The following is a 288358-nucleotide window of genomic DNA, read 5'->3' on the forward strand; positions in this document are numbered from 1 at the left end:
GCCATTTCACATTGTTTCCTATGGGAAATCGAATCGGATCGCATCGCATCGCATCGCATCGTTCAATATCGTGTATGTGTACGATGCGATGCGATCCGATTTCATTACGGTGCCGTACGTAGAAAACCTGGGCGCCCAGATAGGAAACAAGTACCAATAATAATAATTATGGGTACTCTTTACCTAGCACGGCGCCCATCGCGGCCATCGCGGGCATTGAATGCACTAAAAAATCGTGTGCGACGCGACCTACGCGATGCCCGCGATTTCCCATAGGGAACAATGTTAAATGTCTCAATTTACCTAATTTTTCTGTTCAATGCCTCAATTGACCCGATTTTTCCATAGGAAACAATGTTAAATGGCCCACAGAGGCCAAATAGGCACCCTAAAGTGTGAAATGGCCCCCACAATTGTTAACGCCACCCCACGATCAACGTGAACCCGAAGCGTGGCGAGCGCAGCGAGCCCGCGCGGGGCGGCGGTACGCATCCTACTACCGAGCAGCGAGCCACCGAGCCCGAAGCGTGGCGAGCGCAGCGTGCCCCGCAAGGGGACGCGGATACCTGTGAAGCCCGCGAAGGGACGCGTTTACCTGTGAAGGTATCCGCGTGCGCTCGCCACGCTTCGGGCTCGGTGGCTCGCTGCGCTCGCCACACTATTCTATTCTCAACTCCACGCCGACGTGGATAGTGGGGTTATGAAAAGGTCGTAGGACGCGTACCGCCGCCCCTCGCGGGCTCGCTGCGCTCGCCACGCTTCGGGTTGACGTTGATCGTGGGGTGGCGTTAACAATTGTGGGGGCCATTTCACACTTCAGGGTGGCTATTTGGCCTCTGTGGGCCATTTAACATTGTTTCCTATGGAAAAATCGGGTCAATTGAGGCATTGAACAGTAAAATCGGGTCCATTGAGAAATTTAACATTGATCCCTATGGGAAATCGCGGGCATCGCGTCGGTCGCGTCGCACCCGATTTTTAGTGCATTCAATGCCCGCAATGCCCGCGATTTTTTTACCTGCGATGCCCACGATCAAAATCGTGGGCGCCGTGCTAGGTAAAGAGTACCTAATTATGCTTAATTAACCCAAATAAAGCATTCACCCATGTCCTCATTATTAATATAACCTACCAAAAGTATATTATATATATATATCAACCAATATACTCAAACATGCAAATTTCATCCATTCTTCTTCTTACCCCATACTCAGCAGTGGAATGGTTTATTTTAATCTTCTTGATTTCTTACTAGCCAAATAAATGTAATTTGGTTAAAACCCCATTTATTTGCTGTACTGGCTGCTGAATATAGTTGTTGGGCTTATCTGTCCCCTTTCCGCTAATGTGTTTGTTATATTGATCACTGTCTGTGTGTTGTAGGGAAGTCCATTAATCATCAATATTCAGCAATCATTAATGGTTTGCTGTCAATGGCTTTACCATCAATGACAGAGGTTCGATGTTTCTCAGCCATCAAGGAAAGTAGAACATTGTTTTGGGATTTATTTTTACTGCAGTTGTAGGACAGTCGTAACTTAAATTTCAGCCATCCAGGCCTGCTCTACCACCATTTTGGCCCTCTACTTGTGTCTGACAGGCTGTAAGGCCTGGTGCCCACTTAGCTCTAGCCAGTCTCTCTTAATAGTAATTGGGGCTCCTCATGCCTTGCACCACCTCCATAGGCATTTGGTACAGTCTGGTGTCAGAGATCTAGATGATCGCTGGTCTTGGCTAAGGGGTGAACCTCTCCCAAGGTACCTTGTGAAATGCATCATCTGCCCTGTGTGGGCTCAACTACTCTCCTGTGTGCAGCGCCCAGTGCTGTGTGGACTTATACACATTTTCCAGCACTATCACGGCTTTGTGACGGCTTCGTGGAATACGTGATAGGGTTGTGGTGGGGAACCCTGTGGATTAGGAGGACTAATCTGCTATCACTGTTGTGTGGATAAGTGATAGTTTTGCAGTGTGGAGCTGCTTTTGTTTAAATCCTGTTTGGAAATGATTTGGAACTGTAACATGGATCTTGTTTTTTGCGCTATATTTACCTCTTGTACCTGTGTTTTACATCTATGTGCAGTTACAAATAAAACATTATTTTTGTTTCATCTCCTGGGTGTCTGGGTGATTAAAAGAACCCTTATCCTCACATATGTGTCATTGGGGCAGATGTATTAACCAGCATTCATTTTTTCAATGTATTAACGTCACACCTAACGTGCACTAGGGACAGCCCGCCGAGTAAAGCTCAGCGGGGCTGTTCTCTGCAATCCCCCCCCCATTATTTAGCGGCCAGAGCAATGTATTAACAGCCACCTAGGCCTTAAACCAGCCAATTCGCCAGCACAGGGCTAGCGTTGTCCTCTCCCCACTGCAGGGACAATGCTAACCCTGCTGCTGGCTTCGGGCTGTGCTGGAGATCCCACGGTAATAGCACGATCTCGCGCATGCCCATTACAACTGGCTGGGGAGATTGTATGATCGCACATGTGCAGGGACACCTTGGGCGCCGATGAGGCGAGCCATTAACACTGGGCATAACTCTCTCCTTAGCAACGCTGGGGGGGGGTTAATACATTCGGCCGCCCACTTTTCCACAATATGAAGGAAAAGCGGGACTCGTTATTTTAAAAACGTTAGGGACAGATTAATACATCTGCCCCAGTGAGAGGATCTGAGTTACAAATGTAGATCTCCTTGCTGACCAGTCTAACATTTCCCATCTTATTTGGCTTAGTGAAAATTAATCTGTAATGTCCATAATTTAACTTTGGGTTTCATTCAGAGATTATAATGTATGCAATGGAATATTATTTTGCCACTGCGTATGCGTAGAAGTGACACTATGCAATAAACATGCGTAGGTGGTCACAGTGAGGATTTATTAAGAAAGTGATTGACTGTTAGGGATAAAGGAGGACTGGCAACTCAAACGCAGGTGTTTTCAACTGTATCAGGCATGGTTCACAGCTTGTGACTATGATCCCATACATAGTATGCAGCATAGCTCTTATTTTCGATGGCAATTCTGTACCACCATAAGGTAATTCAGAAGGTTGATTATCAAGGAGGAAAGGGGATCCTGCAGGGGGGGGGGGGGGGGGGGGGCTGCCTAGGGGGTGATTTATGCAAAGAAGGGACTGCTACAGAGGGGGCTGCATCATTTTAATAAAATAAAACAAATGTATAGCACATTTTTTATTTTTTATTACTGCTGCCAGTGTATCAGGATAAGTCCAGGGTGCCCGCATGTGTGCTGTATAAGTCCAGGGGGGGCCAACATGTGTGCTGTATCTGTCCAAGGGTGCCCACATGTGTTCCATATCAGTCCACGGGAGCCCGCATGTGTCCCATTATCTGTGTCTTAGTATATAAGCATTAGAATTCAGACACCACCAGTGGGCATCTTAATACAGATTCCTGCAGCTGCGATATCTGCATTTTTTTTGCAGAGATGCTGTGTACTGAAGCTTAGCTGTGAAGGCATTTACGTCTACAGTATCTCTGAATCACCCCCTTTATTCACTAATTGGCAGTACTGAATATTATTCAGCTGGATAATACAGACCTGTTTTACTACAGAAGTTTTAATGAATTGTTCTAGACTCTGCAAAATGTTTTTTACTCTTTCATTCAAACACAATCTATCAGAGGAAATTCTCTAAAGGTTTACAATGAGCGTACAAGTTTCTATCCTAATTTATGGACATTCCAGCTGTGTACAATACATATCGACTGAGAAAGAAGCTTGACAAATATAGATTTACTATATCTTACTGCACACATTGTAGAAAAAGACTACACAACTAAAATATAATTTATATATGTAAAGTGTTTAGTGGATCATATGTTGCAAAGTTATTTAATTTTTTTTTTAAATTTTATATTTTACAATATGTATATGATACAGTGTGATGCACACTTGTGCTTGGTCACTTAATTGTTCAATTAATTATTGTAAAATGACTTTGTATTGCAAATTGTCTGTTTGGCTTATTTTGCAGATGCTTTTCTTTAAGGTTATTGTTTAATAATGCCAAACAAGCATTTTACAATTTATCATAATAATTTGTCCACTGGGGCCTTGTTTAATTGGATTCTATTGATGATGTTTTCTTTTATAGAAAAGCAAGCAATATTGCACTGACATTACGTAAATACAAATAGGCAGATTTTTTTTTAAATAATACACGTACAGAACATATATGTTATAGCCATTGCTAATTTATATAAATATGTTCTTACTGTATATAAAATGTGCATGTTCTCACTTTATTTAAGTAAAGGCACACTAAACCTCACAAAATATTAAAGTGATCACAATACTGTAAATTATTCAACATCTTCCAAACCATGCTTACATCATATTTGGCTAAACTGTCAGTTTTCTCTCCAGAACATGGCCAGAGGGGTGAAGCAGGGAGAGGGCAATGGAGACAGGGCCCTGCTGTTTCAATTGTAACCACCCCATCACAGAAAGACTGCTGTGATTGGACAATATTTTCATTGGGGTGGGGATAATATCGCACAATTAGAATAGAAATGTACCATTAGGCCCCATCCCCTCTACAAAAACAGCATGTTTATTATTAATATACAAAATGTTGAGTATTTATCACAACATTCTGCTGGCTTCTTCTGAGGCTGCAGGAGGCTATCCTAAAAAGTCTCCCATAGGAACCAAGAGAGAAGGCAAGTACTGTATGTCTACATTTGGATAATTCAATGGTAACCAACTCTGTCCTAAAGGTACCCTTACATACAAAAAATATTCATGCTTGTGCATAAATATATCCTCATCTGATCTCTCCGCTCGGCACAATATCTGCGTCTCATCCACACTCAATACTCGCTCCAACTTGCACTTTCAGGAGTTTTGTCAGGCAGCACCAACCTTATGGAATGCCCTTCCACGCACACTAAGACTCTCCTCTAGCTTCCAAACTTTCAAGCGTTCCCTGAAAACTCACCTCTTCAGGCTAGCTTATCATATTCAGGAACACCCACATAACCTCTAGTAGCATTCATATCTAATTGTATCTCATCAGGACTGTCTTGTAATCTGATTGGACTACCATGCTATGGAATTCTATCCTTGAAACGGAATATTCTGCGCTATATAAGAAACTGTAAATAAATAATAAATAGATGGGAGAATCAATCTGAAATTAAATAATCTATGCTTCAGCATGGATATGTTTAAAACTTGATCTGTTATTCAAGCCAATACCAATATACTTCTCAGCAAACCAGGTCCTGTGCAACTCTGATTGAATCAAGTGTCTTTTCTGCTTGAATGTGTATATCAATTTCAAAGTGATGTGATAAAATCCCTACATTAGTGAAAGCAAAGTAAACGGCGCTTTATGGACTATAACTCAAGTACAGGTTGAGTATCCCGTATCCAAAATGCTCGGGACCAGGAGAATTTTGGATAACGGATTATTCCGTATTTTGGAATATTTTAATATTTCAATGATGTATTTTGAAGTATCTTGCATTTATGCTGTATAAACACATAAAATAAACACAAATATATTTTATTTGTTCAAAAAACAAGGTTTCAAAACATGAAACAAAATTTGTGTACTATCTCAGATATTGAATTTGAATGCCAAGCAATCATTTTCTTGTACATATATAGTGCCAGTTACATATCATGTCCTCAGTAGGGCTGTTACAGATGTCCCCAGTGAGTTTTTAGCTAAACAAATTTTTTTTCCCACTTTTAGAAAGTATGGTTTTCAGAATAATTCGGATAACGGATATTCGGATACGGGATACTCAACCTGTATAAAGTTTGAACAATAATTTGTTTATTATTCTTTACTTTTTACAATACCACCGGCCGGCAAAAGAAATATATATCACAAACTATGTAAACAGAATTTCTTAAAACACATTCATTTAAAAATTCGAAACCTTTATACTACAACCTGCAAGGTTAGAATATATTGGCTAATCAGCCCGTTGTAGTCACCCAGCTGGGTTTTCAGAGGCTTGTTATCCCTAGGTGAGGTTATGAGTAATATACTCAGTACTCTGGTACAATGTCCTGATTGTTGGGAAAAAAAGCTCTCAGATTCACCCAATCAAGCGGTTATTTCGATTAGTAAGCAAGTTAGTCAGTCACACCTTTTAGTTTGGTTAATCTCAACCAGGCAAATTGTAATCAGACTGCAAAAAGCTCACTCATTCAGCCAAAATTGCATGGATCATAATTTGCTCAATACTTAGGCTCCATTGGATGCAGGCAGAAGGATGCGAATTTGTAATCCACTTGGGGTGAGATATGGCTGGCCTGGAGCGGGTCCCCGGCTGCTAGTCTTTCCGATTGCGCAGCCCTCTCAAGGACTCCCTGCTCCGGCGTTGGTCTCCCCGGCTCTAGTGGTAGGAAATGACGGTGATGGTGATGATGCGTTTCCCCACCTTCTCTATGTCAGCGGCTTCATCAGAAAAAAAATAAAAAAATAAAAAAGTAAAGAATAATAAACAAATTATTGTTTAAACTTGATACTTGGGTTATAGTCCATAAAGCGCTGTTTACTTTGCTTTGACTAATTGTTTATTCTAAGGGTTGAGTATCCCTTATAAGCGGCAGCTGGGACTATAATTAGTGCCCTGCGCTTGGCTATAAAACATTTGATTCCCTATATTAGTGCATTGGTTTGAGAATAAATCACGTGTGGTGCAAATATGTAGTGACCATGGCTTTTTTCCATAGTACTTCCTCTGCATCTTTGTACAGTATATATGTTATTTAGAACTAATTGCTACATGGATCAAGTCACAGATTGGTGTGTCTGTTATGGATGAGTATCTGTGGTACAAATAAAACACTAATTGAAATAAAACGTTTCTACACCACACTTGGCATGGTTCACTTATTCCAAATGTCTTGCTCTGTATGGTGGATATTGACAAGTCGTATGAGGACACATCTGTACTTCCTAATTGTTCAAATATTACTTCCAAGTCTGTCTGTTGTTACCTAGTTTGTTTTTATCAATGCCAGCAATTGCAAAGCGCAACAGAATCTGCTGCACTATATAAGAAACTGTAAATAAATAAATAAATAAATAAATAGCAGTGGGACAGTCCCTAAAACTTATATTTTTTTTATATACAGTAATGCACCAGATTCAGAGAAGCATGTAATGTCTGCTTTTAATTGTACAGTAAATAAAGTATATATATATATATATATTTTTAAATGCTGCTCATAAAGTACAAGTAAGTCAGTTCATCTAGAGAACGAGGGGTTTTTACCTGCGCACTGAATCTATCTTTTTGATAATCTTTAACTAGCAGCTGCACCTAAACGGGTGACTAATCCCGTTTGAGAAATGGGCAAGATATAAGAATAGTTTTGTGGTGCTGCGCTCCGTTAATGAAAATTCTACAGGCTGTTTTAAAATAAATTGTTGTTCTTTATTTGTAAGTAATAGTAATGGGTGTACGGCAATAAACCTTTTCAATACAAACGCCTGACGCTAAGGACAGGAATATTATATTCCTTCAAGGTTTTTACAATTGCTTGTGGTAAATAAACATGCGGCACATGCACTATGTACCTGGACCATGTGCGTTAGTTTACAAGGCAAGTATATGGTACATGACAAAAAAATGTAAATAAAGAACAAAACATAATGATACTGAACAAAGAAAAAATGAAAAAAACTGAAAAAAATGAGAATGCAGAAAAAATCAACACAAGCGTGTCGTCAGTTATCTGTCCAATAAATTGGACGGTGTGTACACAGTTGTCGCAATATTTTGCGATAATTGCAGTAAATTTAGGGTTCCTTGGTAAGAAAAAAATGTGTTTAAACTTAGTCTGTGCTTTAGAACAATGTCAAGCGGCGTCCCGCTATTTGTACTCCTCCTGTCAGTTAGTTACCGGTTATTGCTGGTACCTGTAGGTTGGTGTTCGTGTTCGGTCACGGTTTTTCTCGTCGGGAGGTGGCTTGGGATCACAGGGTCCTGGACTTGGGTGCTGCGCCCGTCTACTACGTGGCACCGGTAGGTCCGTGCGTTACACGGCTGACCGGGCTGTAGTGAGGCAGACGCTACTCCCTGTCTGGAGATGGAGCGGCTCACCGTTTCTGGATGGAGATCCTTCACGGTGACCGCTTGGTCTCCTGTACAAGACTCTGTATGACCAGCCTGGCTCCCCCTCCTCCAGATACTCACCACTGCCGGTACACTTGGTTTCCTTCAGTCTCGCTCAAGTCTCCGCTGCGTGGCGGTGTGTGCACCCACCGGCCGCTTCGACGTGGGATCCTTCCAGATGTTGCTAGCTTGGTTACTAGCAGGTAGCAGATTTGGTAGTAGTGGGTACACACTACTAGTGTGTACCCACTACTACCAAATCTGCTACCTGCTAGTAACCAAGCTAGCAACATCTGGAAGGATCCCACGTCGAAGCGGCCGGTGGGTGCACACACCGCCACGCAGTAGTGTGTACACACTACTACCAAATCTGCTACCTGCTAGTAACCAAGCTAGCAACATCTGGAAGGATCCCACGTCGAAGCGGCCGGTGGGTGCACACACCGCCACGCAGCGGAGACTTGAGCGAGACTGAAGGAAACCAAGTGTACCGGCAGTGGTGAGTATCTGGAGGAGGGGGAGCCAGGCTGGTCATACAGAGTCTTGTACAGGAGACCAAGCGGTCACCGTGAAGGATCTCCATCCAGAAACGATGAGCCGCTCCATCTCCAGACAGGGAGTAACGTCTGCCTCACTACAGCCCGGTCAGCCGTGTAACGCACGGACCTACCGGTGCCACGTAGTAGACGGGCGCAGCACCCAAGTCCAGGACCCTGTGATCCCAAGCCACCTCCCAACGAGAAAAACCGTGACCGAACACGAACACCAACCTACAGGTACCAGCAATAACCGGTAACTAACTGACAGGAGGAGTATAAATAGCGGGACGCCGCTTGACATTGTTCCAAAGCACAGACTAAGTTTAAACACATTTTTTTCTTACCAAGGAACCCTAAATTTACTGCAATTATCGCAAAATATTGCGACAACTGTGTACACACCGTCCAATTTATTGGACAGATAACTGACGACACGCTTGTGTTGATTTTTTCTGCATTCTCATTTTTTTCAGTTTTTTTCATTTTTTCTTTGTTCAGTATCATTATGTTTTGTTCTTTATTTACATTTTTTTGTCATGTACCATATACTTGCCTTGTAAACTAACGCACATGGTCCAGGTACATAGTGCATGTGTCGCATGTTTATTTACCACAAGCAATTGTAAAAACCTTGAAGGAATATAATATTCCTGTCCTTAGCGTCAGGCGTTTGTATTGAAAAGGTTTATTGCCGTACACCCATTACTATTACTTACAAATAAAGAACAACAATTTATTTTAAAACAGCCTGTAGAATTTTCATTAACGGAGCGCAGCACCACAAAACTATTCTTATATCAAGTCAGTTCATCTGTAGCATACTATCTGTGATGTTTTTCTTCTTAAATCTGAAGAGAAGTAACAGAGGAGGGAAGTGGAATGTAATGTAGGCAAGGTACAGTAAATGGTGTGTAGTGGTATTGTGGACATTCAGAATGTAGACAAACCATTTGGGAATCCTGTAATACTGGTAGATTGACAAGTTCTACTTAAATCATTCCCATACAACTGTCAAAATGATGGTTGACCATCTTATTCACACTTGTACTGTCAGCATCCATGAAATGCTTTAAGTAGTCATTTACAATTAGTCTTATGCTGAATCCTGGACATAGCATGGCGCCCAGTGTAGACAGTACTGCTGAACCCTTGGGGAACCATCCAGCACATGTATTACATAGATGATAATATGTATGTTTATATGTGTAGTCTCTCCCCTGCACTGGAGTCAAGGGACTGTAGCCATCGCTACCACTTGATATATGTATCTACAGTACAGTAAAGGTCAGTAGTATTGCTTACCCTCTATATAGAGTCTATGTTCGATGAACACCATTTATACCATATATTTAATTAATGAAATCAATCAAAATAAATGTGTGCATGTAGGGTGTAAGACCTACTTATCAATCACAATGGCAAGAAACATAAAAAAAATATTTGTTTTTGTGCCCTTTTTTAAAATAACCTGAAGAATCAGATTTCCCTTACTAACATCACTGATGGTCTCCTCACAACATATAAAATCCATTGCTCTATTTTTATACTCCTTGACATCCCAGCAGCAAATAATGTACATTTTACATGGGACATTGAATATTGGCTGCACTGTCCGATTTGTTTACCCTAGTATCCATCACCTCAAATATAACTGAATATATTGATCAATTGCTTTATGCAATTGTAAAGCATCAAAAAAGATACATAAAAGGAAACCAAAAAAAGATTTAACTATAATGTATAAAAGCTAATGACATTTGATATTACTTTATTTTCATTATTTCAAAGACCACCATTCAGTATACAAAATTGTACAACAAATTCTGGATTTGAGTAATGCTGTGTACACACTAATACAATCTGCATGAGATCCAGATGAGATTTTGACTATATAGTCAAAATCTCATCTGGATCTCATGCAGATTGGATGGGTTTTAACCCTTGCGATCCAGATGCGATCTCGATGCGCGCTCCCGTATCGCAGCCAGAAAGTCTTGGCTGCATAGACTATATAGTGCAGATCTGCACTATATAGTCTAAATTGTATGCAGATAGTATACATTGTATATATTGTATGCAGATAGTCTAAATTGTTATCTCACCTGGATCTCATGCAGATTGTACAAGTGTGTACACAGCATTAGAAATACAGGATTAATAAAGAAAATGCATAATGGATGACATAATGTATATACTTCAACATAACTACAGTACTTTTTTCAAATAAATACTACTACAAACAGGTCTACAACACCACAATTGTAATGAATTGCACATAAGGGTACAAAAACCTCTTTGCAGCTGTCTGGGAAAATGGCTATACATATGGAGCAACATTTATTACATATTGTACATCCTCCAGTATGCTACTTACAGTATATTGATGATGTTATCTGTTTTTGGACATTGGAGGATTCATCAAGTACATCAACAATAATCCCTATAATGTATAATTTACAACTAACTTTGTTTAGAATTATTGTAACTGAAAGTCTATATTAAGGACGAAATGTTTGTGCCAATCATCATTGAAAATAGCTGGAGAATATCCCTTAAGAACCCAGATAAATTGTTATGATAAGAAGAATTACAGGCCCTTGACATGAAAGAATATTTGAGAGAAAATATTGCAAAGGATTATGATGAAGTAAAGAATATTGAGATAAATAACTTATTGGAGACACCAAAGAGCCACCTAAAGAAATCAGGAAAAAGTTATTTTCAAAAAACAATTCAAGGTACTTGTTTTCTAGCACGGCGCCCACTAAGCAATTTACTTATTGGGCTATTCTGCGTAGTGAAATGGCATCGCATGACCCATTTTAGGGCCATGCTATGTGCGATGTGATGCGATCTCTCAGCCCAGGGCAATTGCATCGCATCTGCCGCAAAATCGCATGCAATCGCATACGATTTTTAATCGCATGCGATTGCATGTAATTTTATAGGGTTTTGATAGCATGATATTAGGTATACAATCATATGATTGCATGTCCCAAAAAATAGGTTTAATGCACCCCCCCCCCCCCCACTATCCACGCCAACCCGAAGCGTGGCGAGCAGCGGCGCTACGCGTCCTCCGACTTTTTCATTACCCCACTATCCACGTCGACATGGAGTTGAAATTATATAGTGTGGCGAGCGCAGCGAGCCACCGAGCCTGAAGCGTGGCGAGCGGATGCAGAATACATGTAAGCAATTTGTCAGTTACAGCATAGCAGGTTTTACACAGTAAGCATGCACTCCAGAGAACACCTTATGTAATCCCCACATTCCTTACCTATCACCCAGCCTCTTTTATGCATTGGGTGCCATGACCCCCTGCTCTGGACAAACATATAAGAGAAAGTAACAGCTGCTGTTAATCAGTAGATAATGATTCACAATACATCTTAAAAAACCTGCCTTGGATCTCACTACCCTTGTGCCGCTGCTGTTATAGACACTGGACTGGATCTTCCACATTATCTTCATGTGGAAGTATGCTGTCCCTGCTACACTGGATTTATAATCCAATTTCACATTCATTGTTGTAAATACAGTATAATCATATGCAGGGGCTGGCTGGCAAATTTTAGCCTGGGGGGCAAGTCCAGAGCACTGGCCCATAAGTAGCGCATAAGTAGCCCATAAGTAGCGCATTGGTCTGGACACCACAGGCTGATCTTTTGCATAAATAAAGAACAGGACACCACAGGCTGTTCTCCTGCATAAATAAAGAACAGGACACCACAGGCTGCTCTCCTGCATAAAGAACACAGCACCACAGGCTGCACCCTTGCGTAAAAGAGTGGACACCACAGGCTGCTCCCCCTGTATAATAATCATGCCGTGACATTACAGGCCGCTCTCCCTGTATAAGAAAAGTAATGCTATGACACCACAGGCTGCTCCCTCTGTATAATAATAATGCCATGATGCCACAGGCTGCTTCCCCTGTATAATAATTTGTGTCATGGCATTACTATTATTATATTATACAGGGGGAGCAGCCTGTGGTGTCATGGCATTATCATTATACAGAGGGAGCAGCCTGTGGTGTCATGGCATTACTTTTATATTATACAGGGGGAGCAGCCTGTGGTGTCATGGCATTATTATTATTATTATTATTATTATTATTATTATTATTATTATTATTATACAGAGGGAGCAGCCTGTGGTGTCATGGCATAAAGCCATGACACCACAGGCTGCTCCCCTGAACAATAATAATTATTGATTCATATGTAACATTTATTCAACAAAACATCTGTTCACATAGTAACAAATGCACTTGTATTTTGCATATGGTTTTCAAATGTACCAGCCCACTCAGATATTTGAACTGTCTGTGCCATCTTGTGCTGAGTGATATTATATAATTAACACATGATATATTCACTGTTATTGATACTACCAGTGACAGTTTAGCATGTCAAAACCTACTGTGTGTAACAACTGTAACAGAAGATAGGGTACTTGTGTATTATCTGGGCGCCCGATTTTTTCATTGCATGCCTCTACTTAAGGCATGCAATGCGATGCAATGCAATGCAATGCAATGTGATTTTTCATTGTAAAGACTCGATTTTTAATTGTATAGTCAGCCATGGGTGATTTCATACCCCCACTATCCAACTACGCATTTAAAATCTGGTCTTTACAATGAAAAATCACATTGCATTGCATTGCATGCCTTAAGTAGTGTGATGCGATGCAATGCAATACAATGAAAAAATCGGGCGCCCAGATATTACACAAGTACCGAAGATAGTGCTGTTGGGAAAAAAAAAATATTATAATGTAGATTGAAACTCATCAGTGGAACTGCACTTATCTGATGTGAAATAAATGAAGAAACACAATATACATGTAAGACTCTGGTTATTTTGTTGGGTTTACCTCAACACAGGATGCCTCAGGTTCATTAGTTCCGGGGTCAGGAGAAGTCTTCCAATTCAAGGGACAGGACAACAATGCAGGGATCGAAAAGGGGCATGGCTACACGGACTGAGGGTGTGTGGCTACATGAACCAGAAGGGGCGTGGCTACAAGGGAGCAAGACTGAGAACTGAAGACACAAGGAAACAGGAGAGGATGAGCTGCCACCATTGTAAAGTGTGAGTGTATTAATGTTGGCAACTGGTGTGGGCACGTGTATAGGCAGCGCTACTAATGTCGGCAACTGGTGTGGGCACGTCTATAGGCAGCACTACTAATGTCGGCAACTGGTGTGGGCATGTGTATAATCAGTGCTACTACTGTCAGAAACTGGTGTGAGCACGGGTGTAGGCAGCCCTACTAATATTGGCAACTGGTGTGGGCACATGTATAGGCAGCGCTACTTATTTCGGCAACTGGTGTGGATATATAGTTACACAGTGCTACTAATGTTGGCAACTGGTGTGGGCATGTGTATAGGCCACTCTATTAATGGCGGCAACTGGTGTGGGCATATGGTTTAGCAGTGCTACTACTGTCGGCAACTGGTGTGGGCACTACGTATAAGCAGAGCAACTACTTTTGCCAACTGGTGTGGGCATATGTATAAGCAGAGGTACTACTTTCAGGCAACTGGTGTGGGCACGTGTATAGACAGCGCTACTACTGTCAGCAACTGGTGTGGGCATATGGTTACACAGTGCTACTAATGTCGGCAACTGGTGTGGGCACTATGTATAAGCAGAGCAACTAAGTTTCACAACTGGTGTGGGTGTTATGAATAAGCAACGCTACAAATGTGGGCATATGCAGGAGTGCTCGAGGCATTATGTGTAGCATAATGCGTGTCAATGTCATATGGGCATTATAGTGCATGGCATATTGTGTAAGGGGAATTATGGTGTGTGGCATAATGTGTAATGGGCATTATGGTGTTCTGCATATGTGTAAGGGGAATTGCGATGTGTGGCATAATGAATAATGTGCATTACTGTGTGTGGTATAATGCGTAATGGGCTTTGAGGTGTGAAGCATAATGTGTTATGGAGATTATTGGTACTATTGGTGATATTTGTACTTTTATATGACAACGCCAATTGCCCATGAAGCCACGCTTCTCCAATTTTGCGCACTCTCCTGGTTTTTTAACACATGGCACCAATATGGCACTGGTGCTGTGTTAGGTGAATAAGATTGTGCTACTGTAATTTGGAGTGGGAGTACTATTGCGTGGCCATGACCCTCCCTTTGTAAAGTTTGGGTGGGTGCAAATTTATATTTTGCAGGAGGGCACCGAACCCCCTAGCACTGGCCATGAGGAGTACTGTAGTCTAGAATCCCTTGCTTTATACACTGATTGTTGGAGAGTGGATTTACTGGCATAAACATAGGTCTACAGAACCTCTCCATACATCTAAGCCTTGCACTACAATACACTTCACAAACTTCCTCAATCCTCACTGCTGCTGTTCGGCTGTGCCAGGTAGGTATTTAACAGGAACAACCATACTCTACTACAGCGCTATCACCTTGACACTACGTAACAGCACCATTGTGAATGGTATTGCGGTACCGCGATAACTAGTATCAATTAACGTATGACACACTGAACATGGGTTGCTTCAATGCTAAGTACAATTATTGTTCCTTTGGCAGGGACCTGACCTGTGCACAGGGTTTATGGGATAAGCAAAACTTCGGGCCCCTTTTCCTAAGGAGTGCAATATGTTCATGATTTGTAATCCCAGGAAGGGTAAGTTCAATGTTCAAGGCTCCCGGCTCCCACTATTCAATAACCATGGAATGTCTGGTTCTGACGCTGAAGTAAGGAGTCACTGTAACTGTCTGAGACGGTTATCTGATCCTTATAAAAGGGGAGGGCTTGGTATGGGTCACTGTCTCCCTGGTGTTGTAAACAACGTGGTGTCCTTTCTATGGAAGGGCTGGTTGGAGGGGAAATAAAGTAGATCTGTATCTTGATATAGTGTTCACTACTGTCCAAGGACTGTGGCAGATAGACTTACACTTCATAGATTTCTCTGGCACGGTCAGTTGCACATTGCTCCCTGCTTGTCACACCAGGCTCAGGGTCACATTGTTGCTTCCTACTACCAGGGATCATAGAGGTCATGCTCCGTTCACTGTTGCCACACTCCAGCTGGGATTGATGAGCTAGGTACAGACTTCTCTGCTGGACAATATACGTGGCTGTAGTACAGGACAGCCACACTCCTCGATCTCTTCACACGCATGCTGCTCCTTACCTCCTCACCTCTCTCTGCTCTTTCCTTATCTGCACTATGGATGATTAGAAATTATTGATTGTTCATGGCCAATGTTGAATAGTTTTGCCATCAATGGGGCGAGCCAGATGGGTTCCCACCATTGATGTCAAGCTTAAACGAATAATTTTGTTTTTGCTTTATCACTAAGGAGCCGGAACACTGAACTTAGCTCCGCCCCCGACACCTGTGAAGCCCTGCCCTGTATTTTAATTGGCCCAGAGGTCAATCAATCAAAGAAAATGGATGACTATCGCTATGTAAATCATTGATGGTCATCCATTGAAAAGAGCTACACTATTGATGTTCAGTTGCACTTTTGCCATCAATGGCAACCATCGATGGCAAAGGCAATGATGGCCATCCCTAATCTGCACAGCTCTGTGACCTCTTCAGCCCTGCAGCATTCAACGTCAATTTCAAGCTCTTTTTCCTCTCTCCCCTTTGGTCCATCAGGCTGTCAATTACTCTGGGGGAAAAGTCGGTACTTATGTAATATCTGGACTCCCGTTTTTCTTATGAGACCAACATTAATTGACAAACAGTAATATCATTGTAACCTGATATAATGGAATAACTTGTTGTGAAGAAATAGCCTGGGATTAACCAATGTAAAATAATTGTATGTTACTTAGTACTAGATGAGGTACTTGGCAGTGCTTGGGGTTTTCAATTAGCATTACTTGAACTTTATCATTCTTTTGTTTTAAGCTTAACTGCTCACCATGCCCATGGTGTGATTGGCATGTACCTCTCTGTGGTGACGCTCCTGGATCTGACCACAGTTTTTTTTTTCTTAAACCCCATGTCCTCTACCACCTTTACGTTATGCAACTCTGCCATATCTTGCATCCCTGACACACTTTGTAGTGGCTGGACCCATTTTTTGGGCCCCTATGACCCCGGCGGGCGTTGGCTGCTGTGAACCTAATCTGGACCAATCAATGTCCTCTACCCCCTATATATTATGCATCTTTGCCATATGGTGCTTACCTGACCGACTTTGTGTAGTAGCCAGACCCATTTTGGGACCCCTGGTACCACCACAGGGGTGCTAGGGGTGTCTTACCCCACAGTATTATTTTACAGATTGTTGTAAATTGCTCCAGGCATTCCAGCATTATGCTGGAACATACATAGGCCACACAACTTTTTTGGCCCCTGGGACACCCATGTGGGTGCTAGTGGTGTCTTACCCCAACAGTATTTTTTTCAGAATGTAGGTCATATGTGTACTAAGTTTAATGTAAATTGCTCCAGGCATTCCATAGTTATGTTGGAACATACATACAGCAAAAATCGTGTGTTTGGAATTAATTAAAATGAACAGTAATTAATTTAAATTTCACTTTTTTTAGTTGTCTCAGGAGTGTTTTAATACGCCCGTATGTAAAATTTCAGGATCTTCGCTTGTAAACTGTGAATTTGTATAAAAAGACAGAAGGGCAGAAGGAAAGGACACATTTTATATATTAGATAACCAGACAACATTTTATTATAAACATTTTCCATCACTAATAAAGGGAGAATGCCATACTGCATCTAATAGTGAAATAGAGCCTGGAGAGAGGTAAACTGGAAAGATATAAAGTACAGTACCAACCAATCAGCTTATGTCATGCTGGAGGCTGTGTTTGAAAAAAATTATGGTAGGAGCTTCCTGATTGGCACTTCTAAATGTTTTTACACACATGCCACATTCTATCTAACTATAAATGATAAACAATTCCACATATAGGCTGTAATGGGTTGCATCTATATTAGCTGAAGTAGGATGCCAATGTGATTCAATACCACCCACTCCAATGTACATTTACCATAATAACATTGACCCACATTGAACATTACAGGTCATTATGAGTAATAAAAAAATGTTTGCCAATTTTCACACCTATTATGACAAATTCACTTGGCACTCAAAGGGTAATAATTACAGATAAGAAAAACTTGGCACATCTTGTCTGCCCATGGTCACACACAAATACACACACACACACACACACACACACACACACACACACACACTAGAGTATTATTTTTTTGTTTGTGTTGCTGGCAGTCAATTACCTACCAGTATACTTTTTGGAGTGTGGGAGGAAGTGGAATATCAGGTGGCAACCCACAAGTACTGTACAGGGAATATATACAAGCTCCACATAGTAAAGGCCATAGTGGGAATCAAACTCACAACCTCTGTGTGGTGAGTCAGTAATGTTATCTATTGCAACATCAAAACTACTGCATTACTTTAATACTTCAACATACTATACTTCTATAACATTTTTTATTCATCACAGGCATTTTATTGCATTTATAATATCATAATCACATACTATTGATTCAACATTACTACAGGTTGAGTATCCCTTATCCGAAATGCTCGGGACCACAAACATTTAGGATAAGGGATTTTTCCAGATTTTGGAATTTTTCTTTTTTAATACATACTTACCTGTCCCCTGGTGGTGCCCCAATGATCCCTCGGCATCCACTTTGGCCCCAGGAGTGCATTGCGTGAGTTCCCAGGTGCGCCGGTGAAATCACCGGCGCGCCTGGGAACTCACGCAATGCACGCCTGGGACCGCTGGAGACGACGGAGAGGATGCTGATGGCCTCCTGTGGATGCCGGGGGACTTGGTAAGTATAAAAAAGGATTAGGGGGGTAAAAAAAATATATAGTGTATATGGGACTATGCTACACTTTGAATTAAAATGTAAAATAAAAATAATGTAATATGAGGTAAATCTAAACCATTAACCATTTTGTATCATTAAGTTACCATTGCACCTTCAGAAGAAAAATCTTCCTAAGAAAATATCTTTTTGGATGTGCTTTGTTGGGTTAAAGATGCATCCCTTGATCATCCCTTGATCCCTAAGTGTGTATTATTCCTCACTAATATTCAGTAGGATCATTGTAGGCCATATCAGCTGCGTATATTGTTGTAGGACAATGGGGGTCATTCTGATCCGTTCATTCCCCGGTGTATTTGCACCCAGGACCAATGTTTGTGGTCTGTGCATGCACAAATTTGCATATGCTTATGTGCAGGGCTGCTGTGTGAACTCACAGGGTGTTAGCCACCCGCCCCATTCTCGGCACTAGATGTTACAAATATAGGTCAGTCAAGACTGACTTATATTTGCGAACAGGGGAAAAAATCATTCATTGGTCGGCGACCATAAAATTATTTCTCCCCGTACGCTCCCCTATGAATGGATGTTTATGCAAAACATCCAGTTGCGATGCAGTGGGGAAATTCACCTGGTGGTGGGGGGGGGGGTAGCTAATTTACGCTGCTTAGCGAGTCAACTGGAATAAGGCACAATATCTCATCATGTAGAACAGAGATAAGGAACCTTTGGCCCTCCAGCTGTTGTTTAACTACACATCCCAACATGCCCTGCAACAGGTTTAGGATTGCCAAATAGCAAAACTGTAGCAAGGCATGCTGGAATGTGTGGTTTAACAACAGCTCAACAGCTGAAGGGACAACGGTTCCCCAGCCCTGATGTATGAGTATGTAAATACAAATTTATTGAAGGTATACATATACACTTATTCCTTCCTTCTAGTGCTACACATTTGTGAATTTTGATATCTGTTGCTAAGTACAGTAGATTAAGCTTAACCTTGTATAATAAATTAAAAATACGACATAAGCCACTGTATAGAGTTCGGTCAACTACTTTGCTATGTGGTAATTGTAATCTTTCAACTGAAAATGGATGTTGTTGACAGTGAAAAATCTATTACAGATAAAAGACACAAAACTCAAGCTGTAGAGCTAATCAAAATGGAAGCTATTATTCTATCAAGCTTCAAATACAAGCCTTTAAAGTGACTGAAAATATACTAGAGAGTGACTTTTACTCCTAATTATATTCTAATGATTTTGGTGCTGATGCAAATTGTGTAAGCATTCCTCTAGAATACTGAATATCTGCCTGTCTTAGATGCTACATATTCTTACAGTATTTTATTACATTAATGACAGATTGTTACAGTACATTAAGAATAATCAAGTTAATTGCGGTACCATCTTATATCAACATACAATTTAAAGTAAAACTAACTCAGGAGACAAAGGAGGGACTGAGTGAAAGGAGATCTAGAAAACATTTTGTTCAAATGTTGAGATATTAGATATAGGTGACATTTTCCAGAATGATTCATGAAACATTTGCCTTTTATCCCATTTTGACATTTTGGAAATTTTGTGAATTGGTTCTAAGTGTTTCACATGCAATTATATCCAACCACATGCAGAGCACAATGATTTGAGGCTGTTACTATAGCTTAGATGTCTTTATAGACTATAATTTTCTATGAAATATATAATGTGGACTTTGCAAAAGTACAACTAAAGGTTAAAGCACAGAACTTCATACAACTTTAAAAAGTGCCTGTTTCATAAACTTGTGATCCACATGTAATGTGTCACCTCTATACCTTTCCCAGGGTTGTAACAAATATTGCAACCAATCAGAAACTAAGGCAACTACAAAGCAGAGTAGCAAATGTCAGCTAGTAATTGCTACAGTGTTGTGCCTATATGACCCATACACATTCAACCAATCTTCCCATCCTAACACACTCTCTTTCTGCTTCCCTATTCTCTCCATCTTTTTGCATCTGACACACTCGCCCCTCCTCCCTCTTTATCTCTTCCATCTCTCTTTCTCTGGCACATGCTCTCTTGCTCTACTCTATTTCCCAGTCTTTGTGTCTCCCACCCTGACACCCTTTTTCTCTCTTCTGGTTGCACTCCCTCCTAATTTTTCTCCCACTTACCCCCTACCCCTCTCTCTTACAGATACCCACTTACTCTTATTCTTTCTCAATCTATGTCTCACCTTCTTACTCTTTTTGGCACTCCCTCCGTCTTGCTCCCATTTTACCCCCCTTTTTATCACCCTCTTTCATCTGGGCAATCCCCTTCCCTCTCTCTTTAATCTCCCTGACACCCTCTCTCTTTTCCTCTCTCTCTTGCTCACCTCTCTCTCTATGGGCCAGATGCACTAAGCTTCAAAAGTGATAAAATGGAGAGTGATAAACAACCAGCCAATCAGCTCCTGCCTGACATTCTTCAAACACAGTCTGTGACATGGCAGGTAGGAGCTGATTGGTTGGTTGTTTATCACTCTCGATTTTATCACTTTTGAAGCTTAGTGCATCTGGCCCTATATCTCTAAATCTCTTCCTAAAACTCTCTTTCTCTCCTGATTGCTCTTCTTTCCTCTCTCATTATCTCCCTGACACCCTATCTCTCCCTCTCTCTCTCATTATAGACTTCTAATTCTCTTTCTTATTCTCTCCTTAACGCACTCTCTTCCTGACAACCATTCTCTCTCCCACTTACTCTCCCCCCTCTCTGTATCTCTTATCTTACTCTTGTTGACATGCTTTATGTCCGAGACACATTCTGGCTCTCTCCTACTAGCTTTCCCTTCCCTTTTTCCCTTTCCTGCTTCCTCTTATTGTCTCTCCATCTTTGTCCCCTCCTCTTTCTCATTGACACCCCTTTTCTCTAATTTATCTCTCTCTGTCTCTCTCCCTCTTGCTCCTATCCTCTCTTTTTCACTGTCACCTCTCTTTTTTTCATTCCCTGTTTTTCCACTACACCATCTGTCTCTCATTCTGAAATTTCCTCTTTGTCTCACACACTCTCTCCTTATCCTCTCTACATCTCTCTGACACACTTTCTCTCACTCAAACCCTCTTTCTCTTGCTCGTTCCTCTCAATTGCTCCTTGATACCCCCCTCTCTCTCTCTCTCTTTCTCAATTTCCTTTCTCTCTCTCTCTCTCTCTCTCTCTCTCTCTCTCTCTCTCTCTCTCTCTCTCTCTCTATCTTCCTGCCTTGCTACCATAAGGGGCATATTTACAAAAGCTTCACCTAAGGAGTGCTGGCAGACAGCAAGATACAATACAGTTGCCCACTTTTTTTGTGAGCCGGAGGACTTTCCTTTAAGTCTGAAGCCTCCGGTAAGTTTGGGGAAATTGCCAAGTATGCTTTAAAGGTGGTTTAGAAGACTTTCTTCACAACTCAAGGACTAGTGAGCTATGCTGCATTTGTTGTGATGGATGACATGGTCAGCAGATGTAATAGCTTTCTTACACATGCTGGACAAAGTCAGAAATTGTTCCAGCCTTCACAATTGTTGTGGTTGCTGGGACTCACTATAAGTAAGTTATTTAGGGAGAAGAAAACTGCAGAAAGAGAAGACAACAGAGTACACATAATGACAAAGAGATAAACCAAAGAACCTATGTGAAAAGTTAATTGCAGATGCTGTAGTTCAAAAGTTCTGGTTTTATTCCAAGCAGAACATTACAGTGTGTGGGTGCAAATTGGGGACTCACTGAAAAGGAGATATGTAGATACAGTAATCATCTTTACTGAGTGTATTAAAAATGTCATTATGATGGAAGACTAGTAAGAGTGCCTAACAAATCTAACAAGTGAATTCGATTTGGGTGTGTGTGTTCAAACTGAACTCTAAATTGCAGTGCAAAATAAAGCGGACAGTATTTACCCTGCACAGAAACAAAGTATCTCACCCATATCTAACTCTCTCTACACATGGCACATTTGCCCATTTTGAGAACAAATATGTCCTGCGATCAGGTCTGAATAGGCCCAATGTCAGACAAACTGGTTGGTCGCGAGTCATATCTCACAGATCTCACAAGGGATTGGAATGTGCTTTAGCATTGAAACCTTGTACAGTATATAAAAGTTGTTTGATTGAATGGATTGGATTTGATTGGATGGATGCCACATAGTTGACCAATAATTCTACAGTATAGGGCATGAGTAGCAGCGTAGTATGTATAAATGTGCAAGGCTAATATTTTGTGTAAGAGGAATTTACTACAATGCTATCAAATAATAATGATAAAACTAGCACTAAATTAAAACAATTCTCTAAAAAAAAGTGTGGGCCATCTGTATAGCAGTTTCTTAGCATTTATAATTTAGGTTTTAACTGTGTTAGTCAAAATCTATCAGTGTCAGCAAATAATATGTGTCTCTTTCTCTTTACTTAAGATTCTAAATATATTACATTTGATAAGCCACAATGTGAAGGCGCTGCCTGAGCTGTTATACAGCATTTTTTTTGCTACAATGTATTAAAGATCCTGGTTTAAAGCATTAATTATATCATATATTTTGCAGGAAGTATGCACTTCCATGAACGCTGACAGCCTGCTTTAAGCTGGGTATGTATTAGCCAATGTGTATTCACATTTTCTGATGCCATCAGCAACAAAGCAATGGCAGGGACCATGCTGCATTCCACAGCATGGTACTCACTAGCAATGTCCTCTATATTCCTGCACATAAAGAGGAAGTTATTGATGATACATGGGAGCATGCTTAATCAGCGACATAGTGCGCACACACTGGATGGATTTTCATATTTTGTAATTTTAACCACTTTGAATCAGCAAAACAAATTTAAAAATATTGTCTAGTGTTTAGTATTAAAGATGGATACTACTGCATCTGCTCTATGGCAGCTGCCACATTGTTGGGTGATAGAATATTCCAGAATGTAGAGGCACTGAGACGCCCAGTTTCTCGACCCCAGTATGATGAAGCATGACAAGACACAGTGGCTTCATCTGAATACTGTACTATATCTTTGAAAGCACAGTTGCTCTGCATCTGTGAAAGGAACATCGGAAACATTTCCATAACATACCCATGAGGCAGTTTTTGTATTGTCATCAGGCCACTTCAAAGATACCACCCAAGAACGCCCATCGGTTTACCTCTATGGTTCTAATATCATCCCCAGCAAGCAATAGCACTATAGGGGTTTCCATGATATTTCACACATGCACAATAGCAAACAATTGTTCATTTATACATACATCAGCATTGATCAAGTCTAAAATGCTGAAGTCAAAATGAGGCACTTTTTAGCATAGTTTTAAAAAAATGGCTGAAGGACACACATAGCTCACAGAGGAAGCTGTCCTTGTGGTCTCTCCTATGTTGGTAAGACCACAAGGCAGTTCAAGGAACAAATGAACATCTATTCGCCAATCCCTTAGTGCCAAAAAGGTGGAAACAGAACAGCCAGTAGCCCGGCATTTCCGAGAGTGTGGTCATAGTTTATCCACCCTCCGATATAAAATCATTGAACAGATTCCCAAAAAACTGCATGGAGGGGATAGAGCCCAAACCCTTCTTCAACATGAAGCAAGGTGGATTTTTAAGCTGAGGACAGTTTGTCCTGAGGGTCTTAATGAAAATCTGCCCTTATCGTGTTTTCTGTAAGAGTGGATTTGTTTGCATCAAGATGCACATACATTTTGATCATATTGTTGTAAAAATGATATGTCTGTCTCTAGCTTGATGTGGATGCGGACCCCATGATTTTCTAATATTTCTTTATCATATGAGTTTTGGGTATTACAAGATAGTGTTCTTTAAACACATTCATTTAATATCTCAGGTAACGTGCATAGTATATATGGATACACTCAGCATTGTGAAAGGTTCATTGAGTGTCATTCCTAATTATTTCTTTATTTGTTTGGTACTATTAACCATGCAAATTTGCATGATTATACCACAGTGGCATTTTCGTCTTTGATGTTTTCTTTTGTTTTCATTGCCAGTATTAGTGATATTTACATAATCTTCCATGATCACGCTGTTTTTATGTATAAATCTTCTTAATGTACACTGTTTGTTTTGCATAGGCTTGTTGCCCAGCAACCCATCTCCAGACTCCGGAAGTGCTGTGTCCGTCTGGGCACAGTACAGGAAGTCTCATCAAACTGCGCCTGGAACGCACATCGCCGCTGTGTGAAGCTGATGAACCCGGAAGAAGGAGGCAGGCGGCTGACACATGGGGCCTTATTCTGGTTGGTGCGTACTTTCCCGTATACTTTCGGATGGCGTTTTTTAGCCGTCTGCGCATGCGTGGGGAACGCTATGCGCATGTGCCACGCATGGTCTACGTACTTGTACTCAATAATACCGCACAGCAATGTGCACCGCAAACACTCGGGAAATATGGGCGTATTGTGGGCGTCATTCGGAATGACACAGGGGCGTACTTTCAAAGTGGGCTAAACTGGGCGGAAACATGGGCGGACACGGGGGAGTGCACTTATTTTGATACGCGTGCATTCGGACGGCACACCGAATGCACGCGAACAAAAAGGCTAGAAATATGCGGTGTCCATAAGCAAGTATTGCTTTGCGGACACCACTCGGTCATGCGCTAGGCAAACGGAACGCCTAATCACTGAAACCAATGTCAGGTGAACACAATACAATCCACTCCTTTACTCATTACTCATTAATTACACGCTTCTCACTGCTTCAATTGGAACCATTGCAGCTTAAATGGAACATTACTAAACACACACATATATGCAGCACTTTTCACACACTTTTACACTGCAAATAATGAACACAACTTAATAGTAATAATACAAATACACATGTCACTTCTACATGTATCAATTAAACCACACATTTGGGGGAAAAAACAAAAACATTTATTAAATGAACTTAATACATGTATTATAGACATACATAGCCACAGCAGAATCATTAGGAACACATTAGGTGGCTTCACAACAAAAGTATAGCACCAACACTTCAAGTACAGCACACAGTAATGCTAGCCGAAACAGGGCAACAGGGGAACCAAACATGACATTCAAAGCAAGGGCAAATGTGGGTACCCTCGGCACGGAATTGGACACAGGAAGCTGACACACACAGCTCAATGAAAGATTTGGGAAGACATAAGGGTGGAGATTAATGTGGACACAACTTCATTTGCGGGCACGTTTGCCCCTGCCAGGCTCCTTGCCACGTGCAGCAGCTCTTCGCCCACGGCCACGGCCACGGTCAGATGGTGGGTCAGGTGGAGCACATGCTGGGGAGGGGGTGGATGGTCTTCCCCCTCTGGCAGCAGGGAGTGCTGATGGTGGGAATGCACCAGAAACGGGTGACATTAGGACCCTATTGCTGGCAACTAGCTCCACCATAAGATCATTATGGCGGAGGAGGAGTTCATTTTGCCACAGGGCTTGATCAGCCAGCACCTGCAGGCTAGCAGCAATAGCTTGCTGGCTGGCACTCATAGCCTGCAGGCTCTCAGCGATACTCTGCTGGCTGCTGGTCAAACCCTGCAACACCTCCTCAGCCCTACGCACCCGCTCTGATGCCGACTCTCCCTGCTGCTGAATGTTGACAAGCACATGCCCCCACGTGGCCAATTCAGCCGCGGACATTGGCGGCTGCTACTGCACGGGCCTGCTACTGGGGCCAGGTGGCACAGACTCCTCAACCTCCTCAAGAGATTGTTGACCAAGCGGTGGGGATGCTGGTGAAAGAGAAAATTCCAATTACAACACATTCCATGCAAAATTCAATATATCTACTTATGACATGGCAAATAATTACCTTCAAGCAAAGAAGCCATGACTTCCGCTGGGGCCTCGCTGTCCATGGTGCTCACCCCCCGGACCTCCTCAACTGCAATGCAGCACTCTGCCATCTCTTCCAGGGGGGTGAGCTGCAGCTTTGATGGCATGGGGCCAGCCCCAGAGGTGTGGCTGTGTTCCCACCGCTGGGTCAATTTCTTCTTGAGGTTCGTTTTGAAGTCGTGCCACCTGCAATCAAAGTTTACATATTAATAAATGTCACTCCTCCTGTTTGCTGTAGCACCCATTGCAATCTGCAACATAATACAACATGTGCCTCATGACACCAAGATTACATTATATGAAATGTTAACAGCAACCCTTAGAAGATACACTCACCCTACAATAACTATCAAATCAATGACATGGCAAACATGTCTGTGCCTCCAAGCAACTTGACCGCCCATTGACCAACTCCATCTAATATCTAATGTAAACATTACTGCTCTTGCACTGCTCAAATGTAACACACATGAACTTGCCTCTTCTTAACGTGCTCCGTCTCACGAACTTGTGGAGCCACCGCATTAATCTCCGCCGTTATGTCCTCCCAGATCTTCCATCTCCTTGTGTGTGTCAACTTGTCCTGTGGACACTCGATCCAATCCCGTGCCCGGGGCACCAGGATGGCAAGCTCCTGTGCTTCGAATGCCATGTTTCTGGTTGTTGGTTCTTCTGTTGCCCTATTTCGGCCACGGCCACGACCACTGGCACCGCCACTGCCACTGGCACCGCCACGGCCACGCCCACGGCCACCTGACGCTGTACTTAAAGTGCTGGCCAGGCTACTCTGTTGGGTAGCCACCTCCTGTGTTCCCAATGATTCTGCTGAGGCTGAAGATGGGCCAGCTACCGATTGGGCTGATGATGATGGCCCATCTGGCTGCTCTTCCCCCAATGGCTGGTCTGGGTTGAGGGGGACATAGGTGGTGTTGGACTCCATGCGGGCTAAGAGGTTCTGCAACACCTGTTCTTCCTCTGAATCAGAGCCAGCCATGTTAGAAACAACTGTGTGCCTTTGTAGCACAACTTTAAATACTTTTAGTGTAATTGGCGTAAATCAGCTACAAGCTGCGTTCCGTGCGGCAGCGTCACGCACGGCAGCGTACGCCGTGGTGTGTGTGCGGCACATAGGCCACGCCCATAGTAGCTCTAATTCGCTTGTACAAAACCTGGCGTAACATCAAACTATAATGTAGGTGACCTGTTTAAAGATTTGTTGTCATGGACACCTGTAACGTTATGCAATCCTAAATGCTATCTGTCAATGTTCAGTAGTACTGTGTTAGTGTGGAGATTGACCATAAAAAGGAATTTCCACAATCCATTTTCAAATCCGGACTAGAAGTCATGCAATACTAATCACTGATGTCATGCACAACACATGTGCTAGGCCTATAAATAGTGCATAGCAGATAGGTGCATTTGTCTCCAGAACTGTATTGGGCCAGGTTCTAAGGTAAGCATTCTGCTGCTCCAGATTGTTGGTACAGCAAAGTCTTGTTAGCATTACAGAAACATGTTAGCTGGCCACCATTTAACTGACAGATGTTAAACGTGTGTGGCACCATATAATGGTGAACTACATGTCCCAGCATTATTTGAATTGTTTTTATTTAGTTATTGAGCAGATGAGCACACCTGTAATACTTACTTTGTGTTTAGTTGTTACATGTTTTAAATAAATTTTTCTTTAACAAGGTGTGTGGGGAGGTCATATTATTGTAACTTCTTTCTAGATTACTATGGATCTGTGGGACTACACTGGGCGCCCCTGTATTGTACGTATAGTTGCATCAAATGTGTCAAATTTTGCAGTATCACCAATCTTGGCATAGGTGTATCCTTATTTTTTTTACCTTTTGTTGTAGCTTGCTGAAGCAGTAATGCAGTACATGGGTGAGAGGCTAAGGTCACTTGCGGCTCACCCCACTCGTCGCCCAAGGAGGCCAGGACGTGCTAGAATCTTCCGCACATGGGTGACACTCTTTGGGATGCCCGATGATGAGGTACTTACTAGGTACAGGTTACCCCCACATGTTATTCTAGATATACTCTCTTTAATTGAGAGTGATCTAGAACCTCTTCATGGGCTCACGACAGCAATTCCGCCGCACACTCAGCTGCTGGCGGTGTTGCATTTCTGCGCATCGGGATCCTTCCAACAAGTAGTGGCAGTGCTTGCTGGAATATCTCAGCCGGCTTTCAGCCGAATCCTGAGGCGTGTGACGTCAGCCATGTTTAGGCGCAAGGGGCACTTCATGGCCATGTCTTTTGCCCAAGAGACCCTTCATGGAAGCCAGCAGGCATTCCTTCAAATTGCTGGCTTCCCTAATGTGATAGGGGCTGTGGATGACACCCATGTACCATTTGTGCCTCCATCAAGAAGTGAGAAGATCTATAGGAACCGAAAATTGTTCCACTCACTGAACGTGATGGTGGTATGTGGCCCATCCATGGAAATTCTCGCCTTCAACTCGAAGTTTCCCGGAAGTGCCCATGACTCTCATGTTATCCGACAAACCGGGATTTGGCAAAGACTCCAAGAGCTTGAAGGCCGTGATGCGTGGGTTCTGGGTGACTCCTGTTACCCATGTACGCCCTGGCTCCTTACGCCGTACAGCTCCCCAGAACCAGGCCCACAGGAGGCATTCAATAGGGCGCATGTTGCCACCAGGCAAGTGGTGGAGCGCTCAATTGGCCTGTTGAAGGGTCGATTTAGAGTGCTCCATCGCACTGGTGGTGACCTACAGTATGCGCCTGAAATGGTGTCGAAGATTGTGGGCCTGTGTGTTTGTTTTCACAACATAGCTGTGCGGCGTGAGATACCCTTTGATGAGTGGGAGCTTCCATCTGAGCCGCAAGACCCGCCTATGCGCCCATCCCGCTCCCCGTAAAGCAGACGAGGATACCAGCTGCGGGACTCTGTGGCCCTGAGATACTTCAGGTACATTTCTGAATGTTGTCCAGACCAAACATGTTTCGGATAATAATGCACATCAAGGTTGACAATGATTTAACCTTTGTGTCCTCCTAATTAAACATTAGGCAGCATCGCCTCTTAATGGCAATAGCAATAGCACTACGTATTGTGTTTGAGGTGTATTGGTTTAAGGGCAATATTGCACTTATTGACCATAGATTTGAAAACATATTTTATGTATTCATTTTTGTATCTGAGCTTATCATCCGTGTCTGGTGAGTACATTGAATTACTTACTTTTTTCACCATGTATGTGTGGGATGTGGGTGTGATTATTTTATTTGGTGATGTTATTTTTATGATCACTTATATATTTATGTTTATTTGGGGTGTTTCGTTCAAAATATATAAGCAGTAGGAGGTAGTCAGTCAGGCAGGCAGGCAGCCAGGCAGGTGTCCAATATAATGGTTTAATCAGGAGAAGTGCTAGTATGTGTGTGTGTTTTTTCTCATAAATGTACGCATACACATAAATGCATACAGTAAGTAATGCGAAGTACAGCTAAGCGATGCCAAGCTATAGCACACGTTGCTTGGCGGTGCGATGTTATCGCCGATGGTTGGGCGCATACACAATGTCCATGTAAATATGGATAATAAAGTTAATACCAAATAGTGAGCTTACCAACCAATCACACGACAGGAAGTATTTTCATGTGCCATTGCTAAAATGGCTGCCTACCAGCGAGCACAACCCTTCTCCACTGCGGAGCTGCTCTCGCTGGTGGCAGTCATGGAGAGGAGGCTGGGGCAAGCAGGACCATTCATTTCGAACCGGGACAAGCGGCGGGCATCCGTAGCGGCCCGGCGCCGCATATTCGCCCACACCAATGTGCGAAGGACCATCGCCCAATTGGAGAGGCGATGGTCCGACCTGCGGAGGCGGGAGCCGGAGCGGCTGCAGGCTCTGAGGCGGCGTCTCCAACGCTGTAAGTATTTTCGCAAAACACACAGTTTTGACAGTGGGCCAGATTCTCTAAGCTTCAAAAGTCATAAAATGGAGAGTAATATACAGGCAGCCAATCTACTTCTACCTGTCATTTTTCAAACACAGTCTGTGACATGGCAGGTATGAGCTGATTGGCTGCCTGTTTTACACTCTCCATTTTATCACTTTTGAAGCTTAGTGCATCTGGCCCAGTGAATTATATATTTTTCACATTATTGAATAATAAGATTACATGAGGTCAGTTGGGTGTTTATGACATAGAAATGCCATATACGATATGTGTGATATATAACACATATATAATGTGGTTATGATATGTACTTGTTATAGTGATTTCAATGCCAAATGACACTGACCCATTTTGTTTGGTTAACCCACAGCACGGGAGAGAGCCAGACAGGCCAGAGAGGAGGAGGGCCAGGAGGCCGGCGAGGAGGCCCAGGAGGACTCAGATGAGGGGCAGGAGGTGGCCGAGGAGGGCCAGGAGGCCGCCGATGAGGGGCAGGAGGCCGCCGAGGAGGCCCAGGAGGCCTCAGATGAGGGGCAGGAGGTGGCCGAGGAGGGCCAGGAGGCCGCCGATGAGGGGCAGGAGCCAACATCTGACGCCCTGGAGGTCCAGGAGGTCACCCTGGAGGTGGAAGTGGAGGGTCAGGTTGAGGTGGAGGAGGCGGGACAGGTGGAGATGGAGGAGGAGGTTGAGGGCCACCATGAGGTAGAATACCTCGCCTCCACCACCCCTACACACACCCCTCCACCTAGCCAATCACCAACCTCCACTTTCGACCTCCCCCCCCCCCCCCCCCCGGGTACCAAGACGCCCTACCCCTTCAGGAGCTGCCACCACCTCCAAGGCTGGAGGAAGAAGAGCCGGTGGAGGTGCCTGGCAGGGGTAAGTAGACGCAATGACTCATGACTAACTTAGGGACAGTTACTTATGTGGCAAAGATTATGAAATTTTGCTATAATAGAGTAAAGAGTAGTCCAAAGAAATGGAAAACAACTGACACACTTTGGCCTTATAGGGCCATGCTGCAACCATGCAATGTGCAGGCTCATGTAGGTGATGAGTGTTTCTTTAAGCAGGGTCTTTGTATAGAAGACAAACAAAACATCAATGGAATATGGGCAGCCGAGATTTCTAACGGAGTCTCAAGTGTCCAGTTCTCCTGGGCCCCCCTGTAGCCAGTGGTTCTGTGTTGTTGGCATGTTTTTTTGAAAGGACTTATGTAGGATGTATTGAACTTCGAAATGGTATGGTGTATGGAAGCAGAATAGTGCTGCACTTTGACCTGTCTGGCAATGTGACAAGGAATCATGAAGTAATAGGGTAGAGTGACTAGGGTAGCCTTTTAATGTGTTATCTATCTATCTATCGATCTATCGATCTATCTATCATGCAGTTTAGCTATTAAGCAGTAACATGCAGGTATATATGTATGGCTAAATGTGGCATGTTGTAGTGGGTGTAGGTTTCGAGTAGATTGGGGAGTGTTTGGCCAGGAGAAGTGTGATCGTCAAGTGTTGTGGTGATTTTGATATATACATTGTCAAATGTATATGTCACACAAGTGTGGGTGTGTGTATGTGTGTGTGTATGTGTGTGTGTGTGTGTGTGTGTGTGTGTGTGTGTGTGTGTGTGTGTGTGTGTGTGTGTGTGTGTGTGTGTGTGTGTGTGGTGGCAGCATCATGATCATATATTTTCTGCCATTAGATACAGGATTGGCTAAGTATTTGTTTGTATGTATGATTTCTCATGCTGTAGGTACTTAGGATTGACTGTACAAGGTGTACCTGAGTAGCATAATTAATGTTGTACCCCCTTTCTCATGCCCACAGATTACCTGGAGGCAGCCCAGGGTGTGCGAGGGGCCCTAATGAGGTTGCGGGAGGAACTCATGCGGATGGCTGGGCATGTGCAGGACCTCTGCGACCTCCTCCTGGATTGATTTTTTTTTGGTTTAATTATTTATTTTTTATTCTGTAAATAAAAGTTCACGTTTCATTACGAAGTTGTCTGTGTGTTATTTTAGTATTTTACAGTAAAAGTATACATATAATGGAAAATATACAAATATTGATGTTTAGTTATGTACGCTGCAAAAGGGTAGATAGCATTTTTTATTGCATTGGGAATGTTAGGGTTAATGTAAAGTGGTTGTAAGTGTTTAATGATCAATTAGATAAATAATAGATGACCAGGATAAACTATCCCTTTTCAAAGTGGTTTGATAATTGCCTAAGTGTGTCATGTGATCCATTTGGTAATTCAGATAAGAGTAGTGGAGTTTTGTGCGTAAGTACACCGCATCGGTGCGTACTGTCCGGTTCGCGTCCGTTCTGACGTGGGAAGTCTGTGCATACGCGGTCAGACCGTGCAGAATCTGAGAGTTTCCCCCGCACACGCATGGTTTGTATGTCGTCCGTGAACACGCCCTGTTTTTAAAGAGTGTGTCCGTACGAATGCGGAGGACCGGTGGGCGTTTCGACGGACGATGTCCGCAAGCCACCGCACAGCGTGGCGTGCGGACCGCTCAATACGAATTCGGGAAAGTACGCACCGATCTGAATAAGGGCCATGGAGAGGGGATATAAGGTATGTTTGTATTACATTTTGTTGATCTTGACAAAGGTTAATTAAACCGAAAAGTTGATCGTTTGCATTACTGCCTCTGGGCTGTGATTTATTTATATTGAAGACCGGCGAGTGCCGCTCCCCCCCCCCACGCTTGCGAGTACAAGATATATTGTGGCTGCAAGGCCTCTTGGAGGTGGCACCGGGGCAACTACTTTTGGTTCATTGGATTATATATATATATTGTCGACATGAGGAGGCACTCCAGAAATAATGACACACTGACACCGGTGTAAAGCAGTAACGTTTCGAGGTTTTTAATACCTCTTCATCAGACAATGGGCATAAGCATATACACACAATTTATACTCACGGCACCATCAGCAAGAAAGGTCTCCGGCGAGGGAGCAGCACCCAATAGCTTCCGCTTCCGTCAATCATCTGGGTCGTCCCACGTCCCTCAGCAGAGAGCGCGGTTATGTCACGGCAGTCGGGCGGCTCCGTTGCCATGGATCCCTATACACAGAAACAAGGAAAAACTTTATTATACAAAAAAACAAACAACACACTGTGAATATTGATAAAAGCAGTAAGGAAAAAATTATATAAAAGCAGACATCCAAATACCACTAGATTAAGACGGGCTAATGTGTTAGAGGTGAACATAAATATCACAACATCAATGTCATATATTGGGTATGTTAAACCAAACATTAGCATAACTAAATGAATTAATGGCATAAAACGTCAATCAACAAAAGCCTATGGGCAACAATACCGGGAGCAGTATGGAGTTTACAGAAAGCAGCGTAAGCCCAGATCTTCGTTTAGGCCACGAGGGGCCAATGTACCCAGCCGGTGTATCCACATGGTTTTGCAACGGAGAAGCTTAAGGGATCTATCTCCTCTTCTAATGGAAGGGGGTACATGGTCAATCAAAATATACCTAAGCGATGCCACACTGTGTCCGGCCTGTAGGAAGTGCCGAGCCACTGGCTGGTCACTGGACTTAGTCTCTAGGGCATTTTTGATAGAGTGGCGATGGTTAGCCATTCTTTCCCTCAGAGTGCGGTCCGTCTTACCCACATAGCTGTAGCCACATGGACAAGTTAAATATATATGACAAACTTAGTTGTACAAGTCAAATTGTACTTGATAAAATATTTATTTCCAGACAATGGATGGCAAAAAGAGTTTGAAGCTATCATGGATCTGCATGTAATGCAGCCAAGGCATCTGAAGCAACCATTGTGTCGGGACAAAAAAACGTCTCAAGTAAGCTGACTGCTTGACATTCCTGTGATGTCGGTGCGGACCACCCAATCAAACCCATTTTTACTCCGTTGGTAACAGGGCATTAGACGGCTAGTTGTAAGGCCAATATTAGGATCAGATTTAATAATCGGCCACCACTTCTTGGCAATGGTATTAATTTGCCCACTTTGGTCATTGTAATGATTGACCCAAGGAAGGTAGTTAGACTGGGGTTTTTTAACTTGGGTTTTAAGCAAATCACTACGATGTCTGCTCATAGCCTTGGCTTTGGCAGCCAATACAGAATTCTTGTCATAGCCTCTGGAAAGGAATTTGTTGACCATAACCTGCATCTGCCGCTCTGCATCCACCTTATTGCTGCACACCCGCCTTACCCTAAGAAATTGAGAGTAAGGCAACCCATATTTCAGGGGTTTGGGATGGAAACTATTGGCATGTAAGATTGTATTCCAATCCGTCTCCTTGGTAAAGAGATCGGTCGAAATACACTCAGCACTCAAAGTCACCTTAACATCCAGAAAGTGGACAGTTTCAGGGTGTATACTGTATGTAAACTTTATGGGGGAGCTGGACATGTTATGAGTTACCAAGAGTTTTTCACGCTCTGCAACTGACCCCAACCACATCATGAACAAATCATCGATAAACCTGGCGTACGCTATGATGTTTTCCCGCACGCCAGGAACATCTAGGAAGATCTCTCGTTCAGCCTGCAACATATAGGCATTAGCGTACGATGGGGCCACATTGGACCCCATCGCACAGCCCGATAGCTGCAGGTAGAACTCACCATCATGAATAAAGTAGTTGTGGGTTAGTATCAGGTCAAGGAGTTGCAGAACCAAATCAACTGGGGGGTCCAAATAGGACGGATTGCTCCTGAGTAATTTACACAAAGCATACAGGCCATCAACATTCAGTATTACGGTATAAAGACTTGTAATGTCTAAGCTAACCAATAGGCTACCAGCAAGGGGCATGCCCACTGCAGCCAACACATTAAGGAAAGCAGTGGTGTCCTGTATATGTCCGGGACTGGACACTATGCATGGCTGGATCAAAGCGTCCAAGTAGACTGCCAGGGCCTGGAACAGAGATCCCCTGGCGGAGATAATCGGCTGCCCTGGTGGCCGTGTCATGTTCTTATGAACCTTCGGCAAGGTATATAATATAGCCACTACAGGTTCACTAGGGATCAATGCATCTGCCAATTTTTGATCAATTGTCCCGGAACTTACTGCAGCCGAGAGAATTGACTGCAGTTTTTTCTTAAACAGAATAGTAGGATCACCTGACAGTTTACAGTAAACCGTGGAGTCGGCAAGTTGACGTGTAATCTCCTCTTTGTAATGTGATAAGTCCTGTATGACAATAGCCCCGCCTTTGTCGGCGGGGCGGATGACTATGTCGTTATATTTGGACAAATCTTGGAGAGCACGGAACTCATCATTACCTCGATTGCTGAATTGATGCCGCTGCTGATCAGGAAAAACACTGGTGTCCAGCATGTTACAAAAAGACTTCATAGATGGATTATAGGAGACTGGATCAAAGGTCGACCGTGGTATCACTTTGTGGAGTTGTTAAGGAATGGTGTCAACTGTCTGAGGTTGAGGATTATTGTAAAAGTATTCTTTAAGCTTGAGTTGTCTCTGTAGCTTATATTTTTCGGTCTCCCACTTGAGACTCTGCAAACCACCAGATGGGACATAGGGTAAACCACGGTTTAAGACCTTGGTCTCAGCGTCGTTAAGGGCATGGGAGGACAAGTTGATTATCGTGGTCGTCTGTTGCGGTTCAGGGGTGGTCGCCCCACTTTGCCGCGACCTCTCCCTTTTCCTCTGACCACCACGGCGGGTGTGCCTCCTACAACGTGCTCTGGTTGTGGGTTGGTTGTAGACCCTAAAGGGAATTCACCTTGGGAGTTAGAGGGTCCAGGTGCTGGATCGGAGTCACTTGAGGTGATAGCCTCATAGGAAGAGCCTGCATCATGTGTGGGTCTCCATCTTCTTCGATTGGGCCCCTTGCCACGACTATACGTGGTCTCGGCTCAACCACCTTGCACCCAAACGTATACACGATTTTGCTCATAATCACCAATAACCTTCTGTAGCTTCTGCTTTTTGAAGGCGATCAAGTCCCTTTTATATAGTGAGATGTTCTTGGATAATTTATTCAACCAACCATTGTCCGCGTCATTTTCAAAAGAGGCTTTATGCTGGACCTCGAAATCAGTGATTTTGCTGCGGATCACACCCAATTCTCTACCAGCCTCCTCCACCACCAATAACATAAGGTCCATACTGCATTTGTTCAAGATGGCGATCCATCTAAGGCAAAATGCAGCATTATGGCGCCCAATCGTAGGGATATTTTTAACCCTAAATCCCCTGGGTATACGTTTATCCCTGAAGTAATCACTTAAAGTGATGCCATGGTAAAGAAAGTCTATTTCTTTTTGTTTTAGACGTTGCCAGTCCTTGAATAAGTATTCGAGTGGATGGGCTTCTGCCTCATCCACTAAATGCTCCTGAAACAGCATATTAGTCGCCTGATCTGCAGTAAATGTCAGGGTAGACCCCTGTGTCTGCAATGCCACATTCACCACTCCTAATGGATCCTCAATGGACACATCCTGGGATACCATAATCGTAGGTAAACGGGAAAGAACAGCTGATGATGAAGATGAGGTAAATATTCCAAGACGCTGGTGCTCCGCTCCAGAATTCCAGCACCTGTTTCAGCCGAGAATCCAAATACACAATCTCCAATAGTTTCCATCCCAAACCCCTGAAATATGGGTTGCCTTACTCTCAATTTCTTAGGGTAAGGCGGGTGTGCAGCAATAAGGTGGATGCAGAGCGGCAGATGCAGGTTATGGTCAACAAATTCCTTTCCAGAGGCTATGACAAGAATTCTGTATTGGCTGCCAAAGCCAAGGCTATGAGCAGACATCGTAGTGATTTGCTTAAAACCCAAGTTAAAAAACCCCAATCTAACTACCTTCCTTGGGTCAATCATTACAATGACCAAAGTGGGCAAATTAATACCATTGCCAAGAAGTGGTGGCCGATTATTAAATCTGATCCTAATATTGGCCTTACAACTAGCCGCCTAATGCCCTGTTACCAACGGGGTAAAAATGGGTTTGATTGGGTGGTCCGCACCGACATCACAGGAATGTCAAGCAGTCAGCTTACTAGAGATGTTTTTTTGTCCAGACGCAATGGTTGCTTCAGATGCCTTGGCTGCATTACATGCAGATCCATAATAGCTTCAAACTCTTTTTGCCATCCATTGTCTGGAAAGAAATATTTTATCAAGTACAATTTGACTTGTACAACTAAGTTTGTCATATATCTTTTAACTTGTCCATGTGGCTACAGCTATGTGGGTAAGATGGACCGCACTCTGAGGGAAGGAATGGCTAACCATTGCCACTCTATTAAAAATGCCCTAGAGACTAAGTCCAGTGACCAGCCAGTGGCTCGGCACTTCCTACAGGCCGGACACAGTGTGGCATCGCTTAGGTATATTTTGATTGACCATGTACCCCCTTCCATTAGAAGAGGAGATAGATCCCTTAAGCTTCTCCGTTGCAAAACCATGTGGATACACCGGCTGGGTACATTGGCCCCTCGTGGCCTAAACGAAGATCTGGGCTTACGCTGCTTTCTGTAAACTCCATACTGCTCCCGCTATTTTTGCCCCTAGGCTTTTGTTGATTGACGTTTTATGCCATTAATTCATTTAGTTATGCTAATGTTTGGTTTAACATACCCAATATATGACATTGATGTTGTGATATTTATGTTCACCTCTAACACATTAGCCCATCTTAATCTAGTGGTATTTGGATGTCTGCTTTTATATAATTTTTCCTTACTGCTTTTATCAATATTCACAGTGTGTTGTTTGTTTTTTTGTATAATAAAGTTTTTCCTTGTTTCTGTGTATAGGGATCCATGGCAACGGAGCCGCCCGACTGCCGTGACGTAACCGCGCTCTCTGCTGAGGGACGTGGGACGACGCAGATGATTGACGGAAGCGGAAGCTATCGGGTGCTGCTCCCGGGCCGGAGACCTTTCTTGCTGATGGTGCCGTGAGTATAAATTGTGTGTATATGCTTATGCCCATTGTCTGATGAAGAGGTATTAAAAACCTCAAAACGTTACTGCTTTACACCTGTGTCAGTGTGTCATTATTTCTGGAGTGCCTCCTCATGTCGACTATGTGGTGAGATCGCAGAACACCGTGATCCCTGGTGGGCACCCTCTAAAAGTATTATTGTGCTGTGCCGGTTGTGCTCTCCCAGGAGATTATATATATATATCATTCCCACTTTGGATGCAGAGCGAGGAGGTCATAGAATTTATTATCCTGAGATAATAAAGGATATCTACAAATCCATCGAAGTTCAGAAAAGGTCCACTATCGGATCTTACCACTATCGGATCTTATTATCGGATCTTACCATTTAGACCTAAATTGTGATTTTACATATTATTCGATCAGCAGAAATATTCCATACCAGGACCAGCTGCATGAATTTGTCTTTTTCCAATTGTGATCACCCCTGATGAAGTCTTTTAGACGAAACGCGTCGGGTTTCTGATCTTTAATAAAAGAAATATTTCCAGACATGGACTGGGTCTAATCATTGTGGATGAAAACTTAAGAAAACGAAATTTTAAAGAAATTTTATATAAATGTTATTATAATTGTGTTTTGGGAGGTACAGATTTCATATCCAGTAGCGCACCCCAATCCCCCCTTTTCCCATTCATTACTATACTGTTCCTCACTAACAGGAGGAACTTTGGTGGTGCTGCACACACAAATTAGCGCAAAAACAGAGTCAACCCCTTTCTTATATATATATATATATACAAACTTTCCAAGCACAGCACTCCACTTCAATGCAAATATTCTTTTAAGACGCAACGTTTCAAAGCCTCCGCTTTGTCCTCAGGCAATACGCCTGAGGACAAAGCGGAGGCTTTGAAACGTTGCGTATTAAAATAATATTTGCATTGAAGTGGAGTTCTGTGCTTGGAAAGTTTGTATCTATTATTTGGCAGGGGGCACCCACGCAAGGATTGCAACAAGTGGCTGTGCTGGACACTATGCAGATTATATATATATATATATATATATATATATATATATATACATATATATTTATATATATACAGTGCTATTTTTCAACAGGAAAGAGCAGGAACTCAGTTCCTGAACCTCTAATTAAATATGACATCATCAGGAACTGAAAATCTACTTTTCATAAGATAAGTTTTATTTTAAAGTCACATGTGCGTGCCTTTGTTTCTAAATACAATATATACATCTATCTCTCCCTCCATCAAGTAATATATCCGGCACTCTGTTATAGATTTAGCTTGCCCGGTGCCTTCAACAGCAAATTCATCAATTTACGTTTCGGTTTTATGGAAAAAATTCCTGATGACATTTTTTCTCCATAAAACCGAAACGTAGATTGATGAATAAAGTTTGACTTCTTCTTTATACAAGTCCTGGAGTGCCACTTCTTTTCTTGAAGGATATATATATATATATATATATATATATATATATATATATATATATATATATATATATATAAAGCACAATTGTGGTATGGCGCCTTTAGAAATAATAAATAAAGACCATATATATGGTGGTCACAAATCAGTGAAGTAGACCAGAGGAATTCATCCAATTTCTTTGTTTATTAACTTCAATTCTTTCATCGGCAAAACCGTGAGAAGTATCCCAACGCGTTTCGTCTAGAACGACTTCATCAGGGGTAACATCATAAAATTCTAAAATACAATTATTCACATTTTAATAACAAATTTACACTCATTTATACATGAATTACATACATGGTTTCACTGATAGACCCAATTACTACAGAAGAAAAGAACAAAAGAAGACAGGTGGTGGTGCAAGAAAACAATGACTTGAACCCTGTGATTGAGCTGGAAGGTAATACATATACCTCTTCATTCCTATGACAGGAGAGAAAGTGCTTATAATTCCTCCAAACAGTGGTTATAACTCCTCCAGTGAACAACGGGGGAGAAGTGGCTGTTATTCCAAACCTAGAAATTAACATTTTTCTCAGTGACTCAAATACTAAAGATCTAAGTGTCTTTTAATTTATAAAGTGAAAAATCTATACATACCAGTTATTTTTTAGAGTAGAATATAAGCTGATGATAAGCTTATTTATATATAAGTGTGTGAACACCTACAACATATATAGAAAATGTTTAATATCACTCGTCATCTACATTATAAGTGCTAATTTTCAAAATACTGTATTGTACATACCAATAAAATTCTGGCAAAAATACTTTTCTTCCCTGTGTGGTAAACCTATAACAAGGCAATAATTTCAGTTTTTTTTTTTGTTTTTTTTTTCTCTCCTCTATACAAGGATCTATCAGTAACAATTGACCTCACATTTCATTTCCCCATTTACAACCATACATATAGGTACCAGTCAAGTATATAATTACCTTTTTCTCAAGGATCTCTCTCCTACAGGGAAGAACTGCAGACTGAATGTGGTGGGTATATATAGGGGAATATATCCCTATGTCATATCCTCCTACTTCCTATTGGTTCAATTTTAATTTGTCTAATTAGTGTCTCTCAGTCTTATTTTTAAAAGTCCAATTACCGTGGTATATGCCAAATAGAGTTCTAATAATATATAATATTCCTAATATTATATATATATATATATATATATATATATATATATATATATATATATATATATATATATATGGAGTAATTCAAAACGGCACTCAAGTATATAGAGAATGATGTGGTGCAGGGTCCAAAGGGGATAATGTTACACAGCACTTACCTAGCCTGGGGACCAGGGTAGGAAACAGACCAGCACTCACTCATATATATATATATATTTGACAGGTGAACCCCGGCACTCCAGATCTGTATCTTACTTGTCCAGTGCCTTCCTCAAGCAGTCCCACTACTGGGTAGAGACGGCAGCACTCAGGACTTGTGTAGAAGAATTAATACGGAGACATTCTTAGTTCAACATTTCAATGCCTGCAGCATTTTTATCAAGGACAGCAAGTTCTTGCTGTTCTTGATAAAACGACGTTCTCGCTGTTCTTGATAAAAATGCTGCAGGAGTTGAAACATTGAAATAAGAATGTCTCCGTGTTATTTCCCGAGTGCTGCCGTCTCTACCCAGTGTGTATATATATATATATATATATATTTATATATATATATATATATATATATATTCGTCCTTGTGGTGTCGGCGGCACTCAGAAAGAAACACAACACACCCCACTGTGATGCCAACGTTTCGAGGCGCGGCGGCCTCTTTATCAAGGTGCTAAAGAGGCCGCCGCGCCTCGAAACGTTGGCATCACAGTGGGGTGTGTTGTGTTTCTTTCTGAGTGCCGCCGACACCACAAGGACGAATAGATATTGACAGCCACAAACTGTCAGTGGAGGGCACCGGACTATTACAGCATTCTTACGCCATATTTGACTGCTTGGAGTGCCGCCCCCCTGGGACTTGTTATATATATATATATACATATACAGTATATAGGGCCTTATTCTGATCGGTGCGGCCGGATCCGAATATGCTGCCAGCACCGTGCATCCTAAACCCCACCTTCCATACGGATCGCCAACTCTGTCCGTACGCGGTAAGAAGCTGTCCGAACGGACCGCACGTGTATTTCTCATGAATACACCTCCTCCATCTCAGGGAACCTCCCCCATCATTCGATGGTTGCAGACCATCGAATGCAGGACCGAGTGGCCAGGCAGCTTCCGCAACCTCAGACCACACGGGCATTTCTCCGTGCAAAAGCAGGGATCTGGGCAGGCATCTGACATCTGGCAATGTCATATGTCCACCCCCTACACGTGCGTCACGGCCGCATTACCATACGTACGCCCAGCGTTTGCATAAGAACGCCCATGAAACGCGGGGTGTAAACATATGGTAATGAGCTTGTGGGTGAGTCAGATCGCACAGGACGGAAATCTCAGTATTTGGACAGTTATGTATTAAGGAGAGGCCCCCCGTTAGCACTATATGGAGAGTTTGTGTATGACGCTAGGGGGTGTGCTACCACTGGGACAAAAATGAGATAATTGGAGGGGAAGAAAGGACAGTTTGTCACGGTAGTGGTGCACCGTAGTAAATAAGAACAACTTTAAAAAGTAACTTTTAATAGTAGATCACATAAAATAGAAAATGCTGCGAAATATGACAAACTACATAAAACAAATAACAAGGACAAGTGAACAATTAGTGCTAATTAAAAACTTGGGCTCGTGCGGCGTCCCTTAGCGCTTAATTCCTGTTATTGCGAGTTAGAACATCTCCCTCCTGTGTGTCGGCTAAAGTGCCTGTTGACACCAGGGGGATGTGATGTGTTGACGTAAATCAATCCTGTCTGTAAGTTTTATTCTGTTGTATCACAATGTTGCCGTATGCACATGTTGGTGTTTTTGTAACAATTTTTATTTAGATTTTAACAGAGGTGTAGTGTGAGTAGCAAATCTCGTCCACCAGTCATATGCTGGAATGAGGACTAGAGATAGGCTAGAGGGTGTACAGCGGGCAAAAATGCCTAATATATGCTGCTTGCTCTAATACACAAGATAACAATCAAGTTTATAGTATCAAGATCAAGTGATTATTCTTTGATAGGAAACCCAATTAAGACCAAGCGCCAAAGTTAATAGAGATATGCCGTATGGAACTCTAAAATATAGATTCCGCAGTGAAATTGCGGTTGGTTCTCTATCCGGCAATTCAGGGTGTGATGAAAAAATAGCAATTTTCAAGTGTGCCGCTATGCCCTCCTGATGATTGTAATCAGACTTTAATGGGAGGTATAATTCTCCTGAGGGTGGCTGGCTATGTTAAATTGCTAACATGCGGGGGGATGGTAGGACCTGTATAGGCAGCAGGTATAGATCGCCTGGTGTGTACCACACTTTGATCCAATAAAGAGGTCAGCTGCTACATGTACATAAAATGACTACCATCATGAGATAGATGCTCAATATAGGCGATGGTCAGATATGGGAAATTAGCGATTAGAGCCGTATGGAACTGCACACCCCGCACTTAGCATCGGGGTTGTGTGTAGTTCTCTAGCCGGCTACTTGAGTGTACTTGTGTCACGCTAAGACACCTAGTATGTGCACATAGATATATATCAGTTAAACGCCAGCAAGTGGTTAGTATGAGCGTGCCGCTGTGCCCTCTTGTGTGCTGACACCGACCATACGGGTAAACCCTGTTCGGTTCTCACGAGGCGGCTGGCTACGCTCTAATACAGGTACTGCGGCGTCACTGTGAACAAACAGAGATAAATTTTTAAGCTAGACATTAGAGTCCTTAAAAGGACTAGTAAGAGAGACAGGAATGAGGAGGCTAAGGGAGCGTCCGCACGGCTATGGTGGCCGGCGTACGCTTCGCAGGTCTTCTTCAGGGCAACCTGCATTGAAGTAACTGGTCGGTTTAAATAGGAGGTATTCCATACTTGTGCCAATGAGCGCTCTTGTTCCATCAAGTAACCCGCCCTTCTTATTAGCATATTGCATGGGTAGGAGATTGCTGCGTGTGGATGCCTTGATCACATACTAAAGTGATAATGAGCACTTCTGCTGCTGGTCCATGTATAATTGCTGTGGATAATATATAGTTAAAAATAAGGACAGACGGTATGTATCCCTTGATGTTCCTTACCGATACGTGCACTGTCGGCACTGACATGGTAGCATTTCTGATGATGCGGGCTGCTTAAGGTTGATATCGTGAGTGTTGATACCTATGAGCGCTTATTAAGTAATAGACAGCGAGAGCCTTTCTTATTAGCATATTGCATGAGTAAAAAGTTGCTGCGTGTGGATGCCTTAACCGCATGTTGAGGTGATGATAGGCACATTTGTTACTGGTACCTGTGTAATTACTATGGGTAATATGCGATTACAGTTAAAAGCAGAAGGTGTGTACCCCTCGATGTTTCTTTCCGATGGGTGTACTGTCGGTACTGACATAGTAATGATTATAATGATGCAAGCTGCTTGAGGTTAATAACGTGAGTGTCAAAGCCCATGAGTTCTTGTCAAACAATAGACAGCGAGATGGTTCCTGCTGGGAGATATGGGAACCTTCGAAGGTGTATGTTTACCACCCACTGTAAAACGACACATTTGGATGTCATCTCCTTTTGTCCCACCGTAGTAACCTGGTAAGTGTTACAATTGCCGGTAACCGGGATTTCATCGCTAAGTGCATCCTTAGGGCTATGGGTAGGCATTATTCGTGTCGTCATTCTAGAATAGACATACTTGATGTCAATTGGGAAGGTGAATGTGAGATATCTCATAGTGACCCCATGACGTGGGTTATTAACTCGGGAGCTGGATGGTGAATGTGAGGTGTCACATAGTGACCCTATGATGTGGGATCTCATCTAGAGAGCTGGGTGATCAATAGGATCATACCCGCAGGGCCGCTGCTTATATATAAATATCATTATATCGATGTCGGGTATAGCAGCTCCCTACTGGGAAACATTTTGGATTGGTTACCATTTTCTCAGTGATGATGTCAATAGGTCCCCATGAAGTTTGATCAGTACCACAATATTTTGTTTTATAGGTAATCGACCCGACGGAGAGGCAAAGAGGTGCCTGACCGATCGGCATCTATTCCAGAACCCAAGAGGTCCTGCATTGGCTGGTAAGTATCATGTAGCTACATAAGTTTCCAGGTTTAGTGAGGTAGTCTGAAGTTTAGTTATAATTAGGTCGATTCTTGTTTCTGGTAAACATAGTGGTCATAAGTACATTTTTACCTAATAAACATCGTGACCCTAAATAAATTTTTAATAATACCTAGTCTTAGGTATTCAAACCATGTAGGTAACCAGTGAAGATAGTGCAAAACGTGAAATAAATTATCAATGATAATATAGTAAGGAAGTGTCCGAACTAATAATAATATGGGCTGTAGGGGTGAAAACTGGGAACATAGTATGCTAAGTGTGAGTCCCATGATAAAATGGGAGGTATCAAATCAAATCTCACCAAGGGGAAGGGTCTCCAAGAGAACCTGAAAGGGATGTGCTGATTGGTGCAGAGTGATACAACAAGGCAATCAAAATAGTGATAAAATAATAGTGATAAATAAAGTGGGATAGGAGAGGGATAAGGGAGGAAAGGTAACGGGGGTGGTAATATTAGGATGGCCATAAGGTCGTGGTCCGTGTGCTAATTGGAAGGTGACCATAGTAAGTGAATCTGTTTAAAATATCTAAACAGAGTGGGTGGCCTGGAAACGAATAAGTAGTTAGAGAGGGTCGCCGGGTTGAATCCAACCCATGAGTGTGGTGGGTAAAACACTGGGGTAAAGCTTATATACTGAGGAGCCCCTAGGTGGTCCCTTAATATAGGTCTAATGGGTTGACAACTAGTTTAGAAGGAAAATAACCACAGAATATGAATTTCCTGCAGGCTGAGAGGGAGAGTTTGTTTAGATAGGTCACCATGCTAGAGATGAATGACACTAGTCATGACAACTGACTGCTATCAATGTAGCTAAAGGGTGCCAGTGGAGGGTTGTATCGAGTGGGTCTGGATAGTTTCTATCACTACAAGTAACATGCATAGCTGTTTTCCTCATTTAGACCGTTCGGGACCATAGTGTCCATGAGGAAAATGAGCCTGGTTTCGTGTCTCAGTAGTGCCTTGTCTCTGTCACCCTTTCTGGTACCCAGGTCAATTTCCATCATGCCATAGGCTTGCAATTCCGTAGGATTGCTGTGGTGATATTTTAGGAAGTGCCTTGCGATAGGTGTAAGGGTTTTCATGTTGTTCCTGTCTCTTTCAGCATTCCTGATACTAGACATGTGTTCTAACAGTCTCTGCTTGAGGGGTCTGATAGTCTTCCCTATATAATTCTTGTTGCAGGGGCATTTCAGAATGTACACAACTCCAGATGTTGTACAAGTAATGTGATTTTGTATTTCCCTTGTTTTGTTGAATTTATCCGTGTATGCCGTGGTGGTGATCATCAGGGGGCATGCTTTGCATCTACCGCATTTGTAAGAGCCTTTTTTCGCTTTGCTAGTGGTGGTGGGTTGGTCTAGATGGCTATGGACTAGAATGTCCCTCAGGTTGTTAGAGCGCCTCCAGCTCATTTGGACTCTAGGTCCTAGGGCGTCATTGAGATCTTTGTCAGTCCTGAGGACATTAGTGTGTTTGTTGATGATACTTTGGATAGTCTCCCATTCTGGACAAAAGGTTCCGATAAATCGTACCGTTTCTTGTGGTTTCTCTATATTCCTTACTTTCGGTAAGAGGAGTTGGTCTCTGCTAATTTTCTCTGCCTCTTTGGCTGCCTTTCTAATTCCTCTCTTGCTGTAGCCTCTGCATTCCAAACGTTGTGACAGTTCTTCCGCTCGTTCCTTATAAGTGTTGTTCTGAGAGCAATTCCTTCTTGTCCGCAGGAACTCTCCTTTGGGGAGTCCCTTAAGGACAGGTGGAAAGTGCGAGCTTGTATGATGCAGTATGGAATTGGTCGCAGTCTTTTTACGGAATAGATCGGAGGATATGTGCCCGTCGGGCTCAATGGAGAGTTTTAGGTCCAAGAATGTTACTGAGTCTTGGCTCACATCAAAGGTTAGCTTAAGGTTCAGCTGGTTCTGGTTGAGTATGTTGATAAATCTGATAAACAATTCCTTATCACCCTCCCAGATGATCAGCAAGTCATCTATATATCTCAACCAAAGTTGGACATGTTTGGTAAAAGGCTCATTGTCTTCACAGAAAACCACCTCCCGCTCCCACCACCCCAGGTACAGGTTCGCGTAGGTTGGTGCACAGGCACTACCCATAGCGGTCCCCTGTACCTGGAGGTAGATGTTTTCATTGCAAGTGAAAAAATTTCTAGTAAGTATGAATTCCAACAATAGGATTAGGAATTCATTGAATTCCTTATTCTGTTCCATACTCAGGAAATATTTTGTAGCATTGATGCCATGTTCATGGATGATGCTAGTGTATAGCCCCTCCACATCACATGTCACCAACCAACAGTTGTCATTGAGGATCACATCCTGGATTTTATTAAGGACATCCATAGTGTCGCGAGTATACGATGGTAGGGTGAGGACATAGTTGCGTAGCCAATAGTCAACAAATTTGCTGGCCTTCTCAGTGAGTCCATCCATCCCTGAGACGATGGGCCTCCCGGGGGGATTCTTATCGTTCTTGTGTACCTTCGGTAATAAGTACAATGTGGGTACTTTGGGGTGGTCCACTGTTAAGAAATCCAATTGTGATTTGGTGATCGTGCCCTCACTTGCTGCATCTTTCAAAATGGTTTTATACTGATTGGAATATTTTTCCAAGGGGTTAAAGGTCAGTTTTTTATAACATGATTTGTCTCTAAGTTGTCGGTCAAGTTCCTGGACATATTTGTTCCGACTCCACAGTACAACATTGCCCCCTTTATCGGAGGGCTTGATGATAGTGTCATCCCACTCCGATATCTCTTTTAATGCCTGCTTTTCCTCTTTGGATAAATTGCCAGGAATGTTGGTTATTTTATGTCTCTCAAGAGAAACCAGGTCTTTGCTTACTAGATTTATGTAAGTCTTGACCTGCGGGCATATTTTGAAATCAGGGTAAAACTGCGATTTCTTTTTCAGGGGTGGTTCCAGGGTTGGGCCGGTGGGTTCTCCGGGATTAGTGGGAGTTGTATCTGACAGTTCTTCAAGAATGGAGATGGCATTCAAGTCCTCTTTTGTAAAGAAATCAGTAATCTTTGGTTGACTGTTACAGGTGATACCTTGTTCATAAGATACAGGTTGGCTGATTAAGTTCTCCTGATCACTTTTGCTGAACAGTTTCTTCAAAAGGAGCTTCCTCCCAAAGAGATTAATGTCCCGTTCATAATCAAAACGGTTAAAGGTCTTAGTAGGGCTAAATGATAACCCTTTGCTTAGGACATTAAGTTGGTCAGGGGTGAGGGTATGTTCTGTGAGATTAATGATACGGAGGCGGTCCACAGGTTCTAATTCCTGTAACTTCTGTTCTCTCTGTATTCCTCTCGCCATTCCCTGTTTGCCCTTTTCCTTCTTGCCCCTCCTGACCTTCCTAGGTATCCTCCTATACTGTCCCTTGTCTCCCTGGGGGTAGCCCCTAAAAAATCCTGAGTGGTTTTACGCACATTGTGTTTTTCGTGTGAAGACTCGCTCTCAGAAGAGTCAATGTCTGACGTTGTGTAATTGGGATTACGATTATCCTGTGTTCGTCTGTTCCCATGGCTCCATTTATAGACTGAGTTTGTCGTAAAGTCCTGCAGATCTCTTTGCAGTTTGGACTTTTTGCGACTAATAGTCTCTCTTTCTACCCCGTCAATTTCAGTCTTGAACCGTTGATACATTCTCTGAAATTTTTCTAACCCTTCAAATTCTTTAAGTTTTGTGCTGAGTTTTGATATTTCAGTTGCATACTGTTCTAATTTGATTTCCTCATGCTTGGTTAAGATGTTAATAAGTTTGAGAGAACAGTTGGTAAGTGTTTGTTCCCATTCAGATCTCAAGTTTTCTGATGCCAGTTCGAATGAGGGGAACACCCGTGGGCGGAGACCCCTAGGTGTTATTCTCTGTTTGGTATAACTATCGAATGTGGCCTTGTTCCAAAAGGCTTTCGATTGTTTGATAAGAGTAAATTTAAGCGAATGGAGGTCGTTCACCCAATCCTCACTAGTCTGTATTTGAGTAATGTCCCTTGTGAGTAGGCTGTCCATACAGTTTTTAAGTTTTGTTTGTCTCTCTGTCAGGTCCTGACTGAGGCTAAAGTTAGAGGCGACTGGTACAGAGGTCTCTATGTTCGACATGATGTTGGAATTTTTTATAAAAAGATACCGACAGTTATTTCAATGCAGTTTAAGAAAATAATCTTAAAAAGGAGTTTCAATAATCTGGATATTGTCCGTGCAGATCTGACCGAGAGTGTGACACAGGGTCACTGTAGAATTGTAGAGATTGTGGGTGAGTCAGATCGCACAGGACGGAAATCTCAGTATTTGGACAGTTATGTATTAAGGAGAGGCCCCCCGTTAGCTCTATATGGAGAGTTTGTGTATGACGCTAGGGGGTGTGCTACCACTGGGACAAAAATGAGATAATTGGAGGGGAAGAAAGGACAGTTTGTCACGGTAGTGGTGCACCGTAGTAAATAAGAACAACTTTAAAAAGTAACTTTTAATAGTAGATCACATAAAATAGAAAATGCTGCGAAATATGACAAACTACATAAAACAAATAACAAGGACAAGTGAACAATTAGTGCTAATTAAAAACTTGGGCTCGTGCGGCGTCCCTTAGCGCTTAATTCCTGTTATTGCGAGTTAGAACATCTCCCTCCTGTGTGTCGGCTAAAGTGCCTGTTGACACCAGGGGGATGTGATGTGTTGACGTAAATCAATCCTGTCTGTAAGTTTTATTCTGTTGTATCACAATGTTGCCGTATGCACATGTTGGTGTTTTTGTAACAATTTTTATTTAGATTTTAACAGAGGTGTAGTGTGTGTAGCAAATCTCGTCCACCAGTCATATGCTGGAATGAGGACTAGAGATAGGCTAGAGGGTGTACAGCGGGCAAAAATGCCTAATATATGCTGCTTGCTCTAATACACAAGATAACAATCAAGTTTATAGTATCAAGATCAAGTGATTATTCTTTGATAGGAAACCCAATTAAGACCAAGCGCCAAAGTTAATAGAGATATGCCGTATGGAACTCTAAAATATAGATTCCGCAGTGAAATTGCGGTTGGTTCTCTATCCGGCAATTCAGGGTGTGATGAAAAAATAGCAATTTTCAAGTGTGCCGCTATGCCCTCCTGATGATTGTAATCAGACTTTAATGGGAGGTATAATTCTCCTGAGGGTGGCTGGCTATGTTAAATTGCTAACATGCGGGGGGATGGTAGGACCTGTATAGGCAGCAGGTATAGATCGCCTGGTGTGTACCACACTTTGATCCAATAAAGAGGTCAGCTGCTACATGTACATAAAATGACTACCATCATGAGATAGATGCTCAATATAGGCGATGGTCAGATATGGGAAATTAGCGATTAGAGCCGTATGGAACTGCACACCCCGCACTTAGCATCGGGGTTGTGTGTAGTTCTCTAGCCGGCTACTTGAGTGTACTTGTGTCACGCTAAGACACCTAGTATGTGCACATAGATATATATCAGTTAAACGCCAGCAAGTGGTTAGTATGAGCGTGCCGCTGTGCCCTCTTGTGTGCTGACACCGACCATACGGGTAAACCCTGTGGTTAGGTTCGGTTCTCACGGGGCGGCTGGCTACGCTCTAATACAGGTACTGCGGCGTCACTGTGAACAAACAGAGATAAATTTTTAAGCTAGACATTAGAGTCCTTAAAAGGACTAGTAAGAGAGACAGGAATGAGGAGGCTAAGGGAGCGTCCGCACGGCTATGGTGGCCGGCGTACGCTTCGCAGGTCTTCTTCAGGGCAACCTGCATTGAAGTAACTGGTCGGTTTAAATAGGAGGTATTCCATACTTGTGCCAATGAGCGCTCTTGTTCCATCAAGTAACCCGCCCTTCTTATTAGCATATTGCATGGGTAGAAGATTGCTGCGTGTGGATGCCTTGATCACATACTAAAGTGATAATGAGCACTTCTGCTGCTGGTCCATGTATAATTGCTGTGGATAATATATAGTTAAAAATAAGGACAGACGGTATGTATCCCTTGATGTTCCTTACCGATACGTGCACTGTCGGCACTGACATGGTAGCATTTCTGATGATGCGGGCTGCTTAAGGTTGATATCGTGAGTGTTGATACCTATGAGCGCTTATTAAGTAATAGACAGCGAGAGCCTTTCTTATTAGCATATTGCATGAGTAAAAAGTTGCTGCGTGTGGATGCCTTAACCGCATGTTGAGGTGATGATAGGCACATTTGTTACTGGTACCTGTGTAATTACTATGGGTAATATGCGATTACAGTTAAAAGCAGAAGGTGTGTACCCCTCGATGTTTCTTTCCGATGGGTGTACTGTCGGTACTGACATAGTAATGATTATAATGATGCAAGCTGCTTGAGGTTAATAACGTGAGTGTCAAAGCCCATGAGTTCTTGTCAAACAATAGACAGCGAGATGGTTCCTGCTGGGAGATATGGGAACCTTCGAAGGTGTATGTTTACCACCCACTGTAAAACGACACATTTGGATGTCATCTCCTTTTGTCCCACCGTAGTAACCTGGTAAGTGTTACAATTGCCGGTAACCGGAATTTCATCGCTAAGTGCATCCTTAGGGCTATGGGTAGGCATTATTCGTGTCGTCATTCTAGAATAGACATACTTGATGTCAATTGGGAAGGTGAATGTGAGATATCTCATAGTGACCCCATGACGTGGGTTATTAACTCGGGAGCTGGATGGTGAATGTGAGGTGTCACATAGTGACCCTATGATGTGGGATCTCATCTAGAGAGCTGGGTGATCAATAGGATCATACCCGCAGGGCCGCTGCTTATATATAAATATCATTATATCGATGTCGGGTATAGCAGCTCCCTACTGGGAAACATTTTGGATTGGTTACCATTTTCTCAGTGATGATGTCAATATGTCCCCATGAAGTTTGATCAGTACCACAATATTTTGTTTTATAGGTAATCGACCCGACGGAGAGGCAAAGAGGTGCCTGACCGATCGGCATCTATTCCAGAACCCAAGAGGCCCTTCACACCCCTCTCCACCCCCTGTTTGTAGTGTACTCATTTCATGCGGAATGTGGCCGTGCGTCCCGCTCGCACATGCGCAGAGACGCCTCTGCACATGCTCAGACCCAAAACATCGGCGGCCCGAACGCACGCGGATATTACCGCACTGATCAGAATAAGGGCCATATTGTTTTGTTTTGATAGACATTCCATAAAGCATACAGCATACAAATCATTTTAGTTTTTAAAAATAATCACAGATTGGCTGTTTCCATTTACTGTTTACTGTCTTGAAAATGTATTGACTGGCTTCACTGGCTTTTGAATAATGAGAACCTAAAATGCTGTCACTGTTTTTTTTTTCCTTTCAAATAAACAGATGTTCTCATCTGACTGTTTAATATATAATGTGCTGCCAAAAAGCGGGATCCTCTAATCTCTTTTGTTATAAATTAAATTTAACATGATTGTCCACTTTAGTTGATAGTCTATATAGATTATAAAAGTTGTTCGTTGCACATTGTTTTCCTTTCAACAGATCAGATGTTTTGTTTCAAAGCATTCCATTTCTGGAGCAGTGATTTGTTGGTGACCATAGCAACTGCTGGAATACTTGTTCTTAATATTTTGTCACTATAACCTGTCTCTTAGAATTTTACAGAACTCATCTAGGCAGACCATGTTAGCTTAACCTGTGTTATGCAAGCATATACGACACAGTTTGAGTTAAATGGACATTGTGGTGTTTTCTGTTTGTATTTCGTTTATATTTGTTTCAAGGTCTAGGGAATTCAGTTTCTTTTAGGCAGCAATTTTTGATAAAGTAGGCACCATGAATAATATAATATTATATATATATATATATATATATATATATATATATATATATATATATATTACATGCGGCACTCGTAGTATAGTAAAAATCAACAATCCTAGATATGAATTAACGTTTCATTCTTTAGTATAATTTTGTCAGGATATATACAAACAATGACAAACTCACCTTACAGTATGTCCCCACCACTCATGCACAAATTCCCGCCGGCGTCAGGTCCCAAAAGAGCCGCTCCCCGATGATGTCACTAGGTCTGTGGCAGACGACGCACGTCCCAGTCACACTGCATCAGGAAGCATCATCAATGGGGTTCCGTTGCCATAACAATGAAACAATCATATGTGTGCTGCATGAAAAAAGACATTGTATTACTGAACAGATCCATAACCCGTATATTTGCTGATCAAACACACTCACCCAAGATCTCAATGGGTATACATATAGTTATCCTGTGAAGTATCATAACCTCACGTCAATAATGAAAGATTTCACCCTACTCTAAATGGTATCACTATCTATACATGAACTATACTATAATACAACAACCCATATAATAAATGTTAAACCCAAAATATATAGCCCCCTTTATACTAGTTGTAATTCCACCATCCACAAAAGCGGGGAATGGTGAATGGTTAACTGTAAGTCTGCTGAGAGTGTGATGTGTACATCCAAGAAGTTGACTGTTTCGTTACTGCAAGTGTACGTGAACTTGATATTGTCATCTGACAGGTTGATCTGGTCCATCAGGCAGGCATATTATCGTTACATTGACTACATTTTCCTACTGTGGGATGTGTCGCCCGTCATTGGAAGGCGTTCAACCACAGCCTCCCCAGCATGAGGTACAAAATAATTGACTGTATCCCTGAAAATTTTCATGGAGGCGACAGGGGCCGTGCCCTCCTAAGATTGGAGGCCAAATGGATATACAAACTCGACACGGTACAACCGCATGGACTCAACGAGATGCTCCCCTGTGCCTGCTTCCTGTAAACTTACTGCCCTTTGCCCCCCTCTACAGGATTGTCCCGTTTGTTTCTCTTGCAGGGTCCCTCACTTGGTCCCAGATCCATTCTGCGGCTACCTGACCACTTTATTGAATGCTTAAAGTTTTACTTACGTTCAGTTCTGCCTTTATGTGTTGCCATTTCACTCTTTATCCCCCCCTGAGGCTGTCACACTTTCCGGAGCTATCCCGTGTCCTGTCTTTCATCTTTCTCTCTCTATCTCTCCACACCTTTTTGCTTACACCTACACACCTTCTCTTGTTGGACACTGCATGCACCACCTCTATCCACACTTACTGTATCACTTTTTTGCAATCAAGCAATCCCCCCCCCCCCTGCGGGTTGCTTGATTCCAGCTACCATACTCATCTACCACTCCCGCTTCACAGGACCCATAAATTCAGCACCGAGGTCATTGTCTACACTTCACATTTCCGGGGGCTGCACATCCCTCCCACCACCGTTCATTTATTTGTGTTTGACGTGTAGCTTTGTTTAGTTTTCACGACCGATGCACCTCTCCCCTTGCCTGTACTTTCCTTTCAGATCTTCTCAACATGGGTCTCCCTTCCAGCCTCTCCCGAGTATTTAGGTGTCGGGTATCAACCCTATATATGAGCTAGTCTTACATACTAGCTTACTCTTAATATTGTGACATGCTATGACTCTGTTATATGTACCCGCCGCGGATATCGCTTGGTGCACATCCTTATACTTTGTTGCAGTTGGAGGCCACTTATGTTCATTCACCGGCCGCCGTCATTCCCTGCTCTGTTTATCTTACTTTGCTACATTCTGTATACTTGGTTGCAGTCGGTGGCTACTGATATGCATACACTGGCCGCCGGTATTTTTTGTTCTCCTCATGTTACATTGCTGCATTCATATTGTACCGTATTTGTCTGCCGTGTATGTTTATGTTATGTTGCTACTATATTCACCACTGTTTTTTGCTTTTCACAGCCTCAGTGGCTGACATCGGCAGCAGGACACTCGGCTAACTCTCCCCTTATGGCTCAGTTTCTCCGGTCCCCGTTTACGCCTGATCTAGCCATTGGAACATTCTCCACTTCTATGGGAGTGCTCCCCACGGTGTCCCTGGTTTCCTAGGTTACCCGCACACTTGTTGGTCTGGACACGCCTCCCGGTGACCCCGAGTTCCCCGACACTGCAGTCGGACTGACGTCATCCTCTGTTCGCCGGGTGTCGTGCTGGTGATGATAGCACGAGGTGCCCCTTCCCCCTCACTGCCTCTAAATGTAAGTCTGTTTTACTTTATCTTTATGTCTTGATAAAGGGCTGATGCCCGAAACGTTGACACACTCCAGTGTTGTTGTGTATATACATGGTTTAACTGCCGCAGTGCAGTAATACTCAAACCTCCAGAGTGCCATCTGCTTACTCCTTGGATATATATATAAATATATATATATATATATATATATATATATATATATATATATATATATATATATTTATATATATTTAAAGAGAGGAAGAAGCACATGATGAGAGAGGACCTTGCTTGTGAGAGCTTACATTCTAATGCCTGTTAGCAACAGCATTTATATTATTAATATCAGTATTGCTCCGTTTCTCTGAATGCCTTTCTTCCATTTCATCTTGGATGCCATCTCTCCACCTCAAACTCAACATCTCCAAAACAGAATTAATTATATTCCCACCAGCCAAGAGTAGTTACCAAACTGATATCTCTATCACTGTTCACACATCAATGGTATATCCTACCGCACAAGCTCGCTGCCTAGGGGTCATGCTTGCCCCAGAACTGTTTTTCCTTACAATAAATCTGTCTGCAAATCATGTTACATGCATCTTTAAAACATATCCATAATTTGACCATATCTGCAAATCTCTAACCCATGCACTTATTACCTCACGCATTGATTATTGCAAAAGTCTCCTTACCAGTCTTTCTAAGAAAGACTCTCACCACTACAATCCATTTTAAATGCAGCTGCAAGGCAGATCTTCCTGCCTATTATCCATGTATATTGTTAGCTTGTGAGGGCACTCATACCTCTTTGTCGACCTGTTACTACCCAGTTTGTTTTATCCTCCTAAATGCATTTAAAATAATGAAAGACACAATATCACTTCAAAAATAAGACACAATGGGGCAGATGTATTAAGCCTTAACAAGAGATACATGCAAGAGTGATAGGGGGCCAGATTCTCTAAGCTTCAAAAGTGATAACATGGAGAGTGATAAACCAACAGCCAATCAGCTTCTACCTGCCATGTCACAGACTGTGTTTGAAAAATGTCAGGCAGGAGCTGATTGGCTGGCTGTTTATCACTCTCCATTTTATCACTTTTGAAGCTTAGAGAATCTGGCCAACTGAGAGATAAACGTCCAGCCAATCACCTGCCAACTGCCATGTTGCAGGCTGTGTTTGAAAAAAGTCACCAAGGAGCTGATTGGCTGGACATTTATCTCTTCTTATCACACTTGAATGTATCTCTTGGTAATGCTTAATACATCTGCCCCTATGTTCCTAATGGTGTTTTGATTACACAGTGGCCCTTGAACACAAAGCTCCTTATAACATTAGTTCAAATGACACAGTGCCCATTCCTTTACTGGTGTTAGGTAAACTGTGAAGTCCCAAAAAAAGTCAGTAACCCTCTCCATTAGATTTCCTGCATAAAATATCATCCAAACACACAGTAGCGACTTTTATAAAAAATCAAAAACATGCAAGATCCAATTTTGAAAAGATACCATTTTGCCTCATTTTCAGATATGAGCCTTATGTAATGTTGGGACTTGGGTCCCCTTGGAAAGATAAAGTTTGGGTGGGCTTGGGTTCAAGACAACTATATGATCAAATATTATTATGAATGGATTCAGTAATATATGATTTATTCACATATTGTATTAAATGAGGCAACCATATCTCATTTTGGAGTCTGAGATGTGGTTCACGGTAGTGAATAATTACAAACAGGGTTTTTTTCCTAAAGTACCAACACATTAATGATATATTTTAGCACTTTCTCTGTTTTCCAGAATTGTGCAATACTCTAAAAAGAAGATCTGGTCTACCAGTCATATGCACTGGGGATTTTAATAATGTCTTAGACACCCATTTGGATAGGTGGAGTGGAACTCAGATAGGAGTGAAAAGGGGGAACAAAGGGTTCGATAAATTTATAAAAGATCTAGGATGGATAGATGCCTGGAGAGAGAGGAATGTGAATGCAAAACAATTCTCATGCTTCTCAGCGTCCTATCAGTCCTTTTCAAGAATTGATCTGATGCTGATTTCAAGCAAATTAATGCAAAGAGTTGTTAAGATAGAGTATAAAGCAAGAGGGATATCAGACCACTCCCCAGTAGTATTAGAACTCTCCGAGTTAGAAAGCAGGGGTAGCCAGTTCTGGAGATTTGACGCCAGGTGACTGGATAGAATAAGAGATGGGGATAAATTGGGCGAGTGCTGGGCCGACATGAGGGGAATTCTAAAGAAAGGGATAGGGGATACGAAGAAACAGAGTAAAAGTAAAATAACAGAGCTAGAAAAAGATTGTGAAAAAGCAGAAAAAGCTTATCTGGAGGAAAATTTAGAGAATAAAAAAAGGGAATGGTTGGAGGCACAAAAGAGATGGTTAGATGTGATGGATAAGGAGAATGCCAGATTGCTCCAGCACAACTCATACACCAGATACGCCAGTTCAGATAGATCAGGAAGCTTCCTGGCGTATATCGCACAATCAGATAGCCCGGCTAATACTATCACAAAGATATCGGATACATCAGGGGAAATAGTGCAGACTAACTACGAGATCGAAAATGTTTTCAGAGAATATTTTTGTGATATATATCAGTCAAGGCTCCAGAGCAGCCAGGTAGAAATAAGGGAATTCTTAAACAATGTAGAACTACCATGCCTACCAGCAGTATGTAGGGAAGAACTGGAAGCACCATTAAACTTACTTGAAATAAAAGATGCTATTAACCTAATTCCAAATGGGAAATCTCCCGGCCTGGATGGCTTACTGGGGGAAATATATAAAACATATGTAGAGGTAATAGCCCCTATGCTACTGGACACCCTTAACTCTAGTTTCGAAGAGAACGCCCTTCCCAGGTCTATGTTAGAGACCAAGATAGTGGTATTGTTGAAAGCAGAAAAAAATCCTGTTACTGGACTCTTACGGGCCTATCTCATTGATAGCGGCCGAAGCCAAATTAATAGCAAAGATACTAGCTATAAGACTTAATAAGCATCTAGGTAAAATCATACACAAAGATCAGACCGGCTTTATGCCAGGGAAAGATACATCAATAAATTTAAAAAAAACTGTATATACATCTGCAGATCCCCAGAGAAGATGACCCATACCCGGTGGTGGTGTCACTGGACGCGGTTAAAGCGTTTGACGCCGTGGAGTGGCACTTCCTCTGGGAAGTCATGAGGAAGGCAGGGATAGGGCCCAGATTTATTAGATGGGTACAACTGCTATATGCAGACCCGGAGGCCAGAATGGCAATAAATGGCCGTATATCCCAGCAATTTCCTGTTAACAGAGGGACAAGGCAAGGGTGTCCACTATCACCCAGCCTGTTCGCCTTAGCCATAGAGCCCCTTGCGTGTATACTATGAAGCCACCTAGGAATTGAGGGATTCAAGAGGGGGAGATATATGGACATAGTCGCATTATATGCGGACGATTTGTTGATTTTTCTGACAGACGGAGCTAAATTTGTACCGATAATATTAAGAGCAATCGAGGAATTTGGGGACAAATCCGGCTTTCGGGTCAACTGGAGTAAATCCAGCATACTCCCAATAGGGTCAGGATTTAGTGCAAGAGCTCAGATAGTATCTCCCCTGAGTATAGTGGACACATTCAAATATTTGGGAATCTGGGTTTCGCCTGATCCCAATGATTTCATAAAACTTAATTTAGATCCATTGGTAGTGCATCTAGGGCGTAAGATAAAACAATGGAGTAAGCTCCCTCTAACAACAACTGGTAGAGTGAACTTATTAAAAATGGTAATACTCCCAAAGTTCCTTTACAGCCTTCAGCAATCCCCCTGTTACATACATAAAAACTTCTTTAGAAAGGTTAATAGTATGATTTCTTCATTTATCTGGAACAACTCCCGTCCTAAAATCCGTTTACAGACTCTAATGAGGAATAGGGGTGACGGTGGGATGTCTCTACCCGATTTTAGATTATATTATATCTCCAGCCAAATAAGATCTATGACAGACTGGTTAGAGGAGCGTGGGTCAGGAGAAGGGATAAAGGAGCTGGTAAAACACAGTGAAATAGGTAACACACCAATACAAAGATTAGTGACAGGATATGTAGTTAAAAATGACCCCCCAATGACGAGTCAGGCCATTAAAATCTGGGGAGAAGTTAATAAACTATATAATTTTGAAAGTATGGATATTGACTACCCCCTAATAAATGAGAAGGGTCTGACAGAACTTAAACATCTTGAGGTATCTAGAGTGTGGGGGGTATATGGAATTACAACAGTAAGTCAGTTATATGCAAACAGAGAAATCAAATCCTTCTGTCAATTACAGGAGGAATTCCCAATACCACCCTCCCACATTTTCAGATATCTCCAACTGAAAAACGCGTTAAATTCACAATTTAAAGGTACAACCCCAGAATTCGAAATATCACCAGTAAAGAAAATTCTAACAGGGGGAGGGAAAACTAATAAGATCTCGAAAATATATAATCTCTTGCTTCAAAATAAAAATGATGATGGGCTAGCCATTCTAAAGGGGAAATGGGAAGAGGATTTAGGGGAGATAGATCCGGAAGAATGGTCCTCTGCCCTGGCTTTAATACCTAAAATAACGAATTCCATTAAAGTACAACAAATACAATTGTATACATTACATAGGTCGTACATGTCCACAGGGAGGATGGTGAAATTTAAAGCGAAAACCTCGGATATATGTCCCAAATGCAATATAGTGCCGGGAACATTCTTTCATTTGATATGGGAATGTGGGGTAGTGCAGGAATTTTGGACCAAGGTCAAAAAAACCTTGGTAGAGATTGGTATAGAGGAACATATTCTTACGACAAGTTGCTGTCTATTGAACATAATAGAGGAAAGAGGAATTGATAGAGATGGGAAAGCTCTTATTGCCAACCTGTGCTCTCTGGCTAAAGTGACAATAGCGAGGACATGGATGGCAAAAATAGGACCGGAACTGGAAGGTTGGAAATCACTAGTAAACTACACAGTGGTGCACGAAAAACATGTTTACAAAAATAGGAATGCACTGGGGAAATTTAAAAAGATCTGGAGCAGATGGGTGGAAAAGTACACATAAATAGGAATGTTTATATATATCATTGTGATCCATAAACCAAAGAATTCATCTGTATTAGAAGAACCTTTCATAAGATGTTATGAGGTTTCTGTATATATATATATATATATATATATATATATATATATATATATACACATACACACACATTAAAAAAAAAGTTATAATAAAAAAAAAAATTTTTTTTTATAAAACACAGGAAAACACACCCACAGTTATGAAACATGACATTAAGAATTTAACACTTAAAATAACAAATGCACAAGAGATATCACAAAGAAAATATGTATGAGTACACGAGTAGATAGGGGATAAAGCAAAATTTATAATAAAATTAAAGAAGTGATTTCTGGCCATTAGGCTCCGAAGTAAGAACCTCTGAGGAGAAAACATCATTAAATAAGAATCGCCACCTAGTGACAATACGACATGTAATGAATTATAAGACCAATATGAGCAGATCAGGTAATCAGGTAGTGGAGTAGGCAACGACGAAGAAAATAGGATTAAGGGACTAGGACTGTTTATGTTTTATGTGATATGTTAATGTTAGTATAAAAGAGGTAGATAATGTGAATAACAGGCCAGACTATTGTTGGCAATCTACATAGAATACAACACAAATGTAATGTATTTATATATGTTTTATGTGATGTGTTGTTAAATATGTTTGTTTTTTTTTTTTTGCATTGAAAATAATAAAAATAATAAAAAAAATAAAAAAATGAAGTTCTGAAGTATACCGAGAGAGATGAAATTGTTAATATTAACATACAATTTGACATCTTCCTCCGTTAGTTACATTATGGAAGTTTATTGGAACTGTCTATGAGTTCTTTACATAAGCATAGGTCTACTATACAGATTAGTAAATCAATTCATTGTTTTATTTAGGTCATTTGTAATATGATAGTTAAAGTGAGACAATCCACATTCTTTAAATAAAAAATACAGTCTGGCCTCCGTCCTGATCTTACTAATTATTTATTGCCAAAGTAGCCAGTCTTTACCCGTAAACTGTGGGTATCTCAGGGTAAATATAAAAATCAGTTCTGAAAGCTACTGTTAAAAGCCTTGATGATAGTTATAAGTTAACATTATTTTAATAATTCTGAAAGACTTCTATATGTCTAATTTAGATGCAAATAATTGTTTCTGAAGATTATATTTTCAGGAGGAACCAATTTATGTCAAGTAAATGACTTTCAAATTGATTTTTTTAATGCAATACGACTCAAGCTGGTTGCTGTTGGTGGTATCACTGAATCAAAGCACATGTGCATAAATCCAGTTTCAACAAGTTCAATACCAATCACTGAAGTAATAAGATCATGAACCAGCCAATAAGGTAGCTCACAGCCTCAGTCTAAAAACATTGTACTTTATTAAATGCAGTATAATTGTTGAGTAATCATGTTCAAATATAATCTCAATCCAACTAAGCAGTCAGCTCAGCTTGTACCCATAAATCGTCTCTATATAGTAGGGATGGAGATCACATTTCCATTTGTACCGTATTTCTAATATTATAATTTTTCCACCTAAGACTTTAGATATTTGCAAATCTAAGAACAGTGGAAAATCTATTGTTAAAATTCATGTGGGGTTTCCCTTCAATGACTACTCTTAAAGGAAACAAGTCAAGGACTAAGGTGAAATGTCTTGTCATACAGTGTAGTGCACAGTTTAAGTAGACAGATAAGCAGATAAAACAATCCAGATAAGCACTTATGAGTTAGCTGTATGCATTAAGAGCTCATATGAAGTTCTGGATAATGCTGCAGGAGTTAATAAATAGGATCATCATTTTGGATCTGAAGATGCAAACCAGCCAGCTGTTTGCAGAATGTTTTAATTGATTGGTAACAGCAAGTTAAAGCCTGCGAAACTGGTATAAATTGTATGCAGAAAAATGCAAAATGGCAGATAAACAGTAGGCAGTACAGTACATTAAAAAGCATCCTAAATAGCTGGCAAGTGAAGTAAATTTACATACTCTGGGAAGATTGAAAAAGTAAACACTGGAGGTGCAAAGTAATGTCACAGATAACTTACTAGTAAGTTACTAGTAGAAGGCACAAAGAAAGCAGTCACTGAGGCACACTTGTTTTGATGACAGGGACTGGGATGCTATATCACAGAATAGCCAGGATGGGGTATGCCAGAGAGATTTAATGAAGAATAAAACACCATGTGGGAAACAGAAACCGAATTGGTTGTGTCTTTTACCCTCTCTCCAAAGAGCAATTTCCATATGGTTCAACAAATATCTAAGTATATTGGGGTGGGTTGAAGTGTATTGCGCTGCTGTCTTAGAATAATTTTTGGTTGTAACACACTGATTGGCTGGATAAAAATGAATTGACAGACTCCCAGTTAACCCTACTCTGCAAAGGACTTAACTTTGCCCCACAGAAGGATCCGAATATTTTCGATCTTTTTACTGATCAAAATAAGTTCACAAGGGATTTATGCAGGAAACGCTATTTTGCATCAAAAGACCTAAAAAGAGCCAACCTTATTGATACTAACCCCATAGTATTGGACGTTTCAGATAAAGTAGGTCTAGAGACATTACAGTCCTTACTAGAGGAAAACAGCCCACATGAAATTGAATTATTCAATATAAATCTAGTTGACAACTCCACAGTACACCCTTTATTTAAGAAAAAATCCACTTTTTAGAGCATAAGAGCCCAGCCATTACCATTTTTTACAATAAAACATTGGATGATTTAAAAAAAAACTATGTACTAAGACCACAAAGAAAGGCAATACTGGAGATAATCTAACCAAATCAGAACGTGCTGAACTCATCTCCTAAAAAAAGATCTTGCAATCGTGGTCAAACAGGCAGACAAGGGGGGTGGGGTGGTTTTGATGGAAAGAGAAGCATATTTAAATGAAGCTTATAAACAACTTGAAGATGCTAATTATTATCTAAAATTACCTTCCAACCCCACCCCCTCTTTTCAAAATCAACTTAAAGACCTGTTGGACCATGCAGTAGTGGAGGGTGCGATATCCAGGGAAGAATCACAGTTTTTATTTCCCTATCACCCCGTAATTCCCACTTTTTATTTTTTACCCAAGATTCACAAACACCTCACTTCACCTCCAGGGAGACCTATAATTTCGGGTGTTGGATCACTCACTTCTAATTTGTCACATTTTGTAGATTCACACCTCCAAAAATTTGTTTTATCACTCCCGTCACACATTAAGGACACAACGCACATTTTAAATAAAACCTTAGATTTGTCCTGGAACGAGGGGTGGGGCTTCCTAACCCTCGATGTCCAGGCACTTTACACTAATATACCACACGATAAATGTGTAGGTGCAGTCAGCCACTATCTGGACTCTGATTCAACTATTTCATTATCAAAGAAAAAATTCATTTTGGACTCAATCACCCACATTCTCACTCACAATTATTTTATTTTTGATGATCACTATTTTTTACAGCGCCTTGGGACGGCCATGGGGACCAGATTTGCACCGAGTTTCGCGAACCTCTATATGGGCCGCCTAGAAGAACAACTGATATGGGGCGGTCCGTATAGAGAGAATCTGGTCCTCTATGGCCGTCTTATTGACGATTTATTTATTATTTGGCGAGGGGGGCACGATTTGGCACTGGATTTCGGTAAATTTCTTAATCTTAACACCTGTAATCTTAAATTCACCCACACGTTTAGTTATACTTCTGTTAATTTCCTGGATATCGCATTCTCCACTCTGAATAACACCCTTATCTCTGCAAACTATATAAAACCGGTTGGTACAAATAACTACCTTCATTATAAAAGCGGGAATTACAAACCTTGGATAAACAATATCCCCAAAAACCAGCTATTAAGAATTCGCCGGAACTGCTCATTAGATTCCGAGTACAAAACCCAAGCTGAAATTATGTTAAACAACTTTAAGAGAAGAGGTTATCCAGAAGGGATCCTCGAGGAAGCATTAAAACATGTAGAAACAATAAAAAGAGAAGACCTTTTGGAAACAAGTAAACATACAACAATAACAAAAAAAGATTATACCACAAACAACACAATTACGTTTGTATCAAAGTTTAATAACAAATCTCAACAAATAAAGAAAATTATACGGGAGAATTTTAAATTATTGTCCCATGATAAAATTCTACAAGAAATCCAAATTGACCCCAGAATTACTTTCAGAAGAAACAGAAATCTGAAAGATTACATATCTCCAAGCTTATTACCTTCAATGAACCAAACTACAATACACACCTGGATCCCCCCTAAACCTATTGGTAGTCATAAATGTAACAAAAATATCTGTATAACTTGTAAATACATGTCTAATAAAAAGAAATCAATAATATCCACTGTTAATGAACAAGTATTTCCCATTAAACAATTCCTTAATTGTGAAACTAATTACTGTGTGTACATACTGGAGTGTCCATGCAAACTCCAGTATGTGGGACGCACAACAAGGAGCTTAAAAAGCAGATTCAGGGAACACAGGAACAACATAATGAAAAAAACTCAAAATCACAGTGTCCCACGACACTTTTCAGTGAAACATGGGGGTGACCCCAGTGGAATATCAGTCACAGGAATAGAGCAAATAGTTAATACAAAAAGAGGGGGCGATCGATTCAGGAAACTCTGTCTAGCTGAATCAGCCTGGATCTTCAAACTTGATACCCTGAGTCTTCAGGGATTAAATGAAGCCCTCGACTTCACCTGTTTAGATTAAATAAATAAAACTAAAATTCCCCAAAAATTTTTTCCATAATAAAAGTATCAACACTAAAACAAAACATAAATGTTGTTTTTTAGAACTCACACGGGGCGGAGCGACAGGTATCTACCCGGCATGCGCATTAATTGACACATCCCGAGTTTGCAGATCCCACTTGCCCTGCCTCCTGAGAGATTCTTCCTTTAGGAAAATTCTTTATATATGATAAGAACCATTGGACCACCTAATACTTTGGGTATAGGATATAGAAGCAGAAAAATAATATATAATAGGAATATCGACACAGAAGTAGAACTGCGAAGATGTCAACACGGTGTTGATTTATGTTAAGTATCATCAAAGTAAACTAAAACCAGAATAACAACCAGCATTAATCCCATAAACTCCCTTTCTCGATAGTGCAATAATATTAATATTAAGAATGTCTTCTTACAAATAAATAAATATATAAAAAAATGAGAAAATAATAATATAGTCTAGTAATACATATGTAGATATGTATGAGACAACATTGTCTAAACACTCCTTTTATTCCACTAATAAATGAAAATTATTGTGTATATATATATATTACATTTTTTTTCAGAATTCTCTCTCCCCATGTATAGCCTTATAACAAATTCATCTTGTTCTCTCTCCCGATGTATTATAGTATAAAAGAATATTAGATAAAAAGACATTTAAGTATATATATCCTTCTATTCATCTTCTTTCTCTTTGCCTCATTTAAGCATAATATTTGTATATACCGACAGTCTCTTTCACCTAATTGGTCCGACTGTTTGTCTATACTAGCACACAAACTATCCAACAAATAATTATGCTGTCAATACCTAGGTAATATCATATTTTGCAGATATTCGTCAAACATTTTTTGCTAAAACCTATGAAGGGATACAGACAAAATAATATGTATCGGTACCAACTCTATGTGGTAAATTAAATAAATGCCGAGTCTGTGTACACTATAATTGGATCCATTAATTGATATATAGTCTACTCTGTTTTCGCGCAATTTATAATTTATGTTTTGTATATATTCTTGTAACATAATAATCCATTGGACAGACTGTGTAGAGGGTTAGCATAAGCTATCGATTAAATTGTACATGTATAGCTTAAAATTAATGAAGTGAAACATTTTGAAAGTTAATTGATTAATCAATCAGCAGGGGAGCCGAGAGAGGGGGGGAGCAGGTACTAATTACCCGGGCCCAGGCTTGCTGAAGGGGCCCCACAGGGGCCCTGGTTCGACCCCTCCCTTTCCCCTCCGACCCTCCCGGGTATCACCAGTAGCACACACTTCTACAGCATGTGCTGTTCTGACAGCAGGCTCAGCATGAGTGTCTCACTGACAGCGTGAGAGGTCATGCTGAGCCTCCTGTCAGCACAGTAAATGCTGTAGGTGTGTGCTGCATCTGAAATTACAGTTTTTAGAGTTTTCTTTTACCCACCTCTAAACATTTTGGGGGTGTGGCCTAAGTGTGGGAGGTGCCCACACCACACAGACTTAGGCCACCCCCCCAAAATTTTACCGGGGCCCGGCATTCCTCTCGGCTGCCCTGTCAATCAGCAATTGAAAGCAGAAGCTTCCCTATAAATAAAGCCTGCCAGGGAACACTGGTATCCGTCTTGAAAAAGTTCCCACCAGATTTAGGGGACGAAACGCGTTGACGTCATCACTTACCTGAACTGGTGATCCACGTTAGCAGACCTCAACTTGATTTCCCAGGAGAAGGACACCCGCTCCACGCTGCCGGTAATTAAGCCGCAACACGCCGATTGTGACTTCACCACAAGCGCAGATCTATCTGCCGGCTCACCGCTGACTCTTTATTTCCACTTAAACTGAAGTGCAGCATAATCCCCCCGCTGCCGGCCATCAGCTATCCCCAACAGCAGCACTTCCACGCCAAACGGTGAATTATTAACCCATTCACTCCTTCACTGCTGCGGTCAATGTGGTGAATCCATATAGCGCACACAGGCTACACCGGCCTAGTGCCGAGAGGAGTGATTGGTATACAAGCAAAGGGGCCATTAATCTTTTTACATCTGGACCCGATTGCAGGAAGAAATCTCTCCCCCCCTTCTCTCATATTCTCCACCAAAATCAGCACGAAGCAGGTGCTACAAGAAAGGGTGAGTAAAACATCTATCACGGTGTCTGCGTCTCAACAACTTACAAATTCATATAATTGATACATTCTATACAACAAGTATATGATTTGGTTAAATCCTTCTCCTGTTACCAGTGCAAATTGACTGCATCATTTAAACAAGTTGCCATTTAAGGTCTGCAACTAACGTTACAAAATTACCAATATTTGGGATCCCAATTCATGCGATATTTTATTACTGCTGTTTTGTGTATATATATATATATATATATATATATCTGCATGTAAACCTGCGGCACTCGTCACTCGAACAAACGACAGGAAACAAGGATCTGATACCATCAACGTTTCAATCAAAAAGATTTTCCTCAGGATGTGGAAAATCTTTTTGATTGAAACGTTGATGGTATCAGATCCTTGTTTCCTGTCGTTTGTTCGAGTGACGAGTGCCGCAGGTTTACATGCGTATATTTCCCTGTGGAGGGGTTCAGCGGGCACCGCATCAAGCTATTGTATTTGGGAGAGTGCCGAGCATACACAAGACATTATATATATATCTGTGTTTTTATTTTCATATTTATTTTATTTTTCATATTTAGGCAATAAATGTATGTATGTATATTGCTAATTTTCTATATTTCTATATAAAATTCAAAAATACAACAGTGTGTCCAGCATTTATTTTTATCCAGCCAATCAGTGTGTTACAACCAAAAATTATTCTAAGACAGCAGCGCAATACACTTCAACCCACCCCAATTTTCTTTTTTTTGTGTGAGTCGAGGCAGACTCACAGAAGTGCATGCTGCAGCTGTTTAAAATCTAAACATTATACAATAGAATTTGTCTAAATATTTTTCACAAGCACTGCTAAGCGCCAGGAAGTGTGTCTCAGGGTGCTCCCACCTTTCTGGGTCATCTTGTCACACACCTACCCCCCCCCCCAAATAACTAAGTATGTCTATGGGAAAACAGCACATCAGTATATCCTTATGCTGCCATGGAAGCCCAACCAAGGAGGCCCAACCAAGGAGGCCATGGAAATCACTGGGTGACATAGGCACCGGGGATGTGTAGCTAACCTCACCGAATGTCAGCTGCCCACCCAGTTCCTCCTGAATATGCAGGCATATATAATTGACCTGAGAGTCACTTTATATATGCATGTACACACCACATCTTTCGATAGTTGATGACCATCAAAAGATGAGGGGTTTTCCCCGAACTGCTAATGGATATTTATGTAAAACATCCATTCGTAAGCCATGCGAACGTGTACGGCATGCGAATGGGGGGTGGCCGGCATACCATCTGTAGGGTGGGTTCTGGTGGACTTGCTAGGGTGTGAATTCGCATTCGAGTGAGTCAACCAGAATAACCCTATAGTGTCTCCACTTTCTCCTGCATGTCTCAGATCTTCACCATGGTGATAGAACACAATTTGGGTTAGCCACACCCCCTGGTGAATATAGAACACAGTTTGAGTTAAACACGCCGATGGGTGATGGTAAGGATGCCAGCGCTGCTGTTCCACATGACGTCACTGTGCCTCTGTTAGCAGCACAATCTGGGTAAACAATGCTATATAAGGTATGTGCATATTTTGTGTAATTGCTGTCTTGATAAAAGGGCATTAACCCTGAAATGTTGACAAAAGACTTGTGTTGAGAGTACATTATTCATTCTGAGTGCCGTCCATACTTGTGGCTGATCTGTGTTATGTACCTGAAGCTGCTGCTGCTCTGGTACTTTGCTTTTAGTGCAACAAGTGCTATGAATATTTAACATTTCTGACATTGTAGTCAGAGAGGAGTCTACTTCCCCAATTTCTGCACTATCTGCAGCACAGGTAAAGTTGGTGACAACTCTTGAGGTGTAACCGGATGAGGGGTATATTTGTATATTGAATGCTAATGAGAGTTTTAATGATGTGGATGTTTTTGTCAGCCACAGTGGTAGCAGTTCTTGAACATGATTGAAAAAAAGAATATTGTGATGCCTGGGCATTGGACCAAAAAAACACCTGTTTTGTGCGAATATATTTTTCAAAGAAATCCTAACAACATTTTATAAGCCATCTGTACCATTTGTGAAACCAAAGTAAGTAGATGAACTATATGTACATTTACAGCTGTAAAACTGGTAAAATATTACAAAGCAGTTCAGCATCTGCTTCTGTAGCTCCCATTTCTCAGATAGATCCTAGCACATGCAATCTCCATTTCCAACTGCTGCATCATTTATCTCCTCATTAATCAGTACCCACTGAGTACCCAGAACCCCCCCCCCAGGAATATGAGGACCCTAGTCTGAAAGCTGAGGGTCCCCTCTTTCCATAGGTACAATAATTTTAAAAATTGGCCATGGGGAACCGGAGATATCTGACTTTAAAGCAGTGGTCCCCATCCAAGCCTGTTAATTGCTCTTCCCAGTCAGATATTTCAGTTTCTGTCTGACTTAGAGTTTTTCTGAGGGAATATTCCAAAATCTGGGACTCTCCCCCTTTGAGAAACACTAGAAGCTGGTCTCTACTGTGCCCAGAACCAGAGATATCAGCCTTCCAGCAGCTGGTTACTACCCCAGCTCCACACACCTGGTATGTAGTTTTATATACTCGTTGGCAGATTGCTCTGCCTCCTGAACTCTGATCCCCTAGGCCCCAATACCATTTGGTAGGTGGGATTCTCTAGTTTGTAATTCCATTAAAAGCTAAGAAATCTATTTCCGGGAACTGGAGATATCTGCAGTCAAGTAAGCTGTCCTCCCACCAGAAAATTATGAATAATAAGCCCACTCCACTATACACCCCTCCTCTGCGTATTAAACATCCTCTACCACCCTGGAAGTTATGTATTGGGACCCCTTCATTCAGCCCAATACCCCCTTCTCCCACCCCATCTCCCACCATCTGTACAGTAGAGGGGTAATTAGTGGAAATTACTGAGCCCTACATGCTGAGCGGTTGATATAATACCCCCTACCATCCGTGGGACATCAAAGCTTCCGCTCATAGCACATCCCACCCCTACTGCTGGAGGATAGGTAGGGGCCCCAATACATTGCTATGCCCAGGGGTCTACTCTGCTGTTATGTATGTATATATATATATATATATATTATTATTATTAGTTATATACATTTGGTCTATCTATAATACTTTAACTGACCCGGCATATACTGGGTCACCTAAGTGTCCATCTCTGAAAACCCCCTTCAGAAATCCTGCGTTTGCCCCTGTTAATGATCAGCAGCAGTCCTCCTGCATCCTATTTGCATAGGTTAACTGATTTCTCCCTTTTCTATGATTCCCCAGAAGCATCAGTGCTAGGGTTGCTTTTGCTACTGGTCTCCATACCAGAAGTCGAACAAGAAGATTAGTAATCAAACAACTATTAACTATAAAACAATCCTATGCAATAGGAAGCAATTATTACATATTTGTTAGTGTACAATAAGCAGAATTGGAGTTTAAAATTCTGCAATTCAACTACTGTGTTCATTTTCTTGGCATTTCTCTCAACACTTGACTATTTTGCATTCTTTGCCTTTTTCCTTCTCAGGTGCTACAAAATGAAGACTCACAAGCCCAAGTTCAAATTTTAATTTCTTAATCAAACAATCACAAATATCCTTTACCCACCTTTCACTATATACTCTACATTGATTTTCCTGTACTGCCCTAAGTCCACATTATCTACTGTATTTGTTATATATTTTTTACATTGCCATGTGTTTGGGCCACTGACCTTTAGCTTAGTTTAGCCATACAGCCTTTGGTTAATATTGGTGAACAATATTGAAAGTTCTGAGGTGGTCATGTTATTAAGGTTTATAATACTGTAGTAGTAAAAAAAAAATTGAGGATGGTTTTCCAAAAATAAAAGAGAAAAAATTTAGGATGGTTTTTGTGAAACTTAATCCAAAGTAAAGGGGTTTGCTTACATCTCTAAAATAACTAGCAGCTCACATGTTTACACCAGGAGGAGGGGGGGGGGGGTAACTGTTTTCATTGAATACCTACTTCTTGTTCACATATGCCAAACTATATTGCTCGAACCTCACATTATGCCACATTGTAGTATATCCACTTCACATTATAGCAAACAATGGGCCTTATACTAGTTCACGCTTTCTGACAAAATCCTTCTTAGATGGACAAAACCATGTGCACTGCAGGTGGGGCAGATGTTACTTGTGCAGAGATAATTAGATTTGGGTGTGCAGTGCACATGGTTTTGTCCATCTAAGAAGGATTTTGTCAGAAAAAGTGAACTAGAATAAGGTCCAATGCCACCAGTTCACATTATGCATCCCCACTGAAAATTACCATCTTTGTGTAACTATAAATGTTGTGAAATGAATAAATTGCTTCAGTGTGTTGCTTCCCCCTCCAGCACTTCCCCTTCACTCTTACTACAAGCAACATCTCCAAGGAACCTTGGTAAATGCACAGCTATGAAGAATCAGGCCAAAAGTTCCACTACTGTATGTACAATTGAAAGAATCATTAAGTAGACCAATTTGCATATAGAGACATACATGGGCATATTGCATCTGTGATTCAGTCCCATCCACTGAATCCATGATGTATTTTCATTAATGACCAGTAAAGTTATTATTACCTTGGAGCGTGTCACTTATTAGCAAGCAGATGCTACAGAAATCTTTATTTAAGGTTTTTAGTTGGTTTATCACAGAGAGTATCTGTTTTGCTTTTCCATTGTTCTCATGGGGATCCAAACTTTTGTTGTAACATCTAAACATCTAAAATATATGCTGAGAATAATTTGTGCTGGTTGGATAACTGTGAAAATCAACGAGCCCCAAAAGAGATTATTTATAACTTTAATAAAATCACTGGTAGAAATGAGGTTTGTTGTGAAAGACACATCAATCAGTTTTAATTGCTTAGTAATAACAGAACAATTGTATTTTCTAAGAATATATAAATTATTTGGAAATGATATAATATTATCTGCAATCTAAAGTGTAACTTGCAGCTGTTTATGTAGCATATTTTATTTTAAAAAAAATTGTCTTTACAGATAACACAAAAACATAATTCCATTTCTGAAATGGCCTAAAGTTATAAGTACAATGAAGTGAACTAGGGAAATAAGGCTTGATTCATGTTTGTATGCAAAGCAGAAAAGCAAGCAACTTGGAAAACCCGTGTTGCAATGTACAGTAGGTGGGGTAGATGTAACATGTACAGGAAGATATCGACTGAAGTGTAAAAATAAAGCTAGATGTAGGCTACAGTACATGCAATAGTAACCACAGAAAAAATAGAAATGTATTAGATACACTTTATGGAAACATTTGTTCTAAACACAAAGTAATTTTTTTTTTTGCTTTACTTAAAGCCCCCCCCATGCACTATGCAACTTCTTCAAGGGGAGATGCCCTCAGGCGGCAGGATTGCATGCGAAACATAGCATGTGGTCCTTCTACAATGTAGAATCTACATGTTGCCAATTGCATGCGTTCCCGTTCCCTGCCACCAGGTGGAAGTTTGAATCAGATGTCGTGCAGCACGTCCGACCTTTGGCTCTGGTCCAATTCGCATCAGTTCAGATGTCATACACATGCGAATTGGGCAATTTTACCTGATTTCTCCGCCCGAACCACCAGAATCGGGGGAAATCAGGCCCAAATGAAATAGTGTAAATTTAGTGCTATTCATAATTCAGCCAGGTTTTATTTATTTTTTTTATTCCAGTATTTTACTAAGCTCCCATATTTGGCTGCCAGCATGAACTGGGCATGGATCTGTTTCATATGTGCAGTGCTTCTTTGTGTAAAAGTGAATGAAACAGTTAATAAAAAAAAATACTAAAATAACTAAGCATAACAAGCCTCAGGATATTTGAACTGGTCCTGGTTCCAAAAATACAGGGGAATATGAAATGTGTCTGCAGACTTGCTCTGAATTCGTATTAGGAGTCCAGACTACACGGGCAATAACCATGAGACAAATCCACAAAGGGATTGTTTATCACTACAGTTTGAATTAACTAGAATAACAAGAGCATTATGCTTGACATATTATTGTGACACTATTGAAATAATCACAGAAAGCTACATTTGGATGTTAAATCGATTAGTTGAATACACTATTTTTAATAAAATAGGCAATAATGTTTGGAAAGAGGATGAAAGAGATATGTGGAAGGTCACAAATTTGATTGTCTCTTGCTACTGTGGGGTAGATTTATGAAGCAGTGATAAGGGAGGAGAAGTGATACAGCTCCTATTTAAACCCAGCCTGTAACTTAACAGTCTTAAGCTGATTGGCTACTGATAAAGTACCAGGCACTGTATCGCTTCTCATTCCTTATCACTGCTTCATACATCTACCCCTGTGTGCCAGGAAAGTAGAATAAAACTTTCTAATGGGAGAGAACCCAATGGGTAGCTTTGTCCTCTTTAACTAACCCTGTCAGCAACATTGTTTGAAATAAGATAACATTTTCAATAATGTTCTTAGACATATACTGCTACAATGTTGCTTATGTTTTGTACAAGTCCCAAGGCAAGGATCTCTGTCATCTGAGAATTCATAGCCTCTTGGAAGAGTGGTCAGCTTGCATGAGCCCTTGGGTCACTCAGCCAGTTAATAGATTCATAAGTGATCTGATATTACATCCTCGGTTGCAGCACTGGATGACAAATGCATGCTGGAGGGATCTACTTATAGCAGACAACTCCTGCTGTAATACTATATCTGTGCCATACTTGACTACATTAAGCACCGCCCCCATTCCTGTTAATACCATGATTGGTGGCTTTCTTAGGAGGGTGCTGTATCGCTTATGCGATTTTCATTATTTTAGCCCCTCCCCACAGTTACAAATGCTGGTGTTTGACCGGCAGAGGGAGGGGGTGTGGGGATTATTAAGGAGCCTTGCAAAATGTCGGAGGCCTACCCAAGCTTCCCTCCAGCTGGGAGTGGGACCACAACTTTGGGATTGTTCCGGCCACTCCAGTTGGGTAGGTAAATATAATCTGTGCATCACTGCTGATTCCAAGTAAGCCGTAGCCATGCATAATCCAATCACATCTGAATCAGGTCCAGTATTTTCTTAATGTTGCCCCAGATATTCAATTGGATTGAAATCTGAGCTTTGTCTCAAACACGTGAGAACAATAACTTCTTTTTGGTTAAAGTCATTACAGAGTAGTTTTTGTGGTATGCTTTTTGTCACTGTCATGCTGGAAGATAAACATTCTTCAACAAAAGTCCAAGTGCTTGTGTTGATTGCACGAGGATTTCCTACAGTGTTTGCTTCATCCATTTTCCATCTTTTTTGAGATTTCTAGTTGCTTTTGCAGAAAAGGAGCTATTTTATATGATTCTGTCACCAACGGTAGGGAACATGTTCTAACTATGATGCAGTGCAGTTTTGTGTTTCCCCTAAGCATAGCCTATAGCATTGTAGCTGAAGAGTTCAATTTTAGTCTCATTAGACCATAGAATATTCTCCGACATGTAGATTTCACACATGTCTTTAGGCAAACTGTTTTGGAGGACAGACTGTTCTAGTCAGAATCACAGGTTTTTTATAATATCTACAATTTTGGACTTAAATGTGATGCAGTTAAAATGAAATGCTTCAGAAAAGTCTTAGAACCCTTCTCTGGATATGTATTTCCCCCTTTGATTGTGTATTGTAAAGCTGTTTTGTTTTTGTTTTCTCAGATATCTCATTAATCCGGATATTACATTTGTTTAAAATGATTTTTTTACTATGAAATGTGAAAATATAATAAATGATTATTATTATTATCATTATTATTATTATTAGTATTATTATTCTTTTATACAGTATATAACATTATTAATCATCATTATGGTGTCAAAATATTAATACTTTCTAAATATTCGAAGACATTATTCAGCCATACCCGCTGAATAACCAATTCATGTACAGTATATTATTTTATTGTAAGTTGGAGCAGAAAATAGCTTAACATACACTAAGGGGGAGATTTAGTAGCTGTCAGTGTTGGGTATATAAAAGTCTTTGTAAGTCCATTGGATAGTTAAAACGTTTAGTTATCAATGGATAATATTTATCTATGCATCTCTTATATACAACAGTGGCATATAGAGAGATTAGCCTCTGTTTGTTTTAGTTAAGGATGTGCGGGTTCGGTTTTACACACATTTATTTGGTTCTCAACGTGTTTTATCTTATTGACTATTGTCTGTCACATGTTTTGGATAGCCAATAAGATCCATCTTTGAGAACCGAGTAAATCCAGATAAAACTGAAGCTGCACATCTCTAGTTTTTATGTATATTAAAGGAAAAGTTCAAAATATAGTCAAACAATAGTGCAATTAAAAATGTATTATTAAAAACTCTACAGCCTCTTTTCTATAACCACTTAATTTCAAGGAGCATCTTAATCCCTAATGGGTGCTTACAATGTTAAAAGCACCCCCACGCCCCCCCAAGTATAAACGTGAACCCGAAGTGTGGCGAGCGCAGCGAGCCCGCGAGGGGCGGCGGTACGCGTCCTACAACCTTTTCATACCCCCACTATCCACGTCGGCGTGGAGTTGATATTATAAAGTGTGGCGAGTGCAGCGAGCCACCGAGCCCGAAGCGTGGCGAGCGCACGCGCTAAACTTCACAGGTATACGAGTCCCCTCGCGGGGCTCGCTGCGTTCACCACGCTTCAGGCACGGTGGCTCGCTGCGCTCGCCACACTTTATAAGATCAACTCCACGCCGACGTGGATAGTGGGGGTATGAAAAGGTCGTAGGACGCGTACGGCCGCCCCTCGGGGGCTCGCTGCGCTCGCCACGCTTCGGGTTCACATTTAAACTTGGGGGGTGGCGTGGGGGTGCATTTAACATTGTAAGCACCCATTAGGTGCAACAATATATGTTGGTGTAGTCAGGTTAATGGCCTTGAATGTGAGTAGAAACATTTTATATTGAATAGGGTAAAATACAGGCAACCAACTGACAGATCAGAGCAGCAGACTTGAACATCTAGCTAGGAAGTTCAGCCTTGCAGCTGCATTCAAAATTAATTGTAGTGGTGAGAGTCTTTATATAGGAAGTCAGGTAAGGAGGCTATTGCAATAGTCAATGCGTGATATAATGAGTGCATGGATTACAGTTTTTTCAGTGTCTTTTGTAAGATATGGATGAATTTTGGATACGTTTTTGGATGCATGTAACATGATTTAGAGACAAATTGAATGTGATGAATAAAGTACAGTTTAGAGTCAAGGATGACCCCTAGGCAGCAAGCTTGTGGAGTAGGATTGACTGTGTGTACTCAACAGTGATAGAGATATCAACTTGGTAACTAACTGGCTGGTGGGAATATAATTCTGTTTTGGAAATATTTTGTTTGAGTTGCGAGATGACATCCAAGATGAAATGGCAGAAAGGTATTCAGAGTCACAAAACTATACTGATGGTGTCAATTCAGGGGAGTATAGATAGATTTCAGTATTATCAGCGTACATGTACATATGATACTGAAAACCGAAAGAGTTGATTAGTTTGCCAAGAGAGGGGGTATATATTGATAAAAGCAAAGGACCCAAATCTGAGCTTTGTTGTACTCCAACTAACATAGGTAGTGAAGAGCAGGGCAGCCGAGAAGGGTGGGAGCGCATACTAATTACACGGGCCCAGGCTTGCTGGAGGGGCCTGGCAGGGGCCCTAGTCTGACCCCTACCTTCCCTCTCTGTCCCTCCCTGACTGCAACAGCAGCACACACTTCTACAGCATGCGCTGTGCTGACAGTTTAGAGTTTTTAGAGTTTTCTTTCACCCCCTCTAAAATATTTGGGGGTGTGGACTAAGTGTGGGAGGTAGTCAAACCTCCCTCACTTAGGCCACGCCCATTTTTTAAACTAGGGCCCGGCATTCCTCTCGGCTGCCCTGGTGAAGAGGAGAAAGATTTAGAGAAGTGAACACTGAAAAAGTGATTAGGTAGGATGAGAACCAAGAAAGGGCTGTATTCTGAAGACCTGTAGGGTTTGTATGAGAAGAGAGTGGTCAACCGTGTTGAAGGCAGCTGATAGAACTAGAAGAATAGCAAATGAGAAATGGCCTTTAGATTTGTCAGTGGCAAGATCATTTACTACTTTAGTCAGTTCTGTCTCTCTGGAATGTTGAGAGCGAAAGTCTGACTGAAGTGGTTCCGTTAAGTTGAAGTCATTAATAAAGTGTGTGAGGCGAGTGTAGACAAGTCTCTGAAGTAGCTTGGAGAGGCAAGGGAGCAGAGACATCGGATGGTAGTTAGATAGACAACTTGGATAATAATTGTGTTTTTCCAGAATGGGAGTAATATGTGCATGCTTGAATAGATACCAGTAGAGAGAGAGAGAGGTTACAGGTTCTTGCTAAGTTTCCGATAAGCAAAGGAAATAGAGCTTTCCTGACCCTTAAGGGTATAGGATCAAGAGGAGAGGTAATGGAGTAGGAGGTTGAGAAGAGTGTTGATACAGTACTTCATCCTCACTTGTGGGATCAGGTAAGGAAGTGAGCAGGTCGCTGGCCTTTAGATTTGTCAGTGGCAAGATCATTTACTACTTTAGTCAGTTCTGTCTCTCTGGAATGTTGAGAGCGAAAGTCTGACTGAAGTGGTTCCGTTAAGTTGAAGTCATTAATAAAGTATGTGAGGCAAGTGTAGCTTGGAGAGGCAAGGGAGCTGAGACATCGGATGGTAGTTAGATAGACAACTTGGATAATAATTGTTTTTTTTCCAGAATTGGAGTAATATGTGCATGCTTGAATAGATACCAGTAGAGAGAGAGAGAGGTTACAGGTTCTAGCTAAGTTTCCGATAAGCACAGGAAATAGAGCTTTCCTGACCCTTAAGGGTATAGGATCAAGAGGAGAGGTAATGGAGTAGGAGGTTGAGAAGAGTGTTGATACAGTACTTCATCCTCACTTGTGGGATCAGGTAAGGAAGTGAGCAGGTCGCTGGCCTTTAGATTTGTCAGTGGCAAGATCATTTACTACTTTAGTCAGTTCTACAGTATCTCTCTGGAATGTTGAGAGCGAAAGCCTGACTGAAGTGGGCCTGTTAAGTTGAAGTAGAGCGTGCCATTTCTTCTTGGATTTTATCAATTTTGTCCTTTAAGACGAAAGCAAGTTCTTGTGCATTGATAGTAGCTGGTGGGAATGGTGCAGGATGGTAAAGAAGCGATTTAAATGTATTAAAAAGTCTGAGATTTATGTCACTGATCTACTGTACTTATTAATTTAGAGTGCCACGGTTGGTATCTAAGACTGCATGGATTTGTAAGTAGCTAGAGCAACTTCATCAAGGGCTGTTTGTAGAGACTGGTTGCGTAACTATAGCACCGCAGCCCCTGCGGTCGCGGGGGGGGGGGGGGTGCTGTGCATGTGGGGGCGCCGGGGGGCTGCGGTGCTATAGTAATGCCCCCGCCACCCATCCCCAGCAGGCTTACCTGTCTGCGCGTCCCGGCTCCCCTCCTGGCTTCAACCAATTCTATGGAGACGGACCACGATAAAATGGCCGCCCCATAAAGCAGACAGTTCTCTGAAACTGTCTGCGGTATGGGGGCGGCCATTTTATCGTGTTCCGTCTGCATAGAATTATTAATTGAAGCCAGGAGGGGAGCCGGGACGCGCAGACAGGTAAGCCTGCGGCGATGGGTCGGTGGGCACCGGCGGCCGGGGTGGGGAGGCCGGCAGGGAGGGGGGGAGGCCCCCCCCCCCAGTAACGGCGGGGGGGGGCGCCCCAAACCAAGCTATGCCACTGCAGGCAAGTGTAGAATTTGGTGAGAGCAGATGTAGAAAGTTGTTGAAATTTAATAGCGTTTTTAGTATTTCTGCAGGTTAGAGGAGGCTACTTTACACTATTTATGAGAGGCTTAGAGCAAGATTAACTTAGGACAATTTATCACCATGCACATCGGCACCCTATCTCTGCATATTTACCATATTGGCCCAATCCACAATGCAATTATTATTACATTACAAGTATGTATTAATTATTACTTGCAGGAACAAAGCTTGCAAGAAAACTATTCCACTGCAGTGTCACTCCGCAGCATTTTTAGGGTACTTTTTTGTAAAATATACCTATTTATGTGCTGAACATACACCACCACCACTGACATCACCGCTACCGCCGGTACCCTTCTCCCATCAGGATGCCCCCCTGCACCACAGACTCCCTCCCAACTGTGATTGGGCTCCTCCTCTATGGCAGTGTAGTAGACTTTGGCATTTTGCCAGAGTCCACTGTGCATGCACAGGGCTCTGGGAACATGATGCCCATGCCATGTTCCTGAGGACATCTCTACTGTGCATGCATGAAACACCGGAAAGTGTCCACGGCTGCCATATTCCCAGTGATTTTTTGATGCTATGCTGATGGTGCCAGACTGCCAGATAGGTATGATTAAATTAATGCAGGGTGTGCTGTGTGTGGGCCCCCTCAATCCCTGGGGGCCCATGTGCACTATAAATCTTGCACCCATTATAGATACACCAGTGTCACTAACATAAGACCCACAGGTGGAGCTAATTGTTTAACATTCGGCTTGGAGACCTTAAAAACATGCACTGTTAGGTGTTGTTGGAGACAGAGGGCCAAATGTAATAGGGTGAGAGTTTCAGAAAGTGAGAGATTTTGGGAGAGTTTTCCCATTTTTTTAAAGCAGCAATCAATTACATGGCAAAATCAACCTGGTTTTGCAGTGTAATTGATTGCTGCTTTAAAAAAATGGGAAAACTCTCCCAAAATCTCTCACTTTTTGAAACTCTCACACTATTACATTTGGCCCAAAGTTTGGGAACCACTGTTCCAGAGGAAATCTAATATGAATACAGCAAGAGGATGAACAGTAATGCATTAACTTATTGACATTTTTTTGTTCCTAATTAATTTTGAAAAACGGTTATTCATTTTGTTGGGAACATTATCAAGGACTTTGTGTTGATCTATAGAAATAAATTTCAATTAATGTCATGATGGTTTTCTCAAACCAAAGTTACAATCCAAAACTTTAAATCCACAAATACCATAAAGAATTTCAAAGTAATTTGAAAGTTTTTATAATTCAAATAATTTGCTGAATTGTTTTCTGAAAACAGCAAAATAAAGCCAAACAGAATTCATTTTTCTGAATACAAAATTAACTAAAACAAATTATATATTATTCTAAATGTGTTATACCATACAATAACTCTACTCAAATGTACAATTGGAAAATGGAAAATGTCACTGCTCTGGAGTGCGGTGCAGATAGTAGCAATGCTGTAGTAGCCACATAGAAAATAAGATGGCTGCCATTTTCCCAGTGTTATGTGTGTGTGCGCAGTATAGTAAAATGATAAAGAACATGCTACCATGCCATTTTCTTGGAGGTCTGTGCTACCACAATAAAGTTCGAGCCCTCTAGTGCTCGGAATTTATAGCAAAAGGAGGAGGCTGCACACAGGCTTTCTTCTCTCTTAAAACACCCCTGCCTTCTAAGATTGACCTTTATTCAGTAATTAAGCAAATAGGGGGAAATTTACTAACGGAAATTTGTAAAAAAAATAGGTGTATTTGTATCCAAAAATACACTTATTTTTGACATTTACTATCCTGAAAATACGGCAATTCGTATTCGTATTGATAGCACATCAATACGACTACGAATTGCCATATTTTCGGGATAGTAAATGTCAAAAATAAGTGTATTTCTGGATACAAATACACCTATTTTTTTTTTACAAATTTCCTTTAGTAAATTTCCCCCATAATGTCAAATCTATATACCAGCCTTATTAAAATGTTCTTTTATTCCACAAGTTGAAAAGACTTTCACAAACAACAACTTTGAGACTAGGGAAGGTATTCAATGTTTCCTGTTATTTCCGTTTTTCAGAAATAACAGGATTTGAGTATTCAATCCAAGCTGTTTTCTGCAGGGTAATGACCAGGAATCACGTCTTCAGATCGGGTTCTTTGAAAATTCATATTTGATTTTTGCAGAAACGTGCGCTTAATTTTTAATTAAGGGGCCTTTTCCATGGAAAAGGACATGGGTTGGACCGTTTCTGAAAATCAGAAAAAACATGTAAAATATTGAATAGATGAAATGCAAATTGAATCTCTTCTTTGCTAAAACAGCTGCTATTCACTGTTTTGCCACAGTTCGCAACAATGAATTTGCCCCATCATTTATAAATATGTCTAGTGTCTGTGAGTCTCCGAAACACTGCCATCTGCTGGCAGAGAGGGAATCTACATTTCTATCTTACACATGCACAAACACAGAAGTTAGCAGACTAGCTTTCGAAGCTTTTGCTTTGAGCGGGCTTACTAGTACAATACATATTGACCAATTTCACTATAGATCAGGACATTTCCTGACACTGTGGGGCTATTTCAGAGGATTTAAATTACTCCATTCAATAACTTTATATGCTGTAAAATCTTCAAAGTATTTATGTTTTATGCTGAAAACCTCACAAAAAAATATTTCTTAAAGCCAGTTTTTGCAAATATGCATTAATCATACATACACATATGAATTCAAAGAAGTTACTTGCAGCAAAATATACATTTGAAATATATTTTATATGGTGACATAAAAGCAAAGACAGAAAATGCCACAAGGAGAGTGAAGACTGTTATTCTACAAACCTTATATTATTATGCAAGATGATGTTACCATGGCAACAAAAATATTTTAGCTGCTTTCTTCTTAAAGCATTGTATTAATATGAAATGCCCCCCAAAAAGGTCAAAGGACACTGATTATGACCGTCTCTGTACAAATAATGGAGGCTATGGTGTTAGCATATGTTCTCACATCACTATGTACAAATCTGCAATTGCAGATGTATTTGTGTATTGTACATCTTTGAATCAGGTCCAAATAGTACGAGGGAGGGTGGAAACTAACAATGTAGAGTAGCATAATATTTTCAATAATTTGAAACATGCCCACTGCAGTAATTGAGTGTTTATAAAATAGAGAATTTTTATATAAAATTCTGTATTTAGATATTATAAAAAAAAGTCAAACAATGTTTCAATTAGATGTAAAGCCGCATACACATGAGGCAATGGGTGCCTCTTGCTAAGTGATGCTGCTCAGCAGGCTAGAATATTGGCAATCTAACTAGATTGTGTCTGCATGTAGGGCGATGAGCCCTTAATTAGCTCTGAAATTGCCCCGTGTGTATGTCATATTATTATAATGTTGGAATTAAAATTAATTGTTTTCAAAACATATGTTAAAAACCCAGATATTTGTAAGTTCAACCAGTCATAAGTCGATAAGTCATTAGTGGCAATACTGATGTTTATGGCTTAGAGAAGGTGAAAGACTATGGTGGAGATATACTTACCCTTGAAAGGTGATAAAATGGAGAGTGATAAACCACCAGCCAATCAGCTCATATCTGTCATTTTTCAAACACATGTAACATGTCAGTTAGGAGCTGATTGGGTGGTGGTTTATCACTCTCCATTTTATCGCATTTCAAGCTTAGTACATCTGAACCTATGCAACAGTCAATAAATTGAGGAAGGTAGAATAGTGAAGAACAAAGTTAATGGAGTATTTTTTTACAACTTGTACTAGAATATGCCTAGTATACGTTTGTATTTTGATATACGACTTGATAGTAAATTTAAAAATTACATTGGAATGTAAAATTCAAGGCGTATTCTTTCAATGGCATATTAGTTCATATTTTTATAAAAATACAAATACAACAGGTTGGTACGGTTGTAAAATACAAAATATTAACATTATTTCATATTAGTTAATTACAAAAATATGAATATGTGCCTGAAGACGAATATGACTGAATATGAATAATACCATATTTTGCTTAGTAAATTTCCCTCACAGTGTTTGAGGACACATCTTTAAACCAGAATTTCTGATCTTCTAGATTAGTTGACTTAGGGGATGCACTAACATCTGTCGCCCCACTTTACCGCACATTGCTGTCCACCGCATTGATATTAATAGCATAAGCACTAAGATATGCAATTATTATCACATAGGTCAGTTCTTGCGTTAAGAGCTGCCCTTTCTGAAGCAGACGGTAATGCGTCTGGCTGCTTGATGCAGGGACTCCGCTGGCTCCTCCTCCCTGGAAGAGCAATACATCACTAGGGATTTGGAGGTCAATGGTATGGGCAGCACAGAAGGAGGCTGCCTGGACATCAGGTGAGGGCGAGTGGTGCGGGCAATGTGTTACAGCGGGGATCATGGGGGGAGGCGGTGGTTGGAAAAAAGAAGCCCATAAGCTACTATGGGGTTTCACCAGCTTTTGCTAGCAATACTCTTGCAGCAGTACGCCGATGTGCACATTTTAGTGCATGCGAAAATGTGGTAAAAACACATAATTACCGCATTTTCATTTTAGAACTTCTCAGCCCTAGTCCTGATTGTCATTAGTATAACTATTAGTTGATTTTGGCAATGGAAAATATGTTTTAAAAGTATGAGTAGTTATCAAGGATGCCATTATCATCAGGTAGCAGAGCATCAGAACAATTATATTGAGCATAGACGAGACTTTCACTAGATCTATTTTTATGCCTACAGAAAGTTGATGTGTTCAATGAAACTTACTCACTGAAATAAAACAATCCTAAATCTTGGCAAATCATTTCTCATGTATTCAATTAGACTGAAATAAAATTAGAATTTGATCTAGATTTAATTAGTTGAGGATTGATGTCATGGAAATCGCTAGAAGGAATTCACAAACAGGGACAATGCATAAGTCAGACAAACTATTTTTCATAGTAGCCAAAAAAGAATGGTCCTTCACTGTTAGTTGGTTGGTCCATGTTCCTATTTTATTCATTCTTTGGGAAACAATGCTTATTGTAGCTAGAAATGCAGGTGATTCTGGGTAAGACTTTCATATACCCTTCCGGCTGTTTTCAAATATACAAGTGTAATTTAGGGCTTCTGGGAATTACAATTTGCTTCAAAAAGACAAAAATATAATTTTCTGTAATCAGGGGAGTGAGTTAAGCCCTGTACACATGGGGTGGAGCACACGTGCGATGCACCAGTGATGTGTGAATAGCGATCTGTGCTGACCAATGTTCTCTGCTGAGAACTCTGGCGATCTGACTAGATTTTGGCTGCATGCAATCAAAATCTAGTCAAGCGATGGTGATGTGGCGGAACAGCATTGTCGTCGCTATGGGCTGTACACATAGGGTAATATCTGCTTAATTTCTAAGCAATCTAGAAATATTGCTTAGAAATAGGGAATCGCCCCATGTGTATGGGTCTTTTATTTCCTAAGGGAACTGAATTAGCTGTCCAACTATTTTTAAGGGGTAAATCTTTTAGTTGCAAAGCATCATACGACAACTCAAATCAAATGTTACAGTTCTGGCTGCTTTTTGAAGATTAACGCTTGGCTGGGTTAGCTATCAGACATACACCATATTTGGCTAATAATCTTAGATTTAAGAGGATGAATCATAAAGGGCAGAGGGCATATTAATGGTGTACATGAGAGAGATTGTGAGTTTCAAACTTGGGCCCTTATTCTGGTCGGTGCGGATATATCCGCGTGCGTTCGGCCCGACGATGTTTTGTGTCTGCGCATGTGCAGAGGCGTCTCTGCGCATGTGCGAGCGGGGCGTACGGCCAAATCCCGCATGATATGTGAACACTCCGAACAGGGGGTGGAGAGGGGCGTGAAGGGCTATTTGGGCTCATTACCATATGCATATGCCCTGCGTTTCATGGGCGTTCCCATGCAAACGCTGGGCGTACGTATGGTAATGCGGCCGTGACGCACGTGTAGGGGGCGGACATATGACATCGCCGGATGTCAGCTGCCTGCCCAGATCCCTGCTTTTGCATGGAAAAATGTCCGTGTGGTCTGAGGTTGCGGGAGCTGGTGGACCACTTGGTCCTGCATTCGATGGTCTGCGACCATCGAATGATGGGGGAGGTTCCCTGAGATGGAGGAGGCGTATTCCGTGAAAAATACACGTGCGGTCCATTCGGCCAGCTTCTTACCGCGTACGGGTGGAGTTGGCGATCCGTATGGAAGGCGGGGTTTCGCAACCACGGTCCTGGCCGCATAATTGGATCCGGCCGCACCGATCAGAATAAGGGCCTTGATATTGTGGAACAGGCCATTGCAATGCTTGACAGACATTTTGGTTGCATATAGATGAGCTTTCTTTGCTCCGATTGCAATTACGTAAGCCATATTAATGCTGCGAGTTTCAAATTTTGTCAGGATTGTTGTGCCTGCAGTTACAGTATTCATGGTCCACTGCATAGTTGGTATTGTAGTATATCCACATAATATTATTATTGTGCAGTAGGTGTATATACATCTATTGCCACTTGGGTGGTGTGATATGTGCCACAAAACAGATCATCACAAGTAAATAATCATTACTACAATATTTGCAGCTCTCTACTCTTTGAGACTCAGCATCTCCTGGGTGCCCCTATCACCACTCCATAGCCAACTCCCCCCAACCCTTCTGTCCCTAAACACAACCAGCCACATCCTCCTTTATTTAAATCACATCTGGGAATAATAATAACAGGAACCATAGGGAGAGTGTGGGGGAATGTGGGCTCTGTGTGGGATTGTGGGTTCTGAGGCACTAAAAACACACACACAGTTGTGATTAGAGGAAGAAAGTGTGGGCCAGTGGGCTCTGCGATTAACTAAAAACTAAAAAAAAAAATGCAACAGCACTAGTGGCTAGATGGAGAGGGTGTGAGAATAGGCTGGGTGGATTGGGAACCAAAAGTGGTCCTGGAAAATTTCTAGAAGTGGCCTCACATGAGCAGCACCAAATCAAATGAAGGCTGAGCCAACAACAAAAATAGGTGGGATCAATATATCACTACACCTGGGTGGAAGCCATTGTTTTTAATGAGCTTGGCAGTGTGGTGACCCTCAGACTGTTAAGGTACAGTACTGTGATAAACCACAAACCTCCACATTCCACATAATACCTCATTCCGCCCCAGAGGCACTGAAATGTCAGATGGGCCTAACTAAAAAAAATGAAGGTGGAGCGGCCGCTTAAAAGCAATTGATGTGGGATGCAGGGTGTGGGATCATCATTACACACACAGGGAGAGAGAGGACAGCCTGCCGATGCAGCTGTCTCTCTCCAGCTCATACAGGTCACTGAGCAGTGTGTGCTGAGCTAGCGATAGAGGCTGTGCTGTGGCGGCAGCCTGTCATCTCTCTCCCCACTGCCTAGCTCTCCGCAACGGGGAAGGGCAGCAGGTCCCAGGACCCTCCAGCAAACCCGGGCCTGGGTAAAAAGTACCCACCCCCCATCAATGTCACTCACTCTGCCAACTGAGACTGAACACCCCAAAACCACCATCATGCAGACAAACATGTCATTACCATAACCCCCTGAAAATCACAAATATCTCCACTCCTCCCCTAGTGGAGTCCAGAAACACCCCAGAAATTACTATATCCTAGATATCCCCCACTCCTGTCCCGTTAACAGACGCCATAATGGATATAGATGGAGGCCCGCCTTAGATTAATATTTTCAGCATCGAATACTCTGCTTTGTGAACTGGCAAGTGTTGCGTGTGTGTGGGACAAGAGAGGGACATGGTCACTACTCTGGGCAGGGCCAGATCATAAAAATATATGACTGACTAATAAGTGGCCTCATGGGTGCGTTGGCCTACTAGGAATCTTCCCTTTAAGGTCTGCGACCAATCCGCCTCTGAGACTAGGGGATCTGTGAGGCAATAAATACTATTGGATTTTACTCTATAGCACTGTGTAATTTAAAGCTACTCCAGAAATCAGAGCCGGTGCTAGGGTGTCCGGCGCCCTCCTGCAAACCATAAATTTTGCGCCCTTTCACATTGCCATTGCAACAAGTTGCAGCCCGATTGTGGGAGTGTATGCAACATGCGATCCTATGGAGGATCTCGGGTGCATGTACATGTATGCATACACCATCTCAGTGCTGTGTCCGCAAAATGTTGCACGCTAAGAGAATCGCATATGTTATGGGCTAGATCGCATCTCATGGCATGCAAGAGGGGAGGAGATAGAGGGGGTGGAGTGTTGAGGACTGGCAGCGGCACTGGCACAGCACACTGAGAAGAGGGAAGGAAGGGGAGGCGGCGCTGCTGCCTGTTCATCATTTGATTGACAGCTGACAGGCGCAGGGAGCAATGGGTAGAGGGCAGATCCGGACATGACATGTCATCCAGGCATTCACAGACAGAGCTACATGCCTCAGCACAAGTGTCCGTGAGGAAGAGGGGGCAGGTCACAGGAGGAGGACAGTGTGTGTGTGGTGCAGGGAGGTGCTCAGCCTCTCCATACTGCCGCCCGCTGTCAGACAGGCGCTGCGGGCGGTGTGCAGGTGTGCAGGAGGCAGTGACAGTGAGGGCTGAGGCAGCTTTAGCAGAGCAGGGAGGGAGATAGCGCCTTTTCAGCATGGCGCCTACCTGCTTTGCAGGAGCTGCTGAGTGGGTAGCGCCGGCCCTGCCAGAAATAAAGTAGAGTACTGTGTAATCCATTTTAACCAGACTATGTAGGCGTTCTCCCTGCTCTGCGACTCTGCCACTGTGTGCAGCTGCCGGCTGTTGCTGTCAGTGTATGACAGACAGCAGCACTGGCAGCAGAGAAGAGAGAGAACTTACATTGGATTCTTGTATGATGTAGAAAGCAGCAGGGGAAGTCCCTGCACCTCCCTAACTGCGATGCCAAGGCCCTCCTCCTCTACTCAGCATCAGGGCTCAGGAGTCAGGACAGAATGTGATGAGCTGTGATTGGAGGAGCATATCACATGCTTCTTTGATCCCTGAAACACTGAGTAATGGATCTCACAGCATGCCATGGCTTCCTCTGTGAGTATACACTCTGCCTTCTCTGTAGCTCCTGCCTCTCCCTGCAGATTCTCCCTCTTTCTCTCTCTGCCCATCATCTGTCCCAACCCTTCTATGTTCAGTATCTGCCTTCCTCTCCCTGTCCATCATCTGTCCCCCTCTCCCTGCCCTGTATCTGCCCCCTCTCCCTGTCCAGCACCTGTCCTGTCCCCCATCCTGTTCACCGTCTCTCCCCCTCTTTTTGCCAACTATCTGCCCCTTCTCACTGCCCATCATCTGTTCCACCCCTTCCCGGCCCAGTATCTGCCTTCTTCTTGCTGCCCAGCACCTGTCCTGTCCCCCCTCCATCTGTCCCCTCTCCCTGCCCACCATCTGTTCTTCTCTCCCTTTTCAGTATCTGCCCCCTCTCCCTGCCCAGCACCTGCCCTGTCCCCCTCCTTCCCACCATCTGTCCCCTCTCCCTGTCCAGTATCTGCCCCTCTCCCTGCCAATCATCTGTCCCTCCTTGCACAGTATCTGCCTTCCTGTCCCTGCCCACCATCCGTCTCCCCTCCCTCTGCCTACCATCCATCGCCCGCTCCCTGCCCACAATCCCCCCTCTCTCTTCCCAGCATCTCTCCCCTTTCTCTCTGCCCATCATTTCTCACCCTCTCTCAGCCTTTCATCTCCTCCCTTTTACTTGTCAACAATCTGTCCACCTCTCCCTGCCCACCATCTGTCCCTCCTCTACACACCCTTTATTTATGTGTGGTGTCCCTTTATTAAATATGTGAACGAGGGTGCAAATATAGAGTTTGCAGGAGGGTGCGGGACACCCTAGCACCGGCCCTGTTACAGAGGCAATTATTCAACATTTTTAACAGAAGAGTTAGATGGATAGACAGTGTAATCTGATTTTTGTTGTTTATTATAAACACATTAATAAAAATATTATTTATGATAATAATCATAAATACATTTAAGAGTGATTGTTTGCTAAATTCCAGCCATGAAAGCACATTCTAACAGTACAGACTTGACATTAACAAGTCTTTCCCTTGACAGCCTTGACTGACTGTTTGTTCATACACTATACACTTGCCTAGTGATATATTGTCTGTGCTAGTTTTGAATCGTTTCCAAACTAACTATTTTGTCATTGCAATTGAAGCTTGTCTCTTAGATGATGTCAGACATAAATTATACTTCTTTAAAAGAATGAACATGATAAAGATCTGGCAGGTATGGCACTTTCATTTATTGCAATGCAATGTTTGCTACTGCTACTCATGGTATATTTTTTATTAAGGGTAATACATATATATATATATATATATATATATATATATATATATATATATATATATATATATATAATTTTTACATTTTTATTATTATTTTGGGGCCACCAGTAATGCAGTTATTGCATTTGGTTAAACTTTTTTAATATTTCTATGTGTATAATTTTAAAAGTTCAATGTATAGCAGTATGCTTTATGTTTTCCTCTATACAGTTCTCTCTACACTTGACACACATGCTTTGTGAATATTGATTGTGGAATATCATTCATCTTCAGAGGCCTTTTCACCAACAAAGGATTTCTTAAAATGCTCAGTTTGCTGTCACTAATGCAATAACATAAAGCTTCAGAATGTTTTGACATTAATCCTTAGTTGTTATTTCAGTTGGAAAAAAAACATTTATAATACACAATTTTATTTAACTACTATTACACAGATTATTACACTATCTTGAACCCCATAACCATTGTAAAATGTATTTGACAAAGGGCAAAGTTTTATTAAAAGCATTCTTAACTGTCACATTTGCTATAAGGGCTTATATTTTTAAATGTATCAACTAAATTAACATTTATTTCAGAGAAAAAGGCATTTACAGTATTTTACCACAACTACATAAACTCATGGATTTCCACAAACAGTACATCAAATTTGTTGTCATTCTGAACCTGCATCAGAAGTGAATATAGGTGATGTTGGACACAATTGGCTAGGGTTTTCGGTCTGTAATTGCACCAGAGTGTAAAAGAGCCCCAATGGTCCATTTCCAGATGTTTACCTCTCAAATGCATAGGTAAAATTGCACACAGAGAGATATCATTTTGGTGTTTTTTTTGGGACAGGGAGGTAACAGGGGGTGGCTAGCTATATGGAAGTGTTTAATGAATGTTATATGGGCATTACATCAACTGCAATCAGGGAAATAAAAAATGGAAAAAAGGGCATAATAAGAGCCATAATGGGTAAATAAAATTGACAACATTATATTATAGGAATGTGAGGACCAGGCAAAAAATATTTATTTAGAACATGGGTCTTCAAACTGTGGCCCTCCAGATGTTGTGAAACTACAAATCCCAGCATGCCTTGCCACAGTTTTAACGCTCCCTTACAGGAAAACTGTGGCAAGGCATGCTGGGATTTGTAGTTTCACAACAACTGGAGGGCCACAGTTTGAAGACCCATGATTTAGAATATGCAGGTTGGAAATAAGTAAAGCACAAATATTCTATAAGAATAGGCACAGGACATGAAGTGTTATATAAGAACAACCTTAGAAGTCAAAACTTATATAGAGCAGAGCTATGAAAAAAAGGGCCAAAGCAAAATGCCAGTTCCAAGTCTAGAAGACAGCTCTATTTAGTAAGGGCATGAGAAGAAGAGGACTACCTGCAAGTTTACAGTCACCAGTGAAGGAAATCAAACCATAACAAGGAAGTGTCCTGGAAGGAATCATATGTGTCTATCCCTTACAAAAATGATTAGTATTTTAACGGATTTCTCTATACCCACTACATACCTTAAGAGCCCTTAAGTCCTGTGCTGTGCAGCTGTGTGGGATAGTGGCGACCCTCTTTAATCCAAGCCTGGAACAAGGGAGGGTACCGAAGCTGTGGAAAACCACTTGTGTGGTACCTGTGCCAAATTCATCACAACCTAAGGACTTCAGAAATTATAGGCTGGTTGTGTTGACATGAGAAAAACCAAGTGGCCCACTGGGCTAATAGTTACCACACGATGTCTCGGATGGTCTATTCCCAAATATGATTATGGGGTGTCCTCAATTGGTTGCGGTGGTGGGGCCACAATGGGCAATGACCCGATGTTGACGGGGGCTAAGATGATATATAGCCAGGTATTTCCCACTTCGCTAGAGGTCCCAATTTAGCGGTTGATAAATTGCAGGTGTCCTCAAGGTTGGTAAACTTGAATGGCGAGTGATGTAAGTGGCCAACCTCAATTCCTGCGCTCGCTGTATAAGAGATGTCTGGTTGGGATATTGACCGAGGATGGGTATATGTGGTAACAGGCTGAGAAAGCGTGGGTGACAAGCTGATAATAAGGATCCAGATGGGCTGGGTATGCAGGGGGTATTCACTGGGTACAGTTGGTCCGGTCCAGCGGTACCTCCTAACGCGTTTCGCTGCTTGGAAGGTGCAGCTTTTTCAAAGGTGGAGTGGGTACTGTTAGTCATGGGGTTTTTATACCCATGGACAAATGAATGAATCATAACACCTGTGGTGTGATTTACAAAACAACATAATATGTATAAAAGAAATACGTATCAACAGAAGGCAAACAATCATAATATACATTAAGTTGTTAGTAAAGATCAAGGATTTCAAAAACGAGTATTGCAAAGTATAGATCCAAGTGGTAATAGGAATGACAGGGAAAGTGTGTAAGAACGATATTTAGCCAATCAGTTTGAGAGATGTCAGAATTAGCATATTATTGTGAGGTGTTGTCATGGTGACCGGCAGCTAGTCCAATCGATAGTCTTAGCTGTCCGGTCACATGACACTGTGCAACGTGTTGCCAGGACCCGGAAGTATCGGGATCCTGCGTGCGGTTCATGCCTCGTTTCAGGCTCCGTTAGTAAGAGGCTTCAATCACGTGACTGCGTGTCAGGTCTCTTTCTATTGTTGTACAGGGATTGGCCGTGTTTTAAATGTGTCAGACACTGCTTTGCTTTGGAGCCCGGGCAGATAAGCGACATAAGCATTGGAAAATCACTGGGATTAATGGACATAGTCAGCGTACAGATTATTAATAAAAACGGAATTAGAAAAGCAAAAAGAGTATATTATACTCATATATAGACATGAGGGCAATATAGTTTTATTTATATGTATGAGTGCACACACGCAGATAAAACAGGCAAATTGCATGTAATCAAGTAGGGGAACAACTAGGATCGGTTGTCATGGTAATCATTAGAATCGCAAGAGGATTGTATTGTGTAGATGTCCATACATGGTAAATATATATGTAAGACCATATAGTTATATTGAAGTACATTGAGATAAAATAAAATACATAAAAAAGTACAATTGGAAAATAAAAATAAAAATAAATGGAAAAATGGAAAAAAAAAATAAAAAAAAAATAAAAAAAATAAAGATATGAATAAAAATGAAAAATAAGGAATCAAAAAAATCCCAATAGATACAGTGTTCCATATTTGTTTTAAAATAATAATGGTTCGATGTTAGTAATCCTAAAAAGGGTTAATAAGTAACCCTATGTGGATCGCATAAATCTCAGATCCATATAGAGTATCCATAAAAGATAGAGCCTAATAATAACTAAATGTCTAAGGTCGATAATATATATCTATTTCTAGAGAGGAGATGGAATGACATGAAACACATAAGATCTGTATCTAATATCTCGTGGCATATGGTTTAAGTCATGAGGAAATCGGAGGGATGTTTAGAGCCAATGGAGGTTCAATTAAATAACACTATTGAGCTCCACGGCTTCATTTAAGCCATTTGGAAAAAGGGAGTCCATCCGATACATCCAATGGACCTCTTTCCTACATAAGGATTTGAAGCGGTCACCGCCCCTTGTTGTTATTGGAACGAATTCAACTCCTGTTAGGGTTAAGGAATCAGGATCTCCATTATGTACATCAACAAAGTGTCGTGAGACACTGTGTGTGGACATCTTGTTTAGAATGTTCCGCCTGTGTTCCAGGAACCTCTGTTTAAGGGGGCGGGTCGTCCGACCCACATAACAGAGATCACAGGCACAGCGCAGAACATAGATGACATAACAAGTATTGCAATTTATGAAGTTTTTAATATGATAGGTGAGATCCTCACCATTCATATAAATGCTAGTACATTTTTTGGGTACAAATTAACATGTGAGGCAGCGATTTGCCCCACATTTGAAAAAGAAGTAAGTACAAACAACTTCTTACATTTTTCCAGCTCGCACTATCCGGCATGGAAATGCAATATACCCAAAGGTCAATTGCTACGACTAAAGAGGAACTGCTCTGACCATTCTGTTTTTTTAAAACAAGCAAATGAACTAACTGGTGCATTCAGGGATCGAGACTACCCTGACTTTATTTTACAAAAAGCCCTCTCCGAGACCGGTACAATAGAGAGATCAAGTCTCCTAAAAAAGAAAACAAAGACCAACAATACCGAAATAAAACAAAATAATAACGAGTTAGCTTTTATCTCCAAATTTAATGACCACTACTTAAAAATTAAAAATATTATTTCAAAAAATTATAATATACTTAAAAATGATCCCTTAGGGGCGTGGCTTGACGGCCGGACTGGACGGACGCATCTCGGCCGAGCTCCGGGGCTAAAACCCCTAAAAGCTGGGGGAGAGCCCACTCACCGGAGCAGCGGCATCCAGTCCCATAGGAGGAGGCACCGGAGAGACGGCGGGAGCCCCCTGCCGAGTCCGAGAGGCCCGGGCGCGGAGATCCGTGCTGCGGCCTACCCGGAGGCTGAGACCGCGGCCTCGATTTTGGAGCCCCGGGACCCGCGACTAACAGCGGTATCGCGGGTGGACGGGGGAGACGACGCACACACTACAGCGCAGCCTGGGGAGTGCTGGAGCACACAGAGACACAGGTACCAGGCGGCTACTGGCTAGGCCAGCTGAGGGGGACTGAGACAGACGCCATTACTCTGTGCCCCCAGCCATTCCTGCCCTCTCCCCTAACTTCACCAGTGGACAAATCTCCTACCTTGCCTCACTGCACTGAAGATCACTGGGCAGTTGCTGGCTACACCCCCACAACCCAAATCAATTTAATATAATACACAAAACTGCATTATAGTGTTGGACTCTGCTCCCCACACTGCAGGGACACCCCCTGTTCATTGGCCACACTACATAGGTGGCTGATTTACCTACACAGGCACACTGCTGCTGACCAAGGGAGCTGTGCACCTTACTGGTGTGCCTCTGCAGTATAATACACAAAACTGCTTTACTGTGCTGGACATTGCCCCTTACACTACTGGGATACCTGCTGTTTATTGGTCGCATTACATTGGTGGCTGGTCTAATTGCACAAGCTCACCACTGCTGGTCAGGGGAGCTGTGCACCCCGCTGGTGTGCCTTTGTAAAATCTGCTACTGACGCCTGAGTGACATCTGACGGACCAATTTCCAGATCCCTGTATGCTGCACCCAGTCATTATGGATAAATTTATGGCTCGCCCACAGAGGGCCCAAAAGAGCAGTCAACAGGGCAAGGGCCGTGGGAAAGCTACTACTTCTCAATCCTCACCCAACTCTCCTATGTCGGGACAGGAGGGAGACCTGGATACTCCCTCCTCTCCGACCGCCAATGCTGTGTCGACACAAGAGATCACGGCCATACTGGCGACATTATTGGATCAAAAACTGGCGCCCATAAAAGATTCAATTGAATCGACCCTCACACAGTTGACGCAGCACACGCAAAGGCTGTCCGAAGCGGAACAGAGAATCTCTGATTTGGAGGACGAACTAGAAGCGTCCAAAGCCACAATTGCGGCGCAAGAGAAGTTGGTGACCACCATACACGATAAGCTTGAAGATCTGGAGAACCGGAATCGACGGAACAATATCCGCATCATTGGCCTGCCGGAATCCGTTAAAAACTCAGAGCTTATGCCCCTGGTCGCGGACTGGCTACCTCGGGAGCTGGGCTGTGTGTCACCGGGGGGTTCCCTGGTGGTAGAGCGAGTACATCGGGTGGGACCGGATAGGCAGACTTCACGCGACCGACCAAGACCGGTTATTCTGAGAATTCTTAACTATGCGGACAAGGTCCGCCTCTTGGAGGCTTACAGAAAATGCAAGGACTTACAATACCAAGGAAACAAATTGCTGTTGTTTCAAGACTTTTCTTTCTTGGTGGCGGCACAACGAAGAGAATTCGCACCGGCGTGTAAGAAATTATTTGAAATGGGCCGTAAATTCGCCTTACTATATCCGGCCAAACTACGAGTTTTCCACGAGGGACGCCCCTACTTCCTAGACACTCCACAAGCCGCAAGTAACTTCATTGACTCCCTCAAAGATGGCTTGACCTCACACATGTCTGACGCAGATTGACATTTCCTGCTATACAATGCTTCTGCCAACATATCCTTTACATGGTTTTTCATTCCAGCTCGTTTCATGTGTAGCTTATTATATGTGTAAACTTCTCATCTACTCTTATAATGTCCTGCTACTTACAATACTCTTCATAATAATGTCATGTGCAGCTTCCAACACCGGTGCGCCTATTGCATCCAGGATACCCCCTATCCCCCTCCTGCCAGAGAATGCTACGTTAAGCCATGACTCGAAAACATTCCCCACAGTTGATTATTCTCATTACATTGTTCAGATGTTTTCCCCTGCGGATGTCCACCCGCGGTATACAATATTCTATTGTGTCATGTTGCAGCAATGCCAGCTGCACCCTTGGTTCTTGAAACTACTTAAAAATGTTTGGTTTACATTTCAAGTTATTGCATATGAAAAATTTTACGCTCTTACAGGTACAGTGGTTCACTATGATTTACATCGTATGTTCTACGACCCGCTCGCTGGGACGGGGAGGAGAACTCTAGAAATTGGTTACCTAAAGTTTGATTGGCCCAGGGCGGGCATCGGGTAGCTATGTCCACTACATTTACCAGCTCCACTAGGGTGCAATCTTCTTTAAAATTTGTTTCATGGAACGTGGAAGGGTTAAACTCCCCCATTAAACGCCGTAAGATACTGACTCATCTCAAATGGCTAAAACCAGACATATCATTTCTCCAGGAGACTCACTGGGATATAGGCGATAATAATGTTTTGAGAGATACCTGGGTGGGTGAATTTAAGGCGGCCTCCTTTACCTCAAAACGCAGGGGCGTATTAATACTTTTTCGCAAACACCTTCCTTATACTATTCAGGACGTATGGTCGGATCAAGAGGGCCACTTCATATTTCTAAAACTCCTATTGTTCGGCTCAGTTTACACATTAGCCGCTATTTATGCACCAGTAAGCCACCATAAAATGTTTTTTACTAACATATACACTAAACTTTTGGCATGGGCAGAAGGGGAAATAATAATGGGTGGAGATTTCAATTGTGTTCAATCCAATGGGCTTGATAGGTCTACAGACATGGGGAGGGGCACCGGGGGAAGAGATGTAACCCCTATAAGTTTACTAACTAATGGCCTGGGCTTATGCGATCCCTGGAGGTGCCGCTACCCAGTATCCAGAGAGTATACCTTTTACTCACACCCCCACCACTCCTCATCCAGGATAGATTACTGGTTACTGTCAAACTCTCTATACCATAAGGTCTTAGACTCAGGGATCAACCTTATCACTATATCAGACCATGCCCCGGTGTGGTTTACGTTAGCCCTAAATGACCCAATCCTCACATCCTATAATTGGAAATTCCCCTCCTATCTGGCTAATTCCACAGACTTCCAGGCCCACCTGAGACAGACAGTTCTTACATACATGAAAGATAATGCAGAACATGAGCAGGATATCAATCTGTTCTGGATGGCGGCCAAGCCGGTGATCAGAGGACAGATCATGGAGTATGTGGCCAGGAAATGCAAAAAACTAGCAAATGCCATAGCGGAGTGCAGTTCTAGGGTAGCTAAGACCTATGATACCTTACTCTTACAAGACTCCGAGGAGGCAATGAATTCATACCGTGCTGCCAAACAAACCTATGATGCCTTGTGCACAGAGAGGGCCCAATTTACACATAATATCCAACGCAATAAGTATTTTCGTGGCAGTAATAAGGCTGGGAAACTGCTAGCTAATCTGGTCCGCTCCCAATCCGCCCCCTCCCAAATTTTACAAATTGAAACACCCCAGGGCCCACTAGCTGAGAACCCTCGGGAGATCCTCCAGACATTCCAAAAATACTATGAACAACTCTATTCAGCCCAACCTGACACCCCTGAGGCGAGCTCTGATTTTCTTAGACTAGCAGACCTACCCGAGCTTACTTCGGAGGAAAGAGAAGCGCTGACTTCCCCTGTCACTGACTTAGAATTATCCCCCATCATCAAGTCTTTGGCAAATGGCAAGTCCCCGGGCCCCGATGGCTTTAGCGCCGAATTTTATCGCATGGCACATGAACAGGTCTTACCTCACCTCACCTCCCTTTTCAACGCTATGCTTGCGGGAGGCCCTGCCCCACATGGCTTCACCGAAGCTAGAATTGTGGTTTTTCCCAAACCTGGGAAGGACCCTATGAAGATGCAGTCATACAGACCTATTTCTTTGCTAAACCAGGATTTAAAACTTTTTACCAAATTACTAGCTCAGAGGCTTCAAACCATTCTACCCAGGATTCTGCATCCTGCTCAAAATGGCTTCGTGAGGGGACGTACCTCTGTACACAATATACGAATGTTAGTTGCTGCCCTACATAAATTTCAACAGCTCTCCAATAAGGAAGCTATTATAGTTAGCTGTGATGCCGAAAAGGCGTTTGACAGAGTTTCCTGGGCGCATATTCTTAGGGTACTTACTTACTTACTTACTCCAGGCCCAGCGGTTTGGAGACGGGTTTATGAAAATATTTAGTATGTTATACTCCTGTCCTACAGCGCACCTGACGGTTAATGGTTTAAACTCCACGGTCTTTTCATTGCATAGAGGGACCCGACAAGGCTGCCCACTTTCGCCACTTCTTTTCAACTTGGCCCTAGACCCACTGATTAGGACATTCTTAAAAGATAATACCTGGAGAGGCATATCCCTAGGTGAATCTGAAATAAAGGTGTCGGCTTTTGCAGACGATCTACTATTATATATTAGTAACCCCAAGGTGGCCATACCTGGCTTACAGCGAACCCTGTCAGATTTTCATGAGATATCTGGATTTTTGATTAATTTTGATAAGACAGAAGCATTGGCAATATTCCCTGAGGCCATGCAGGGATGGCCCTTCCCGTTCCCATTCCGTTGGGCACGAGATTATTTGATCTATCTAGGCTTACGGTTCCCTAGACAGTTATCTGATCTATATTCAATTAACTATACGTATTTTATCTCCCGAATGAAGGCAGATTTTGATAAATGGCAACATCTCCCGCTATCTTACATGGGGAGATGCCAATTATTTAGAATGATATCCTTTCCACGCCTCCTCTACCCGGTCCAGATGCTGCCATACCTTGTGAGTAAACAAGATGTTCTGTCAATTAACAGGGCTCTCACCAAATTTATATGGGCTGGAAAGCGCCCCCGAATTGCATTATTTAAACTGCAACAACCCCTAACGCTAGGAGGCATTAACCTCCCGAACATACAAGATTATGCTCTGGCCTCAAATGTGCGGTATGCTCTGGACTGGGTGGGAGGGACAAACCACTATGTTAACTTAACTTTAGACCAGGCATTCCTCCCGAACTCCTCCCTGGCGGCACTTTTACACTTGCCATTGTCAGCGATAGAACAAGATGTGAAAATTAACCCCCTACTTTTTACTCCCTATCTAGCCTGGCGTTCTACACGCCGGCGCTCCAAACTGCCTACCACTAGCTCCCTGTTTATGCCACTAACCCATAACCGTGCCTTCCAGGTTGGTAACCCAGATGTAATTTTTGGGAGATGGCACCTCCAGGGGCTACGACTTGTACACCACAGTACTCACACTATCTAGTTTACAGGAAAGATTCCCAAATATAACCTTCCCAATCTTTGCATACTTCCAGGCCAGAAGTTATATTTCAAAATTAATAACTACTCTTCCAAAAGCTGAGTTCACCAACACATTAAACAATTTAATAATCACGTCCAAAGGCAGGTCACTATCCACTTCTATACTATATGACCTGACACGGAAGAAAATAGATCTAACAATGAACTCCACAGGACTATCCAAATGGCATGACACGTCCCCGGGAATTAGCACAATGGATGTAATCAGACTCACAGTCCGACTTAACAAGCAATTGGTCTCTGCATCATATGCCGAAATGCAATACAAAATCCTGCACAGAGCCTACTACACCCCAAAGTTGAGATATCTCACAGGGATGTCGGATAACTCTAATTGTTTCAAATGTGCTTCGGCCGATGCAGAGATCACCCACTGTCTTTGGTCCTGTACGATTGTACAGCTCTTTTGGGACGCAGTGCAGTCGTATATCGCCAACACTTTACATATATCGTTTAAAATTACTATGCCCTGGGCCCTATGGAACTACTACCCTTCTTCCCTCACCCCCAAACCTACTTCGGGAGCCCGCCTTCTCTTAGCAAGGATTGCTGCGGCAGCAAAAAAAACCATACTGTCAAAATGGATACACGCAGACCACATACCACTATCCCTCTTTATGCCTAGACTGATCTACATGTACCAGATGGACTGGGTAGAATGTGTGCTCGATGTGGAATCCCGGGCTTCTAAATTTTTTGATATCTGGCTACCCTATATACTAACACTGACCCCCACAGAACGAGATAATATTAGAAAAGCCGTACAACTGTCCACTTGGTACAACATGACGGTCTTGGAGAAAGGGACCCCACCCTTTTAATTCACCACGGGAAAACCTGGAATGCTACTCCATACTTCCTAATAAAAACTAAGTGCACCCTAGTACTGCAACCCTTACTTGCCCTTCTATCGATGTAAATATTTATATGTCTAAGTATACATGTACCCTATACTACCTGTACCTGTAATGCGAACTTTATTGACTTGTTATGTGATGTTAACTGCTTATATTTCAATAAAAATTATATATAAAAAAAAAAAAAATGATCCCTTATTGGAAGACACACTACCCCAAAAACCCAAATTTATTTTCAAAAAGAATCGATCCCTGAAAAGTCTCCTTGCTCCAAGCCTGTTACCTCCCTCCACTAACCCCAAGAAAGAGAACCCCAATGGACTTACTTGGCTGAAACCCAAACCCAACGGCTTTTTCAAATGTGGGGCAAATCGCTGCCTCACATGTCAATTTGTACCCAAAAAATGTACTAGCATTTATATGAATGGTGAGGATCTCACCTATCATATTAAAAACTTCATAAATTGCAATACTTGTTATGTCATCTATGTTCTGCGCTGTGCCTGTGATCTCTGTTATGTGGGTCGGACGACCTGCCCCCTTAAACAGAGGTTCCTGGAACACAGGCGGAACATTCTAAACAAGATGTCCACACACAGTGTCTCACGACACTTTGTTGATGTACATAATGGAGATCCTGGTTCCTTAACCCTAACAGGAGTTGAATTCGTTCCAATAACAACAAGGGGCAGTGACCGCTTCAAATCCTTATGTAGGAAAGAGGTCCATTGGATGTATCGGATGGACTCCCTTTTTCCAAATGGCTTAAATGAAGCCGTGGAGCTCAATAGTGTTATTTAATTGAACCTCCATTGGCTCTAAACATCCCTCCGATTTCCTCATGACTTAAACCATATGCCACGAGATATTAGATACAGATCTTATGTGTTTCATGTCATTCCATCTCCTCTCTAGAAATAGATATATATTATCGACCTTAGACATTTAGTTATTATTAGGCTCTATCTTTTATGGATACTCTATATGGATCTGAGATTTATGCGATCCACATAGGGTTACTTATTAACCCTTTTTAGGATTATTAACATCGAACCATTATTATTTTAAAACAAATATGGAACACTGTATCTATTGGGATTTTTTTGATTCCTTATTTTTCATTTTTATTCATATCTTTATTTATTTTTTAATTTTTTTTATTTTTTTATTTTTTTTTCCATTTTTCCATTTATTTTTATTTTTATTTTCCAATTGTACTTTTTTATGTATTTTATTTTATTTTATCTCAATGTACTTCAATATAACTATATGGTCTTACATATATATTTACCATGTATGGACATCTACACAATACAATCCTCTTGTGATTCTAATGATTACCATGACAACCGATCCTAGTTGTTCCCCTACTTGATTACATGCAATTTGCCTGTTTTATCTGCGTGTGTGCACTCATACATATAAATAAAACTATATTGCCCTCATGTCTATATATGAGTATAATATACTCTTTTTGCTTTTCTAATTCCGTTTTTATTAATAATCTGTACGCTGACTATGTCCATTAATCCCAGTGATTTTCCAATGCTTATGTCGCTTATCTGCCTGGGCTCCAAAGCAAAGCAAAATGTCTGACACATTTAAAACACGGCCAATCCCTGTACAACAATAGAAAGAGACCTGACACGCAGTCACGTGATTGAAGCCTCTTACTAACGGAGCCTGAAACGAGGCTTGAACCGCAGGCAGGATCCCGATACTTCCGGGTCCTGGCAACACGTTGCTCAGTGTCATGTGACCGGACAGCTAAGACTATCGATTGGACTAGCTGCCGGTCACCATGACAACACCTCACAATAATACGCTAATTCTGACATCTCTCAAACTGATTGGCTAAATATCGTTCTTACACACTTTCCCTGTCATTCCTATTACCACTTGGATTTATACTTTGCAATACTCGTTTTTGAAATCCTTGATCTGTACTAACAACTTAATGTATATTATGATCGTTTGCCTTCTGTTGATACGTATTTCTTTATACATATTATGTTGTTTTGTAAATCACACCACAGGTGTTATGATTCATTCATTTGTCCATGGGTATAAAAACCCCATGGCTAACAGTACCCACTCCACCTTTGAAAAAGCTGCACCTTCCAAGCAGCGAAACACGTTAGGAGTACCTCTGGACCGGACCAACTGTACCCAGTGAATACCCCCTGCATACCCAGCCCATCTGGATCCTTATTATCAGCTTGTCACCCACGCTTTCTCAGCCTGTTACCACATATACCCATCATCGGTCAATATCCCAACCAGACATCTCTTATACAGCGAGCGCAGGAATTGAGGTTGGCCACTTACATCACTCGCCATTCAAGTTTACCAACCTTGAGGACACCTGCAATTTATCAACCGCTAAATTGGGACCTCTAGCGAAGTGGGAAATACCTGGCTATATACCATCTTAGCCCCCGTCATCATCGGGTCATTGCCCATTGTGGCCCCACCACCGCAACCAATTGAGGACACCCCATAATCATATTTGGGAATAGACCATCTGAGACATCGTGTGGTAACTATTAGCCCAGTGGGCCACTTGATTTTTCTCAATTATTGTTATACCTCCTCATCCAATGGAACTGGTCATACTTTTTGATTCTTCAATTCAGTCTCCGGTCCAGTTATAACAACATATTTGTTTTTATCCATCTGATTTAATTTAATTTATTTATTATTTTTTATTTTTTTCCATTATCTAATATTTTTCAAATTGTGCAATTGTACCTATTGATTTTAATTGTTATTAAACATTGTATACCCTTTTCATCAAACCAGCGCCACTTCATTTTATTTTTTGCTTGGTCTATTGGGGCTGACAACCCCTTTCTAAGTGGCAGCTCTTAACGAGGCACCCTTGATAGCGCCTGTCTGTGTACCCGAGGGGACACACCATTCTTTCTTGGTTGTGTTGACATCTCAGTTGATGAAGTCCCTGGAGAGGTTGGTCCTTGGCTATCTTTGACCCCTGGTGACAACTTCAATGGACCCATTGTAGTTTTCTCATCAGCCTGGAATTGGTTTGGATGACGCTGTCATGTATTTGATGCAGAGATCCCTACCTCATCTGGAGTGGGTTGAAGTTGACTTCTCCAGTGCATTTAACACCATTCAGCCCATGCTTTTAGGGGAAAAGCTGGTTGAGTCTGGGGTGTCGATCATCATCTAATAACCTGGATCCTGGATTACCTTACTAACCATCCACAGTATGTGAGGATCAGGTACTGCCAGTCCGATACTATTATCTGTAGTACAGGGGTGCCATTTTTCTTTACCCTCTATACTGCAGATTTCACATATAATACATCAACCTGTCATCTGCAGAAGTTCTCTGATGACTCTGCTATTGTGGACCTTATCGTAGATGAATATGATGGGGAGTACAGAGAACTTGTGCAGAACTTTGCTATTTGGTGTCAAGGGAACCATCTTCAGCTTAATATGAGAAAGACTAGGGAGTTAGTAGTTGATTTCAGGAAATGTCAGCATACTCCCCCTAACTTCGTTGAGGATTAAGGGAATGGATATTAAGATCATAAGAACTTACAAGTATATGGTTTTTCAGCTAAACAATAAACTGGACTGGCCCAATAATTCTGCTGCTCTGTATAGGATGGGGCAGAGCAGACTTTATCTGCTGAGGAGACTGAGGTCCTTTGGAGTGCAGGGAGCGCTCCTGAAGGCCTTCTTCGACTGTGTGGTGGCATCGGCCATATTCTACAGAATGGTCTGCTTGGGCAGCAGTGTTTCAATTGCGGACAATAAGAGACTAAACAGACTAGTAATGAAAGCCAGTTCTGTTTTAGGAATGCTGTTGGATTCTATAGAGATAGAGGGAGAGAGGAGAATGATTAGCAAGATAACATCCTTATTGGATAATACATCACACCCACTCCAGAATATTTTGACAGAACTGTGTAGCAGCAGGTCTTTTCTTACTGCTGCGATTAGAATGTACAACTGTCATGGTCTGTAGTAGACCTACATATTCTTAGATTATAGATTTATATTGTTTGGACTTCTTATAATGTGTTTTCTTATGCTGTTTTACTCTTATCTGTATAGTGAACCTTGCTGTAACAATTAACATTTCTCCATTGCGAGAAAAATAAAGGAATTCTTCTATTCTATTCTATCCCTTACCCCTCTATACCCACCACAACATCGCTGACCCCTCTATACCCACCACTACATCCCTGACTCCTCTACCCATCATTGCATCCTTGACCCCCTCTATAACCTTAACTACATCTCTAAAACCTCAACACCCTACATTACATCCCTCTATATCCTACCCTAAACTGCTGACCACTCTACCCTCTATACTCCATATATAGGGAAACACATTAGAACAAGTAGGAAAAAAAACACACACACATTAGCACTGATATAAAAATAATAAAGCACATATGCCATCACAAAATGGACCCATAGTCCCCAAAAGCATAATTATAAAACACATATGCATTGTTAGAAAAATATTACGGCACATAGTCCACCACAATAAAAATAACAATACAGTATAACACATTGGCTTTACATGAAAAAAATAGCAGACACATGATGCTGAGGGGAAAATCAAACCTTATTGTACAATATCAAAGATCACATGAGTCTAAGCCTCAGGCTGTGGTGCCCTCTATGTGGCCACTTATCTATTGGCTTCTGTGTTGTCATCCCCTCAGTGTGAGCCATGTCCCCCTAACCCCAGTGTGAACCCTGACTGCCTTCCCCCACCGTGATCCCTGCCCTCCAACCCTGTGTGTGATCCATGTCATCCTTCCTGGCACGTGAGCTTTGTTCCCCATCCCCAGTGTGAATCCTGTTCCTTTCCTCCAGTGTGGATAATGTGTGCCTTACCTCACTGTAAGCCCTGTTCCCCTTCCTCCAGTGTGAGTCCTTTCCCCCTTCTCCTAGTGTGAGCCCTGTGCCCCTTCTCCCTGTTTGATCCATGTGCCCATTCTCCCAATGTAATTCCCTGTGCCCATTCTCACAGTGAGAATCGTGTCCCCCCTTCTTCCAGTGTAAGCTCCTCCGCCGTCTCTGACCATCACCCTCGCCTCCCCAAACACCCCCCTAACCCTGCCCATCTCCCTGAAGCGGAGACGGGCAGGGACATGCAGCGTCCCCGCCGAGAGACTGGGACGCGCGTGCGTGTGAGATGCACACGCATCCCAGTTCAGTGAAGCCCCTGCTGCCAGCGATCGCCAGCGGGGAGGGTCTGGCGAGCCCCGAACAAGGACGGCAGGGGCTCCATCTGTATATGGACATAGAGTTCTATCTGATCGGCTAATTTACTATAATTCATACTATGAATTTAGCTCTGAATTCAGCTGTCACGTGTGATATGTGCTGGCTTCTCTGTGAAAAAAGTAGAATAATAAATTAAATAAATAAATAAAATGATGGGAATAAGCAGCCCTTAGCTTTTTGAGCCGGTGCTTATTGCAGAAATATAGGGGGCAAAATTAATGGCTCTTGGCCCGGTCCTGGTTCCCAAAATATGGAGGTCAAAAATAGTAGGGGTTTCTCATATTTTGTAAACCAGTAAGTTACTCAAACAGTCATCAGGGTAATGCACATTTGGGGGACACTTACTATATAATGTTCAGCAGGCAAAGCATTACCTCTGGGGGAGAGGGGAACCCCCAATAAAACCAAAAAGGTTAATTAGGTCAGACCACACACTTGACCTTATTAACATTGGTGGTTAAAGAAACCACAAAGTCCCCATGCCTATTTACAAGGGGGAATCCTTCTCTGTTCTAAAGAGAATGAGAGCTCCTCTTGACTGACAGGTCAGAGGAGCTCAACCAATCAGGGGGGCACTGCTGATGTGGTGCTCCCTGATTGGCTTCTGGGTCCTGCCAGTAACTTGATTCATGAGGAAACCCAGCATTAAAGAGAAGGAAGCCCATGTGTATACTGACTGGGTTTTTGCAGGGGTTTATTTAACCCTGTGAATGGGTACAGGAAAAAAAGAGGACACAATCTACACTGGAGGACCTGGGAGTTTATTTATTTTATACCTACTTGATCAAAATAGGTAAGTATGGATGGATGAACTGTGTAATAAAGGTATACTTTATTTATGTGGGTGTTCTTTTGATATTAGTTCTATAATCGGACTACAAGTGGGCCCATTAATGCCCCACATGCTGGTACTTGTGGTTCTACATATGCCTGCATGTGGGGGGAGGCTTGCTGGGTTTTGTAGTTCTGCTACAAAACCCAAAACATCTGTTTATTCTTTTTTAACCATTTCATTTTACACCATTAGCCCAGTGTGGACCACCCATGGCCCTGGGGACAGCCTTGGGCTTCAGCCTAGGTCGGGGGGTGCCCTGGAGGGGGGACACCTTTATTGGGGGTCAATATTCCCCCAGGCTCCTGGCCCAGACTGACCAGCCAAGTCTTTTACTCCAGCTCAAAAAACACGAGGCTGGTAATGATTGTGGTGGGATCCTCATGCAGTTTGTTTCATTTGTTTATTTTTTTCTACTTCTTACATATAGAAGCATCGCACCAATATGATTGTGTGATGCTTCAGCCTCTCTATATTTGGCTGCTGGGAAACTCAGCAGACAATTACAAATCACTTCACCATCGGTAAATATGAATCCTGAAAATATGGTAGCTTAGTAAATTAGTTGTATTTGCAGATACAATTTTTGGATCAATCATGACTTATCTCAGTCGTACATCTTCGTACTGCGGATCTACTGTGATCGGCATTCTTAGTACATTTCCCCCAATGTTTTGGTTAGGCATTCATGTATTTGTGATTTCATATGGATTGAGTTGCTATATAACTTTCCCACACATCAAATAACTTTTCTGCAAGTTAGTTTATTTTAAGAATGCCGAGTAATACAAACAATTAATATCGACCTCCTATACTGAGATGAACTAGAAAATTTTACACCAATCCTATTATACTCCCAAATTAATATTCATAGTTGGAGTTGCATTAAACTCCAACTGCTACAAATGCGGATCCCCTAATGCAGATATAGTCCACTGCTTATGGTCCTGCCCGAAGATACAAGACATATGGCTCGAACTACAAACGTACATCAATACTGACTTACAAATCTCATTTAAAATAGATAAGATTTGGGCATTTTGGGGTATTTATCCAAAAGAATCGGTTGTCAATCTCACTAAAGGGAATGGCATATTACTTAACAAACTAGCCACTGCCACAAAGTAAACAATCCTTTCTCAATGGATATCTCCAGACCCAGATCCTATCTCACTACTACACCATAGAATTTCATATTTGATTTCAATGGACTGGACCAATACCACAATACAGATAGACAAATTAACAGAAAAAAAACTTAACGTTTGGCTCCCATATGTCCGAACATTATCAAGATTAATGAAAGAAGCCCTCCGGAAATGTTTCCAATCCACAAAATGGTATAACCTAGAAGTGCTAAATGCCAATTCTCCATTTTAACCTTTATCAAATATGATGTCTTCTCATAAATATTTACCTGATATAACTGTCAAAAATAAATTGGGTGGTTAGATCAGGAAGCTTGATACAACTCAATAGGCACTATCATACAACTGTATACAGTGAATTGAATTGTCTACTTTGTCTCACGCTCGGTTCACATGTTATATTTTCAGAGATTGTCCAATTGTGTGTATAATTTTGAATTGTTTTGCTATAACCTGTCAATAAAAACTTTTGGAAAAAAAAAGAATGACGAGTAAGCCAAACCAAGAGAATGATTAAGAGCACAGGACTCTAAGTACTTTCCTGGCCTCAAGAGTAGGGAAGAAAAGCTAGCTTGGCAAAATTAGGTGGACTGACATATATGTCAGAACGGAAAGGCGCAATATACTGTGAAAAGAAATGCACCTTTAACATTATAAACCATTTGAGGTGGTGCATATATATATAATGTGCAACAGATTTTATATAGTGAACCTTAAATAGGTCCCCGAGTATCGTATAATAAAAAAAAAAGATATAACAATATAGTGATATTTGATAAATCTTTTGATAAAAGAAAGGGAAACATGTGCTGTGCAATATATATTTAAATATCATGGGTTGCACTTCACCAAATAAATAAATATACAGTGTACTGTATTTACACAAGGAAAATAAATCCTAATAAGTGATATCATTTATCTCAGAGTGATTTTTTATTTTCTAATAGTAACTTTCTCTTACTGATGCTTAAAGAATATCAGTAATGATAAATTATATTGGAGTCAGATAACTATATTTACTAAAATGCATATAAAATTGGAGATGTTGCCCATATTAAAGATTCTACTAATCATCTTTTAGAAGATAATAATAGCTAAAATCTGGTTGGTTGCAACATTTCTGCTTCTATTAAAGCACACTTTAGTAAATATACCCACAGTGTACAATTCATTAGAAATACCTTACGTACTATTTACTGCTTTGGATTTGGTCTCCATATTTAAAATGGTTCCAAGTGGCAAATTTTCACAGAATCCTTCTAGCCATCTCAAACTATCTGCATTTGAGGGAATTTACTAACATTCCGGATTATTGCATCACAGCCATGTGAATGGGGGGAATTCCATTCGAATCACTCACAATTGATTTGACTTCCCCCCTCACCCCACCGACTGTGTAGCAATAGACTTGCTCGGCACTGCGATCAACCTGTGGGATTTGGTGTCAGAGCTGATGTCAGAGGCCTTCCTTGTAAATTGAAAGAATCCACCTGCATTTTCCCTGGCAATCCCATTAAATGGCTGGGTGCCACCCCAAATGCTGGGCAGTTGTCAAAAATGTACCAAACACATGTGGTCTGTCAATAATCAGCAGGGCTGCAAATTCACAGGGTCTGAATCATTTTGCTGTGAAAATTGAAATTAAAATGTCTGTACCTAAAGTGGCATGCATTATCACTGCAGACTGCACACAAACAAATAACACAGCTAAACAAAAAACCTTTCTATAGTCAAAGATATGTTAATGAATTGAGGGTGCTGATTCCAAATATGCCATTGGTTTTCCCAGATTGGCTCTATTTTTGAGATATTGCATATCCCAGAAAATTGCATTTTTCCAATAAGCCAGTGGTTCCCAAACTGTGTGCCTTGGCACCCTGGTGTGCCTTAGAGCACTTGTAGGGGTACCCTGGGTTGGTGGTCCAGAACAATTCTAATTATTTATGGTCAATGTAATAGGTGAAACCAGAGATGGTGGCTTCCAATAATAAAATATGCGCACAAACACAAGTGAATTATGTGCCTCATTACAACTGAAAATAAGGATGATATATAAACACAATTTACTTAAATGAATCTTTTTTTAACTATTACATAATTAGCAACTTTTGAATTTGGGTTGCCACGAAAAAAATCTGATACGCTAGGGTGCCATAATTCTAAAACATTTGGGAACCACTGCGATAAGTGCTTTAGACCTGCTTGTCTTTGTAGTTGTGGTTTGATCTTCATTGTGTACTTACTGCATAAGATACTTTTAGTTACTTGGTTCTTCATTACCGAGAATCATTAAAGAGCATTTTTTTCATTTTGTAATAAAAATAAATATTTGTCTTGCCAGTACCAATAATGGCCCATACACATTGGTCAATTTGGAACTGAAAGTTGTAGCTGACTTTGGTAATTTAAACTACTTTCAGTTTAAAATCCCCCAGTTTGTATGCCCCATGATGAGTGGTGAGTGCTGATGCGTGCACCCGCATCATCGCAGTCCGCCGCGGGCCTCCGTGCTGTTTTACCAGCCTAGTGAACCACTTTCCATAATCTTGTACTATGGAAATTTGTTCACCCCCTTTGAAAATAGATGGGACGGGTGAAAATCACATAGGATACTTTTAGTTATGTGTGTATGCACTGAGTGTTTTTCCACTCAGCGATTTTCAAATCATCGCTCCTCATACACGCTAGGCAAAAAATACCTGTGTGTACAAATGGGGCCGCTCTTATTGTGGCTGCTGGCGCACCATCTGCAATTAAAAGGAGATCCGGTGGACAGGGACGTGCCGAGAATGGAGCTCATGCACTGGTAGATTGATACCGTTTTTGGACTTGCAGACTCGCTTCTCTTTGCCAGGGACAGAGTTTCAGAGTTCCTGCATTATATGCAGATACAAAATTGGGTGCGGAGAGCGAACAGCACCCCAGGGGCCCCCTCACCCAACTGAATAAATTGGGAACAAGGGGATGCATCTCATATTGGTATAATTTTGTGCCCCTGGTACCCAGATCCTCTGCCCAACAAAAGTGGGAGGGGATATGGGCCTGCAACTTTCCGACAAACAATAGGAAACAATTTCCACCACCTCTTTTAATAAATGCTTGAATCATGCAGAAATGCAAGTCAAACTATTAAACAGGCTTTACCCGACTCCAGATAAACTACACTTATTCTGGCCCTCATGCCCACAGTTTTGCTGGAGGGAATGCGGGGAGGTGGGACATATCTATCATGTATTTTGGTTTTGCCCAAAGGCACAGCAATACTGGAGAAAAGTCTTTGATCTTATTGGTAAGGTACTAGGAACTGTAATGACTCCTTCCCCACAATTGGCTCTGTTGCATATATACCCGACAGTAGTGTTAGCAAGTCAGCGATACGTACTGGGACACATTCTTATTGCAGCACGAGCAGCCCTAGCGAGACCTCCACACAAAATCATAATAGATCTAACCTTGCAATTTGGCTTAAACGAATAAATGAATTCTTATGAATAACATAGAATATAGTCTGATATAGGAGGTAGGATGTGCAACTGTGTACTATGGAAAGTATGAAACCCATGGTTACATAAGATTTGTAACGTATGTGATGTTAATTATTAAAGGATGTGTATTTCGTATTTTGATTACCCCCCTGGAATATATCCTTCCCTACACCGTTATAATTTCTTCCTTTTTTACTTTTTTTTTCTATTTTTAATTTAATTCAACTTCCTTTCTTTTTTTCCTTGTATTCTGTAAGGATTTGTTTGTATATTTGGAGAAAAAAAAAGACATGCGTGCACCGAATTCTGGTGGATGGTGCAGGGTGGCTGACAACTGTATGAGGCTAAAGAGTTCCACTTACACAAGTAATAGGAAAGAGGTTGTTGCGTTTTTAGAGAGCCACAACTTACTTTAACACTAGTTAAACACAATTATATAATTATTAGTCCACAGATTTTTTTTCTTTAGTCTACTTTTTAGCTTCTTTACTGTCCATCATGCTTATAATGGATTGCATTGGTCTGTTCTAGCTACACTGTTATACAGTCATTGTAAATCAAAGTTTTAGAAATGCAACATAAAATAACAGAACCATTAAAATAACCATCACTAGAAATGTTAAACTTGATAAATATATTTTTTCATCCTTGGATATTTAATGAATTAAGCGTGGTTTTACACAAATAATAAATTATGCTAAAATGAAAAATACAACCAAAACAAAATATAATAGAGGGTTTTTATTAGCACTAAGGATTGTTACCATTATTTTACATTGAAAAAAAGCATAAAGTCATATAATTTAAGAATTAAAAAAAAAATCAAATGGACCAGTAGAATACATGGGCCTGGAGTTACAGTACAGCTGTGTTCTGTAAAATATATGTGTTAGTGTTAATCTAACACAGATAGTCCTTGGGAAACCTTCACTGAGCTTGATTTTTTAATGTCATTAATTCATTTACAACCATAAAAATCAGATTTAAGGTCTAATTAGTGACTCACAATGATTGAACTTGACCACCCTTGTCAGGTATAAGTGAAATTAAATGCATTAGTCAACAAGAATAATGTCATTGGACATCATTTTTTATCATTGTAAGTTTTGTTGGAGTTCTTTAAGTATGTTAAGTCAATATCTTCATCCTTTGAATATCATGAAAAAAAATGTTCTTTGTCCTGACATTTACCGAGGACATAAAATGCTGACATTTCAGCAGTTATCTTGTGTTCTTTCAAGCACAACACTTATGACATATAAGTCATATTTGCAGAGATAAAAGTTTCCCAACTGAATTTAAAATCGTATAATTTGGAAACTATTGTCATTTTGAAAGATGTGTATCTGAATATTTCCTTCAGCTATATAATTAAAGAATACCGGTGATACTGAAAATAATTAAATGAAAACATTGTATACAATTTTAGCTTGATTTAAATTATGGTACGGACTGGGCATAACTGGAGTGTTTGTATACAGATCGAGATGGAGCCGATGCAACTGAGGTGCGCGTGCATGTGAGATGCTTGCACACCCCATTTGTCTAAATGGATGCGCGAGCATGTGAGACGCTCGTGCGGCCCTGTCCCAGCGATTGATGCGCCAAGATGACCTGTTGGCGCTAAAAATTAGCAAAAGAGGGTCTGATTCAGACAAAGTCAAAGTTCCATGGAACTAAGCAATTATCATCAGAATGCGCATGCGTTCGCATTGCGCATGCGTCAAGGTGCTGCTGCATTCCTAGACACAATAAGGATGTCCCCACAACATGAATGACAGGAAGTGACTGTATGGGGGTGTTAACATGGTGTTAGTGGGAAGCTGGAAAATGTGAGCTGTTGGTAGCTCTCGAGGACTGGAGTTGGCTACCCCTACTCTAATATATCTGTCGGTCTTATACAATTGTGATATATACATTCATACAATGTGGAGACCATTTAGAATTAAAATTCCACCATGACACTAAAATTGGGACCCCCATGCTGATGTGATCCTGAGTAAAGCGCTAGGTAAAGCTCTGCAAGAATTAATCATCATTGTAAGGCTTCTTGGCACATCCTAGCCCCCCCCCCCCCCCCCAACCAACCAATACTTATTGTCTCCAGCTCCTCAAGTTAAATGGTAGAGGTTGCGTCTTAGAAGTGCCACAGCTGCCACCTACATTAAGTAGGTCTTCCATAATAGGCATGTTTGATTTTGCAATAGGCAGACTCAGTGTCCGCCCCCCCCCTCCCTCCTGTAACCTAGGAAGCTGCATTCATCTGCTTAATTGTAGAGCTGGCCCTGTACACTCCTAAGTATGGAATCCCGAATTAGCAGATGTGCACACTTGTATCTGGAATAAGCCATGTTGCGATGCAAAGTCTACATATAAAAATTGGGTGCAAATTAAATTTTCTGCCTGCAGGGTAAATTTTTGTTGCTTTCAAATGTATTGTTGCCCACAAATACTGGACAGCTTTATTTTTATGTTGTAAATATTATGTGACTTTGCGCACCCCCCCCCCCACTCTACATTTTAAATATTTGCATCTTTTTAAATATGCATCATTTGCAGTGCAACATGGTTTAGCAAGGTTTCTTGCCATGTTTTACTTTGCTCCTAAATCAAGATCAGCCCTTTAATAATAATATCTCCAATTTTTACAAAGCAAATCAATTCAATTTGGAATAAGGCAGCTGTCCACCGGAGGGATGAGTCTGCAGTGGGGAGAAAAGGGATTCATTTTCTGTAATTGACAAAATGATCTGTTAATCATCCTGGTTCAACCTGCCAACTGCTGGTATTTACAAAATGCAGTAATTTACACAATCTTGTTTCTGATTACAGATTTGTAGGCCTCCCATATGGTAATGAAATGATCATCTGTATTCTAGCACCATGGGCAGGTTGGCCAATAAATATGTACTACCAAGCATGGATGCGGTAGGGACAAGACTGTTTACACTATAGAAGCAGGACAGATAGATTGTAGTTACTTCAGCAATCTTAAAGTGGGAGGAAATAGAAGGAATTGAAGCAGCAAGTGGGTTATAGTGAGAATCTTTGATTAATGCACATTAATCTTGTATCCAGCAAAGGAACTAAATATATTAATAATAGATTCACCAGGACAGACTGGGAGGAGATTGAGACAAAGAGAAGCATGTCACCTGCAAACACAGAAAGTATAACATCCCACTGACCAATCCTAGTACCTGGGACGGTAACAGAAATCTGAATGGTATACTAATATTTCTGTCCACCCTCCCTTGGATCTTAAGGCCCATACACACACAACGATGTGTCAGTAACGACCCATCGTTAACTACCATCATTCATTTTCACCCTTCAAGTGAAAATGAACGACCTCATCATTGCAGGTGATCACTGGTGCACGACGGATGACAAAGGACCACAAAGGATGAAGGACCTTTTTCTATTGAAAAAACAAACATTGTTAACGACCATAGTCAAATTGACCTGCATGCATGGACGATGGCTATGGTCTTTAACGACCCACGGGTACGCGCATCATTGGTAGTCGTCCATCATTCACAGCATAAACACTAGACAATGTTACAAGATTCACCTCCTAAATGACCCCGAACGAAGTCATTCTGGGTTGTTCAGGAGGTGATATATAATGGGGTCATTCATCATCATTAAGAAGACATCATAGTGTGTGTACGGACCTTTAGACTCAAACATCCATCCGCTGCACAGTGGGCCATAAACATCTACTATATATATATATATATATATATATATATATATATATACACAATCCAAATTCCCCTTGTAGGAGGAAGCAAGGAGCACTCGCCAATGTGGTAAAGAATTTTTATATATTTATTCAAAAAAGACAAAAATAGCACAGAAAAATATGTCCAAAGAATTACCTCCTCCGACGTTTCGATCCAGCTTAGGACCTTTTTCAAGGAGAGTTTGTAGCAAAGTCACGATCACAAAAAAAGTCAAATAGGGCCACCAGTATAGAGGTTAATCAGCTGCTGCTGTCAGACACCTACTGACAAGCCGCCCCGTCCCGGATATATATACCCATTCTAAGCGCCAAAGTCAAATTGAGAGAGCCTCCCTGTAAGCATACTTGTGTGTTGGCTGGCACTCCCAGAAGCAGGTCCAAATAGATGCTGACCCGGTGCCTTCCAGCGCGGACCCGTGGGTCCCAATGCAGGGTTTTGGGAAATCAGGCGGCACTCTCGGTTTTAATGAAATAGTGAAGCAAATTTATTGTCCGACATGTTTCGGGCACTGTATGCCCGTCCTCAGGGATCAATAGTGATACACAAATGAACGCAATATATACACACAACCAAGTGAAAAAACCTCCCCCTGTGCTCCACAATCACCGCCCCTCTCACCTGCACTTTCCATTGCTTACCCTCACTTCCGCCCCCTCACCGCGTGTGCCGCTCCGTCCGGTGCCATTGGGGAGGCCGTCGCCATGATCAGCTCTCAGCCACTCCCCATGACTCCCCATGACGTCAGCGGACGCCTCCTTACGCTGTGGTCCGGCTTGCAAGCCAGGCCTCGCTCTGGATTCTGCAGAGGGACAGTTGCCATGGCACCTGGGGATACAAAAAATCAAACTGTAAAAATCAATATGTAAAATGCATGTTACAATGTAAAACTGTGAAATAAGAGGCTGCTACAGCCATAAAAGAGGCGATTAATTCACCAATCAATTGCTAAAAGTGACAAGAATATTTTTGACCAAAACAATTAGAAAAACAATTAAAAAAGACAATTAAAAACTTGCAGTCCGGGATTTATGCACTGGTGTATTCACAGGGTGGGTATCATAGCTAGTTATAGGCGCATCTGAAAGATGCATATGTACATCATCTTGATCTATATAATAGTGCCATTAGCCCATACCTGTCTGTCACAGCAGTGCATAATATTCGGGGAGCAATGTAGCAACATAATTCATATTTTAGATGGAATACATGATTAAATCTGATATTACAAAAAATGATACATTCCATGTTGCTCATTCAAGCCCCGAGGGGAGAGCGTGTCCAAAAGGTGAATCCACCTCGACTCCAGCTGTAGAAGCATTCTTTTTCTGTTGCCCCCCCTGGGTGGTTCTGGCACTTGGTCTATGATCTTTGACCTAATACTTGCTAAAAAGGCTGCTTTAAGTTTATTGGCTGTGTCACATGCAGCTCAATGCTGGCAGGTCAAACAGTAAGCCACCCTCACACAGGCCGGAAGATAAAGATCAAGCATTCGGTCACATGTTCCAGCAGGTACATCATATACATTCTGTCTTGTCCATGTGGGCTTTACTACGTGGGCAAGACAGAGTTTCAGTTTAAAGAAAGAATGGCGAATCATCGCCTAGCCATTAGACAGGCCCTAGCAACGGGCCGGAGTGAACAGCCAGTTGCGAGGCACTGTGCCGAGAAAAAGCACAGTGTAGCAAGTATTAGGTCAAAGATCATAGACCAAGTGCCAGAACCACCCAGGGGGGGAAACAGAAAAAGAATGCTTCTACAGCTGGAGTCGAGGTGGATTCACCTTTTGGACACGACCTACAGTCTAAAGTAATGAAAATAAACATTAACATCTTCAAAGGATGTTAATGTATTGTTAGGCAATATTACATTTCCATAATAAAGGAAGTGACAAAGCTAGAGATGTTTAAAAATATGACGTAATAAAACATACTCAAATCAAAATACAAAAGCATAGACCAGTGTCACACAAGTATATAGAAAATCCTAGAATATGTATGCACGACAAATACCTAAAAGTAAAATGTATAAGAAATGAATATTGACTATTTGTCAAATTAATGGTGTCAGATAACAGTCATCAAATTACAGAAACGATGTAAAGGATAATTGTTCGTTGAGTCCATTAGGTTGTACTGTTTGAAGTTTATAGATCCATTTTGCTTCAAGCTGTAGCAACCTACGGCCCCTGTCACCCCCTCTGGAATTGGCTGGAATGCAGTCTATCATTTTGTATCTCACTGAAGGTAAGGAGTGATTATGGGATTTAAAATGACGGGCAATTTTTTCCATTTGTCCACAGTTCTCGGGAAACCTCCAACAGCATTCACCTCCTGAAGGGACTCCCTTATTATTTCTTCCTGTGCATGGAGCTTTTTCCAGATAAGGAGCCTGGTTAGTTAGTTAGTTGGGCGCCTACTATAGTTAGTACGCTCATACCCCCACTATCCATGTCGGCATGGAGTTGACTTTATATAATGTGGCGAGTGCAGCGAGGGGACACGGAAAACTAAGCAAATAGCTTAGTGGGCGCCCAACTAACATATAAGTACCGGAGCCTGATAGTCACAGGCTCAGTGGCAGACAGGAAACAGCTCTTCTTATAATTTGATTGGATTTTGTGTCTACTGTTATTTTTTCCTGTTACAGTTTGTCTCTGTCTCCTCACCCTTGTCCATGACTAGTTGGGATGCTGCATCCATCTGCTCCTCCTGACTCTCTGTGAAACCAAGCACAAAAACATCTCCTGGTCAAGCTTAAAAGCCCTTGAGATCAGCTGCAGGTTTTATTTATGTCTAGGTTTCTGGACAGACTATTAAATCAAAATAACTGATGTACTAATTAGCCACAAAGTTTTTTTTTTTTTGGTCCACCCGGGAGAATGATATAATTTTGAGAATTTAAAAAGGGATATCAAATACATTGACAGCAGTTTTCAACTCACTGTCGAAAACCGATGCATAGCAAATTCTATAAATTAAACCAATAATGACAAATTGGACTAGTAAATTTAGTCTTTGGACTTTGTTTAATGTAATGATTTTGATTCATTTTTGATCAATATTTCACAACTCCTTTATTCGGGAAGCCCTACAGTGCATGTTTTCCAGGTATATTTACTGATTCACAAGTGAAATAATTAGTACCACCTGCTGATTTTACAAATGTGTTACTCAATAATGAGTACCCTTGTGTTGGAAAAAAACTTCTTTATACGGTATTTCACATGTTGTGGCACCTTGAATAACCTACTGTAATTCGAATGTTTCACATACTTGATATTCCATATTTGAGCGCCTAATTTTTTTACTCAAATTTCAATATTCATTTCTTATACAGTTTACTTTTAGGTATTTGTCGTGCATACATAGTCTAAGAATTTCTATATACTTGTGTGACACTGGTCTATGATTTTGTATTTTGATTTGAGTATGTTTTATTACTTCATATTTTTAAACATCTCTAGCTTTGTCACTTCCTTTATTATGGAAATGTAATATTGCCTAACAATACATTAACATCCTTTGAAGCTGTTAATGTTTATTTTCATTACTTTAGACTGTAGGTAATGCTCCAAAAATGTGTCCATATCATGTAACTTGTCTATATTCTTGTATGTCGTTGCCTAACAACTGGCATACGTGCTCTGTAATATTATGTCACAAGCACATTCAATTAGATATTTACACATATAGCAGTGTGCAGCCAGGTGAGTACTATATGTGCCAAAATAGGTGTGTGTGTGTGTGTGTGTGTGTGTGTGTGTGTGTGCTTTCTGGTGTGAATATCAGGGAAAATGGACCAGGAACAGATTTCCACTTAACATAATTTAGGTAGCACAGCTTTATTGTAGTATGCACATCGGCAGTGCCGTTACTAGACATGTTGGTGCCCTGTGCCAAAAAAGGACAATGCAGTCTGAAGGTGCATGTCAAATATACAGTAATGTGGCTCATGGAGAAAGTACCAATCCACATTACACCATACAGTATTGTCCGTTATTCACATTATACCACATAGTGCCGCTTGTACACATTTCACTGGAGCTGCACACAGTGTCACGCTGCACTGCAGCAACAAATGCAGGGTAACACCACATTGCACAGTGCACCTCTGTGGGAGTTACAGTGTGCATCATATGCAGTGCATGATACAGGGTTGTTTATATACTATGCAAGATACAGTGCAGGATACAGTATTGGTCAGATGGGATACGGTGGATGGGTCGACCATAAGATGGTCAACAGTCATTAGGTCGACTCAATTGGGTCGACATACTGAAATCCGACACACACTGTAACCAACACTGTATCTGAACGGGTGTGGATGGGTTAGTCGACCATAAGATGGTCAACTGTTGAGTCGACATTATGGAAGGTCGACAGGGGTCCAGGCAGGGGCGTAGCTAAAGGTTCATGGGCCCTGGTGCGAAAGGTCAGCTTGGGGCCCCCCTACATACAACAAAATTAAAATCTCAGTCTCGGTCCAAGAAAATAAAAGCTGACAAGCCTGACAGGACTGGAGTCAGTGCTGTTGTGGAACTACACGTCCCACTGTGTGAGACTGTGCTAGGTAGAGGGGTGGGGTTGGGGGGAGACCATCGGAGATAGTATCGGGGAGAGTTAGGGCTATAGAGAGGGTGTGGGGTGGGGGTTTGGGAGCACAGGTAAAGAGAGGAGATGGAGTATGTTAGAGAGATGGAGAGAGAGGGGGAGCATGGGGAAAGAAGTGGGGAGAAGAGAGGATAAAGTCTATGGGCAGAGAGAGATAAAGAGAGAGAGAGATAAAGAGGTGAGACAGAGGGTTGAGAGAAGGAGCAGTGGCAGGGGGAAAGAGAGCAGGGGAGAGAGAGCAGGAGAGCAACCCCAGCCCCCCCCCCCCCCCCCTATAGATGGTGCGGTGTGCTTCTGTGAACCTCCCCAAATCCCCCCCTTCCCTCCCCCTCCAAGAGGAAAGGTTGCACTGTATACCTCGGCAGCACCGGGTTCCACTCACCAGTGCCAGGCTACCACTGGGTCTCTGGACCGCATGGCCGGGTCCCCGCACCTCAGGTCTCCAGAGCGCTGCTGGTTTTTCACATTGCTGCGCTGGGTTTTCACTGCACGCACACTGTCGCGCCGGGTCTCCTGTCATCAGCCCCGGAAGCAGGACAGGTCAGACAGCACACTTGTATTTCGCGCTGTCTGGCTTGTCACTAAAGAGTGACGTTGAGCCACAAGAGAGAGGCAGGACCGCCTCCCCAGCGCTACGCTGCATCTGTTACGCTGATGGCCCCTTCATATTCAATTTCTATGTGGATAGGACGGTAACTGGGGGCACGGGACAACAGCACTATTTTAAAGAATTGACAGGGTGCAGGGGATTGCTACAGTAGCTTGGTCTCGGGAGCCAGGAGGAAGACAGTTACACGGGACAGTGGCGGGGGTTGGGCCCCCTGGCTCAGGGGCCCGGTCGCATCTGCGACCGCTGCGACCCCTGTAGCTACGCCACTGGGTCCAGGTCGAAATGGGCCAAGGTCAACTGGCCCACTGTGTGGGGGTCCTGAGGACCGGAGTTGAGAACCACTGTTCTAGAAGATAATAAATAGTATAGTCCATAGCAAGACCCCATGTGAAATACACATCTAAGTAAATTTCCCCCATAGAGTCTTAGCTGCAAAACATTTTGACAACTTGAAAAATCTAATTTGTATTTGTGTTGCACAAGACAGCAGTGCAGATTCATCATTTTTTCCTGAGAAATTGACCAGTACCTAGTTTGTACAGACATGAAGAAATTGTTGTGTTCATCTCTTTGTATAGTAACTGCTTATCTTCTTCAGTAAGTAACTTTATAATACATATCAATTCTACAGAAGCAGCATGTAGTCAATGTAAAAAAAGCTAAGGAGAGCCCTTATCTCAAAGCTTACAAGGTGAAATTTTGACATCAAGTCTGACTTTTTATTTTGAATTATGCATACATATTTATTATTATAATCATCCTTTATGTATATTTATTAATTAGGACAGCTAACAATGGCAGTATGTGCGGGTCCTATCCGTTTACACTCTATTCAACATGGCATTTGTTACAGTACAATAGGATTATTTCGCAGTTACTGGTGCATTTTAGGCTGACAGTACTAAAACAAACATCCAAGTGCCGCCCCCCAACATGTGCCTCATGGGAAATTCGCCACTGACTACTACTACTATTACTACTACTAATAATAATAATAATAGTAATAAATTATATCACTCAGTGTCATCAACGGGATGCCTCGTCACAAATGCAGTCACTGACAATTTAGTCAGATCGGACTGCATGTTCAGATGATCTGGCTTATAATTAGCAATGCATATGAGGACGCATTGTTAACAATATAGTGGGTAAACAATTAATGATATGCATATATATAGTGCGCATAATAATCATTAAAATCAAATAGTATGTGCCCAGCTTTAGACTGATCATACACTTAAAAGATTTAGGGTGACATTCTATGGGATGAGATTTGTGTTTTTTGGCGAATATTAGTAAAAAAAATGGCGACATCGCATTTTTCCTTGAAATCGCATATTTAATAGGATGCGCTAAGGGACGGATATCGCATATTATGTGCGATAACTCATGCGGACCAAAAGTGTGTGAAAAAAATCGCATTTTTATCGCATCCAGATGTTTTCGTACAGAAAAGTATACAAATCGCTTATTTAATGAGATGCGTTTTCGCAAATCGCACTTTTAAGGTGTCTAATAATCGCACTTTTTTCAGACCAGGTTCTGTTGGGCGATTTGGCCCAGAACTCACTTTGGTCAAGTGCACAAATGGTTAATTTCAGCACAGGTGCACTCAATTTTACTCAGAAACACCCCTACATATACCCCAACATCATTAAGGACAACTGTGAGGGTTTGAGACATGGAGATTTTGCAGAGTGGTTTGGAGTTGCTGATTTGTGATGTGGCCCATTTGGAGGAGCTGCGCAAGAGGGAGGAAGCTGCACACCAGATCCAGGTAGCCCCCCGACTACTGCGTACCCCACGTATGTATCGTGCTCGGCTGTACCTGGACTCCCTCTCGGATCAACAGGTTGTGGGGATGTTTAGGCTGAACCGCAATAACCTGTTGGATTTATATGAGCAGGTGAGAGATGATTTGGACCCTTTTGGGGGAGGCAACTATGCAGTGTCTGGGCTGCAGAAATTAATGTGTACCCTCTACTATTTGGCCACTGGCTCCACTCTGTGACCTCATGGTCCTTGGGGGTATCACAGCCCACTTTCTCTAAGCATTTTACTCATGTGTTACTTGCTTTAAAGAAGTTGTGGCAGACATACATCAGATTCCCACGTTCTGAGTTGATGTCGCAGGACCACAAGGTTGCTTTCTATAGACTCTCAGCATTCCCTCACGTGCTGGGAGCTATAGACTGCACACACATTGGAATTAGGGCACCGCACGTGCGGGGCCACGTCTATGTCAATAGGCGTGGGCGGCACTCCCTGAACGTGCAGGTTGTATGTGATGCTCATCTGAAAATCCTAAGTGTTGTCGCAGGCTTTCCTGGGAACTGCCATGACGCCTATATTCTGAGGCACTCAGCGCTCTGCAACCGATTCAACCAACAACAAATGCCAGAGGGCTGGCTACTTGGTAAGTACATTTTTACATATTACCCTCTCTGTCTTATTTGTACTTGCTCAAATGTGTGTGCTTCCATTTTCACAAGCATATTGCTCTTGTCCCAGTGTCTCCTGTTTGCACAATGCACATACCTTACCATATAAGGCAATAACTTCCTATCTGTGTTTTAGGTGACTCAGGATATGGGTGTGTTTCCTGGCTCATGACACCTTTGCGCTCCCCAGAGGGCCCTGCACAGCACCGGTATAATGAAGCCTATATTGCAACCCGCAATGTGGTGGAGCGTACATTTGGCGTATTGAAAAGTAGATTCCGGTGTTTGGACCGGTCATCGGGTACGCTGCTTTACCACCCAGCAAAAGTAGTGATGATCGTCCAGGCTTGCTGCATGTTACACAACATAGCCCTGTCCCAACCTGCCTATGTGGAGGAGGAACATGCAGCAGTCGTGCAGGAAGCCCAACCTACCACACTTCGGGTAGTGAGGGGTACGCAGAGGGGGAATCTGGTGCGTACTGTACACAAATCATCAGGTGTTACTTTTCTGGTAAGCACATGTGCCCTGTATTCCAACATGTACCTTTGCTGTAAGTGTATTCATAAACAAATTATTTAGCAATACCATCTGTTTCCACCCACATTTAGCCTAATACACAGAGCCCAACTGATGCAGCTGGTGGTGCTGACCTATCCCTTGCTGTAATCAACCTTGTAATTACATTTGTAACATGTATGAATTAAGTTTGCTCTAAAACATGGCTCACCTGGTGTTGTGGAACTACACGTGCCAGCATGCCCTGACACACAATAACCATTACAGACCAAACAATGAGTGCCAAAGCTTGCTGGAATATGTAGTTCCACAACCTTTGACGGGCTAGAAGTTACCCAACACTACTTTTCAGCAATCCCATTGTCATATACCATTACAATATGTCATATTTCACACAACAATTGCTTTAAAAATAATACACAGACAAAATGGTATGCGTTTAGACATTTTTACTGCAGTATAGTATGTCATAAACAACCTGCATTTTTGTCACTCAAACATTCAAACTGTCGGGGGATGTAACAAGATGTATTGCATATTAGATGCAAATTAAAAATGTATAAAAAATATGACCTATTTTCTCCCTCCATCAGGCCACCCTAAACCACTTCTTGAAGCTGCACCCAGGCCACCCCGGGTCCTAATACTCAGATGGGGTGGGGAAGTGGGGGAGCCACTTACTGGGGTGCTAGATACACTACTCAGTGTAGATGCTGCTGCACCTATGACATTGCCTTCCATCTGCTGAAGTTGTGCCTGCATACCTATTAAGGCATTGGTCTGCACTGTGCATGATTGGCTAAATGCAGCTATACTTTGCGCAAGGCTGCCAATATGGCTATTCTGTTCCCTTACAGCAGAAGTAAGATCTGCAAAACGGGTGTCAATGCTATTAGCAATGCGCACATGAGTACCTACACCAACCCGTACACTCCTTGAAATTTTTCTTAATTGAAGAAAAGTGTGACGCATGTACCCCTGGATGTTCCCTATTTGCAGGCTTTGGGAGGCCATAAATTCAATTTGTTTCTCTTTGAAATTTACCAAGGAGTTAGCTATTTGTGCAGCAGAAGTTGCTGTATGGGGTGTGTTTGTGGGTGGGGGTGGGTTGGGAGTCACCCCACTTGGGGGATGATCACTCTGTGATGACGTCTGTATTTCCTCCTCAGCCGCAAAGGTCTCCACGCGTTCGAGAATGATGTCCATTTCGTCCAACATCATCATAGAGGATTCTGTTGGTTGTGTTCCTAGTTGTACAGTACCTGTGGATACAGATGAAGAGGTAAGTACTGATGCAGATATAGGCCAGTCTCTCTTCAGTACTGTTTTTGAAAGGGCTTGAGATGCTGAACGCACATACCTAGGGGTATTATGTACTTACACATGTACCCCGATACTGCATGTAACATTGACATTAATAATAAGTGAGATGGCTAGGTCAGATTACATTCATTTCCGTTGCAATGTAGCAGCAGGAGATGAATGTATTGTGAGATATTGTTGATGTGACATGGGTGTGTGTACTGTATGTGTAATGGCCTGTTTTTTGTTCATTTACCTGCTTCCACAGATTCTGCACCAACGGGCCTTCTTTTCTTTGATGCGTGAGCACTTCGGGACGGACAATCTGTGAAAGGAAAGATGGGCAGCCATTATGTACCTTGCAATGGATAAGCATTTATGCCAAAAATACATTGAAATGACATTACTGGACAATACTTCCTTTGGTTAAGGACTACATTATTTAGTCCCCACATTATTTGACATATGTTTTTCACCTGAATTTTTAGTTAGATTATTATTAAACTATTGGACACATTACAACTGGTGGATAATCTGTGGTATGTAGGCATGGCAGCTAAACCACCAGTACACCAATGTTTTTTGGGCCACATACATGTTAAGCTGCTAGAAATAATGTTAAAGTGTTGATCAATATCAGCAGTTGTGGAACTACAAGGCCCAGCATTATGACCAATTTGAAAGTAGGAGCAGGCAATTTTTTGTGCTTGACCTTGCTGGGCTATGTAGTTCCACAGCAGCACTTTACTTAACATAACAATACAAGTGAACATTACAGTTTGAAAACATTGCCATGTATGTTTAAGATTGCATGTGGTCACACTTACCAGCCCTGGATGGCGTTGGCGGCCTATCGGTATCCGCGACGTGCATGCCAGGCAGGACCTCAGGGGGTATGATTCTTTTGAGCTTGACCTCATAGGACGTGTAGCAGACAGTGGTGGGGCTTCCTCCGCCAGTCTTGGTGGCCTCCTCCAACTCCATGGCCATTTTACTTTTGAGCTGTCTCTTGATGTCGTTGAACCTCTTCTTGACATTTCTGACCAGGCGCTTGTGCTGACTTACAGCGTTCACCGCCTGGGTGATGTCCTTCCGCATAGCCCTTTTCCGCTGTGCAGTGCTCTTGTGGTGACTTTTCCCCAGCAACCGGTCAAACACGGGTATGATAGCCCGGACAAGCGCAGCATTTTCCTCGTAGGAGAATCTGACCTTTCGGCCACTTTTTGTGCGGCCAGCTTCTACCTCCTCCTCCTCATTTTCTACTCCAGCCATGTACCCCTCCTCCTCCATGCCAGTGTCTTCCTCCTCCTCACCTCCATCTTCCTCCACCTCTGACATGTGGCCCTCCTGCAGCTGCTCTGGGGTATGGAATAGGTCCTGGGTATAGGATGGGGATGCCAGCGGATCCTCCACCTCCTCCTGCTGGGGCTGGTCTGCCAGGGCCTTGTCTGGGGCTGGCCTTGCTGTGGCCATGCTGCCTGCCACACTGCTGCCACTCCCTGTAATGGAGGACGACCTCAGCAGTCCTCTGCTGCCTCTCCCACTTGGCTGGCTGCTGTCACTGCTCCCTCTGCCACTTCTCCCTCTGCCACTGCTCCCTCTGCCCCCTCTGCCACTGCTCCCTCTGCCACTCCTCACTCTGCAACTCCTCACTCTGCCACCAACACCTCTTCCTCTGCTCACACTGCCACTGCTCCTCTCCATGCTCCTTACTTCCTATCAAAGAGTGAAATGGCGCCAGTGCCCCTTTATACAGGGTGTGTGATGCATAATGGAGGGGACAGAGGTGGGCCAATAGGTTAGGGGGTTCTTAGTCATGTGGAGACAGTTTTGTAAATCGCACTCCGGTTGGTCCAAAACTCGCACATGACCGGCGGAAGAAATCGCACTTTTTTGTGTCATAAATTCGCACCACTTCGCCGCAAATCGCACTGCATCGCACTTTTCAGCCTCCAAATCGCATCCCATTAAATATGCGAATTATTACCAAAAAATGCGAATTAAAAAAGTGCGAATAGCGGCGATGTGGTGCGAAATAAAAAAATGCGCATTTATCTCATCCCATAGAATGTCACTCTTATTGTTCAAATTGGTTGGAATGAAAAACTGGTAATATATCGGTGCAAATGGCAATTAATAATTAGCTCCCAAACACTGAAAACCAGACATTAATGGTCAATCAGACAAATTAGTTACATCAAATTGAATTAACTAATTTGTCTGAATGATTGTGTGAGTTTAACAGCATTGTGGAGCAAAAGGTCAGTTGTCATTAGCTCCCATAGGTTATCAGAATTGGACAATCAATATTTAGGTGTATAGTAAGCATTACTTGCTCTTTATTTTTATTTTTTTTCAATTTAGAATCAATTCCATAGCCCAGAGCCAGATTAATGAGGCCCTAGACAAGAAACCGGTTTGGGGCCCCCTCCCTCAAACAAAACATAGCATTATATTTTCATTTGTGATTCATGCCCTGGCAGTGGGGCAGATGTATTAAGCCTTAACAAGAGATAAATGCAAGGGTGATAAGAGAGATAAATGTCCAGCCAATCACCTGCTAACTGCCATGTTACAGGCTGTGTTTGAAAAAAGTTAGTAAGGAGCTGATTGGCTGAAGCTGATTGGCTTTTTCACCCTTGCATTTATCTCTTGTTAAGGCTTAATACATCTGCCACATTATCTGTTATATTTCCACCTTATAGTAATGCCCCTTCCACATTATACCATACACCAGAATTCCCCTTACACATTATACCACGCAATGAAAAGCCCATTACATATTATGTCACACATTGTAATTCCCATTGCATATTATACCAAACAATGTAATGCCTATTACATATTATTCAAAACACCATAATGCCTAATAAAAATGATAACACACCGTAATGCCTATTACATATTATCACACACACTGTGCTTGATGCCAGGGGCTACCTGCTTGATGCCAGGGAGATACAGGCTCCTTGCCATGAGGGAGTTAAATGCTTGTTGCCCAGGGGGAAGTTTTCATTCTCATTGCCCAGTTAAACTTACATGCTTGTTTTCATGGGAGCTTACTTTCTCATTGCTAGGGGGTTACATGATCATTGCCCAGGGGGATTACATGCTTGTTGAAATGTGGTATTAAATACTTGTTGCCATGGGGGTGTTACATGCTCCTTGCCATGGGGGAGTTAAATGCTTGTTGCCCAGGGGAGAGTTTTCATGCTCATTGCCCAGGTAAAATTACATGCTTGTTTTCATGGAATTTTACATGCTCATTGCTAGAGGGTTACATGATCATTGCCCAGGGGGATTACATGCTTGTTGCAATGTGGTATTACATGGTATTTGCCATGGGGGAGTTAAATGGTTTTTGCCCAGGGGGAGTTTTCATGCTCATTGCCCAGGTAAAATTACATGCTTGTTTTCATGGGAGTTTACATGCTCATTGCTAGGGGTTACATGGTCATTGCCCAGGGGAATTACATGTTTGTTGCAATGTGGTATTACATACTTGTTGCCATGGGGATGTTTACATGCTGATTGCCCAGGTTTGCAGCCTTGCAGGGACACAGCGCAGTACTCCCAGAATCTGCTTTAGTTCATGGGCCCCTTGGGACCTGACGGGCCCAAGGCGAGCACCTAGATTGACTAGCAATAAATCCAGCTCTGACATAGCCACTAGAGTTATAGTGTTAATTAGTATTACGGCATAAACAATCTCGTTGTTTTAATGGGGGGAATGAATCTTGAAATGAACACCCTAATTACATATATGTAGCATGATGTGCTTTGTAGTTCTGCAAAGAAAGAAATGCAATACTGATGCACACTCCACAATATTAAGCTCTACTGTCTCAAATTGACTCCCTGAGGTTATTGGCTTTTTGGTGGCATTTTGGGGTGCTGCTACCCAGATTCAAACTAAATGCTAGTTGGTGGGCTAATATTTCTTGGTCAATAAATATACCAAGAAATGTTAGCCCACCAACTAGCATTTAGTTTGAATCTGGGTAGCAGCACCCCAAAATGCCACCAAAAAGCCAATAACATCAGGGCAGCACACTAATGAAAAACTAAAGAGTTAGAGGGTTAATAATAAAGATGCAAAATCTAGTTGTTAAAAAGTGTTATACGGCATACACACCGGGCGACTTCAATGATGCACACACACACTGATGATCTAACTAGATTTATACTGCAGACAAAAGTACAATTGGTGATGTCTATTACAGTTCTGCGCCAGGCCGCCACAGAAATTGCAAAGAAGGGTATCCAAATAACCTTCAACAATTAAAACATCCGAACAACAAAAAGTTTTACAACTCCAGATGGCGCCAGTGAGCTAATAATAATGATCTTATAATAACAGGTGATAAGGGGGGAAATGCAAAAAATACTTCCTTTATGCACGGTGGTCAAGTTCCATATGTGGAGTATCTCTGTCAGTTTGTGAACTCCGGTATATGCAAAAAAGAAAGGCTCAGGATAGTGAAGCCAGTTTTAATATACATATACATACATAAACGTAACATACAAAAATACACAATAATAGATCCAGTGAAAAACAAAATCCAGCAATCAAGTGCCCAGTACAATTACCGGATAGAGTATCAGAACTGGGTGTTAATCAGTTCATAAGCTCGGTATAATAGTCACCAGTCTGGTCCCGGGTAGCAGTCCTGGGTGTAGAATACCGGAGGTAAATTCCTGGTGTCCCCTTGAGCTGGACCAACAAAGGCTGCCACTTCACTTATCCAACGCGTTTCGACCTTGTGTAGAAAAGGTCTTTTTCAAGGCTTGTGCTGTGGCATGGGCAGCTTCCGTTTATATAGTTTATCCTTAATTAGAAGGGATCAGCGGTGAACGAGCGTCCACCTGTCTTCCCCGCTGTCACCGCTGATCGCTTCCGGGTTCCGGGTTTGCGTCGCGTCACTTCCGGTATGTGGAACGCTGTTTGCGTTCCAACTAGCCGGAGATTCTACTTCCTGGCTCTCCGTGACGGAGCGTACCAGGGAAAGCGCAATGCATAAAGCTTGTCCTTAGTGTAGTCCCTGATCCAGCATTATTTTCTGTGATGGGACAAAATAATATGCGATAATCAGGACATTAAATGCAATATTTCGTGACACCTTTACTCAGTCCACAAAGTGCATATAGATTATTTGTGCAAGAGAGTGCAGATGAATAAATACATAATAAAATTTGATATATGCATCTAAAAACATCCAATATTTTAAAATTATGGATATATTTAAAAAAGTTACATTAGCATAAAACATCAATTAATTAAAAAAGGAGTGTGGTCTAAAAAAATAGAAAAGCACTAAAATTCATTCTATAAAAAACATTTTATCTCAAAGTCAGCGTTAAGTCCACCTGGTTTGAGAGTTCCGAAGTCATAAATACAGCGCATCTCTGCTTTGGCAAGAGCAGTACTCAAATTGCGCTGTCTGTTGTCCGTCTTGACGCTTTTAATCGCCAAGAATCTTTTTATACCACTAATGGATTTATTGTGGACCTCATTAAAATGCTGAGATAAAGCATGGGTGGCGAGCCCTTTTTTGATATTACTTAGATGCTCGCCTATTCTGACCTTAAATGGTCTTGAAGTACGTCCGATATATACTAAATTACATGTGCATTCTATCATATAGACCACACTCTTTGTGTTACAAGTTAAAAAATCTCTAAGTTCAAAGGATGTACCATTGATGGTAATTTTATCAGTTTTTTTACTACCATCACCTTTCACTTCTCTACATCCCGGGCAAATCCCACACCTATGGAACCCTTTTGTAAGGATATTGCCCTCTTTCTTTTGAGGGGGGAGGGCACTTCTAACCAGTTTATTCTTCAGGTTGGGAGCCCTTTTATAAATGACACCATAACAATTGGTTAGATTCAATTCCGGGTGGTCAACTCAAAAGGATTAAAAGAAACTGCAGTGAGAATGAAATTTATAAAGTGCAGGCTGACCAATTAGAAAAGAAATTCAAAAAATGTGGTTATAAGGAAAAATCAATCCAACAAGCCAGAACCTTGGTAGACAATACTGACCGTAAAGCCCTATTGGAAAACAGAGTTATCAATGTAGAGCAGGGGTGGGGAACCTTTTTTGTGCCAAGGGCCAATTGTATGGTGGAAAAATCCTTCGGGGGCCGTATGTAAAAATTTATCTTACAAATTGTCCTGCTGCAGCCATCCCATGCTTTGGCGGCTGCCGCTGAATAGGACTGACAGTCTTCGGCTGCCATTAATTGCGAGGAATCTCGCAAGAACTACCGACCTCTCGCAAGAAGTCCCCTGTACTTGACTCCCGGCAAAGCTGCTGGGTGGGTACGAGGGCCACTCAGACCGGCTACGGGGGCCGCATACGGCCCCCGGGCCTGAGGTTCCCCACCACTGGATGATACATCCAGAAAGAATAACAAAGCAGAGTGGGCCTTCATCACTAACTACTCTGCACAATATAAATACATTGAAAACTCCTTCAAGCGTCATTGGGAAATTCTATTTCGTGACCCCATAATAGGGGAAATTATTCCCAAAAAAACGCAGTTCATTTATAAAAGGGCTCCCAACCTGAAGAATAAACTGGTTAGAAGTGCCCTCCCCCCTCAAAAGAAAGAGGGCAATATCCTTACAAAAGGGTTCCATAGGTGTGGGATTTGCCCGGGATGTAGAGAAGTGAAAGGTGATGGTAGTAAAAAAACTGATAAAATTACCATCAATGGTACATCCTTTGAACTTAGAGATTTTTTAACTTGTAACACAAAGAGTGTGGTCTATATGATAGAATGCACATGTAATTTAGTATATATCGGACGTACTTCAAGACCATTTAAGGTCAGAATAGGTGAGCATCTACATAATATCAAAAAAGGGCTCGCCACCCATGCTTTATCTCAGCATTTTAATGAGGTCCACAATAAATCCATTAGTGGTATAAAAAGATTCTTGGCGATTAAAAGCGTCAAGACGGACAACAGACAGCGCAATTTGAGTACTGCTCTTGCCAAAGCAGAGATGCGCTGTATTTATGACTTCGGAACTCTCAAACCAGGTGGACTTAACGCTGACTTTGAGATAAAATGTTTTTTATAGAATGAATTTTAGTGCTTTTCTATTTTATTAGACCACACTCCTTTTTTAATTAATTGATGTTTTATGCTAATGTAACTTTTTTAAATATATCCATAATTTTAAAATATTGGATGCTTTTAGATGCATATATCAAATTTTATTATGTATTTATTCATCTGCACTCTCTTGCACAAATAATCTATATGCACTTTGTGGACTGAGTAAAGGTGTCACGAAATATTGCATTTAATGTCCTGATTATCGCACATTATTTTGTCCCATCACAGAAAATAATGCTGGATCAGGGACTACACTAAGGACAAGCTTTGTGCATTGCGCTTTCCCTGGTACGCTCCGTCACGGAGAGCCAGGAAGTAGAATCTCCGGCTAGTTGGAACGCAAACAGCGTTCCGCATACCGGAAGTGACGCGACGCAAACCCGGAACCCGGAAGCGATCAGCGGTGACAGCGGGGAAGACAGGTGGACGCTCGTTCACCGCTGATCCCATCTAATTAAGGATAAACTATATAAACGGAAGCTGCCCATGCCACAGCACAAGCCTTGAAAAAGACCTTTTCTACATAAGGTCGAAACGCGTTGGATAAGTGAAGTGGCAGCCTTTGTTGGTCCAGCTCAAGGGGACACCAGGAATTTACCTCCGGTATTCTACACCCAGGACTGCTACCCGGGACCAGACTGGTGACTATTATACCGAGCTTATGAACTGATTAACACCCAGTTCTGATACTCTATCCGGTAATTGTACTGGGCACTTGATTGCTGGATTTTGTTTTTCACTGGATCTATTATTGTGTATTTTTGTATGTTACGTTTATGTATGTATATGTATATTAAAACTGGCTTCACTATCCTGAGCCTTTCTTTTTTGCATATACCGGAGTTCACAAACTGACAGAGATACTCCACATATGGAACTTGACCACCGTGCATAAAGGAAGTATTTTTTGCATTTCCCCCCTTATCACCTGTTATTATAAGATCATTATTATTAGCTCACTGGCGCCATCTGGAGTTGTAAAACTTTTTGTTGTTTAGATTTATACTGCATACATGCAGTATAAATCAAGTCTGGTAATGGCGATGTGCGGGACCACGCATCACTGTCGTTCGGGGATATGCACATGGATCGATCCGTGCTCAATTTCTAAGTGATCTAGTCAGATTGCTTAGAAATAGTCCTGGAATCGCCCCATGTGTATGCCCCATAACAAGTAAAAACCTGATTGTTTTGCCTTCAAGCTAAATTGAGTTGTCACTTTGGGTGAAATTTACTAAGATGTGAAATACACTTCACATTTCATGTTGCTATGGGCAACCAATCAGAAGCTACTTCTTATTTATTTACCACGCTCTAGAACAGGGGTGTCCAAACTTTTTGCGACGAGGGCCAGATTTGGTGAAGTGTAAATGTGTGGGGGCCCACCATTCAGCCTGACATTCTTTGAATCATTACTCACATCAGAATGGTCCCCCAGCCTGCCCCTTCACTGTATTTCCCCCAGCCTGCCCCCATACACTGTATGTCCCCCAGCCTGCCCCTCCTTCACTGTATGTCCCCCATTCACTGTATGTTCCCCACTCTGCACCCATTCACTCTGTCACCCAGCCTGCCCCCCCTTCTCTTAATGTCCATCAGTGTCTCCATTCATTGTATGTCCTCAAGCTTGACCCTCCTTCACTGTATGACTCCCATTCACTGTATGACCCCCATTCACTATGTACCCCACTCTGCCCGCATTCACTTTATGTCCCCCACTCTGCCCCCTCCCTTCTCTGTATGTTTCCCAGCCCCTTGTGTGAGCCAGAGGCAGGAGAGGCAAAGCAGGCACTGCAAGGGCAGGAGATGCTTGGGTTCCCGCTGCTGCCCCCCTCTGCTCTGCATGTTAAGGGAGCAATGTTCCCCCTTGCTGCCCCCCTCCCCAAACACTGCTGTCACTGTGATTGTGGAGTAGGGTGATATATGATTGCAGCAGCAGGGGTAGGACGCCAAACACATATGACTGTGGCGGCCGGCACCTCCTCACTGCAGCAGACAGCAAGGTAAAGGCGCACTCGCTGGGGCCCCACCTTTAGTGTCCTGTGCTGTGCTTCCCACATGTGATGCTCTGAACGCTTCCAGCTGGAGGCTGCGGGCCACTTGAAATGATAGGATGGGGCGCAATTGCCCCCCCGGGCCTGACTTTGGAAATGCCTGCTCTAGAAGATAGTAGACAGGATGTGATTGGTTGCCCATAGCAACATGACCTGTGAAGTGTATTTCACATCTTAGTAAATTTCACCCTTTAAATCTAGGGACTATTTTGCCAAAATCAACCGGGACAAACAAATCTAAAGCTGTGTACACATGCTTAGATTTTCCCTGTTTTCCATTCGATTTTGCTTATAGAAGCAAAATCGAATCCACATCAAATGGTTTTTAGGACACTTTCGATCTGCATTCGATTCGATGCGCGCTCCCGTTTTCTCAAAATCGAATAGAAAAATCTACTGTGCAGCCAAGGAAATCTCAAATTCAATCCAGTAAATCGAATGAGTACATTGTGCCTACATTGTGAAATCGAAATCGAATTGAATGCAAAAGTACAGATCTAATGCCAAATCGAATGGGATGATCTAATGCCAGATCTTATAGCAAATCAAATCTAAAGCAAATCTAAGCGTGTGTACAGGGCTTAAGTCTATTACTTTTTGCCTTAGAGTCTGGAAAATGTTCAATACTCCCATATAGTTAGCTAATAAATTTATTATTTCTAAATTACTTATTCTATTTGCAACATTTTTATTGTACCATATTTTTTTTTTTATGTTTAGTATGATGCCAACCTGTAGTTAAAAATGGTTGATGATCTAGGCATAAGATGAATTAATTTTCTTTTTTGGAACATCCCTACCAGTTAGAATTTCATAATCTGTTCCTGAGTTATTGATGTAACCTTTGATATTAGGACTATTTATCAATAGGTAACTTGTTCCCAGTGTTAAGTAGGACTTTTTATAGCTGCAATAAAACATCACTTATTACCACAATAAACAGATAATGTTGGGGATGCTTTATGATATTCAGCGGCCTCACTGATACTTTCCTGTTGCAGTTAGAGATCGTTCTGCAGGTCTGAGCACATACTGTATAAGTTGTTTTGTTGGTTTGCACATTATCAGTGGAATTGAATTCCTAGACTGGAGCTTTTATTTTCACAAATGTGGAAAATAAAATAATAAATTTTGACATAGACAAAAATGATTTTAAAATGTTATCAGTGTGCTAAGATCCCAATAATAGGTATAGTGGAAATGTTGTAAAATATTCCTCCTCATAACTGGCATTGGGAATCCTTAAAGGTGGCAAGGCACCTGTAAGATATGGCCCTTTTTTCAAATGATTTTGACCCATCAGGCTGATAAATCATTTAAAAAGTTACATTTTGTATGGGTTTTATCACCAAATCATTGGATTGGATTGAGAGATTGCCATGGCTGCCACAAGGATTTGTCAGATCCAGCAGCAGACAGTGGCCTTGCATATGATACATTGTATGCAAAAGGGGGCCATGTACAGAAAGAGAAACTTGTGCAAGCATTGATGGTGCATGCAATGGTGCACCAATGTTGGATTGTTTAGAATCACTGGCAGTGTGGCTGTATACTTGGGCACTGAAGGTGAGGTCTCAGTGAGAGCACATTCGGGTACATGCTAATACGCAAGGGAAAGGTTATATTATCACACCCACAACTTGGGCAATTAGTTTTATTATTTATTAACAGTTTCTTCTATATGCTTTACAGAGTATAATTGAACATTCAAATCAGTCCCTGCTCCAATGGAGCTTACAATGGAGCTTACAATCTACATTGCCTCAGTGCCGACTTTCCCATTGGGCACAATGGGCAGTTGCCCAGGGGCCCTAGGTCTGTAGGGGCCCACCCCAATGGGAAAGACGGCTGATGAGCCTGACACCTGCTCCAGGCAGCACTATTAGTAGTAGCGGTGATAGTAGTGGGCGCAAGGCTCTTGAACCGGAGTGGGGCAGCTACATGCTGGGGATCCCGGGGCTCCGTCCCATCTCCCGATCCCTGTTACCCCATAGCACAGAACCTGGTCCAGAACCTGGTTTGGCATCTCTCTGGGTCTCCAGCGGAGGTCAGTGTACCCCGGGGTCCCGCAGAGCATCCCACAGATGCTGTGTCTCACGGTGTGCAGCCCCTGCTCCAGACGTCCCAGATGTACTGTGTGTGCGAGCAGCGGGTCACAGTCCTCATCCTCCCGCAGCAGAACGCCCTCTACCAGTCTGATGCCAGAGAGCAGCAGCACCGGACAACGGAAGCGCTGCTGAATTTGAAAATACACGCTGGACGCTGATTGGCTGAGAGAATTCAGCCAATCAGCGTCCGGCCAGACTTTTCAAATTCAGCAGCGCTTCCTGCTCGGCACGGCAAAAAGCGCTATAAGCTGAAGATCCCCGCTTCCCGCTGTCGCTACCGCTAATTATACCCCGCTGCCGCATGGAGGTGAGTGGGGGCAGGGGGCTCCAGGGCAAACTATTTCACGGGGGGGGGGCAGTGAATTAGTTTGACAGCCCTGCATTGCCTACCACATGTACATGCACACATAGACATTCTAGGGTTAAGTTTTTTGTTGGAAGCCAATAGACCTACCCGTATATTTTGGATTGTGAGAGGAAAATGGAGAACCCAGAGTAAACCCACGCAAACACAGGGAGAATGTTCAAACTCCGCACAGTTCGGCCATGGTGGATTGTGAACCCATGACCTCAGTGCAGTGAGGCAGTAATGATAACCCTTAAGTCTAGATGCAATAGACTTTACAGCAGATGCAGCAGCAGCAGGGCCACCATCCGGGGGGGGGGCAGCAGGGGACTTCAGTACCTGGCCTAGACAGAGATGGGGGCCCAACTCTGCAGCCTCAAACAAGGATTTTTTTTTATTCCTGTAGGCCCTGAGCTCCCGTTATAATCCTCTGTGCCCAGTGTAGTAGTAATTATCCTTGCATTATGTGTTATATCACCCTTCATAGTGGTCACTAAGACCCCATTATATTCCTCTGTACCTTGTGTAGTAATCACCATCATCACAGTCTACAGTAGTTATTTCTTGTTTGCTGTCCCCCCCATAATAGTACCTCCCCTACGTCACATGTCCTCAGTCACATGTCCTCATATGCTAGAAATTGAATTCGGGACGGGGTATGAATCAGGCCAAATGTTACTTGCATTGACAAAATACGAGTTAATGGGCCTAATTCAACATGGTTAGTTAGTTGCAGAAAAAGCAAATTGTTGCCATCTGGAAAAAAATAGTGATTCATTCGCAGATACATTTGCAAAAAAATTAAACATTGAACAGTTTTTCCATCTGAATATATTAAGTATACAGCTTCCAGGATGGAAGTTTTCATTGCTGACATCAATGACCCACCCAAAAAACACCTGGGCACCCCTGTGCATTTACAAACACATCGAAAAAATGCCTTGTTTCTGCCCCTAAATATTGACTTCTTGTCAATTCACTTCTGTGACTGCTATGCTAACAGATATTTATTTGCAAATTGTGGTGACACATGCAGAACTTGCAAATTATCTAACTAGAAATCCATGCTAAACTAGGCTCAATGTTTTGGAGAGTAAAATACCCATCTAAGGATACTAATGCTCGGTAAACACTGAGTGACATTTAAAGGGATACGATTTTAGTTTTTTGGCATGCCACAGCCGGGGGACACTTTTTACATAAGTTCCCCCAGCCATACCATGAGCACCGTGGCTGGTCAGCCTTGGATGGGGTACCTGGGGGAGTGGGACCCCCCCAATAACGGGGTCTCCCCCCCCAGGCTTCACCCATCCAGGTGTAGGGGACGGGGGGTGCTGGCAGGCAGGAGGGAGGGGCGAAGGTATGGTGCTGTGCCACTGGGGGTCCAGACTGTAGGTCAGTTGCGGGCCCCAAAATTTCTAGTGGCGGCCCTGCCGGCATCCGTGGGTTTGGACGCCGCCTGATAGGGTTAAATCATTCATACATAACATTGCTTTATACAGGTGAACTACAAGTGCCAGCAGGCCTCCCCCGCATGCTGGGACTTGGTGAACCACAAGTCCCAGCATGCAGGGCATTAATGGGCCCACTGGGACTTGTAGTCCACCTGTAAAAATAATGTTAAAATACAACACACACACAGAGAAAAGTACAAGTTTAATACACACACACCTCAACATTGCATATTGTGCAATGTGTATGCCTGATATGCATGTGCCCAAGGTTGCTACCAATGTTGTCATCAATTAAAATTGTTAATATTCCTAGCATACTAATGCATGCTAATAAAGGACAGAACAGCAATTGTTCCATCCTTCATTAATATTACATAATGTGCACACAGGTTCCGATATTTTAGCTCATTGGGTCAACATATCATCTGGGTACACATCACTTCAGTGTTGATCCAGCTTAAGTAGGTTCAACGTGATGCTAAGTAGGTTCACTCTGATGCCAGATGGGTACTTGATTGATGAGGCTAAGGGGGTTATTCTAGTTCACTCTTTCTGACAAAATCCTTCTTAGATGGAAAAAAACATGTGCACTGCAGGTGGGGTAGATGTAACTTGTGCAGAGAGAATTAGGTTTGGGTGGGGTTTTACTTCAAAGTGAGATCTATATTGCATTGTAAAAATAAAGCAGCCAGTATTTACCTTGCACAGAAACAAAATAACTCACCAAATCTAATTCTCTCTGCACATTTTATACCTGCCGCCCTGCAGTGCACATGGTTTTGTCCATCTAAGAAGGATTTTGTCAGAACTAGAATAACCCCCTAAGTATCCCTCTTATATTAGTGGGTTGCTTGGCCTTTATTTTGCTGGCCACACATCAGACCAACTTTCCTCCAACCATCCAACTAGTTGCTTGGATGGAATAAAAATCTGGTACTGGATGGGAGCAAATGTAATATTGACTTTAGAAACTGTCGCTCAGACACGGTACTGTTGTTTGATTTAAACAATTTGACTGAATGTTTTTGTCCATTTTCCTGGGTTGTGAGCACATTTCTCATTGTCCTTTGCTCCCATCCAGTACCAGATCTATATTCCATCCAAGCAACTAGTTGGATGGTTGGAGGAAAGTTGGTCTGATGTGTGGCCAGCATATGTCTATAGCTGGGTATACACTATACCAGGGGTAGCAAACTTCAGTCCTCAAGAGCTACCAACAGTTAATGTTTTCCGGGTGTCCTCACAGCATCGCAAGTGAAGTAATTAGCTCCACCTGTGGATCTTTTAAAGCGTCAGTGAGTAAATACTACACCTGTACAGCTGCTAGGTGGGCTGGAAAACATGAACTGTTGATAGCTCTCGAGGACTGGAGTTAGCTACCCCTGCACTATACGATATGCTCCTTGAGCTATATTATCAGTGATGTACCATGAACTTCCTGGAAAACAATCTAGTGCATACACACTGAACAATATCAGTTACAATATTTTTCAGTGATATCACCCAACTAACGCTCAGTACATGCAATCAGTGACAGCAGGTTACCACCCACAACACTGGTTTCCCATCAGTCAAGAAAAAGTGATTGCTAGTTTTTGATATGCAGTCAATAATTGACCGTCTTGTGAAAACAGTGATCAGTGAATAACCCCCATAGTGAATACACACTAGATGATTTGCACAATATATATCATTATCATGCTCACCGTTAAGAATATGTAGCATAGTGCGTACTCACCTTATGATCTGTTGCTGAGCATGCTATTTCAATATTTAATGTGGAAGGAATAAAGGATTGTAAGTACAATTTATTAAGTACAGATCTGTAACTGTAATGAAGGGAAGACATGGGAGAAATTAATGCTGACAGTGAGTATGATACTTGTAAGATAGACTAGTGGGCAACCATCTGCGTTCTTCTCAGAAACAATGGGATCAATTTGAGTTGCAATGATATAAAAATCAAAACAAAATTGGCATATTTTTAGTTTTGTTACAATACAGTACAATGAATTTGTTATATCTAGACTATCAGAATACTGCTACAAATCCTCCATTTCTAAACCTGCCAAGCTGGAAATTGCAGTCCCAATTTTTAGCACAAGAAGAATACTAATTTATGGATGCATTATCCTCTGGTTTCTCAAACTGCTGAAAAATCTGTCAGAAAAATGTAAAAAAAAAAGAGAGATGTTGTGACAGGCAAAATAGCTCAAACCACCAGCATTTGAGTACATTGAATGTGAGACTGTGTTAGAAAACAACAAGAGGCAAACGAAGTATGCTTTAAAAGCAGTCCTCATATTCCTTCATTAAAGGGACATTATAGGATCTTTCCTCTTTTTGACTTTTTTATATGTTCTACTTTTTTACATTAAAAGTATGCACCAAATATAACAATATCAGTGACAAAGTGCTGCTTTTCATATTTCATTTTACTTTGAATGCAAAAGCAAAGTGGTTTGAACATTGTGTTTAACTAAAACCTATTGTTACCATTCCATGATCTCTAGCAGTGAGGATCCGCCATCCCTATTAAAAATAACCTGGCCCCAAATGACAGTATTTATCCTAGTTTATACTATCTCCATATTCATTATAAAGAGCAACTTCACTTCCTCACTCTGGAACGTGCCCTATGCGCATTAGACAATGGGCGGGCTACTATGATGAATGTTGTCCACATGCTGGAGTTTTAAACATTATTTTTATTTTATATAAACTCAGAACAGCTGACACATTATATCACATCAGTGGCAAATGCAGAGAGGGGTTGCCAAATATAATCCAAAGTCTCTGCAGCACATTGGAGTAAGTACGGGAGTCTGGGAGGAGTGGCAATAGCCCTGAAAATTAATCTTTTTATACACTGGATACTGTATGGAATACAGTATTAATATTTAACAGTACATATGGTCTATAGTATACAGGGGTGGGGTCCTGGGGTGCACACCAATTGAGAGGTGCGACCCTGCGGAGACCTTTCAGTAGAACTGCATACAAAGTCAAAGGTGCAGGTGCACAAATTAAACTCCCAATTTAAAATTTTGCAATAAAATTTTGCATTTTTAGCGAGGTTCTTCGCTTAGTTATGGCCATAAGTAACGGCTTGCCCACCGCGTCCAGGTGACCTCATTAGTCGGGCAAGTCCTAACATTGTTAGGGACTTGCCCGACTAATGAGGTCACCTGGACGCGGTGGGCAAGCCGTTACTTATGGCCATAACTAAGCGAAGAACCTCGCTAAAAATGCAAAATTTTATTGCAAAATTTTAAATTGGGAGTTTAATTTGTGCACCTGCACCTTTGACTTTGTATGCAGTTCTAATGAAAGGTCTCCGCAGGGTCGCACCTCTCAATTGGTGTGCACCCCAGGACCCCACCCCTGTATATCTAATGCAGTGTATTTCCATACACATTAGAAGGCCAGAGACCCCTTCTGCGCCTGGTGGTAGCACCCACGCCCACCTGTCCTATACTGTATATTGGTTTTAATTAGGTTCCTGACATTTCTTAGACTGCATGCAGAGTAAGGTGAGACCTGCACAAATGTTTAATGGATTATCAGATGGGGGGGGGGGTGCATTTCTGGGTTGTGGGCCCCCCTGGACTGGTGTGGCTGTTTGGCCTCAGGAGCAACACAAATTAACACTTATTTTAATTTTCACTTTCATCCCTTTTGTGTGTTTTATTTCAATGTAATTAATTTCTAACCTTTACCTCTCACTACTTCACCTCTCACTACTTTATCTCTCATTTTTTTTACCTCTCACTTACTTACCCCTGCTATCTTTAGCAGCCTCTCTCACTAACCTATCCTCACTTTGTTTCACTATATATTTCTTTCAGTCTTGTGTTGCCCTGGGGTCACTCGGCTGCACCATTTTGGGGTGCCCTATGCCCTAGATTTGTACCCCCCAAAATGTTAGGGACTTGCCCGACTAATGAGGTCACCTGGACGCGGTGGGCAAGCCGTTACTTATGGCCATAACTAAGCGAAGAACCTCGCTAAAAATGCAAAATTTTATTGCAAAATTTTAAATTGGGAGTTTAATTTGTGCACCTGCACCTTTGACTTTGTATGCTGGTCTATAGTATAGGCTATTTCAAACATTTAAATAAGATAAGTGGTCAGGAAAAAGGTTAAACATAAATAAATACACAAACATAACAGAACCAGTACTGCACTTTCTAAGCTCACATTCTCCCTCCTCATGTTAAGCCTCCTGTCTCTTCCTCCTGGCAGCTGCTCTCTGGTCTATTGTGATGTTTGAGGCCTAGGAACCACACACACAGCAAACTTGGTAGAAGAAGTTGGTACACTGGGTATGTGCAGCAGCTCTGCTTTGTCCCTTACACTGATGTGGTGTTAGCTCTGTTGATCATATTATATACGGTGCTATTGTCATACTTTAAGGCACTTGTCAAAAGGAGGGGGTTTCTGCATTTGCCTATGATACTGTATGTGATAATTGGGACACATACAGTATTGTATAGAACATGTATTATTCTGTATCCTGTATAAAGTGCCCTCAGTACAATGAGGTATAATACTGTAAGTCATTATTTGCTGATGTAAGATAATACAGGTTGCTATAAAGGGTACATGAATGAACTCTGTGATAATAATGCCCTTACTATAGTTGTTCAGCTATTTTCCTTTTATATTAAAAAATCTTCAATTTAATTTATAATAATAATAGGTACTTGTGTATTATCTGGGCGCCCGATTTTTTAATCGCATGCCACTACTTAGCGCACGCGGATTACTTTACATGTATTCTGCGTCCGTTCGCCACGCTTCGGGCTCGGTGGCTCGCTGCGCTCGCCACACTATATAAAATCAACTCCATGCACAGTTGGATAGTGGGGGTATGAAATCACCCATGGGTGACTATACAATTAAAAGTCTTTAAAATGAAAAATCGCATTGCATGAATTGTATGCCACTATATTGCATGCGATGCGGTGCGATGCGATGTAATACAATGAAAAAATTGGGCGCCCAGATATTACACAAGTACCTAATAATAATAATAATAATAATAATAACAATAATAATAATAATATCCTTTTCTTATGTGGAGCCACTAAAAATCCGCACCACCTTACAAGGCACAGAAACAGAATAATTGTGAACAAAACAAGAACAAAGTATTTTACAAAGCTGTACAGAACATTTCAGGACATGAACAAGGCTTATAAACATTGCTGCAGTTATAATATTCAGATAAGCAGCAGGCTGGTAAAACCCATAGGTTTGTGCCATTGTCGCCAGTGGTAAGCAAATTATGATATCCTTATGGGAGAGATCCACTTCCCCAGGTTTCAGTAATTAATGTACTTTCCATATTACCTATTGCTGTAGTCTTGTGCCAGGACTCCTACAGTTGCCACCTGTGCCCAGTACTCTGCACAGTGATCTTCTGCACACCTGTTGGCTACAGCAGTGCCCTTTTCAGTCTAAGCAAGTGTCAGTTCCAATCTAACCTGTACTCTGCTCAGTGGGCTTCTGTACACCTGGCAGCTCTCAGCTGTCTTCTGCATTATTGCCTTTGCTACAAGCACCTGCATCAGACTACTGTGATTCTCTTCAGGAGTGCCTGCTGCATATAGGGGGTTATTCTAGTTCACTCGCAAAAGAACAATCACTCTTTTCAGGGCAAAACCATGTGCACTGCAGGTGGGGCTGATGTTTTATTGTTTCTGGGCAGGGTAAATACTGGCCGCTTTATTTTTATGCTGTAATATAGAGATCAGTTTTAAGTAATAAACCCACCCAAATCTAACTCTCTCTGCACATCTTACATCTGCCCCCCCCCCCCCCCCCCCCCACACACACACACACACACACATGGCTTTGTCCATAAGAGAGGGATTGTGCCTTTGCGATTTAACTAAAATAACCCCCATAGTGCTTATCTGAAATTCTGCCCTCTATAGACTGGATATGTTGTTGGGGTTCCAGGGTGATATAATCTCTGTGGTTAGTTGCTCTTAGGTCTCCATTCCTAACACTAGTCATGAGTTTATTGATTCCATGTTCAGTACTATTCAGCTCTGTGGTGTTGACTTGAGTTTGCAGTAGTTAGCCTTCAGTGCTTGTGGTCAGGTGCTGAGGTTTAGTTCCTTATGACCGGTTCCTTGTCTTCACTTTTAGGTTTTCAGTCTTGCATCCTGGTGTAAATCCTGCCTCATACTGCCAAGGTTTTAGATGGCACATAAGGATCTGTAACTCAAGAGCAAAAACTTCATTACCAACATTCCTGCTTTAACTGGTTCCAAGGGTCCCAAGATGAATCCAAACACCTCAAGGCCTGTAACAACTGGATTAGGTGGGGAGCTGAGAGGCTTTTATAAAGAAGTGGGTCTTGAGACACCATTTGAAGTTTTTAGAGTGGTGGACAATCTGAAACAGAGAGGGAATGAGTTCCAATTACAGAGAGCAGCATGGGCAAAATCTTGAAGGTGGGAATGGTAGGACCTAATCAGTTGAAGAGAGAGGAAGCATTCCTTTATGAAGTGAAATGGGATGTTGGCAGTGGGAAGGAAGTTAAGTTCATAAATGACACTATGAAACTTATTCTGGATGACTCGCAAGGCTGCAAATTTATGAGAACATTGGGTAAGGGCTTTGTAACTAACAGTGAGAAGTTTGAATTGAGTTCTGAAGTTAAAAAAAGGTCCATTGTAGAACTCATAGGAGACGGAACATGTACTGTAGTATATTTGGAGAGAAAGCTTAGCTAAGCCGAATCATTGGCAATAAAATGGAGTTTAGAATGGTGGGAGAAAGGTTACAGTAATCAAGTGTATTGATGATCATTGAGTAGTCAACGTTGCCTCCAAGGGGTGGAACCAGTAATGCTGGTAACAGGGCTGGAACGGTGATGATGGTGAATGGGCTGAAACTGGTGGTGCTGGTGACCAGACTGGAACCAGTGGTACTTATGACAGGACTGGAACCTTTGACCAGACGGAAACCAATGATGATAAGCAAAAAAAAGGATACCATCACCTACCACCTGCTCTTATTGTTAGGGTTCCACACCCCCCCCCCCCCCTTCACAATTGTTAGGAACCATGATTATGGGTTCAGTTCTGTTTTGTGTTCTGTTCAGTTTGTGTTTGGCATTTGACTCTTTGGTGGCCTCCGGTGGTAGGTCTTTGCGGTTACAGCTCAATCATCAGTGAGCTTAATTTATTCACAAGTCTGTGAGGTAAGGAGCTCAGTCCTAGCTTCATGTCCCTTTTGCAGGTTGCCGCTAGTTCCTGTTTCCTGCTGGCCCTCTGTCAGGTTACTGCTCTGTTATGAACTCACCAGTCGTCTGCTGGTCATTAGTTCATTTCTCCCTGCACTCAGCCCAGTGCAGCCTTCCTGGCCTTTGGCAGTTCCAGCCTGCTTACTTTCAGTAGCAAAATCCTGTCTGTCTGCTTCAGTCTGTCCCAGCCTGCTCTTTACCATCCTGAGTTGCTGGATGTTCCACGGTCCTGCTGTGCCTGTTCCAGGTCACATAAGTGCTCCAGTGGAGCCTGGTTTTGTTCCTTGTTTATTTATAAAGTCCTGGCAAGCTGCTATATTCCTTAGTTGACTTAGTATTGCCTGAAGTTCCTTTGGTCCAGGTGTGGAGAGGCCCACGGTAGTGGGCATATGTTTGTTTTGGGGTACTCTGTGTTTGTGTACTTATTATTTACTTTGACGTGTTTTAGGTTGGAGGCATTCCGGTTCTGTTGTGTCCGGTGTCGGCGACTGGGTCGCACTCCCCATCATTGGCCTGGTGCCATTAGGCAGGTTGTTTCCCCAGGCAGGCACAGTAGTTAGATTAACTTTTGATTGTACCCTTAGGGGGTCCCCGGTTCTTTGCCCTCTCATAACACCTGGCTGCACCGGAGCTAGGGCAGGCTTAACTCGCCCTTTTAAATGTGGCAGCTACAGGCGAAGCCTAGTATCTGCAGGAACTGGTCGCCATACTTTGGGGGTCAACAAAGTCAGTGTAGGGTCCCACCGTGGCTGTCCTAATCAGCAGTCCTGACTGCGGGTTCACACCCGAAACCATAACAACAATAAATAGTATAACAAAAAAGAAAAACAATAAACCAGAGCCTGGCACTGTAAATGCACTTCTAATTCCTTCTAAGTAAAAAGGTAATTAATAATTAACAATTTAATAAAAACATATACAAAAAAGTCAACACTCTTTTACAAGTCTGTCTACAGTACCTAAATTGTTGTCTCCCAACTAGATGAGAATGACAACCAACATGAAGTTAAATAGCATGTGCTCATTGCATTGTGAGACAATATGGTGTATTGTTCTATCTACAGTATCTGGACCTACAATCTACCTTTGGGAGAATCAGCACTTTATACATTTAGGGACACTTATTTCTTTAGTTTCTTATATAGCGCAGCATATTCCGTTGCGCTTTACAATTGGAAACAACACTGATTAAACAAACTGGGTAGATATTAACCGACATGGAGGTGGGAGGGCCCTGCTCGCAAGATTACAATCTAATAGGTATACCCTAACTCTCTCTGCATGTTACATCAGCCCCACCTGCAGTGCATATGGTTTTGTCCATTAGAGTGATGTTAATGGCGATTAAATATGACCAGAGAGACAATAAGTGAAAAGCGCTGGTTATGTAATAAGTCCGCAACCAACGTACCCTTTATACCTAACTACGTGCGAACAAAGCGTAGCGCAGCGTAGCGTACCTTTTATTGTATTATGTACACCAAGAACCAATACCTTAATCAGAGATTCCTTCGCAGTACTTTGTCTCTAATCTGCGAATATACCTTATCGGACAGTGTCCGTAATATACCTTGTCGCTATTATGCGAATAAACAGACACGACCACTGTATAGAAATAAGGAGATAAGAACTCCAGTAAAAAGGTTGTATTTAAGTCCCTAATGGACAAAAGGGGGTTACAGAAATAAGAATAAACAGGTATAACAAGTGATACAATATACTAACAATGAATACTAAACAGGCTCAGCTAGGGGGAAAGAAAACAGATACAAGACACAATCAGCCAATCAATACAATAAGAATAAATACCGTTAATGCAACCGTTACCGTTCTCATCAAATATGCGAAGCGCAGTCCGGTCAGAGCTCACTATCGTTCAGGGATGAACTATAGTCCGGTGGTAAGTCAGGGAAAGGTAGATGTGCCGAAGAGACTTTGGCTGCTCTGGGTCGCCTATCTTATAGGGTCAGAAAGGGGAGGCCAAAGGCCGTTCTCATTGGTCAGAGGTCGAATGTCAGGTCAGCTGTGATTGGGGGGTAAGATGATACACCTGGTTTGGCTAGGTCCAGGGGAGTGAACTTTAAGAGTCCTTTGTTTGGTGGCTTCGGCGTCAGCAGTGATAAGAACCGGTTTCATCTAGATTCCTTTGTTACATACTTTCAACAGAAACTGTCCCTGGAATATGGATTATGTCCATAACTGTCGAGCCGTGTATATTGCGGAATATTCGCAATGACCGGAATACTTCGCACAATGAACGGAACGGAACGGTACTAAACATGATACAGACAGATGTATGCAGGGCTAACTAAGCTATGTGTGGCGTTCTAAACCTTTAACTACATTTTACTTAGTGTCAGTATGTATTTATGAATTTATGTGTGATAGTATGGCTACTCTTCTGGTCCACTTTGTCACACATACTCGGGTATGGAAACTTTATTTGCGCAACTCTGCGAACCAAAATGGCGGCCATACTATCCTAAAATGGCGTGTGTGTAACTCGACTTCCATAGTCCACCCTTTAACAGTAAATATAAAACTGTTAAAATACAAAACATTTAACACGATAATACAGAAATTCATAATCCTAACAAAGAAATTGGGATCCATGAATTAAACATATAAGGGGAGTAAACCATCTGCTCTTGGCCGATCCGGGATCACGGATAAACGATGGGCCGCATTTATCGAACAATCTACTCAGGGTCACGAAGGATAATGTACAATTTTGGGATAAAAATAAAAACAAGGGTGGTTACAACATATACACGTTCACAAATATGGTTTCTTCAAAGGGAGGTGGTTTCGATTCTAGGGTCATATACCAAACCCTGGTCTTCCTCTGTATCTCTCGTTCTTACACTCATGATTTCGGTACGTTTTGTCTTTCCCCGGGTCACCACCTTTAAACATTTGAACAATAACACAAAGACTATGATGGCACCACCGATACAGAGAAGGAGTTTTCCTATGCTAGCTATGATCCCTTGCGCCCATTCTCCTAAACCAGAGAACCAGTGCATTGGATTCAACCAGGAGGTCCATTCACTAACTTTGTTACCTATTTCTGCCAGGCTGATATTATGTTCCCTTCTAAATTCCCATTTAAGCTGAAGAATCTCATCCATCCGATGGTCGATGATTTCTTCTGGGTCTTCAGTATTGTTGGTGATATATGTACAACATTTCACCCCAAACTGTGTAGAGAGGGTGACACAATATCCTCCTGTCATAGCTGTCAGATAGTTCAGCACCATCCGATGTTGGACTAGCTCTCTTTTATATGCTTGCAACTCCTTCCCAGTGTATCTAAAGGTGTCATCATAAATCTCAGTGATGTTATCTACCAAGCTGGCTAATGCTTGTATATATTTAAAATTTATGACTCCTCTGGCGGTATGGGTGATATCTAATGCAATGAGAAGTTGGATACCGAATGACTCGTGTATCATTTCAGAAGCTAGGGGTTCTTTCCTGATTGTTAAATCCCTTTTATGGATTTGATCATAATGGGTATGAGTGTAAGGAGGAGAAATACCTCTGTGTATGCTCATCATCTCATCATGTGTGAGGGTCATCACTTCAGGTAACACTCTGCCTAAATAACAAATACCAACGTAGTTCATGGAGAGCCATTTGTACGCCCTTCTACCACAAATATAATAAACATCGTCAGGGAGAAAATAAGGGACAGAGTATTTCATTATCTTGTCACACATTATCCATAAGAACATTCCCGTCCCCTGCTCCCTGACTTGTTCCTCACAAGTTTCTGGCTGTAGGGTCATATTACAGTAGCCGGCTGATACTCTGCCGGCCATCATTTTACTTTTCTTCACCGTGTAAACATATTTATAATGTCTCCCACTGGTTCGGATTTTTAACAACAATTCCTTGTCAATAGGCTCTCCATCTGGACGCTGGGAGTAAGTTATTGTCTGGTTATGCCATGTCACTTCCCAAGTACCAATCGCTCTGGAACTCGAGAAGTTCATACATACCAGGGATTTATCCACTTGGTATGGGTGTAATCTAAGACTAGGGGACCTGGTATACAGGTATCTCTTATCCAATGGCCTCCCCTTGTTTAATACGCTTATCTCTGAAATATTAAGCGGGTATGGGACTAGGCCTACACTACTCCTTTTATGTAACACTTGTGAACACACCCAGCATTCTGTTTGGTTTAAGACCTTACCCACTAGTGAGTGATAATCACTCAAAGGATGTCGGCCTGTAGTTGCCTTTCTTGTCGACTGACATCGCTGGATGCATTCTTCTTCCATTTTAGGTTGACAATATCTACAGACACAGTACTCGCCAGACAATAACTCATCACATAACCCTTGAACTACGTTTCCCTCATACCTTTTCCCTTCTCCTGTCATGGGCAAAGTGTCAAGCTGGTTTAGGGATTCTACCTCACCCATATCTGGGTCCATTATTACACTGTCAGAACTCCGCTCCGATCGCTCTAGAATGTGGCAGCCACCGAGTATCTTGGGATGAAGAAAAGAACACAGAAAGAAAACAAAGAAATATATGCATAACTGTGAACCTGTTGCTTGGAGTCCTTCCATCATCTCTACCCAGGAGACTTTTATTTTGCTCTGCTCTTGGACCTTTGTTCGCTCAGGTTGCTCGACCTTGGCTGCTTCTCAGTGTTCCCGAAACAATGCTTCTAGTGACACTTCTTCTCTTTCGCTCTCTGCACACTGGGATTCTGGGTTACTGGCTTTCTTGCAGTGGGACGAATGTATCCAAGTCTCTCTCTCTGCGACTTTAATTGATGTAGTGCTGGTCAACAAAACTTGGTACGGTCCTTCCCAACGGTCTATCAAACAACCTGAGCGTAAAAAATTTCGGATCATAACAAAGTCTCCTGGTTTAAGATTATGACAATTCTCTGTAGGCATATCAGGGTTCAGTAACTTCAGCTGCTTTTGTTGCTCCCTTAGCTGTTTGTTTAGCTTTAGGATATACTGTACAGTTAGCTCATTGTTACATTTGAGATCATCCTGTGGGTCTATCATGATGTGTGGCTGCCGACCAAACAATATCTCGAAGGGGGACAAGTTGAGCGGAGTCCTGGGAGTGGTCCTAATGCTATACAGCACAATAGGCAATGCCTCTGGCCATAACAACCCTGTTTCAGCCATAACTTTACCCAATTTGTTCTTAATAGTACCATTCATTCTCTCAACTTTGGCGCTCGCCTGGGGACGATATGGAGTATGAAGTTTACTATTAATCCCCAGGAGTTTACACATGATTTGGAAGACCTCTCCTGTGAAATGAGTGCCTCTGTCACTCTCAATGACCTTTGGGATACCATACCTACAGACAAACTCCTGACATATTTTCTTTGCTGTAAAGGTAGCAGTGTTGGAGGCAGCGGGGAAAGCCTCCACCCAGCTGGAAAACATGTCAACACAAACTGATACATATTTCAAATTTCTACAGGGTGGTAACTGTATGAAGTCGATTTGTATTACCTGGAAAGGGCCTTCTGTAGGAGGGATGTGGGATGGCTCTGTTGGGATGGCTTTTCCAACGTTCTTCCTCAAACAGGTGAGGCATGACATTGCCACTCTACCTGCTTGAGAAGCGAACCCTGGTGCACACCAGTAGGCCTTTACCAGCTTGCACATACCTTCCTTCCCAAGATGTGTCAGCCCATGGGCCGCCTCGGCTAGACTAGGAAGGTATGCCCTGGGGGCCACTGGTTTCCCGTGTCCATCTCTCCAAAGTCCGGTAGACTCTTGGCCACATCCCTTCGACTTCCATACTGCTCTTTCCTGTGGGGAACACAAATTCTGCATGTCTATCAGTTTGGATGTGGATACTATGTTCAGTGTACAAAGGTTGGTAGGATGGGTGAAAATATTTACAGGGCATGCGGCCCTTTTCGCTGCCTCATCAGCGCGGCTGTTACCAAGTGACACCGGGTCCTTCTCTGATGTGTGAGCTTTGCACTTGATAACAGCCACTCTGTCTGGAAGCTGAATAGCTCCCAGAAGTCTCCTAATGTATGTCGCATGCGCCACTGGTGTGCCAGCCGCCGTCATGAAATTTCGGAGACGCCATAGGGCTCCAAAATCATGCACTACTCCGAAAGCATATCTGGAGTCGGTATATATGTTAACTGCTTTTCCCTGGGCCAGTTCACATGCTCTGGTCAGTGCCACCAGTTCCGCTACTTGTGCTGAGTGAGGTGGTCCCAAGGGTTCAGCTTCCACAATACCTTCTCCATCTACTACCGCGTAGCCTGTGCACAGCTCTCCCGTGTCCGTCTGTCTATGACAGCTACCATCTGTGAATAAGGTTATGTCTACCTCACTTAATGGGCTGTCGCTTATGTCAGGACGTGCTGTGAAGGTCTGATTCAGATAGGTCATGCAATCATGTTTGTCCTCACCCTCACTAAACTCTGCTTTACCATTTTCAGCAACATTCCCATCACCCTCCACCCTTTGTGCCTTGGAGGGCACATGAGGAAGGAATGTGGCTGGGTTTAGTGTGTTGCATCTTTTGATGGTAATATTTACTGGGGCCATCAGCGCCAGTTCCCACTTAGTGAACCGTGCTGAGGACACATGACGTGTTTGGGCAGAATTTAGGAGGGCAGAGACAGCATGGGGAGCATGAACAGTTAAATCGTGTCCCAACACTACGTCCTCACTCTTACTTACTAGTTGTGCTATTGCAGCCACACTTCGTAAGCATGTTGGGAGTGAGCGTGCTACTGTGTCCAGCTGGCCACTGTAGTACGCTATTGGTCGGTTGGCATCACCATGTTTTTGTACAAGTACTCCTGCCGCACACCCACCTGATTCAGTTCCGTACAGTTCAAAGGGTTTCCCATAATCTGGCATTCCCAGTGCTGGGGCCTTTGTTAGGCTCACCTTTAGTTCCTCGAAAGCCAGCTCAGATTCCTCAGTATGAGAGACCCGATCTGGCTTAGTTGAGGAAACCATCTCTTGTAGTGGTAATGCCAGAATAGAGAATCCTGGGATCCAATTGCGACAGTATCCACACATGCCTAGGAACGTACGGATCTGATGCTGGGTCTGTGGCAGTACCATGTTCTGAATCGCTTGGATTCTGTCGTCGGTGAGGTGTCTCAGCCCTTGGGTAAGGCAGTGGCCCAGATACTTAACCCTGGTCTGGCATAATTGCAGCTTATCCTTTGATACTTTATGTCCTGTCTCTGAGAGATGCATCAGTAGTTGTCTAGTGTCATCCACTGATGACTCCAGTGACCCAGAACACAACAATAAGTCATCGACATATTGTATCAGTATCGAACCACTCATGGGTTGAAAGGATTGTAAACAATCATGCAAGGCCTGGGAGAAGATGCTGGGGCTGTCTATGAACCCCTGGGGGAGTCGTGTCCAGGTATACTGTACTCCTCTGTAAGTAAAGGCGAACAGATACTGGCTGTCAGGGTGCAAAGGGACGGAGAAGAACGCTGAACACAAATCAATGACTGTGAAATGAGTACAGTAAGGTGGGATTTGCATTAGGATGACAGCTGGGTTTGGCACTACGGGGAATTGGCTCTCAACTACTTTGTTTACCCCTCTTAAATCCTGCACTAGTCTGTAGCCCCTCCCCCCGCTCTTTTTCACAGGAAAGATGGGACTATTGGCCGTGCTGGAAGTTCTAACTAGGATTTCCTGTTGGAGCAATCGTTGGATCACTGGGAATACTCCTAGCTCAACTTCAGGTTTTAAAGGGTATTGCGGTATTTTTGGGGCTATCCTGCCTTCTTTTAAGCGGATCTCTACTGGAGCTACATTTGCCATCAGCCCAGCATCCTGTCCATCTTTAGTCCAAAGGGAACCCGGTATTTGTGCTGTAATTTCAGCTACCCTAGATGGATTTGACTCTACAACAGTGGAATACAACATTAGCCTCTGAGGACTGTCCAGCATATCTTGCACTTCTTGTGTAAGATTTTTAGGAGTGTCTAGGAATACCCCATCGGGAGTGCAATAGATGACACATCCCATTTTACATAGTAAATCTCTACCTAGGAGGTTAGTCGGGGCCGCTGCAGCCAACAGAAAAGAGTGTTTGGTATGCAGAGGCCCGATTGTAACCTCCGCTGGTTTCGTCAGTGGGTAATGTTGTATTTTTCCTGTTACCCCAATTGCCGCTACTGATTGGTTAGTGAAACCCAAGTGAAGAGGAGTGTTGAGAACAGATCTGGCCGCCCCTGTATCAACCAAAAAGGTTTGCCTTACTCCAGCTATATCAACCTTCACCTGAGGTTCCTCTCTAAGGTGTTGAGTTAATCTAACTGGCTGTAGGATACAGGTATGACCTGTTTCCTATTGTCTGACCTGGGTTGCCCTTAGCACAGTGTCAGCCATCAGATGGGGAGGAGGCATGTTGCGTGACCTGTCTGTCTCCTCCCATTGTCTAGGGGCTGGGTATCTCCGTGTCTCACCTTTGTGAGATTCCCATTCTCGCTTATGTGTCTGATAATTCCTGGGGTTTCCTAACCTACAATGAGCTGAGTAGTGACCTTCCCCATTGCAGTTGTAACAGATAATTGGTTTTCTACCTGTGTCCCTGGTGTTTCGTTGGTATGCAGCTTTGTTTGGGGCATTAGTAAGGGCTTGGATGCTAACCATCATCAGTTTGTCAGTTTGCAGTTCCCTGTGCTTCTTAATGTTGCGGTCGTGGTCCACAGCAGATTCCCGTAGGGCATCCACTGTCATTCCACGCCAATTTGGAAAAGAAGTTTGGACTCTGGCTCTCAGGTTTTCCCTAAGCCCTTCCACCAGCACAGAGACAATCATCTCCCTCAGGTGGGGGTCGTCCTTAGGCTCGGAGACACCAGTGTACTTTGATACCTCCAGTAAGGCTTTTGTAAAATAATCAGCAGCAGTTTCGCCATCTTTCTGTTTGATGGTGAAAATCTTGCTATATTCTACTGCTGCAGGAAAATACACTCCCAACTGTAAGTTAATCAGGCGTATATTCTCCTGGTTGATCTCATCATTTATCTCCTTGTCCACTTTCAATCCACTATCCTGAATGAATTTCGGGATGTCAATGTGAGTGGGGAGACAGGCCCTCAACATGATTCTCCAATCTTTGTTGGTGGGCTCATCAGAGTTTCCTAGATCCCTTACAAATTTCCGGCACAATGCCAGATCTTTCCTTGGGTCAGGGAAATCTGTAATGATGGACCGCAGCTCTAACCATGTCCATGGGTTTAGCATGGTCATCTTTCTGGTAGGTATCACACCCTCTCTGTCTGCCTTACCATAGGGAACCTCCAGTGTGCGCATAGGATATGTTTGTACCACATTCGCATTACTGGGACCTGCTTGGGAGTCATTTGTGTCTGTGCTGTGTGGTGCATCATTACCTGAGTCCAATACTATGCTGTTGGCATCAGCCGTCTCCTCCTCCTGTGCTGGGGCCTCAACAGCGGGTTGAGCTTTTCCCTCAATCATATTAATTGCATGAGAGACGGCCAGTGCCAACAGCTGCTCGTTTTCCTCTCGGGTTTCCTTGTAAGGGGATAAGACAGGGTACAGGTTAGCAACGGATACATTATTACTTATACCTTTCTTATGAGTCATTATCCCCTTCGGCACATATGGGGGTGGGGGAGCTGATTCTATTGTGGCAGCGGTTGCATTTATATTGTGGCTGATTGCGTCTGGTATTGCCAGACCTCTGCTTCCCCATTGTTCCTGTCCTTCCTTTTGCCACAATTTAAGAATATCTATATGCTTCACTCTCTCCTTACGACTGGAGAGTAGGCATATTTCATCTTTTACTGCCGATAAGATTTCCGGATCGAAGCTACCAACACTGGGAAATTCTAACTTGCTGCCTTGTGTCATTTTTCTCCATTTATTTTGGTAAACAACTGCGAGTTCACCGTGCTTCCTGCACATAATAAAAGCAGCCGATCCTTTTGGCCGGCTTGCTTCCTCCCTAACATGCACGTTATCACAGCGTGACCCGTTATTACCCATAATTACAGGAATAAACGTTCACAGCTTAATAGATATCGGTGGGTTATTACTTATCTGAGAGCTCCCCAAACACTCACTTCTACAGCTTCCTAGAACATCCCACAGTCAAGCAGGTGCGAAGGATACGAGGTACGATACTCAATCACCAAGTCTTTCAACTAGCAGCGAACTTCTAGCCAACTTGCTTGGTGCGGCACAATTTTTCCAGGGTATAACAAACTTGTTTTCCTATACCCCCAAAAATTGGATTTCTAAAGTAGCTAATCGGAAACAAGTGCGTTCCGATGTATCTTCTTGTACCCTCCTAGCGGAATCAATTCCACTGAAGGGGCAGTTCCTATGGGCACGTCGTCACGTGAACCCTGTCCTACCTGGACTGTCCTACACTGGACTACACTGCGCTTGAGTCGTGTCGTCACACACCCGTTCGCCTCAGTTATTTTTCACACTGGGCGCTGGTTACACCTTGGTCTTATGCATATTTGAAATATTTCTGTACAGAAAATCTTCCCAGGCTGGTAGCTTTTCACTAGATACTTATGCAGGTATAAATCCCTTATAATACGCTATAGGAATCTATTAAAATAATGCTTGAGTTGCTTGCTTATGAGAAAATGAACAAAAGAAAAAAAAACTTATTTTCTCTTTATTAAATCACCGCCCCATCCACAGTATATTACTATACTGTTTTAAATAAGGCTAGTGGTTTAATACTGTTCACCTTTGAGTTCCTATGTGTGCTGCATGTGCAGTACCAATGAACAGCCACGTGTGTACGTGCGTTGCTCACAGGCCGCCGATGAATCGGCCACCCACGTGTTCTATAGTGTATTTGCAAGGTTGCACTCGGGTTTCGCTATACGCAGTAATTGTGCCTAAATGTGGAATAAATCCCTTAACTCCGTCCGAAAGTTACGTATCAAGATGCGAAATAAATCCCGCACTTAATCCGTAAATCACGTACAAAGATGCGAAAATTTCCCGATATGGGCACGTGCGCGCGCACCTTGCGTAATACACAATAGACGCTTTACGTTACTGCAAAAGGCCCAGGGCTTGTCGCCACGTGGCGGAGTCTCTGGTTTTGCAGTAACTAACAATAAAAGTTATAGTTTTGCACAGAGGGGATCCTCTATGTACTATAATAAACACAGACTCCACGTGTGCGAACCTTATCGCATGTGGTACATATACTGTAATAAACAAGCAACTCAAAACACTATACCCCGTTAAACTACTTGTGGCAGGCAGAAGTACAGTTTACTAAACACTTAATATATGTTTTAAAACACGTGGCTTTCACTTATTGTACTCCGGGTTCAGCGCTAGCACTTCCCGAACCCCGCACCGCCGCGGACTCGGCCTATCCAGCAATGGAAACAAATAAATACTTCCACCCTTTTGCTGGTATAGGTCGGGTCGCACGCCTGGTACTGAGTTCTGGAATGTGGAGCGGACGGACGAGCCCTCAATTGTTAATGGCGATTAAATATGACCAGAGAGACAATAAGTGAAAAGCGCTGGTTACGTAATAAGTCCGCAACCAACGTACCCTTTATACCTAACTACGTGCGAACAAAGCGTAGCGCAGCGTAGCGTACCTTTTATTGTATTATGTACACCAAGAACCAATACCTTAATCAGAGATTCCTTCGCAGTACTTTGTCTCTAATCTGCGAATATACCTTATCGGACAGTGTCCATAATATACCTTGTCGCTATTATGCGAATAAACAGACACGACCACTGTATAGAAATAAGGAGATAAGAACTCCAGTAAAAAGGTTGTATTTAAGTCCCTAATGGACAAAAGGGGGTTACAGAAATAAGAATAAACAGGTATAACAAGTGATACAATATACTAACAATGAATACTAAACAGGCTCAGCTAGGGGGAAAGAAAACAGATACAAGACACAATCAGCCAATCAATACAATAAGAATAAATACCGTTAATGCAACCGTTACCGTTCTCATCAAATATGCGAAGCGCAGTCCGGTCAGAGCTCACTATCGTTCAGGGATGAACTATAGTCCGGTGGTAAGTCAGGGAAAGGTAGATGTGCCGAAGAGACTTTGGCTGCTCTGGGTCGCCTATCTTATAGGGTCAGAAAGGGGAGGTCAAAGGCCGTTCTCATTGGTCAGAGGTCGAATGTCAGGTCAGCTGTGATTAGGGGGTAAGATGATACACCTGGTTTGGCTAGGTCCAGGGGAGTGAACTTTATGAGTCCTTTGTTTGGTGGCTTCGGCGTCAGCAGTGATAAGAACCGGTTTCATCTAGATTCCTTTGTTACATACTTTCAACAGAAACTGTCCCTGGAATATGGATTATGTCCATAACTGTCGAGCCGTGTATATTGCGGAATATTCGCAATGACCGGAATACTTCGCACAATGAACGGAACGGAACGGTACTAAACATGATACAGACAGATGTATGCAGGGCTAACTAAGCTATGTGTGGCGTTCTAAACCTTTAACTACATTTTACTTAGTGTCAGTATGTATTTATGAATTTATGTGTGATAGTATGGCTACTCTTCTGGTCCACTTTGTCACACATACTCGGGTATGGAAACTTTATTTGCGCAACTCTGCGAACCAAAATGGCGGCCATACTATCCTAAAATGGCGTGTGTGTAACTCGACTTCCATAGTGATTGTGCCTTTCCAAGTGAATCAGAATAACCCCCTAAATCTACTTTTTAATAGATCTGATAAATTAAGTTAACTAATGTGTCCATTATAGTGCTGTCACTATCTGTATTCAGTTGCTGTACAGAAGAGGTAAAACTGATTTGGAGAACTGAGAAAAAGTTGTGGGCACTGGAGGGTTATTAGGCTCCTCCCCTGTCCACAGGACCTGGCGCTTTAATGGTATATTAAAATAAATTCAAATTGGCAAACAAAGAAATATAAATAAATAGGGCTCTATATGGACAGCTGCTGAAAGTGTTAGTGAGTCTGCTAAGAGCTCACCATAGTAGTCTGAGAAGAGATTGTTAACACTATGCGCTGCTGAACTTAGAGTAATGCTTGGTAAACCACGCTGAATAAAAGTGGACACACTGTAAATATTTAGACTTTATATTTCATATAGGAAAAATATATATTAATAAAAACAGAATAAGTACATACAAATATAATGTAAAATAAACACTGTATAAAAATTGCAACTTCCCATGTGGTGGACAATTGCGGTAATAGGATAAGCGCTTGAATAAGGCAGTATATACTGTAGCAAACTCAATTGAGGTCACAGGGGGCAGGTGGATAGAGGGTAATTCTTTGATTGTAGTTGAGCAAGGGGTTAATTCCTGAAGCAGTAGGCAGTCAATAGTGGGTTAGACAAGCCAAAGTATTAGTGGTGGGGTAGTTGGTTAGGCAGGTTAAATACGTGCAAGCAAAGTCAGTCAGTCAGAGGACCAAGGCAAACAACAGGAGTGTGTCCTGTTTAGCGCATAAACGCAGAGTTGTAGTCTTTCAGGTACACACACACAGAATCCTTAGGTATATGCTCACCCTCCTTGTCAGTGGAATCTGGAGGGACCGGGGAGCCCGATGGCACGGCGGCTCAACCCAGTGCACGTGTTGTCGTCCGTAGGCAAACGCTCCAGTGGGACGCGGCTGATGGATACGTCGGAAGATGAAGCCTCTGGTGCTGGTCTCTGTGGGTATTGTGACGGGCTCCAGCAGATTTGCAGGAGCGAATAGAATGAGCCTGCTCCGTGTAAGGAAAACGTGACCTCAGAGATGCGTTGGCGTGAGGGTGGAAGTGATGTCAATGCGTTTTGTTTCCTTGGCGACTGGAAACTTTTTCAAGACCAACATCACTTGACTTTTTAATGCTGTACTACCAAAATCCTATGTATTATATGCATTGTCTGTAAAGCACATTGAGTCCTGTTGAAGATAGTGCGCTATGTCATTTATTTTTATACTTTACCACCCTTGTGGACTATGGGGGAAATTTACTAAGACTGCCGATTAAGGCTGATCCATGGTACATATGTACCCATTCAATCTTAGTAAACTTTCCCCTATGACTGGGAACATTAAAGTGTGCCAAAAACAGCGGTAGTGGAACAAGGATATTGTAGACATGCTCAGCTGTTGACATTGACATAAAAAAGGCAAAAAAATCATGTCGATCTTTTCATGTGTTGATATTTCCAGTATAAATCTTTTTTGAATATCAACCATATGCATGTCAACTATTTGGTGTTGACATATAGATTTGTGACCTCAACACTGTTGACCATATATTTTATACCTTTAGGAACACCTTCATTTTCTTCAAGAAAAAATGACAAAGATAATATTTTGAATAAAACACAAAAATAGTACAACTTGGTTCAGTAAAGGCACTCTCCCTATATTTCAGGCATTTGCTAGCAAAGATATAACATCGATATCATAAGGTTTTGTATGACAGGACCTATTGGCACAAAAAGAAATCAATCACATAGCTTTGCAGAGCAGTCAATTTCAATGTGCAGAGTTCTATTATACTGGAAAAACAATTCTTATAAATTCTGCTTAAACTGTAATGTTTAGTTTGGCACATTGTGGCCTGGTGCCAATTGTTTTACGCCTACTTTGTCTAATGAGAAACTGAGACTTGCTTATGATTGACCGGTAACTCCTAGCTTATTTCGAAAGGGCACATACTGTAGCGATATCAATGTCTTGGCATGTTATGACACCACTTGTCATTCACAAAAATATTGTAATGACTAATTAATAGGGTATCATTTGTTAGCATGCATGACTACAAAAGATGATTCATTAATTGTATTAATTTAATTGTATTAATTGTAAGTTGTCAATTAAAAATCTATATTTGTTTGTAATGCCTCATTAATTGTGTGTTTGCTGTGTTTGATTTTAGTTCTCCAAAACATTACAGTAAACTAATGTAAGTGTGTACAGTTATATATCCGACTCATGCTTTATTTGTAGCTCCTGTAACAGATGTTTTCAAAGTGCTAAGGTGATCTCTGAGAAATTATCACTTTCTCATTGTCAAATTCAATGTCATTTTTTTTATGAATATTTTAAGAAAATGCTTTATAAAGATGCTGAAATAAGGATATAATTATGCAGAACTTAAATCTACTATTTCTGTAGGCACAAAATGTAAGTACTACTGACTCACCAGTAATATCTGAAATTATGTCAGTGATGAATTATAATTATGTTAGTTTTGTTGTTCCCTAAAGCACATTCTGTACCTTTTGTTTGTACATTGCATTGATTCTGCATGAGAGTGTACTTGTGTATACTGTTTTCTTCCCTATAACATTATATACAGCTTAGTTTAAAAAAAATGAAAACTGAGAGCATCAGTGTTGGAAGAATAAAATGATTGAGGGAATGTAAATTCTTGTACACACGGGACTCACTCCCAGCGATTTCGGCTGTGCCCTGTGTGTATCAAGATGCAGTTAAGCCGTCACAGAGATGGCTAACTACATACTGCCAGCCCCTGGAGTCGCGGCCAAATACACAGTGTAGCAAGAATATTCCTGCCTGTACTGACTATTTGGCTGGGCAATAGCGACGTTGCGGGGCTGCACATTGCCATCGCCTGTTGTGTACACACAGGGCAATTCAGGCTTCTAAGCGATTTTGAAAATGTAGTCATGATGAGTTGGGAATATCAAGAAAGGAATGAAGCACAGTTAAGGGTCACATTTTGAAGTTTTGACTTATTAGAAAATACATGCTTGAGAATTGAAATAAAAAAAATGTTTACTAAATCATAGTATTACCTTTTTAAAGAAATATATATAGGGGATTGTACTTAATAGTAGGAGTGGTGGTCAGAGAATGGTCAGAGGATGTTACAAGTTCTGTTACAATTTTGCACATAGTTGTTATCAATACAGATATATTTTAAACTTCAAGCAGTGCATGGGAGAAAACATACTCTTCACGTTATACAGGTTGATTATCCTGTATCCAAATATTCAAAAAACAATATATTCCAAAAACCGTGTTTTTTTCAGAATATTTCAGGTTTTTTTGTTAATTTTCCCCTGCCCCTTTTTTGGTACTTACAGTACCACTTCCCCCGGCATCCACGGCGGGCTTCAGGATCCTCTTTTGCGGCATCTCTGATCCAAGGGACGCATTGCGCGAGTGCGCGGGCGTGCTGGTGATGTCACCGGTGCACCTACAAACTCGTGCAATGCACCCCTGGGACCGCTGAAGAAGATCCTGAAGGCTGCCTTGGATTCCGGGGGACGCTGTGAATGCCAGGTATAAGGGATACTCAAGAATACATTATAAAGTTATTATTAAAAACTAGTGTTATCAAAGAGATAGCTCAGGAGATAGATAGTTCATTTGAATTTACTTGGGATTTTAGGTGACAACTGAGAAAATAGTCAATTTTAATATACTGTGTACAGTTTTATTTATTTATTTATTATTTATTTATTAACATTTTCTTATTTAGCGCAGTAGATTCCTTTGTGCTTTACAATTGTAAACAGAGATAAAACAAACTGGGTAACAACAGACAGACTTGGTGGTTAGAGGGCCCTGCTGCAAGTTTACAATTATAGGGATATAGGAGGGAAACACAAGGACAGACACCAGTAATATCATAGCTTGTAGGTCCAGAAGGGAAGCTATATAATATATAAGTGCCTCAGAGGGTTATGCATATGGAACTTAAATATGATAGGGTTGCCTGAAGAGGTGAGTTTTCAGGGAACGCTTGAAGGTTTGGAGGCTAGTGGAGAGTCTTATTGTGCGTGGAAGGGCATTCCATAAGGTTGGAGCAGCCCGATGAAAGTCCTGTAATAGTGAATGGGAGCTGGTGATCCTTGCAGAAGAGAGATGCAGATCTTGTGCAGAGCGGAGTGGTCGAGATGGGAGATATTTTGAGATAAGTAAAGAGATATAAGCTGGTGCAGTATCCAATTTTCATATCTAATTTGTCTTTTCAAAATACATGATATCCCAGATATGAGGAAGGCATTTACTACTTCATTTTCTGAAATTTCTTGGGTTTAAGGGAATTCACATTTGTTCATTGTACACTTGGAGATCGATTTCTTTCTAAAGTATTTGGTAGATCAGACACTTCTGAATCTATTATTTGGGTATATTTTGGGTATATTTTTAAACAAGAAATAATAAATATGTGAAGAAGCAAACATACAGTACAGTAGATTCAGATATACTGTACTTCTATTTTCCAAATTTAGGACAGAATGGTTAATAATCACATTATCTGCATTCTATAGTTTAATTTTCGGATAAAAGAAATACAAATTATCATAATTAGAATTTCTTAACAATATATTTGAACTGTTAAATTATGTGTCATCTGTTTATTATAGATTCCTTTTCCAGGATGTTAGAACTATGGGTTTTTGTTTTGCTAGAGTTGATTGATTAGAATTTACTTTGATGTTGATATATTTAACTGAGACAGTTAGTGGCTGAAGCAACAGAATTTGTCTGGTGATGTTTCAAGGTTATGCATTGGCTGTCTTATAGGGCCTTATTTTGGTTCATTCTTTCTGACAAAATCCTTCTTAGATGGACAAAACCATGTGCACTGCAGGTGGGGCAGATGTAACATGTGTAGAGAGAATTAGATTTGGGTGAGTAATTTTGTTTCTGTGCAGGGTAAATACTGACTGCTTTATTTTTACACTGCAATATAGATCTCACTTTGAAGTAAAACCCCACCCAAATCTAATTCTCTCTGCACATGTTACATCTGCCCCACCTGCAGTGCACATGGTTTTGCCCATCTAAGAAGGATTTTGTCAGAAAGAATGAACCAAAATAAGGCCCCTAGTGATGTAAGATACAGATAGCTACTGTAGTGTTGATACAGATTTGTTTCTAACTTTAAAAATAATCTTGAGTATCGATGTCCAGGTATTTAGTAGGTTGTAGCATAGTAGCCTACCCTCCTGCATTCTGCAGGAGTCTCCCTGAAATAACAGAAATCTCCCTCCCTCCCTCCCTCCCTCATTAGTCTATCAATCTCCCTCATTTCACCTAGCCCACATTGCACTGTTACATTTTTAAATGAGAGATATATACATGTACATTGAATGTACATTGCATCATCTGCACTATTTCCCAACAGTTTACCAAATATAGTATCTCTTACTAACTGCTTTGGGGCTCATCTGCATTTGGATATAAGTCATTTTACAAAATGCCTCTCAGATGTAGCAGTACACATTCCACGCTTCTAGGTCCCACGTTCACGATCTCTTTTCACAATATCTCCATATATGGAACTAGACCCACCCTTTGGGTGGAGCATGACATGCCCCCTCAATGGGGTGCTTTTCAAAATTATATCACCAACTATAATCTCCCTGAAACTAGTTTTCAAAAGTAGGCAAGTATGGGTTGTAGTAAGTTTTATTGCTGGTAAATATTGATGGGCTTATCTGCAAGTTCAGACAGCATTAATGGTTTTCAAAGCCTTCAACACATTTTGTGTAATTTAAGTAGTTATCAGTAGCATATGCAGCAGCTGGTAATAGTTGGTTTTATTAGCTATGCCTTGGACTGCACACCCTAATTGTAACATAATGGGAGGTGCCAATATACTGATATTTGAGAAAAAAGGTAATGCAGTTGCACACTGTTGTACTAAACCCTGCTTATCTTAATAATTATAATAACCTTTGCAATATAACACAATTGAGATACTTAGCATAATTTTGGGCAAAAATATGAGCCCACCAACTGTGACCAGATGGCACCATCTGGTGGGTCCCTAACAGTAAGCTTCAATTCCAGGGCATGGGATCCCAAGTGCTTAAGTATTACAAATGATGCCCAGGTAGGCCTTTAGCCTTTGAATTCACTGTATATTTGCAAAGATGTAACGAAAAATAAATGGTTAAGAACATGAGTGTGAAGTGGTGTACACATGGGGCGATTCTTCTAGACAAATTTGACTATATTGTCAAAATCACTTAGAAGGTTTTCTGACTCGCCCCGTGTGTACACAGCAGGTGATAGCAAAGCGTGGCCCCGCAGAGTCTCTCACCCGGCCAAATAGTTACTGCAGACAAGAATATTCTAGCTACACTGTGTATTTGGCTGAAGCTCCCAGGGCTGGCAGGATGTACTCAGATGGCTGAAATACATCTTGATACAAACGGGGCTCTGTCGAAATTGCTGAGACTGAATCCCTCTGCACACGGCTTAAGTGTATTTGATAAATACATAATGTAAGCATGGCATCAGGGCTGCAAATAATGGGGGGCTATGGAAGCGCATGCCGAATGTGCTGGATGTGATACCCATACATACATACATACATACATACATACATACATACATACATAAATACATACATACAGTACATGCAGGCAGGTAGGGGGAGACAGAGTCAGGCCAAACAACTGTCTTGCCCCATGTGACAAAAATTCTAGCTTTAGCCCTGCTGACACACATGCTACTGGTTCATAATATAGAGCTTGCAATATTTGCATGAGTGTAGTCAAATTTGCTATTGCTTCCAAGGAAGTAACAGTGATAGCAGGAGGCCTCAGTCTGCAATAGGGATCTGACCTGCATCCTTGGACACTGCTCAAGTCACCCATCACAGATGCCATGAAATCTCTATCCTATGATAGAAATCTGTAGCCTCTTCCCACCCCCTATACCTCCCACATCCCTACAAATCTCAGCAAGATATCACCTCTCATTACAGGTTATGCAGTCTAGGGCCACCCTCTTTCTGTAATGTCAATCAATGACAGTCTGATGTCTGCCTCTGTCTTATGCCACATGACCTGTTTGCACACATTCAGAAAAGGTCATGAGCATTGGCAAAGCACCAAAAATTGGTACTTTGCCGTGATTGGCACAGGTGAAACCTTCTGAAGGTCTTCTGAAGAAACATAGAAGTATGCGGCAAATAAACCCGCATCCTCCATCCCAAGTTCTTGGCAGAGTGATTGCATTGTAGTAAGCTCATGAACCTTGAGAGATTGGATTAAGGCTCACACACCTTCTGGCTAATTGTTCACTGTGCACCCTGGCTGGGGCAGTGCCCAAACAGCAGATAACTGCACAAAGTTTCTTTAAGAGCAAAATCAACTATACAACAAAGGGGCGATTTAGCATAGCATGACTGCTGGTCGGGCTTTTTTCTATATATAAGTCTAACTACTAAACAAAGGACATTGTGCTGCAGATATTATCATACTACTGGGGAGAATTGCTATATATAAGGAGCCCGTTGAATGTGTGTTTTTCTTATTTTTTTTTCTATGTGTTTCATTATATATTTTTTGGAACATGAATAATAATTGTTATTTTTGTTAGATGTGTTCTCTCTTGTTGTTATATTTATATTTCACCATTTTATATAATCTTGACATTCCAGAGTGTAGATTTTGGAGCTGCATTTGACCTAAATGGTCGACTGAGGGCAAATTTGTTCTCAAAATAGACAAAACCATATGCACAGCATGTGGAGCAAATGTGTTAAAATGAAGCAGTCAGGGGCAGATTTAAAAGGCAAGACACTGGCGCGTTTCGCCGTTTCAACGGCTTTATCAAAGGTGATACCTTTGATAAAGCCGTTGAAACGGCGAAACGCGTCAGGTGTCTTGCATTTTAAATCCTTCTGACTGATCCGGACCAGCCTTGGACTCTCCATTCCATTTGGACCCCACTATTTTCCCAAAAAATTGGGACGTTATCCGAAAACACCTTAAAGGACCCCAGTTCCAGCTTTTGGGAATACAAATCTTGGGTGACTCCCTTATCCTGGAAGATGACTCGGCCCACCAACATCTAGGCCTTGAGTCCCAGGGAGTGAAATTGAACGCCCGGAACTCTCAACCTACAGGTGGATGGTAACAAATTACATCTTCCCTTGTTTTCTTACATTTGCACCTTATCATCCAAGGCACAATAGGAACGGACAGTCCATATTTGATTTCCAATCCCCCCCCTTGATTTTTAATTCCTCACGTGAGGTTCTACAATACCAGTATTTTATGGTCACTTGTTAAATAAAATGTATTGATTTTACTGTACAATCAGTCCAATCGTATCTCTCAGAATATTGATTTTCAATATTATTTGAAGTTTTATCAGCGCTGAATTTCTTTGTTGTTTTTTTGTGTGGTTTTCTATAGTTCGGACCTGACAAATCCGACTTTCTAGCAGCTGCCAGTGATCCAGCCCAGGTCTAAGCGCCACTTTTTCCTTCCACGTGAAGGAATACTTTTTTCCAACCATTCTTCCATATATACTGTCTGGATAGGTTGGGACTAGTCAGTGACATTTGTTCTTCTCGCAAAACAGACTTTTTATGTGTCCTTAAATCTTAAATGTAAACAGCCCTGTAAAGGACATTTAATCCAGTGGCGTAACTACAGCACCGCAGTCCCCGAGGTCGCGGGGAGGTGCTGGGTAAGTGTGGGCACCGGGGGGCTGCGGTGCTATTATAATGCCCCATCCCCCGCAGCTTTACCTATGTTTGCTGCGGTTGTCCCGGCTCAGCTGGCTTCATTCTGATGCTATTTCTACGGGCTATCATAAAATGTCCGCCCCCATATAGCAAACTGTTCTATGAAACTGTCTGCTGTATGGGGGCGGCCATTTTGTGTTGGTCCTTGTTTAGCATCAGAATGAAGCCAGGAGGGGAGCCGGGACCAGCGCAGCGAATACAGGTAAATATGCGGGGGATGGGGGGGGCATGGGAAGCCGGGGTGGTGGAGGGGGGCGTGCTTTAATATCGGCGGGGGGGGCACCCAAATTATAGTTACGCCGCTGAATTAATCACTCTCCATGTAATTTTTCAATGTCATATACAGCACTTATCAAACTACAGAAGCATAGGCGAATCTAGGGCGTGGTCCGGGGGTGCACCGAACCACCCATTAGCCCATTGTGTAGCTGAGGGATGGGGCTTTTCAACGAGCCAAGCCCCGTGTCTCTAGCCCCATGGGAACCGGGGATACTACCAGGCAAAGCTGGAACGTTTTCCCTATAGGATAACATGGGACCCGCTAATTCCGACCCCACCCAGTTTAACGGCTGCCAGTTCCCCCTTCGGCATCACTGAAGCTCGAGGTTGATCTCAGTCGAACCCAAATTGCTAGGCCTTCAATCTGATACCAGGCTGGATCCATATGGGTTAATTGGTTCCAGGGATATTGAGGTTAAACCGTTTTTTTTATTTCTTAAATGTAATTTCATGACTGTTTATGTTCTTTGAGGGCAAATTTCTCTGGAAACAAACAGCCCAGTTTCACGGGACCAAAATCATTCGAAGCCAACTCAAAAGTTCTTCAATATGATACTGGTCTCATGTAAATGGGTCAGTTGGTTCTGAAGATATAGCTGGTTGGTTAAATGGGGTAGGGAGAGGGGAGTGGTTGTCTCTCCCCCTCACACCAGAAAATGCAGGGACTAGGCTGGTGTATTTGGGGTCAGCCTGGGAATGTCCCTGCATGATCCTGTGACCATATTCCCGTGTAAATCCCTGCATTTTCTGTTGTGAAAGGGATATTATTTGAAACAGCCGTGACCTGCAGTGCTCTGAATACAGCCGGGCAGCCCCCTGCTCTCTGCCCAGCTTTCAATGACTGTCACCCCTGCAGCTTCTGCTCCAATTCTTCTCCCCGCTTTCACCTCAGCCCGCCCCCCCTTTGATCATGTGGTGCCGGCGCCCGGCATGATCCCCCAATGTCACACACAACAACAGCGCACACAATATTTCAAATGTCCACACGGCTAGAGGGGACACCAGGAGGAGAGTGGGAGCGTGCTCTGCGCTGCGCTCTGCTCTTCTCCCAATAGAAGCAGCTGCACCGCTCTCCATCTCTCCCTGCAGCAGCAGCGAAGGCTCATACAAAAATTTACAGTAAGTGGCACTTTTGGGGGCATTGCTTAAGGGACGCTACAAGTGGCGGTATGTGGGGGCATTACGCATAATGTGTGGCTTAATGTGTAAGGGGCATTACGGTGTGCAGCATCATGTGTAAGGGGCATTATGTGTGCAGCATCATGTGTAAGGGACATTACGGTGTGCAGCATCATGTGTAAGGGTCATTACGTGTGCAGCATCATGTGTAAGGGGCATTATGTGTGCAGCATCATGTGTAAGGGACATTATGTGTGCAGCATTATGTGTAATGGGTACTATGGTGCGCAGCATCATGTGTAATGGGTACTATGGTGTGCGGCATCATGTGTAATGGGTACTATGGTGTGCGGCATCAAGTGTAATGGTGCCATCAAGCAAGAACCCCCTAGCAATAAGCACGTAGGTAAGCAGCACTTATGTGGCAAATATGTAATGGGCATTACGGTTTGTTATATAGTATGTAATGGGCATCATGATGTGTGGAACAATGTGTAATGGGCATTATGGTGTGTGGCCTTATGTGTAATTGGCATTACGGCGTGTGGCTTTATGTGTAATGGGTATTACGGAGTTTGCTAAAATGTGTAATGGGCAACGGTTTGTTATATAGTATGTAATGGGCATCATGATGTGTGGAACAATGTGTAATGGGCATTATGTTGTGTGGCCTTATGTGTAATTGGCATTACGGCGTGTGGCTTTATGTGTAATGGGTATTACGGAGTTTGCTAAAATGTGTAATGGGCATTACTGTGTATGGTCCAAAGTGTAATACCACACCCCTTTTTGTGATGCCACGCCTCCTTACCATGAGGACACGCCCCTTTTTGCCAAGCGGCTATGCAGCGCAAAGGTCCCCCTGCTATTATGTCTAGATCAGGAGCCACCCATTATCATAATTCTAGATTCGCCTATGTACAGAAGTGATACTTTTGTTTACTGAAATTAGACCTTTTTATTGTTTTTGGTTTGTTTATACAGTAAGAGAAATATACATTGTTTCTCCCAGTCCACTTAATGATATCAGTAACCAGATTTAAATACTACATGTTAATAGAATTCATTGATCTTGGTTACATAAACAGTATTTGCAAATCTAGAAATAAGCCTCCATGCCATCGTCAAGGCTGTGTATTGTGTGTCTCTATTGCTATATCTTAATTTTCATTTCTCTCTTACTTAGTAAGAGAACCAGATTGATATTACCAAACTAATTGAGTGTCTGCCACTATATACAGTATATATATATTATTTATACAGTACTTAGAGCAGGTACTGTAGGTCAGGACAGGACTACTGATCCTACAGGAAGGCAGATAAATCTCACCTTATTTGAGACTAAACTTTGGCTGTCTTACCAAACTTTTGAAGCGTTTAACATAGTCTGGATTTAGCTCATTGTGTACTACTTATTGTTTCAGTGTAGTATCAACCAATGTTTTAATTCAAAGAACAAACATTGATTCATTTTATTTATAAATGTCATGTATTTTAATAATTTATTCATCCCATGTCAGGATAAGAACAGACTGGATGCAAATATGGAGCAAGGTCAAAAAAGGCAGTTGGAGCAATGTCAGACCATTGTAAGCAACTGTGCATGGGAGGCGCCATTAGTATTAATCATTGTATTATAGTTTGATGAAATACATTTTCTTGTTATTAGCTGGTATCAATAATATTTATGAATCTTTCTATATGAGATGGTTATCGGTTTTCTGAACTACTGCAAATACTGCGTGCTGTTCATACTTACCTACTTTCCCAGTATGTCCAGGATGCTGCCCATATTCCTAGTGTAATTATAGCATTACATATACATCAGGGATGTGGCTACCCTGATACAGTTCATAGTTATACTCCAGCATCTCCTGCAGTCAAAAGAATGAACGTCACCAAGAATGGTGTAAATATAGACAAGGAGTACCTTACTGAAGGCGACACCTGTCTTTTCCATACTGTAAATAGCCTTTGTGTATCTCACCTCATGAAAGAAGCCTGTTATAGACTTGGTGGCAGCAGGTATGGCATAGTAAGTAAAGTGTCAGGAATTCCTGGGATTGAGATTAAGGGGTACATTTAAAAAAGCTTCTAAAAAGTAGATAAGGTGATGTTGTCCGAAGCAATCAATCAGATTCTGTCTAAAGTCAAAAATTTCTCTATTGCATCCTAGAAAGTGCAGAACATCCATTTATAGCCGCGTGGGGGAACTCGGTGAGCAAGGGCGTGCGGGCGGCTGTGTGGGCAGCGTTTCATCCACGCGCAATGCTGTGAGTTTCACAGCGATGCTTGTGGATACGAATAAGGTCCATAGCCCAAATCGCACTGTGTGTACACACCTTAAAAGTGATTGATGGCTTCTAAACAGTTATGGGGCCTACACATGAGGAAATGCTGACAAGTTCTGAGCACTGCTAGATTGCTTCAGCAAGATCGCTCAGCACACAGCAATGGCCCTGACACAGGCAATTATAGATTTATCCAACATGCAGGATATTAATAGCGGGCAATAGCAATCCACGGGGCCACACACCAGTATTGCTATGGCCCCTACACAGGCATTTTCTAAGCGATCTACTGAGATTGCTTAGAAAATGCTCTCAAATCGCGCCATGTATAGGCCCCATTACTTTGCAGCAAAGCAAAGTTTGTCTGTTTGTTCCACTAACTGCTTTAAGTGTAATTGAGATAACTTGAAAGGAATGTTCTCCGTACTTAACCTGATGACCCTGCCAGTAAAGCAGTGAAAACTATCTCAAAGTGCTTGTGCTTTCATTTATTTTAATCCTTAACCATCTGCAACAGAAGTCAAATAGTTCAGTCTTTGTACAATTTTAGCAAGGTGTTCTGCTACTGTATTTCTGAGATCCCATGAACCAAATAAAAGGCCATTGTACAATTAAATGTTGCTACAATATTTGTAGAAATAAGAGATGTGAGCCACATCTATTTTTTTTTCTTGTTGTTCTTAATGGGTTTTTGGATGAAAACCACCATAATAAACATATCTGAGGTAAAAAATGCATAGACTCTATAGTCAAACAACATGTTTTATGAAACGTGCAGATTTTTTTTAAAGGCAACCTACTGTACAATATATTGAAATTGTTATGGGAATTTAGTCAAAGGTTGCAGCTTGATTTGTCACTGGGTCATCCTTTTCAATCTTAGATTTCCTAAATGAATAAAGGCATCCATAACATTAGAAACCCAGCCTACATGTATATCCACAGGAATTTAACTTGTGTAGCTGTAATGTACATTTAGGCTCCCCAAAAAAATTCAAACATGGCACCGGTAGTAAACATCTGCCAATGTTCACTACTTATCATCATCATAATCATTTAAATCATCATCAGTAATGATGTCAAGATCATCACCAATATAAGATGACAACTGCATCCAATTGTTACAGCAGCATGTGCAAACTCTTGGAGGTAGGCATGTGAGAAGCTTGAATTTGATTCTGACAGAGAAGGGGGGCAAGGGAAGGGCTTGTAAGAAAGAGTAGAGCCGTGAAACAGAAAAGAGGATAGATTGGCGGGGAGAGTGGCATTTGTTAAGGATGACAGATAGGAGTAGATTAGAGTAGTCCAATCTGGAGTTGACTAGAGAAGTCTTAATAGCATCCTGGGTGAGAGAGAGTATTAAAATGGCAGGTTCTGAATGGTACTGAATATGTGGCTTAAAGGAAATGGTCAAGGATTACTCCAAGTACACATGGAGGGTAGAGGAGATAGTAGTGCCATCAATAGATAATGACATTGTGAGGGTTGAGGTTATGGAAGATGGTGGAAAGATGATCGGGTGTGCTGCCTTACTTCTATAAGCTACGTTATCAGCATAGCACCGGCAGCAGCGCTACGCTGACTCCGCGGCAGCCCATCGCTGACAGGTCATTGTGGCACTTGTAGTTCCACAGAGAAATAGACAGCCCGGCACACCACTAACAATGGGGGCATGTAAAGTAGACACCCGGGCACACCGGGCCGCCTTACTTCTCTAAGCTACGTTATCAGCATAGCACCGGCAGCAGCGCTACACTGACTCCGCGGCAGCGCATTGCTGACAGGTCATTGTGCCACTTGTGGTTCCACAGAGAAATAGACAGCCCGGCACACCGCTAACAAAGGAGGCGTAAGTAGACACCCCAGCACACCGCACTAACCAAGTGGTCGTCAAAATTTAGAAGCTGTAGTGTCTTAATTTAGACGCTAAATTTTGACGCAGCTTAGAGAAGTAAGGCAGTTTGGCAAGCTGCCAAGATTCAAGCACAGAGTGGCGAGTACTGCCGCAGTGAAACTAAACAAGTAACCAATTTTGTCTCCAAAACCGATTATTCAATGGGATGCACAAATGTGCCCAAAAAGTGCAAAGAGATGCGATGTGGTGCGAATTTATGACACAGTAAAGAGCGATTTACGGCCCTGGTCATGTGCGATTTTCTGAACAACCTGAATGCAAATTACAACACTGCTTCCGCATGCAAAATAACCCCCTAAACTATTGGCCCACCTACAATATGCATCACACCCCTATATAAAGGGGCACATGAGCCATTTTGACCTTTGAAAGGTAGTAAGGAGCACTGGAGGAGGCACCACCCAACCGGTGACATATACATGAGAAGCAACTCAAAAGAATAATCCCACCAGAGGTCCTTCCTGGGCTCCATATGGCCGACACAGATAGGCCAGTAATGCCACCCCAAGCTGGTAAGTGTTCACACATTTTCATGTACATCAACCATTGCAATGTTTTATAACTGTAATGCTCTCTTGTAATGTTTGCAGAACAATAGTGCTGCTGTGTAACTACATATCCCAGCAAGGTTAACTTATGTAAATGTAATATTGAAAGATTGCAATTGTTGGCGATGCTGGGTCATGTAGTTCCACACCTGCTGGTATTGGTCAAATGGCTTCAAAATTATGTTACAGGTTTAAATTTATCAGGCACCAAACATAGTTGTAATCTTGTAATAGCAAAAACTCCTCCATACAGCATTATTGCAGCCATTTTTTTTACAATTATCATTTTTTTTATTGTTTTTATCTTTTCTAAAAACACAAGATATTGGCCACAAATAATTGGTCAACATGACCCATGTGTGCCCCACGGGGGTAAAAAAACATGTTATGATGCATGCTGGAAATAAATGCTGTCCATGCAATATTTGTAACGGCTGTCCAACATTTTTATTGTAGATCATCATTCCAGAAGTGCTCACGTAAAACACACAGGCCGACGCATGTGTCCGGATGCAGAGGCAGCAGGTAAGCAAAAGGAATGCAGCACCATTACACATACAGTACACACCCATGTACCATGCAGAATAGGCTACACTACAATCTACTCCAGCACCCTACTGTAAACCAAATATAGATTCAATGTAAACTACATTGTTTAAAGGGCTTTATGAAGCATGTTTATATAGTAATACATGCTCAATGAACGTCATATTGGGTAATGGCAAACAAACTTGCACATTAAAGTGCTGCCAGATATGCTGGCCATGCCATGTACTCATTGAGACCCACTACTGTACATACCAACGGATATTAATTTAATGTGAAACACCCATCAGACAAATTGAAAATCATAGCATAAAATTATTTGCAGGGGTACATGTGTTACTGAACAGTACCCATTGTTATGTGGCATAACCCACTAGACACCTTAAATGCAATATGACACATACTGCACCATTATGGTGGAATATTTACCCATTTCTCATTTTCAACAGGATCATCACAACTAGAAACAACAGAAATGATGGAAGATACGGAAATAATTCTTCAACCAGTCGAAGCCTTCTCAACTGAGGAAGAAAACACAGTGACAACTGTCACTCCAAGGCCGTCATTTGTGGTGACAAACCAGCAAACCACACCCACACATGCACCCAACACATCATCTACAACAGATTAGGTAGTACATAAAACATTACATAAAACATAAAACATTACATTTAAACACAAACAAATAGAATTCATGGAAATGCAAAGCCATCAAATGGGCAATATGCAAGGCTACCTAAGAAATATATTTCAGCAACTTAAAAAAATGGCCACCAGTGTACGTGTAATGGTGAGCACATAAGTAACAGTGGCTACCACCCTGGACACATATCTGGGCAAAATCAGCCAGGCCCTATGGGTCCAAAACAATAATGTAGCCATCCTAAATGAGAGTGTACATGGACAAACACAAGCTATATCAGCACAAACTACTGCATCGGTTGCCCTGCAGACACAATTAAATAATCAAGAATTAAAATTATTAGGTGCAGCTACATCCACAATTAGCAGTGTGTGAAGTACACCACTGAGTGGCTCACCCACTTCACCCCCACGTAGGAGTGTGCGAACCAGGGGTGGCCTGGGGTCAGGGGCAAAGGGGGGATGTGCGCGTACACATATTCCAAAAAAAATATTGTAAAAGTTGTGTAAAAATGTGTATTTTTGTTATACTACAGTTATGTAAAGCATAATTATTTTTTGAAAAAAATGTATGGACCAGTATTTGCACAAAACAAGCAAATTTTACATTAGTAAAGAAGTTCCTATACAGTAAAATGTGTCTGTTTTTTCCATCATAATGATTTGGGTAATTACACTAAAATACTGTAATCCACTATGGTACTGTGCAGTGAGGGTGTTGAAATATTTTGGTGTATAGCATTGTAAAAATGTATTACCAGCATGTCATCACCAAGGGATACCTTAGGTTATGCATGATCTTTCACTGGGCTCTGACTACTCACCTAAATATTGGTGATAATGTATGGCAAATGTTTTATGGTATGTAAACACTTACACCAAAGGTATATGGTAGGATAGTTTAGAAATGCAATTACCTGAGAAATAGCAACTTATGATCTCCCTACGCATCAGACCCCCCCCCCCCCCCCCCTCTGCATACTCCTAACTACCGTAGGTTGGGTAGTTTCAGCTTCCTGCATGACTGCAGCATTGCCATCCTCCACATAACGTGGTTCGGAAAGGGCAATTTTATGTAACATGCAGTAAGCCTGGACAATCATCAATATTTTGCTGGGTGGTAAAGCAGTATACCTGATGATCTGTACAAACACCTGAAATGACTTTTCAGCACCCCGAAGGTGCATTCCGTGACATTGCAGGTGAAAATGTGTGCTTTATTATAGTGGTGCTGTGCAGGGCCTTGCGGGGAACGCAGAGGTGTCATGAGCCATGGGAGACACCCATATCCTGAGTCACCTTTAAAAAAAAGATGAGGTCAATACAGTATATGGTAACATATGTGCATTTGGTTTACATGAGCAAGGGGAAAACCACCAATATTCAAAGAAGTATGGTAAAAGAGAGGGACTGATTATACCTATATATTGTAGATATCAGAAGAGACTATAGACTAAAGTGCCACTTCAGAGTAAAAAAAAAAACATGCACTATAGTAAAGGGTACACTTACTGTTGGTAATTTGTGGATTTAAAAACAAGCATACCCACATCAAAGTTGACATCAACTTTAAAAGTGATTGAGGGTTAGATATATTTCTGGGTATACTTTACACACTATTGACACACTACACAGGAGTGCAATAAATGTATAGTATGTAAATGAACACATACAGTAATAGCTTTATACATAGTGGCCAATCATTTACATAAATTAAAATGTACTTACCAAGTAGCCAGCCCTCCGAGATTTGGTGGTCCTGGAATTGGTCCCAGAGGGCTGAGTGACGCAGAATATAGGCATCATGGCAGTTCCCTGGGTAGCCTGCAAACACACTGAGTATTTTAAGATTGGCATCACATACCACCTGCAAATTCAGAGAGTGACGCCCACGCCGATTGTCGTAGATGTGTCCCCTCACGTGCGGTGCCTGAAGCCCAATGTGGCTGCAATCTATGGCTCTCAGCACATTTGGGAATGCTGAGAGATGATAGAAAGCCACCTTAAGGTCCCGCCACTCGGACTCACAATGTGGGAATTTGATATATGATAAATGACTAGCACGATACCTACGTGAAGCACGCAGTAATCGGGGTACCTGGATCTGACGCGCAGCAGCCTCCCTCCTCCTGCGCAGCTACTTCAAATGACCAAAGTCACAAACAGCCAGCTCAACACCACTCTGCACAATCTCCATCTCTCAAACCCTCACAGGTGTCCTTAATGATGTTTGGGTATATGTAGGGGACGTTATGAATAAAATTGTGGACACCTGTGTGAAAATTAACCATTTCTGCATATGACCAAAGTTGCTTTTGGGTTAATTCACCCATCATAACCTGGTCTGCATCATTGGCGATTTTTAGACACTTTTGAAAAACGAATTCCGTTAGCGCATTCCATTAAATAAGCGATTTGTATACTTTCCAATGTGAAAACATCTGGATGCGAAAAAAATGTGGTTTTAAACCGGCAAGTTAAAAAAAGTGCAAGTTATCGCACAAAATGTGCGATTTACGTGACTTAGCGCACCCAGTAAGCGGTTCAGCCAAAATGTGCGAAAACACCATTTTTGCTGCCTAAATATCTCACAATTTCATCTAGCTCATCCTATTAAATGTCACCCATAGAATCAAAATGGTATATACTGTATGTATAGATCGGGTATTTTCCAATATAACCAGAGTCTACCTGCCATAATGAAAAATGAGTCAGTTACCACATGACAGCCTGCAAGAGGAATAGATTCCCCCTCAAAGAGGCTATGGCCCTTATTCTGATCGGTGCGGATATATCCGCGTGCGTTCGGCCCGCCGATGTTTTGTGTCTGCGCATGTGCAGAGGCGTCTCTGCGCATGTGCGAGCGGGGCGTATAGGCCAAATCCCGCATGATATGTGAACACTTCGAACAGGGGGTGGAGAGGGGCGTTAAGGGCTATTTGGGCTCATTACCATATGCATACGCCCCGCGTTTCATGGGCGTTCCCATGAAAACGCTGGGCGTACGTATGGTAATGCGGCCGTGACGCACGTGTAGGGGGGCGGATATATGACATCGCCGGATGTCAGCTGCCCGCCCAGATCCCTGCTTTTGCACGGAAAAATGTCCGTGTGGTCTGAGGTTGCGGGTGCTGGTGGAGCACTCGGTCCTGCATTCGATGGTCTGCGACCATCGAATGATGGGGGAGGTTCCCTTAGATGGAGGAGGCGTATTCCGTGAAAAATACACGTGCGGTCCGTTCGGACAGCTTCTTACCGCATACGGACGGAGTTGGCGATCCGTATGGAAGGCGGGGTTTCGCACGCACGGTCCTGGCCGCATAATCGGCTCCGGCCGCACCGATCAGAATAAGGGCCTATATATTTTTCTACATATATCTGGTTTTTCAGTGGGGTGCACAATAGGCATTTTGTGTTTGTTTAGTTTAATTTTCCAAAAATTTAAATTTATATGTATAATTTGGTTGGAATTTATTTTAAAACTAATCTAAATCAGTGCATCTCAAACTTCTAAATGTTTAGAATAAATTGAATACAGAGCACAAATTTTCTTTCTCTATATAGAAAGCCAATACAATTAACATTACTTCTGAAAGAATGAATGGCCTGTTAATGGTGTGCCTATTACACTTTCTTCCAAGAAGGCAGATTAATCTCAAGTGTAGCTTCATTATTTTGCTGGTTTTATTCATTCTTATATGTGTGGTGAATGTTAATGAGAAAAATCTTGAATCAAATCAAAGACAGAAGCTGATTAAAAAGTACTTTTAAATTAGATGCAATTACTATGAGGTGTTTTCATCAGGTTCATGTTTGATTACCTAACCAAACAAAAGGGCAGCAGTATTTTCTAAAAACTATAGATAGATATAATTTTTGGAACGAATAAATAAAAATGGCTAAGTCATTATCATTTTTGATTGCAAAATACAGCAAAAATATTAAGATACTAAATTCACCTGCCTTCAATTTAATTTCAGCATCTATCTATCTATCTATCTATCTATCTATCTATCTATCTATCTATCTTACTGTTTGTCTGTCTCTGTCTATCTTTCGATCTTTAATTTATCTTGGAAATCCAAGACATCTAATAAAACTATATATACATGATATCATTATATTTTGGTTCACTCCAAGTTAAAGCTGTGAATTTTTTTTATTCATTTATTAATATGTAAATTTTGATTGCATTTTCTGAACTACAACACTATATAAAATGTATTTATTTCAGTATAAATAATAAATACTAACAACAGAAAAATATGTAAGTATTGTCTTATCAGTGTGTTATGCAAATTCTAAATTGCTCTCCTGCTGCTCTTTACACAGTATTGGAATGCCAGTACTCTATAATAATATCAACAGTTCTAATGAAAGATACATTTTCTACTTACAGCTATACAAAATGGTGGGCTTCAGAATTTTCTTGTACTATAGAAAGGGGAGTGGTAATCCACGAAGCAATTTGATAATGACATGTCTGTAAAAATAGGGATAAGAAAGCAAAATGCGGTTATAAAAAGTACAAATATAAAAAAATTACTTCATGGCATAATACTATCTGCAGTACTACCATACACAGTGTGAGGGATTGTAAATTTGGTTCCTGCTAACCAAAAGCTGTGGACTTTTTAGCTGCATAGGCGTTACTGTGGGAGGCAATGGAGTCACCTGCCGCAGGGCTTCTGCTTCCAAGGTGGCATCTCTCCTCCAAGTTCATTAAAAGCTGTTTGAATCAGTTTATTGAAAACCATTTATTATAACTTCTGTGGTTGACTCCCAGTCCTAGCAGGACAATACACATCACATTGTCTTTATTCAATTCATAATTGTTGCAAATGTTACAGCCTCTATTAAAACTCATGACCTGTTTCAAAAGAAGCAGATACCTTACTAAGGGCCTTATTTTGGTTCATTCTTTCTGACAAAATCCTTCTTAGATGGACAAAACCATGTGCACTGCAGGGGGGCAGATGTAACATGTGCAGAGAGAATTAGATTTGGGTGAGTAATTTTGTTTCTGTGCAGGGAAAATACTGACTGCTTTATTTTTACACTGCAATATAGATCTCACTTTGAAGTAAAACCCCACCCAAATCTAATTCTCTCTGCACATGTTACATCTGCCCCACCTGCAGTGCACATGGTTTTGCCCATCTAAGAAGGATTTTGTCAGAAAGAATGAACCAAAATAAGGCCCTTGGTTATTTGCTCCCGCATTGGAAGGATTCAATTCTAGTTGCATGAAGTTACTACACTAAATAAATGGAGACAACCCAGAGAGATATTGGATCTGTTAAATCAAAGGTGGGAGCAACACCAATGCCAAGAACCTAACTTCGGGCCTTATTCTAGTTCACTCTTAGAGGCAAAATCCTTCTTAGCTGGACAAACCATGTTCACTGCAGGTGGGGCAGATGTAACATGTGCAGAGAGAATTAGATTTGGGTGAGGGTTTTCTTCAACGTGAGATCTATATTGCAGTGTAAAAATAAAGCAGTCAGTATTTTCCTTGCACAGAAACAAAATAACTCACCCAAAGCTAAATCTCTCTGCACATGTTTCATCTGCCCCCTACAGTGCACATGGTTTGTCCAGCTAAGAAGGAATTTGCCTCTAAGAGTGAACTAGAATAAGGCCCTTTGTTCAGTTTGTGCCCCAATTGTACAACTGACTTAGGGTGCACACACACTGTACAATTTTTTGCCAATTTCGTTGAAAGACACTGATGACCAATTTCCCTTGAACCCAGTGTCCTAGATGAAAGATGTTGACGAAAAATGAAAGATGAAAGATCTAGCTACAGATTATAGTCTTTTTTTTTAAAGATATTCAAATTTAGCTGCATACACAGTGGATGAACAACCTTGATGAACAACTAGCTGGTATGCTCATCATCATTTGTTGTTTGTTGCATAAACATTGAAAGATATTTTGACCAATAATGTTCGGAAGGGCTAAAATTAACAAAACTGGTTAAGGCAGATTACACCACTCTGAATGGATAGATGGAAAGGATTTAGCATCATAAAAAAACATAGTTATGATGTCACCGCAGTTCAATGGTCTTTTATCTCAGGAGATAAGGTGATATTGCTTGTGCCCACTACAGAAAGTAAAATGTATACTCAATGGCTGGGCCCTTATGAGATCATAGAGGCAGTGGGACCGATTCATTACAAGGTTCGACAGTAGGGTAGAAGTAATAACGTACAAATCTAGCATATAAACTTGTTAAAACCTTGGATGGAAAGTGCAAGCCAACAAAAAAGCCCACAGAATAGCAGGTACCCATTGAAGTCACCCTAAAGGTGGCCATACACATGCAGATTTATCTTCAGATCATTCTGGTTGGAGCAAAAACATGGTTATGGATGAGAGCAAATGACAGTTGACCATTTGCTTGGAAATGCTGGCAAACTGGCAAACTGTCACTCATCCATAGCCATGTTTTGGTTCCAACCAGCCAGATCTGAAGATAAATCTTACTAGTGTATGGGCACCTTTAGTTAAAAGTTTTCTGCTATTCCTGGAAAGACACAATCATTCAACATGATGTTGTGACTCCGCCCTGTTTGGTAAGTGAACAGAGCTTGTATCACATACCCAAGCGAAGACGGCAGCGGTAAAGCAAGAGGTCAAGGAGATGCTTAATTAGGGGTCATACAGAAATCAACCAGCAATACCTTCCATAAGCTAAATCAAGTTTCTCACTTTGATTCATACATACCCATACATACCCTATGCCAGTGATAGCTAACCTTGACACTCCCGCTGGTTGTTGAACTCCACATCCCAGCATGCCCTGCTACAGTTCTACTATAAAAATGATGCAGGGAATGCTGGGATGTGTAGTTCAACAACAGCTGGAGTGTCAAGGTTAGCCATCACTGCCCTATGCCCTGGGTTGATGAGCTGATAGAAAATGTAACCCAGAGTCAGTATCTTACCACCCTTGATTTAACAAAAGGATATTGGCAGATTTCTTTGACAGAAGCTGCTAAGGCTATATACTGTATATCAAATAGTTTGCAAATTAAAATCAAAGGGAATATTTAGTAAAATGATTAAGTCTTCTTTAAAGCCATTAATTGTGTAAATTCTACTTATTGTATGCAAACACCTCCAGTAGCAAAAATATGTTCAATATTTTGAAGAAGTGGTCACAATTCCCTTCAAAATAGGTATAGATCATGTTTGGAGAATGGCGTGTGATGCGTGTTCAGACATGCTGAATATTTCAGTAGGTATCAAACATTAAACATGTAAATCATTAAACATATATGCTGGAACACTATCCAATGCAAACTGTTATTTGACCTTACCGTAGTTTGTGTTTACCCTTTATTGCTACTGTTATTATTTGTTCTTTGGCAATAATAACATATTGCACAGCATTGTACATTAAAGTGTATACACATAAATACAGTAACAAACAAAGACATGAACTAGAAGGTACCGTCTGTACAGTACAGTCTGAAGTGTGGAGAACACTAAATAAGATAGCAGAATAATACTTTTAGCTGGTAGTGGGGAAATTGTGCAGATGCTGGAAGGTCAACACTTTTTCATCCACCAGGATAACACCAGTACTTGCCAACCGACATTATTGTGTACAGTACAATAGTTTACGGAAATGTGGTTGAGATGGAAGGAGAAGATATTGGGAAACCTGATCACCTGATCCCTGCAGGTGAGAAAGCTTTTGCAGTTGCTGCTGTCAGTTAATAGGGGCCTCACTGGGCTTCATCCAGCAGACCTGGGCCTAGAAAATTAGTACCCTCCCCCCCACATTTACTTCACCACTGGCCATAGGCTGATTCACTAAGACAAGATATGAAATAAATAATATTGGATTGTAAAGGATAGTGGATATGACGGAATGGGACACCTTGGGGGTGTAGCTTTAGGAAGTTTTCTTTGGTGCTCCCGTTCCAAGTGACCGCTAATGAAAAATAGAGGAGATTTTGTGACATAGCCAAAACTAATACTGAAAGATATTACTGTATCTGTTGAAAAAGGAGTATCTGAATTGTGAAACAAGATCATACACTGTGAATTATATAATGCAATGAGTGTTTTTATTATGTAATGTTTTGAATGTTTTAATTACTGCGTGTTATGAGTGTTTAAATTTCAAATGTCCTGATTCCAGCCGAGAACTAATTAGAAGGATAAACACTGCAACAGCAGTGTATGTAAGAGTGGAAAAGCTAGCTCTTCTAAAGAATATATGTATAGATTAAAAGCCTGCAGGGAACAGAGCATTGAAACTATAAACAAGAACATACAGAATGTATGTTTTAAAAAAATATGGCTAAATGAAACAAATAATGCACAGTTGTATAAGGAGACTCTAAGGCTAGTTTCACACACTTCGGTTTTGACTGGACGGCAAAAAGCCAGACACACTTTTTTTTGCCTGACAGTTGTTTCTTTCATATGCACCGGCTCCGTGAACCGGTGCTGTGTAAATTTGTGGGTGGAAACTAAAGTGACGTCAGTTTGGGGGTGGTGGAGAGCTAAAACCGCACACCAAATGACCGGTGTATGTGAAAGGCCCCCATTGCCCTCAGCACACACTGACCTGTGAGGATGGGATGGCCAAGGCACGGCAGCCAGACACTGCAGTGGTAAGTTCTGGCTGCTACCTGGCGGCCGTGCCGTGACCACCCCGTATGAATGGACACATAGCAGTCCATTACTCACTGCAGGGAAGGCACAGCTTTTAAGCCGTGTGGTGTTTTGCCATCTGGCGTGAACCGCAATGTGTGAAAAAGCCCTAAGGGGTAAATTTACTAAGATGGGAGTTCTATTGAAGATGGGATGTTGCCCATAGCAACCAATCAGATTCTAATTACAATTTATTTAGTAACCTAGATGATAATAGATCAAATCTGATTGGTTGATTGGCTTCTTTTAACTCGGGTCAAAATGCCAGTTTGTCGACCTGGGTTATTCAGTGTGGTGCGTTCACACCACACCTTGACATATCGCCAACCCAGGTCCAACCCGGGTTATTTCTGTAATGTTAAAGGGTCCGTGGCAGAACTTGTGAGTAGTTGGCCCAGGTGCAAAAATATCATTTGGGCCCCCCTCCTGCACTCAAACCGATTTTCATAATATGACACAGAGCAGTGAGTGGTCACAGTGAGTTAGTCTTCAGGGGCCCTGGTGCAATGCACCTGCTGCACCAATAGTAGTTCCACCTCTGGAAAGGGTTATAAATTGACATTGTCTAGGGCAACACCAAAAGGTACAAGTTCGACTCTGGAAAATTGTTGAGATAAGCAAAAGGTTGACAGGCAAAAGGTTGACACATGTAAAGGTCGACATGAGTTTTACAGTCATTTGGTGTCATTGTCGACACCTGTAACCTAATTAGTGTTTTACATCCCCTTAAATGGTTAAGAAAGCTCTCCAATTGGCACACTTTACCATTCCCATGCAGAGACCACACGGATGATAAAGTGACAAAGAGCACATTTCCTAAAAATATATTTATCAAGGGCACTCTCTTAATGTTAGCCAAACCTATGTGGAAGCTGGCCTCACCCCCACTGGAGACTGGCCTAAACGTGTACTCTATCACTGCATTCCCTCGAAGGGGCCTTCATGACCCAGTCCATCACTGGGCAGGCCACAATGTTATTTTTTCTCATGTTTTCAAGTTCACTAAGACCACCTGTACCAAATTAAATAATTGTCTTGTTTGTTTAGTTTATGTTCGATTATTATCTATCAATGTCTCGACAAACAAATTCTCAATTGGGACAACTACAAGTGTGACAAAAAAGAGAATCCAAAACAAAGAAAACATTGTGATAAAAAATAATGAAGATCACATAAACTGTGAGAATATTTATTTTACACAGAGAAAGCACATTTCATAAGGAAATCAGTACATTAGTGCAAAACAAACCAAAAGAAAACAATGTCTTACATAAAACAACCTTGTACATAAAGAAAGAAATGTTGCAATTTGTATAGCTTGGTAGCAATGCTATAAAAATGTAACCTTGAATTTGAATAACATTACATTTAAAGTAATGGTATCTTTATTGAACTTTTCTGCATCTGTAGATGAAATGACTTACAAATAAATCTGCATTAAAAAATAAGATGATATTAATAAGATGAATACTTAATAAAAAAGCTATTACAGTACTGTAAGTCTGATTTAACAAAGATGACTAAACCTGAAATATATAAGCGTAATGTCAAAGGTGTATCCAAATAGCAGATATTCTGTTCAGTGGTTTGAACTTTGGGAGTTATTCAAACCTGATTGCATGGGTGAATATACAGTATATATAGACTGCACATGCGTAAGGCCATAGTACGCATGAGCGAGACCTTCCTGCAATAAAATCCTGCTACTATGTTATTGATGACCATACACAAGTTGATTGACAGAAGCTGGTGTAACCCGCCCTTTTATGACAGTGTCAGGAAAAACGCAGGCAAGCCCAGGCATATTAGGAGAAGGCATGTGATGGCAGCTCTGGCCCCGATCTGACTTTTTTTTATCGCAGCTGCTGAGTAAGTACTGGGCTACACACAGACTGCACACAGTGGAGAAATCATTTGATGGTGAATATCTTGTGAATAGACCTCCCCCATCTTGGAGCTTCCTAGTGAAGCGACTCTGCCAATACATCACTGCACCAGCCTGTACTAGGTATCGGGATTTAAAAATCTACTTCTAGCATGATTCCAGCACGTGAATGAAAGTTTCTTCAACTGTCTTGCAAGAACAAGGTGAAGGAGTCTCCCATGCTTCCATGTGGCTATGCAACAACTATCTAAATGTGTGTATGAGATAATCTCTTATAACACCTTCCTACAGTTGGTAATAACTTTTACAGTAAAGTAAGCATAGCTAAAAAGCATCTATGGGCAAAAAAAACTTAAGTAATCATCTATCTTCTATGAACAATGTTACTTGCTGACCTTAAGTGGGTAATGTTTGTGTAGCATAATGTAGGCTGAGCATAGTAATAGCACATTAGAACTGATGCAGACCTGAACAGAGATGCACATACCTGTATATTCACTTTGCAATTGTGACAGTTTGCATACTGTATGAATTAGAGATGTGCTTTTTTATCTAGATCTCCCTTTGTGGTTTTGGATCTGGATTGGTTTTGCCAAAACCACACTTTCTGGTTTTGAATCTGTATTTTTCTTTGTAAAAATCATAAAGACAGCTAAAAAGACAGATTTTTTCCCTACAGTAATAATAAAGTCAATAACATTAATTTCCACTCATTTCCAGACTATTCTGCACACCTCACAGCTCACAAAATTGTTTTTAGTCTAAAAGGTTGAACCAAGGTAGCTGGGTGACTGTCACAGCGCCCCAGACCAGGGGAGGGGGTACTTAACGGGTCCGGGGATGCTGGTGGTGTGGGCAGTAGCAGCAAGGATCAGGGCGGCGGGCTGACATCTCTGTAAAGGAGACCTCGGGCGGCTGCAATCGGGTCTATGCAGTGCCAGGGTCGCCTCAGGTGGCTAAAGCTCCGGAGTCTTCCTGGTTGTGCAGGCGCGTGCCGAAATAGAAGCTCTCTTAAAGGGCCAGTACCTCAATTAGCAGACATCATCAGACATCTGCAGGACATCACTCCCCTATATAAGGAGGTCTCTGGCAGGCAATCCCTGCCAGAGTATAGGTTCATATCCTGCTCCACCGTTCCTTGTGTTACTCTATCCATACTATTGTTATCAACTTCAGCTTGTTCCCGACCATCCTTCAGCCTTCAGCTCAAAAGGGGATCCTGACCAGGGGGCCACAACCGGCGTGTCGGGTGCCGCAGTAGCCTAAATCCCAATTGGAGGGGTCACTGGTGGAAAACCCCTGGTAAGGTGATAGTCTGCGCCACTGTATCTCGTCAAGCAATCCTCGAGTTGGTAGACCAGTACTGTAGTTCGTGACAGTGACTAAGCTATGTGACACAAGTGGGCAGCACAAACCCGTGGTACTGTAGATGCAACCAGGATAGCAGTTGTAAAAACTACAGTAGGCCTCAAAGATCATATAATGCAAAGAAAAGGGCTGCAAGATGGAATTGTCCTTGGACCCTTCCACCCACCCTTATGTAGTATAAATAGGGGAAGCATACTGTAACAAACCAATAATTTCAGCAACAGGGTCTGCCACAATACTGTGGCTGAAATAATTGGTTTGTTTGGGCCCCCACAAAAAAAGCTGTCAATGCTCCAAATAACACAAAATTGACCCATGACACTGTCGGCCTGTAGAATGTGCCAATGACTCAGAACAACATCACGTATTTTTTTGGGAAGCTATGGAATATGTGCTAACAAAAGTCATCCTGTCCAGTTGATTAGTTTTGCTCTTAGAAATAAGTGCCTGTTCCTGAGACATATCTTTACATTGTGTGATAGCCTCTTCAATTTCATTGGCAGAGTACCCTCTATCCTGAAACCTCTTGCCCATCTCTATTAGAGCTACAGACACATCATTATCATTAGATGTGATTCGTCTCACTCTCAATAGCTGGGACAGTGGTAGTCCACGTTTAAGTGGCAATGGATGAAAACTGTCCGCCATGAGTACCGTGTTCTCATCAGTAGGTTTGCGATAAATGCATGTTGTAATCGCACCATCGCAGATGGTGACCCCTACATCAAGAAAGCTAATGTATGTCTCGCTGAACGCGGATGGATGTTGGTAAAGCATTTAGGTAATCTACAAAGTCAGTCAGGAGTCTGGGTCCACCAGTCTACACCACGAAAAGGTCATCAATATAACGAGGCATAGGGAGGGCGGAGCCACCGGAGCTCCTGCTCCGGGCGCTGATTGGTTGACTGGCGCCGCCGGACCGCCCCCCCTCCTCCAATGATCCCTGCAAGTGTGGTGTGACGTCTGCATACTAATGGCCCGGGCAGCGTGCGCAGCCCCGGCGGCTGCCCTGCCCGGCGCCTGCCTCCTGCCCTGCTCGCCCGGTCCCTGCCGCCAAGCGTCACGGGCGGTGAGGCCGGGCGGCGGGCTGACACGCCGAGTCGGACCTATCATAAGTCCTCCTCCTGCCTCTGAATTACTGCTGCTGCTGCTCGGTCCGGCTCCCGGGCAGCGCAGGCAGCGTAGCAGCACTGACAATGTACAGACTCCTCCCAGCGGCAGCCAGAGTCACCTGTCTCTGACCCCCTCCCTCCTCCCTGGCTACAGCAGCGTCATCAGCCTTCCCAAGCGCTGGCTGTAGCCTGGAGGAGGAGAAGGTGTCTTGCTGGCTGCCGCCTGTGCCTGCCTTATCCTGTTATTCAAGGTGGATTGATTTTTTTTTTTTTTACAGCTAAAGAATGTTCTTAAAATAAACATAGTAATAAGCTTGTTTTTTTGTTGGATTCGTGGATCCCGGGAAGGGGGAGGGGGGGAGGGAGAGTGGGAGAGTGGTAGAGTGAATCTCTGGCTTCTGCTGCTGCCCTGGCCTGCTGTGCTGTATATATATTTATTTATGCTGTATATATCTATCTTTATTTATTTATCTTTATTTACAGCTGTCAGCATGTTATATAGCGCAGCAGATTCCATTACAGTGTCTTTTATAGCGCAGCAGCTTCCTTTACAGTGTCTTATATAGCGCAGCAGATTCCATTCCAGTGTCTTATATAGAGCAGCAGATTCCGTTCTAGTGTCTTATATAGCGCAGCAGATTCCGTTACAGGTTGTTATAAAGCGCAGCAGATTTCGTTACAGTGTCTTATATAGCGCAGCAGATTCCGTTACAGTGTCCTATTTAGCGCAGTAGATTGCGTTACAGTGTCTTATATAGCGCAGCAGATTCCGTTACAGTGTCTTATATAGCGCAGCAGATTCTGTTACAGTGTCTTATATAGTGCAGTAGATTCCGTTACAGCATCTTATATAGCGAATCAGATTCCGTTATAGTGTCTTATATAGTGCAGTAGATTGCGTTACAGTGTCTTATATAGGGCAGCAGATTCCGTTACAGTGTCTTATATAGCGCAGCAGATTCCGTTAAAGTGTCTTATTTAGCGCAGTAGATTGCGTTACAGTCAAGGAAGAAATTTCAAAGGTGTCACTTATCTTGCGCTGATTACAATGTCAATCCGGAGGTATATGGATCTCCGGGATGGGAATAAAGAAGAAATATATATAGTGAAGTATTTAATCACAACATATAAAAACAATCTTAAAACATCGATACAATCTCAATAAAATTCATCACATCAAAAAAATGGCAGTGGAATGGATAGCTTTGCAGGAAAATTACCAGAGAGGGTGTGAACTGGTATAGCAACACAGTTCATATAAAGCATAAGATTTGCAAGATACCCCGGGTGATAACTGCTCCTCCTTGCTCCTGATGTATAAAGTGCCCGTGCTTTGTGCAAGATTAGCTGCCTCTGCCGTCCGTCCACCGCTTCACCAACCAACGCGTTTCGACCTGTTACAGGGGTCTTTTTCAAGGTCCTGATGATATATCTATGATGTGACATGCTCCTGTCTTTAAATAGCGTCCGTTTTCCCGCGCCGCCGCACACAGCTGAATCCTATACACAGTGGCCCTCATTCAGGTTCATGCGCTCGCATGCACATTCGCAAGCACTCTTACGGAAAAAAACACACGCACGCATCGGGCGAAGGCACGCCTACAGTGCTTGCAAAATCATTCGCACGCAACCATACTAAGAAGGGGGGTGGTCTATCATTGCGCGTACGTGTAACTGGTCGCACGCACCCACACATTTGCGCACGCACACTCACCTCAAGCTGCTAACGAACATGCTCTACTCCCCAAATGTTAGCAAACCAAATACTTGTATGCACATGTGTTGTGTTGTAAAGGAAGTATCTGATATCTATGTTGCATGTGAGGTGACACATGTCGACTAATGTTGACAGGGGCAACATGCTAAATATAGCAGAGTAGAAATGACAATAGTGGTGGTATGTTACATAAGGCAAATTTATAAGGGTGGGATTTGTTTGGTTTTAGCGCATTGGTTTGGTCAAAATAACTTTAGCAACAGAAGAAGTTTTTATCTGCTAACACTTGATTGCTGGTGGTATGCAATCAGAAGTTGTGCTGAGGTAATTGTCTCATGAAATCAACCATGTATTGGTGTCAATAGTGTGCAGGTGCCATTGATTTACCCATTGATTTAGCCATTTCGTGCGTGTGTTTGCTCCGTACGAATGAGCACATTACAAGGAGCAAGGTGTGCGAAACTAAAAACCTGCTTTGAGCTGGTGAAAAGTTTTGCGTTGGAGGGGAACAATCCCTCTTGCACTCATGCGAAAGCACTCCCACCACTCATAGTGAACGCCCATGTGTACGCCCACTTTTGCTCATTATAATGGTCGCGCCCATGCTAACGCCCACTGCACGCCTACTACCGATGCACTCGTTCGCACGGAGAAATCTCCGCGAAAGTTTGCTTGCAAGTATTTTTTAATTACATTGCACATGCGCAGTGCGCTAGCTGCACATGCGCAATGGGGGTAGCAGGGTGAAACGTGCAAATTTGCATGCGTACGCGCCAATGTGAATAAGGGCCAGTGTGCCTACATTGTCCATGATTCATTGCGGTGCGGCGGCCGGGCGCTACGTCACTTCCGGTTTGTAGTTCCTATGATACCACTGGGACTACCTCTCCCAGTGTCCCTTGCGTGTTTTGTGATCACTTCCGGAATCGCGTCTTTTTGTTAGTTCATTTTATCAACAGTGCTTTGTGCATAATTAATCTGAAACAATAAAATTCACTTTAAGAAACATGCTACAATACAGACGCAATTCTCTATTAAACCATTTCATTGTGTTCTATATTGCGACATGCGGAAGACATTTTAAAGTGACAGTGCTCATTTAAAGTGACAGTGCTCAGATCATCTATAAGAACCAATTTACCTCAAAGTCTGCATTGAGGCCTCCAGGTTGTAAGGTGTTAAGTTCATAAATGGTTCTCATTTCTTCTTTGGCTAGTTGTTTTGCTAGATCTCGTCTGCGCCAATGGCCTTTGACCCATTTTATTCCACAGAATTTTTTAATTCCACATACTTAGGAGTCACTGGCATTGCAGCTCATTGCACACTCATAGTCTAATACACCTTAACCCTTTCTGTATACGAGATTGCGTTACAGTGTCTTATATTGCGCAGCAGATTCCGTTACAGTGTCTTATATAGCGCCGCAGATACCGTTAGTGTCTTATATAGCGCAGTAGATTGCGTTACAGTGTCTTATATATTTCAAATGTAACATGCCAACACATGTTAGCCACGCCCCCATTTCATTACCGGGAGGAGGGGGGGGGGCGAAATATGCCCTTGCTCCGGGCACCATGGCACCTAGCTACACCGCTGCCTAGGGCCGGCTCTGTAAAATCTATTTATCTTTACGTGTGTGTGTGTGTGTGTGTGTGTGTGTGTGTGTGCATGTGTGTGCTTTTGCTGAAAGCAAAAGTCCAAATGAAGTTCAAATAGCTTTCTTTCCAGTATGCACTCAGCGGTTAGCATCTGTACTAGTTAAATGAAAAAAACAGTTCAGTTCATCAGAGGTTTGGTACAGACGCAACCTTCTTCCAGCAAACATTTATCAAAGTAGACACAAGCTGTTTATTTGCCATGTGAACAATTGCTTGCCTGCTAGTTTCTGCTTACTATAAGATATTTAAAGCTGAAATTTAGTTTACTGTATAAAAGCAAGCTATTCTTGATACAAACAGTATTATACTATCAGTTTATACATTTGGTATAGAAAAAACACACTGACACTTTCTTTCTGTCTATCAAAATATACAATTTATGGATCTATTAAATGAGAAAAGGGTAAATGGGGCTATACAGTATAACAACTCTTCCTGCTGATGATATTTTTAGCCTGGTATTGCCTTATGCTACCCCCATCTCTTGCAAGAGTAGAGTAAAATAGAGTAGGTGACAATGCTTTACTGTGTGTTTGTGTGTGTGAGTGTGTGTGTGTGTGTGTGTGTGTGTGTGTAGTAGTAGTAGCAGTAATAGTAGTAGTAGTAGTAGTAGCAGTAGCAGTAGTAGCAGTAGTAGTAGTAGCAGTAGTAGTAGTAGTAGTAGTAGTAGTAGCAGCAGTAGTAGTAGTAGTAGCAGTAGTAGTAGTAGCAGTAGTAGTAGCAGTAGAAGTAGCCGTAGTAGTAGTAGTAGTAGCAGTAGTAGTAGTAGTAGCCGTAGAAGTAGTAGTAGTAGTAGCAGTAGTAGCAGTAGTACTAAGACAACATTACACAAGGCACAGTAAAACAACATACAATAAATGGTACTTGTTTCCTAGCACGGCACCCATCGCATACCGTATTTAGTGGTGTGCGATGCGATGTGATGCGATCTTCCCGTTAAATTAACTAGAGTGCTTGTACAATGAAATATCGCATAGCATTGCATGTCAGCAAATAGCATGCAATGCGATGCGATTTTTAATTGTACAAGCACACTGATTGATGCTTACAATGTTAAATGCACCCCCATTGTCAACGCCACCCCCACTATCAACGCCTACCCGAAGCATGGCGAGCGCAGCGAGCCCGCGAGGGGCGGCGGTACGCGTCCTCCGACCTTTTCATCCCCCCACTATCCACGTCGGCATGGAGATGATTTTGGATAGTTTGGTGAGCGCAGTGAGCCACCGAGCCCAAAGCATGGCGAGCGCACGCGGAATAGGAGCCCGAAGCGTGGCGAGCGCAGCGAGCCCCACGAAGGGACACGGAATAAATTTAAAGTAATCCGTGTGCGCTCGCCACGCTTCGGGCTCGGTGGCTCCCTGCGCTGGCCACACTATCTAGTATCAACTCCACGCTGAAGTGGATAGTGGGGGTATGAAAAGGTCGGAGGACGCGTACTGCCGCCCCTCGCGGGCATCGCTGCGCTCGCCACGCTTCGGGTTGGCGTTAATAGTGGGGGTAGTGTTCACAATGGGGGTTCATTTAACATTGTAAACACCCATTAGGGTGCTTGGACAATTACAAATCGCATTGCATTGCATGCCACTATATTGCATGTGATGCGATTGCCTAAGATGCACTTCGATCTAAATTGTGGGCGCCGTGCTAGGAAACCCAATAAATAAATACATTAAAAAAACATACAGTACAGTATAGGACCAAATGTTTATAATTAAAGGAGGGGAATAAAGGAGGAAAGGAGAAGAGAAAAGTGAATGGGTACCAAACTAGATAAGAGGGTTAGTCAACCCACCTCATAAGGAGAATTGGAGCTTTTTGAGGTCAACCCAGGATCCCAAGCCTTGCCAAAGGATTTGTAAGAATTAATTAATAATAATACTGGTGATAAATTCCATATGTTGTATATCTCAGTTATGAGATATTATCAAATGCAGGGGGGGGATTAGATTAGGACAATGGCTGTTTTTAGTTATATCATCTATATGACATACTGTACTGTTTAAGTTTGTTGTGGTGTCTGGTTGCCCCATAGACAAAGAGGAATGTGAAAAAAAACTGTTTCAAATGGGATACGATTTTGGAGAACCCAGCTACAGTGGTTGCACCACTAATTGAAAAAATAGAAAAATCATGATTGAAAAGGGTGGTGGGCGCTCGGGCCCCCAGGCACCCCTTGTGGCCAGGCCACATATCACCCTCTATAGTGATGCCACTAGTTTTAAATGTTCTTTTCTACTTTTGTGCAAATCAAACTAAAGGTTGCATTTTTATAAATCTCTGTATACTCTTCATCATTCAGTGCATCTTCCAACCCAGTTTTCTAGGTCCTCTCTTCAGAGGGCGGTTCCTCAGTCAACAATAAGTAATAATGGGAGATTAAACCTTCAGTCAATGGTCATCTAAGGCATCGGGTTTGAAATTTTTTGAGGGGACTGTGATAAAGATAAAGTTTGACCTTAAAGGACAAAATAAACCCTAGAATGTCTGTGTGTGCATGTACATGTGATAGGGGATATAGACTGTAAGCTCCACTGGGGCAGGGACAGATGTGAATGTTCAAATACTCTCTGTAAAGCGTTTCGGAATCTGTTTGCACTATATAAGAAACTGTTAATAATAATAATAATAATAAAAAGTGAAAATGCCTGAGCAGGAGGAACTGATAAAAATTCCTAGGGGTAACTTAGATCATATTTCAGAAAGTTGAGGGAAGTCAATATCTTGAGTAGTGGTTGTTTTCCATTAGTATATTCAGTGCAGCTACGTCACCTGTAGGGAACACTTTTTGCCTCTACTCAGGAAGTGAGATTTGTCAGTTGTCAATAAAGTTTGTTAATAAAATCTCTATGCTGCAGCTGCATAGTCCAATTAAGGCTGTCAATGCTTAGGCACAGGTAACTTAATTAGTACCTCACTCAGTGTGATTATACTGGTAATTTGTGGTGAGTTGAGCAAGGTGAGGCAGAACCTATTTTGTCTTATTCCAGTATACTCCAAAATTTCACTATTAAAAATTATATAAAAATACAAAGAAGATATAATAAATGTGGCAATTTGAGTAATGGAGGCTTCAATAAGAAGTCTACTCTATAGTCCATTTTGTACTGTGCTAATAAAACGGAAGGTAAGTGTGTATTGGTTTTTTTTTTTTTTTTTTTTTTTTTTTTTGTAATAGGCTGACCTTTGGCTAATCTATCTTAATATTATGAATGATGAATTTTGAAGAGGACAAACATATGTTATCTGAGCTGCTGTTGTGTCGTTTTAAGGGTGGCTAATTATATAATTTCCCTTAACAATGACACCTGTTGTCAGTTTCTATCAATTTGATATAAATTTGATATCCGTTATTAACTGATAGATCTATCATATTGGTTCTGATTATGAATCAAATGCATCTGTGGCCACAATAAACACATTGCGGGAAATTTACTAAGATGTGTATTATACTTCATATGTGATGTTTCATTTAGCACCCTCTAGAATATAGTAGACAGGATCTGATTGGTTGCCCATAGCAACATCACATGTGAAGTAGAATACACATCTTAGTATATTTCCCCCATTGTTTTTACATCTATCTGACTGCAACCATCTTCATTTTTTTACACTCACTCCATGCTAGGTGCAAATAATCCATTTGTAACATGTATGTCCAATTTTCATCGAGTTCCTATGATTGGGCACAGAAGCCAACATACATGCTTACAAAACTCCTATGACACACCCAAAAAGAGTATCCTTGCGCCCAGAAATGCCCATTGTGATCCTCAATGGATCTACAGAAACGTTTGTTCTTTGTCCATATTTGTATACCTGGTTCAGTGCATATGCATAAGACAATTTCTTTGTTTGGCAAATGCACACTATGAAATCCACAAGATCCATGCACATTGTCACTTGTGTTCCACTTAGAACCAGGCCCATTGTTTTTTTAAATAAAACCTGGATCAAAGCCAAATGGTCCAACAAAACAGTAGATTGTCACGAAGTGGGTTTGGATGGGATAGTGTGAGGTTCAGGAATTACAGTTGGACAAGAGGTTACTTGGTCAAAGTGAGCAGGTTTAAATACATACTTTATAATAAAGGGAAAACACATATACAGTACTAGACAAAAATATTGTCTTTGAGATAGATCAAAAGATGAATCAAGAAGTGAGTGCAAATACATCTTTGCATGCAGCTTCAGCTGACTATGCCGGATGAGGTGTTTAATGAGGATGACAATGATGAATATGAAGTGTAGAAGATAACTGGAAGAGGTTGGACACTGACCTGGAACTTTGGATGAAGAACTGGAAGATGTGGTGTGGTGATGTAGATAATTTGATCCGGAATAAAGAACTGCAGGATGTGAAGTGGTGACTTGGGTATTTTGATCCTGAATGAAGAATTTGGAAGATGTGGAGAGGTGACATAAATGAAAAGGGTACCAAGATTTAATCTGGTGGAAACTGTGGCTAGCAGAACCAGACGTGGCAGGTAAGAGAGTTCAAACAAGAATAACCAAGGATAGCAAATGATGGCAGGCTGAGTAAGGTGAATGCAACATGAGGGATTGCCAGAGGTCTTCAGGAGCACACAGGAGTGCACAGCTCAAGCGTCCTGCCTGTCCCGACACGCCATCTGAATGCCGCTGGAGCCGCACTGAGCACACGGACATCTGAAGGCGGACACGGATGGGTGAGTAGCAGCCGCTTGCCATCGTGGCTTTCCATGACAGTAGATCTTCAAATTCATTAGTGCAAAAAAATATTAAGAACCCTTGAAAATTTCCTTCATTCTACATAAATGTTACCTTATGTGTTTAGCATTTAATCTAAGTGATCAAATAAGTTAAAAAAAAATGTTACAAATGTTAAGATATAAAATGTATTTGTTAAAAAAATGTAGATCTCTAGAATATAGTTACCCCCCCATACCCTTTAGCAGCAATGACAGTCAAATATCAATTGCATTCTTGCATGAACAGCCCACTTCAGGTCCTGCCCCGAACATTTCTACATGTTCTAAATGTCGACATTGGATTTTTGACACAGTCAACATGGACACCGTATTGTTGCACCGTGTCCCTATTCTATTCTATTATCCCTCCATAGGGGATGGTAGGGCATGAAATCCCGACACTTTCTCCCTCTATGGGTGTCTATGACACCCATTGAGGGAGAATAAATTAGTGTGCCGAGCATAGCGAGGCACTGGGCCCGCTGCGTGGCGAGCATAGCGAGCCCGCATGGGGGGGGGGGTGATCCACGTCCCCCCCTTGTCGGGATTTCGGCGGTTGGGATTTCGGCGATTGGGATTCCGGCGTCGGGATTTTCAATGCCGGGATTCCGACCGCCGGGATTTTGTATCAAATCCGTGACCATATACCCTCTGTAGAGGTGCAATACAACTATTTCGTTGGGGGGTCTTCGTGTTTTTTTAGGCATTTTAGAGAGCTATGTAAAATGCTAAGGGCTTGATTCGGAGTTAGACACAGTCTGATGTTACACTCAGTTGAACGTTACTTTTATAGTGTGAGTGTGTCACCGAAACACTGCCATCTGTTGGCAGAATGTTAAACTACATCTATTTTTCACAGAGGCAATCATGTACAATTAGCTGACTTAATTGCTTTCAAAGATGATCCTTGCCGTTTAATCCCTGCAACAGTCGCTCACCCTATTGAAAGTTCCAGGGAAATCCTCGCTGCCAGAGTACAGCAAGGATTCCCTCAAACAGAGGTTTGCGGCTAATACAGGGAGCCCACTGCATTTAGCTGCGAGTCTCGCTGTTTTATCGCCCGCACACGTTGTTTCCCCCTCGCTCCAATAACTTAGTGAATACATTTGAATAGATCCCTATGGGTGAAATGTAATAGGGTGATAGAATCACCCTATTACATTTCACCCTTAATTATATCAGTGGACATACTTTGGTGGAAATCTGCACTTAGAGTATCATGGAGATGGTGCAAATTTCAATAGTACGATCGATGGTTACATCAAAAGAAGCACTAAGCAGGATTGCAGCATATGAAGACATTTAAAGGGGATGCGGTCAATATGCCAGCGGTCGGTATCCCGACGGACGAAATACCGACGCTGGAATACCGACCGCCGCAATCCCGACCGCCGCAATGCCAGCACTTTGCCCATGACACCCATAGAGGGTTAATCAAATAGTGTGCCGAGCGCAGCGAGGCACCAGGCCCACTGCGTGGCGAGCGCAGCGAGCCCGCAAGGAGGTTCAGGCGATCCACACACCCCCCCCCCCCCTTATCGGCATTTCGGCGATGGGGATTCCGGCGTCGGCATATCATTCCGAATCCATTTAGAGGGCATATCTCAGCACATTTAAATGCATGACTATACACCATGGGAGTACTTCCAGGGGGATTTACATAAAGTCGATGACACAGCTCAAAATCAGGCCCTTACTGAGGAATTATGTATTATCTCTGCAAGAACAATGTAATGCTTTGCAATAAAACATTACGTGTATTAGGTTATAAACTGAAGCACAGAATTGCATTTACAGTACTGATAGTTTCATTGATAGTTTTACCTGTTTATCATTTGTGGGCTACATGCAAAAGCAACCATTATTTCCCCTTCACAGAAAAATATAAATGTATTTGTTCCCCTTGCATTGTAAAATGGTTATTCCAGATACAAAGTTACTAGCTTTTTCTTTTGCTTTCATTTCAAATAAGAAACAGGCTGACAGTGTAGTTAGATGTGCTACAAATAGCAGAATATTAATATTTTTTGAGGGTTAATTGGGTGTTAAGAGTTAATTCAACCAAGATTATTTTCTTAAAAAAGGTAGAAGAAGCAAATGAATTTATGTAACTAAAAGGTCCATTCACATTGGTTGACTGTGCCCAGCGTGTATGGATAACGATTATGTGGAAAACCGCTGGGATGAAAAATGCTCAGTGCATACACACTGAGCGTTTTTCTCCCTTCCCCATAATTTTCCCTGTGGTGGAAAACTTTCCATAGCTGGACTCTATGTAAAGCTGATCGCTCCCTTACTCATCTGGTAATACCAGCAGATGAGCGGCGGCCACCGGCGATGATGCGGGAGTGTGCAGCAGCGCTCATCGTTGCCCCATACACAGCTGATTGATGCTCAGACAAGTAAACTGAGAGGCTTTCAGCTGAAAATCACCCAGTGTGTATGGGGCTTAAGAGAGATATACACTAGTATGATCTTGTCATGAAAACAGATGTTTATTACAGGTTTTTTTTGCTATATCTCTTTAATATAATTATTTGTATTTGTTGCGCAAACTAATTTAACTTCTCATTTATCTCTTTGTTATACAAGTTAAAGGTTTTATATGTGACAATATTTAGGCATATTTTTCTGATAAACACAGAATTGCCTTTCAACTCACCTAGATTATAAACGGTCATTGTTTACTGAAAGAGTAGATGTGGTCCAGTCCAGATTATACAGTAATTTATGTTTTGAAAAGTGCCTGCTTCATAATTTTCAGGGGGAAGATTTACTAAATGCAGTTTTGGAAATTGCAGGTTTTTCTGCAATCCTACAATCTACTAATGGTAAAACTGTTGCAAAAGTGCTAGAAAATAGATGTTTTACAAAGCACATGGTTATACATCACCTTTCTTTTTTTTGTGTGTGTTTTCATGATAAGAAAGCAAAGTGCTAGATCTATCAAAGTGAACATTGTAAATCCCCTAGAATGAAACATTGAAAATACAGTAGGAAAAATAAGACAAGAAGTGGCTTAGAGAGATGAGAGATTAAACCATATGCAACTTGTCTAGTAACTTGAAAACAATGTATCTGGCTGTGATGCGGATGTGACTCTTGGCCAGTGTGGTACCAGATAATTACTAAATTCAGTTAAAATGTTTCCGAAATAATAACTAAATAAAGCATAGCGGACAAAATTTTTTATCTCTAATTGTTCCTCCATTATGGAAATAAGTCATAATGCCCCATTTAACCATAGACCCCAAATAACAAATAATTAATGTTCCTGTATAATAAAAAAAATAAGAAATGTATAAGAAATGAATGAGGCACCCATGTATTCACTAAAGAAAAATCAATTCATAAATTAAGTCATGTCAAATAAATAATTAAATTATACAGCCCATATTGGCTCAATATTATTGACTCAGAACATAACTAAATTACCGTAATATTTCCCACAATTTCTTTGTGTAGTGGAATTAATTTATAACTGCCTGACTATACACATTGTCATTGGTATTACATCATTTACAATGAAGAATTGTAAATGATGTAATACCAATGACAATGTGTATAGTCAGGCAGGTATTTATTAATTCCACTACATAATGAAATTGTGGGAAATATTAATTTAGTTATGTTCTTTTTTTTATGTATTTTTTTCCACTTCTAAATTACATTGATGATCTTCATTTCTATTCCTGCAATATTTCCCTTCCATTCCCTTTTATTTCCTTCATTTATATTCCTACATTATTTCCCTTACTTCAAATCAATAAATATTATTCATACCTTTCAAAACCTTGAAAAAGACTCCAGTAGGAGTCGAAACGCGTCGGTTAGGACTGGGGAAACGACCTGTTTGACTCAGGAGAGGAGTATTGGAAAGTGAAGGGCCTGAGACCTGTGATTTGCCCCAGGACAACTTCACATGCGCTGTATGAACTGGCGATCAGTTCCAACACACCCAGTAATTTCTCTACCTTTGAGCCAATCAGTGGCCCCCCACTTGGATTTTAATAAGAGATCACTGTCATATTGCTGTAAAATACCTTTTATTGTATTGGGATTTTATATTGTCATTGATTTACCTGGTTTACCTATATGTGACCTACCAGATTACAAGTTTTTGTGTATTAAAGTATTGTTTACTAAAACTGTACTTCACTATATTTGATATTCCCTCCCACATGGTACCATCGACATACTAATGGTGGAGAGGCACTACACGTTTCTTGAACACATCAGCGCCTGGTCATAAGTTATGTATACTTTTTTTCTGCAATAAATATTTCCAGTTGCCTTGCATATTCTCATATTTATCTAATGTAGGTGTTAAAAGAAACCCAGTAAGTGCCACTTATGATTATGTAGTGGAAGTGTCAAAGCTTTTCAAGGATTTTCCAGCTGATCCTGGAACAAAGATCCTGTTTTTCCGAAAACAACCTTAGCTGGTGGATTTTGCCTTTCTGGCTCTTGTTTTTATGATACTGTATGGATTAGCTTATTGTTAAAAATAATATGGCACACACCTTTATGAGTAGGACAGTGCATAGGCAAGAGATGCATCCTGTCTCTTAGAATGCTTATTTTCCTGTTAATTTAACTGTTGCAGGTTAGAACTCTTGGGTGGATTCAAAGTTCTACAGTACTAAAGGTTAACCTTGCAAGTTCCTGATTATCAGGAATCTGTGGCTGCCATAGCCTCCAACTCTACTGATTTAGCCTGCACAGTAGCAGCTTTTATTGGTCCGTACCGGATAACAAACAATGTCCTGTTTGTACCAGTTTTTAGCTGCAGCCAGGGGCAGCAGCAGGAAATCAACAAACGCCCACTTGCGGTCCATCATTTACCAGGTAACGTCCGTGTCACTGTGTCCGCCAGCACAGCAGGACAGACGATAGGATAGTACTGAAAAAACTAAAATCAGGCGCAAGACTAATAAATAAAACCTGTATAGGTGTGCACAATTATGATAGGATAGGATAGTACTATTGTAGTTAATTTAATGCTGAGGGGGTGTGGCTAAGAGGTAGCGCTGCAGGGAGGCCTGAAGCCAGGACCAGCTGACTGAGCACAGATATGAGTGACATGACAGAAAGTCAGCCCAGGAGCCTAACCATCATGGATAACTTCTAAAAGGTGGAAAAGATTGAGGAGGGCATGTATGGGGTGGTGTACAAAGCCTGCATCAGGGACACCAGGGAGGTGGTGGTGCTGAAAAAGATCTACCTTGATACCTAAGTCTGCCATTCAGTTTCCACATATCATTATTAAGTTGGTGCTACAGGTGCCTTTGCTAATGGGGCTTGCTGGACAGGGTAAGCTAGTTTACCCGTGCAGGCATTCCATGATTGCTTATGGTGTGTGGGGATCAGCATGTGATGGTGTGAAATATGGCTGACTCTTGCTGCTAGTCTGGTACCGGTATGATCAATGCAGCCACACCAGTTGTTACACTTTATGGCCAGTCCCTTACTGCCAAAGCAGTATCTACACTGAGTGCATGGTACATGAGCCCACACCAAATAACTACCGGTGTTCAGTGTTTCCCAGCTCTTTTCCTATGGGAGCGCCATGAGGACATGCCCCCTTTACCTGTGGTCCTATGCTAATTTGTACCGTTTTTCTCATGTTGCCCATAGAAACCAGTTATGTTCTTATTTAGACCTTTAGCGATTGGGTCCCATTGTCAACGCCACCCCGACTATCAACGCCAATCCGAAGCACGCCAAGCGTAGCGATGCTGCGAGGGGCGGCGGTACGCGTCCTCCAACCATTTCATACCCCCACTATCCACGTCAGCATGGAGTTGATTTTAGAAAGTGTGGCGTTCGCAGTGAGCCACCGAGCCGAAGCGTGCCGAGTGCAGCGCGAGCCCCGCGAGGGGCCGCGGAATATGAGCCCGAAGCTCGTTGCACTTGGCACGCTTCGGGCTCGGTGGCTCGCTGCGCTCACCACACTATCTGAAATCAACTCCACGCTGACGTGGATAGTGGGGGTATGAAAAGGTTGGAGGACGTGTACCGGGATCATTGCGCTCGGCACGCGCTCTAAACGCTTCAGGTTAGCGTTAATAGTGGGGGTGGCGTTGCCAATGGGGGTGCATTTAACATTTAAAGCACCCATCAGGGTGGGGGGGAACAAAAGTTGTAGTGATAAGCGCTGCTTGTCTAATTGTCCATCAAAAATACCACTCCTCCCTTTGAGAAAGAGAGAATATTACCAAAGTCCACTTTAATGGCTGCTGCTGCCTTTATAAACCATCCGGGAAGAACAAAATCTAGGCAGAACAAGAGGAAAAGGGGTGCTTCAAGGTGCAGATCAAACTTTTCATTTTGGAGAACACATGTAATTCCAATGCAGGATAAAAAGCATTTGCTCATACCAAGTATTACAACAGTGTGGGCTGGCTGCCACATGGTTTTGTATAAAATACTGGGGCAAACTGCTTCACTGTGAGGTCCTTTAACACCAGTATACCGGAGGGCCGCTGGTGCTGGCTTGTGCTGGCTTGTGCTGCCGCGTCTGGGGCAAACTGCTCCACTGTGAGGTCCTTTAACACCATGATACTAGAGAGACGCTGGCTTGTGCCGCCATGTCTGGGAACTGTCAGCCGGGGAACACCGCAGATGGAGAGAGAGATGTCGGGACTGGAGATGTGTCATCAGATCATCAGTTAGAAGCATACTTATTCTTGCAGGATGGCTGTGAGACTCATGAAAATTATGTGGCCCTCCCTGGGAAAGTCTCCCACATCTTTCCTGCTCCCCTACATCCCCTCAATACCGGAAATAGCGGCGATTCGGTAAGGGAGCAGGGCTATAATGACGCACATCATTTTGCATCATTTTTTATTTGCCCCTCTTCATAGACCTGTAAATAATGGCATTTGGTGGAAATAAGGATGCAACTTGATTACATTCCCTGCCCCTCATAGTGTTCATCAGCTTCTCCTTTTTGGGCTTCTACCAGAGAGGAGCAACAAAAAAAGGTTTTTATGGTTGGAGGGCAGGATGGTCACATAGGATGTATATTAATTTACTGGTCCAACATAGTTTGCAGTTTTATGATGTTTTTCTCTTGTCTAGATTAGCCCTTTGCTTGTAAGCACCGGTGATGTACAACAAATTGATTTTAGCAATTTGCCATCACTTTTGTATCACTTTTCTAGCAAGCATTTTAATATGCTTTTATTCAGGTCACATACTGATTCCGAAATCCCAAGGAATGTTTCCTGGAAAGGATTTATGGAAACATTAATTTAATGTGTGCTATTAACAGCTCTATTTACTGCTGTGTGAATACCTGATAATGTGCAATTGTGTCTGTATGTATTTTAGTGTGAATTTGCCAGCTGGCATTCTTCTGTTGCTAGGAGACCAACCTGCTTGTCCTGGAAGGTAGAAATACTGTAGTTTAAGTCAATTTATTTGGCCTTTGGCCAGTAGCAGGGGAGGCATTGGTTCTGGCTCTGGAGTGGTTGATGTATGGATGGCTGGCATTGATAGTGCCATGGGAAATAACTGGAGACTAGTGATTTATTTCTCCTGCAAAAGTTTGGACAGTTGCTATTGGAGCAGGAGAATGTGGTCCAATATCTTCAAAACCTATGTAAGACAAGTGGATATGTATTGTTGACTAATTAAAGCTTGATAAATCAAAATAGCATCATGCAAAAATAGCTTTTTGTCTAAACATAAAAAGACATCAATTTTTAGTTCAGGTAAAAGAAATAGCAGTGTGGGCCAAGCCTACATTACAATCTCTACTTATTCTAATGTAATATCTTCTTTATACAGGATATTGGCAAGCTAATGTCAACCTAGAAAGACTGGTTTGTGAAACCACAAACGTTGATCTCAAACACATCTATTGCCTGCAATGAAACAGACGCTTCTAATGAATCTAGTAAATATGTGAGTTTTGGAAAAAGATTTTTAGTTTGAGTTTTTCTCTTTTTGGCCAACAGATACTCACCATCGGCATGAGGAGATCAGTTTGGAGTCCTGTCCTTAGCCAAGAGTAATGCAAGCAAAGATGCTGCAGACAGAAAGGCCTGGGGCTTATTTTCCAAGTAGTGCTGATGAAACACACACATAAAGCTTTTGATTGTCTGAAGACATCGTTAGACATTTTTGAACATACTTTACCTACCTCCTCCTCATACTCTATTAGGATTCTGGGGCATATGGTGGTTTGCTTAAAATATTAAGAAAAAAACAAGACCAATTTCTCCTTTCAATAAAATACATATGCAGGCATGTTTAATGTATAAAAGTTTTCCTGTATGCTACACTGAAAATAGTGGCAAAGTGGACAAGGGATTCATTTGGCTGTATTTGCAGTCAACTTTGAAGAATATTTTAACAGAACAAAATGTAGCAGAATAGGTAGAACATAACTGGTTTCTATGGGCAACATGAGCAAAGGAACATGTTATTCACTATTTGCTATACTTGTTGACATACAAGAGTCCCCATTTACCATAGGTGGAAGAAAAATATAAGCCTTGTGTTGGGTATAATAGGTAAACATGCCCATAGGACCTTATTTAGGTTTGTCGCACAGCCATGTGCATTCGCACGGTCCAATGTTTTCTCTTTGCGCATGTGCATGCGCTGGGTGTGTGCGGCAACGACAAACAAACCTAACATCCCTGACATCACCAGATGTCAGGGATGTTAGATAACAAAGTTGCAATGGAGTAATTGAACAATGCCAGTACCAATAAAAATAAATTTTTAATCTTGATAATTAATAAATATTAAAGGAAAAACCATATAAACTCCACATTAATAAAGGCCGGAATTGGCCTTAAAAAATACCTTAAAAAAAGGGTGTGTGGACGCACCTTGAAAAAGCTCCCCAGTGGAGTGAAACGCATTGGTGGATTCACTGTCGCTGACTTTACAAAACTCCATCCAGTGACGCCATACACTACAAAATAACCATCTTGAACCTCTGAAGATCTTCCGCGCTGGACTCAATTCCTGGGACTTTCCACCACCCAGAGGTACCCCTTAATATCAAATTGGCTACTACATTGCAGGGGGTTCTGCATCCTCCACATAAAGCTGCCATTGGGGTACTTTGCTCTTGTCCCTACAACAATACCACCAGTGAGATTAACCAAGAGATGGACTCCGTGTCTATAACAAAAATCTAAAAAAAAACAGCTAGTTCATCTAAATACGGTACCGTATGGATTTATCATTATTTTTTCCTTCCTCCCCCTTTTTTAAGCTATTTTTAATGGCCGATTCTGGTCTTTATTAATGTGGATTTTATATGTTTTTTCCTTTAATGTTTATTAATTATCAAGATTAAAAATGAATTTTTATTGGTACTGGCATTGTTCAATTACTCCATTGTTAATCAAATTGTATATTAGCGCAGTCATTATTCCCTTTTTCTTTCTGCATCACCAGATGTCAGCTGCCAGCCCACTTCCCTCCGAATATGCATGCAGATCTAAAGTTGCTCTGAGTAACCTTAGATCTGCGTGCACGTTCCACATCATTTGATGGTCAGCGACCATCAAATAATGTGGGTGTTACCCCACAGGCTGCGAATGGATGCTTATGTAAAGGCGGCCATTTGCAAGGCGGGATCTGGTTCATGTGAATATCGCACAACCAGAATACACCCCCATAATCAATAATCAACATAGAAAAAAGGTTGATATAGGCGAAAAGTCAATATGGAACTGGTCGACACATGAAAAGTTTGATGAGAGGGTTTTTTTCTATTGTTTTTTTAGTAAATTTGTAGATATTAAAACATGAACTGCAAATAAATGTACCGTGTCCCTTCACAAGTTTGTTATGATTGCCATGCTTTGGTCAAAGTGCCTCGCTCTGATACTGCTATTCAGCACCATTCCCAGTCCATGTAGATGGTAAAGTATGAAAATGTTGAAAATAACTCATGACTTTTTCACCATTTGATCATGGTGACCTTTTGACCACGTCAATCACATAAATGTCGACCTATTGACTGCTGACCATCCGGATACATTTAGCCCTTCCATGCAAGTGCAATGATAATGCTGCAACAAAGACTTAAGATGCACATAATACACAGAAGTGTAAGTATACTTTGCTGTAGAATATTGGGGGGGGGGCACAATTTTTTACACGAAACACTCAATACAAGCAGTTACATGCAAAACACGGTTACCCAACAGGCCATATGGGGCAACTACAGAATGTTCCTTTTCTATACTTGCATGATGAACTCTGGTGAATGAATGTCCGCAATGACTCCTCATAATACAGGTGAATTATTAATTGACAGTTTCTTATATAGTATATACATATTCTTCAGCACTTTACATTCAGTCCCTGCCCCAGTGGAGCTTACAATCTATATTCCCTACCAAATGTACAGGCACACACATTCATTATATGGTTAATTTTGTTAAAAGCCAATTAACCTACCAGTACTGTATATTTTTGGATTGTGAGATGAAACCGGAGTACCCGGAGGAAACCTACTAAAACCTACTAAACTCCACATACACAGTTAGGGCCATGGTGGGAATCAAACCCATGGCCTCAACACTGTGATGCAGTAATGCAAACCTTTGCACCATCCATGCTGCCCTGGCAAGGCAAACACCACCATTCTTTAATTCTGACTTGGTTGCCTTTGCCTTGTTCTCCTTCAACTGCCATTTTTGGTCACTAAATCTCTTTTCACAAGGTTTAATGTTATGAGTGACATGGCGCACTGCCTTCATAGCCTGCACAACTCCATCCCAAATGGTTGTTTTATGCTACACTGCAGTGCAGGCAGACCGGCCAAACAGCACCTCATAGGATTTCATGACATCATTCAGGGCCAGATGCACTAAACTTCAAAAAGTGCTAAAATAGAGTGTGACACAGTTGTTTTTTTCTTTAAAATGGCAGCTAGGAGCTTGTTGGCTGGTAATTTATTTATTTCCATTTTATCACTTTTTAAAGCATAAATCACTACCACCATCAGACTCAAGCGCAGGTACCTCTGCAACCTCCTCCTCCAACTGAATCTCTGCAGTTGCAGATGATATTGAAATAAAAATACAGATATACAGTACAATGAATACAAATATATATCTTTGACAATTCAACCCTTTGACCCAAACATTATACACTGCTCAAAAAATAAAGGAAACACTTAAACAACACAATGTAACTCCAAGTTAATAACACTTCTGTGAAATCAAACTGTCCACTTAGGACAATCAATTTTGTGTGCTTTTGTGCAAATGGAATAGACAACAGGTGGAAATTATAGGCAATTAGCAAGACACCCCCAATAAAGGAGTTGTTCTGCAGGTGGTGACCACAGACCACTTCTCAGCTTCTATGCTTTCTGGCTGATGTTTTGGTCACTTTTGAATGCTGAGATATAAAATAGTATAGATCTCTGTGCGCACAGTACTGGAGGCAGCTATACAAATAATGTAGTGGGTGTCATTCAAAACCACACACAAGAAGAATACAATAGCAAATGAATAAGCACAATGTCCAGCGCTTCCAGGGTTCCCAAAGTGAAATTATCACCATGTGTAGGGGAAAAAATATAAGAATGTCACCAAAACCAAGTCCAGATAAATAACCGGTTATTAGGTCAAGTAGTCAAGGATATTTCTCCTCCATTGATTGATATGTGGAGAGAATAAAAAACAACCAATAGGTTAACTTAATTTAATTTCATTTAATAAGTACCATTTTCTCTACATTATTTCTTAAAAAAACTACCACTTTACCATTTGGCTTTAGCGACTTTTATGAACCTTGGTAATTATATTGATGTTACTGTTTTGTTTTCTGACTTTATCCAAATACACTGTTATGACTTCTAATAAGTGTTATACTTGTTAAGAGAACTACTCCTTTTGACATTGTTTCAGTAGATCAAATGTAAAGTCATAAAAAAATGTATTGTTGTATCTGGCTGACATTGGAGTGTGGACTACCTCCCTGGCAATAATGTCAACCAACAATAGTTACCGCTAGAAACAAGATCAATTTGTCTAGTATTTGCTTGGCATTTAATAACTGCAACCTCCTATGGTAACTTCTGAATATTGGTAGTTCTGTTAGAGGTTGTGAATGTGCATTAGGTGTTCCTGAAGCTGTGAGATAACTTCTATGCTTAAAAACAGCACCAAAATCTTGCACCACTTTAAATCTTGCTCCTTTAAACATCGTCTGGAACATATACTCAAAATACATCTAAACTCATTTATATACATAACATTTTTCCACCTTATTTGTATTTGCCTACCATTTACCAAACATTAAGCAAATCAGTAGCTATTTGTTCCATACACAATTTACACATTACCTATTAGGCAGGCTTGTTCTCTCATATGAAGATATATAGCTCCCATGGTGGTATCATGTACTATATGATCGTTCAAAGCACATATGCTTACTGAGAAATCTACAAGGGGTCTCAAATTATAAAGTGTTCTCAACACAACACACTAGCAATTAGGAGACTTGTCTACCTCTCTAGAGCCCTTACTGCAAACCAAGGCTGAAAATGTATGGTGGTGGTGACGTTAAACTTAGCGTTTCATACCCCCTTTTATCAAGTTTTAGTAAATAAAAAATGGATAAGCTCTAATTTTCATGAAATTGAAGAGTTAAAAGAGCAGGTAGCCTTAATAACTTTAATTAGTCATTGGACTTAAAGAATCAATCGAGGGTCCTGAGCTCTTTAAATTTTTTACATATGACCCGCATGAATTGCTTGAAGTTACAAAAGATTTATCAGGTATGGATATTGAGAGGGGTCATCTTTAAATGCTTAAATTTCAGACATAAGGAACTAATTTGGCATGATAAAACCAAAGGCCCCCTACAATGGGATGGTCAACGTCTTTTAATTTACCTCTGATGTCTACAGAACTAAATGGAACATGTCCTCTGTTTGCTCTCAAGTGGATCCATCAGGCAGAAGATTAATCCTTCTATAGCCTGCACGCTGCATCTTTTCAATCCTCAAGATCCAAAAGACTTTACTAATATGGAAGATGCTAAAACTTTTCTTTGAGTTGAGGAAGCGCCTTCCCGCCAAGCTCCCAGATCATTATGCATAATTCATCAAAATCAATTCTTCGTAAATTTCCTCCCAAGTCTCATACGGTATGTCTTTATATAATTTTATTTCACAGATTCTCAACTCGAAATTGAAGAAAAAGGAATGAAAAATTAGGACAACAATCAACTATTTACCATTAGAATCATATTACTATTAGAGTATAGTACAAGTAAAGAACTTTTTTAAAAATATTTTTTCTAGATTATTATATCCTCTTCAATAAAACTTTCCTTTTGTTGACTACATTTATAGAGTATTTGCATTTACGTTGTAATATAAAATATATCACAGCATGCATTTGCAAACACCACCTCTGTATTTCTGCTATTTACATATAAGGTACTCTTTACCTAGAAGGGCGCCTACGATTTTGATCGTGGGCATCGTAAGGGAAAAAAATCGCGTAAAAATCGCATGCGATGCGACCAGAGGCAGATTGGCATGCCGGGACGTCCGGTAGATTCCCGGTAGGCCGGTCCCTCTCCCCCGCTATTTGGGCTGCCTCAGCCTGCCTGTCATTCTGACGTACACAGCTGCAGGCTTCAGAGGACTCGGCGGGGGGCGGGGCTACACAGACTCGTGGGGGCGGAGCTACACGGACCCAGCCTGCCTGTCATTCTGCCATACACAGCTGCAGGCTGCAGAGGTCTCGGCGGGGGGCGGGGCTACACAGGCTCATGGGAGCGGAGCTACACGGACCTACGGGGGGGCGGAGCCACACAGAACTACTGGCCTGATTCCAATCCACACAGCAAGAGGGAGAGAACTGAAGTGACTGCCCAGACTGGAGATTTCCGTGTTTGTTGAGGTGTGTACACACAGAGAAATATGATTGCTGGCAATATATTGCCAGCAATCATATTGCTCAGTGTCTCCTTTTCATCAGCGATGAAAAGGATACACTGCCAAAGGGGGACACAGCCAGCAGCCAGCCACTCATGGAAAACAGCAAAACACTTACCAGTGGCTGCTGTCTGTGCTGTGAAGGTGATACTTAGTGTATAAAGTTACAGCAGAAAGGTGTGCCAGTGTGGTGGGCTGCTCATCCTCTCCTGCTCAGGCACTGTTCCTGTTGTTGGGGGGGGGGGGTTTAGAGACAGACCTGCTGCCAGCAGCTCAGCACACACACACTGGAGGGAGGAGTTAGGGAGCAGAGGCATCAGCAGAAGCAGCTTCATTCACTGACCTCCGGCTGGGGATGGGTGTCCGTCCGCTGCTGACCTGCGCCAGCTGACCTCCTGCTCGGGGTGAAATGCAGTGCTGGGGGAAGCTGCTGGTCGCAGGAGCATGCTCCTGTGACCAGCGACCATTAGGGGCTACACACGGGAGCACGCAGCTGGCGATTTATCGCCAACAGTACTACAAATCACTAGCAAAACGGTCGCTTAGCGACCATATTGCCAGCGATATGTGCTGAAATCGCCCTCGTGTGTACACAGAAGAGGTGAGAGAAAGAGTATGTGTGTCAGTATCTACACGGAGGGGAACAGCTTTCTTTGCACTGCTGTCATATTGGGTTTTGTGTCTGCATTACTAAACTAGTGTGCAGCACATGTAAATCAGCCAAGGGTGTTCAATTAGGATGCATTCAGGCTTAGGCTGCAGGGAGGGTGGGTAAGTGCTGCAGAGAAAGTTAAGGTTAGGGAGTGCGTGATAGAGCACAGGCCGCAAAGGGAGGGAGTCCATCAGTGTGAAAGATCGCCGGCCATGGGGTGAGGGAGCGCATCTGTTGATAGAGCGCAGACTGCAGGATGAGGCACTGCAGTATATCATTGTGATATAGCACAGTCCACATGGTGAGGGAGTGTCAGTGTGATGGAGTGCAGACTGCAGGATGAGGGAGCATGTCAGTGTGACAGAGTGCAGGGTGAGGGAGCATGTCAGTGTGATGGAGTGCAGACTGCAGGGTGAGGGAGCATGTCAGTGTAATAGATCGTATGTCTCGGGGAGAGGGAGCTTGTCAGTGTAATAGAGCGCAGGCCAGAAGTTGAAGGAGAAAGTCAGTGTGATAGAGCGCGGGGTGAGGGAGCATGTCAGTGTGATAGAGCGCAGGGTGAGGGAGCATGTCAGTGTGATAGAGCGCAGGGTGAGGGAGCATGTCAGTGTGATAGAGCGCAGGGTGAGGGAGCATGTCAGTGTAATAGAGCGCAGGCCGCAGGGTGAGGGAGCATGTCAGTGTGATAGAGCACAGGCTGCAGGGTGAGGGAGCATGTCAGTGTAATAGAGCGCAGGGTAAGTGAGCGTGTCAGTGTGATATAGCGCAGGCCACAGGGTGAGGGAGCATGTCAGTGTGATAGAGTGCAGGGTGAGGGAGCATGTCAGTGTGATAGAGCGCAGGGTGAGGGAGCATGTCAGTGTGATAGAACGCAGGGTGAGGGAGCATGTCAGTGTGATAGAGCGCAGGGTGAGGGAGCATGTCAGTGTGATAGAGCGCAGGGTGAGGGAGCATGTCAGTGTGATAGAGCGCAGGCTGCAGGGTGAGGGAGCATGTCAGTGTGATAGAGCGCAGGGTGAGGGAGCATGTCAGTGTGATAGAGCGCAGGGTGAGGGAGCATGTCAGTGTGATAGAGCGCAGGGTGAGGGAGCATGTCAGTGTGATAGAGCGCAGGGTGAGGGAGCATGTCAGTGTGATAGAGCGCAGGGTGAGGGAGCATGTCAGTGTGATAGAGCGCAGGCTGCAGGGTGAGGGAGCATGTCAGTGTGATAGAGCGCAGGGTGAGGGAGCATGTCAGTGTGATAGAGCGCAGGGTGAGGGAGCATGTCAGTGTGATAGAGCGCAGGGTGAGGGAGCATGTCAGTGTGATAGAGCGCAGGGTGAGGGAGCATGTCAGTGTGATAGAGCGCAGGGTGAGGGAGCATGTCAGTGTGATAGAGCGCAGGGTGAGGGAGCATGTCAGTGTGATAGAGCGCAGGCTGCAGGGTGAGGGAGCACGTCCGTGTGATAAAGCTCAGGGGGCACTGGGAGGGAGTTAGTGTGATAAAGCGTACGCTTTAGGGATAGGGAGTGTGTCATTGTGATAGCGCTAACGCCTCTGGCAGAGGTAGCGTGTCAGTGTGATAGAGCGTACGCCTAAGGGAGAGGGAGTGTATCTGTAGCGGCCAATGTTTTTGTTTGTAATTACATTTTGGGTGCCACTGTGTTTTATTTATTCCTATTGTGGACAATATGTCTGTTTATTTTTCCTGTACCGCAAATTGTTTTCTTTTATTTTTTTTCCCGTGGGGGGGACAATGTGTGTGACATGGGGCATACCAGGGAAGGGTTTAGTTGCGGCATTATCGTAGTCACATAAGCAACTGCAGCAAAAGACGCAAGGACGGCTGCGACTGTGTCCAACTAAGGCAGAGATAGGGAACCTTCGGCCCTCCAGCTGTTGTTGAACTACACATCCAGCATGTCCTGCAACAGTTGTAGCATGACCACTTAGCAAAGCTGTAACAAGTCATGCTGGGATGTGTAGTTCTGCAACAGCTGGAGGGCGGAAGGTTCCTCATCCCTAGTAAGGCCACATGAGGAGGGATCCCTCCCATCTTGACAAACCCCACCCCTAAATAGACCCCGCCTCCATGAGGGCTGCTCCCAAAAATTTCCCGGGCTGGTTTTTCATCCCAATCCGCCCCTGGATGCGACCGACCCGATGACCGCAATTTCCCATAGGGAACAATGTTAAATGTCCCAATTGACCTGATTTTCCATAGGGAACAATGTTAAATGGCCCACAAAGGCCAAATAGGCACCCTGAAGTGTGAAATGGCCCCCCCAATTGTTAATGCCACCCCACGATCAACGTCAACCCGAAGCGTGGCGAGCTTAGCGAGCCCACGAGGGGCGGCGGTACGCGTCCTCCGACCTTTTCATACCCCCACTATCCACGTCGGCGTGGAGTTGAGAATAGAAAGTGTGGCGAGCGCAGCGAGCCCGAAGCGTGGCGAGCGCAGCAAGCGCCGGAGGGGACGCGGACACCTTCACAGGTATACGCGTCCCCTCGCGGGCTTCACAGGTGTCCGCGTCCCCTCGCCACGCTTCGGGCACGGTGGCTCGCTGCGCTCGCCACACTTTCTATTCTCAACTCCACGCCGACGTGGATAGTGGGGGTATGAAAAGGTCGTAGGACGCATACTGCCGCCCCTCGCTGCGCTCGCCACGCTTCGGATTGATGTTGATCGAGGGGTGGCGTTAACAATTGGGGGGGCCATTTCACACTTCAGGGTGGCTATTTGGCCTCTGTGGGCCTTTTAACATTGTTCCCTATGGAAAATCGGGTCAATTGGGACATTTAACATTGTTCCCTATGGGAAATCGCAGTCATCGCGTCGGTCGCATCGCATGCGATTTTTTTGGTACATGCGATGCCCGCGATGACCGCGATGGGCGCCCTTCTAGGTAAAGAGTACCACATATAATCCCAAATGTTCAATCAAGTAGAGAATTCAGGGTGTAGTTAAAAAAAGGTGAAATCTCTTATTACAAATATTATTTTAAAAAGTATCACAGCTAAAAAAAAAGTTCTTCCAAACAAAACATATTTGTCAAAATAATGAAATGAATATATTATGTTAGTATATATTTAGACTTAAATGTGCCAACTCTGTTCTCTTGTGGCTTAAAAATAGCCTTTAATTAGAAATGAATCAATTCAGCTCTAGCTGCTGGAAATATTAAAAATGACCTGTGTGTGTTGTTTTTATTCACCTATACTCTGTAAAGGTCATTTAATAATGGCACAATATGTGGGCATGCAGCAGATTTAATTTTGTGCAAAAGCACCTGTACTTGACCGCTGTGTATAGCTGAAATCTACAGTACTTTGCATTTGAAATACAACAATTTGTGAGAATTATGATGTGTACACACGGTACAATACAGCATAAGATTTTGACTATATAGTAAAAATCGCATGCAGATCGCAAGCAGATCGCACAGTTTCTTTACCTTGCGATCCCGATGTGCGCTCCCATGACAGCACAAATCAAGTTAGCAAGGATTGAGTTAGCAAGGATTGTATAGCAGTAAAATCTTAAGTCGAATAGCAAGGGAATCTACTGTGTACACACCATTAGGGGGGAGATTCAGCATGCCCCCTCCATTGTAAGTGTACATGTAATTTAAATGTTTGAATATCTATTTTGCTCATACTTTCACCCTAGGACAAATTATTGGTCTGCCCCTAAAAAAAAAATCTACAAAATTCTAAATATTCTTCAAGGAATAGCACATTTTTAAATGATTTTAGCCTGCTAAAATAACATATACTATATTGTGCTGATACAAGTACAAGAAATATGCTGTCCATATGGGGAAGCTTCATTGGCATACTTTTCAGCCATTAGGGTTTTCACCAGCAGCAGCATTAATAAAATAATGTAAACCAGAAGATATTGCTTACTTGCCAACCTCAGGTTCTCCATGTCACTTCTGAACATCAGCCAGCAGAGGAAGGTAAATGATAGGAATAGTTGGGGAGATAAATACAAACATTACTGGAAGTCAAAAGTAAATTAAAGGGGAAAAGCAAATGCCAGGAACACACAAAGATGATATGGAGACACACTACGGCCTGTGGATATATGGAGACATAACACTATGATTGAGGCGGGCATGTACACATATACCCCTGTGACTGGGGTTGGGGAAGGAGGAAATTAAGACCTTGAAGATGGAGCCAGCCTCCCTCTTGCTGGCGAATTGGCAGATTGTCTCTGCTGGTGATCCGCCAGCGACGAGGTGCTCCATCTGACTGAGACGCGCGTGCGTCTCACACACACACGCGTCTCAGTTTCCGGGCGGCGGGGCGACGGGAACCCTGTCCGTCTCCGCTTCAGGGAGACGGACATGGTTAACAGGGGAATCTTCCGCCATCCCCTGCAAGAGCGAGGCCAGCTCCATCTGTACACACTTGAGACATTTCTTATACTTCCCTGCCCACAACATCACATAAGAGACACTCACCCTATTACCTACCAGACCTTGTTACCTACTGCCCCATGTTGTGAGGACACACCCAACTTTTCAAAAGACACCCCTCACCCTTTCTGTTGCCTCCCATTTAATTTTTCTGGATATGTCCATGGGATGAAGGGGATCCCTAAACTGGGTCAATCTTATGTGCAATAATGCTGGGCACAGTAGGACATGAAACTATTATGGGCAGGTGGGGTTAAATATGCTTCATTACATTTTACATTGAAATGCTATTTATATAATTTGCTTACATTGTTTTTGCATTTCATAGTTTAAACATTTCATAAACATTCATAAAAGCTAAAATGGTACATTTGGCAGAAATCTCGAAAAAAAAAAAGTGGAGCAAACACCAAGGGTAAATGTTGATTTAAATCCTGTTTCTGAATAAATAATTAAACATCTTTTCACATTTTCTGTACAGAGTTAAGATTCTTGATTTTTTTTTTTGCTTATTTTGCTTTATTTCGCTTTATTTCTTCATTTTATGTTAATACACTGCTGCGTTTGCTTACACAATTTTGATTATTATTGAAACACAGATTACATTTTTTGTTCATGCTGATTACCATTTCAGATTTTCCTATTGAGGTTTAACAATGGGCTTTCAGAGATTTTGATTTATTTCCAGCTACAAAATAAGGCCACATCCCAGCAGAATTATTCACCGTATATTCTGACTAATTGTTCTGTAAAGCTAACAGTAGCTATCTGGAGACCACACATTTGCATATGCGCGAGAGAATGTTTCTGATGTTTGTTATTGCCATGTTAGCTGCTGTGCATGTCTGATAATTTTAGCACTTTACAGTGAAGAAACATCAGCTTTTATGGATAAAATTTGACTAGCCAAAGGGCCAAAGATAATTTTCGATCCAAAGTAAATTAAACCAACATTTCCCATGTAATTCTTACAATACATATTAGTCTTATATAAATAGAGAAAAGACATCTGGGATGCACGTGCCAAAAATGAATTTATAAGCTGCCTTTTTTTTTCCTATGGCATAGTGCAACATCTGTTAAAGGCAAGCACAAAACACATTACATATTTAACAATCACATTTCTGTAATGAAAAATAAAATACAAAACTAACAACTAATTAAGTACACAAATAAACAATATTTTATTCCAGTATGGTATTGTTACATCCAATAAGCAATGAAATTCTGTAGGGGACTTTTGTATTGGTATGAGAATTTGTTCGCTTATATTGACTAAACAACATCATTTAAGTTAATACGAATGTATTGATTTTTATATCTGGCTTGGGGAATAATGTATTAATTTCCTTTTGTTGTAAATGGGTAAAATAAAGAATATCAAAATAATAATCATCTAAGACTCTAAATGATCTAATTAAAACAAACCTAGAGGCTCAGATGAATGGATTTGTCAATTTAAGAAAAATGCAACTGACTTTCATGCTTCTCTCCACTGAAGAAAAATAAATCTGTTTTATTATTTAAATTCTTAACTTAGTAATAAAATAATAATAAAAAAGTAGATCTATTAATAATTTACATCTAAAAACAGAAATGTTCACCAACAAAACTGTCATTACAATCTTTGGAACATAATTGCACATACACAAACTTAACTTTGTTTGCTGTTATCTGATGATTTTGCAATTATATGGAATTAATGATTATTCTCATCCTAAGGAAACAACAAAACAATATATATTACTATGTAAATGAACAAGGCTATCAATAAAGAAAACAAATCTTCTTTTGTAAGCAATTCCACTTTGTTCTACAAAAGTGATGGCCCAATGCCAATGTTCAGTAACACCATTCTACATCGAAAAGCCATAAAGGATGTACGAACAGGTGCAGAAGCTAAAGATTTTGATCAGTGGATAACCGCCATCTAGCCTACAGTATTTGCTGGTATGCATGGGTTTTGCTATATGCATTAACTATTTATCTCTTATTCTGTGCAATCTAAATGTCAGCCCAGTCTAAATCACTGGAAGCTCATGCTGTATCTATCACATTCTCTACATTTGAGGTCCATGATATCAGCCTCTTCAATCTATTCATTTACAGTCCCCTTGATATTTCCTACACATTCTCTACATCTTTGGTTTCAATATTTGCTCTCTTCAGACATTCTCTCCATTAAGGACCTACTACTCCCCAATATTCCCTCTATTATCTTAGATGACTTGAGCATCCCAAATGACATCCCACAAAACTTTCTGCCTCTAAACACTAGTTTGAGTGGACCTCTGCACCCACCATGAAAAAATTACTGTTGGATTAGCTGCTGCAGCAGCCAGTGAAGGTCTCCAACTATCCAGCTTCCCTACCCAACCACAGCAGAGAAGAAACTGCTGCATAAAGCACATCAAGTCTCCAACCATTCACTTTCCCATCCCAACTACAGCAGGGCAGAAGCTGCTGCAGCAGCCAGAGCAGATCTCTAGCTTTCCACCTTCCCTTCCCAGCTACAGCAGAGCAGAAAGAAGAAGGATTTGTGTACCTGTGCCAGCTGTGAAATAATATAATGAACGGTTTTTTCTAAATATAAAGGTTTATGTTTATAAAAATTATATTAATAAAAATTCATAATTAAAAAATCCCATAAATATATATTAATCAAATTGTGTGGAGCATATTAACACTGGATGTCAAATATAGTTGATTCAGGACTAAGGCTCCAGTCTTTGTTAAAGTGGCAGATGAATAACCAGGTGGCCAATGGTCCAAATGGAGTAGGTGGATGTGTTAGAATCATGGGTCTTCAACCTGTGGCCCTCCAGATGTTGTGAAACTACATGTTCCAACATGCATTGCCACATTTTTTCCTATAAGAGCATGCCAAAACTGTCAGGGCATGCTGGGACATGTAGTTCCACAACATCTGGAGGGCCACAGGTTGAAGACCTGTGTGTTAGATGATCCAGTGATCCACAGTCCCAGATGGGCATATAAAGGCGTACTGTACCTGGATGAACAAGCAGTTCTGTGTAATCACCTCAGATCAGCCTCCGGATAAAAGTTGGTAGTTAGGTAGGAGCAGTCCAATATATGATAATCCTGGATGGAGAATGTCCAGTGTGGTCATAAAGTGGTAAATGCTCTAGATTACAGCTCAACGCTTTTCCCTAGAGTAGTACCCCCAGCTTCTTCTTTTTCACTTGCTCCTGAAGAAGCTGGAGGTACTACTCCATGTCCAGGTATCTAAAAAAAAATACACATTGAAAGAACATGGCAAGGTCTCAAAGTCTCTAGATTAGATGATCATTGGTAGTCCTTGCAACCATTTTGTTCATATGCCACAAAAATACTTTCAATATTATTGGTCAGTTAATGGCTCAGAATCAAATCTGTACTCTGTGGGAATTCAAACATCATTGATCATAAGGGACCTAATTTGAAGCAGATGCTTATATGCCTTGTGGTTATTTTCTTTTAACCCTGGTATTGGGTATCCACTGAATTTGCAGCTTGTTGTTAGTTTCTTTTAACCCCGGTTTTGGGTATCCACTGAATTTGCAGCTCGTAGTAAAGCATTTTGCTCCCTCTTAGTATTCTGATTTGGCTGGTGGAGGTGGCATCACTCCCAATAGGTTGCGCTGTAAAGTAGGAAGTGGGTCCTCTGGTGGGGTCAAACAAGAAAGCTATCCCAGGTCCCGAAGAGGGGGCCCAAAGTATTGCTAGGGGTCCTACTGCACTTCTATCATCTGTCAGTGGAGCACAGCACATACAGCGCTACCCAGAATTGCAAGATTCAGGGAGCATTGGCAGCACCCTGTGAGCCTGCAACCACTGGCAACAAGCATGTAAACCCTGGCACTGAGCATAGAAATACATTACAATCAGCATGTAACCCCTGGCAATGAGCAAGAAACCCCTGGCAATTAGCATATAGTTAAAAATATATAATTAATGTACTGTATGGGTGAGGGCACCAGAATTTTATCTAGCAGGGGGGCGCTACATTTCTAGTTACACCACTGCCTAGTGTCCAGCATATCCCATATGCAAAATGGAGATGAATAATTTATAACAACTTTATACAGTATATTGCTCCATAGGCTTGGAAAAAGTAATTATTGCATAATATATGTAAACCCAGTGCTGGCAGTAACGACAGATTTCATATTAATAGATGCATGTGTACTAAGTGATTGTGGCCACCAGCTTATAACATTTGGCTGATTATTTGCATAGACAGTTGCAAATACACAGATGGATCACAGCCAGAAGATATATCGCTGATCAACACTTTTAGACATTACAAAAAGGAACACTGTCAGGTTTAGCTCACTCAATACAGTTATTATAATACTCATAGATAAAAAAAATTAACCACAATAAGTTTTAATTGTTTACTTTTTCTTTCAGCGCACCACATAATGTGCAAGCTACTACTAAGGTATTCCTTGGATTCTCAATTTTCCTTTCTTACAGTTTGATAAGATGTGAGCAATCGATTAACTGCTCTTTCAGTGACCATCGTAAATACTTTCTGCTCTTGTTAGTGATAATTTATTTTTCCCTTGTAATGGAATGATCATTGAAATTATCATTTAAATGAATGGCTTTAAATGGAGCACAAAGCAGTTCCATTTACCATAGAAAGGTTCTACATTCACATAGGGTCTGATTCAGGGTTTAATGTAATTCAGTTTAATTGTGTGTAACTATACATTTTGGTACCCTGTGACAAAATGGCAATTGGAATCCACCACCCTATACTCAAAATAGGGAAAGTGCACATCCCCAAAATATAGGGACGTGGCTTTATGGGAGTGGGGCATGGCCATATACTGTATTAGTACCAATTCACACAGTAGTGTCCGTTATTCACATTACACCACACAGTGGGCCTTATTCTAGTTCACTCTTTCTGACAAAATCCTTCTTAGATGGACAAACCCAGGTACTCTGCAGGTTTGATGTAACATGTGCAGAGAGAATTCGATTTGGGTGGGGTTTAACTTCAAAGTGAAATCTATATTGCAGTGTAAAAATAAAGCAGCCAGTATTTACCCTGTACAGAAACAAAACAATTCACCCAAATCTAATTCTCTCTGCACAAGTAACATCTGCCCCCCCCCCCCCCTGCAGTGCACATGGTTTTGTCCATCTAAGAAGGATTTTGTCAGAAATAGTGAACTAGAATAAGGCCCAGTGTCACTTGCACACATCCTCTGCAGCAGCACACAGTGTCACACTACAAAGCAGCTGCACAAACAGGGTACTGACTTCATGCATCCTCCCCCAGCAGGCTTTGGCATGCATTTTCCCTGACATTCACATACTAACACTCCCATTAAACTGCTGTTTATCACCCCTAGACACCTACATCCTCTCACTCACCTGGGGAACAGACTGCGAATAAATAAAGCAGCAGGACTTTATCGCTGGATCCACGCCAAGGAGCTTGTAAGTTTAATTTCCTTTTACAGGTACCCCTTATGGAACTACTACTGGAGAAGGATACTGATACCTACTTGTCAGTATACTGTAGGTAATTATCGCTATGTATGGGATGTGTGTAATAAAGTTATAATTTTCGTGATGTGTATATTTATTTGTCTATTGGTTCTGCTGTGGAACTAAGAGTCCCAGCATGCCCATGAATGGTTCTTCTTTATTTTACATAATGGCTCTCAACCCATTGCCCACTGCACCGGGGCACAGGGCACAGCTCTAGGCTTCAGTCCGTTCATGGTTAATCCTGGAGGGGAGGTCCCCTTTATTGATTTTTAAACTTATTTATTTATTTCAATTATTTTTTACACTGTAGCCTGCATGTATCGGACTGATCCGGCGGCGGATGGATGGAGGGAAGGACGGGCAGCAGCAGCAGGTTGAAGGGATGGGCGGTGGCGGCAGATGGAGGGGGGACGGGCGGGAAGCTGCAGAGTGGTCGAGCCACCCGGCCCCCATGAGGGAGAATAGCCGTGGCCTTCGGGAACCCGAGTGTCGGAGTTTTCCCTGTCGGGATCCCAACGTCGGGTAAATGACTGCCGGGATCCCAACTGTCGGGACCCCGTCCGGCACCCATTAAGTCTACTTCTAAAAGTTCTACAGCCTGATTGAGATTTGTATGCAATGCCGATATTCACACAGCTGAGCAATTATCAATACGCATTAAGGTATTATTGAAGTTGCATGCAATCAGCTGCAAAAACATATGCTCCCAATATGCCCCGACAGCCCCAAATATGCCCCCACAGTGCCAGGTAGTGTCAGGTATGTTCCCACAGTGTCAGGTATGCCCCCAGTGTCAGGTATGCCCCCATAGTGTCAGGTATGACCCCACAGTGTCAGGTATGACCCCACAGTGTCAGGTATGCCCCCACAGTGGTATGCCCCCCACAGTGTCAGGTATGCCCCCAGTGTCAGGTATGCCCCCACAGTGGTATGCCCCACAGTGGTATGCCCCAGTGTCAGGTATGCCCCCACAGTGTCAGGTATGACCCTAGTGTCAGGCATGCCCCCACAGTGGTATGTCACCACAGTGTCAGGTATGCCCCCACAGTGGTATGCCCCCACAGTGTCAGGTATGCCCCCAGTGTCAGGTATGCCCCCACAGTGTCAGGTATGCCCCCAGTGTCAGGTATGCCCCCACAGTGTCTGGTATGCCCCCACAGTGCCTGAAACAATAATGCCCCCGATGTGCCATAATTTCCCAGCAGCAGCACAACACACCATTGTTGTCGCTGCTGCCAGGGAGAGGAGAGTCCGGTGTCCCTGCTGGATTCTGCCGCTGCTGTAGGAGAGCACAGCACATCACGCATCACTCCTTTCCCTCACTGTGTCACTGTGACTGGGCCATCAGCCAATCAGAGCTCGCGGGCTGGCTCCGGATTGGCTGCCGGCCCAAGAGCTCTGATTGGCTGAAAGTCCAGTATCGGTGACATGAGGGGAAGGAGAGATGTGCAATACACTCTCCTCCTCTCAGGATGGAAGCGACGGCGGATGAATGGAGGGAGGGATGGGCAGTGGCAGCGGATGAAAGGACGGGTGGAGGTGGCAGATAGAGGGACGAGGGGTCGGGCGGCTGCAGAGTGGTCCAGTGACCCCGATCGCCACCGCAAGCTACCACTGGCTCGCGAGCGACGGGTTGGTGACCACTGGTCTAGTGCATATAGGTATCTGTTTTATATATCTGTACTGTCACTGTTTACTTGTTCCTACCCTGGCTGTTGCAAAGCAATCCAAATCGAATTCCTAGTATACGCAAGTATACTTGGCCAATAAAGCTGATTCTGATTCTGATTCTAGCAAATACAACTCATGGTATTCCATAATATACTTTACTATATTTTAATAGCATGGCCTCTTTAATAAGGTGATTGTTGATGTCATTATTAATGTTAATAGAATGTTATATAGTACTAGTGATCAATTATATTATAATGCTTGGGTTATCGAAGTTGAGGAAAGGTGATGGCTAATAATTCAATCAGTATTGATTGGTACTGTAGCTGCACAGTGTTCTTGTTTGCTGTGCAGTAATGTAGCACATGAGATCAATATGGATGTTGGTGCTTATATATAAACGTATACTTTTTTATAGTGGTGTAATTGTTTTGTTTTCAGCAAATACTTAACAACAATCAAAAATGTAAAATGTGTGCATTTTAACTTGACCAAGAATTGTCAACCCCTAAATAAATTAATTCTATATTCTAAAGTATAAGATCTAAGTTGTACAAATACTTTATAAAGGACGGCCTCTAATTTGCCTACTAGTATCAGGTATAGATGCAAAATGTATCTAATGTTTTTTAATCCGATTTGCTTAAATACAGACTTTAAATTTTTACTTTTGTGTGTTTACAAGTAAGTCACCCAGTTTTGCAGCATTTCATGCATAATAAAAAAATATTGGCTATTTGTCACGTTTGTTAATGTTATCCCTTTCTCCATATTATTTATACCAACTTCTATGTTATTTTACAAGGCTTGCAGAAAACTGTTGTATTACAATCTATTTTAAATCCATTTGTATTGGACACTGCAAAACTAGAAACATCAATCAATTGTTTTTACTGCTACTAGTAACCATCTTTAAAAAAAACGGAATACCTTAATAATAGAAATTCTAGTATAGAAATCTATATGTGCATACAGTTTTTTTTATTATTATACTCTTATACAATGAATAAACAATGGCATTTGGGAAATCACATTTGTATAAAATATTTTATTAATCTTTTAAATGATCCTCCATTCACAAGTACTGTACAATATATATATATATATATATATATATATATATATATATATATATATATATATATATATATATATACTGTATATATATATATATTTTTTTTTTTTTCAATAGTGGTGAGGCACCAATATGTAGATATACAGTCCTTATGAAATCATCCAATTTCAATAAAATGTCAAATAATTTATTTAAATGGTTGTTTTTATTTGATCCATCGATGAGTAGTCACAAAACAAGAATATGACAGATGGCCCAACGCGCTTCGTCTTTGAAAAGACTTCATCAGCGGAACAACAGTATAATCTTATAGATGATATAGGATTTCCTATTATCATAAAAGTGGTCCTGTGTGGTCCATATTGTAAATCCAAGAGTTTTTTATTCTTTCACAAAAGCTGGCCATACCTATGGGAGCCCTCTAGAGTGGCTCAGTATTACTGTATCTATCTTCTGGTGAAAAAGGTTTCCATCTTTACATCGGTGATTTCACTAACCTAAAAGCTTCATTACAGGTATTTGCAAATGCAGACTAACACAAGTAACATAAAATTGATTAGCTAATACTTAAACAGTAATTCTACATCAAATAAAAAATGATGGAAACCTTTCAAGGACAGTGATCAGCCATGATTAAACCTCCTTCATAGTTACCTTCAGCCCCCCGTGCTTGCTTGTTCTTCCTCAACTGCCTGCCTCCTCCTTCTCTACCTCTGATATTTAAACCTTAATCACATTAATTAATTACTCATAAGCATTGAGTCTTATTGGAAAGCTCTGCTTTCAATCATGATGTCATAATTAACCCAACACCCAACTTCCTTGTTACTAGGCAAAGATTCAGTGGCCTTGGAGACTACGCATGTGTGGCCGGTTCCCATATTATTAAGTTTGTGGAGACTAGCTCTCTTTCCTTGCTCAAATATACTGTCAACATCACATTCTTAAGCTTCTAAAACCAAAAACAATTCTCTATAAGAAATCACTTTTACAGCACTGTTCTGTGTCTTCAGCCATTTTATAATATTTTTATGCAAGTCATGATGGCCAAAATGGTTGCTGCTTCTAACAAACATCTGCTGCGTAGCACAAAGGGTAGGCCTCATACGCCGTGGCTAGTACCTTGTGCAACAAGCTAATGCCACCTGCAGCAATAAATAACAGTATTTGAGAAAACAGAGTATAACAAAAGCATGGAAATATTGATGCGTTATTTCTGTTTTAACACCAGTCAGAGGGTTAATGCTTTGGCTGGGGGAACTTGTATAAAATGTGGCTGTGGCATTACCCTGCTGGCTGATTGGGCCTGGTGCTGGTTCATAAAATACGGGGGACCCCTAGTCATTTTGTCCCCCTTATTTTGGGAACCAGGACCGGCTCTTTGAGCAGCTGACCACAATACAATCCACTCCTCTAGTCATTAGTGATTAATAACACTCTTTTCGCAGGTTCAATTGGAACCACTAAGACAGGTAAAGGGCAACAATGAAGTAATAACACTTAACATGATGTAAGGGTTAATCTAAAGTGCAAGTAATGTGTTTAATTATCAATTAGGAAGTAATTGATTACATTTAAAAATAATCTATGTGTTATGAGGTTGGCTAATTGGATAAGTGTGTCATGTTGCAGAAGCATGACTTCTGAATAGATTAGTGAGGTTTGCGGAAATACACCAACTCGGTGCGTACGGTCAGCTTCCCGTCCGTTCGGACGCAGTAACACCGTGCAGAATCTTTGTGTTCCCACCGCACACGCATGTTTGGATGCAGTCCAAAGACACTCCCTCTTCTTAGCGAGTCTGTTCGAAGGGATGCGGATGACCTGTGGGCGTGTGTTCTTAGAATGTCCGCCGTGCGTGGCGTTCGGTTATTTCCAAAAGAAATCGGAATGGACCGCAATAACCAGAATAAGGCCCAGTATGTAGGTAGAATCCTTGCTTTCCATCACAGGGTCTGAAGATCTCCTCCACCCTTCCAGATCTATCACCAACTCTGGATGTTTGCCCAAATGTCCACTTATTCTAATGAGTGAAAACTGGATGTCATATGGCTCGATCATTCTCCAGTTTTGGGCATCACTACTGGGAATTTGACAAGCCAGTCTAGGCTCTTCTATATCTGTTGGAAAACAGCACTTCTTATCGGATTAGTCAGCTAGCCTCCATTTTGTACTTGATACACTGCTTTTACTTAGAAGCACCCTCATTTACAGTACTCTGCGCCTAAGTCAGACTTGATAAAAAAGCATTTTTTTCCTCTAATGGACAATCCTATGTTGCACTGCAGGTGGGGCAAATATAACATGTGCATTTCGATTTTGGTGATGTTTCTGTGCAAGGTTATTAATGGCTGCTTTATTTTAACACTGCAATTTAGATTAAGTTTGAACACCCTCTCCTATCTAGAGCTAAATCTCTCTGCATATGTTACATCTGCCCCACCTACAGTGCAACATGGTTTTGCACATTAGAGAAAAAAAATGCTTTTTGATCAAGTCTGCATTAGGCCCATTATTCTGCAATCAACTCCTTGTATCTCATTTTCTCTTACCCACTCAATTTGGTCCTGGACTACTTGCAGTGGCAAACGCAGGATTTTTAGAGGGGGGTTTCCAAATGTAATCCAAAACCTCCCACTCTGCAGTCCATTGGAGTAAGTACGGGAGTCTGGGCGATCATTAATAGCCCCGAAAATTGGTCTTTTTATACAATGGATACTGTATGGATACAGTATTAATATTTATCAGTAGATGGTCAGTAGAGGGTATAGGATTCAGTATTGAATCCCGGCGGTCGGGATCCCGGCGTTCAGAATCCCGACGCCGGAATCCCGACAGCCGAAATGCCGACAAGGGGGGGACGTGGATCGCCCCCCCTTGCGGGCTCGCTGCGCTCGCCACGCAGCGGGCCCGGTGCCTCGCTACGCTCGGCACACTAATTTATTCTCCCTCTAGGGGTGTCGTGGACACCCCAGGAGGGAGAAAGTGTCGGCATTTCGGCGGTCGGGATTCCGGCGTCGGGATTCTGAACGCCGGGATCCCGACCGCCGGGATGGTAACTGCATCCCGAGGGTATAGGCTGTTTCAAACATTTAAATAAGATAAGTGGTCAGAAAAAGGTTAAACATATCATAATATCTAAATACACAAACATAATTAAACATTTACAGCATTTTCTAAGCTCACAATCATCTCCCACTTCATGGTAAAGCTCCTGCCCCTTCCTCCTGGCAGCTACTCTCTGGTCCATTGCAATTTTTGAGGGCTCAGATCCACACATAGGGCCTTATTCAGATATGAGTTCAGTACAAATTTGTTTGGAAAATGGGCAAAACCAGGTGCACTGCAGGTGGGGCGGATGTAACATGTATAGAGAGAGTTAGATTTGTGTGAGTTATTTTGTTTCTTTGCAGGGTAAATACTGGCTGCATTATTTTTACACTGCAATTTAGATTTCAGTTTCAACACACCACACCCAAATTTAACTCTCTCTATACATGTTACATCTGCCCATCAGTGCACATGGTTTTGCCCATTTTACAAACAAATTTGTACTGAGCTCATATCTGAATAAGGCCCATACAGTAAATGTGGTAGAAGAAGCTGGTACACTAGGTATGTACAGCAGCTCTGCTCTGTCCCTTACATTGCATGATGTGGTGGCAGCTCTATTGATCATATTATATACCAGTGCTATTGTTGTCATAATTTAACCCCTTCCCGACATTTGACGTACATGTACGTCATGGTCGGGAAGTACTTCCCGACATTTGACGTACATGTACGTCATGACTTCTAACTGTCACTGCGTCTAGAGACGCAGTGACAGTTAGGTGATGTCTGCTGTCCCTGACAGCAGACATCCCCCCTCGCCGCCCAGGGGGGGCAGGGGTGCCCCCCCCGGTCGGCGATCGCTGTGATTGGCTGTTCAAATCTGAACAGCCATTCACAGCGTTTCCTGTGTTACCGGCGGCTAAGCCGCTCGGTAACACAGGGATCGGTGGTGATCGGTGCTGTCAGGTACAGCACCGATCACCACCGATGTGCAGCCCACCCCTCGCACCCGCCGGGCACTCACCCGGCAGCAGCAGCGGCTCCAACGGCTCCCCCGGAGTGTCTGGAGCGCACGCAGCGCTGCCCTCCTCCCCCCTCCCCCCCGCAGCAGCAGCAGCAGCATCAAGCTGCTGAAAAAGGTGTACAATAAAATATATGCACTGAAAATATATGTATATATATATATATATATATATATATATACATACACACACACATATATATATATATATATATATGTGTGTGTGTATATATATGTATATATATAAATATATATATACATATATACACACATATATATATATATATATATATATGTGTGTGTGTGTGTGTGTGTATATACCCCACCGATCGCCAGCCCCCCCCCCCCCTCCCACCCGGCAGCCCCCCTCCCTCCCACCCACCCGGCTGCCGCAGCGCCAGCACCCCTCCCACCCCCCCGCCAGCCGCAGCGCCAGCCCCCCTCCCAAAGCTGGTGACTAAAATGGGGTCACTTGTGGGGGGGTTCCACTGTATTGGTGCTTCGGGGGTCTTGCTAATGCGACATAGCACCCACCATTCATTCCGCCACCAAAAATCACTCCTTCCCTTCTGAGTCCTGCCATGCACCCAACTGGTATTTTTTGGTCACACGTGAGGCATTGCCGTACTCGGGAGAAATTGGGGCACAGATTTTGGGGTGCTTTGTCTCCTTCATTCCTTGTGAAAATAAAAAATTTTGAGCCAGAACTGCATTTTTGTGTAAAAAATTACATTTTTTTACACAAAAATGCAGATCTGGCTCAAAATTTTTCATTTTCACAAGGAATGAAGGAGACAAAGCACCCCAAAATCTGTGCCCCAATTTCTCCCGAGTACGGCAATGCCTCATGTGTGACCAAAAAATACCAGTTGGGTGCATGGCAGGACTCAGAAGGGAAGGAGTGATTTTTGGATTTTGCAGCACAGATTCTGGTTGAATGACCCCCGAAACACCCATACAGTGGAACCCCCCCACAAGTGACCCCATTTTGCAAACTACACCCTTCAGGGAATTCATCAAGGGGTATAGTGTACATTTCAAACCCCCCGGGGTTTCACCAATTTTGATACAACTGAGCTGTGAAAATGAAAAATTAATTTTTTTTATTTTCACTGCCCAGTTGTACCACAATTGGTGAAACCCCTGGGGGTTTGAAATGTACACTATACCCCTAGATGAATTCCCTGAAGGGTGTAGTTTGCAAAATGGGGTCACTTGTGGGGGGGTTCCTAACTTTTAGCATCTTATGGTGCCTAGAAACCTACATGGTGCCTAAAAAATAATCTCATAAAAAGGAGGCTCCAAAATCAAGTAGGTGCTCCTTCTATTATGAAGCCTGTGGTTTGGTCACCGTGCACACTAGGGCCACATATAGGATATTTATGAAAACAAAAGAATTGGGGGAATCAATTTTTAGTCACATTTCTCTAGTAAAATCTACTGTATTCGTTAGAAAAATGTATTAAAATTGAAACTCTGCAAAAAAAATGAAATTTTGAAATTTCACCTACACTTTGTTTTAATTCCTGTGAAACACCTAAAGGGTTAACAAACTTCCAAAATGCTGTTTTGAATACTGTGAGGGGTGCAGTTTTTGAAATGGCATCATTTATGGGGGTGTCTCACATACAAGTCCCTCAAAGTCACATCAGAACTGAACTGGTCCCTAAAAAAATCAGTGTTTGAAATTTTCTTGAAAATTTGAGAATTTGCTATTCATATTTTACGCCTCCTAGTGTCCAAAAAAATGAAAAGGAAGTTGAAATAATGATGGCAACATAAAGTAGACATATGGTCTATGTTAGTTATTAACTATTTTGAGTGGTATGATTATTTGTCTCACAAGCAGAAAATTTAACATTTTGCAAATCGCTAAATTTTCCATTTTTTCACGACATTTTGGTATTTTTCACAAAAAAACACAGACTGTATCGACCCAAATTTACCACTAATTTGAAGTACAATGTGTCACGAAAAAACAATCTCAAAATCACTGGGATAAGTAAAAGCAAAAAAAAGTTATCCCCACTTAAGTGAGACATGTCAGATTTGAAAAAAATGGCTCTGTCAGGAACGCAAAAACTAGCTCTGTCAGGAAGGGGTTAAGGCACTTGCCAAGAGTAGGGGTGTTTTCTGGGCAACCAGAAAGCCCCCTGCGTTTGCCTATGACTTGTAATGTATTCTAGTACATGGGCAGTTTACAGTCTGAAAGGTTCCGTTGACATGCTGTAGCTAAGGATGTAACACAAATAACATTGATAGCTGTATCACACATATAACAAGTAAATAAATTATAGAAACCCCTCACATTAATCAAGGAATAAAAAAATATTGGGAAAACTGAATACATTTGTTTTTTACTTGAACTCCTTGCTCACTGATTGCCATGAAGTAAAATGATGGGATACTAATATAGAATAGAATAGAATAGAATCAACTTTATTGGCCATGTGTGCTTGCGCACACTAGGAATTTTTTGTGGATTACAGTGCAGCATCAAGCAGGGATGAAATGGGGGGGGGGACGGGGACACACATTACATGCATTCCATTGAGACATTTTACACGTTCCATTGAGACATTAAACGCATTACATTGAGAGCATTAAAACATCACTTGCGGGGATCACATGCCTGCCAAGCTGCACAGCGCCTAGGCAGCCATCAGCGGCGCCACTGGTCGTTGCAGCAGCCAGGTAGGTAGCAATATAAGCAGGACAGTACATTTATCACATAAGGGACATGAACCCACCGAGCTGTACAGCGCCTAGGCAGCCATCGGCGGCGCCACTGGTCGTTGCGGCAGCCAGGTAGGTAGCAATATAAGCAGGGACAGTACATTTATCACACAGGGAACGCATACCCGCCAAGCTGCACAGCGCCTAGGCAGCCATCAGCGGCGCCACTGGTCATTGCAGCAGCCAGGTAGGTAGCAATATAAGCAGGGACAGTACAGTTATCACACAGGGAACACATACCTGCCAAGCTGCGCAGCGCCTAGGCAGCCATCAGCGGCGCCACTGGTCGCTGCAGCAGCCAGGTAGGTAGCAATATAAGCAGGGACAGTACAGTTAAGCAGGGACAGTACAGTTAACACATGATACATTTGCACAGTTCCTAGGCAGCCATTTGCGTCGCCATCTTGAATCTTCCTGTGGGAGAGCCGTGGGTGGTGGTGGTGGTGGGGGGAGGGGGCAAAGTCAGTGAGGCCGGGGGAGAGTCAGTGGAAGTGGAGGTGGGGGGGAGGGTGCGGAACTGCCACAGAGTTTACCCGGGGCTGGTGCGGCCTGTTGGGGGGGATCCTACCGGCCAATGGGTGAATTGCCGGGGGTCCCCTTGGCTGATCTGCCTCCTGTCCTAGCTGGCGGGGGGGATGGGTTCCTTCTCACCGGGTCTGCTGGTCTTCTTTTGCCCGGCACTGCGTCCATAGGGCAGTGGAGGTGGTCCTAGGGTGGTCAGTGGGCTGGGGGAGAGTCAAAAGGGCCAGGGGGGTGCCGATGCGTTCACCCGGAGCTGGTGCAGCCCGCAGGCCGGAAATACAATGCACGGCCGGGGTGGGGGGGGTGATCCTGCCAGCCTCTGTGTGTCATGCCGGGGAACCCATGGCCAATGTGCCTCCTGTCCTGGCCAGGGGGCAGGGGGTCGCCGAGTGAGCTGGTCCTCTTACTCTCACTGCGACCTGACCTAACCTGTGCCGGGCCCTCCACTGGAGGTGATCAATGGTGCTGCCGGGGGTGCTGGATGGTGCTGCCGGGGGTGCTGAGCTGATCTACTACTGGGGGCTGCAGCGCTGCCCGGGGGTGCTGGATGGTGCTCGGTTGATCTACTGCCGGGGGCTGCAGCGCTGCCCACCTCCGGCCGGGTGATGCTGCGTCCCGCGCTCGGCACTCCTCTCAGCCTCCTCCTGCCGATCGACGCTTCGGAGCTCATCTCGCTTGCCTCCTTCCTGTCTTCTTTCTACGCCAGCCTCCTCTGCCTTCTTCTTCCCTCCCTGTTGAGCCGCCACGATGCTCCGGAGGCCGGGGTGGTGGAGCTCCGTGGATGGGAGCACGGAGCTCCACATGCATGCGACCACCCCGGGCCTCCACCGGAAGTAATTAATGTTTATCAATTAATCGTTTTACATCATGTAGCAAAATATTAGGAGCATTAGTGAATTAATAGTAAAATATATAAGGATGATCATCCATGTAATGTGAATGAATGTTTAGGAAGATGCTGCGCCAGGAGCTGTGTGCTTTGTCATCCAAGGTCCCTTGTTGCCTGTGCCTATTGCTGAATCAGCCTTTTCACTGACTGCTAGATTACTACACTTTCAGCTGTCCACTGTGCCTGATAGAGATAGTCTACAGTGTCTGCGTCTGTGTCTGTGTGTGTAATTTCATTTTGAATGTACGTTTCACACCATAATGTTATTCCAATTACTCAAATATTATGTGAAATAAAATGCAATCATTTCTGTCATTTATGAAACTAGTTTAGAAATTGTATTAATAATGAATGTAATATAAATATAGTTCTGTGCTTATCCCAGATGGAGTGGAATTTTAATTGATGATTAAACTATTTAATGCAATTTATAATTTTCTTTTTCTTATTTTTTTTTTTTTTATATAATGACCATAAACCATGTTTTGCCCATGGTTTACAATGCATCTTATGCTGCAGACAACCATAGTGTGCATTTTGTACAGTATAATGTTTTGTCATGCCAAGTTTGTACAATATACAATACAGTATGGTACACACAGGTAGAAGAAGCTACGTTCCAATTATTATTATATTGCTATCATATTATATTATTATGTAATTATATTATTAGATTAATTATTATTTTTATTGTATATATCTGGTATAGCTTTTTAAATATGCTGTCTATGGATTTGAGTGCACATAGGCAGCACTCTTATCACCCTTTACCCAAAGTGCACTTAGCTTTTGCTTGCAAGCCGGTTCCTCCTTCCCTGTTATCTTCCCAGCTACATCTATGGGAGCATGGTGCTGTGCACTGAAAGAAAAGACTCCTTGCCAGAGTTTTTACTTTCTTGCGTGCTTGTAACATGAGCCTAATTCAGACCTGGTCGCAGGACAATTTTGTTATCAAAATGGGCACATGGTTTTGCCCATTTTGAGAACAAATTTGTCGTGCAGTCAAGTCTGAATTAGGCCCCATGTTATTGATTATCAGTGGGAAGATGATGCAATGGAGGAGGAGGGACCAACTTTCCAGTAAGATGGGACTGACAGGGGGAGGGGGAACCCTTCTCAGAGGAGTAACTTACTGCATGTGGACCCCTTAAGGATTTTTTTTTAATTTAGCCAAAAAAGTATTTACCCATAGCTAATTCAAAATAATACTTTTCTCAAATATGAGAAAAAAAGACAAAGTAGCGCTAATGACAAAATTGGTTATAATGATGATATTAATGATAATAATAATAATAATAATAAGAAGAAGAAGAAGAAGAAGAAGAAGAAGAAGAAGATTATCATTAAATTAATGATTATATTGGATACACTTTACTTTAACATGCATTTAATATGATACAAAAACACACACACACACACATACAAACATCGTTCAACAACATGGCATTTTCAGCAAATATTTTGAACATCTCTCACAGAGACATTTGTACTCAAGAGGGACCCTGACAAAGGTATCCTACTGTAGAACTGAAGAACAGTACCTTACAGCAGAAGAATATTCCTGGGCATTTGATGATCAATGTCTCTTTGATTGTAATGAAATAGCCTTAAACATTCTGGTAGGAGACTCGCAATACCTATAGGGAATTTATTGTAATTTATGAATGTGATGTTTTAATCTGTGTTAGTGTTATCAGACACTATAGTTTTTTGATGGTTATTTAAGATAATGAGATACGGAATACTCCAATTATCTTTTTATTTTTACTCTTTCTTTTGGAGCTTGTTCATAGTGAATATTGCTGAGCAGGAACACATCCAAGTAACATATAAAAAATTCTTTGTGATCCTGTAATGATTTCAGAAATCATGGAGAGATATTATAAACTATACAAAAACAATGGGGATTTCCAAGTCTCTGGCGCAAAAGTTTGAATGAAGTGAGTCTGAAGTTCTGCTATCTTCAGATGTCTTCCCACTCTCTCAAAATATTTTCAGTTGTGTGTGTTTGGAAAAGAAGACAAAAAGGATCAAAAGTTACATTCACTATATCCCAAAGAAAATGATGTGTAATAGATGGATATAAATGGATGGGCGTACCCCCACTCACGGTAAGTAGCGAGGTGTACAGGCACGTAGCAGTTTCTTTTCTTTTTCTCTCTTGTCTCCTTTTCGTATATCTTCTCCTCTGTGATTAATTTTCTCTTTGGTGTTTCTCCGTGAAAAAAGTGGAAGTAAAAACTGTGGGTTAGCGATTCAATCTAACAGGTTTTTCTTTGAAGACACCCCATGTGCATCAGGTATAAGGAATAGTGATGATCAGTGGTGGTCGTACCTTACTCACCCAAGGATAGAGCAAGATACATATGTAAAGGTATCTTTTTTAGATGTCGTCGTGTCAATCAAGAAAGTAAAATTTTGTGCGTACCGCACTTACGTGAGAAGAAGCTGGGTATATACCCGTAGCGTGTTCTTTTCTTGTGTATGGTTATGTCTCACCCTGAGACCAGATTTCCTCAAGTGAAGGTGTTGAAAGGGATAAAAATATTTTTATATTAGTGAATGCGTATTTATTTAGTGTTTTGTATTTTTTTACATTAAAGGTAAGAATAAGTCATCTGTGCCTTTTAATAATTAGAGGTGAAGATGGAGGTACTAAGGGCGTACCGTGACTCACACTTTGATGTGTGGGGAAACACCCATAAAGATTTCTTTTACAGAGAATAACTGCCTCCACCACGTATTGTGCTCATGAATCCTGATATATACCCAAAATTCTTTAGTCCAAAGGGTAGAGAAAATGCGTACCAAAACTTACAGGAATGTAAGCTTTCACCGCCTATAACAGTTTCTTTAGCCTTAGACTATTTCCTTTATAAGGAACGACTGCCTCCACCACGTGTTGTGCTCATAAATCTTAAATGGTATATACCCAAGTTTACTCCATAAGGTAGAGAATATGCGTACCAAAACTTACAGAGGTGTAAGCTTTCACCGCTTATAACGGTTTCTTTGCTTTAAATAGTGGTCGGTTAGGGACCGGTATCCTATTTTCTCCTAACAATGGAAAGATCATAACAATATCCACAAGACAAGGTCCTCATAACAATGTCCACAAGAAGACCGATCGTGTTGGAGCCAAGGAAAAGATTTAAAAATTGCCTTTATTACACCTTAGAAAAAATCAATAAAATGTCCTCCATCCCAACAATGGAAAGATCATCACAATATCCACAAGAAGATCCACAAAAAATTCACAATAAAATCCAAAAAATAAAAAAAAAATAAAAAAATAAAATGAAAAATAAAAAAAAATGTTTAAAATACATACAAAATGTCCGGAAAAAAGTCAAGGATGGCTGCTCACTCTCCACAGAATAGTCGACGCGTTTCGGTGTATATGAACACCTTTTTCAAGACCTATCTGTGGAGTGTGAGCGTCCATCTATTTATACCTAGAGCAGCCAATCATGTTTGGACAGGAAGTGAAAATTATTTTGGCATACACTTCCTGTTCTACAGACTTACAATAAAACACGTTTTTAAAGTGCATAAATTGACAGACATTGATAATATAAAAAGCATTCAGTTCCCAAGGATCATTTATATACAAATTTTCAACATCTATATATTTCTTCCGACGGCCGTGTATGCGGTCGTCATGACAACCTGTGGGTCACTTCCGGGACCGGAGGAACGTATATTCGTATATGGACAGCGTGCACCAAAGAATATGTGTAAATAGATGTAGGGATCCTCCCTTCCTTGATCTATCGCTGCCGCCGGAGATCAGACTTGTTTAGAACTCTGGATTTAGGTAAGGGAGATCGCGTATGTACCTCTCCTGGCTTCCGGTAGTTGAGACGCAAACTACGGAAGCCTGGAAGGGTCAGATGGCTGAATCGCATGGTAGCTTCCGGTAATTGGACCGCAAATATGCGGAAGCTGACTGGATTAATCTCCTGGAGTGCCCGTTGTCATGACGACGCGTGAATCTATAACGGAACACAAACATATGTTATTACATGCTATACAAAAGGTGTTTAATACCCTCAAATTTAAACAACAGGAATACAGTCCTATTGAGGAACATAGACAAAGTAAGAAAAAACATGAAAGAAAAGAGAAATAATTAGACACTGCACTGCATATATGACAGCGTTATCCGAGCTGAAGTAGAAACCTATAGAAACCACTTCAGCTCGAAGTCGCTGTTCAGGCCTCCTGGTAACAATGTCTTACAATTATAAATAAGATTCATTTCTGATTTGGCCAGGGCAGAAGTATTGTCACTATGTCTAATGTTTTTATTCACTACTTTGAGGCCACAGAAAGATGTTATTTCAGTTGGGGAACAGTTATGCACTTTTTTAAAATGTGCTGATAGTGCATGGCACTCAAGGCCCTTTTTGATATTTCTGATGTGTTCACCCAATCTGATTTTTAGTGCCCGTGTAGTTCTTTACATTGCATGTAATGAAGTCCTTAATCTCCATTTTAAAGCCATTGATCTCATAATTAGTGATTTTATTTGTACCTGTGCCCTTGATGTTCTTGCATCCAATGCAACTACCACAGCGAAAAAATCCTTTTGACACAATTCTTGACATGGGTGGTTTATTCACATAATTGCTCCTTACTAGATTAGATCTAATGTTTGGGGCCTTGCGGTAAATGTGCTTTGGTGACTCTGGAATGATGTTTTTCAGTACAGGGTCACATAGCAAAACTTTCCAGTGCTTCCTGAAGATTTTTTCAATTTTTTTGTGTTCCGCAGTATATGTCGACACAAAGGCCAACGCAAAATTGTCATTTTTCCTTCTATCTTTATCATAGTTCCTTTGAGGCATATTTACTTTTATCTTTAGTGGCTCTATCTCTCCCTCTAATTTAGAGTCATCATAACCACAAGCCATAAAGTTCTTTTTCATTTCTTTCGCCTGCTCCAAAAATATTTTATCATCGGAGCAGTTTCTCCTCAAGCGTTGGAATTGGCCTTTAGGTATGGAATTAAGCCACTGTCCATGATGGCAGCTAGAGGAGGGAATATAGGTGCCTGAGTCAGTTGGCTTTCGTAAATTTTTATGTTTAAGTACTCCATCCTCTATATAGACCGTGATGTCGAGGAAATTGATGCTCTTATCATCAATCTCAAATGTCAATTTAATGTTACGGTTGTTAGCATTTAGGAGGTCACAGAACAAACCCAAAGTTTCCCTATCTCCCTCCCAAATGAAGAAAATATCGTCTATATACCTAGCGAAGGACACCAGATTCGCCCCAAACGGGTTATTTGCCCAGATGGTAGTCAATTCCCATGCCCCCATAAATAGATTGGCATAGCTTGGGGCGAATCTGGTGCCCATCGCTGTCCCTGTACGCTGAAAATAAAAATCGTCATTGAAGAGAAAAAAATTGTTTTGTAAAATGAATGCTATGCCGCTCAAAATAAATTCCTGAAGGCCCTGTGGTTTGTCAGATAAAGAGAGGAAATGTTTTGAGCTTTGTATGCCCACATCATGTTCTATTATGGTATATAATGAACCTACGTCGGCTGTAACGAGAAGGAAGTCATTTTTCCACGTAATTGAGTCAATCAGCTTGAGGAAATCACCAGTATCCTTAAGGTGGGATTTATTAAGGGAAACCAAGGGTTGGAGGTGATGGTCGACAAACATGGATAAATTACTAGTAATGGATTCCACCCCGGAAATTATAGGTCTCCCGGGGGGATCCACTAAGCTTTTGTGCACTTTAGGCAGGACATATATAACCGGAGTAATGGGTTTTTCATTCAGGAGGAATTTAGCTTCTCCTGGGGTTATAATATTCCTGCCCAGAGCTGTTTTTATAAGTTCTTCTAATTTTTGGAGGGTATTTGACGTAGGGTCTCCTCTTAATTTTTTATACGTCTGTTTGTCCTCCAGCTGTCTCATGATTTCAGCCTCATATTTTTCAACATCCATTAAAATGTACAAATCTTTGGCCTTACCCTATGTCAAAAATGAGGAATTTAAAGTACTCGAGCAAACCATCACGTCTAACGTAAGGAGAGCTGAGAGAATGATTATACAGAGGAAAGTAAAAAAATTTAAAAGGGATAAGGAAGAATCTATTAACAACCCAGAGGGTAATAAAACAAAGATGGTGAATAAAAATAGTCCAAAGGAGGCCAAACAAACTGTACAGGGACAAAGGAGGAATTATACTAGAAAAAACTATGAGCCATATAGGTATAGGGCTAACAACTATGGAGATAGACCATATGGAAATGACAGAGAACCTTTTAGGTATCAAAGGAATCAATCCCCACAACCGAGATACAATACGTATGATCGAAGAGATAATACTCATACACCTCATTGGAAAAAACACTCATCTAATAGAACAGAGAGATATCATAAAAATGAACCTAAAAGGACCCCTGAATGGAGGATTCCTCTCAAAACCTATAGGGATGATAATAAGGATAGACAAAGAAACAACCCAATTATCTTTAAAACACAAAATAGGTACAGTCCCCTATTACAGGAAGACTCCTTAATTGAAAATCTGGACTCTTGTTATTCGCCTTTTTTAGAGAGGAGCCAAACCTCATCTCCAAACCCATGATATATCCTACTCAATATAGAGGTAAAAGAGGGGGGAAAACTAAGCCCAGAATAAGAAAACCTAACCCCTACAAAAGAAAAAGAGAAAAGAAAATAAAAGTCCCCACTAATACCACAAATAGTAAGGACAGCGATGAAAATCGAGTAATGACAAAAATCTTTAATTTGAGTTCCCATGATCTATCCCAAGAAGAGCTACTGTAAATCTCCTACAAAAAGGATTAAAATACGCTCCTACAAATCATGTGAATAATTTCGATATTTATATCGATATTCAGCGATTTTCAAGGAAATTAGCGCTTAAAAAGTTCTATTATAAAAACGAAGAAATAGAGAACCTACCAGAAGAAGAAGTCATTATTTCAAAATTTAAACCTAAGTCTATTTTTTTTCCCCAACACTGTAAGGGACCCTATGTGGAAACCTTTTCCACATTAGTATTGGAAGACATCAAATCTATCAAAATCGAAAAGGGCACATCAAACCTTACCGCAAAAGAAAGATTAGCCATGAAAAATTTGAAAGAAAACAAAAAAATTATAGTCAAACCGGCTGATAAAGGGGGGGGGATTGTTATATTGGATGTTGAAAAATATGAGGCTGAAATCATGAGACAGCTGGAGGACAAACAGGCGTATAAAAAATTAAGAGGAGACCCTACGTCAAATACCCTCCAAAAATTAGAAGAACTTATAAAAACAGCTCTGGGCAGGAATATTATAACCCCAGGAGAAGCTAAATTCCTCCTGAATGAAAAACCCATTACTCCGGTTATATATGTCCTGCCTAAAGTGCACAAAAGCTTAGTGGATCCCCCCGGGAGACCTATAATTTCCGGGGTGGAATCCATTACTAGTAATTTATCCATGTTTGTCGACCATCACCTCCAACCCTTGGTTTCCCTTAATAAATCCCACCTTAAGGATACTGGTGATTTCCTCAAGCTGATTGACTCAATTACGTGGAAAAATGACTTCCTTCTCGTTACAGCCGACGTAGGTTCATTATATACCATAATAGAACATGATGTGGGCATACAAAGCTCAAAACATTTCCTCTCTTTATCTGACAAACCACAGGGCCTTCAGGAATTTATTTTGAGCGGCATAGCATTCATTTTACAAAACAATTTTTTTCTCTTCAATGACGATTTTTATATTCAGCGTACAGGGACAGCGATGGGCACCAGATTCGCCCCAAGCTATGCCAATCTATTTATGGGGGCATGGGAATTGACTACCATCTGGGCAAATAACCCGTTTGGGGCGAATCTGGTGTCCTTCGCTAGGTATATAGACGATATTTTCTTCATTTGGGAGGGAGATAGGGAAACTTTGGGTTTGTTCTGTGACCTCCTAAATGCTAACAACCGTAACATTAAATTGACATTTGAGATTGATGATAAGAGCATCAATTTCCTCGACATCACGGTCTATATAGAGGATGGAGTACTTAAACATAAAAATTTACGAAAGCCAACTGACTCAGGCACCTATATTCCCTCCTCTAGCTGCCATCATGGACAGTGGCTTAATTCCATACCTAAAGGCCAATTCCAACGCTTGAGGAGAAACTGCTCCGATGATAAAATATTTTTGGAGCAGGCGAAAGAAATGAAAAAGAACTTTATGGCTTGTGGTTATGATGACTCTAAATTAGAGGGAGAGATAGAGCCACTAAAGATAAAAGTAAATATGCCTCAAAGGAACTATGATAAAGATAGAAGGAAAAATGACAATTTTGCGTTGGGCTTGGTGTCGACATATACTGCGGAACACAAAAAAATTGAAAAAATCTTCAGGAAGCACTGGAAAGTTTTGCTATGTGACCCTGTACTGAAAAAAATCATTCCAGAGTCACCAAAGCACATTTACCGCAAGGCCCCAAACATTAGATCTAATCTAGTAAGGAGCAATTATGTGAAAAAACCACCCATGTCAAGAATTGTGTCAAAAGGATTTTTTCGCTGTGGTAGTTGCATTGGATGCAAGAACATCAAGGGCACAGGTACAAATAAAATCACTAATTATGAGATCAATGGCTTTAAAATGGAGATTAAGGACTTCATTACATGCAATGTAAAGAATGTAATATACACTATTGAATGTAGCTGCAATAAGCATTATATAGGCAGAACTACACGGGCACTAAAAATCAGATTGGGTGAACACATCAGAAATATCAAAAAGGGCCTTGAGTGCCATGCACTATCAGCACATTTTAAAAAAGTGCATAACTGTTCCCCAACTGAAATAACATCTTTCTGTGGCCTCAAAGTAGCGAATAAAAACATTAGACATAGTGACAATACTTCTGCCCTGGCCAAATCAGAAATGAATCTTATTTATAATTGTAAGACATTGTTACCAGGAGGCCTGAACAGCGACTTCGAGCTGAAGTGGTTTCTATAGGTTTCTACTTCAGCTCGGATAACGCTGTCATATATGCAGTGCAGTGTCTAATTATTTCTCTTTTCTTTCATGTTTTTTCTTACTTTGTCTATGTTCCTCAATAGGACTGTATTCCTGTTGTTTAAATTTGAGGGTATTAAACACCTTTTGTATAGCATGTAATAACATATGTTTGTGTTCCGTTATAGATTCACGCGTCGTCATGACAACGGGCACTCCAGGAGATTAATCCAGTCAGCTTCCGCATATTTGCGGTCCAATTACCGGAAGCTACCATGCGATTCAGCCATCTGACCCTTCCAGGCTTCCGTAGTTTGCGTCTCAACTACCGGAAGCCAGAAGAGGTACATACGCGATCTCCCTTACCTAAATCCAGAGTTCTAAACAAGTCTGATCTCCGGCGGCAGCGATAGATCAAGGAAGGGAGGATCCCTACATCTATTTACACATATTCTTTGGTGCACGCTGTCCATATACGAATATACGTTCCTCCGGTCCCGGAAGTGACCCACAGGTTGTCATGACGACCGCATACACGGCCGTCGGAAGAAATATATAGATGTTGAAAATTTGTATATAAATGATCCTTGGGAACTGAATGCTTTTTATATTATCAATGTCTGTCAATTTATGCACTTTAAAAACGTGTTTTATTGTAAGTCTGTAGAACAGGAAGTGTATGCCAAAATAATTTTCACTTCCTGTCCAAACATGATTGGCTGCTCTAGGTATAAATAGATGGACGCTCACACTCCACAGATAGGTCTTGAAAAAGGTGTTCATATACACCGAAACGCGTCGACTATTCTGTGGAGAGTGAGCAGCCATCCTTGACTTTTTTCCGGACATTTTGTATGTATTTTAAACTTTTTTCATTTTTCATTTTATTTTTTAATTTTTTTAATTTTTTGGATTTTATTGTGAATTTTTTGTGGATCTTCTTGTGGATATTGTGATGATCTTTCCATTGTTGGGATGGAGGACATTTTATTGATTTTTTCTAAGGTGTAATAAAGGCAATTTTTAAATCTTTTCCTTGGCTCCAACACGATCGGTCTTCTTGTGGACATTGTTATGAGGACATTGTCTTGTGGATATTGTTATGATCTTTCCATTGTTAGGAGAAAATAGGATACCGGTCCCTAACCGACCACTATTTAAAGCAAAGAAACCGTTATAAGCGGTGAAAGCTTACACCTCTGTAAGTTTTGGTACGCATATTCTCTACCTTATGGAGTAAACTTGGGTATATACCATTTAAGATTTATGAGCACAACACGTGGTGGAGGCAGTCGTTCCTTATAAAGGAAATCGTCTAAGGCTAAAGAAACTGTTATAGGCGGTGAAAGCTTACATTCCTGTAAGTTTTGGTACGCATTTTCTCTACCCTTTGGACTAAAGAATTTTGGGTATATATCAGGATTCATGAGCACAATACGTGGTGGAGGCAGTTATTCTCTGTAAAAGAAATCTTTATGGGTGTTTCCCCACACATCAAAGTGTGAGTCACGGTACGCCCTTAGTACCTCCATCTTCACCTCTAATTATTAAAAGGCACAGATGACTTATTCTTACCTTTAATGTAAAAAAATACAAAACACTAAATAAATACGCATTCACTAATATAAAAATATTTTTATCCCTTTCAACACCTTCACTTGAGGAAATCTGGTCTCAGGGTGAGACATAACCATACACAAGAAAAGAACACGCTACGGGTATATACCCAGCTTCTTCTCACGTAAGTGCGGTACGCACAAAATTTTACTTTCTTGATTGACACGACGACAACTAAAAAAGATACCTTTACATATGTATCTTGCTCTATCCTTGGGTGAGTAAGGTACGATCACCACTGATCATCACTATTCCTTATACCTGATGCACATGGGGTGTCTTCAAAGAAAAACCTGTTAGATTGAATCGCTAACCCACAGTTTTTACTTCCACTTTTTTCACGGAGAAACACCAAAGAGAAAATTAATCACAGAGGAGAAGATATACGAAAAGGAGACAAGAGAGAAAAAGAAAAGAAACTGCTACGTGCCTGTACACCTCGCTACTTACCGTGAGTGGGGGTACGCCCATCCATTTATATCCATCTATTACACATCATTTTCTTTGGGATATAGTGAATGTAACTTTTGATCCTTTTTGTCTTCTTTTCCAAACACACACAACTGAAAATATTTTGAGAGAGTGGGAAGACATCTGAAGATAGCAGAACTTCAGACTCACTTCATTCAAACTTTTGCGCCAGAGACTTGGAAATCCCCATTGTTTTTGTATATTTGATATTTGGAGGGTTATTCGGGTGATAACCAGGGTCGAGTACATCTCTTAGGCAGCAACGCGCCATTTCAGGTCATATCCTAAAAAATTGTTTAAGATATTATAAACTGAATACCTTAAGCATACTGTATTACTGAATGAATACGGAACAGCATGTATTGTGCATTTCCCACTTGGAACTTTACTATTGTAAGTTTATCTGAGTTCGAATATTCTGTGATTAGACTCTAATGTTATAAAAAATATTTAGGTGTGAGAAGTTCATTTAAGTTGTAATAAATATTTAGGTGTGAGAATTTAATTTAAGTTGTGACAGTTTTTCGCTGGTGTCTTTATTGAAAGCATATAATAATAATGTATGCCGATTTGTACTCCCAAGTGTATACCAAAACACGAGTACACCAACAGGTATATAAGACATGGGATGTTTAAGTATAGATAGCATACAGTAGTCATGTTCTTACAAATGCCAGATTTTTACTACCGTAAATTTCTTTACTAGAGTTTTTTTTTATTTTGTCAGTGTAATTGATGTTTTTAATAGTAGCAATATAATTAATTGCAGTAATAACAATCATTGCAGTGTAACTAGTACAGAGATGCTTTTATTAGATCGGACCAATCTATAACTTAGTATATATGGGTATTTGTTGGTTAACACAGTCAAAACTGTCATCATGCCCTTCATTATAGTAGAATTTTTTTTTTTTGTATTTTCACCTACTGTATTTTTGTAAAATGTATTTGTATTATCTGGTATTACTAAGCTACAGTTTATTCTCTTTATATAGTTTTTCCTTTTCATATGAGCATCACTCAAAAATAAGCATCTTGGAAGTCATCAACAGAGCTATAACAGAACTACAACACATGTTATCAAACCTGGTCCTCACATGGTTCATGGTTTCCAGATCTACTGCAGACTTTAGAAATGTGAAAGTTGGTAATACACAGTGCTCCTTCCAGGTGACCCGAAAAGCTTGACCTGTTTGGAGTCCTGAAAACAGAGTTTGAGACCAGTGAAATACTGTACCATAAAGCTATATATGTTAAACATTTTTGATAATACAGTATTTGCAATTTTCAAAAATCTAAAAAGAAACATCTTACTCTAGAGAAAACATGATACTATTATTAAAATGATCAGTTTACACACAAAAAATAACTTATCCTTTACTGCCTGCCTAAGAAAAACAATGTTATCTCTACCGTATGCTATTCCCATGCTAAAAACTGATATACCTATTTGTACAAAGCAATTTTCACTATGCAGTATATTGTTGAGCCTGTTACAAGAAAAAAATATTAAACAAAAAACAATTATTGTTGAGCGCAAATAACATACTGTATACTTGGAAAGAAATTCAATATGAATTACAGATAATAGTACAGTATTTAAAGCTAATCTTTGTGCTCTGGGGTATAACTGTGTTTAATATCAGTATAAAACATAGTCCTATCAGTCTTCACCAAAGACAAATCTCCATTAGAAGTACCAAAATCAAGATAATGAATAACTGAAGCAATATCTTTTTCAAATAGAATGCACATTACAAGAGGCTGTATACATTCAATACAGAGATAATTAAATAATCCATGCTTACTACTACCTTTGGTGGATATTTATATTTCTTTTGAGGAAGGAAACTTCTGGTGTTCCAAGCGAGACCATTTTCTAACAAACATTTTTTTTTTCTAAAAACAATTTCAATATTCTTCTGAGGTGACTAAATATTTACATTAATTTAGGAGGACAATACTATTTATTAATCTTAGTTTCTGATGTCCTCGGCACTTTGGCATCCTGAAGGGAAGATTGGCTCAGATGCCCTCCTCTGCAGTGACCCCCCAATATATGATGCTGATATGTTCTGTGCATGGGTATACTTTCCCAGAAACGTAAACATTAAATTTGCACTTGCACTTTTATAATATATACAAAAATGTACAATGAACCAAATCTTGATATGCTAATTGATTTATTAAAGCTAATTATAAAAAAAAAAAAATAACTATAATCATACCTTTTTTTTTGCATAACATAGCCCCCTCATATGCTAACATCTTATGTTTAATATAAAGAGGACATTTTCTTTTCTGCTCCCAATGTAGCGGGGCATTACAAGTGAAACCAGTTTACACATTTTTGTTTTGCTTTTTAGTTTAAAAGCTTACTGTTTTTTTAAATAAGCTAATAAATGAAAGTAGCGCAAAGCAATATTATAAAAGTAGTTTCACTTGTTATGCAAAACTTACCATGATTTATTTCCCATCTGAATATGCAGCTTTTTATTTTATATCCTTAAACATTTCACATATTAAAAATGAAAGAAAAAGTATAATTAGTTGTCTAGCTCTTTCTAAGAGTCTACATTCAGTTGGGCAGATGTATTATTATGTCTAATAAAGTGGTGATAAAGCTGTGATAAAATGGAAGGTGAAACACACCAGCCAATCAGATGTTTATTAAAAATGATGATTATGAGTTGATTGGCTGGCTGGTGCATTATTACCTTCCTCTTTATCACTGCTTTATCACTTTACCAGGCTTAAGGCTTTGATTGCCAACGTTGCTGTGAGAGGTCCTCAAAATATCCACTAAAAATGCCAGCATCGCTCACAGCGACTGTTCTCAAATACTAATACAGCGAAGTCAATAAATTGACGTTTTTTTAAATATTGCACCCAAAAAAAGGGATAGTTTGAGGATTTCTAACAGCAACTCAAAGGGTTAATACACCCGCCCCTGTGTCTTTTATCAGTCAGTGTCTTTACAAAGCCTGCGGTCCCGAGACTCTTGGGAGGAGCCGAGGAGGATGGTGGACCAGCAAGGAACACTGCAGCAAGTTATTTCATCTGCAGTATAGGGATGTGAGCAGGGCTGGTGTTAGGTAGTTCGACATTTTCCCATCTGCAAACTTTGAATTTGTGACCCCCTCTTTTACTTTATAAAGGGACAACAAAAAATAGGTTTTCTTTTCAGTACTGAGCATCTGCATACTCTTAGTGCCCTAATTTACATGACAACACATGGCATTGTGTTATACATAATGCCAACAGTCAGGGCCGCCGAGAGGTATGCTGGGCCCCGATAAAACTGTGGGGGCATGGCCTAATCATAGGAGGTGTGGCCAACTACCATGATTAGGTCATGCCCCCAAAATGTTTAGGGGGTGAAAAAACACACTAAAGTCGAGGGGGGACTGTTATCATAGGAGCAGCAGAAGCACACATCTACCTATAGCATGTGCTGTGCTGTGCTGACAGCAGGCTCAGCATGAGCTCTCACGCTGTCAGTGAGACTCTCATTCTGAGCCGGCTGTCAGCACAGCACATGCTGTAGGTGTACGCGGCTGCTGCCCGGGAGGGACACAGGGGGAAGAGGGGAGGACAGGACACCCACTGGGCCTGTCCAGCAAGCCTGGGCCTGGGTAATTAGTACCTGTCACCCTCTCAGTGGCCCTGCCCACAATAGCAGTGCTGCTAAGGCACATAATGCCGACAGTAAAAAATAAAGGTATCTAACATCTGTGGGCTAAATGCAAAAGCAACCAGCATTTTCCTTGCATACAAACAATATAAAAGTATTTACTTCCCTTGCATAGCAACATGGTTTGTTCCAGACACAAAATTACCTGCTTTTTTTCTTTATTGAATTGGTCCTATTTACACTTATAGGGTAATTGAGATATTAACCAATGCTTAGTTATCATACCTCTCAACTTTGAGTGCAGGGAAGAAGGACATATGTGCATGCCAAAGGCTCGTACACAAAATTAAACATTAAAAACAACTGATAATTTTCATTTATTTCAGCAATCAGTTTTTTTTTCCCATCAGGCAATTTACACAAAATCGTCTTAATTTCAAATACGTTTTTACACATTTTGCTTTACATTAATACTATACCGCAGTTCCTGAAATATAGCTGAAATTGTACAAAATAGTCATTTTTTCTGACTGAACCTCAGTTCATGTATTTCCTGTTGCATAAAATTCATAATGGGTCACAGGTGACTTTACAGATGAAGCAACATCATTTTTAGCCCTGATAGGCATAATCTGGGTCTTGCTGGAATAAAGAACCGTCTCTGGATGTGTAAGTGCATTTTGTATAGAAAGAATGCACTGTATCATTACCACTACCTGTTGTCATATTCTGATTTATATATTTTTGCAGAACTAGAAAAGTATTAAGAAGTGCATGAAAACTGAAATGAGTTTTACCAGAAAAATCGACAGTTTTAATGGAACTTTTTCTATAAATAATTTTTTGACAACATGCATAGTTAAAAAATAGTCAAGTGGTTATTGGCACCTGTTTAGTAATGCCTGGGAGGCAATTCACACCAGAATATTTAGATGTTTTGCGAAAAGGCTCTCCAGGTTAAACTCAAAAATCAGCATCTCATCAAGCTGATATGAGATGAGACTGATTACATCCAAGCTAAAATGACTGCGGTATTTAATTAGACTGCACAGAATTTTTCAAAGCAGATTTGAAGTGATCACTTTCATCTTTGTCTATGATTGTGGGTGCAGGATTTTATACAGTATGTGAAATAGGTTCTCTGTGAATGCTTTGCTTATGTCGTTATATACTTATTGCATTTTTAGAAACACATGCCTTTGATTAAATGTACAGTATTATTTGACAACCTAATGTCAGTATGTTGAAGATAATGTTCTACTAACCTGCAGAGTTTCTAATAACTTGTAGATGAAAATGTAGTAATTAAATACCTTCCATGACTAATTAAAATACATCTCCAAGATACGAAATACAGATAGTATAATCATAGGTGCCGATTCTGTGGGTGATTGAGGGCCCGAGCACCCATGGAAATTGATGAGCACCCACCTGCTCAGCAGCTGCCCAACTGCCCGTGTCCCACTGCACTCCCCCTCCCTCATCACTGGAACAGGTACTGTGTGGGCATTTATGTACCTGCACTGTGGGGGCATTTATGTATTTGGCACTGTGGGGGCATTTATGTATTTGGCACTGTGGGGGCATTTATTTATTTGGCACTGTTGCCATAATTTGAATATTGGAGATAACTGTGCTGCGTAATATAAATCAGCATTATTTTGTGACCACGCCCCTTTCCCATGAAGCCACTCCCCTTTATTTTTGGCTTGAGCACCCACCAGCAAAACATAAATCGGCACCTATGAGTATAATAACTGTGCTGATTTTTATGGGACAAAGGGCCTTATTCTTGTTCACTCCTTCTGGCAAAATCCTTCTTAGATGAACAAAACCATGTGCACTGCAGGGGGGTAAATGTAACATGTGCAAAGAGAATTAGATTTGGCTGAGTTATTTTTTTTCTGTGCAGGGAAAATACTGACTGCTTTATTTTTACACTGCAAAATAGATCTCACTTTGACGTAAAACCCCACCCAAATCTAACTCTCTCTGCACAAGTAACATCTACCGCACCTGCCGTGCACATGGTTTTGTCTATTTAAGAAGGAGGAGTGAACCAAAATAAGGCCCAAAGTCATCTATAGATGGCATATCCTACTGGGAACAACCACTGGAGTTTCACTTTCCTGTGCTTTGTATATATAGGAAATGTGGACAAACCTCTAAAAACGGCAATTTTTTTAATTTTGTGGTTGGTAAATCCCATCTAAAGTCTTTAGTGCTTGTACCAATTCAATTTCCACAATGGTTGGAGTATTTTAAAACTATACTTTGTATTGATAACATGTCCCAGAATCATGTTAACTATTGTATAAATTGTGCAAGATAAGAAACAACTTCAAACAGCATTCTCCTTTTCCAGAAACAACCAATCCAAAGCTCACACTTCCCTAGACTTTACAAAAAACCCTCTTTCCACTTTATACAGTAATAGAAACAATATATTATTCTTACTTTACAGTTTTCAGTCCAAATACTGTAAATACACAGCTTTTATATAAATGTGTCCCCATATATTTATCCTCAGATGATGCCAAAAGCCATATTTGGTCCACCAGAGACTTTGTGACTCAGGACATTTGCATCTTATTTGCATCACTATACTATACTACACTGTAAATTAAAATAAAATTCTATACCATGCAAAAGGAACAGTTATTTGAGAACACATCTGTATGCACATTCCAATCAACTCAAACTTAATATATGTAGTATATGTAGTGGTAATTCAATTATTATACCCCCTGGCTCCTAGTAGATGGTGTCTGATTTGGGCATGGTAAGTATTGGTGGGGCTCATATTTCAGCTTGCCTATCCAGTGCTTGCATGGCTTCAGGAACTTCAGAGTTGACGGGCATTTGACCGGAGCAACAATTGAATTGCACTAAGGAATTGCCATTGTGTGCCCCAAAAAACTGAATTATGCCCTTTAGCAGAACTCCCTTTCAAATGGTTCGGTATAATATCTCAATACTTGTCATATCTACATTCATCATGTAGACAGTAATGAAATGTGAACATGTTAGAATGTTGAAATGTGTTTATGGCCAAACAGAGACTTACCTGCTCCTGATGGCTGCAGAGGATGCAGTATGGCTTTTGGGACCTAATGGTCATGGGAACATATTTTTCGAAGTAAGGGCCTAGTTCAGACCTGGTCACTGGGTTGTTAATGTTCATAGCCCTGCGATCATGTATTTATAATACCTGCTATACATTGTATTGTGTGTGATGATGAAGCACGCTATAGTGTATATTTGTTTACAGTGGTGGATAATTCCCAGCAGCCTCGGCAGCTGCACAAAAAGTCAGTAGCATGTCATGTGACCAGTGTCAGGAGGAGAGTGAGCAGCAGTTGGGCAGTGCAGTCTGTGAGGAGAGGTCAGGGGGGCAAGATTGCGGCAGACAGAGGGTGCATGGAGGAAGCTTAAACTTACTGGAGTTATGCAAAGATTGCTCATCGGTGGCGGGGATTCCCTCTCGAGTTCTTGCTGTCACCTGTGGGACTGCAAATGATAAAAGGAAAGGTGTGGTGAGTCTATCCCTAAAATTCATACCAGCCCAGGAAAGAGGCGTTCTCATATATGCCTACACAGCTGTATTTGGTTTAAAGACATTTTGGGGGAAATTTACTAAAGGAAATTTGTAAAAAAAATAGGTGTGTTTGTATACAGAAATACACTTATTTTTGACATTTACTAACCCGAAAATACGGCAATTCGTAGTCGTATTGATGTGCTATCAATACGAATACGAATTGCCGTATTTTCGGGATAGTAAATGTCAAAAATAAGTGTATTTCTGTATACAAACATATCTATTTTTTACAAATTTCCTTTAGTAAATTTCCCCCTTTACCTCAGAAAAGGACATTTTACCTCAGAGAGCTAAAGTCAGCTATATTTATACACAGGCACAGCTACAGACAGAAAAGAGACATTTACCTCAGAAAGGCTACAGTTAAATATGGCTATATACAGCTGTAGACAGAAAATTTAATTTTACCACAGAAAGGCTACAATATGCTATTTTCTCTTCTAGATGTATATATTGAAATATATATTATCCCAGGAAAGTTAAAATAAACTAACAACCTAATGCAGGGTTAACTTAGAGACTGTGTTTAACTGTACAACAGGCAGACATGTATTTGGTTCCTCATCAGAAGGAGAAAAGAAGTAATTTTCCTTGACTAATATAATTTGATGGAGAAATGGTGACTGTAATAAGCAATAAGGTGTAAAGACTTTATACAGTTGGTTTAATGCTACATTCAGTTACACGCTTAGGCAAAGGATGTGAAGAAAAGTGGAGAGAGAGAATATATAGAGTGTTGTTACAGTGAGAAATCCAACAATTATTACCTGATTCTTTCACTTGTGGATTAGAAATAAGCCCACTGTCAGGATACTCAGTGCGGGACTCCAATCTACAAAAAAAAAATCTTATTTGGCATTAGATAAGCTAAATGTTTGCAAGTAAATTCAGATTTGTTACAGGCAGCCTGAAGAAAGAAACTGACTGGGATGAGCCGCTTTGTTCCAGCTCCAGTTTGATAAAATTGTCTTATTTCTGTGTTTTGTGTCAGTATACCTTTTAATGTATTAATTTGCAAAATAAAGTACCTGATATTCCAAAGAAAGAAACATTGTTGTGGACATTCCTACTGTTAATATACTTATCTGCTGGAAGAAAGGAAAGGGGAATTAATTAATATACTTTCCTGTTCATTACATATAAATCCAATGAATACAATGAAATCCCACCCCATGTAAGCCTGCGATTGCTTAGCATGGCTTGAAAAAAATATTGCAGGCCTGCGATCACCACACATTTTCTGTTCTGAGGAAGCAGCCCTGCGATCACCACACATTTTCTGTTCTGAGGAAGCAGCCCTGCGATCACCACACATTTTCTGTTCTGAGGAAGCAGGCCTGCGATCACCACACATTTTCTGTTCTGAGGAAGCAGGCCTGCGATCACCACACATTTTCTGTTCTGAGGAAGCAGCTGATAACGAGAGGAGGCGGGGAAACATGTTAACAATTGAACTATCTTCATCAGATCTGGGATTCCTCACTACTCTTAGTAGAGCTGCTGTTGAAAAAAACTCTTGAAATAGCTACACAAGGGGATCAGCACCAGCGTCTGGGAGCCACAGCACAGCAAAGAAACCCCCCCATCATAAACCGAGGTACTCCTTGTAATAAGTCTGGCCAGACTAATAAATATGAGAAAGCTACTCATTTATGAGAACTGTTTATGGTAACCTATTAACCTTAAGGAAGACTTTCTCTATATTCATTTGACACTAACTTTATAAAGAATTGCATCTGTTAAAAATTGGGACTAACCACATAGAGAACATGAACAGTACCGCTCAAACACAAATCTTACACCTTTATGAGAACACATCATGGTATTTGAGAAGGCAATCAGGTACAACATAGAAACAATACAAGAAAATGCCAGAATAAAGGGGAGAGATCGGCTTGAATCATGATGTGCTGAATCATTGCTCGATCCAGAGTCCCGACATGGACATCTCACCACCACCCCCCCCCCCAAATACCTTCCCTGTGTCTTGTCTAGGCTGTCTTGGTTTCATATATCTATTTAGATTGATGTTTGATTGATGCAAGTCATAATGGTGCTTTTCACGCTTCAAATTAAAAAGACATCTGATTGGAATTTATAACATATTATTAGTGAAGTATATTTTATATCAAGTTACTGAGATAGCTTTATATCAAGTTACTGAGATAGCTTTATATCAAGTTACTGAGATAGCTTTATATCAAGTTACTGAGATAGCTTTATATCAAGTTACTGAGATAGCTTTATATCAAGTTACTGAGATAGCTTTATATCAAGTTACTGAGATAGCTTTATATCAAGTTACTGAGATAGCACTATTTCACTGCATATTGTATTATGTTAGATTTGTAAAAATGAAAAAGATGGTCACCCTGCGTGGTGCAATTTGTCAAGCAAAGAAAGAATTGTCTCCTTGACATTTGTCATTGTATTTTCTGTGACCATTGCAATAAAATGTGTTTGAAAAAAAAAAATTGGGACTAACCAACTAACCCTTGGGAGATAATCCCTAAAAAACAAAAGAAGGGGGGCACATGCAATATATGTTGTGATGTATTTTGTTAATAACCAGTAACATCTAACAGAGATTCTTATTTATTTGTGTTATGTGAATTATTGTTTTTATCACTGGCCAGTGAACTCCACACATGTTTTATGAAATTCATAGGTTGAATTATAATTATTATTATTATTATTATTATTATTATAATTATTGAGCTTTATTTAGGGTCATTTTATTGTTTTTTTAGGCCACGATTAGATGTAAATCCATTCGCTCACCATGAAATGATTTTTCTAAATGTTTGCAATTCTGTGAGTAGACCAGAAATTACTCAGAGGTGTCAATAGAAACAGGCTGATCGGGGCCGGAGCTGACATCACATAGCTTCACTGAAAACACCAGGGGATGCCTGCATATTCCCTGACGCTCCCAGAAAATAGCCAATTTCCACACCCAAATGTCGGCTTCTTATCAATCACATTTCCTGCTAAAAATATAGCAGGAAATTATTGCAGGACAGCCAAGCACATGCATACTACGGGCCATATATGTGCACAGTCTATAGTTAATTGTCTGGTCTGCCAATTCGCAGCTGTGCGTTTAAGTCTGAATATGGGGCCTTATTCTGATCGGTGCGGATTTCTCCGCATGCGGACGTCCCGCCGATGTTTATCGTCTGCGCATGTGCAGAGGTCACTCTGCGCATGTGCAGGCGATTTCGCCGCACGTATTCTTTACACGCCGCACAGGGGGCATAGAGGGGCGTGAGGGGCTACTAAGCCTCATTACCCTATGCATACGCCCCGCGTTTCATGGGCGTTCCCATGCAAACGCGGGGCGTATGCATGGTAATGAAGCCGTGACGCGTGTGTAGGGGGCGGGCATCTAACATCGCCGGATGTCAGCTGCCCGCCCCCATACATGATTTCACACGGACAAGTGTCCGTGTGGTCTTGGGTGGCGGGACCTAGTGGAGCGTGCGGCCCTGCATTCGATGTTCGGCGACCATCGAATGCAGGGGCTGCTCCCAAGACGGAGGAGGCGTATCCCCGTCCAACTTTCATGCGGATCGCCACATATCCGCGTACGGACGGAGGTGGCGATCCGTATGGAAGGCGGGGATTCGCCTGCACGGTCGTGGCCGCATATTCTGATCGGGCCGCACCGATCAGAATAAGGCCCAAGGTCCGAAAATGGCGATTCTCCTCTAATGTTCCCTCTAGTGCCTGGCCCTAACTTCCCACTGCATATAGCCTACCTAACACTTACCCTCTTGCCTGCAGTCTATCCCTAATGTCAGCATGCTGAAAATGTCAACATTTTACCATAAAACATTTTAAGAATGTTGACCTTAAGACTATTAACATTGTGGTGTTGACATAATTTATGTTTTTATCAACATGTTGACTACATACCCTTTCAAACTCCCGAAGACCTCAGAATACTTGTGGTTGTCTGGCTGGTGAGCTTGAATAAGCTAATCACACATTTGCCAAAAGAGAAAATATTTATAACTAGAACCTTGTAAAGGGGACTCATAATATATGGCTATAGTTATTTCACAACAGTCAGCAGTACTTTGCAGATGGATTGTTTTTGCACTCTGTGCACTTTTATTTACAGTATTTTTGCATACATTATCTGTAACTAGTCATTCTGATGCTCTACAAATAGCAATTGTGCCTTTCCCCATAAGGTAATAGGAGGTACATGTAAAAGGAGTGTGACACCAATAACTAACATGATCTCATGAGAAAGTGGTGTGGCCAGACTCTAGTAACCCCAATTCCCATTATACACCTTACTCACATTACACTACACAGTAAGGTCTCTTATACACATTATGCCACAAAGTAATAAGACCTCTTACATATTATGCCCACAGTACTAATTCCCCTTATACATTATGCCACACAGTAGAAATACACAATTAACAATATGGCAAGCAGTAGCAGTTCCCCCCTTCCACATTACATCACATATTAACCCCCCCCCCTTATACATGCTACACAGTAGAGACATACAATAGAAATACCCCTCATTACACATTATGCCAGATTACTGCAAATTTCCTTTTCTTGGAGTCAAATATTTGCTTTAGGCAGAAAACAAGATGAAACATTTTTTCCAGTTCACACAATAGAAAAACCCCTTATCCCTTCCCTGTGTCTCTTCCTCACTGAGTATAGCACAACAGTCTGTCTGGACTTGCGCCGCCAGCTTCTACTCAGCTAGTCACTTTAGGCATGTGAAAGTGGACAGAAGCTGATGAAAGCCATGTTGGAGACTAGAGTTAGTCTGGTAGGCTACTAATGCAGGGCTACTTGAAAGAACCTGGCCACATTGCTACTAATGTACATAGCCGCACGTGAAAAAAAACACAAAAGGTTGATGTGGAGCGCCAAATACAGTTAAAACACTGGATATTAGAAAAATAAGTGAATTTGATCAATTGGGTATCACAAAGTAAAAAACATTTAATAATCACAACAAGTTAAAAACATATACAATAATATGCACATTGATTTTAAGCCTTAAAAGATTGCTGGATCCGTAATTAGGTTGGTAGCTGGTTCAAGGGGTATTGGGAGTATCCAGATGGTGGTCAAAATTTGCAGACAAGGGTTAACCTGACGCGTTTCGTTGCGCTCTGGCAACTTTCTCAAAGGTATGATAGCCGCACGTGCCTGGCAAAAATAATTTGTAGTATTGTCTTGTCTATTTGAGCAAATAGATGCAATTAATTTTATATCCTGTTTAATCCAGAATGTTATGGAGCTCTGCGTTTTACCTGTAATCCAAAAATAGAGAGACAACTATAAACAGCATGTACTGTATCCTGCATTGAGCCATGCATTCTTGAAAATTGCATTCTACCAGCTTCTCAGAAATCCTGATACGCCATAAGAGATCAAGTAGGATTCAGTTAGAACATCCAGCAAAGTAGACTGAAAAGGTAAATATTGACCAAGAAGTGTTAATGGCTCTAGGAGTCAAATGAGGAGTCAGTGCTCGGCTTAAATAAATTGTGATGTAGATTTCAATGACAGCTACAGAGGTTTTGGAGAACAATTATTCTCAGTTCACTATGTGGCATAAGATGTCTGCTTTAGTGAATGTTTTCATGTATGTGTACACTTGAATTAGACAATTTTTTACAAGACTGCAGTGATTTATTTGAAATGCACAATATGTGCGACTGAATCTATGGGGGTAATTCAGACCTGATCGCTGCTCTGCCAAATTGCAGAGCCTTGCGATCAGATATACACCAGTCAGAGTGAAATCCTGCCCCATGCAAGCCTGAAAATTGCTTAGCAACAATTAGCTGGATCGGCGATTAGCTGAAAGTCCATTTGCACTATGTACGCATGCGCAGTCTATCGATCGTCAGTGGGTATGCAAATTACAGCTATGCGATCAGGTCTGTATAACCCCCTATATACATAGCTCAATGGAACTTGGTTTGGGAAAAATCATGCTTGCTGCATCATAGCATTTCACATCCAGATTCAGACTTCCAGTAATACTGTACAAGTGTATCACAAATCAGTGTAGTCTCATGAATAGGATTTGTTGCATCCAATTGCAACTAAGATGCACATTCAAGTAAAAGAGACACAAAAAATGACCTATGTAAGCTGAGTGCCGCGGGAATTTGGTGTGCTGGAAATTAATATTTGGTGTGACTATAGCAATAGTGTACGGGCTGCCATCAGGAATTTGGGGCCCGGGACTCATTTTCAGTCACGTGACCATAACCCGGCTCCTACTCCCTGATCTCCTCTTCCGCTGAGCTGCAGCCCGCAGGTACTGGAGTACAGGCTTCTTCAAGTCAGGATGCCGGCGGCCAATAAAATGCAGCATTGGCTGGTGAGCCAATCAGAGCTCACGTGCCTGCAGCCGCTCTGACTGGCTTGGATGAATTAGCCTGTGCTCTGGGACATCCTTTGTTCAGCACACTGAGCGCAGCGTAGGCAGTCTAGGGGGTTGCGGTGAGCAAAATGAGCTGCCCGGGCCTGCTGTACCCACATCACCCCCCTATTGGTGGCCCTGAATAGCGTATGAGAGCACATCTGTACTCATGGAAAACCATCTAAACCAGAGACATCCTATGAGGTAGTGTAGAATAATAAATTCATGCTTCCACTGTAAGAGACAATGAATGATAAAATAAGGGGTATTGAAAAATTGCTTTCACAACACTATTCTCTGTAGCATTTGTTGTAGACATATAATGATTTCATTGCTATTTTACAACATGCACTGTGTAAGTTTGCAGCTGGGAGGTGCCCTTCTTTATTTAAAAAAAATATGTTTCCATGTCAACATATCTCAAGAGAGTTATGTTTAGAATTGCGTTACTGAAAATTGCTTTTCATGTTTAATATCTAATGGAATCTATTTTTTTTTTTGCTGAGTGTTTATGTAGTCCTTGTTTCATTTAATACACACATTTTTTACATAGTCTCAGGTGGAGTAAATGTTGTTTCAGAGGCAAATTCGGGTAATTCTGCCAGACATGTAGGTGATTCAAAATTTGAAAAAACACATATGGCATATTTTCACTATTTCTTTTAAACATGTGCATAATTTACCATCAAAATACCTATTTTATATTGGTGTTATTGTGATTTCAGTTTCCCTAAGAAGAAGTTTTGGGAACAGTTTTCTGAATTTTATTGTTATTTTCAGTAGCACTGACATGGAATTGTTGGGTGCTCATGCATTATTTCTCTGACATATCTCTATTTCATGCTGTATGAATGACTGGAGAGTTTGTATAACAATTTATTTGCAATGTGCAAGCATTTATTCTCTTTTAGGTTCAGCAAAAAGTCTGCCAATTTTCCATTAGTTGAATAAATCCAGAAAGTTTGCAATAAAATAATAATTTCCTTTTCACTTTTTCAACACATTTCTCATTTTGCCAGCATAAAAACATGCTGCTAACTCATCGTCGAAATAATTTTTTCTAAGTGGGTTTCATTATTATATTTTATGTATAGGGTACCACAAGGTTTCTGCAGCACTTACATTTATATTACATAAATAAGTAACTATATTAAAGCAATATAACCAAACAAAAATAAAGGTAGGGGGAGTAAAGGATAAGGCAAATAACTTCAACTATATAAACAGGAAAGATGGGTCAGACGGTCAGTAATAGATGACAAACAGTACACTGGGGGAATTGTATCAAATCTTACAAACCAATCAACTTGTAACTGCTTTTTAAAAACTATATTTAAAACATTTCAGAAGTGGTTGGTACATTGGGGCAGATGTATAAAGCCTTGAGAAGAGATAAACTGGAGTTAAAGTGGAGATAAGGTAAAAGGAGATAAAGCGCCACCAGCCAATAAACTGTGTTTGAAAATAAATGACAGTTGGGAGTTTATTGGCTGGTGCTTTATCTCCCTTCATTTTATCTCCACTTAATCTCCAGCCTTTCTCTTCACCAGGCTTAATACATATGCCCCTCTATGTCCATTAACTTTATCTTTTTCAAAGGTTTGATTCCATTGCCCTACAATAAGACATGATTAGAGTTGCAGTAAGGAAAATGAGAGTTGGGAAAACTAGAAGCATGATGCCCAGCATCAGGGCCGCCACTAGAAATGTAGGGGCCCAGGACTGACCTTCAGTCTGGGCCCACAGTAGCAGAGTGGCACACCCCTGCATGCGCCTGCCTACACCCTACCTCCCCCTAACCCCCCAATCACCATTACATACCAGCAGTAAAGGCGGGCATCTCCCTCCTTCATGGATGGTTAGGAGTGCACACTGCACAGTGCAGCCTTCAGAGAGCTGAGCCCATCTGTATCCTAGGCTCGGCACTCGGCCTGCTGCAATGTGTATTGTGCGTGCCTGGCTGGGGGGCTGCCGGGTGGGGAAGGCATTGTGCGGGTCCAGCGGGGTGGCACCGTGCCACTGTGGGCAGCTGCCTGGGCCTGTCCAGAGGCCTGGGACCGGGACAGCTGTACCCATGGCACCCCCCTGTTGGCAGCCCTGCCCAGCATAGTACAAGTAGAAGAATATAAGGGTTACAGTTAGAGGGAGATGTATAACAAAGACAGTAAATTGGGAGAGAGATTAAGTGGATGGCCCAAAGACTTGAAGAGGTGAGACCTATGAACTCTTTAGATAACACGTCAAATGTACTAAGCTGACATGCCACATGATACATTCCTTGAAAAGTAATAAAGTGGAGAGTGGTCATGCACCTGCCAGTCAGCTCCTAACTGCAATGTCACAGGTTGTGTTTGAAAAATGACTAAAGCTGGTTGGTTGATAATTTATCACTATTCACTTTATTACTTTTAAATACAATTAATTTGTCAATGAGTAATGAGTCAATACAGGTAAACTTTTACGGCATTGAAAGGAGGTGTCAAACATTGTAATGAGGCATTTGGTTGAAGAGCATAGAGGGTAGGAGTGATTGAGGGAGTGTGGAAAGATATGACATTTGACATGTACGAGACACAGGTGCGCACGCAGGGGAGGTTTCAGTACCTAGAAACCCCCCCATTGTCTTCCAAGGTATCACACTGATTTCTTGTACTCAGTTCCAACATCTGAGCTGAACGGCAGACAGCAGTGTGTGCAGTTCCCTCTGTGCATGGCCTGTGCATGGCTGCAGCATCTGTCACATTGAGATGCAGCCACTGGCAGGTAGAGGGAGCAGCTCCTCTCAGGCTAATCTTGTGCTTGTGCATTAAGAGCCTGAGAGGAGGTATCTGCGCTGTGTACCGAATACTGAGACTGACACAAGTAAGTCTCTGTACTGTGCGACAGAGAGGTGAGGGGTCAGGAAGTTGGCATTATTCCTTATAGCTTTACATGGGAGCGGGGAATCTGGCATCTAGGGGTTGTTTTTGCATAGAGCTTGGTGTGTTTGTGTAAACATGCCTCCGATGTCTGCCTATAGGTGTGTGTGTATGCTCTAGGGGGATATATTTGCCTGTGACATCTGCTTATGGGTGGGTGTGTGGGGGGAGGTGTGCACTGCTGATGTCTGTCTTTGTGGAAGGGGGTGCCGGGACGGATGAATTGGCCTATGATGTCTGCCTAGGGGTGTGGAAGTGGGGATGCAGAGGATGAATTGGCTTGTGATGTCTGCCTATGGGTGTGCATGTGTGTAAGGGGGGTGTGTAATTAATTTTATGCTGTGATTCTGAGAACATAATGGTCTCTTTGCTGTCTGTCTGAAGGGGAGGGGTTGATGGTGCTGTCTAAGGAGGGGGTTAGGTGCAGGCGGGAATGATAGTGGCTGTGCCTTCTTTTTATGGGGGAGGGGTATGCCCAAATTAAAATTTTCTCCTAATTATTTGGAAACCCCCCATTTAAAACAGATCAGCGCTGCCTGCCGCTCCACCAAATGATCAGTTCAGGAAATTCCAACACTGGGCAAAGTAAACTGTAAGACTCCAGCTGTACATGACATTAACTTCACCTTCTTGCGCTTAGAATACCAAATAAAAAGTTAATGAGAGAATCTTTTGTGAAAAATAAGCAGGAGATGAGGTGTATAGAAATCTAACAACACTTTTCCCAATATAAATCCTTTCCAAAATGTTAAAATCTATAGCAAAACATTGAATCTTATTACTGGTTTAACTTCAAGCTCTTCTTGATGATGGATGTTAACAGGAGCAGATGAAGGGGTAATGGAAAGTTTGAGTAATGAAAAGGAGAAACATTAGGAATCTGTTAACAAGGTAGAAGGTGTGGTCTAATAGTTTATAAATTGATAATTGCAGAATCTTGAAAGGACCAATGAAGAAAAAGGCGTACTTTATAGTATGTTGGACAGAGATGCATCTTGCGAGATACTGTAGATCTTGTTCTCGTTTGAATATTTGCTACTACCACCAAGATCTGTAGACTCATCTTGTGTGGACACTTTTCTATTAGCACTTACTGTAGCACTTTAATTTATTCACTAACACTATTTCTTTAATATTTTAATTACATCTCATTATTTTCACTTTCTGTATAGCTTCGGTCTCTTAACACTAATATGTATTAACACTATAGTTTTTTCACTGGTATGCTACCCTGGGCTTTCTGACTTTTGATGATTTTTTTTGGTTGCCACACCCTGCACCTAGATACAGGTTGAGTATCCCTCATCCAAATATCCCTTATCCAAATTATTCTGAAAACCATAATCTCCAAAATGTACTTATATGTTTATATTTTTGCTAAAAACCTACTGGCAACATCTGTAATACAGACAGAGAGGGGTAGTATCCCGCACAGGACAAAACATAAATGGTCTGAATTAGTTAAATAAACCAACCATCTTAAATATATTGATCCTTAACATATAAGGTCATTTGTGTAGTGTTGGAGATGCCCCCAGAAATTGAATAATCAAATACTTATACAAAATAAACAGGTGACTGTAAGAGACAGGCAGTCCGTTCAACAAAAGGATTTTTTTGTAGAAGGCACACTTTTAATACAATAATTAGTTTAATGAAGTGATTAAAACTTAACTTTTAATTCCAATTTATTGTAAAATATGGTAGCTCGAAAATGCACAATGATTAGCACAGTAAAATATGTGCAGCTACTGTGTGTTGTCCAATAAAATTAAATGATGATAATAAGTGGTACAGTATTAGTCTAATGTAAAAAATACACAGTAAGTGTATACATCGAAATCACTAATTAAGTGATACGAGACACTTAAATAGAGCCAATTCTAAACCTACAAAATAGGAAGAAAAAAGTCCACAGTGGGACTAATCCAGACGCAGATAGTGCAGCGATAATTCATTTGGCATCTCAATTAATTGTGCATATATTAATTATTGGTCATAATATGCATATAATCCCGCTAGTTATAGCTAGGATAAATTTATTTATAGCTAATGAAGTCATTAATCAGGAATCATACTCAAAATTCGTCTATACATAGACAGGTATTAAGAGAAAGAAATAATTAAGTGAAAGAGAGGTACAGCATGTTGAGATCAATTCTTTCTGCTGCCTGGCGTCATCAAATGAGAGCGGACGGAAGGTGAGAGGAGAAATTGACATGTTGATGGAAAATAGTGGTGTAGGGAGGACACTTCTATGAAGTGTTAGATCAGACCTGTTGCCAAAGCATTGCAGGCATGAAATTCTCTACCAGAAAGTCTCTCCTACACCAGAAACAAGTGAAAAGTGGACTGATATGAATGTGCAATAGTATCCAATGGGCTGCTGAGTATGTAATAATAAATAATCATATAATTAGTGAATAATAAATATACAAACAGTTGGACCCACTAGTAGTGTAATAAAGTCCAAAATGTTGTGGTTTGAACATACAATGGTTAAAGAGGTTGCATAAGTTCTAAAATGCACATTTATCAGTATTAGAGAATAAAAGAAACAACACTCAGTAGCTGTACATACTTTACTATGCTAATCATTGTGCATTTTAGAGCTTACAGTCACCCGTTTATCTTGTATGAATATCTGTAATACCCCTTTTACACCGCCAAAAAAACCCAGGTCAGCAGCGGTGTAAATGGGTCACACCATGTCCCTTTACACTGGACTTCTACCCAGGTACTGACCTGGGTAGAACACGGCTGAGACCTGGGTAGAGGGCAGTGTAAACGGGTACATCGGGTCATCCGACCTGGCCCCCGTTTACATTAATGTAGGAAGTACAACCTGTGGACCACAGCGTTAGCAGGTTGGACGGTTGGGGACACACACAGCTTCCGCTCCTATCTGCTATACTCAGACAGCAGCGGTGGCAGAAGGGAAAGGTGAATGGATGCCTGTGTGCGACATCCATTCACCTCCCGGGCAAGGGCAGCCCAGCAGATTACCTTAGTGCTGGGTCCCGGAGGCGGCTATCAGCACTTGGAGATGATGTGGGGGAGCCCCGGTGTAAAAGATATCAAATGCTGGGTCGCACCCGGCTTGAAGCTGGGTCCAAAAACCTGGGTGCGACCCAGCATTTTTGTATAAAAGGGCTATAACTGGCACTACTGGGGAAAAAAAACATGTAACACAAAAATATATTTTTAAATATGTGCAAGGACTAAATATGTGCAAGGTCATGATTGCTTGGCATTCACATTCAGTGCCTGAGATTATACACAAACTGTTTCATGCTTTAAAATCTTGTTTCATGCACAAATAAAATATATGTTTGTGTTTTTCATGTGTTTAATGTGCTTATAGAACATAAATGCAAGATACCTCATTCAAATACTGTATCAAAATATTCCAAAATACGGAATAATCCGTTATCCAAAAATTTTCTGGTCCTGTGCATTTTGGATAAGGGATACTCAACCTGTATAGCGCTAGTGATCACCAATACACAGAGAAGCCTTGATGACGGCTTGGAGGCTTATTCATACATTTGTGCAAATACATGTAACCAATATCTCTGAATTCTATTATTATGTTACTGGACTTCATACATTACCAGGGAAGTCCAGGAACAGAGCATTTTCTCCCTGAAGGAGAGGTTCAGTTAGGCAACCATGCATTATAGCCACCCCCCGATACAGGCCAGATATATGCAGAGGTCCAGAAAGGTTGTCCCTTAATATCAGCCACTGAGCTCTGTATCTCCTTCAAAGGTATATATGGTTTCTCTGAACATTCCTTCCCAAGTCTTCTTATTGTTCTGACACTATTTTGAAAAACAGAATTGTCTGAGCAGTATGATGCAGCTTCTATTGCCTCATATTGGATAAGACACTGCTTACTGGGAGACCTAAGCACTTGGAAAACATTGTATAGCTGTCTCCTATTATGAACATGTCTATAGCTTATTTTAATTTTTTAGGAATGATCTGTGTTCTAACTTGGCAGCTGTCTTCTACAGTCACAGTAGTAACAATGTTAAATGAATTTGGGGATAATTTATGCATTAAGGCTGCGCTTTTTAAATATCTCACAGGTAGAGGCTAACAGAAAACCATTTGTTTGCAATACTGTGTGTTTCATCTGTGTAAGCTTCGATCTTCTACAACACGTGAGTTGATTAATTATGCAAACAACACTCTTCTGTTCTTATTTATAAAATAAAAATCTGTAGACAAATAATGAATTGTGCAATTAAATTTAACTGTGGCAGCTAACTGCTTCACAATAGAAATACAGTCTGGAACAATTGTGTCATTTGTAATACAGAAAAATCTATTGACATGTCTAGTGGGCTTAATACTTTTGCAATCCACAGTATGAATCCCCTGAATCTCCTTCCTTGATGGCAGTTCTTCATCCCCCATGTAAAGCCCCTTTCACATTGCAATTTTAACACGGCATATTGCCGATTTTTAACTGCTGTAAAACGGTACCAGCTGCAATATGAAAGCTCCACAATCAATTTACCAGTTACAAAATAACGGTATTTTGAAAGGTGTTAAAAGCAGGATCCTACACGTTTCTGAGCCGTTTTCCTTGCAGTCTAAACAGCTCACAAACGGTATTTGCTACAAATAATAACCACACTTGATCCCTGCCCACAAGCAGAAAAAAAAACATGTAAAAGGACATTGTATGGCTTTCTATGGGTGAAACGGGTTGAATCTGAAGGTACAAAAACAGTATTGAAACTGCAATATACCTTTACAACATACAATATGAAAGAAGTTTAACTGGCTTTTGACCAGTTTTAAGACACGTTTGCAAAAACGGGTTGAAAGCAGGTTTTTGCAATGTGAAACCAGCTGTACTGTGTCAGGGCTTGCACCTGGCCATAAACACCTCAGCTTCCTCCACTAGTTATGGCTCTATGGCACTATGCCCACATTAAGAAATCGGGATCATAGTGTAGAGTGAAAGAGCCAGGCAAAAAAAGAGCGGGGCTCAGCACCACTTACCTAGAGACAAGGTATGGGTCCCTGGGTCGACATGAGTATTTCACTTTTTTTTATCCCGCATGTCTACATAGTCAACATGAACATTGTCTAAGTGTACAGCGTCCCCTTGCCTCGGGCACTATGCCTCACTGCGCTCCGTATAATATTATATTCTCCCGCCACACCGTACTGGATGGTAGGGCATGAAATACCGACTGTCGGCACATGTAGGCTCAAAAAAACATGTACAATTAATGTCGACCTTTTGACTGTCGACCTTCCCATTGTCATCATAAGGCTTCCTGTCGACCTTCCAACCATGTCAACCTTAGCCATGTCGACCTATTTCACATGTCAACCTAAGTCATGTCAACCTTCAGTGGTCGACCCAAAGCATGTAAACCTAAATAGGGTCAACCAAATGACCATATCCCCTAGAGCAGGGCTGGGCAACACCGGCCCTCCAGATGTTAGTGAACTACACATCCCAGGATGCTTTGCATTAGTTTTGCTATGTGGCCATGCTGAAACTGATGCAAGGCATGCTGGGATGTGTAGTTCATCAACATCTGGAGGGCCGGTGTTGCCCAGCCCTGCCCTAGAGAATGATCAGGGACCACATGTCTCTGCCACTCCAGCCCCTTCCTTCCTTTATTTATTGTATTAGATGTGCCAGGATTGTGCTCAGAAAGTGAACTGAGCTTGTTGCCTCTAGTTAAATATGCAGTCATTTTTTTTTATAAATTACTTATTTGGGATCATGACACCTCATAAGATGAATATAAATAAATATGAAGAAAAACAGTTCCTTGTTTGAGATACTGTACATGCCATACATCACACAGAATATTGTGAATCATGGCTATTTTCTCATTTTTATCTACTGTTCTTGTAAGAATTTGAACCATTATTTGAATTTCAACCTGTGATGCTCTCATTAAAATCTTGACCCATGATCTAAGCAGGTGAGATAGTTGCTTTAGGCAGAGCATCTCAGTATAAGAGTAGGGAATTAACGTACTGCTAGATCATTATGTAGCCTTGTAGATGAGACACATAGCCTGACGCAAATCTTACATCACAATTATTTGAACTGACTTCCCTTTTCCTTGCTCAGTGCTTCTGTATTTTACCTGTCACTAATGATATCCCAGCTAATGCCAGTTTCATTTTAATTTTTTTTTTCTAAAGTCACCTGAAAAATAACCTTCAGATGACTTTGGATGTTGATGTTATCTAAGTTACGACTGTTCCTTCATTATAAATGAGAATCCAGTATCTAGTACAGAAGACAAGTCATCTTTGTTTTCCTTCAAAACCTGCATGTTGTGTGTGTGTGTGTGTGTGTGTGTGTGTGTGCTTGTGTCCGTGCATATTTATAGAGAATTCATAATGCATAAATATGCATAATCATGAGGAAAAAAAAACTTCACGTAATTGACATGTATTTTTTTTTATTGTAATTTGTTCTTCAGATTTCTGACCACAGGTCAGGCTTTCATCTCTAATTCCTTATAGGCATTGAATACCATCTGCAGAATACTGAAAAACACCTGTTCAGTCATTTCAAATGAAATGATGAATTTAGCAATGCCTTAAGCAAATGTGTATATATGGCAGATCATCAGTGACATCTTATGAAGTGTTATCTAGCCTAATACAGCCCACACCTTCTGTCTATCTTCTCCCCTCTCACAAGAGGGAACTACAGAATTTTATCTTTATTTTAATTTGCTTAGAAAAGTAATGTGTGGTTAATGCATTAATGTTAGGTAAAATGTGGCTATATTATTTATACTAGGGTATAGTGATATTAATATATCACCAAACAAAATAAAACAAATATACAGTATAAAACTATTTTTATAAAAACAAAATGATTTTTTTTAAGAACACAATGAAACTAGTTCTACAAAAACGAATAACATTACTATTAGTATTATGTAATTAATATTAGTACGTGTGAAGTAAATATTTGCATAAATAAATGTCAATGTACTTTTCCAGGAGGAATGATGCCAGAATGTAACAAAAATAACAATTTAAGGTATTTTTCAGTTTCTTTTAGAGATGCAGCCAACAGTAAACAGACATCTGGCATTTAATGCTCTTGTTTATGTAACAAAATGTGCTGTAAGGAAACTATGTATACTAATATACAGTAATCCAGTATAAATAAGAAAACTAAATATTTGTAGTAAGTTTACTTTTAAAATTGAAATTAAATGCTCCCCAAAACACCTTAATTTACTACTTTATTTAAGATTTATTCTTTAAGTACATTTTTTAAATTTGGTAGGATGTGGTAATTGAAATAAATTTAAAAGAATGAAAATATTAAACAATGAAATGCTCAATTCAAGAACCCACTATAGAATGTCAATAACTGTCTTTTCCACTGGCTGAAAAACCTTAGATTTTCTTGACGACCTGGGACTCAGGTCAATGGAAACAGCTACAAGTTGAAAAACCCAGGTCTAGTGACCTGGGTTTTTTTCTTGGAACATGGCCATGGTTTTTAGTGAGTAAAACACAGGTGTGCAGTGGAAACGCCAAGGTTTTTTAAAATGGGCAAATCCAAAAGTCATTGAATGGTGCTTTAAGGGCAGTGGCTGCCAGAGACCTTGTGGAGACACGTGAATGCTGGGGAGAGGCTATTTTTATGAGATTCATAGGTTCATAGGAGGGCAAAGAGGCAGGGCCGGCGACAGGGGGTGTCAAGGGGGACATGTGTGACGGGCCCCGGTGATCTGAAGGGCTTCAGAGCCCGGACGGGGCCCATCTGTGTGTTATCCCTGTTTGTGGCATGTTTGTGCAACGGCCAGGTCTCTCCCTGTCAGGCAGCCGGCGCAGCGGTGATTGACACTCACAGTGTCTCCGTCGCTCAGCGCCCTCCGTCCCCGGGTCTCTCCGTCTCCTGTCACTGGCTGCAGCATTGGCGCCAGTGATTGACACTCAGTGTGTGTCTGCCCCGCCGTCCAGGTCACAGACAGCAGCTTAGCGCTCGGAGGCTGAGCCTGAGTCGGCTGTCTCCTGGTTGCACTGCGCACAGTAAGGATCTTACTGCGCATGTGCGGCACCCCTAATCTGTGTTCCGCATTGGCATTGTGGTTGCTTTTGGAGTCTGCTGTGCCTGTGTGGTCCGTCCTGCGGAGATTCCACAGTTGCAGAAGACAGAAGTGTGAAAGGCTTCCCCCGGATCCTCAATGGTATACAGTAGGTAAGGTAAGGAATAGGAGGGAAGGACTGGGAGCTGCCTGGAGCTCATCTCAGAGAGAGCCAGGCATGGCCACAGGGCCATCCACTCTTAACACATGGGCTTCCAAACCAAAGATGTTTATGTCCCAGAAGTACCAAGCACTTGTCTTTGGGCATTGTATGAGATGTTTAGCCAACCGAGGCTGTGAGCACTGGCATTTTCTCTCTTTTTGCTATGTGGAAATAAAAGTCTCAGCATATGGGGGGGGGGCAGAAATATCAGTGTAAAGGGCCCCAAGATTTCTGTTGCTGGCCCTGCAAAGAGGAGGGCATGGAGAGGACTGGATGGACACAGCAACTACACAGGAGGGCTGAGAGAGGGGAGAGGGCCTGCCTGGTTGGAGTCAGTGTGCTGAGTTGCTGATAAAAACAGTAGAAAGCTACTGTCAGCCATCATTGCTGCAATGCTGTGAGAAGGCCTATCCCTACTCTTATGTACCCTCTGTGATCTTATCTTTGTAAACCTGAAAAAAGGCCATTTTAAATTACATGTTTTTGCTGGCCTCACCTGGATTTGACAAAGTTCACCTAGGAGAAACTAGGGAATATGGTGCAGAGGAAACAGGTCTTACAGACTCTGGGGCAGATGTATGCGTTCATGCACCAGTCAGCTGTGTTTGAAAAAATGACAATTAGGAGCTGATTGGCAAGTGCGTTATCACTTTGTACTTTATTACCACTTTATCACCACTTTATCTCTTTACCTGGCTTAATACATCTGCCCCTCTGTTGCCATTATGTTTGAAACACTTTATGTTACTTATTGAGAACTACAGATGTTATAGTGAAATGCTCTATTATTATTATTTTTATTTTGTATTATGACTATTCTTCATAATTTAAATAAATAAGCAACTGTGTGTATTTGTTTTATTATCTAAGAATGCTGACATTTTCTTATTAAAATAAATGTTTTTGACATATAAGCTGGTTTCACATTGCAAAAACCTGCTTTCAACCCGTTTTTTTGTAAACGTGTCTTAAAACGGGTCAAAAGCCAGTTAAACCCCTTTCATATTGCATGTTGTAAAGGTATATTGCAGTTTCAATACATTTTGTACCTTCAGATTCAACCCGTTTCACCCATAGAAAGCCATACAATGTAATTTTAAATGTTTTTTTTCCTGCTTGTGGGCAGGACATTTTGTACCTTCAGATTCAACCCGTTTCACCCATAGAAAGCCATACAATGTAATTTTAAATGTTTTTTTTCCTGCTTGTGGGCGGGGATCAAGTGTGGTTATCATTTGTAGCAAATACTGTTTCTGAGCTGTTCAGACTGCAGGGAAAATGGCTCAGAAACGTGTAGGATCCTGCTTTTAACACATTTCAAAATACTGGTATTTTGTAACTGGCAAATTGATTGTGGAGCTTTCATATTGCAGCTGGTACCGTTTTTAAAGCAGTTAAAAATTGGCAATATGCCATGTTAAAATTGCAATGTGAAAGGGGCTATAGAATCAGGGATGCAGTTCCAATTAAATATTAATATTACATTTCCTATGCTACTAAATTATATGTGATTGTACTTATTGTACATTATGCTATTGTTGTATATTATAATGTAATACAGGTTGAGTATCCCGTATCCGGGCATCCCGTATCCGAATTATTCAAAAAAACGTTTTTTGGAATAATTAAAAAACATTTTTTTTACCCATCTAACCCTTTTTTATACTTAACAAGTCCCCCAGCGTCCATGGCAGGCCTTCAGCATCCTCTCCGTCATCTCCAGCGGTCCCAGGAGTGCATTGCGCGAGTGTGTGTGCACGCCAGTGACGTCACCGGCGTGTCTGGGAACTCACACCGCTGGAGATGCCTGAGAAGGCATGCCACGGACGCAGGAGGACTCCATGAACGTCGAGGGACCATTAGGGCACCAGCAGGGGACAGGTAAGTATGTTTAAAAAATGTATTCCAAAATCCGGAATAATCCCTTCTCCAGAATGCTTGTGGTCCCGAGCATTTCGGATAAGGAATACTCAACCTGTGTATTATGTTATGAACAGGTTTAGCTGTTATAAGGTATGTTATATCAACAGATGCCATCAAAACTTGATGCAATCATGTATTTTTATGCATCACCCCACCCAGGGCTTCATTGGTATCATTGGGGTCATCGAGCAGTGTGCACTACTTGTTTTTAAGTAATAATTGAACAAATCATACTAATGAATATGATGTCAGCTCCTAATTGCTACAATAATGTGCATAGTACTCAATTCTTTTTTAATTAATCGTTTCTCTGAAAAAACGTCAGCAACAGCATGTAAGTGTATTTGTAAAGGGTTTATTTAAAGCCAGTGCATAGGACAATTGTGCAATAATAGACATAAATGGGCTTGTTTACTTATGTGTATAGAAGCCAGTTATATTATGCTTTAGTTAGTAATAGTCTATTCTGTTTTAGTATATAGAGTATAGAAATGCTCCTTATGTATGAATATCACATTTTATTGTGTGGCTTAAACAAAAACAAACAGTAAAATAATTATTAAAATGTATCATTACCTTTTTCGCAGTAAGGGAAATATTACTATCAAAGTTGCTAAATTCATATGCTTTACACATCTGTAAAAACGTACTGTAATTGCAATTAGTTTAGACTAGGTGTTATATATATATATATATATATATATATATATATATATATATATATATATATATATATATATATATATATATATATATATATATATATATATAGATAGATAGGTAGAAAAGATGGTGGCACTGGCAGGCTTTATGAAAAAAGTTCAAAGTGCTTTAATTCACATCACAGCAAAGCAAAAACATGCATAGGTGTCCGACGTTTCGGGGGTATTTCCCCGTTTTCAAGGTGCAGAAAAAACAACGTTGTTTTTTCTGCACCTTGAAAACGGGGAAATACCCCCGAAACGTCGGACACCTATGCATGTTTTTGCTTTGCTGTGATGTGAATTAAAGCACTTTGAACTTTTTTCATAAAGCCTGCCAGTGCCACCATCTTTTCTACCTATCTACCTGCTTGTATTGGGAGGCACGACAGCACACTCCACGAGGGAAGAGTGCCGGTCCGCTGTTACTGTGTATATATATATATATATATATATATATATATATATATATATATATATATATATATATATAGTGGTGAAGCAGGGTTAATTTCATTAGAGTAACAAAACCTGGTAAACTGCAAAGCCAGGAATGGGCCTTCGAGGTGTGCCTGGGGAAGAGATGGGTGGGTGCTAAGGCACATGGCTCCAGTCCAGGTTTACAGACCTGCACAGCTACAGGTGGGAACTGGACTAATTGCAGGAGCCTAATCAATCATTGTTCTTGTACTTTCAAATAAAGTCCTAAAGTTGAAAGTTTTTACAGGGGTAGGGCCACGCTTCACTTGTTTCCCTGTCTGCTGCTGGGATCATGGTGGTTGCTGCACTGTTATATATTTATCCATTTCTACTCATCTCTTGTACCGATGGGTCTAAATAAGATGTAATAAAATATGAGATATTCCCTCTCGCTTTATCTGTATAGAACAAAGGAGCCCTCTCTGTGTATGGCCAAACGTGTTCTCACTTGCTCATCTGCACCTCCAGGGCTGTCACCTTACAGTCCCTTGTATTATTGTGGGGATTTATACACTATAAGGGAATATAAATACAAAAAAAAAAATTGTGTGGGGTACGCCCATTGTTATCTTCTCCAACCAAGTTCTTTTTAATTATTATGGGCTTCACTTCCATGGATGTTTTATAATTATTGGTCTTCTCTGTTGATTTCTCCCACACTATCGAAAATACACGGTGAGAGGATACCTACAATTCAGACGAGATCCGTCAAAGATATTGATATCTGAAGTTACCTTCCCAACTTCCTGCGCCCCAGAAGTCTGGAACCCCCAATTGTTTTGTTTTTGTATGGTATTGTGAATTCTGTTATTGGGTGATAACTACGGGCCAATAGGTGGCCATATCCTATAATTTTTTCTTTTTTCTTTGTAAAAGGGAATATAAATGTTTGTTTTAATCTGTCCAGCTAAATTGTGCATATTCCAAAATGATACATATTACGATTTCACATCCCCAGCTGAAGCCATGGATTTCCTACGAGATGGCACTTCACAACCTGAACAAGACATCGCAGATGCCTAGTAAAGTATACTTGGATCAGATTTAAACGAGAACTTTCAGTACGCCTGTTCACAATATGTAAAGATACTTAAATTCAGTTTTCAAGAATGGCTATATATATAGATAGAGAGGGGATGAATATATATAAGCTCCTTAGTTAAGCAATAAAGTAGTTCTGTTAGAATGACCATTCAGTCGGGCCTGGGGAGAGCCAGGCTCCGGATAGAATAAAGTTAAAAGTATACACAAAGGTAATTTGTGTATACAGGAAGCCCATCTTATCCCTTCTGAATTCCTGAAACTTCAAATGTTAGGATGGAAGCTATTAGATAGCACAACCTTCACCTCTAAAGCAAGAGGTGTAGCTATATTGATCAAAAAAAGTCATTCCCACATGACATAGTCAAGAAGGTTTCAGATCCTGAGGGTAGATCCACTATAACACATATCTCTTTATATTCGTAAAAATACACATTTTGTTTAATTTATGCTCCCACTGTGTATAAGAAAAAATTACATATAAAACTATATGGAGATTCCCAGGCCATCTTCTTTTATCTACAGAATATAAAAGTATGTAATATATAGATGGGAGGAAGACTGCTTAAACAACCAGTCATATGTCACTACTAACCCATCACTTTTCTGGCAGGCAACCATATTGCCAGTGATGGAAGTGTGCCCCGGCGATAAATCGCCGGGTGCGCGCTCCCATTTTCAGCCCCGTTCTAATCGCTGGTTACAGGAGCTTGCTCCTGCGACCAGCTGATTACCTCTGTTGCTGTTTTTCAGGGGTCTTGTTCTGCTTACACTACATATTGTAGGCCACAAGGGAAATCATATCGATATACCACTTCTTTGTGTTCATACATTATAAGATCTTTTCTTGAGTATGTGTATCCATTGCTATTTAAACTAAACTTAGAAATATAACTTTTATTTTATTTTATTTATACCTTGTTGGAGAGTCATTTTATGTTGAAGGTACACTGTTTACTAATTTAGATTAGTAGATTAGATAAGTTTTAAATCATTTTGCTTCTGAGTTATACTGCATAATGAAGGCCAGTTCCTTCATACTTTCTCCTGTTTTGCTGTTTTCTTCTTCCAATTTCTACAGAAAATTATTTCCATCTGATTGGTTTTAGCTAGTTTATTGTTAATGAGTTCCATGTTATAGCCTTTTTCTATTAATCTGTTTTTCATTTCCACTGTCTCTCTGGTCTCTCTGTGGTGTAAATAGTTTATTGTTAATGTTTTAAATTGGCCTTCATGGAAATTTGGTAAATAATTAAAATGATTATTACTAGGCATATTTATATAGTTATTATAGTCTTATTTTTTGTGCTGTGTTTTAGTCTCCAGTTGTGAGCCCTACACACGGAGCGATATTCAGGCATTTTCTGAGCTATTTTCCATTATTTCACTAATTTCAGAAAATGCCTGAAAGTCCCTGTGTGTGTGTGTGTAGACCACACAGCGATTTAAACATGGACCTGTGGATTTCCGATTATTAACCTACTGTACATGCAGGTTATTAATCATTCGGGGCCAGTGTTCTCATTTTTTCTCTATATAAATTTCCATGCCTAGGAATATTATATTTTCTTTGCTGGACTTAGAGCTAAAGATGATGATGAGAGCATTGTTATTGTTCTAGTGCATACATGTCTTTAGTTCTTCATCACTTCCAGTCCATATAAAGAAGACATAAAAAGGGAAGCAGTGGGGAGGCAGTGGAGGGCTTAGACGGCATGGGGCGTGCAAGCTTCTCGTGCATGCTCCTCCCTTCCATCTGATGGTGAGTCTTGGTGGTTGGCCAGGACCCGCAACAATGGCAGGGGCTCCATCTGTATTTTAAGTAATAGACTGTAGCACTGGATCCTCCATTTTTATGAATTTATTTAAATGTTTGGTACTTGTGTAGTTTCACGGCTGCAGGGCTGTAAACTCCATTCCAACGCGAATAGTTCGTACCTCCACTATCCACGTTGGCATGGAGTTGATTTTAGATAGCGTGGTGAGCGTAGCGAGCCACCGAGCTGGTAGCGTGGGCGAGCACAGTGTGCCCCGCAAGGGGACACAGACGCACGGCGCCATGCTGGCACCATGAAAGTACACAAGTACCTAATTTTTTTTACCGAACTCTTAATTCATTTACCGGACCCCTTAATATCTATTTTTGTTCTATTGTCCTAAGCACTGACTTTCATGAAACAATTTTCCTATGAAACAATATATGTAAAAATAATTTGAGTACTATGCACATAAAAGGTAGCAATATGGTCCTTACATCTAATTACAAGTTAATTACCAGGATTTGTTTGCTGCCTATTTAACTCAAAAGTGCTTGGTACTCAGTGCCACATAGACCCTGAGATAGGGTGAAACATAAGTCTCCACATGCCCTCCTCCACACATCCACCAACAATTGGCCATGAATAGTAGAGCTACTAACTCAAAAGCAAACTAGTCATCAAGCAGCACAGTTATCACACATAAGGCCAGATGTACCAAGCCTTGAAAAGTGAAAAAGTGGATAATAATAAAGTACCAACCAATCTGCTCCTAACTGCCATGTTACATGATGCATCTGAAAAATGACATTGAAGTACTGTGAGACCCTATCAATCAGAAAAAATGGAATCAACAAACTGAACTAATTTTAAGAAAAGTGGATTGAACAGGGGGCTGGCCAGCTTATTAAGGTACCCAACAAAATGTGTACTTATGGAAAAGTCTGTTGCATGCAACTTAGTGACATCTTTAAAACATTGGGCATGACTCATACCTGCTTTCTGGGCTATGTGTGTTCAGATCCCAGCGAGCAGATTAATGCCGCCCAACCGAATGAACACCCCCCCATCCATACTGTCCAAGCTCATGTGCAGGCTTGTCAATGTGTACACATCCCTTTGCAAGCATGATCATCAGGCACCGCCGTCATGTGCCCACCCCGAGCAGGCAGGGGAACACCAGCATTCAATGGGCCCACCCAGTGTTTCTATGGGCTCGCCCATCATTTTTGTGGGCATGCCCATGAAACGCCATAGATCCACCCATCAATCAGGCTGCGATTGACTCCGCAAGAAAAAAAATTGCTGAAGGCACTCGCTGCCAGGCCCTGCACATGCGCATTAGCGATAATGCGCATGCGCAGTGGCCCACCATCAAAAGAGGGGCTGAATTCGGACTTAAGCCACATATTAGACTGTATTATATGACTCAGCCACCAATAAGATTGCATTATGCAGTATGTGATTCTGCCACCAATAATTCTGTATTATTTGTGGCTCAGGTGCCATTAGAACTGTATTACAAGCGACACAGCTGCTGTACAGACTATAATATAAACCAGTGGTTCTCAAACTGTGGGTCCTGATCCCAAAGTGGATCCCAACCATCTCAGCATGGGGTCACGACTCCATGTTGATGATCATCAGGCTGATAACTTCTCCAATCTCGGTCAGTAATCCTAGCAGTCTGAAAAATCTGTTGAATTGTCTGTTATTTCAGACTGCTCACATCATTTTGTGCCTCCACAATGCTGCCATTACTTCTGCTCTCCACACATGGGTGGCTAGTCACTGGCGATCATTCTGCCTTAACTTTCTGAAATCCAGAGCAAAATTATTTGAGGACTCCTGAATGGTTGGAGCAACATACAGAGGTGGCATTTTTAAAAGATATATGTGTAGTTGCGATCTGAACCGTAATATGTGCATCCATCTGATTTATTTGTTTAAAATAAATAAAAACAGTAAGATCACTGGGTCCTGTCGCAGCTCTACATACGGGGTGTGATAGGCTCCCTATATTGTATAACAATCTGGTCTATATTTTATATATATTACTCTGCTAGCCTTCTCTGGAGGAACTACTAGTACTGGTGGAGATTATATTTGAGCACATATATTATATTTCTTTTTAAAAAAGTCAGTCCACACAGTCTCAAGCGCTCTCCCCCTGCAGCTGCTGAATCCCAGGTGAAAATATTCAATCAATGATTATTTCAATGGACAATCTCTTTGCAGAAACAGGGATTATCTGCAGCGCTGGGTTAATGTGCAATTCTTTATATGGGGTTCGCAGGTTTTCAAAAATAACAGATTATTCCAGAAGTTTTTTCTTCTTTTACTTAAAAAAACTTTTATTTATGAAGCCAATATATATGCAAAAAAACTTTTGCCAAAGATATAAGTAAAAAACTTTTCCCAAAGATATGAATAAAAAATTGCAAAAAATACAAAATATAAAACACAGTATACAGTCTCGTTCCTTGCAGAAAAAAAGTTTTAAAATAGGCTCACCGGACCTTTCGGGGGCAGAATCTCCTACCACTTAGATGTTTCTCAGTGGGATTTCTTTAGCAGGATGAAATGCTGCTCCTTCACTGGTACTCTTCCCTTCAGGCACCACACTGCCACTGTGGTGACCATTCGGGTTTTCCCTGTGTTTGGATAAAGTATTCCCTCGTGTGTAGGAGATAGGGACAGGTAATCCTTAGAGCAAAAAGAACACACAGCCTGCGTTCCTCTCACCAGCCAGCACCTGCCTGCGCTCGCAGTCTGGCAGGGTCACCGGGACGCTGATCTTTAAATGTATGCTGTGGGGCTCCGATGTTATCTGGATACCTCTCCCAGGCTTCACTTGAATGTATGTGAGCCTCTTGGGGTGCGATTGTATATACCCCGGTACTGCTCCCTTGTGTCTGGTGGCTTTTTTAGAAAAAAAACATCGGAGCCCCACAGCATACATTTAAAGATCAGCGTCCCGGTGACCCTGCCAGACTGCGAGCGCAGGCAGGTGCTGGCTGGTGAGAGGAACGCAGGCTGTGTGTTCTTTTTGCTCTAAGGATTACCTGTCCCTATCTCCTACACACGAGGGAATACTTTATCCAAACACAGGGAAAACCCAAAGGGTCACCACAGCCTGAAGAGAAGAGTACCAGTGAAGGAGCAGCATTTTATCCTGCTAAAGAAATCCCACTGAGAAACATCTAAGTGGTAGGAGATTCTGCCCCCGAGAGGTACGGTGAGCCTATTTTAAAACTTTTTTTCTGCAAGCAACGAGACTGTTTACTGTGTTTTATATTTTGTATTTTTTGCAATTTTTTATTCATATCTTTGGGAAAAGTTTTTTACTTATATCTTTGGCAAAAGTTTTTTTGCATATATATTGGCTTCATAAATAAAAGTTTTTTTTAAGTAAAAGAAGAAAAAACTTCTGGAATAATCTGTTATCTATGAAAACCTGCGAACCCCATATAAAGAATTGCACATTAACCCAGCGCTGCAGATAATCCCTGTTTCTGCATATAAATTTATTTTGTTGGATGTACATACACTTACCCGAGAATTTAGGATCACCACTAAATTGATCCGGGGGAGGCTCATTGAGGTGCTTTTTGGACCATTTAATTATAGACCCTGTACAGGGCACACAACATAGTTGGAAGACCATAATTATTCAACTTATAGGCCAGTATTCAATGCCTCTGATTCTCCATATTTTCTGAGGAATTAGTCAATTCCCCGGGTTTACAGGGTATTTTCTCACTGGAAAAACAATTCGCCCTATTCAATGGACACAATTCTCTGCAAATGAAGAGCGAATGTCTGGCGGTTCTCTGTTTGTGATTCTCCGCGATTCGCCAGTGGTTTTCAATGGGGTTTTTACCCGAGAATTTACAAGGGGCTGTGTCCAGTGTGACGGCCTATATCCATTGTCCAGTGTCACGAGTCACGACATATATCCTGTGTCCAGTGTGACGACATACAGATGTAGCAGGATTCATCTTTGCAGGGGATGGCGATGGCGATGCCAGCCGCCATCCCCTGCCCCGCGCCATCTGTATGCCAGAAGGGGACGCGCGCGCACGAGGTGCGCGTGCGTCCCCTTACGACGGTGCTGCCCTCGGTTGCCCGGTGCCCACACCGGGCGACCGCACGCCCCCGCAGTGTCCTCGAGTCCTCCCCAGCCCCCTCGAGCAGGAGGCGGACAGTATTGTGTCCGCCTCGCCACCCCGCCGCCCGGATACTGAGACGAGCGTGCGTGGTGGATGCACGCTCGTCTCAGTCAGATGGAGCGCCGTGTTGCTGGCGGATCGCCAGCAACATGCTGCTGGCGGTTCGCCAGCAACAATAAGTCCGGCTCCATCTGTATATCCTGTGTCCAGTGTGACGACATATATCCTGTGTTCAGTGTGACGACATATATCCAGTGTCCAGTGTGACGACATATTTCCAGTGTCCAGTGTAACATATATCCATTGTTCAGTGTGACAACATATATCCAGTGTCCAGTGTGATATGTAACCATTGTGTGACGACATACATCCAGTGTCCAGCATGACATATATCCATTGTCCAGTGTGACGACATATATCCTGTGTCCAGTGTATGGTAAAAAGACTACTCTCGCCTCAGTATACGCCCCAAATATGTCTCAGGTAAACTTTATTAGAAAAGTATTGAAAGAACTACAGAAAGTCGCAGTTGGCAGAATACTAGTTCTTGGCGATTTTAATTTAGTTATCACATTGGACAAATCAGGAACTAGTAAACCTAAAAACTGGCATATATTGACTAAAGCCACAGAAGAATTTAATAAAGCATTATTTAGCGCAGGAATATATATTTGGAGAATAAAAAATCCAACGACACAAGATTACACCTTTTTCTCAAATGTACATAAAACGTACTCACGCATTGATTTTGCCTTTACCGATAGAAGTACCTTACAAAATATAAAAAAAGCAGAAATTCTCCCAAGAACATGGTCTGACCACGCCCCTTTATTTATCAAATGGGAAGAAAATCATTCTTGCCTAATCCCTAGAATATGGAGATGCCCGAACTATATATTTTTCTCCCCATACACAAAGAATTCAATAAAAGAGGCAATTGAAGAGTATTTACTCTTTAACAACCCCCAACAAACTAATGCAATAAACTTTTGGTGTGCTCTGAAAGCCGTCTTGAGGGGTAAGATAATTCAAAGCGTAGCGATATTAAAAAAACAAGAGCAAAAGGGAATGGAAGACCTTGAAGGTAAAATTAAGAAACTTGAAAAGGAACACAAGTTACACCCATCCAATGAACAAATCTTGAAAGAACTGAATAAACTAAGAGAAGACTTAGAAAGAATAATTATTAAACAAACCAACAGAGAAACAGATACCTTCAAGCAAAGATATTATATAGAGGGGAACATGGCATCTCGATCACTGGTTAAAAGGATCAAAGGCATAAAATATAGGAATGCGGTTAAAAGTTTATATAATGAAAAGGGGATAAATATAATAAACCCAGTAGAAATTCCAAATATCTTTGCGAACTACCTGAAACAGTTATATAACCTGAAGGAAGATAGTAATATTGTACAACCTTCACTGGAAGAGATAGATGCTTTCTTAAGTAAAATAAACCTCCCAAAGATCAGCCAAACAAGATTAGACAAGCTTACAAGAAGTAATAGAAGCAATAAAAACTCTAAAAATAAATAAAGCCCCTGGCCCAGATGGCTACATAAACTTTTACATCTCATATCAAAAAGAGATAGCACCAATATTACTCCAGGCATTCCAAGAAGGAAGCCATAAAGGAAAATTCCCAGAAGAAATGCTAGAGGCCCGAATAGTTCAGATAGGTAAGGAAGGTAAAGATTTAACGTCTCCACATAATTACCGGCCTATTGCACTTTTAAATAGCGATATAAAAATATACGCTAAAATGATTGTACATAGATTAACACCAAGCCTGACGGAACTAATTAAAGACGAGCAGACAGGATTTATACCAAATAGACAAGGACCAGATAATGTCCACAAAGCATCGGACATTATGAGGAACGTGGCATCAAGGGGAACTCCGCTAATGGCTCTATCGTGAGATGGGGAGAAAGCATTCGACCAATTACATTGGTCTTATATGGAAAAAGTGCTGCAAAAGTTTGGAATTAAGGATAGTTGTCTGAGAGCTATCATGGCACTTTATAGGGGGCCTTCAGCGCATGTTTCATGTAATGGATTTGTCTCAGACAAATTCAGTATTTCAAACATAACAAGGCAAGGATGTCCCCTATCCCCACTAATGTATGTGCTGGCGATAGAGACATTGGTGGAATATATCAGACAAAACACAAGAGTGACGGGCCCAATTATCAATAAAATCCAGAATAAAATCCTGCTATATGCTGACGATGTTCTACTCCTTTTAACAGATCCAAAAAACTCAGTCACAGAGGTATTAAAAATTCTGGATACATTTTCAAAAGTTTCCTATTATAAATTAAATAAAAGTAAAACGGAGGCGCTAACAATAAATGTCAACAGTCTAGATCTGACAGCGCTGAAGTCAGAGTTCAAGTTTAACTGGAAAGTTGCATCACTTAAATATCTGGGGATACAACTAGTCGCAAACGATAAAAAATTTATAGACTCCAATTATGGCCCCTTATTACACCATATAAATCAAAAGATAAACGACTGGATGAGGAAAGAACTATCTTTACTGGGCAGGATTGCGGTAGTTAAAATGTTTTTATTGCCTAAAATCCTGTACCTTTTTAGAGCAATACCAAGATGGCTCCCCAAGTACTGGCTCTATAGATTCAACTTGATACTCAATAAGTTTATATGGTGTAATAAGAAATCTAGAATTCCCAAAAAATATTTGACTCTCCCAAAAAACAGAGGGGGCCTCACCTTCCCTAGTTTAGAAAATTACCAATTAGCGGCCCTATTAGATCAGATAAGCTATTGGAAAGGAGCCATAAATGAAGTAACAGAGATAGGAACTCAATACGGTGAGATAGGAAATATCCCTCTTAAAGACTTAATTTGGTTTCCCCCTACTTTCCTGGGACAATGTAAGCCCCTACTAAGATCAGTCGAAGTGGTGCTAAAAGCATGGTACAATTCTTGGGTGAAATTGATAAGCTGGGGGCTCCGATTGGGCACTTGCCCATTGACTCCATAGCCAAAAGTATACCAAACTTAAATTTAAACATCTGGAAGAAAAAAAGGAATCAATACACTATCTGATCTGTTCTATAACAAACAATTAATGTCTTTCGCACAGCTTAAAGAAAAATGTGGGATTCTTAATGCAGACTTTCATAAATACCTACAATTAAGACATTGGATGCAATCTAATATTTTTCAGTCCAGAGAGATGGAGCTACTCCCAAAGGAGATGGTGACCCAAATATCTGGTGTACGAAAGAGAGGGGGAACTTCCCTCTGGTACAAAACCCTAATACAAGGAAAAGAGGTGGAGAAAACTACTTGGCAAACTAAATGGGAACAGGACCTAAATTTTTCCCTAGAGGTAAAACAGTGGGACCAATTATTTGGAATGGTGCACCAAATGTCAAAAGCAGCTATATATACAGAAAGGTATTTTAAAATATTTTATCATGCATATTAAACACCAGTTAAGATATACATATACATACATAAAATAGCCTGGGAACAAACGGATATATGCTGGAGATGCTCTATAGAAAGAGGAGACCTCATACACATTTTTTGGTCCTGTAGAAAACTAGATGGACTTTGGAGGGACATCGAAAACTTTTTCATCGAGTCAATGGGGATAAGACTCCATTTAAACGCCCCAATGGTCCTCCTACACATAGGGATCTCCAGCTTTGACCAAGCAAAGAGGTATCTGATAAATCAAACCCTCAGCGCTACTATCACAGCTACAGTATAGCTCAGGTATGGAAACAAGAACAGCCTCCATCTCCTCAGATGGTTATAAATAAAATAAAGTTTAATTTTAAGATGGAAACACTAAACAGACCCGGAAACTCCAAAATATGTAACCTATGAGGGAATGGGAGAATTTCCAGATATAATATAACACCACCAGTAAATATAGATGAATATAGAAAGACACCAAGAGAAACGTAGAGAGAAACCTAGATACCAGGAAAGCGAGGAGACATACCTAACTTCTGCCTTCCCCTCTCCAGCCCTCTTTACCCCGAAAGGAATACGAATACAAAGAGATATGGACCACAAGTGTAGTTAAAGCAGCTGTATATGGGAGTGTGTAAAGCTCCCTGTAATAGTTTGAAAGAAAAAGAGGGAAATATACAGCGCTGGGTTTGACTGAAAAATAGGCTAACACAATTTAGCCAAAAATATACATTTATTAAACATCAATAAAACATTAAAAAGTTGACAACTTTAGAGAATTCTCTATTTCACCAATTGGGGAATGGGTAAGGGCAGTATGGAGAAGTAGTGCTCCAGTGGGTGGACAAAAGAAGCAGTTCAGATGCACCTATGATGGTAGAATAATTACCAAGTTGTAGTTTGGCAGTCTCTCTCCTGTGTATTTGGGGAGGAGGATGGATGAAGTCCCGGAAAAATATCCAGCAGATTATGGATCCAGATTGACTCAGAAAGACCACAGAATATTTTCGGGTTTGGATGGTATCGGATAACCCACATGTGTCTCGTATTGGGGAATGCTGAGGTTGTTGAATCCTTATGTCATTGGGCTGGTCCGGGTGGGTAAATAAGGTGCAGATGCAAAAGATGCTGATGGCAGCTCAACACGTTTCGACGTGTTGGCACGTCTTCTTCAGGAGCAATAATGACTGGTGTGTCAGGGAAAGCTCTATATATACCCTGAGTTAATTAGGGGGGTGTTGTCCAGGTGAGGTGGGTGGTGATTTTTTAATTATTCAAACACAGTCAATATTTATAAAAACAAATAGTTAAATACACATAAAATTTGTTAAAAAACATGTATGCACAGGAGAATGGGTTTGTGATAATAATTAATTTGTTATCACTCTGAAAAGTATATAGTTGTACATTTTGTGTTACAAAAGGATCAATAAAGTTTTGGGTCACGTGATCGGCGGAAATACGTGGAGCTACACAGACTTCCGCCAACCATAGCGGGGAAGAGTATCGGCGGTGCACTTCCGCCTCTATGCGCGTCACTTCCGCCGATCACGGCACTTACACATACGAACCAACTGCCGTATTAACGGCATATTGACACATCGAACTGAGGTCCCCAGCCCACCGTGCGCTGCTCCACAATACCAATAAGGTAATTACTCTGTTTCCGAGCGCTGTAGATCACAGCTTATAGATAGAAACTGAACCATTACTGCTTGTACCCAAAACTTTATTGATTGAAGTGGCCGAAGCATTACAAATTGAGTACCCCAGAGTACCTATTATATACTGTCTCCCCAAAGTGCATAAAAATCCTACTAGACCACCGGGGAGACCTATAATCTCGGCTAATGACTCAGTCTATTCTAAGGTTGCCCAATTCTTAGACTTTTTCATACAACCTTGTGTCCAACAACAGCCGACCTATCTACGAGACACCTCTGACTTGTTGAATAAACTTCAATCGCTACCAACTCTTCCACTAAATTTATGGCTGTGTACATTGGACATTACCAGCTTATACACAAGCATCCCCCACCCTGACGGGCTTGAGGCGATGCAGAATTTGCTTACTAACAGCCCAATCTACAGTGGACCCAATATCAGGCTTATGATCGACTTATTACAGTTGACACTTACTAGGAATTATTTCCTTTTTAATGGTGAATTTTTTCAGCAGCGTACGGGGTGTGCGATGGGTTCTCCAGTCGCACCCTCGTACGCTAATGCATACATGTTCACCATTGAACAAAATTTGTTTTTTCAGACCTCGATGAACCAGAAGATCTTTTTTTACTGTAGATTCATCGATGACATCTTACTGCTTTGGCTGGGTACGGATACTGAGTTACGTGAATACATAGAAGAGATCAATAAGCGTGATTGCCCCATAAAATTCACCATGGACATGAGCCAGAATGAAATACATTTCTTGGACGTGAAAATCATCAGGGATGGTGATGGACTCAGTACCGATTTATATTCCAAGCCGACGGATCGAAATAATTTGTTAGCTGCTCAAAGTCATCATCCAGCAGCCACCAAAAGAAGCTTGCCCTTCTCACAATTGCTGAGAACTAAACGTATAACAAGTTCTGAAGCTAAATTACAGACCAATATCCAGCATATGTGTGAAAAATTTGAGCAGAGGGGCTATTCGAAAACAGTCCTGAAACAAGCAGTTGAGAAATTAAACACCATTCCCAGATCTGAAACTCTTAAGAAAAAAGTCGACACAGCCTCCAAAGAGGACCGCATACATTGGGTTAGAATGTTTGATTCTGGCAATCCTACCATCAATACTAACCTCAAACAATTGTGGCCAATGGTTCAAAACGATAGAGATCTGAAGGTCTTGAGAAAAACCAGAATTATGCCTTGTTTCAATAGGGGCCGCAACTTGAGAGACATGCTGGTACGGACCGATGTCACTAAAAGAAGCCAAGTTAAACAGACCAGACCCAATGGTTGCTTTAAGTGCCGAGGCTGCACTACGTGCAGCCATATGATTATTGGAAAAACCTTTTCTCATCCCTTATCCGGAAAAAAATTCTCCATCCGCTTCCCCCTCACATGTTCCAGCAATTACATTATTTATCTTATCAAATGCCCATGCGGGCTCTGTTATATGGGCAAGACCATCCGTTCTTTTAAAGAACGGATGGCGATGCATTGCCATTCCATCAGGGCAGCCCTTAACAGCAAAAAAGAGTCGGACCAGCCAGTGGCAAAGCATTTTGCCCTGGCAAAACACAATCTGGCTCAATTTCGACATATCATCATCGATCATGTCCCACTGGACATGAGAGGAGGGGATCGGGGTAAAAGACTGATGCAGCTGGAAGCTCGGTGGATCCATACTCTGGACACCATGAGCCCTAAGGGGCTTAATGAGCAATTTACGCTCAACATGTTTTTGTAATATTTATCTTGTGGACTAGAGAATTTTGCTTATGACATTTAGTTGATCCACTCGAGAAATTGACGCTGCTGCTTGCTTAATCTGTTTGATGTCGACACAACAGTGGTGACCGTGTTCACCTTTTAACTTAAATTTATACATGTGCATATACCTGCTTTTTTGATATCACTTATTGCAGCTACATTCTTCCCGTGTGTGTTTTATAATTATGTTTGTATTTTGTTCATTGATTGCTTTCACATTACTTCAATATTGTTTTGTATGCACTAGATTGTTTACGCTGGCTGCCTAGCAACGGAGACGCGCCTCCGTCACTCCCACCCTTCTGTACGATCGGATAATCACCAGTGAGACGTGACGCATAGAAACGCCTCCAGGAGACACCGGACCGGAAGTGAGGTAGAGGACGGGCGGGCGTGACACGTGACGGGCGAGCCTCCTCTTGGTTCACATATAGGTAAGACCCCTTACCCTTCTTGCTTTGTATTGCACCGTTAAGTCTTGAAAAAGGAAGTAAACCTTCCGAAACGTTGACCCACAGATCCGTGTTGTGTCGATTATTTGCTGAGTCCGTGAGAGTGCCACACTCTGCCATTCTACATACCTTGTTCTCTGGCACCCCGGCAGTTGTCTTGAGGAATCGACTGAGTGCCTGCACACTCCTGCTATATATATATATATATATATATATATATATATATATATATGGTGATAGAGAGGCCCGGCACTCAATACAAATGGTAGTTCAGAGAATACTTACTGTGGTGCCTTCCTGTGACCTTAGGCAAGGTCCAATTCACAAGGGCAGAGAGGTGAGGTGGCACTCAATCAGGCTTACAGCAGAAATGTAAAAGTCCTTTATTCGGTCCTACGCCGTTATGGAGTTACCTCCGTCATCAGGGACAACAAAGTTACAAGTGTGATACAAAACATTTAAAAAGCACAAGCAGGAGTGTACCCTCCCCCCTGTATCGTACCCATTGGTTACTCACCCCCGGGTGGCAGGCCGGTCAGCGTTCACAGCTGCAGAATCGATGAATTGAATACAGACGGTTCCCGGCATGTAATTAGCCATAGGAGTTCTGGGAGTGGGTGTGTACTTTACTCTGTGCAATCCTGTGACTCAACCTTGAGTCACATGACCCGGCCTCATAGAAATGTTGCATTGTTTGACTCCGGCGTGCCGCTGATGGTGGTGAACGTAACCCCATGAGTTACCATGGAAACCTAAAAACAATTATATACATTAAATGAGTCAAAACATACATAAAAAAAGAGCAAATGCATGCCTATATCTGGAGTATGATATGTCAGTGAACACAGTATTTTACATGATAGTGTCATAGAATTAATGTATAATGCCTCTGGAACAATATAAAACATTGATGTTTTATATTGCTCCAGAGGCAATGAGATTTACTGTTGCATTTTCCAAACACAGTGTTTTTCATTGGAAGCATGTTCATTTCATAAATTGTTCTATTTTTTAAGCACCTTTTGACAGACTTTACTAATGATTCAAAGGACCTAACACACACACACACACACACACACACACACACACACACACGCACAAATGTATTTTAAATGTATTTTAAGCTCAAGGGACTTGATATGGAATACTAAATTTTCCTATACACATACACTTTTACATTACAATGGATGCATTTGTAGTAACAATTTAAAGGAAGTTCTGTTGGATGAGCACTTTGTAAATATAAAAAGTTGTCCATCAGGAGGCTTGCCACCTAGCAACAGCTGGTGGGTTAGGGGGTAAAGCCTCCCGACGGCACAGGAAAGGTAAAGTGAAAAATGTTTCACTTACCTTTCTCACGATGTTAGGGAGCGAGTCTGGAGCTCTAGCCGCGAGCACCAGTCACGTGCACACATGCTCACATGAGCACCGGATCCTGCCCCCTAGCTCATTTTTTTCTTCAGAGCTGCAGAATAGAGGACTCCATGTCTGTATCTGTGACAGTCACACTTTGTTTGTCCCCTTCCCACAGCAAAAGGATAAAAATGCCTCAAAAAAGGCAAATACAAGACTCTTAGGACAGTTCCTCCTCAGAGGAGTTAATTATTAAAATAAAAAATTGTTTAGTCCCTCCCTGTTCAGAGGAGAGCAAGGACTGCTCCCTGTCTGAGAGGGAGCCTCCTTGTGGCCAGCAGCATTCTCCCTCAGTCTTTCCTCAGAATGAGGTGAGGAAACATACCACAAAAAAATAAATATTTGGACAATGTTTCTCACAGAGACACACACACAGGAGAAGATGTCTCTTCCTGGGTATTGCCCATAGTTGGAATATCCCAATGGTTCGTGACATACCACCATCTCTTGCCCATGGCTAGCACACATACTGTGCCTTTGAATGGCAGCACTCGGTGACCCGCTCCCATAAGGGATCCAGCATGCAGCATTTGCTTCCTCACCCTCACAACTACAGTGAGCCAGTAACCCCTCCCGTAGACTGGGAGTCAGATGAGGTTACTAGGACATCTACATCCTCTAAAATATGTGAGTACAGCGACCTGCAGATGGCCAGGGTACAATTGGCATACAGAACATGGATAGCAACTCAGCCCAGTAGCGCACGCAGGGGGGGTTTCTGAGTACCCAGAAACCCCCCCAGGAGTCTATGGGCCCTAGGCTGAAATCTGAGGGTCCCCTCTTTCCATGGGTACAAAAATTTTAAAAATCGGCCCTTGGGAACCGGAGATATCTGACTTCAAAGCAGTGGTCCCCATCCAAGCCTGTTAATTGCTCTTCCCAGTCAGATATTTCAGGTTATGTCTGACTTAGAGTTTTTCTGAGGGTATATTCCAAAAGCTGGGACTCTCCCCCTTTGATGGACACTAGAAGCTTGTCTCTACTGTTCCCAGAACCAGAGATATCAGCTTTCCAGCAGCTGGTTACTGCTCCAGCTCCACACACCTAGTATGTAGTTTTATATTCTAGTTGGCAGATTGCTCTGCCTTCTGAACTCTGATCCCCTAGTCCCCAGTACCATTTGGTAGGTGGGATTTTCTAGTTTTTAATTCCATTAAAATCTAAGAAATCTATTTCTGGGAACTGGAGATATCTGCAGTCAAGCAAGCTGTCCTCCCACCAGAAAATTATGAATAATAAGCCCACTCCACTATACACCCCTCCTTTGCATATTACACATCCTGGAAGTTATGTATCAGGACCCCTTCATTCAGCCCAATGCCCCCTTCTCCCACCCAATCTCCCAACATCTGTGCAGTAAAGGTTTAATTAGTGGAAATTACTGATCCAGGCCCTACATGCTGAGCGGTTGATACAATACCACCTACCACCCGCGGGACATCAAAGCTTCCCCCACCCCTACCGCTGGAGGATCGGTAGGTGCCCCAATACATTGCTATGCCCAGGGGTCTACACTGCTGTTGATGCCCCTGTATGATTATTAATATTAGTATTATTATTATTATACATTTGGTCTATCTATAATACTTTAACTGACCCGGCATATACTGGGTCACCTAAGTGTCCATCTCCGTGCTTTGCTCCGGCTCTGGAAACCCCCTTCTGAAAATCCTGCGTTTGCCCCTGCAGCCACAGACTTCTTCTTCCAATAGTCTCAATTTAGTATTAGATTTCTTAGCAGCCAAGTTCGAGGAAATTCAGGTGGATACACCGCATCGCTTTTAAAGAATGGAATATTACTTCCCTTATGATATGTGATGTTCAGATTGTTCATGAAAGAGTATACAGGTGGTTCCTCACAAGCAAATTTTTCATATGTATTTGTCCATGTAAAAAACATACATAAACAATATATAGTGAAGTACATCCACATAGATTTCTTATCTACAGCGGTGCAGATATATAGGGACTGTGTTGCTTTTCCTTCCACCAGATGCACTCAGGAAACAAGATGCATACCCAACTCACATGAACATTGATGTACTGAAGCCTATCTTTAATGGAATCGTATCCCAACTCACAGTGCACAAATGTTGTTCTTTCACATAAACGTATCTTTTTAGGGCCATCAAGGGAGTATCACCAAGGGGAATATGTGGTGCATACCCAAACTCACTGATAAGTGTAGCTTGATGCCCCTATAAAGGTTTATTTGAGACCATGCAGTGCAGGGTCAAAACATACTTTTAATTACTTCCACTTTTTCAACATACAGGATAAAACATAGAATAAAAATGATGAGGATATCACTATGGCTTCTAGACTCTAGATTGAGCAGGTGTTTAAGCAAAGTCTACAACCTGGAATGAATTCTGGAATGTCATCCCAGGAAGCATTCGACAATGGGCCGCAGTCTTTGAGTCAGGAACCAGGACAATCCTCCTCTGCTCTCTAAGTTTGAGGCCAGCTTGGCATTTATTATCATGCGCTCGTATGGCTCCGCTTTAGCTATATTGGTCCCTGGTCTCTACCTATGCCTGCTAAATGGGGCTTTTCTATCTAGACTATGTGTCCATGCTACTCTAACACATGGTACACTGAACTCTTTTTAGAATTTCTAGCTTCCATAGACTCCACATTTTTTGTAGTAAATAACCAGTGAAACCCTACTCAAATTGTTTCCTGATTTTTTTACAACCAGGACTGATTCTTTGAGCCTGGTGCTGGTTACGGCCATGGGGTGGACCCCATGCCATTTTTTTTCATTTATATATCTCTTTTTTTTTTTAGACTGAAGCCTGCACGGATCAGTCAGATCTGTGCAGGCTTTTGCCAAATACGCCAGGAAAATGAAGTGTATTTTCCTGGCCTATTTGGCCATCAATTAGCGTCCGTTTACTGCTAATTAGTGGCTGTATTTTCAATTCAGCCGCTTAGTAAATTAGGAATAACCATTCTTTTGAATGGTGATTTCTAGTCGTATTATACCGATGGCATATCCATTTGTATTTGTATTTACAAATACGAATGTGCCATCAATACGAATATGAATTTACGTATTTTCGGGATAGTAAAGCCCGAAAATATGTATATGCATACAAATGTTACTATACAATACGAATTTTTTATATGAATTTAGCTTAGTAAATTTCCTTCAATGAGACTCTTCTCCAGTTTCCAGTCCTTTAAGCATCCCCTGAAAACTCACCTCTTCAGGCAAGTCTTATCATATTCCAGAACCAGCCACATAACCTTCATATACAGATGGAGTCACTCTCATCAAAGCGGCTCCCATCATGCCATCTGCCATCTGCAGACTTGTGCCGTACACCAGAATGGGGCCATTGCAAGATGCTTGCATGACTCATTCTCGGCAATAGGCATGCGAGCATTTGAGACACTCATGTGTCCATGTCCCGTCACATCCCCAGATGCCAGATCGCCATCCGCCAGAATTCTGTGGATGGCGCACCGGCAGCCACACCAAGAGTGGCCCCATCAGTACCTTCATATCCCCACTGTAAAGGCCACATATATCCTCTCTTTCTTTTTTACACTTTCCATCCTCCTGTCCCCTGGCCAAACTACTGGGTCATCATACCATACAGCCCACCCAGAGCCTTTGCATTCTGATGAACTTTATGCAATAAAGAACACCTAACCTTGTGTATCAATGCATATTTCCTTTTACATTGTAAGCTTAATAATATTCAGTATATGCACTGATATGTGTTGGGAATCTTGTGAGCAGAGAATCATCCTGATGCATAGCTGGTGGGTGGGCCCTAATATTGGAGTACATCCATGCTCTTGTGAAGTATATAACTATTATTGAAATCCCTGACTCTCATTTCTTCTCCCTTTCTGCCCAGAGTCATTCTGAACATTCCTTACATCTTGAAGAAATTGACCACACATTACCTTGATTCAGCAACAGTACTGTAAGTGCCAAATGAAAAAACCTATGTACCTGCAATCCTACACTGCTACAGTTAATGTTTGACCACATATAACATGAAAGACATTCTGGCCCTATTGCATAACAAGCAAAGGATACAAAGGATTATCTCATTAAATTGACCTTTTTGTGGCCAAATTCCTCTTGAGAACAGGTGCGTTCCACC

Source organism: Crinia signifera, chromosome 2 (genome assembly GCF_055691185.1).
Source record: "Crinia signifera chromosome 2, ASM5569118v1, whole genome shotgun sequence".
NCBI classification, from domain to species: Eukaryota; Metazoa; Chordata; class Amphibia; order Anura; family Myobatrachidae; genus Crinia; species Crinia signifera.